Genomic DNA, 288358 nt, shown 5'->3' with positions numbered 1-288358 from the left:
TCACAAAGTGAATGTATGTGAAAGTATGCAAAAGCACAGGGGAGACGATGAGAGAGGTTGCACAGACTTTCCTCTGTGCTAAAAAAGTATTTAGAGAGAGTTTCCTGCAACAAACATGAGTAATTAATAAATAAAATAGTGAAAAAAAATCATAAAACTGTCTATAATAATATCCACATTACCAAATTATGAAATAGTCAGTATTTACGGTTATCCCTATTTGTAGGCAAACATCTGTTAATGGTTCTTTTTTCTGTTTCTGAGCATCCATGTCTTCCTACTGAGATCTGGCTTGGATTATTTCCAGAAGCTCCTTTATAGTTTCTGTTCCCTAAACACAGTGGTTTTGTTGTGGTGTTGTTCCTCTGTTTTGTGAGGGTAAAGAGGGCCATGTCTGTGTTTTCTATCCCAGTTTCTCTCCTGACATCCAGGAGTTTGCTCCAAAGAACCACGATAACCAAACTCGGGTGATAGAAGAACTGGATCCTGTTCCCTAGATATGAAAGTTCTTGCTGTTCTCTGGCTGCTCTTGACACAGAGGCCTAATCTTCTGTGTCAGCAAATGTAACAATGAAGATGCTGTTATTTTCTCAGGATAATATAACTTGCTTTGTTGCCTTAAATGTGGATTATGCTTTTTTTTTAGTTACAGAATTTGTGCGTAGCTTCCCACAATAACTCCTTCGCATTCACCTATGCGATCCCCAGGGACAGAGCCCCTGGGCTCCAGATCAGGCCACGGACCAGCTCGTGTCTGCCTTCAGTTTATCACCATGGAACAGCAACAACCACAGCAATATCAGACAAAAAAAAATCACAAATCCTCAGCAAAGGTGAGAAGTCTTGGCAGTATTAACTGAGAAAGGAAAATTAAATAAGAAACACTGTACTATAGCAGTGACTACACATCAGAGACTAATTCAAGACCCTTTTGAATACAACAGAGTTTTTACTGGACCACTCAGATGTAGCATCAGCCATACACAGAAAAGAAGAAACTAAGGAGTTAACTTGAGAGCAAAATGCTTTTGAGCAATGAGACCTTTTCTGTTTCAAAGGAAAATTCCATGCCTTCCCTTCTGGTTGGCCTGCCGTAGCGGATATGCTTTTGGAGTACAGCATGTACAGTGCATAAGCAACTACTGGCATTCATGGTTGTCTTCCAGATCAGCAGTGCTTAAAAATATGAAGTGCAAACTTGGCTCTCTCTTCTATCCTGTTTTTTTTTTAATTGTTGTTTTTGTTGTTCTTGTGTTGTTGCTCTGAAACAGTATTTGCTCACTTTTTTTAAAAAAAAGATCTAATTTTAACTCAATGGATGTATTTCTCCTTTATTCAATCAAAATGCTTGTCCTTCTGATGTTAGTGGTAGACAGTTGGCAGTTTCCTGTAAAGAAACAGTGCTGACTGTAGGAATCAGGACTTCTCCTGAAGACATTAAATATCATCTCAGACCACCCCTGGAGCAATACCAGAAGGAACACATCCACTAGCACAAATACAGTAACTATTCTGCCCAGGTACTGGAAGGGTCTGTGTGAAACCTGCTCTAGAAAATGTAACTAAACTGAGTGATGAGCTAGGATCAGCCTGAGAACTTCAGGTTCAGCAATCACCTCTCCTAATTAGCAATACACTTAATGTTATCCACGTTCTCTTCCCAAAACAGTGTATCTTGCTGGAATTAAAAGACATGGCTGTAGGTATTGTTTATATTATTCCAGTATCTGCATGTGCTGGTGGCAGAATGGGACACTTGAGATGGCTAGCAGTAAAAATTTTCAGTGTGAATGAAGATGATTACTACTTAGAGCCAAGCAGCAGGTCAGTATGTCCTTGGACATGGATAATGTTAACAATGTGGAAATGTTCAGGAATGGACTGGTCAAGGCAGCTGTGCAAGTGTGAGGAAACTGCTCTTACCAGAGCTGTGGAGAGAAGAAAACATAGGGACAGGATGACAGCAGGGAGTAAATCTCAATGAAGGGACTTCTTCACATTCAAAACTAGCTTCTCTATGTAGCTGTAATCTCCTATGCCAACATATTCATATATAACATGGCTGCAGTTTAGTTAAATTATACATACCAAACAAGTAGGGCAGACCAAGGTTTTTCAACCTTTATGCCTATGTATAATTATAGATATGTCTCCATACAGTAATATTTCAGATCGTTTTAGTTATTCAGTATTCAGAAAGAAGTATAGGAGAATTGAAGCAGGTATAAAAAAGCAAAGCAATATATCAGAAGAAAATGTGTGTGACAAACTTATTTCATGAGCACATAAAACCCCATATGGTCTCCTATTAGCAACAAAGGAAGAAAATCCACAGTCCCAGTTACTTCTTCAGACCTACCTTCATTTCACTTCAGGGCACACGTCCAGTGACACTATTCCTCAACCTGTCATTTTTGCAGAGATGACCTCTTGTTAGTAAAAATGACCACACCATGGAAACTTAACCTTTCCTAGTATCTTCCTTTATGCAGTTAAGAAGGGTTAGGTGGACAGCCAATGTTCTCATAGACTTCCTCTGCTTTGTCATAAGGCTTTAGAAGAAAAAAATTATAGGATGCGTTGGTACAGATCATACCAGCCTGGCCTTCATTTTGGTGAGACCAGTGGAGACTTGCCAGAGAAATCCCTCTTGTCGTCTATGGTTTGGGGAAAAGGATGGCAATAGGAAATGTGTCAAATAACACCATGTTAAATACAGTTTTGCTCATACTGAGGACAGAACAGTAATGTTTAAAACTGTGTCTGCTGATCAGAGGTAGCCTGTGAACTGGTTGAAGAGAAACATGAATAAAAGTACCATTCCCCTTTCTGTTCCTACTTGAAACTTCACTGTAGCATGGTTGAAAATACATATGCTTTTTCTCACAGCAGGGAAGAGCCTAAAATGCCTCATGTCTAAAATGTTCACACAACAGTCTCTTGTCTGTTCCGTACTTATTAGTTGCTTGATTTTAATAAGGTTGTTATTAAAACAACCCAGTTTAATGTCTTTCATGTCGTATTGACTTCATGTCAAATAATGTTTATATAAATAATCTTTGAGCCATGGGAAACTTGCAGGATGTTTTGTCAGAGTCCTTGCAGTGTTTGTCTCAGGAATTGTTAAGACATATGAAGACTATAAGAAACTCTAAATAAAATGCAAATTCATGAAAAAGAAAGTTTTTTTCTTCAGCAATGTTTTGTACTTTATTTGTAACTTGATTTAAACACATTTCATCCATTCCCACCTTTCATCAGAGATCCTGTGGTCTTGGATCCCAGGGTTTCTTCAGTTTTGCAGTTGTAACAACTCTACCCACCAGAGATTTTCCAATTTCTTCAGAATTTTTCCTTTCCTTCCTCTCCAAAGTCCTTGTTGAAAGCCTTCAACAAATCAAATACTTGACAGCAACTTCTTTTATCTTCATTTTGAAAATCTGTCACCTATGTTTCTGTAGAATGATATTTTAAACTAGTTTAGCAGAGTGATTTATAAGCTTAGAGACTGCTTTATTTGACCTCCCTCACCTTGAAAGGACATGTGGAAGGAAACAGAGATTCATCTTCTGCCATCCATGGGCTCCCAAGCTCCTTTTCATTGAGAACAGGACACGATCATTTATCCTGAGTAAAATATTGCAGTTTACACACGCTCTATTATCTCTATATCATGTTTTAACTTATATTTTTCTCACAATGCATAATGTTAAATGCAGTAACAGGTAAAAACCTCCAGTGCCTTCATTTTTTCCTTCACTGGTGACTTGCCAAAGCGTCAATACTTGGTTCGGCCTTCATGACATTTTATTTTGATGCTCACATGGTCAAACAAGCTAAAAATAAAGGAACCTAGTTTTTTCTTTCTATCTGATAATCTAGATGGAAATTATGCAGTGGTGCAAAGGGGGGTTTGGAAGTTTTGAACAAACATAGCTTAAATAAAGCATGGCATCAGTAGCAACAGCAGTCAGATGTAACAAGTCATGTTGTGTTAGTTTCAATAGAATAAGTAAGACTTCAGTCATAGGTGTTAATGTGATCTCACCAGTGTAAAGTGTTAAACCATTTAACATGGTTTGTGGTTTTAAGTACAGAGAGCTTAGCCTGTTCAGTCACATGGCAGCTGCACTAGAAATTCATGCCAAAGCTGGGAAGTGTATTGATTAGTATGTACAAAACAAAACACAAAGCATTTGGAAATTGAAATCAAGTGGTTAAACAAGACTAACTTAATCAAAATCTGTCGTAGTTCCTTTGCTAGACACGGGTTATTCATTTAGAATCCATTATGTTATCCAGAAGTCCTTCTTAGCACAAGAAAGGTTTAATTCTCTTATTCATCTCTCGGTTCATGACTTTAGGAGTAAAGATTGATTTCCTGCTTTTCATAATAAATATAGACAGGGAAAGGAGAAAGCATAGGAGAGTGGAAAGCAGGGGAGGTGTAGCTGTTGCTGAGCTTTTCAGGTTACAGGACAACTGAGTAGGCATGGAAAACATTTTGGAGCAGCCAGTCACCCCTGGTAACTGCTGGCCTGGAGCCCAATTCCCTTGCCTCTATGGGATATCCCTTGTCTGGCCAAGTCAGGTCTCCTTCCTTCCACTCATCATTCTGCATTTGGTAAAGCACCACAGGCCAACTCAAAGTGAGGTTAAAAGCTGAGTGACAGAAAGAGAGACTAAAAAAGAGGTAACAATGGGAAAGAAAGAGACTCAGAGAACACGGAAAGGCAAGGCAGGACCTCACTTTTGTCAGGTTGCTGGTTTGTTGGGAACAGCAACCTGACAAATGGTTTGATGGCCTGGGTCGGGTGGAAGCTGCCCAGGGAGGGGAAGAATCAATCAATGGCCCTTCCTCAGGAAGTCCTTCAGAAACCTCTTCTACCATAATGGTCCTCACTATTTTGTTTTTTAAAGGTTCAACAGGTGATGTGAGATCAAACAGGCCATCCCTTCTTTATTCCATTCACCTATCTGTGTCCACTAATTTCTCACTTCACCCTTTCCTCATCTGTCACAAATCATCTTCATACCACCCTCAATCAGATCAGGAAGACCTCTCTGAATGACTGATTGTTGTCTCAATTTCTTAACCCTTATGCCATCTTTAACTCTTACAGCTAATTGCAGCTCTTTATGAACTCTTACCAACTTCTCAGAGATGATTTCACAATTACAGTAAACACGCAGTTTCCAATTATCACAAAGGTAGGGAGAAGTCAACAAGCAAGTAACAAATCGTATTTCATTTCAGCCGGGGATGCTTACTGGGATGTGAGGTTCCACTAGAGCAATTAAAGCCCCTAACAAGGCAGGGAGGAAACTAAGGATCCTGATCTAGCTGTCATGGCTAAATCTGTTTTACATTCCAATATCAGACTTCAGGATTTCCACCAACCACTATAAAGTTCAAAACAATCCATCCAACCCTTTAGGCTGGTGAGTCTTTCTCCATGGTAAACGTGCCCAATGTTTCACAACACATTCTCTCAGAGATGGCAGTTAGCCACCTGGCAGCCAGTCTTATGAAAGGTTTTCTTCCTTTTAATTATAAAAATATCCATACAAATGCCTCCCTTGCCTATCACACTGTTTCCACAATACAGTTCAAAGTGATTTATGAAGGAGTAAATTAACACATTCTTACTATGGTCATTATAGCTAAAGTTGATTGGCCAGTATCAAGTACTGTATTTTTGCAGTTTAGATACCAGAATCGTTCATTTGATCTGATTTACACTGACTACATTCAGTGTTGTCACTCCTATGATATAGCAATTGGTCAATGCCAGCTATTTAATTTTGTAAAGTCGTTACCCCAAATTTGTTAGTGATGGGTCTCAAATGGCAATTCAGGCCTGAAGAGTCTTATATTTTGGGGGCAGTGAACATCCTTGAAACAGGCTTACATTAATGTCTTATATCTTGCAATTGGGCAGATTAGGAACACTCACACAGAGAGAGATAGCTGTTCAGCTGAGCTTTGCAGCTGCTCCCTTCTGCTACAACCAGCAGAATGAGATATTTGGATCACCATAATATATATAAAAAAAAAAAAAAAAAAAAAAAAAGTACTGGATCTAGAACTAAGGCTGGGTTTTTCTCTTGCTTCAACACATGTTATACATAGACACAGATCAGTGCCTGCCGTTGCCTGCATTAATTTTATTATTGACTTCAATAGCTGTATGGCTGGTCCTCTCTACACTAGGGGGTGATTGACTAGTTATTTAATTAACTAGTTTAAGCAGCATTAACAATAATCTCAGCAGTACCCAGTGGATTTTCTGCTTTAAATATACTGTGCACTTCCCTATTTATAGTAAACACCAGCAGTGGGATTCATCTGTCCAAATATAGATTCTGCATTGTAGGTGTCTGTATCTGTGTTAACTGTCTAGGCTCCCTTTATAGTCAAGGGAAGAGGCCTTCTGAGGGCAGAGCTCCTCTCATCCCATTTCCGATGTCTAAAATAGATTAAACGAATCAACTTCATTTAGGAGATAGAGTAGGAAGGCCTATTTCTGTCCATTCACTATGGAGGGAGTCTGGACAACTGGCAATGGTACAGATGCCTACACTGGAGAGGCTACAACACAGAGAGATACTTCCTGCCCTAAAGCAATATCAAGAAGACTGTGGCCATCAAGCAGCCCCTATGTTTCCTCAGATGAACAATCTACCACTTTGCTGCCTTGCAATAATGTTAGCCTCTATCTCCTACTCGTTTCATTTGGAAGCAGGGCATGTTTGAGAATGGTATTTCAGACCCACCCTTCTTACTGGCTTTCACTCTTCTCCCCATAGTTTCAAATCCATGGTCTCATTTTACTCGCCAAGGAGGTAACGAGCTATTGAAATGAAACAGTGCTGCTATGTAACTGGTTGAGGAGATCATTGTTGAGCAATGTAACATGCTCTTATCCTTTGTCCCCAGAGGACTGAGCAAACGTTTTGTGAGGCAATCCCATTTACTGCTGATGCCAGTGCCAGGAAATGAACAATCTGTGTTAGCTTTTGACTTTTAGAAACAATGGGCTGGATGCAATGCCCTCTGAAGTTACCAGGAGTCTTGTTCTTCCTTTGTTTTCAAAGGGCATGAGTTCAGGCTCAACACTAGGAGTTTATTTTGTTTTGTTTATACACTTAATGAGAAATAAAAGTTAAAAGCAGGTGTAGCAGTTGATCTATATGGAGAAAGCAGAATGTGATTATTAAACAAACAACAATCAAGTTTCCTACTTAAAATGTTCTTGTACTAATTGCAGATGGAATTTTTTATAACACATGTCCTAGCTTAAGGTTTATATAGGAGATTATTGGCCGCTGCATTCTAAAATCTAGACACACAACAATTTTGTTATAAAATTCTTGTTATGCTTTTAAAGAGGAATTTCCCAGAGAATATGCATATTGCTGATGATTAATTTGTGTAGCAGTTCTTCCCTAGTTTGACAACCTTTTATGTAAATGCTGATAAGGCTTCTATCACTCATGTTCCCCTTTCCTCCATTTTCCCTCTCTCTATATGAAACCTCCCTCTGAGGACAATGCATGACCCACAGCATATGTATATATGGGGTATAACGCACAGGCTTCTGATCTCACTTAGAGTCAGAAGAAACTGCTGTCCAAAACCAATTACCAACATTTCTGAAACATTAGTTACCCTCAAAAAATGTTTATGTAGTACAGCAATGTTATTACTCTTACTTTAGAGGTAAGAAATGGAATTACACAACAAAATAATTGACTTATTCATGACATCTCATGGACCCAAGAACAGTCTTTCCTGAGGCCATGCCCCATTCCTTAGGTCGAGAACTATATACCCTCAGTCCTAGACTATGCATATGCATACTGATTTATGGTTATGTTCATTGACTACACTTTCTATCTATGATATGGTTGATTTGCAGGGATTGGAACCCATAGGGATTAGAAATGCTTCAGCCATTTAGATGATCATGGCACTACTGAGGCTGAGCACAAAGTTGCAGCTGTGACTTTTTCTGCATATGGCACAACTGCCTACTAGGACTTGGACTGTACCTGCCACACAACCCATGTGTATCACCAAACAGCATCTCACAGAATCATAGAATTATAGAATGGGTTGGATTGGGAACGACCTTAAAGATCATCCAGTTCCAACCCCCCTGCCATGTGCAGGGACACCTTCCACTAGATCAGTTTGCTCAAAGCCCCGTCCAACCTGGCCTTGAACACTGCCACGGAGGGGACATCCACAACTTCTCTGGGAAACCTGTTCCAGTGTCTCACCACCCTCACAGAAAAGAATTTCTTTCTTATATCTAATCTACCCTCTTTCAGTTTAAGACCATTACCCTTTGTCCTATCACTACACTCCCTGATAAAGAGTCCCTCCCCACCTTTCCTGTAGGCCCCCTTTAAGTACTGGAAGGCTGCTATAAGGTCTTCCCGGAGCCTTCTCTCCTCTGGGCTGAACAACCCCAACTCTCTCAGCCTCTCCTCACAGGGGAGGTGCTCCAGCATGATCATCTTCATGGCCTCCTCTGGACCCACTCCAACAGGTCCATGTCCATCTTATGCTGGGGGCCCCAGAGCTGAACACAGCACTGCAGGTGGGGTCTCACGAGAGCAGAGTAGAGGGGGAGAATCACCCCCCTTGACCTGCTGGACACACTTCTCTTGATGCAGCCCAGGATACGGTTGGCTTTCTGGGCTGCTTAGGTTATAGACAAGTGCATGAATATAACTGGCAGTAAGCTCTCTTTCAAGAGGCTTTCTCATGTATGAAAACATGTATAACATCTTTATAATCTAACACTTTTCTTAGTATCTTTTAACATCTTTATTGTAACCTAGAGGGGTGACCGAGTAAACTATCATCAAGTTTGCAGATGACACCAAACAGGGGGAACCAGCTGATGCACTTCAGGGCAGGGCTGCCATCCAGTGACCTAGGTAGGCTGGAGGAATGGGTCAAACACAATCTTATGAAATTCAGCAAGGGGAAGTGGAAAGTCCTGCACCTGAGAAGGAATAACCCTGGCAATGATACAGGCTGAGGACTGACAAGCTGGGGAGCAGCTCTGTTCAGAATGACCTGGGAATCACGGTGGGCAGTCAGCTGGGCATGACCCAGTAACTTGCCTGGCAGCAAGGGAAGCCAACGGCATCCTGGGCTGTTTCAGCAGAAGCACAGCCAGGAAAGTGATAATGTCCCTTTATTCAGTGTTTGTTAGACCACATCTAAATTACTCTGTACAGTTTTGGATTCCCCAATACAAGAAATCCACTGATACATTGGAGCATGTTCAGCAGAGGGCTACCAAGATGCTCAAGGGTCTGGAGCACTTGTCCTGGAGTGAGAGGCTGGTGAAACAGTGCTTATTCAGCCTGGAGAAGAGACAGCGCAGCCTGCCAGTATGTATGAGGAGGTGGCACCAGGCTTTTCACAGCAGCACATGGTGGGAGGATGACAGACAATGGGCATAAACTGAAACAAGAGAGCTTCAGGGTGGATATAAAGAAAAACTTCTCCTTATGTCAAGTAGAAAAACAGGTTAGCAGAGAGGCAGCGCAGTCCCAATCCTTTGAGCTTTTCAAGACCTGACCAGATAAATACCAGAGTAACCTTGGTCTCATCTCATAGGTAACCTGCCTGAGGAGGAGGTAGGACTAGAGACCTCCTGAAGTTCCTTCCAACCTGAATTATCCTCCAATCTTATAAAAGAGTTGTCAGCAAAATATTTTGCCTGGGAAGCACCAAATAATATTTTTAAGATGCAAACTTCAGGAAGGAGTGTAAATGCACACTAAAATCTTATGGCAGGCACATTATACGTTCTGCACAGAGCAGTTACTTCCTTTATATAATAGCCTTTGCATTGTTCTTATTTTTAATCCCTTTATTATCACCGATCACCACTAATGCAAGGAATGAGACAGAAGGAGGGTGGACTGCCATACTGCTTATGATGGCTTTTGGACGCACTGCAGAATGCGCACAAAATTGCTCATGTTTATGAAGAGACATTCTGGCCTCTGCCTCACTACAGAAACATGTGCTTCGCTTATGCAAAATCTCACAAGTCTAAAGTAATTAAAGTTGCTGTATTTCTATCTAATATTTCACAGTCAGAAGTGTGTGAGCATGCACTATGTGACACACCACAGTGAGTCTGACACACTGGAGAGGTATCTGAGCTGCAACTGAGTTATTGTGCAAGCACATACCATCTGTGCAATAAAAGAGATGGCCTGAATATGGCTATTTATCCATGCTCTACTATCGAGGCCAGAGGCCTGGAAATCTTGGCCAAATGGCCATATTTATCTTTTTCCACATGGACAATAAAATAGAATAATTGACAAAAAAAGAGGATGGGGCAATGCAGATGTAGAGCATCCCTAGAACAAATGTGTGTGGTCATCTCTTTCCCTGAGACCTTAAAATATTAAGACAGACCTCTTTTGCTTCCCATGCTGAAGAAGTATCACCCCTTTCTTGTCCAAGGATAAAAGTAAGTCACAGAAATGCAGCTTTCATTTTCTGTTCTTTTCAGTCCTGCGATGGAATGACAGCGGGGAGAAATAAATCCCACATTGGTGGGATGTGCCAAGTTGAAACACAGTCTCAGTAGTATTTCCTGCACTGGCTTTGATGCCTTCTGCCGGGCATCTTCTTCTGTGTGAGGGTAGCTGCTCTTCAGGGCCGGTGGGAAGGATCACTGTAGAGCTGATTGATTTCCAGGTTGCAGAGCAGATCCAATGTCTTATGCTTACAAGGGACCCAGACCCCTCTTGGGCTTTCAGCACAGCTTCCTCCCACAGGGTCAGTAATCTGTTTGTCCAAAAAGTGAGAAGGGCAGCGATAAAGCTGACGAGTGGTTTCCAGCTTGTTTTCTTTACTCAGGTCTTGTTTACACTCTAGTTCCCAGAAGCCCCTGTGACCAGTTGTGAACTAGTACCCTCATCTCACCAGAAGAACCAATGAAATAAAACAGGAGCAAAATGTGAAAGAAAGAAAATTTTCACTGAGTTCTCTAAAACACTTTGGGCTTGTCTATGCATGGGTTTTTGTGCTGACCTAACAAAACTGAATTGGGGTTGCATCAATTTAATTAAATCACTGCAAAAGCCGTGTAATCTAATCCTTTGTTTTGGTTAACACCTATGCAACTCAAACATCTGAGCAATAGCTACATAAAGAGCTCAAAGGCATAAAAAAACCTCAAGCTCCAGTCCACCAATCTCAGTTTCAATTAAAGGCTAAGAAAGCATGCACTTCATGCCCCTATACTTCACTGTAAAGCAGGGAGAAACAGAGAAAGTAGTAGATGTTCCTAAATTAAAGAAACTCACACTTGGTAGGGAGAGGCTAAACCAAATCAAGTAACTTTCAGGTCTTCTTCCTCCCTCATAAAACTAGCACTAAATGCCAAAAGCTTTTTTTTTTTTTTTTTTAAATATTGCAAGCCACCTTTAAGAACAGAGGGAAAGAGTCTCCTTGACAATATCGTATGAGTCCCTCGAGGCTTTTCCAACACTTCATTTTAGTCATCTGGAACAACTTATTGATACACAGTCATCCCTTTCAGAAATTTCCAGAGAAATTAACCCACTATTACTCACACTGTAAATCCCTAGGGAGCAGTTTGGTCGATGTTTTTGTGTATAGTGACTCCTGCCACGCACTACAGTGCCAGACTCATGGAGACCATCAGAGCTTTCTGAATAATCAGCAAAAATGGATCACTTTCCCACTCTGCCAGTTGGCAGCTGACAGCGTCTCTAATGGTAAGTTAGCCACTCCTCCCCCTTCCATTTGTCTGTGTGGATCCTGAAAGGGAAACCTCAGGGAACCCAGGAGGCATTAAATTAGCTGAGGTGGAGGTTATCTGCTGATTTCTGATTGCAGCAGAAACAGACTGAAAATTTGCATGGTTAACTCACTAAAAGTCAAGAAATGATGGCTTCTGTTGCTCTGCTGTGTACATGAGGGGGCTCAGGAGTCTTTACCTCTTACACTCTTAAATACAGATTAACCAGAAACTGGTTTTGTGCTCCTCTAAGACTAAGAGTAGGGCTGGGAATTACAGAATCTGGGACTGGCTCCAGCAGGAATATATTCTGCACTTCTTTACAGTTACATAGCTATTGCCTTTTCTACACAAGCCCCAGCAGGGCTCCCTGGAGGCACGCTGACCACCTCTTCTCGTTGAAAACTGCTTATTGCTGTGGTTGCAGGCATCCTTCCTTAGCATGCCACTGCCTTCTGCCACCACAGCCTAGGTTCAAGAAAGCCAGCAGCTGGATGAGATAGCTTTGCACCGCACTCACTAAACGCACAGCTGGTCAGCTAGCTGGGCTGTGGATGAATATCCTCCTCCTGGCCCAGCTGTGCTCCCAATGTTCTGCCAACTTAAAACAGTGGCATCAGCTACAACAGTAATGAACTACTCCACGACATCCAGTGCCTCCTCTGATAACCCAGCAGTTTGGAAGATAACATAGAATTCTTCTAAGCCTTTTAAAAAAATCTTTATCACCATCAATTTCATTGCTCCAATGTTCACGAAACAAAAAATTTCCCTTCCATTATGTCCAAATTTTTTGCTTGGTCACATCTGTGATATCCTTTTAGGTATGATGGAGTTATTAAGGGATAAGTGTACTCAGAACTGGACTCTGCTCTCATCATTTTGTCTGACATACATACATTAGTTGAAAGACAGAGTTTTGTGCAGTTTCCTGATCCAGATATCTTCTTCTGGTCCTGTTTTTATTATTGTTGTGAGACGCAATGTATGTATGAAAGTATCCTTGTTTCCACCAGAACATTTACATTTTTTCTTTTGCCAAATAAGCCTCCCTTCAGTGTGTAACACCAGTACTGCTTCAGCTACTTTAATTATTGCACATTACAAGCACACTTTATGTTCTCTGGTGAACACATACACCCCTCCTTAAAGCTTTGCGTAAATACGTGCAAGCAGACACACATGCAGGCCTACACTACCCTTCCAGTGGAAAGAAATCATCTCTGTTCATAGAAATTTTCTGTGTTTACAGAGCAGGCATCTTTAGACTCAGTTATTACAACGCTCCATTATTTCCTTTGTTGCAGAATGGTAGGGCTGGCAGGGACTTAGGTAAGCCTCATTAAGCAACTCTTGCAGTATGCATAATCATTGTGATGGAAGTTATAGGAGTGTTTATGATATTCTTACATGAATCAATTAAATATGGGACTTAAAATGACTCATCATGGTTCTGCAGCATTCACTTCCCATCTGTCTGACCTTTGTTCCCTACACAGGCATGCTGGATCTTCTTCCCACAAAACTCTGAAACTGGTATATAACTGACAAGAATGCTGTATGACTTACATCCATCACAGAATGAGAGCGTGCCTTAGGCTGCAAGGTTTGTTACTCTGCTTTCAAAAACATACTCACAAATCATCTCTCCAAACAGTACAGAATATCAGCTCTGGAAGTACTAGTGTTAGTTATTCATTGACACAGCTACCAAAAGGTTATGTGTCTTCACAGCTCACTGGCTTTATCTACTTATAGAGGAATATCTCATACAAAGCTTCACTGACATCCTGCCCATCAGTGTATGTACCATTGCACACAATAATGTGCACAAACACTCCTTACTATATGGAGTTGTCATCTTTGTTTGTCTCTGGATGAGCCATGTTGCATTCTTAGTCGCAACCGTAGAGACAGTAGGAGGGGCAGTGCTGCCAGCTCATTATGAATGCTCAAAATCCCTTCTCCCATTGACCATCAAGAAAAATATTACTCACAGCCTATACAAGCAGTATGGCGCACACTATTTTCATAGTACTCAATTGCAGGACCATTAATTCATTTCCTTTTCCTTCACTATCTGGAATGTGAAAAGTGGTAATCCATGGGAAGACAAATAAAACCAGATTCAGCTGAGCAGGGTCAAATCAAAACACTTTGGGCTGTGACTAAGGGCTTGAAGAACCAGCAGAAAAGCGTTACTGACTGCACTTACACAACACAGCAGGTTCATGGCAGGAAGCCCTAAAGAGAATCTCTGTGCTGCCAGTGCAACAATTAACTCCCTAAACTGCACTGTAATTCGGAGACAGTTGGGTGAGCACCTTAATATTTCCTACTGAAAGGAGAAAAAATTTCCCAAGAACTTCTATGAGAAGTTTTCCCATTTCCAGCAGTTCTAAGGTATAAAAAAAAAATAAACATCATCGAAGTGTGGTTGAAAAACAAAACATGTGAAAACATTTTATATCGCCATAGCACTGGTAATAATCACTACTTCATTGATAATCCACAGTCCTACATTGAAAAACACCATTTGCCTTATAAATTAGTAAAAATTCATAAAGAATAACCTACAACTAGTATAGAAAAAAATACTTTTAAATAAAAGTGACTGCTAACTTAAGTGATGACTATGAACCCTCCATAATTCTCTAGCATCATTTTGAGAGTGCATGAGCACAGCATTGTTAATATCACCCCTTCACATTCTGATACTTGCACTCTCTATCTGCACGGTAGTAACAGCAAGGACATCATAGACCTACCTCCCACTTCAAGAGAAATAAAGAATACTCAAACTTCATGCTGCTAAGGGCGAAGCACCACATTTGACAACAATATTGGCTAAAAGTAAAGAATTACTCAGAAAAAGTGTAAAGGGTTTTCAGTTGCATGAGTTCCCTCCTCTGGTTCATAGCACAGACCCCACATGCAGTTTTTCCAGCATAAATGAGAGATTAGCAAGGGGATGGAAAAGAGGCCAGTGACAGAGATACGGGAGCTGTTTATACAAGCACTGCTGCTGGGAAAATGCATGTGCAACCACAGATAAATCCAGTTTGTATCATTTATATATGAACTTGAGTTCTGGAAATGAAGTGGCTATGGACAACACTTTGCCCAGCTCTTCTCTCACTAGTATAACACCAACAGTTATTTCATAGACAGCAACTCCACTTTAAGACAGACAACACCTTAGGCATTGCTCACAAACTGAAGGAGAAAACAAATTGACTTGAAGGTCACACACTTTTGTCTACACCAATTCTTGCATGAGAAAGTCAATAGCAATGCAACGCATCTCCTATGGGCTGAACATTTCCTGGCTCCCTAAGAAAGAAGCACTCTGAAAACATGTACAGTATTCTCAGTGCTGGTACATGTTGTAGCTATCAACCAAGGAAGAAAATGCCTGCATGCTGTGTTATCAGTATGTTGTCTGTATGGCTGTGCAGCAGACTGTTGCTGCTTCCTTATTGCTGCTCCTGCAGATTTCATCATTGCTTTCAAGTGTATGATTAAAAATGCATTATATTGGGGCTGCAAATTAATCATTAAATTTGAACTGCAGTCAGACAACCCCTCCTAGTTTACAGTCACCCAAAAGTTCATTCTACCAGGTATTTATTTCATATATGGTTAAAGCTATCTTTCAATGTCATCTAGGAATCCCTTCAGGAAAAAAACGGTAAGTATGCAGAGCCACTTGGAACTGCAGCACTGTGAACACATTATGAATAACAGTGTTTTGGCAGACATGAAGCCAAGACCACTTTTCCCAAAGGAAGCAAACATTGAAAACATGCACTTTGTCTGGCCTCCCTATGTATAAGTCAACAGCTTCCTATGATGATTCACTAAGACTTACATCATCATCACTGTTGTTATTTATACTGAGAGCTCTTCAGAGAAAGAATTATCTCTTGCTGTATATATGCACAGCATCTGCCATGGCTACCACCTCAGAACATGAAATTACATTAATTCTTAGTTAATATGCCTTTCCTATGGAGCATTTCTGTGTTTATATGGAAAAAAGAAGGGATAAGAGAACAGGCACATGAATTCCATCAGCAGCTCTTGAGAAACCTGTGAAAATATTTCGAATGCTTCTTCAGCACACTGTAATTTCCATGCACACTTGCCTATCAGCAGGTCAGGAACTGCCTAATGCTGAAGTAGTGCCCAGCTGAGCACCATTGGTGGGACTGGCCAAAGTCTGCTGGGAATCTGCCAGTGATTAGCGCTCTCATCTTGGAGGTCTGGTATGATAACAAAAATGTCTCCTTCCTCTTCCCAGGGAAAACATTCCCTGTGTAACTCACAACTTGAAAACATGCCTGTCTGACCAGTCAGTGCTTTGAACCAGGCCAAAAAGCCACAGATGTCACCATCCTACAGAACCATACAGATCAGGCTATTTCTGAGCTGAACTCACATGGGTCTAAGTGAATGCTTCCAGAATGCCCTACAGCAGTCTGATGTTCCAGCTGACAGTACAGAAACTCCAGCAGATACTTTTTGTTCCTCACCAAGCACTGAGTAAAAGCCGAGCATTTTCCCTGGCCTCCGTTGTAAGAAAAGAAGTTGGCAATGGTTGATGAAAATTTTCCTAGCAACTCAGCAGGATATAATCTTTCTTCTCACAGTTCCACAAGGCTCTGAAGGGCCCTTCAAAATTTGCTATAGCTTCAGAGATAAGTGCCCAGGGAGCAAAATTCTGCAGTTCTGTGTAGCAGAAGGGCAGGCTGAGAACAGCAGTGAAGTGAAACAGTTAGAGTGGACATACTGCATCATTAGCACTCACGCATGCGTTTTCCTGATCAGTCAGTTCCACAGAGTACAGAGATCAAGTGGATCATTAATTCTTCACAGTAGAATTAGAGGTCACCTGCATTTTAAAGCTCCATTTTAGTGAGAGATGTCTAACAACAGGAGAGCAAAATAGATAGCGTATTATTAGTGGATGCACTCTGCATTAGATTCATCAATTTAGTCATCTACTGAAGTATTCTCCCATCCTTTTGTACTCTGTGTAGGCAAGAGTTGCAAACATAAATACTGGGACAGAGAGATATTGTAGATAAAATATAACTTACTGGCACTGTACTTAGAGAATAATATCATACAATAAATACAGCCTAATGTATGTTATCACTGGCAACAGAAATTTGCAACTATGGAAAATGTTCTGATTCCACAAATTTATGACATCTGTGTACCATAAAGTAGATTATGCCACACTACCATTTTATAAGTTCCCATTTTTTTCTATTAAGGTAGTCCTTTCTTATACAGCTTTACTTCTACAGCAAGTTGCATAAATCAGGTTTCCAACCTCCGAGCAAGTTCACAGCAGAAATACTTCCATGGTACCAAAGGGAATCAGAATTGCCCTATTCATCTTAATGGTGTGCTAACTTGCCCAAGCATGTGCATTTTAAAGTTTAATTTGCTGTCCTGTTTGTCTATAGTAAGACAAAGCAGCATGTATGAATAAAGAAAACATATAAAATACAATATTTTGCTAGCTTTTAAATAACATAAAATATGTGTGGAAATCACGATTAAGAAAGCCACAATTAAGCAGAGAAAACATGTCATACTCACAGCATACCAGGATCCCTTTTCATTTAGGACAGACATTTACACACTTTAAAACATTTTGTGCCAGGGAGCCTGAGTCCCTTAAGACAGGAAGATGTTTAATGATTCATTTTATTGCATAAAGAAAAATAAGTTTTCTTCTGCTGTTAATAACTGTTATAGGCATTCCCACTAGACAGTGGATAAGGTTGTACGAGGTGTTCAGTGCTTCGCTCTCACCTATGATCAGACTCTCCCACAGACTGGATCTAACTCACCTCAGACCAAAAGCCACCTGTGGATTTTTGGAGGACAATTTAATCTCAACTTTGAAAGAGAGAATGAGAACGCATAGTTTGGAAAGAAGGGATCAAGAGCTAGAGGAAAGTATCAAGGACAATGTGCTAACTCAGATATGAAGAAAACACTTCAGCAAGCATGGAGTATATAAACTTATGGGGTGTCTGCAGGAAGGTGCTGGGAGGGGCTGCAAGGTGACATCCCGTGTGGGGAGCAGCCGGGGCTGCCCACACCAGACAGAGCCGGTCCCAGCAGGCTCCATCGGCCCCACCGCAGGGCACGGCTGAGCCTCTCAGCCCCGGGCTGTCTGAGAGGTGCTCCAGGTGCCAGAGGAGAGATTCTCTTGCAGTTTCTGGGGGAGACCATGGTAGAGCAGGTATTTCCACGTCAGAGCAGATATCCACACCGTAGCCCATGGAGCACCCCACGCCGGAGCAGGTTGATATGTCCTGAAGGAAGCTGCAGCCCATGGACATCCCATGTTGGACAGGCTACTGGCATGACCTGCAGCCTGTGAAGAGAAGCCCACCCAGGAGAAGGTCTATTCTGAAGGACTGCAGCGTGTGGAGAGCCCACACTGGAGCAGAGGACAAGTGTGAGAAGAAAGGAGCAGCAGAGAGGAGCTGTTATGAACTGACCACAGCCCCCAATTCCCCATCCCCCTGCGTTGCCCAGCAGGCAGGAGGTAGAGGAGTCAGGACGGAGGGAGTGAAGTCAAGCTTGGGAAGGAGAGGGGTGAGGGTAAAGTGTTTTAGTTTTTCTCTTTGTTTCTTACCGTCCTACTCTATAATTGCCAGTAAACTAAATCAATTTCCCCCAAGTCAAGTCTGTTTTGTCTGACAGTAATTGTAAGTGATCTCCCTGTCTTTATCTTGAACCACAAGCTTTTCCACCTTATTTTCTCCCTCTGTCCCATTAAGGAGAGCACAGAGCAAGAAGCTGGGTGGGCGCCTGGCAGCTGGCCCAGGTCAACCCACCACAATGAATAAGAACTTTATGGTCCTGGAAGATACGACATAGATAAAGACAGACATAGATAAAGACTGTGGGAGACACAGTGTTAAGTATGTTAAACTCAGTGTTGAGCTACAGAAAAACGACCTTCTTTCTGCCCATGTCATATGAGGAGCTTGTCTCTTCACATCAGTCTTGTCATTATCCTGTACAGTAGAAATCCATTAAGCATTTCCAAGAGTTAATTTCTGCCAGCTTTACTTATGCTGAGTATTCCCACCCACTACTGATCATAAAGTTGGTAGAATCTGGCCTTGTTCTAAAAACCACTACTTCTAGGGGTTAATTGAGACTAGTATCTCAGTTAATTGAGATTAGTAACTAACTGAATATTTGTCATCAAAGTTTCTTGTATTGAATGTAAGAAGTCAACCTACTACACAGCAAAACAACATTTGCAGTTGTTCTACAGAATACTCCCTACAGCACATGCAGCACTGGACCTGATACTGCAGTATCAGGTGATTTGATCTTGGTTGAAGAGCCAACGTGCAAAATGAAGTTGGGGAATGTGAATACTAGTGTAGTTTAGGTGTATGGCAGAATGCACTTACTATGACAGAAGATAAAAGATAGAAGATGACATGTAATTCATGTCAAAAATCAACTTTTGGCACAGTTGTCACAGTCTACATGTTGATTAGATATGGTCAAAGACTTAAGATTAATATTCATTCTTACCCGTGATATTTCAAGGACTATCAAAATACGACAGATCATTGTCACAAAAAGCAAAGCAAATGTTCAACCATTTTTAAATTTAAACTCAAGGTATTTAAACTAGTCTCATGATCTTTCACTGGCACAAATGTTAACAAGAAACAAGTTTCAATATGTTGAATCCAATGTAATCCTGGGAGTGGAATTTTAAACTCAGGCACTAGTATTACTGCTGAAATACTTCCATATTTATAAAACTGGAGAATGGAAACAATGGCATGGGCTTTTTTTAATCAGTTATACTCAGATATGAAAAAAATCCCTGGAGGACTGTTTGCACTCCAGCCTCAGAGTCAAAGACATCTGCACTAATATTCATCAAATACTCTAGAATAATGGGAACAAGCAGTGAAATCACAGTCTATTCACTGACAGCCATCAAGCAGAAAGAAAGGCTAAATTTCTTGTCATTGTTGGTGAGTGCCAGCAAAATACATTTGGATAGCAGGGAAAAAATGTCCCATGATGCAACTGATCATGAACATTGAAGACAAAAAGACATAGTTAAGGGTTTGAGAAGTAAAGGCAGCTGTCACGGCCCCAACTTCAGCACCATAGCTTGCAACATGTTGGGATGACATTTATAGTAATGACTAGTAAGTGTAGCATGACCTTTACTCATCAGCCAAGAGTAGAATAATAAACACAGTTAAGGACAGCAGAGTTATAACTCAATTATGTCCAGATCAGAAGTAAGGTACTCATAATATAAAAGGTCATTTATTTCAAGGGAAGAGTTCTGAATTTCTTTATTTCTGTTGTTTTCCATCCTTAACCTGTATTTTGAAATTGAAACGTTGTCATTACATGATAAAAGCATGAAATTTCCATTGGATAAAGCAGGAAGGCAATTCAGCCAGAAATAATGTTCTGTTTATGCAGTGGCCCTTTCTATTGTCTATGGTTGATTTTATTATCAATGTGAGAGTTATAAAAATACTGAGGAAGTGTAAGACCATGTTAAAAATCCTCATCCAGTCTTAAGGGATCTGTTGTTTTCACTATTATAACCTCTTTCTCTATGACTTCCTTCTGCTGGTATCTTGAAGAGCCTGTGTATTTCAATGGCTCTGCAAACACTGGAAATTGGTGTCGTTGGAAAAATCAAACACGCTACACTCCTATGATTTCAGTAGAGCTGCAACAGTGTAAAACTGGAAGCAAAATATGCAGACTAAGCATTTGCATTTTATTTAGGAGAATTTTAAACAGCTACTCTAATTCCCTGCTGCTATCACTAAGGTAGAGTTCAGACAATGCATAAGACAAGCGGACAGTCAAATTATGCTAGAGGCCCACTGTTGTTGCATTAATAGTATAGTAATTACGGATTATTTCCTTCCAAACTCACATCCATATACAGCCTACAGGCCTGAATCTTCTTTCCTTATCTCCAGAAATGACTGCAGAATTTCCCTCAACAGTATGGCTGGAGTGCCAAACACAACCTTTTCACTGCTCATGGTTTCTGATTTATTCTTTCACTCCCAGCATTGCTTTAGTGGTTGCCTTAGGTTAATAAGTGAACCATGAACTCTACTAAAGGATTCTAAAAGAAATAGCAGGAGACAACTGTCACCATGGTATCAAACTGCACCTTCTTGAAGAGAAACATTAATAAGATTGTACAGAAGATGTGGGAGCAGTAGAGTTACCAACAGTCGTAACGCATTGTGTAACATTCTGAACTTAAATGAAGGAAATTTTTTGAGAACCCAAGGCTTAAAGAAGCATGTAACAACCTATTCCCACTTGTGTCCACATACTGTTCACAAAGTCTTAAACACATCTACTGAAAGGAAAACAACTGAACAGCTAGCATAAGCTATTCAGCTGTTGACCTACATAGAAAAGTAAGGAACAAATATACTTGATTCATGCAGTCATATATTTTCCCTGTCCTATTATCAGTCTCCATGTTCTCACTTGGAACTTAAATGAGTTTATCCTGCTGTGTGTTAGCCCTAAAAAGGTATACTTTTCTTTCAGAGAAGATAGATACTCATCTGGTCAGGCAATCAAACTCCTGCCTTCAATCTCTTGCTGAACAAAGGGCTCTGAACAAGGGAACTTCTTAACCTAATGTGGAAACACTTGATAACTTCTCAGAACAAATACCAAAACTGCAAGGGAAACATCCAATGTTGCATTCTTTATTAACAGGTTTTGACTAAAAGCAAGCCTCTAACAGTAAAAACTCCCTAGCTGTAAGAAATTTAAAATCTGAAAGAACATCTAGATTCATATGCTTCAATTTTTTCCATCTTTAACATATACAGAATATCATCTTTTATGAGACTGGTGAATATCATATGAATATACAAGTAGCTTTTATAGTTTTTACTCATGGTGTCTACCACTGTGGTATGTCAGGCAGCAATCCTATAAGGCAGGGACTCCTGCAGAACTGAGTCCATAAGTGAAGTGGAAAAATTACAAAAATAGACAAAAGTGGATAATTCTGTAAATATTATCCACTCAGCATATTCAGTCTCGCAGAACTTGCAGAACAGCTGCAGATATACTGCAAGTTACAACGATACAGTGTTTTTTACTCTACAGACTCATGAACTGAGAGCACTTTGGTATCTGATATTTGGAACTGACTTTGTTCTGTGACTTCTCACATAGCATTTTTCATCTGGCTTGATAGGATAAATACAGACTTTATAATTAGTTAGGGATAACTGAGGCTTTCAATTATTAACATGGCAAGGTAGTGAGAAAAATGGAGAAAGGAGCCTCAGAATGAGGCAACAAAAAGCTTTCTCTTGAAAGTATTTATAATATAAATTTACTCCATCAGCTTTAAAATCACTGCTGAAGATGTAAATATTTGTGCGGAAAACTGATTACAAAAAGGAAAAAATTCAAAACTTCAAAATTTCTGGTTTTTATTTGCAATGATGCTTAGGACAGATTTATCAGAAAATGCAAAAAGAAATTCCAGACCAGTTCTGAGGGACCAGAGATGACACTCTCAGTGCAGTCAATGCTGATTTTTCATGTCGCACCTATGGTTGGTAGTAGGTGATGGGTACCACTCCAGTAGGGCAGGTCAGGTTGAACTCTGAAGTTATCTATCTACAAAGGGAGAGTAAATGAGTAGGTCAGACTAGATGCCTAGCTTTTTAACTCCTAGACCTGTAGAAAACAGTTCTCATGATAAGAACGCTTCAGCAGTTCTGCTGGTGAAAATCCTCTCCCATTCAGCCAATCAGAGAATGTCCAAGCGATAAGAGACAACTCTTGCGCTTAGAAAAGAAATGCTTCTCTGATGATCTGTTCAAGGTGATTTAAAGATGTGATGTGTGATACGATCATTGTCTTTTAGGTCTTTGTCATCTCATTCATGTATTTTTAAATAAACTGGCTTGGTGAGAGCCAATGTAAACAGACAACAGCCAAACCCAAGCTAAATGTTCTTAAAAGGCAATGTCTTGCCTTTGCCACTCACTCTTTCTAAAACTATTCATATTTTTAATTTTTAGATCAGATCCCTGTAAGTCACAAGACTGTTAAGTAAAACCATTTACTTCTGTTGGGTTTTTTCCAGAGTATTATCTTCTGCTTCAGTACTCTAGAAGAGCTCCTGGTGCTTTGAAGATCTTTGTATATCTGATTTCCACAAATGGTTGATTTTAATCATGGTTGTTGGTTGTTGTTTTAATAATAAATTAAAATGATTTTCTGTAGTGCGAAAAGGACAATTTTGAAAACGCCCTTAGTTCTCACCAGTGTCATTGGTGCAATATTTAGCATCTGAAGTGCCTGACTCTCAGGGCAACTTAACAGCTGTCTTCACAGGCCTCTTATTTTAATGGTCCTTTACATCATGGAAAGATGGTAAAGCTCCGACATTTGCCAAGTGGTGTTTCAAGTGAACTGTGTGTCATTTCAAAGCAAATCTCCTACGGAGGAGCCATTTGGTTTTAGTGCAATGAATTTTAGTGTTTTCCTTTGAACTTACAGCAAATGAAGCCTGTATTATTGAACTCCTATCGGACTTTTCACTTCGGCAGACAACAGAGCTGTCATACAACTTCAGGATTTGACATTAGTCCACAACCACTGGGAATACAGGCCTGCAAAGGAGCAAAGACCTCCCTCTATCTATCCTCAGGTTACAAATTAGTTTCCTGATCAGATCACCCAGACAACTGCATAGAAGAACAATGAACTCAGCTGGTATACTTAAAGTTTTACCAAACAACCTGTTAAAAGATTTGGGACCACCTAAACGACAGGGACGCTGTGAACAAACATCTGGAATGCATTGTACTTAAAAAATATTCATGAGGAAAGAATGACTTTCCAATCCAAACAATTATACGGGTAAAACTTATAGTCAGCACCAGGAAAAGGCACCGATTCAGTGAATTTTGCGTGAATCTAGTTCTCAGGGATTTGATGTCTCCAGTATTCCTGTATTTCTCAGTCTTCCTCTGATTGCTTGGGAAGCAGGTGTGCAGTGCTTCTGCAGACGTCCTGACTACACAGTGCTGGAAGTGGCTTCCTGGACTCCAGAAAAACTACGCTGTGGATCCTGTGTGGGGATGTGGAATAGAGCAGTCTTACTCTAAAAGAACAGCCATTTGGTGGTTCCTGGACAAAGGGTCTTTGGGGAAGAAGGTCTTCATGATCAGTTGTTAAATGGCTGCTTTATGAGATGACAGATGTCCACTGTCTCCCAAATTCTGACTTTGGCTTTGGGTAGCACATGTCCTTCCAACATTCTGGTTTTATCCCATACGGAATTCTGTCAATCTTTGTGCATCTCTTGGGGCTGAAGCACATGCTCTGTTAACTTCATCCTTGACAATCAACACTCACCAAGGTCTCTAGATGTGTATAGAAAACACTGTTTTATAAGATTATCCCTGCTCCATTTCAACACTTAATGTATTCTCCCTTTTTCTAGATGCAACCATTTCATCATCTAAGCATTTATTGTGAATCCAAGGCAACTACATCAATTTTCTAAGATAGCCAAGAACCTCTCATCAATTTAAGTGTGTCTGCCAATTATATGACATCATCTACACAAGCTAGGAACTTAACTCTCTATCAGAGAACCTCAAACAACAGAAAGTTTTGTGGACCAGATCCAGCCAGTCAGAGCAGTTTTAATCTAGCAGTTCATTGCCTGCTACCTACTTATCACAGGCCCTTCAGAAACAATTTGGGAGAAGGATAGAGGCTAGATGTCTTGAGTTTGTTACTCTCTAACCTCTTCTCCCAAATTCTTTCAAGACTGAAGCAACTGGACTGTACTTGCCACATAAAAACATTGTAAGCTTTTTCGCATTGCATAATTTGCACCTGTGACAAAAGCACACATGAATGTTGGGAGAAATGACAGGGACTACTTCTATGACCAGCAATGCAACTAGAGACCCCTAGGGACCAGACCCACAGGGACATCTCCATTTTGGTCACATCACAGACACACTTGTAGATGCAGGACAGAAGAGGCATTGAAGTATGCAGTCCTCATAGGATGGAATAAAGCTTTTTCCAACAGAATGTTTGAAGAACACTGCTCATCCAATGCTGCGCACTTCATCATGGCTAGTTAAAGAGAGTGATGAAGAGGAACAGCAGCTTTATGGCCCTTTCTGTTCTATCAGCCTCTGGAATTAATCCATTGCTCAGTTGCCCATCAGTTCTTATGGGACTGCAAGCCATTATACACACCTTTTAGCATTGTTGTTGCCTTATCTATAGCCCTGATTAGTCTGATTTAGTCAATTTTCATAGTGCTCCCTTTTGAGCTGAACCTAATGTCATTATAAAATCAATGAAAAAAATAATTAGGTTTTTTTTTTGATGAGGCTTTAAACACTATTCTTACTTTTTTCCCAGTCCCCTGTTAAAACACAAATATTCAAGCAAAACAGTTTTGGCCAGGTCATGATGCACTGTTTTTCAACTCCTCTTTCTTTTAAAAGTGGCCTTAATCTGTTCACAAGTACTTTAAAAATTACTTTTCCTAGTATTTATGATAAATTTTATCTATATAATTATTTGAATTGTCAAGACATTCTTTCGTCATGAATGCTTTCTAAATACAGTGCATTCCAGATTCTCGTTCCAGATGCTTCTGCCACCTTAGTGATAATGTCATGTGTTCAGGCAGCTTTTGCACTTTTATTTGCCTCAGTGTTGGCTCTGTTTCTTCTGTGGATGAAGATTCAGTGCTGAGATTCTTTGTTGTTCTGAGAGACATACCATTTTGCCTTGCTAGCTCTCCCATCTACACGCCCAGAATGCATGTGTCATCATCTACAGGGAATACATGTTTTCAGAACACACTTCTTTACCTGCAGCACCTCTTTATGACTTGTAAGTTACTGTTAGCCTTCCTAGCACAAGTAATATTGGCCCAGTTTCTTTTCCCATACTATTTAACCACCATGTACATTGCTTTTCTAGGTAGTCTGAAGTATTCTCTAGTTGCTGAGCTTCTTTCTCACAGATCTTTGCTTGTGCTGTCTTTGTGATCTCTTCACTGCTTTGATCATGCTCTTGCTTTTCCAGCAGACTTGGCCTGTTCATGCTTTTCTTGTAACATTCTATTTTGTTGCTTGTCCAGCTTGTCTTTCTTTGTTTATGACTTCCAGTAACTTCCTCTGAAGTATTTGGTATCACTTTCTCAAATATTTCCCATACAAGCTATAGTGAGATTTCTTCATCATCCCAAAGTAATGGCCTGAAATGCACTCACAGCTTCACCTTGCATGTCTCCTTTGCCAAGCTATCTTTGCACTTAGAAAGCATCAGAGAGACAGCAACACCCAATCATATTCCTGGGCTATATCTTACTCTTTCCCAGAACAGAACAGAACAGAACAGAACAGAACAGTTCATGCTCACAGCCACGTTCTGTACTTCTATAGACAGCAGCATCCCACCATGACTGTCCATATCTTTGACTGAAAATAATGTGTTTAATGTGGGTTTTGGTCTGACCATTTAGGGAACATCACATGACTTCATATATATATATGTATGTGAGAGAGACAGACATTATGCATGACTTTCATGACTTAGCTATTCACTGACTTTTTATTTTTTAATTCAGCCCTCACATTCATACCATCAATTATCATATTCTGGAAGCTTGTCTAGAGTGTGGCTTCATCCATCCTTCTCTGTGTCTTATGTTGCTTTGGTTGGTGTCTGCAGCAGCATATCATATCTATGCACAGTTCAGTGTACCAGTTGTAAACATGCAGCACCAATTTGCCTAAGTAATAGTTGCCAGTGGCTCACTGAGGAAATTGCAGTGCTGCCTACTGCTGTAGCAATGCTACTGGCATGCTTTGCTTGCCCGCTTGTATATCTGAGGTTGGAAAAGTGTAATTTCTTATTGTCACCTCTCCTATGTTCTGTTCTAAGAATTCCTGAATTCTTTAAATTCTGTTATGTATTGATATATTGTAATATAAAGCAATGTGGCACAACTGGATGTAAACATTTCAAGCTTTCTCTAAGCCAAATATTTTGATCCTCTCAAATGATTTTGGGTTTTCTGTTCTAAATTTCATTTTGCAAAGAATGCTCTGTTTGCACTCTGATTCACAACATAGCAAATTAGGAAATGTCAGAATCTCCCAAGAGAAACAAAATGCAGGGCTTTGACCAGCTCTAGTAAGTCACTGACATAGACCAAAGTATATCCTTGCAGTTTGTAAATTTATATGCAAGATATACCTTGATGGGATAGTGAAGCTGGGATAGTGCTGCTGACTCTCTGTGATTTTAATCTTTACATTCAAGAAACTGTTGATGTATGCAACTTCCTGCAATGCCCGTCTAGTCACAGCAGTCTCAGTACTGCCAGGTTTACTACACAAAAAGTCCCAATGAATTCCATGGGCTTACTCTCAAATGAGTGTCTGAGGGAGAATGAAGACGTAATGAATCTTAACCTTTTGAGGAGCCACCATGAGGTCTCCCGGACAAGATAATTGTACTTACTCTAATTTTTTCTTCCTCTTTTAGAAGAGATAAGGAGGGTACCATACTGTTGCATCCAATGAAGTGCAAGCTGAACTTCACAAATGAGTTTTTCAGCAGAAGCACTGCCTTTCTGTACTAGGAAAATAAGCAGACATTTGCCTGTGTCTAGACTAAGCAGCAGAAGTGTGTCAGAGCATGTGCTGGAGTCCTGATCCCCCCCATTTTTCACAGTGAAGACTTGGCTGGACACAAATGCTCCATTCTGGCTGTTACAGTCACATTCCCTTACCACTGTCATTGGGAAATCAATGGCTGGGAGAGATCGTGTCTAGATAGACAGGTTAGACTCTAAAGTGAGGCTGGGATGCAGCCAACACACGTACGTGGACTTGAGATTTATGATGCGCTTCAGCTCAGACTTTTCCCAAAAAATAAAGTGTCTAGAGCATTTTTGTCATCCTCAAAATGTGGAAGGACTCCTATTTATATTGGTTCAGTGTGTATCTCTCAGCACTCCCTGGAGGGTAGTGGAAAGACTGAGCTGTTTGTGCAAGACACCATCAGCCAAGTGGGGCTCTTTGGGGAATAAGGTATTGAGCAGTCTGAAGGCAGAATCAACCTGACAGCAAGGAGTATTTGAAGAGCTGTCACTTACTTAAATATCAGAGAGTAAAGAGTTATGTATGAACCAGCAGAAGTTTGTATTCAGTCTAAGGATTTGATTCTCCTCTCACCTCAGTGAAAGTGTAAAGAAACCACTAAGGAGCCAATGGTGTATAAACAGTGTAAGATGAAAAACAGAGCAGGAGGTATTCTTTACTTTTTGGGCCCTGATAATCAAATCCACAGTGTTACAGCATGGCAACTCCACACAATTCAACAGATCAGCATGAACAAAACAGCAGAGGACCAGATCTAGTAACAAGCAGACAGTGACCCTAAAACCACTCAGGACTGAACTGTGTTCTCATCGACAGCAGTGACAATCAAGCAGAACTGCATGGATTTCAGAGCAGAACTTGGCCATAAGTCACAGAACTAAGAGAGAGTGAGTCATTCTTGCATGCCAGATGCCATTCGCCATGTACAGAAACAGCACATGTGCTGGAGCTGTTCTTGCTGAAAAAGGCCACGGTAGCTCCAGGTACTGAGATAGAGCAACAGTGTCTCTGCATCTGACATGCTCAGCGGTATTAATACGAACAGGAACTGAAGGTGCTTTCTAGATGAAACAGAAGAAAAGTCTATTCTTTAAAAATCAGAGTGAGTTTAGCCACTGGCACTCTTCAAAAGTGAAGCTATTTCATGTCATTTGCATCACAGATTTGTATTCTGCAGGTTTTTTAATACTGGACCAAAGATGTTGGAGGATAATCACTTTAAATAAACTTGCCACAGAATCTGCGACAATGCATCATGGCCAGGGCTATGACGGCTCTACTGCTGATGGGTTTGCTGCTAGACAATTGATGGGCAGAAATGCTGCCTAGAAAAATGCTCGCACTGTGTCTGAAAGGAAATTCAAGGAGTAAAATAGTCTGTCCCAAAAAATGCTGTTGCTGCTGGAGAGCATGACAACAAGTAGGTTTGCCCTAGAGAACACTTTATTTTGCAAGTCTGTAATAACAGGTCAGTACTATGCACATCTTATCTTCAAGACAGACCTGAAAGAAATTCTTTGGTGAAGGATAGGCTTGGCAGTCCAAATCATTCAGCAGTATTTCCTTAGACTGGAAAATACCACTTAGGAACTTATTCCTGTTTACTGATGCCTCTGTACCATGTAACTGTGTACCATTTGTAACTGTGTATTAAAACTAGATGACTCTCCAATGGACAGATGTGACAACTGACACTCTGAAATGCAGGTTTAGTCTACTCACCACATGGAGGGAAACACATCTTATAAACAAGCATAAGAACAGCACCGTTACAGCAGGGCTTGCCAAGAGATAATATCATGCAACCTTGGGGTCATGGCATCTCTGTGATAGGGAAAAAGCAGGCCAGACATGAACCATGGTGCTTGAGAGTAACATCAGCTGTGCTTCTGCACGTAGCTGCTGCATGTCCTAACATGAGCATTTCCACTTAGGAAGAGTGAGATCAAGCTGTAACCTTGTTTTGTTCATAAGGTGCACTTGGGATGACCACAGCGGTGAGCAAACTAGAAGAGTGGTGCAAGATGACCCCATCAGGGTAACAGATTCTTGCTCATTGAGAACAGGCTGGAAAGCAAGAAGCAGTGCTGGGGGACAAAGCACAGGACTTGGCCTGCACCATCCTCAGAGAAGAATCCCAGTAACTGGCATTTCTGAAGACAATGTCCTGGGTTGTTTCATTTCTTTCATTTGCTTTCTTTTGAACTTTATCTGTAACTTGAACAAAGCCACTTCATTATTTATTAATTTTACACTTCTGTTTCAGTACATGTTGGGAACAGACCTTCCATCCCATATTTTACAACTGTCACTTGAAATCTCCCTCAGTGCACTATTCTACAGTGATAAACCACAGTTTGGCTTCAGATGCAGGATAGAAATACTATATAATATAGCTACACAAGGAAAAAAATAGCCTCCATCCCTTTTTTCAGGCATCCCTCCTGTGATGTCTGTACGAACCACAGATTGAAAGCAGGCTCTGAATTCAGTCTGTTCTCTCTAAGTACCACATGTAGGTGAAATTATTACAACTTAATCGATTTATCATGACACCTAAGGGACTGGAAAAGAATAATACCTTTTTGTGGCCCTGCTGTCTGAAAATATATGTAATAACAGAAACTGAGAGCACTGGGACATGTTCTGTTTTATTCAGAAGCATTGCCCAGACTAGCCTCAGATAATATGCTCACAATGGAGACTTCCATTATTAGGATGATACATTTGTACAAAGTCAATTTTGAAAAAAACTTTGTCTGATAATTTTCACAAAATCGACTTAATCTAATTTCACAACTATGTATAATTTTAATCATTGAAAGACTGATCCTCAGAGATTATGTTTCACCATAAATGAAAGTCCAGAACTTTTCCTGCCTTCCATGACCTTGGCAATGAAAACAATGACAGGGAGAATTCTTCCACGACAGTTTTATATTTTATGATTCATAAAGCAGATATTTGTAGTTAATCACACAAAAAGCAATGGATTGCACAGGCTGCAAATCCAAACTCTTTGGCAAAAGTCAGAACAAGGAGTTTAGTTTATTTCTGGTTTGGCCAATGATGAAACTAACTTGATCTGGGGCAGGAAAGGGTGAGAAGATCTTTATTTTCTCTCATTTTGGTATTTTCCCTCTAATTTGGTAATTAAGATCTCTGCTATCCTTAAAACAAAATTGGTGACCCTTGCACCTAAAGACAACTGCTGTTTCAAGGCAAGGCAATACTCTTGGCAACTGTGAGAAGATTCCCAGCTACATCTAGATTCAAGCTTTCCCTGTTTTTGTGTGCTAAGATATATTTTCCTTACAATAAGAGTTTATGAAGTAATTATTAACTAAAAACTAATTCTGATTTTCACTGGCTTACCTAACAGGCCTACTTTCTATAATAGGAAAAATGAATATTCCTACTGGGATATGACAACAAATTAATAAATTCAGAAAGAACACATCATTCTTCTTAATGGATAAGTAAGAGCAATTGACTTGATCTCACATTTCTATTTCCAAATTCCAAAAATTAAGTAATGGGGACATTTTAGCATTGAGTGACTTACAATTTAGTAGCAGTATCAATATTTATTTTTCAGATATTTGCAAAGTTAATCTTTAACAATACCATGACATAGATATTAATTACTTATATTCTTAGTGGAGTTTTGTCACCAGCTCTGTGGGAGATGATGCTGGACTTCACCGCTAAGCAAAAAATACTCAGCTGGAATTTGGGAACTTGGACTTGACCCTTGGTTAAAATGGCCATTTTTTACATCTTATATGCTCTGCTAGGCTCTTGAATTAGTGTTATGCACATCATTTATTAATGCTTATATAAAACACTGGAAAGAATTGGCATTTTTAGGCATATTTGTGATATATGAAGCACTGAAGACCTCTATGTATCAATTTTGCATTGATATGAAATCCTGTTCCACCTTATTGAGATCAGCTGGGATTACACAGCTATAAATTCTTACACAATTTTTGTCCATGAGTGTATTATATCTAATTATCCTGCCTTATCCTAATTATCTTTAATCTGTCCTGTTTGGAGCAGTAGTTAAGAGGCACTACAAGTGGATTCCAAAGACATTAGGTAAGAATTTACAGTGATACTTAATGTGGCTTAAGGCCCAATTATAGTTTTTGTTCAGGCTTTTACACTGAATTACTACTAATGTTAAGTTATAATATGTTTTAATTCTACCTCACACTTTTTAAAAAATTCAGTGAGGAAAATGGTTTTCTTGGACTAGGCTTGTTGCAACTGTAGGCCCATCCTGGCCAGGACAGGCTTAGGCACCAGAAACAAATCCATCGTGAAGCAGGAAGGAAAGGGAGCTTAGCAGACAGGCTCATGCCTGAAAGAGAGGAACGGAGAGTGTGTGGGTAGCTACAGCTGTCTGCCTTGGCCCTGGCGGGGAGCACACCCGGGCCGCTCTGAGCGACAAGGGGAATGTTTGCTTTCTTCCTCTTTCTGCCCTTCTGATCCACAGCGTTTGCAATCGCTGCTCCCTCTCACGCAGAGCTGTTGGCTGAGGCCATTGCAGCAGAGCAGTGTGCGATTGCCCAACCTGTGCATTTCACTGGCTGCTTCCCTTGCTGTTCTGTCTTATGTTCACCAGGTAGCTACTTGCCTGGCACTTGGTGGAGAAACACTCAGGCTGCAGGAGGGAAGGGTTTCCAGCAGGTACAAAAACAGAGCCTGCAGACATGGCGAATGGTAGCAAAAAGCAATGCACTTGTTTCTTCTCTCTCCCTGGGAAAAAGCAATGGGAAAAGTATGAAGCCTGGCTGGTTAGACAGCTGACCAGCATGATGGAAGTGCTTGAAAAAGGTGTTTGCTGACTGTTGTAGAAGGATACACACTTTTTACCCTCCAAAAGCATTGAATTTCAGTGTCACGAGGCTTATCCACATTTTCCTTCTAGAGCATTAAAAGATTCCATTATTAAAGGAAAGGTATATGGGACACAAGTCCAGTTCATCTAAAAAAATGCTGCAGGGGAGAAATCAACAACAGCTGCCAGCTCAAGCCAAAGGAACAGAGGCAACAGAAACAAACGGGCCAGGAAGAGAAACAACAATCCAGTGGACTTCTTATGGAAAGCAGTGCAGAAAGAAGACTGAAACATGCCTGGGGGCAAGGATGTTATGGATGTTGAAAACGAGATTAATTTTATATCCCAGTGTTGTAGCTGACAACAAAAAAAAAAAAAAAAAAGTTCACACACCAAGTAGGAATGTACAGACTTGCTATGAAAAAGACACTATCTGCAGCACAAGTTTAAGGCAGAAGCATTTCTGTACTGCAAATGGCATGCACTCAGCTGCTTCATTTGCAACTGTGAGGTGAGATTATGGACCTGTTTGATTGTAGCAGAATTGTGGGGGCAGCTGTAACATGGCTGTAGTAAGATGAATAAACTGTCCCCTCAACCTGTGGCAACGTTATCAGTTGTGGGTGAGGTGATACGGACACAAGGAAAAGGGAGACTTTGCAGAAATACTTAGAACAAAAGCTAAAAAATTACTTAACCCAGATGACCAACCGTGTTCCCAAAGGAAACAATAACCTACCAGAAGGCAATGAAACTTTGTAACATTTATCAAGCAGTGCTGAGCAATAGCAAAATGTAGCAAAAATGAGCTATTGAAAGTAAAAAGAGAATACAAGAGACACACTGTTTCTGAAGACTGATAGCCCTGCAAAGCTCTCAGGTCTCCAAGGAGACCTAGGGTCACATTATGCAAAGATAATGCCCAAATCAATTGCTAGTTTAACAGGGCTCTGCCATGGAAAGGGGAAGAGTGCCTGGCACTGTCAGCTACTTGTGGAAAACTGAGAAAAAAGATGATAAGGATTGTAAAGAGTGATCTTCCCCTTATGGCAATCGCCAGCCTTCTGACTGTCAGCCATTTAGGAGCTTTCTGAGCCAAAGGCTGCATTCAGAGCACAGCACTTAACATGTTCCTTGCCCCGTGAATTTGTCTGATCCTTTTTGAATCCAGATCCACATTTGCACTGGTTGTGCTCTTTGGAGTGAGATGATTTCATCAGATTACCTTTGCATATGAGGCTGACATGTAATGTAATCACAAGCAATTAGAAAGCATCAGGAACTGGCTTCAGCTCCAGCTCAAGATACTGAAACTACAGGATAGACTGTTGTAGCATTTTTCTGTAGCTGGAGATGATGACAGCCAGCAATTCACTCTTCTCATTTGAGTTGAACGAAAGCTCATAATCAAAATTAGCATTGTGTTTTCCTCAGGAAGCCTTTTTTTTTTCTTTCTTTCTTTTTTTTTTTTTTCTTCCCCCACCCCCCCCACCCCGAAACAACAACAAAGGAGGATAAAACCCTTCTAGGAAAATCATTACATGTGTTGGATTATTTGAGTAAGCCATACTCTTCAGAACAGGACAACAATGGTTCTGCATAATCAATGGTAGACTCCATCCACACATCACAGTATGTTCATATTTGTAACGGAAAGCTCTGGCCAGTTCAGTGAAGCACTGACAAAGATGGGGTGCTGTATGGCAGAAGATTGCTTCAGAATCTTTTTTCAAGGAGCAAATGATGGAGAAGGCTGCCTCCTGCCAACAGAGAGTGCAATGTATTTGAAAATTGAGATTTTGTTTAAAGGAAACCAAGCTCTAATCCTGGTTAATCAAACCAGACTACTCTTAAGGACACATTTAGAAGGGTATTTAGCTGTTTAATAATGCAAATAGGCATCCAGTTTATTCTGCAGCAGAGTTTAAGCACCTAAAGCACACTGGCTTTAGGCATTTCTGTGAGGAGAAATACCTTTGCAAGTCTGGTCTAAAAGGATAGTTCACATCACTCCCCTGGCAAGCAGAAAGCCTCTATAGCAAATACCAGTAAGTTAGTTGCTCAGGCATAATAAATATCTGGCCACAACACTAAATATATTAGAAAGAGGAAGCAAAACTTTAAGTGACCACAGGTAACCCAGGAGGAAGTCTTACTCCTATATACACACTTACACCTGCAGTATATACTGAATGTCTAACTTTGAAATTATGGCTGTTCATAAGCAACATTTTTTTAAACTTTTGGCTTCTAGTGCAGTCCCATTTTTAACCTTGGCTGTTACTTTGAGAAAGGCTTTCTGGATCGTACCATCTGTCTGTCACCAGTTACTGCTCAGTCATATGCAGTTGTGAGAATATGTCCTAGAACAGCGGGATATTCTATTCCATCTAGTTTCCAAGATCATGCTTCATAATACTGTAATATCTGATAATCTCTTCCTGTTTTCTCTGGTAGTTTAGCAATCATTTTGGCAAACTGTTTGATTTAAAACTATTCTTGTAATTCTTTACCTGTAAATTATATATTTTTGCTCATTTTTTATCTCTTCATCTGCTACAAACAATGAGATACATTTTATGTGACTGACTTCATTCTGAGTTTTGGTTGTCATGAGTGGTACAGTCTCAAAATATACTGAGTAATAGTATACATAAATCCCTTTAATATGCCAACAGTCTATTTCTAGCATTACCCATGGATGAACATCAGTAGTTCATAAATCCTGAGTAGTTCTTTTCTCCTTGCAGAAGCAAATGTGTATCATAATACAAAGATAATAGTTTTATGAAGATTGCATGGTTTTACCTGTATATTACTTTTTGTCTAGATGAATCCAGTTAATACAAACTTATTAGCACGATCATTTGTGAAAATCTGATGGTCAGATTTGTTAGCCTGGTCTCTCCCTGCAATGCATTAAATTCAGTGGCATGGCTATACCTGCACTTTACATATGTACTTTCAGGCTTACTGCACAATGTTATGGTATTTATTTAAATTTACTGTTGCCCATAGGTTTGATCTGAACTGAATCACATTTTTCACTAAAGGAGTTTGTAAAAATACACAGGAGGGCTTAGCAGACTGAATGATTTCATGCTCTCCTACAGAACTACACAGGCCTGGACCAGTATTTCAACATATCTGTATTTTACTGAGGCTTGGACTTGGATCTACAATTGGCAGCTCAGGCTGATCAATAAATGAGAGCTTTCCCCTACATAATTGTTGGACCAACTGAACCACAATCAATGGTTTCATTTAGTGACAGTGGTGCAAATACCGTTGTGCACATGGCTGAAAACCTCAAACCCTGCAAGGAACTGACTTAATTCTAATCAATTTAAGCCAGATTAAAATCTAATCAAGAATAGCCACATGGGATTTTGTAAGAATTTAACTAAATTTTAAAACATATATCTGGATAAACAGATGCATCTTTGTGTATAAGTGGGCCTAATATTGCAAAATTATACTGAAATAATTTTTCAAGTCTTCCAGCTTATCAAGAAATGCAATTTTATCCTTAGATTCACTGTAATTCTGATTAAATCCTTTTTGCTACATGCTGATCAGCTGTTTGCATCAGACAGAGTAGAGGAAGGAGCACAAATAAGATTTATAACAATTTAGAATCTATCAGCCATTATGCTTTTTGTTTCTCGTAAGTTTTAATAATTAATGTCCTGAGAATAGCAGATGGCCCCAATTCTTTTATAAATTACTCTAGTTAAAAATATGTATTTTTTTTGTCCTCCAATATGGCACCAAATGTTACTGCTTCTGGCTCCAGCACTTCCTCCTTTCTGACTTACACTCTCTGATTTATTTCTATTCCTCTGCTTCATCTGAGAGACAAGTTGAAAGCAATTGTCACTCCAGACAGAAGCACAGATATGTAATTTCTGTTTTGTTTTAATCATGCAGACAAAGGACTACTAAGTTCATTTTGAATCCATGGTTTGAACCCTATAGTTTGGAAATTGCACTGACCCAAATGCCACCGAGGTATTGCCTACACAAGAATACTTAACAGTGTATCATTTCTTGCCAGTATACCAGTTCCTCTAGTTTTACTCCCCGTGTAAACATTCTTGTTCCCATATCAGAGTACCATCCAGGAACAAGAATTTAGGAGTCATCAGTCACAGTCACCTATAGTTATCAGTAACCATACTGTATGTGTCTGTTTTATAAAAATTTCAACAGTAGGACTCTGTTAACTACAACACATTACAAACACTTCCCAAAACCTGGTGACAAATGCAAAACTTGGGGTAATCTACAGCTACAATGTACTGCAGGACAAAAATCAACACTACCATCACTGTGCTATGACCCTGCAAAAGCAGAGTAGTTCCTAAACAAAACTAGAGCATGTTGGGAGGCAGAGAAGGGCCCTCACAAAAGAGAATGGCAAGAGACTCAAAGCTAATGTTCCCTGCCAAACTGTCCTAAGCGAAATGTTTTGTTTTCACCCTAAATCTGACCACTGGTTTATCTCTGAGCACATGAGCAGAACACACACCTTTCTGACTTCTACAGGCAACTGGGAGATGCCATAAAACATGAGATTTTTAGTGTGTAAGGATAGTACATACAAATAGTGACTCAGTCTCTCTCAGATCAGTGATTTTTGGACACGCCAATATCTTGGGTACTCAAGGGATCTTAATTTTCCATCCCCGGAAATTTTCTCATTCTGTCCTACAGTCCTGCACTTAAGTTTATAAAGTTCAATTTTTGAGGCACCATTGGCTTCTCATCCTCACTACTGTTTGGAGGATCGCTCCAAGCCATGTACTAGAAATCTACTAGGACTTTTTTTTCCTCATTTTTTTATCTGAAGTTCTTTGATTTTGTGATGCTATTCGTGAGTTTTTCTCCCTTCTTAGTAACTACTATAATATCTTTTCATTCTCTTTCGGTCTTCCTCTGCAGCTATTCCATTTTAATCGCCTCTTCTTGAACACAGCTGAAAACTTGCATGTAATACTGCAGAAAAGGTCTTATTGATGCTTTGTACAATGCAGCTCCCACATCCGTATCTCTACCACAAGTAGCTCAGCCAACGTGTCCTAACACTGCATTTCACAGCTGCTCTAAAATGGTTGTCAGCTGTCACCCTCCAATAACCAATACACTGAGAACTTTTTCTTCCACTGGGTTCCCTGTGATGGATGGTATTTTTAGCAGTTTGTGCTGGTATGTCATATTCCTTTAAGAAGGGAAGGGACTGAGTCACGCTGGCCTTGTGGAGAAGGGAAAACTACTCCTACCCTGGAGCAACTGCCTAGAGGAGAGACACTTCCGTGACAGCAGGGTGGGGCTGGCAGAGGAAGAGGCAAAAAAATCCTGCAGAGCAGCAGAGGGACAGAGAGACTGCTCTCTAAGGAGCAGGGAGCAGAGCCAAGGCTAGAGCTCTATACCTTCTTCTTACCATGCAAGAGAGGACCACACAGAGTTTCTGCAACCCAGAAAGCCACTCAGTGGGCTGAAATCACAACTAGAAGGAAGGATCCAGCCAACAAAGTTAACATCAGCAGGAGGGGAGTTGTTTATAAATTCATTTTTATTTCTGTTGCATCTCACCTAGCCACTGAGCTGTCTTTGTTTAAATGCAAACTGTTCTGGTGTATGTGCAAGCAAAACCTGGTCTTTTGAGATTAAGCACCTTTTTTTTTTCTTTTTTTTTCTGTTTTGGAGAGCTCACTATCAGAAGGATGCCTAGGCAGATCCACTGCAAAGTTTTGGCTGGCTTAATATCCCATGCATGCAAACTGTGCTACTGAACCCACTACCATTTCTGTCACTTGTCCTTAAGATGAAAATTATTAAATAGGGTAGGATAAGTCTCAAGACTGTTCTGTGAGGAAGTGTCAACAGATCGCCTTCTTTGTCTTGAGAACTTCTCTTTTCATACATTGCAGTCTCACGCTAGTCAGTGCCTTATCGACCTAATCAGTTCTTGCGGTAATCCTCATCATTTCCACTTCAGTAATAATTTGCCTTCACATTACAAATGCTGCTCTAACATGTGTGAAAATTCAGGCTATCACATTGTCCCTGTGTAAAAGGTCAATTATCTTATCCAAAAAGATTTTAGTCTAACACTATCTAGATTTGATAAAACCAGGATTATCCCATTTTGCATTTGCCCTCAGGGCTTTAATTATTCTTTCCTCAAATATTTTCTAACACTTTATACAGTGTTGCATTCAAACTAAAAGACTCAGAGTTATCTGGGTGGTTTCTCTTTTCCCATTTTTTAGAATGTAAAAATGAAGGGAGATAGAGAGTATATTGCCATGAGTACATTTATTCTGTCGATAAGGCCTGAATTTGTATTCAGTTGAGAAGAGCCATCTTTTATCAAATTTTTGGCCTCTTTTATAGGTATAATACACTGTGATCAAGGTTTCCAAGGTTGCCAAATCTTCAGCTTTGCAAGAGCAGCCCGTCTACATGCCAGGTTCCTAACAAATATAAAAGATTTTACAAAGAACCTCATTTCAGCAAAGCCTCATTTTTCAACAGAATACTTTGTCAAAAATTTTAATCAGACCTAGCCATAGATTTCTTTTACTATATAGTCTTTTCCATCATCTCTGTAGTCTTTACAACAAGCTTAACTGACTGAATTTACGTTGTTTGGGTTCTCATACCGTGACCATAACCTTACTGTCTAAGCTATTGCTTAATCATTTAAGTTTTGGGTAAACATAGGTTAATGTCACTGGTGCATTTTCTAAGTGCTTTTATGGGGTATTATTTCACTAGAAGACAAATATTTAAGAATCTTTCCTTGTATAAATTATCTTAATTTCAATAATTTTCAGTGATTGATGAGTAATTTAAGATGTATTGTCATAATTTTTAAAACATGTTTTCAAAGCACTTTTCAATATACTCAAGCTTATGGACAATTAATGGTGAACGCAGAAAAGTGGTCAGAGACCTCTTACTTTTTCATTTCAATGAATACTTGGTGATGTATTTATCAGGCTATTTATCACATTGTGAGTAGATCCATCTACAAACAACATAGGTTCATAGATTTTAAACACAGAAGGGAATACTCTAACCCTCAATATTGCAGTAATGATTCCCTTTACCACAAAAGGCTACAAGTCTTGTAATTAATTCCTACTTCAAATCCAAGAGCAATCTTGCTTTGAAAATTTCCAGTGATACATCTCTTACAATTCTTGCTTAGATGTTCCAGTGCTGATTTTTCTTATCCCAAGACATTTTCATTTTATTTCTAGCTGTGTCTTTCAACATCAGATCATCTTACATTTTGCTTATTAGTTATAAGGGCTGCCTTCTAGTGTATGTTCTTCACAGACAGCAATCAAATCACCACTGTACCTCCGAATCAGTGAGCGTTTTGCACCTCTCACTGTAAGTCGTGCTTTTCTTTCTTTAATTATCTGTGTCTCTTCCAAAGCAACTGTTTAACATCTTTCTCAAGTGCATATTTTGGATAGACAGCATTTTGGTAGACAGTCTACCAATGGTTACATCAGTGCTAACTCCAGTGATAACATAACCTTATTTTACTTGCTGCTGCCCAAGGATCGCATTAACCACTGCATTATACTATGGAGATTTGTACAGTTCATTATTACTCACAACACTCAATTTTTCCAGTCATTACTTTCCATACTATTGTTCCACCTTCTGTAAGGATGGCCTATATCCTTTAAGATGTCTGTGCTGAAATACATTTTGCTTGCTTGCAGCTGGCTTACCGAATAATTCATGTCACTGCCTTGATGTTCTGTCTTTATTATAATTCAGCACTCCCCCACAGTTTGTGAAATGTGCAGATTTTATCAGTAACTGCTTGATGATGATTTGCCTTTTATAGTAAATATTTTTAAATCAGTTTATAACCTATCATATTGAATCTTACTTGGGTTACTTTTGCAGTTGATGAGCAATGACAGTCCATACAATGAATCATCAAGATTGATCAGGAGAGCAGCCTGTATGAAAATGTGTTTTGAGTGAACTTGTACTTTGTGTAACAAAAATTTGGCAGGCTGTGACCAAATCCTTCAGTGCACTGCTTCTGCTCTGTGATTCAGGGCTGAGTTTTTAAACTGGAGATTAATATTATGCTTTAAAAATGTATCTGTATTTTTAGAGAAAACAATCACTGTGCTAAAAGATTAGGCCATTTTGAGAACGTGAACATTTCTGCAGATAGCAATAGTTGTCCAAATAATCCTTAATTTCCCAGTAATAGGGACCAGTGACTTGAAAGACCAAAATCCAGTGTTTTTGAAAATATTTCAGCAGATGAAATCTCACATGCTCTGTTTGTATTTCAGAGGTGCAGGGAGCCTGGAATGGGTGTGGTGGAGGCACAAGAGCTGTGAGCACCAGCCACAGGAACCAGTAGAACCAGTTCTTCTCTGCAGCCTGGGAAATCCTGCCTTCAAAGACATGACTTGACTGCTTTTACTAAAATATCCAGCTTGCACTCAGGTAAAATTCAGACTATAAATCACTGTCTACTGGGGCCTACCTGGATGTAGGCCATTTTCATAAGAGCACACATTTTCCTACCATATGACAACAGAATTTGACTGGCATGTTTTGGATATTTCTCCAAGTGTGAAGCCAAAGAGAGCCATGGCAAACTTTTTTTTCTTAAAACTGCAGGATTCGTTTTTCCTGGGAATCAGCACCTGCCAACATGTATCTCATCCCAATCACAAGCCCATTTAAAATGCACTGCTTAAAATGCACTGTCCAGGTCTTCCACTAACTGCAGATGTTGGAACCTCTGGCATTTATCCTGCTATTTAGGTTCTCTCCATCTCTCCTTCAGAGGGAGAGTGATTTCACAATGTGTATGCTTTTTATAGACAATGGAAGAAATGTCCTTTTTCAAAAATCAAAGCTAGTTAAATGATGCTTAAAAGCAATAGCAAGTAGCACCTCCTTTTAAATCTGTAGCATTTAAACATGTAGAATACTAAATAAGTACAAATATGTGTTCTTCTCATTTGACTGGACTACACAAGCCACAGGTAGGTTCCTGTATTTATTGCTGATGAAGAAAATATGAAAAGAAATTGTGTCCAGCTTTGCAATTTGAATTTCAGTGACCAGTCTTTTCTTTGTGTAAATCTACATGTATAAATCAGTTTGATATTGATAACATAGTCATTACACAATTTATTTCATGTTTCAATGGGATTATTCTTTTCTCTGTGTAACTCATAATAATAATTGCTGTGTTTAAAGAAGGTTGTTGAAAGGCAAAGAAACGGAGCATTGCGATTAAGACCCGTGATGGTGTATGAAAGGAAGGGAAGAGTCAGTAAGTCATTATATATGATACACAGGTCAGGATAGACTGACCTGAAGAGCTAACCACTTATTAATAATGTATTCATTTCCAGCAGTCTTTGGATTGTTCACAGATTCTCTCTTCACGCCTAAGTTTTTATGTTTACATATTTCATTCATCCACAGTGATGACATTCATTCGAGAATCATTTCAATCTGAAAGAGTATGGGTTTCCAGATGAGTGAATCTATCCTACACAAGTGTCCTCCAGGGGCTTCTTCAGATTCCTATGATCTTCAAAAAGGGACATTTTGTTTTAAATGGTGGAGACAGTTTGTCAGGGGAATCCCTAAATACTGGGTGTTAAGGTAATTCACAAAGCAATCAAATTAATCTGATCCTGTATTATAAGAAGGGAAAATTTACTAAAAGGCTAAAGCTCAGATTGTGGGAAAACTTGGCTTTATTATTCAGGACCTCAAAAAAACTTGCTGAAGGAAAATATTCTCCACCTGAGATTGAAAAAAAAGAAGAAATAGGTCAGCTATAGAGTGTAGGTTTGAAACAGATGAGCTACAAAAGAAATTTAGGACAAGAGGCTATTACATCAGACAATTAGAGGAAGGAAAGGGCAGCTGATAAGCAGAGACTGCAATTGCTCAGCAGAAATATTAAGGACTATGAAAAATCCTTTGCTCTTTTTTCATCAGTTTGCTCCACACTTATGTCAACTTTTACTTGATGGCTGGGAGTGCAGGGGTGTGAGCTTACTTTGCTCTAAATTGTCAACAGACAAGAGATTTAAGGGATGAATCTAAGTTCTCCTTTAAGACACACGAAAAACAGACCCATTATAGCTTGATTCATATGGAACAACTCACTAGGCTGACACCCACTCATTTCCTTTCAATCACAATGCAGGGGAGTTTCCTGTTTAATCACTTCTCAGATGGTCATAATTTTGTTAGGTTCATCCTTTCATCTCCATGATCGCTATGAATTCAACATTAGAAAACATATACTAATTAGGAGTTGCTGTATGGTGTGTACAGTAAATAGCTTAGCTGGATCAACAAGAAGGCAGAAATGATAAACACATATTGAGAGAAGGTGGAGAAACTGCTCAGGTAAAAGCAAACAAAAAAATCCCACCTTTATTGAATTAATGGGAACAGAGGTAGCATACACACTATAAGAAGTTCACACAGGAAATTTAAAGGCAGAAGAAGATTTAGGGTAAAGGAACTCAATACAATCATCATCTGCTGTTGCTGATGCCATGAAGATATGTAGCCAATTGGGAAAACTAAAAAAAAAGAAAGTGTTGAAAATATCCAGAATTAGGTGATACAGTAACACTTTGCCCTACTAGTCCCTGTAATTCAGTAGCAGTTCTGGTTCCATGTAAGGATATAGCCATTTATTTATAAACAAAAGAGATAGAAAAGAAATGTGAATTTATGGGCTTGTTTAAAATGATTGATGTCAATTATCACTAAATCACGGATGTGTCTAACACAGGTGGCAACACATAGGATGACAGTTTTATCCATAATAAGGCACATCCTGTACAGGGCTCCTCACAGAACAAAATCATTTTTCCAGACAGTTTTCTATGCCACATACAAGATATTTTCCATGAGTCATTTTGTTTAAGTGTAAAAGAGAATTAACTTTGATTGTTCTCATGTCCTTTTATGTTTGCTGTCTAAGAACATTTAGGTGATACAATGTCTGCAGAAAGTGAATTTTAAAGGCAGTTTCCTCATGTGCTGTTCTATGCTGTATATTAAACTCTCCAGTATTCTCCATGCTCACCTAGTTATTGTGTCAAAGATTAACATGATGCTCAGGCATCACATAGTAATTTGATAGAAAGCAGACAGTAATTGCAGAGTTCCAGACCTCCCTTCCCTGCCTCCTAAAATCTATACAAATCCATACAGTTGAATCATATATTCTTCATCTTTTACCAACCAAAATTCTCTGCAGCCCTTCCCTTTTCTGTTGAGAGTATTAAGGGACTTCCTTACTTGCCAGATTCACCACAAATAAAAGAGGCTGTTATCCAGTCCCTTGTAATCAAGATAGCTGAACAAGGAGCATCTGACCCTCTCGTGTTACTTCATGACAGAAATTACTTTGAGAAAATATCTGAGGATGTTGCTGAGGTAAAAAAATTGTTAAATAAAGTGAGTATGCATGGTTGGTCATTGAGAACAAGGGAAGCTGAAAATAGAACCTCCTTGTGAAGAGAAGCATCACAGACTTCAGAAACAGCACCAGAAAGAGTACTAGTGAGACAAAATGAGATTGGGGGAAGATCAGGGAGAAACAGCTTCAGAATTGTGATCTTTCAGAGGACATGCAAAAAAAGGAGCACTGTGATGTTAGCTGATGAATCGGGACAGCATGGTAACAACAATAGTGAATCTTTAACATAACATGTAGCCTGACACACTCTAGTAGAAGGAGCTAGTGAGGGAGAACAGGAGATAATGCCTTTTTTAGTCAGGCTTCTCATCAGCTAATGCTACCAGCAACTAGCTTCAATCAAAATGTTCCACAAGCCTTACACTTCATCCCAAGCCTATTAAAGGACTAATTGCTTACATGGAGAGAGGCCTGAATGAGTTTTATCTACCAGCAACATTTGCTGTCTTTTTCTACCAGAACTTGGCGTTAAAGTTGCACCATACTGGTTGAGCAGATCTAATGGTTCATTACACACCCACTGCCCCATCTCTGGAGCTGTGTCCAGCTGTCTTCTGACCTCGTGCTCATCTCATTCACCTCATTAAAATGGGATAAAATGAAGCTAGCAAAAACAAAACCAAAATTTTTGCTTGTTTAGGAAGATGAATTGGTTCAGTCTGCAGCTGGAGGAATGCCAGAGCCAGCACAAATGAGGGGATGGGACATGCAGTGGAGAGTGTGTGGAGAGAAAGGTTGAAGTGGAACTGATCCATTTTGTGACAGCTATACTATGAGAATTCACCTTTAGAAAAGAGGACAGCCACTGTTCCTTTGCACCAAATATCTTGATTTGGTTTTAAGGTTCTAAGAAGCAGTAAGAGAATTTAATCCTTTAAAAAACCTGCAAGATTCCATTATGACATAGAAAAGACAAGTGGTGGTGATTTTCTGTGATATGTTTTAAGAACATGATGGAAAAGAGGACAAAATTCAACACCTGAAAAGCCATCACTGAAGTCAGGAACTGGTTTACACTATTTTCTTTCCTGAAACTTTTAAACTTAAAAAGGAGAGCAAGATGCATTGTTTTATGAAAAGGTTTGAAAGAGATCCAGTATCACCACAACAGATGACCCCTCCCCCCAAAGATAATGAAGACAAGATGACAAGAAGTATTTTAAAAGACAGGTTACTATTGCACTAAAATTCAGTTTTTAGTTCATCATCAAACTGTAAAGGGCAAGCCCACCATTTTGTCTTCCTTTTTAACTCTCATTTTCCTTTCTTTAGGTCTCCTTGACTTTACCAGCAGAGGGAGCAGGTGGAAGAGCAAATCGGTAGGGAAAAGGAGCTGACTTCGATTAAACTTTGATCTTTGCTCTTTGTTCTAGACAGAGAAAACAAGGACCAGTTTCAGCAGCTGCTGCTAGTGGGTCAGAGTAACCGCTGCATGAATACACTTACTTTGTCCGAGTTCTCCCTTCTTCCTCTTACAGTTCCTGGCACCAAAGTGGTATTAGAAAGCCTGACTGTTCCACCAGTCCTGCCTTATTTTCATCCCTGTGCACTGGCAATATTTAGCAGAAAATTGAGGCAGAATTCTCTAGTTGATGACATTTTCAATTCAGCTACACACTACTTTCAACTCTTCCTGTAGCCTTCCTCATGTGATTTCACTGTGTCTCAACCATTTTTCTAGCACTGGGCTTTACTGTAAATCTGGAAACATGCAGCCTATTTGTGTAAAATGAAAACTCATAAAAAAATTCATGTCTGTATAATGCAGTGCTGGTTTCAATCTATTGGAGAAGCTTTTCAGTCCACCCACCTCTCAGAGGGGATTTGATAAGCCAAAGTCTCATTCAAAACAATATTTATAAGGCATTAAATGTTTTATCTGACAATGTTAGTGTTCTCTTAAAATCACCTGGTTTTCTTCCTGCTTCTCATTTCTACCTGTTCATAGATAAATTCCTCAGCACCATTCCTGAATATGAAATGGTCTCAATACCTAACAATGAAATTAAGCCAATTACAATCTCTTATTGTGCATCAAAGATCCTGCAATTTTTTTATTTTTGAGAAAAACTTAGCATGTAGGAAGATGGAGACTAGCACTCGTTCTTTTTGAAAGATTAAACTTTTGGCAATATGGGCTTATTTTCCTTAAAACAAATGTCAATGTATGCGACGTAAAAAATGGTTTATAAGGATCAGGTACTATTCTGTCCTCAATAAGGAGGGGGAAGACTGCTGGCATCAGGTCAGAGATTTAGGGAAATGCTTGATACTCAACTTCTCAGACAGACATTTCCAATAAAATCTTACACAAGCAGGTTAGCACTATCATGGAGTAAATAGGCCTCTCTCAGTTCAACCTGAAGTTGCCCCTTTTTTTTTTTTTTTAACTCAGTCATGTGGGGCTTTGAGGAAGACAGACTTATTCCATACAGAGTAAAGGTGAGAACCCAATAAGTCTGAAAACAACGTCATTTGCATTAGATCAAAAGTAAGTAATTACTAAGCAAAAAGTAGTCACTGACCAGTTTCTGAAATTCTGACTAGCACTTTACAAAAATGATTCATCACATAGCATAGAGGAAATGGATGTCTTTGTAACAAATGCAGACTCCCACAGCAGAGCTATAGGTGTGGCTTATCTATCCTTCTCAACCAGAGGAGATAAACAAGGCTTTGAAGGAAAAGAGAAGAGCCAAAGCCCTTAGCTCTGTTGCTGTACCTGGAGAAGTCCACTAAATCTTCAAGAAAACTCCCAGCTTTGAGCTCGTAAGCAGTTATTTAGAGAAGGTACAGAAGGATTACAATCAACTGGAAGAAAAGCTTTTAAATCTGTCCTTAAAGTGGAAAAAGCTCTGCAGAACCACAGCAGGTATTTGTCTGTCTTCCTCATATAAAACTATTTCAGACTATATTTGACGAGAGGTTTGATAAGGTCATGAGTGATAGGGCTCAAGCTAATCAGGTCAGATTAGATAGATTATTTTCTAAAAAGTTCAGACAACCATCAATTGATTCATATCAGCATCTCATCCTCATTATAGAGTGCCTGTGCAGCCATTTTTCTCTAAACAGAAGAAGGTTTTGATTGACTGACCTAGCCACACACTGAATATATTATATAGACCAGTAGTTGGCAAGTTTTGTCCAGTTTTGGACTCATCAATATTTTCCCATGGAAGTGCAGATCCCTGAAGAGTGAATTCAAACTGACTGACAACAGCCTTGTGATTCTTAGTTGCCTTCTTGGACCACTCAGAAGTACCTGACCATGGGCTGAAAATCCCTGAGATATATGTGACCGTGTATGAAATAGCTCCAAGTATAATACATTTCTTTCCCATCCTACCATGTTTTAGCCTCTTTCAAGGAACTATTCAGGTGTCTCTTTTCACCTCAATCTGACAGGACTGTATTCTGAAGGAATAAGTGGACTCAAGACAGGAGTTTAGAAGATAAAATTCCTTTTACATGCAAATGATATCCTCTTACTTGGTACAATCCCAGATCAGTCTAGTCTGTACTGTATTCTCTGTTTATAAAATAAATTAGAATAAATTGAAAGGACTGATCATCTCATTAAATAAGTTGGAAGCACTCCCTCTGCAGGGCCATTCAGATGGGAACAAAGGAACTTCAAACACGTTGGCATCCAGTTTCCAAAGGAAATTCACAGTCAAGGTTAACCTAGCCCTATTAATTATGCAGTTAGTAAGTGACTTAAATAGATGGTGAGTGCTACCTCTTTCCGTATGGGGAAAAGTAAACATAATTAAAATGAATGCTGGCCCTGGTATTTTGTTTACTTTCAACTCTCTCGCTATCCATATTCCTGACATTTATTCTAACAAAACTAACATGTTGAGATTCTCCTTGTGGGACACTGGTAACCAGACCAGAAATGCTCTACAAGCCTCATAGAGGGCATTTAACCTCTCAGTGGGTGGTCACCAAGAGGACACAGATAAAACTGGGATTACTTGTGCATCCCCTAAATCACAGCTCAGGATCCCATCTAATTAGTCTATATGTTAATATTGCATACATTAATACACAAGAATGTATCTTGATGAGTAGATTAGAGAAAACAGGCAAGGACTCAAAAAAAGCTACCCCTGCAAGGCAATTCCTGAAATATCTTGGTCCTTGAACTCAGACCCAGATTGCTAAATACAGGATGACCAGCCTGTAAAACCCAGGTAGTATCTATGCCACACAGGTAGGTAATTACCATGCTGGAACACTGCTTGTTGTTTGCTACAAAGCATGAGGATATCTCATCCTTCAATGGATCTTGTCAATGATATGTGTCTTTCTCATTGCAGAACCAGATGATTTTCACTATGATTGCAGTATGTATGTTCAAGTTCTTCCACTGACAGCCCACAGTGAAAACTAATGAAAAAGGTAAAGTGCAATACTGTCCTGCATCTGACTTCCACCTAAAAACATGGCATGGCTCACCGATTCTCTAGTGAAACTGCCTAAAACAGTTCACTTAAATCTGGGGCTTATTTTTTCAACCACTGCTCAGAAGTCTTCATGAATAGCACTCAGCAAATCTTAACTCAAAGGACTACCTCTAGGCTCTGAAATAGTGCCAACTCTTTTAAACACGTACATCAATGATCTGCCTGAAACTTGAGCTTGTAAATAATCTGACTTGATGACATCTGTTTGGGCATTAATTCTTAGGACTTTTCTGACCTTGAAAATAACTTGAAACCTGATTCAGCAGTAATACTGTCATAACTGGCATTTGCAGTTGAATGCTTTGCTACTGTAATTTCTCCCATAATTCAAGTTTAGATTCCCAACGAAATACAGTCCATATCTGGCCTATCTCATAGTTTCTCTTGGTAGATGTCTGACTTACCCTGTCCATCTGGTAACACTGGCTGTCAATGTCAAGACCTGCAACAACCTATTGACAAAGCTGTTAGACCTACCATGCACAATCTTCAAACATTTGCTATCACTTTGCTACTCAGGAAGGAGTGTGGTCTTCCGATTTTGACCTCCTCACCTCATGCTACATTAGCCAACATGCAGCTCCATGGAATTACATCCAGTATTTTGCGTTAGCCATGCTGACTAACAATGTCCTACCACATTTTATTTCTGAAGGCACTGGAGCCAAAAGGGGCATGAATATCAAAACCTTGCCTGACCTTCTGCTGTATTTGAAACTCTCTATTTAGCCCTTGTTCAACTTGCCTAATATTCTGACATCTCATATGGTCAGCCCTGTTACACTGTGGCATTTTGACAACAGAAAACACAGACCCTGCTGGCAGCAAACTGTTGAAAATCCTACCATTTGACAGGCATGTTTTATGCTGTGTTCTTCCTAAAATACTTCCAGATTGCTCAAAGCTAGAACGCTGCAACCAGATTCTGTTACAGCATAAGGAGAGTCTGAAGTGCAGGTGATGCGCAACATAGAACATAAATTTCCTAAGAAATAGATGCACAACACAGAACATAAATTTTCTATGATGCACAACACAGAACATAAATTTCTTAAGTAGATGAGGTCAAAGGGCACCAGATTCTGTCTCTGAAAATGCTGAGGTTTCATATGACCAGATTTGTGTACACTTGTATCACTAGTAATATTATTTACATGACCACTCTGTCACGGAGCATGTTAAATGACCAAAAGAAGCCAGGGCAAACAGACGCTTTCAAAGAGACCTAGCATATGTATTAGTATCAAGAAATCGTTATGGTTTAAAGATGAAAATTACTGTCCAGTTGGTGAACATCTCAGTCTCATTTGTCAGTAGCATTCAGATCATGCACCCTGACCTCTGACCGACAGGCAGGGTATTCTGTTGGCTGGTCACATTGTCTCCCTCCACATTTTCAGTAGATTTTCAGGTCCACAGGTATTGAGCATATCTATCTCTTCAAGGAGCCACAGGAGTCATATCTATACAGGGATGGTGCTGTAAAATAAAGCTGGCTTTTCAATTTACAGTGTGCTAACTACTTCATACCATGTCCCCCATCAATGCTCATTTAAAATCACACAGACATCAATTGCAGAGGCGGAAAGTGGAAAAACGAGGCCTCTGTACTGATATGGTGAGCTAAAACAAGAAACACACAAACCTTTCATATGAATCATTTGTTTTCACGTTACTGGAATACTATTTACAGTACATGTGTAAAAATAACTACAAGTTGTAATTTACCCTCAAAGGACTACAATGGAGCTACAGATGTGCTAAAAATTACACACATCTTTAACCTCAGCTGGACTGAGGCCAGCAGTGCCATGAGGAAATAAGATAATGAATAAAGGCTTATATTTACATTGCTAGACTTGTCTGATCACATCAGGTGTTTGTAGCAATGCACATGTGCATTTGCAATATGGTAGAGGGAGTGTTCACTATAGAACCAGAAACTAAATGTCTACATATTTCTGCTGTTCATTACCTCCAATTATGTCACTTATAGTTAGGAAGAATTTCTGTGGAGTCAGTGTTCAGCTGATAACTTCTTCCTCATGAATCATGATAATGTCTGTTGCTATTTGCATAGTACTGGAAATTATCAAGATGAATAGAGAGTAGGAATGACCCTTTTACGCATCAGAATGTAGTTTGTTCTGTTATTTTTTTCTGCTGGTAATTGGTACACATTGGTAATTGTTGAAGCAGGTAATTATTCCAAAGGAAGCAGAAGTCTGAGGAATAGAGATATTTGTTGAAGTAGGGGGATTTCGCTAGTTCCTCACATTATTAAAAATGACACTGTCCAAAATAAAGTGCAAACAAATCCAAGAACCACTTATCAAAGCAGCAATCAGTAAGTGCTGACCAGCTTTATTAACTAGTTTCTTTCAGAGGGGGTTTCAAGAGTTGTTTTAATGTAACATGTAATTTGGTCTGAAAAAAAAAAGGGGGGTTTCATAGAGGGACATTTTTTCTCTTCACATCTGCCAGAACACAATTTATTTGTATATAAACTTGTTTTTACCATGCAAATCTTTTATACTTGAGATTTTCTAGGGACTGGAAACTGTAAATATAAATTTTAAATACTTTGGACCAGATGCTTAAACTCTTACTATGTTTAAATAGCACCTTGTTCTTCAAGTGACTCCACTGGACTGAGATACAGTATAGTTTAGCAGAATGCGCAGCGAGTGGTTTGCTTTGTTATTAACACCAATATATTTCAGTTCTACCACCAGATGCTAAACAGTTACAGAAGACTTGTTTAAAACCAATTACAGCAAAATCAAAGCAGAATCCACTGATATGGTTTTGTTTACAAAGGCTGAAGTCTGATATCGTTATTCATGTGACAACTGGCTCGTATTCAAGTCACAAGCCTTTCTACATGTAATCTATCTCACAAGCCCTGAAACAGACCTGAAGACATACTAACAGTGCTCACTTTTTCTCTGTTATCTGAATATTCATTTAAGAAAAGGCTATAGATGGCTTATTATGTGACATTAATGGTTAAGCTGGGAGTTGTGTGTGCAATATCTTTAAGTCTGCAATGAATGATTTGTGGCAGGGCAGATCTATGTGTGAGGATATGGAGGAGGGGCAAAACAAATATTCTTGACTGTAATTGACTATTAAAATGATTGAAAGTCAGTGGGCTTCTAGCCTGTAGGCGGGGATAGCTTTATTTCATTCTTTCCCTTTCCTAAAGGCAGCAAGAAACAGAAAATGTGATAACAGTGAGGAGACTACAGCTCTTTGGAAAGCTTAGGAATGCATTATATGTGGAGTGATTTCAGTGAGCTTGGGATGTCAGCTCACATGCAATAGCAGATTAAATGAGGATGGCTGAAGTACTTACAGCTCCTGGCTGTCTGCTTGCTCTTTGCGGAAGGCTGCTGCCTCAAATGCAAGGAGAGCTGCAAAGGCTGTGTAACATTTCCCGCACCCTCATATTTATAATGGTTTATATGTGAAGGTTGGGGTAAATTGAAATCAGAGCTGCTTTCCTGCAACGGACAAGACTGTTACCCTCAGAGGTTCTTTTGCTGCCTATTCTCTCCACCTATTTCTGCTGTATCTATGTCAACAGGACCCTCTGATAAGGGCTGGTACAGACAAAGGGAGGTGGCAACAGCTTCTGCTCTTTCAACTTAGTTTGTCACCACTGGTGAATCAACATGAGTAGTGGACAAGCATCCCTATTGACAATTCACCACTGCTGGCATTAGTGAACAGCCTGGATCAGTCTAGATTTGGCTAACTCGTGAGGGACCTGAGAGCTTTGTGAAATGTCTGTGTTCCACAGAAGCAGAAGAAAATGACAGCCTTGGGACATTGAAGGAACTCCTATCTACTGTTCATTGTCTAACATCCTGGAGCAAAGGTGTCTTTACATGCAACCAGTACAGCAGATATAGACCATGACATCATTTTACATAGCCCACCACCATTTTATACATCTATATGTACACACACACATACATACACACACACACATTTGCATTATTCCTGTGTAAAACTAAAGTCTGTGTTAGTGGGAGGCTTGTTAAATGTGTTTGAAAGGATCTATTCAACTCTCAGCAAGTAAAAATTTCCTTTCCCCTGTCATAGAAGATTGCTTTATTTTCCCTTTGCCATTTAAATATTTATTCTGCATTTTGGAATGGATAAAACTGGCTGGAAGAAGGAAAATACTGCTCCAGAAATGAAGAGTATAAGAAACTGGTAATGGGAACAAGGTTAAGGACAGTAAGGCAGCACAGTGAAATCTTCATGAAGAACTTTTAAGTGAAAGGGTTTGTATCTGAAGAGCACAGTGGATCAAAAACACTGACCACACACAACAAAGAACAAAGGCCACACATTTCCAAATTGTCTGACTCAGATAAACATGACTGTTGGGTCAAAAGGCCACTTGGTTCAATAGCTGTGACAGTAGCCAGTAGCAGATACTAAAGAATAAAAGAAACAGAGCAAACAAAGAATGATATTTCTGTTGATATTTTCCCTCAGCTGCTATAAACTGGTAATGTGATATTGCAAGGTTCTTCTATGAGCATCTTTTCTGACTGTTTACCTCCTTTCCCAGATCATTCCAGAACCTGAGTGGTCCCAACAGAGATGCAGGAGAAACTCCATTGGAAACATCAGCCCATTCCAAACGTCTGCTTTGATTTCCTAGTAGTCAGCTCCTAAAAGAAAAAAAGGCCTTCCCTTCTAACCAGTGGGAGCTTGATTTCCATCGGAGTCTTCTGCAAGTCTCTGTTGAACAACTTTTGAAAATGCAATACACTTTGCTGATACCCAGAGAATTTAAAACATGACCTTACGGACTCCTTCAGAGTGTTTTAACAGATTTATGAGATGTGACACCCCTCTACAAAAGCCCTAGTATTTATCTACATGTCCTCTAGCATAAATTCCACAAATTTGCATGGTATGGAGGTCAGACGTACAGGTTCTTGAATCACAATGGGAGTCTTTCCCTCTCAGTGAAGGTAGGTTTAAGCAAAAGAACTATAGAGAAGCCAGCAACTATAATGTCTAAATAGCTTTAAATCAAGTTAAGTACTTTGGGACGAGTCAGGCAATAGTATCAACAATGAGAACACTTTGGCACCGACAGGGAGATTGAGAATGTGTCATACCAGAAATTATTGTGAGTTTGATGAAGACACATTTTTTCAGCAGAAAGCTTTTCTGCAGAGGAAATTTTTTTCAGCAACACAAAATACAACCCTGCCAGGAATCCCAGCAGTACTGTGGCTCAGGGATGGTATCTCTTTTTCCACCCCATCCCTACCTGGCCATTGCCCCCTTTTGGCCCTCCCAGGAGGGAAGGGCTTTTTCAAAGAACAAAGAGGACAGAGGCCAAGCGAAGAGCTCACCCTTTCCTTGTTTTGGGAAATCAGACATCCAAGTCCAGCATTTATTCTCACCAGGGACTATTTTAAAGCTCCAAAATCATCACTGACAAAAAGCTTTCCTAACACGCAGCCTAAATTTTCCTTTTTTAGCATGAGTCAGTCGCTCCTGGTTATACAATCATCTGCTCTGCAACCCTGTGGAATTTCTTTCCTTTTGTATCCCCAAGATACATATAGATATTGATGCTCTCCCTTTAATTCCTTTTTATGATGTATTCAAAAATGTATTATCTACACAGAGATGACATTTCAAGTCATGCTGTGGTTTGATTTTGTTCTGCAAGCACTTTAAGAGTGTAAGAAATCAGAGATAAAGGCAGATGACAGGTCTTCATATTGGTAAGATTCAGGGAGAGTTTGAGGGGGGTTAGATATTAGTGCAGATTTCCTTTCACATTATTATTTTTATCTCTCCAGTAGCCCACAGATGCCTAGGGGTTTGGGAAACCACTGCATGAGGCTCAACCCTAGCCTTACAGATGTAGTCTTTCTCTAAGGATCTCAGTCAAGGATTTAGACAATATTAATTACATGATTACATAGGTAAACAGTGCCATGAGAGGGCAAAGTCTGGCAAAAAGTGATTGCTTAATTTAATAGTCACTATGACAGCAGTGACAAGTGCACATTCTAATCCTCAGTTCAGAAGCCTAGATGGATGTTTTGGAACAACCTTGCAGGTGCATACGCATGCACACGCACATGTGCACAAACACGTTTCTGGCTTCCTTCATAATACAATCCTTCTAACTCCCCCATGCTAATAGCTGTGTTTTAACCCCTCCTCCTGCTTTTCAATCATGTGCTATGATGTTATTCATAGTATAAAGTTTGCTACCTTGACCAGTGAGGGGTGAAAATATAAATCCAAAAACTCTAGGACTTTTCATTATCACTATGCAAAGCAAGACTTTAATATTTCTTTTCCATGACTTTGAGAATTTTATATATAGACCCTGTATAGCCTTGACTTTCACTCCTGGTGTACTTTGCTGAAAAACCATACACAGTTTTTTTGTCCATTATCACCATCTTTTCTTTTCTTCTGGTGCTAGTGCTTTTTTCTCCCCCTTTTCTTTCTCGGACATACTCTGAAGTCCCTTTCATCCACATTTGGTGGCTTATTTGTCTCTGTATTTATTCAGCTCTACAAGCAACTTCTTTCTTTTGCTAGCTCTATCCTAATATTCTCTCCTTTCTTCTCTCTTTTTACCCCCAAGGCTGGTTAAAGGTTTTTCCTTTTTTTTAAGCACAAGTGTTCTGGAGAGCAGACCGCCATTCTTAGATAGGTTGTACACATTCAATCCAACAGCATGTTATTTCATTAAGATGACTGTTACTGGCGATTGGATATTTGGATGGTGCTCCCTCCTTGACCTTGCTTGCTGGAGTTCACAGCTTAATTATGTGATTCAGGGGGGTGCTAGAGGGGACAGGGAAGAGGAAATACGTGTCCCTTGCAAATATTAGGGAGGTTGACAATGGTAAAGAGAGCTACAAACAATTCATCCGGAGACAGAAAATTTACAGATTAATGTAATTTTACTATTTTTGTGACTGCCAGAGTATATGACCTTAACCATAAACAAAGAGAATGGAAATTAGGTTTAAAATGGAAAACTATGTAGATGGTTCCTGTTATGTCACTCCCTTTGGCAGAAAAAGCAGGAAGACTGTGCTCAGATTTCTCAAGATATTAAACATGTGGTAGTTGTCTCAAATGCTGTTAATACAGCTATGAATATGACTTCTGAAGAGTAATTATGCTATCTTTTAGGTTTTTTTCTGTGTGTTGAAAGTACAACTTAGCCATTTTGCATTTTCCCACCCAAAACGTATTTAGTTTGAATACATTTTCCAGGCTCGCCTTTTAAAATAATTTATTCAGAGGAGTCTGAGTATCAGCACTGATAAATGTATGGGAGGACTGGTCACAGTCACTTATGTCAAGCTGCTTGTAAGATTAAATATTTGCTGGATCAGGTCCTGTATTTGCTAAGTTTAGTATGATGAAATGAATAAAGAATACTAGAACTTATCACAAAAACTGCAAAACCTTTCACTTTAACAAAGAACATTTTAACCTGCAACCATACTGTGCGAAGCAGGTGCCATTTAAAATTCAGAACACTGTTTATGGTCTAAAAGAAGATCACTAAAAGGTCCCACTGATCTCAATGATAAAACATGATAATGCTACCACCATTCCAATTTTCCTTCAATAACTAGTCTTTTCCTGTTCACTTTTCAACTTTGGAGATGCTTGCATTTTCTAAACTACAATATCTAAAATCAGTCTCCCATATCTGTTCACTGTGGCTACAACTCTGTCTTTGAAAAACTGATATCAGACCTTCTGTCTTGGCTTAATCAAGTAGGAGGTAAGGGCTGTTTTGAAAAGGAGTTGATTTAGCAAGAGTAGCAAACAAAATGCAGAAAAAAAGCAAGAAAGGGTTTAAATACATGTACTTCTTTGGCTCACAAATAGCTGTGAGCACTCCCATAGGGTGCCATACATCTGTTCCAGCTCTATTTTCTCATATCCCAGGATTATCTGTTCTGTCTCAAGGTTGTGACTCTTGGATCTGTAATGCAACACTTGACATCAGTTTGGCTCATGGGATATTATCTTTCCCATTATAAACTAATTCATCTTTTGAAAAAGTAGTATCCTACTTTCAAATTAAATCGTTCTAGAAAAAAACACACTTCCAAACATCAAACACATATCCTTTTGTCCACCTTCACAAAGAATTAAATATCTGTTTTCCTAAAATAATTTTAGACAGTCATCATATCACACTAAACTGTCTGCTTCAAGAGCTCTATTAAGGAGAGGCAAACTTATCTGAATAATACAAGAACTGGCCTAACCCCTAACATTAACCTCAAAACACAACCAGACTGAAGTTCAAAGAAATTCAGCCAGCACTTGCATGTTCCCTTCACCCACAAATACTTTCACCTACCTCAATACATCTTCATTTTAGAGAGAACTGGGAAGCAATGTAAGAAATCATTGCTATTTTCTTTCACCTGAATTCAACAGCACAATAATTCCCATAAGGCAGCCCAGTTACCATATTTTTTTATCCCAGTTGCTGGAAGAGATGAAGATACAACTTCTATGGAATGTCAAAAACTATAGATAAATTTTTTAAAAAAACAAAGAGCAAAATTCAAACTTCTAGGTTCACCATCACTGTGTGATAGATGAGAAGACATTACCTTTTAAAAAAATTTCAGATCAACAAGAACAAAAGAGAAAACAATTCAACCAGCAGACTGAAAACGAAAGATTGATGACTTTTCCTAGCCATATTAGAGACTGTTATGTGAAAGACCTTATGCAAATACTTAGTGGAAATTTATGTATAATATTATCCTCTGGCAGAACTCTTTTTTTGCCTTTCTGTGTGTAGCAGTCAATTAGAGATTATTTTACATGCTCATCTATGAGCAGAAATGGAAAATAAAGGGAGTTTCCCTGCATGATTCTTTTTATAACTGGAAATACATTTGCTTTTCTTCAGGTTTTATAAGCACTAAATCATATTTTAGCATTGAAGACAGTGGGAGTCTTGCCTGCATTCTCTGTCAGGACTGGGCCTATTGAAATTTCTGACTGGAAAATAAAAAGCCCAACACAAAAGGCTGCAAAACAGAGAACTTATATTCAGCCATAAAACCACAAAACTGACTTTGCATTTTTGTCTACGAATATGAGAAAAGCATCAGATGAAAACTTTGTAGGTTGCTGATGGGAGGATTCCTGATAACTGCAAGCATCTGCCATTAAACTAGGGGTCAAATCCCACCTGACTCTCCTGGGCATGATGGCTACTGATGCTCACAAGGACATTTTTTAAGAGTGAAGACAGTGTTATGCTTATTATCCCTAACTTGACTTTGCAAATCTGTTTTCCACCCAGCACCTCAAGTCTATCCAATGGAGTTCATAGAAGTTTTTCTGGACACTTTAAACACTTGGTATACATTTCGCATCTGTCCTATAAGCAGTAGAGCATACATGGAGATTCACACAAGCAGTGTGGTTAAGCTGCATACCAGAGAACGAGTGTTTAATTTAATTTAGTTGCATTAGTTGTTCTCTCAGTTTTGTTTTTTCTCTTCCAGATGACTGTTTCTAGTGAGCAAGACACACACAACAGTAGGTAGGTCTCCTACTCTTGACTGCTGGATCAGCTTTTCCTGAATCCTTCACTGTCTTCATAATTTTTGATGGTTGAGGTGAGTCAGTCCTGCTCAGCCACAAGTGCCTCCTAGAACTCACATTTCATGAGCCAAGTTCAAGATTTAAACAAAAAAAGGAATGATTACCCCAAAAGGGACCAAGGAAGGCTGTTTTTGAAGCTTGTGTTTTGAGGCTGCTTGTTTGCAAGGTGATTGATGCTTCCTTTGCAAAGCTTCTGTATCTAAGTGAACAACCTTGAAGGCCTTAACCCTTGGTAGCATGGCTGGATGTCTGAACTCAGGCACTTTGCCGCATTTCATATTCACTCATGTGTGCAAAAGTGTTATTATTATTTTCAGCCCTCAAGAGACACATACCTGATTGTGGTGAAATGGAGCTCGAGGGGCTGACACAGCTAATGAATGTATCTGGAGGTGTGGACAGACTGGGACACAGCGGGTTCCAGCGTGCTGGTTGAGAACATCAGAATTTCTTATTTTCTCAATTTCTGCATTTGCCACTATAGCTCACCTGCCAGTAAGACTGTTTTGGAGACTGGTTTTGATTTTCCTCTGTATCTCAGTGTAATACGCAAGCCGGAAGGCTGAGCTCTTGAGAGCACTTTACAGCACAATGGCATATTTTAAAGATGACAGCATTGTGAACTGTTCCAGAGGAGCTATTTGGCTTTTAGGATGACTGCTCTAGAAAGAATTCTCTGGCTTAACAGCACCAGGAAAAGAGCAAGGGAAATACAGATGCTGCAATCTGGTTAAGGAAATGACAAGCTCCTGTGCTGTAGTACTTAAGCACAGTCTCTAGCCGACACCATTTATGAGCTGTTACATACGGCTGCAATAACACACAGGCTCAGGGAGGCTTTCCATAGGGCTCACATTTGTTTTCACATTGGCTTTGTAAATGAGTTTGTTATGTGGTGCAAATGGTAGCAAATGGACATTAAATGAGGCTTGTATGTAGACTGATCCTTTGTAAATATATAGGCTATTATAAAAGCAAATAATAAGAAGGCAAGCCAAACAACAGCAGCCTCTGCAACAGAAACCAGTGAAAAAGCAGTTGTTTTACATATACAGCATTTTGAAATGTGGGTTTCCTGTTTAAACTGTCTTCACTCCAGCCTCAACTTCTCTCTCCATACTAAACCTACAACATATTTTATATTGCCATGGATACTTTGGACGGACGACAGTGTGCACTAGCAATCAAATTTTCCGCAGGAAACTATTCCAAGAACCTGTCCCACACTGCAGTGCTCATACAGAGTTTTTGCTCAACAGTATACAATTTTTTTCTAAAGGGTATGACTAGCTGGGACTTCAGCTGCCTGTCTGCAAGTTTGGAACAGGCCCAAGGCATTACCACTCTCTAGGATAATTACTGCTAACTGCATTTTGCTATCACTTGCCATTGCTAGCTATTTACACCCTCCTAAGCAGGGTCTGATAGACTGAAGGAGGAAACTCTCTTTAGGGTGCAAAGAAGAAATGCAAGTTGACATTTTAAAAAATCGTTGGGAGACTAAAATACAAGCAAACCACAATGGTGGCCAAACAGAAGTGAGTGCAGAGGAATTACATGGAGCTGAAGTTATTAGAGGTTTAAAAGGGGAATAGTAAGGATCTTATGCAGGAAAAAACCTTACGTTTCCTTTTTTTTAAAAAAATAATCAAAGAAAATGGCTAAGTTAGGCAAACTGCACAATGAACTTTTACTTGCCTCTGCAGGGGTCAGGACTGTGATCTGTTACTTCTCTGTATCCGTTCCTCTTCTTCTTAGATTCTCCCCCAGTAATTTGACCTGACATCTTTTATCCCATCCAGTAGTGGACTTCCCTCAGGAAAACATTCAGTTATTTGAATCCATAATACTTCTCCCCATAAACAATATTATAGTACTGTCAAGGTTTTTGAATAAGAAGTCAGTGGGGTTCCAGAGGTGGTGGGAAGGGATCTTCTCCTCTTCTCTCAGTAACCTTCATGCACAGGTAGTCCGAGCTCAGTGGGGGCTGAACAAGCATCTCCTCAAGCTACAGGAGCGTGCAGCAACTTCCTCCTCTCTTTTCCTCTGGCTGGGGCACAGAACAATCCTTTCCCTAGAACAGCCTTTTCCCTCTGCCTGTCTCTTCTCGTATCCGGTGGCTATGCACATGAAAGCTCTGCTCTGTGATGATGCTTTCCTAGGAGGATCAGGAAAGCCACAAGTCAAGAGAGTGAAGGGGAAGTGCAGCCTGGCCCACACAGTTTCCTTCCCCACTGTTGGAGCAGATAGGTCACGCGTAGCAACATCCCAGCCCTCAGGAGGACAACAGGTGGATGACCATGGCAAATCCAAGGCTGTGCAAGGCTGTGAACAGCAGGGCACAAAATTAGATTCACATATACTATAGTACTGAAGTGGTATTATATGTTTAATGATTGTTTATTATTGTCATCAATTTGAATACCTCCAACTTAACAAAACTTAACACTCCAGATTCATCTTCCTGGATGTGCATAGCCTGCATTTGTGCCTCACCACAATTATATCTACTGCCTTTGAGGGCAAAACCTGATCCTGTATGGAAAGAACAATAGCAGCAATGCATACCTTGATACAAATTGTCTTATGTGATTCCTCTTGTTAAATTAAATTAATCTGGGGTAAGACCCATTAGCTTTTCTGAAGTTACAGAGTTCTTGCATAAAACAGAAAACTTCAACTTATTTCCTAAGCTATTTTTTTAAATATGTCTTCCATATATTCCCTTCTATTTGATCAAATGATTTTTTGGGTGCGCAGAGAAATGTTGGTTTTATGCAACGTGATACAGTTGTTTGAGATATTCCTTTTGCTGTACACAATTCGTCTAAAACAATCTTAACAAATAAGATTACAAATACTTCGTACTATATACTCACTTGTAGTAGACTCATTTCTCAATCCGCCAATGTCTTGGCACAAATTTTCATTTTACTATTTATTAAAGATACAGATCTATACAACAAGTAGTTGCCATACTCTCTCTTACCTTTACATGCTACATTTCTCCCTGCTTCCTTTCTAGGCAAAGCATCATGTCCTCCTGGCTTGATCACATTAAATGCCTATTAATATAGGACTGAAAATTCTTTTTAAAGCCTTTGTAAATCTCAGCCTTTAAACCCTCATGGACTGCTTCCTTACTTATCTTAGATTTTTAAAGGCATACTGACTCCTTTCTTTAAAATTAAGTTCTCTATAACAGGCCTTTATTAAATATTGTTCATCTTGGATTCTGGACTTCTAAAGAGCAGAAGCTTTATGAACAACAACTCCTCTTTTGGTCTTGCCAGCATGCATTTCATTTTTTATATGGCTTTTACTATTGCCTCTTAAATACTTCTAAGAATTGCTCCTTAGTTCTTGTACTCTTAATTGGTCACATAAAGGAACTCTCTTCCGTCTCTTGTGAATGTCAGCTGGTTGAATTCAAACTGCTTCCCAGATCAGACCTATCAGCGAGTGTTCAGACCATCTGATCACTGCTATGGATTTAGTAGTAAGTTGATATAGCAAGACACTGAAGGATATGTATTGTCCTTCAAGACATTATAGGATATGTATCATGTGCTGTGAACTAGTAAATGGAGTTTCTAAATCATGATGCATCACTATCCAAACATTACTCAGAACCAGTGCTTTTAACAAATTTGTAACCTTTCTAAATATCCTTCTCTGGACAGTGTTCATCTGTCCTGTTCTCTCATCAGCTAAACTTAGGACTTCACTAAAATTGCCCCCAGGAAGGTAACTTCCTCTTCCCTGAATGCTATAAGAGATGTAAAAGCTACACAAAGAAAATCAAAAAGAAAGAGGAAACATTTAAGATAGGAATTTTTGATAATTTTCCCTTTAGGTAACTTTTGGTCAGAAACATCTGCCTCCTTCATCTAGCAACTTGATTTTTAACACAAGCAATATATTGAGCCAGTAAAATTGCCACAAAAGAGCAACGGCTCAGCTTCCATGCTTTTCAAATGTTTTTTTCTTGTAATGGCACAATGGCAGGTGTACCACTCTAGTCTTTGTAAAGTTTTCTTTCAACCAGGTCTTTAAAAATTTATAAAAGTAATTTTCATTGGTTCTATCATTCTACCATTATTATTACTTTTCTTTTATTTTCAAAGCATATCTCTTCTCTCTACTTCAGTGTTACAAATATTTATAAATCATTAAATATGAAAAATAAGGATTTTATTTTAGTACTAATTTCATTCTTTAAAAGAGCCACTGAAGATCTGGATTTCTTCTACGTCTTGTCAATGTTTTGAGATTTAATATTTTGGTCCCAAAGCATTTCCTAATATACATTAGAGCCCTAAAATTGCTGATGGAAGTCACAATTTGCCAGAATTTACTTCCCTATCAGCATTCCCTGACTGTTTAATCCTTTCCCCTTGTCACCTCACCAGAAACACAACTATTCCTTACTGCAGAAAAAAAATAACAATTAAATGTCCCTAGTCCTTTTCTACAGAGGGGTGGTTAGCCCCTCCTCAGGGGAGCAGTGGAAGATTCTTGCCTGGGAACCTGGGTGAAACTGTGGCCCTGTGATATATTTGCCAAAGACTGGCATCCTGGCACACTTTTCCTCTGCTACAATTGCACCTTCTCCTTCCCAGTGCTTTCCTTTCAGCCTCAGAAAGCCCCTTTCCACACATCCATTTCCTGGAGTTCAGTTTAGTTCCTGTGATGTTCTACCCTCCATTTCTATTCTCTCTTTCATATTGTTCTTCAGTCTTAATCAAATCCTCTTATTCAAGGATTCACGCTTGTGATTTTTTGTTCTTTGTGGTCTTCTTATCCCTGTACTTTAATTTCTCCTTTATTTCGGCTTTGTTTGCTATGCAGTATCCTGGTGCTGTCTCTTGATGTCTACATCAGTTTCAGATTGTATTTCTAGACTGTTTTCCAACCACATTCAGTTCTTCAGGGATTTAATCCCTTCCCTTTTTTTTTTTTTTTTAATGATGTGTCCTTGATATACAATAAGATATTTGAAAGGAAAACTCTGTATTTTATATTTGCTGTTCTAAAGCAGGCCATAATACTGCTCACTTCTTCCTTCTCCCTTAAAGCAGCCAGTGATGGATCCTGAAACATTTCTGGTTTATGTCCTCCCTGCAAAAAGGTTATAGCCTTCTTTAGAATCTTATCCGTCTGTTTAGAAGAGCACAATCTTCATACTATGAATTTGTTGGCAGGGATACAGAGAACTTTCTGGGCTCACTCAGCGATGATTGCTGGATTTGTTTCCAGTTACACAAAGAAGTGAAGATCTTGCCTGAAGTATTGAAAAGGAACTCCCTTCTTCACACCTCCTGTGAACTTCCTCTCCTCACTCTTATATTACTTTTTCTGCTATGATTTTTCTCTACAGACTCCTTCTGGTTTTATTCTTGATCAAATCTTGATTTATTTTGCAGCTTTGTTCCTCATTGCAAGATTTTCCACCCCTCTTACTTTTTTAGGCCAATGAACCCTGCCCACTAAATCCTTCCATCAGATTTAACCACACAAATCCACACCTCTATGGAGGATTTTTAGAGATCTGCTTTTTTGATATCTCCTCACAGTCTCTCTAGTAAACTGGGCTTGGTTTTGTCATTTTCCTTTTCTGGTCTCTATGTTTTCTTTCCCCCTGCAGCAACCATCTCTGGTAGTACAGGCACTGAGTGCTGTTTTGTGCTAAGATATCCCAGTATTTTTTTTTTGGTCAAGGGGTAAGAGAGTAGGAGGAGAGATAGTACAGTTTTTCATAGTGGTCCCCTGAACAGAAGAAGACACGGAGCAATGATATTTGCAAATCATACCATCTCCTCCTTAAAGCTCCAGTTTGAGCAGCCATCTGCTCCCGCAACCCCTGGTGGTCCCCTAACAAACCATTTCTAATGCATTCATGAGGTCAAAATTACTTCAGCTGAAGTCAGTGGCATGGTTTAGTTATCCAGGGAATGTAAAAATGCATAATTCAGGCGTTTTGTTGTGGGACTAAGCGAATGGCGGTCGCAGAAGCACACACAGAGGCAGTGACAAGCTAAGTTTCACTTCTGCATAGAACAATTTGTATCACATTCCGTTCTTGTTCACAGCTATTTCACGCCCCTAAACAGCTATAATTCCTCTGAAGTGAAGGAGCACTTAAGTGGCAACTCTCTGTGTGAAGGACACACAACAGGGACAGGGTGTAGTTTTTTGGTCTCTGCCTATCCCAGGCTGCACAGCTCAAACCTATTTTGGAGAATTAGGCAGCAATCTGAGTGTCTCCTCGTGCCCTGCACCCAGTATCAGTAACAGTGTCTTTTTATTAAAAGCAAAGAAATGCTTATTAATATAGCTTGATGGGCATCTTCAGGCTTAAGTTTTTAATTTTAAAATAGTGTATCTGAAACACACTCTGAAACCACTTTCACTGTCCCCACTGTGACAACTGAGACTATGCTCCTAGTTTTGCAAAGGATGACATCTCTGGTTGAAAGGAGAAGCACTGATTCATTTACCCTAGGCTAGCATATGGTCCAGTGATTGGTCTTACCGGCATGGGATGTGAGATATAAAAGTTACGATTTGCTGCTACAGCTCATTTACATCAGGACAACACCTGTCAAGAGTATACTGCTTAACTGTCTGTGCTATATGATTAGGGCACCTCAGTCACACTGCTAAATAGTGCCTGAAAGACAGTGAGTACAGTAGGGATAGACCATAAATGGTCTAACCCTGAAGGTTACAGAAAAGCAACAGAAAGAGGAAAGAGGTCAGGTTTTCTTGGTGAAACTCTTTTACTTCATACAAGTCATTAAAAATCCAGTATGCCAGAAGAGAGGCTTTTACTGGCTTTTTCTTAAAAAATTTCAAATGCTTTTGGCTTGTATGGAACGGGAAACATTTTGAAGTCTCAGAAAATTAAAAAAAAGTGGATATTTTCTTGAATAAGAAGGAAAGAGGAACCTCTGGGCTGGCATTCAGAATGCCTGGGTGCAATTTCTGGTTCTCCTGTGGGTTTCCTATATAAATTTCTATTCTCCTGCATTCATCCAGTGGCAAAAATGGGAATATTTCTTTTATCCTACCAGACATCCAATTCACCTTTTTGTCTGAACATTTCTTTTTGTGTTTCTGTTATGGTGTCTTCCTTAAAAGGTTCTGAATTCAGACAAATCCTTTATCCTTTCTTAGAAGTATGTTGTGACCTTAAGGAATTTTAGACAGTATTAAGAAAAAATCTGTCATGTTCAGGCCATATTTCAAACATCATATTGGAACAGAAGCATCGCACGAGATCATAAATCCAGCAGATCTGCTGAGCTAGCCATATTTGGAAGGACCCAGATCTTTTCAATGTTCTCAATTATTTTGCATTTTAAAAACTAGGAAACTTGGATCACTTAAAAAATATCCACTTCTCAGAGCCATTCTGACTCACTGATCACAGATGAATCAGAGAAGCCAGGCAAACCATATTTCTGGAACATCAAGTAATCCTGCTACAGCAGGATTTGATTCTAAACCCTGATTCAAGAAAACACTTAAGCTTGTGTTTCAGTCCCCTTTTTGGGATAAAGAGTATGATAACAAGCCATCTCATGTGAGAATGTTCTCTGGAATCAAAGCAGCATGTAGTAGCCTGATGTGGAAATGTGTTGAAAAGATTATAAAATTGACCTTAAACTTGAATATAATACAGCTTTTTCTGATGTCATCTAATGACAGCTACTGACTGTGGTATAGCTGCAAGCTGGGTATGAACATGATTCATCCCTAACTGGCAGATCTGGTATGTTATCTGGGACCACTTCACACAGCCCCCTGGCCCAGCTGTGGGTTCCCACCCCTACATTTACACTGGCTCCTGTAGTCACACAGCTGCAAGTGGAGTTGGCTCGGTTTGCTGCTCTGACAAATATCCATCCTCCACAGGAAAGAAAAAAAAAAGAAAAAGCAGAAAAAAGAGCAAGAAGGATAAAGATTTGTTTTCCCTCAGATCAGAAAGCTGAACCATTTCGCCCTACGGCCACACGATCACTAGACTGAGAGGAAGGAAGAGTGTGGGAAGTTACAGCTGTGGGTAATGGATGGGGACTGCTCATATTCTTAGCAGCCTGCAGTCACACTGTATTAGGTGTAATGTGAAACTGCACCCTTGGTTGCTAAGAGAGATCTTTGCTAGCTTTCTTAGAAATAGCACGTTAGCTAAACTACTCAACAATACTAATGTACATCACACATGGGTGCTATTACAGGCGATCTCTGCCACTCAGACTTCACTAAGCTGAGCAACTCGGTTAGCCAAATGTTAACTGCTGCTTCCTCTGCTGCTTCTTTACGCTTTGCCACCATGATATTTTTTGTGTTTAGGTCATACCACTTTAAGTAATCTTTCTCTACCTTATGGAAAAATGCTAGTGCTTCAGCTAGCCCCCTTGGGAATATGTCTGAAAGAAATCTACTTACACTAGCAATGACCACATTACAGTGTTATGAGTTTTCACTAAATCTGAACCGTGAATGGGCCCAAAAATGGGTACCTTACCCAGTTGGTAAGGATTCCCTATGGCTATTACCGGAGTCATAGACATACATTGAAAGACACACATAGGAAATAAGATGTAAGAGCACATGTAACTATAAATGCTACCTGATAGTTTTTTAGGATATATTTTTTTCACAATTGGTTATGACATGCATGATCTCAGAGTGTGAATACTTTTTATAGACAAAGAATGCTTCTATCATTTCAGGTTTATTTAGTTAATCTATTTCAAAGTCAACTTTTATGTATTTTCTTTCCAGATGCTCATTTGTTCTTCTATGTTCTTCAAATCAAATTGGCAAGTGATTAGTCTTTAATAAAGGATATGACTTTGCAGACACAAATGGGAATTTAAAACATGCTTCAGTGCACCAGTTTTGCAATATTGAGATCATCATGAAAACAAAATGCAAAGTTATTTTGCCTACTTGATTTGATGCTTAAGTCAGGTTTTGTGAAATGTCCAAGTGAAGAAGCATTTCAACTCACTTTGCTAAGTTAATTATAGCAGGTAACATCAGTGACCACAGTGGTTCAGATTGCAGGATAGTTTCCATGTTATGAAACTACCTTAATGTGTTCAGAGCTTTCTGAAAACACTCACCTCTTGACATGGAACTTCTTATTCTTAATTTCTGCCTGATGGTGCTCTATTTTTGTAGAGAAGAGCTATGAGGGAGTGTTCAAATGTGTGGAAAAAGAAAGCTACGGTAAAACATTTTAGTATTTGTCAGTTATTTTACCCACCCATTTCTGAACAGAGTGTTTCTTAAAACTCACAGAGCCTACAACTTAATCCAAAGCCAGGGGAATTAATGGAAATACCCACAATAACTGCAGTGGGGTTTAGATCAGATGCACTCTATTTAATAGAGTGAGTTATCCTTGTTTGTTTTAAAAATAATACTTAGTTTTGAATCAGAGACCTGCTAGCCTAAAAATCTGCTGTTGTGGAGGTAACACAGAAAACTACAGTAGACCTGTTGTTTGCTAAACCTGGATATGTGGTTTGCAAAAGACTTGTCTAAACACAGAATATTGTTCTTTACCTCAGTAAATGTCAAATCAGTTTACTTATATCAGAAGAAACAAATACACAAAAATGTCTTTCCCAAATCCCACACCATTTTAAACTAATTGGTACAAAAATTACACGCTCAACTCAGAAGCATGGAACAGATAAAAATCCTTACTGACAATGAATTAACATTTCTCTCATTGAAGTTACTAGGCACTCTTCTTCAGTAGGAGTAGGGCAAAACTAAACTAGTGTGTTTGAAAAAAGCCTTTTCCTTAGCCCATATTTGAACCTGAAGTATAACACTTATTAGCTGAATAGCTATTAAGCTTTCAAAGTCTCTGGAAAAGAGAAAGCACCAGACCAACGAGTTCTGAAGAACTTTTGGATAAGTCATTATCCAAACATCCAAACATTCCAACATTAAGGAGAAAAACAAATCTATGTGCCCTTCACCCCCCCACACATGTGGTTAGTCTATTATTAAATCCTCAATGAAATTTGCATAGTTACAACCACAGTCAGTCTCAGGAAATGCTAAATGTCAGTGACAGGAACATCACTTAAGGTGGCCATCCTTAAGACAGATCATAGCATCCAAGGGGGAGAAAACAAGCTTCTAGGAGACAAGATCCGGCACCACAGAATTTTCTCTGCAACCTTAGATCAGTGATTTCAGAAGGATTCTTCTCAACTGATTTTAACACTTTGAAAATTCCAGTATTTGGTATATAAAGTCATCTAGATGCTCTTTAAGGTCAGGGAAGAGAGACCAGCACCTCCACAAAGTTTATTCATGCCTGTCACAGGATGAGATGAGTGCCTAACCTATTGAAGCATGGTACAAGCCTAAATGACCAGCCCACAGAAACAGCCAATTTTCAGATGTAAGATGAATTCTCCTTCTTCCCCTCCTCAAGACTCCCTGTTTCTTAGGTTTTCAACTGTAAGCTTATCTCTGACTACAAGGATAATAGCATCTTCCTACTATGTAGACTTGACTTAAAGATTAATATGTGTAAAGATGGAAATAAGAAATAGGTAATTACCTAGAGAAGACAGACAAACTCCAAGGGTGTATACTGATAGAGAAAGCCTCTCTGTAAGTCACTGTATAGCTCCATTTAAGTGAGCAGGAATAACTGCTTATGCAGTCAAGCATAAGTATCTGGCTGCGGGACTAGGTCATGTCACCAGCTATTTTCTCTCTCTCTCTTTTGGGTTGAATGTCTTGCTCACTACTGTTGTTAATCTATTCCATAAGACATACAGCTACTGTATCATGAATTTTGTATATGCTGATATTATGTGAAACACTAATTTTTGCATGTACCAACTAAATTATTTCAGCCTGAATGTTGTATTAACATAGGTCTTTCCATATAATATTACTATGTATCTAAAACACACATTTCAAATTAAAGAAGCCTTAAAATGCACATTCAGTACTTGGCAAATAAACCTTCTGAAACACATGGAGACCAGCCTTTTAATGTAAATCATTCAACATACTTTGTTCAACATTTTTGTTCCTGAAAATATTTGCCTTGACTCTTCAATATTTAGGAAGCAGGTACAGATATTTTCAAAAGTTTGCATTTAATTTGTGATGAAGAACAACATTCTGGGACATTAATGCTGTATTAACAGGCCTCCAGAGCAGTGTCTGCATTGTATAAACCTGTTCTCTTTCAATTTATTTTCAAATATGTTGATACTTTCAAACTTCCATGAAATATTTTGTGCCTTGGAAAGTATCCCTGACATTTTTTTGTCATATTTTGTATAAGTCAACACATGCACCTGTTTAAAACACTGCAGGACCATGACTGAAAGTCATCAAAAAGAAATATTTGAGACACACATTGAAATAATCCAGGATAACCCAGTTTCTCCATTTTTACTTCAGCTTTAAAAAAAGCATTTGTATTCAAGAGCCCAACCCAAATTTTCAAACTAGAGATCTTTAAGTTAGTGGCTTGGCTTCAGTTAGCAGCTAAATAAAAAAGGCCTGATTTTCAGACATGAAATCAATAGAAACTCCAGATACTTAATATCATAGGTCTGTAAATCAGTCCTGTGAGTTTAGATGGCTAAAGATAATGACCAATTTTCAGAAGAGCTAAATGGTCTCAATTAGAAATAAACATAGTTACCATCTCTGGAAAGTAGGCCCTGCTGTTATAAAGTATTGATCTATTCCTTTATATTTGCCATCTTTTAAGTTTTTATTTAGGATAAAAAGAAACCAAAAAAAAGATCCAGCCAGCACGTACAGAACATTTCTAAACAGAGCTGAATTTTGCCCTTTTATACTTTGATACAAGGCAGGAATATCTTTGCTGAAGTTAATAGAAATTACTTTCATATTTTTTCAGAAAAAAATCCTCCAATTTAGTAAGTTATACATTTTAGTTAATTTTCAATTCAAATGTAAATATGCAGTTCTAGAAACAGGATTGTTGCAACTTTTCTGAAACTCAAAAGGAAGAGAAGAGTTTGCAGCAGGGAAGGCTTCAGCTGCAGTGAAAATTTTGGAGCTTCCACTGCAACTTCTCTATAAATAATTCTCATAATAAAGGGGCCAAGTTGATTTTACAGGCACTGAGTTCTTTCATGTTGTTACCAAGAAGTTCATACATGAAATAAGGCTAAAGAAATTTCATTCCGTATTAAAAAGAAGATCAGCAGGAAAGGAAGTTCCACCTAAATGATCATTAAATTTAGAAGAACACAACACTTCATTGATTCTGAGTATCAGAGACAGATTTAGCAACAGTTTTAGGAAAAAAACCAACCACTCACTCTTCATGCAACATACTAGACTTTCTCCAATTTTACTGCAAAGCAGAAATGCAATGCCTTTTGTCAATAAGCAAAGTGGTGCTACTATGTTCAAGACACCAAAAATTTTGCTTCTTACAGAGAAAGGTTCCATGGAAACCAGTGAACACTGATGAACATTTGACAATCATCTATTTTTAATCCTAACAATTCTAAACACCACAAAGATCATTTTACCTTGCTTTTTCAGAAATTTGTTTCCTTACCATTTGAAATAAAATGCAGTATTTCTAATTTATCAAATGGATTTTCTCTGCAAGTGTTAAAAATGGATTAACAAAGTTCTAAAGATATTAGAAAAAATGATTTGGCATGGAGATCTGGGATTTCTTTCCGGTCTGGAAACACAGGGCTACTGTCAGAATTATATAAATCAGTAATTGTAAACCATGCAATTAAAATATGAAAATACATATTCAGAAACAAAAGCATTTCTTATCCTTCAAACATTTCTGAAGGATTTTTATTTCAACACACAAGTAATTTCAGTGAAATTAATTCACCCCAACACCAAAAGTTAACCACTTCTAATGTGAGGAATATAGCATGTACCTACTTCTCACTCCCTTGTATGGGACCCCATAGAAGTTGTCTCCCTTATTTTTTAATGAGCGTTATATCTCTGTAGAATAGCAGCATGTCACCTATATTGCAGTGCCATGGCCAGCATAAAAGTCCTCCTGAGTTTTATCCTGGATCTATGTAAAATAACAAACTTCCCTGAAATTTTAATAGATCAAACAGGTAAGTGCAGAGAAAGGACATCTTAGGTTCTTATAGACATTTTTAAAAAGTGTGGCTGATGCACAGAAATTTAAGTGATTTCAGTAACTGATAATGGAAATCTAATGAATATAATGAAAAGCTTACCTTTGTCCCAATCCTTAAAGTCTCTTAAAATCCTAACCCAGACACCAGTGAAGACAATGAGAATCTTTCCATTTACTTGAAAATGCTCTGGATTCAGCCCCAACTCAGTTGTGTTCACAGCCCCAACTCAGCCTGCTCACTACAAGCTAAAATTTATCTGGGAATTTTGTATTTTATATAATACTTAGGTTGGTTTCCCTTTTTATTTACAAATTAAAACATGGTGTCTTCAGAAGTCTTCAGTCTCGGATTAGTTTTCACAGTTATCTGTCTTTGACATAGGGCACTACAACTACTGGATGTAGGAGAGGTTCATCCTCTTTAATATTGCGTATTCTAAGTAATAACTTCAAAGGGTTCCATACTTATCAAACTAAACCAGCTCTTTATTAAAAGAACTATAAATAGAGCCATCACAACTGCATTTATTTTATGCACATTTAATCCACGCGCATAAAACTAACTTTACATTGCTTCTCCCAGGTTATTCCTTCATGCAACCTGTGCTCCACCTTGGGAGTTCTGTGCTAGTTCGGACTTGTTTGTGCTATTCCAGGGAGCAATGGCTCATGAGTTCTTGTGGATGAGGAGCCAGAGCATTTGCTTTTTAATTTATTTTTATTTTTTAATTAAAACATGTTTAAAACATTGCATCATTTTAACTCAGTTAATTCACAATGGCATGGGGTTGATGGGTTTATGCGTTTTTCTCTCTGTCGTCTTGGTCTAACACCATCTTCGTACCTTTTTTTTTTAATATTAAATTTGGCTTCCCAGGTCATAAATTCTTCATGACACATGTGTTTTTTTCCCAGAGAGATGCACTCCTGTACATACATGCACCCTGTTGCCCAGCATGTAATATTAGTGCTTCTATAATACTGAAGCGTTAACAAGATCTAATCAGTCTAATCAGTGACAAAAGCATATCCACACACCTTGTGTTACTGACTACTTAGAAGACATACAAGTTAGTCACGTTGTTTGAGAGGTTTTCACAATAGATATGTTCATCACCACTTGCATATGTTTTTAAGTAACCATGACATTCATTCTTCATGCAAGTTTGTAAACCTCTACAACCAAATCAAATCCAAGATATTACCAAGTCTTAGCTGTCCCTTCTCTTTCTATTCAGTTAATTGATAAGCTGTGATAAGCAAGTAAGAGATCATCCTAACATAAGCTTATATTTTTCCAATAGAACGGAAAAGGTGACAGTAGAGATATTTCACTGTTTTGCATCCAGTAACATATATTATTAAAGCATCAACTCATATCTGTCACATGAAGTCATATTTCTTTTTAATAAATTAAATAACTTCAAGTAGTGTTATTGTGCCATGGCTTTCAGAAGAAGATTTGTCAAGAAAGAGGCATCTTTGATTATTCACTTAGAAAAGGAGTTATGCTGTTATATTCCTGACAGTTTTGGAACAGGGAAATAAAACAAACCTCCCTCTTTTAAATCATACTTGCATCCCCAGTAAAGCCCAAACCCTCTTCGGGCAGCTACAGAGCTCAGACAACACAGCTTTGAAAGAGCAGAGGAAGCAATCTGCGTATTGAAATGTAAATATTCACTACAGTGTACTGTACATAAGAATTCTGAAGGAAAGCAGGATGCTGAGCATATTTATTCATCCATCATTACCCAGAATTCTCCGTCTGCTGTTTCACAGAAATGCTTTTCAGTTTGTTTGAGCTCTGGAAGAAACAGAGCTTGGGCATTGCTTTGGAATAGGCAAAGTTCTTTCTTGGCACTTATAGAGCACTAAAACTCATTTGAAGGCTTGATTCAAGAACAGATGAGTCAGTACCTTCATTAACAGATTTTAGACCTTCACACAAAAGTTGCAGGTTTGGCTTTATTGGGAGAAGTAACAGGGCTGTAGGCCCATTCCCTCCTCCTTTCCATTAGCACAGTCTCACATGTTACAGCTGTGGCTGTGTAAAGGATTAAATCAGTTCCATTTGTGTGTTCAGGCAATGCATCTGAAGATGAAAGATGAGTAAGTAAGTGCCAAGCATTGAACGCTGCTGATAACTGGGAGGAAAAAAAAAAAAAAAATCACTGATCTATACAAGACAGTCACTTTCATTTTTAAGGAGTCCATTTGAGATGACATTGGCAATCCAAAGAGTAGAATTTCACCAAGAGCTTATTTTCTCATGTTACTGGTACTTTTGAAAAGGAAAAACAAGCAAACAAAAAAATCTAAGAAATTTAATAATGAGTTAGCCCAAAAGGACTTTTAAAACAGTATTTCATTCAGTCAAAAACAAAGATTCCTTTTGGGCAAATAAGATTTTGTTTCAGCATTAAGCATTTTTTTTAAGCAGTATTTCTCAAAAAAATTACTAAAATTCCAGGAGAAAAATTATAATATCATGTTTTAAGGATGTTGAAATAAAACATTGCCTTATTTTCAATTAACAGTTTGGCAGATTTGTGAAACATGTTGGTGTTACTCTTACTGTCTTCTCTGAACAGGATCTTAGCTACAGTAATTCACTCTGTTCTAGTGAAGAGGCTTTAAGGTAATGTAGTTTACAATCTTGTAATTTTTCTGCCAAAGGGAGACAAATGTAAATATAGTAACATTCCAAATACTATGTGCACTTGTGAAAATGAGTAATTCTTTTTCTTTATGCAGTGTTTCAGAAACATAAATACCTGTGAAATTAAAAAAGTATCTTAACATCTGAAAATCTTAACAGGATAGTTGAATTGAGAAAATAATGGGCACATTATCTGTTGTTATTATAGTATCATGAGAAATCCAAACCAGACTATTTCAATATATCTGAAGACGTTATATTACTGTTTCTGAACCTGACTTGTTGATTCGTTTCTTTCAAAACGATGGTGGATTACCTTCTTTAGGAAACTGTATGTAAATACTTTTTTCCTCAGCAGATTTGCCACTTCTGTGTATTCAGAATCCATTTAATGACTTTAATGACAAGAAAGTTTTCACTACAACTAATAGTTAAGCTTCCGCATCTGATACAGATAACAGAGCTCAACTGAACTGAATTGCTTCTTTTGAATAATCAACATCATTTTTTACAAAATTCAAGAGATGGAATATGTCAGCAGAAGTAAGAAGAAACCCCATTTGACCTTCACATGCCAATAGGGACAGCACTAAAAGCCATCTGTCTACTTTTAAACTAAAGACAGTTACCTCCTGGTCCTGTTCTTTGAGGTAGAATCTGTACCTCTGCTAGTCAAGAGCAAAGAGGCAATAGTAAAGTAAACAAAGCCAGTGGAAAAATAAATTATCTGTGCTGCAACTCAGCGTCTTTACACTTCTTGGTCCAGTGGCCAGAATTCAGTTGAGTAAACTGAAAAAGCAAAGAGGATCCTGCAGAGCATACAAGAAAATAAAATGTTGAAGAGTGGGGACAGAGTGGATTTAAAAAAAAAAAAGTATATGAGAAAGATCTCCAAATACCTTTCAAATAAGAGAACTTTAAAAAAAAAATTAAAAATGTTTGTAACTATGATAATCAAGTCATTAATTAAATTAATCTGGAGCAAAATTTGTGATGATCAATTTCACTATAGGACTGAGTTGTGAAGAATTTCAATCTGGAATGCAGTAAAAAACAAGAAGTTTTAAGAGAGTCAGAATTTTAAAAAACTGTTCCTGCTCTAATGGGATGATTATATGCTGACTTTTGACATGGGATGAAAAGCTGGTACTCCATCTAAGAACAAATCCAGAAATTTAACTTGATACCCGGATATTTCAGAAGAGTTGATGGCGGACTTGGAAAATCTTATGGTGATTGAGGATATACATGCACATAACAAGCATGTTGAAAAAAATCTAAAAACAGTTAAGAGAGAAAAAACCTACCGAACTTATGAACAGCAAAAAAAATAAGATTTTATCCCTTACTTCTGTGAAAATAATATACAGTGATTCATGAAGAGGAGGCTAACCCAGCTGTAAGCTTTAATGTTCAAAAGAATTAAATCCTCAGCTTTGAATAACATTCACAGTAAATTAAACCAGCAGTTATGCAATGTCTAGAGTACATCGTAACTACCCCATGATTACCATAGCCAGTCAAACCCTGTCCCCAAGCAGGCAAAACTCCTAACTGGAATCAAGGTTTTTATCCAGTGTTTAGTCTCCTTTGACCTGATTCATTTCATCACCCTTACTTTGGAAGTAAGGGGAAAGTTTTGTTGCTGAGAAAGCCAGTGCAGATATCTGGGCCAAAATTAAGCCTGATGTAACTCAAATGATGTCACAGCAGGGATGGATTTGGTCCAGAGTGTCTGGGGACGTTAATGCTCTTCCTGAACTGGAGATCAGTGTTAATTCACCTCAGTTCTTCAGCTTCGCTGTAGCTACAACTGCAGGTTGGGCTCAAGGGGCCAAGGGGCTAGGTGACCTGGTTGCAGTAAAGAAGGGAGTGCAAGTTTCCTGCTGCTGGTCTTTTTTGTACCTTTACAATTGTGACAAACTGTTCATTTCTTTACAAAGATACACTCTTACAAATCTGACAAAACCTCTCCTACCAGCCACTCTCTTTTTAGGTCCCTTCTGCTCCAGACACTGGCAGTGAAACTCTTTTGTTGGTAGCATTTCAAGCTAGCAGGAGCTGTGGCAGTTCACAAACTACACCTCAACATTCCTTAGCAATGGTTGCTGCCATATCTCCTGCACTGATCACCTTTGTAGAAACAGAGCTATCATATGCTAGTTTAAGGGCTGGATTCTGCTCATCCTAATTCGTGAGATGGAAATGGTGTGGCACCATTATAACTAAGAGCGGAATTTAGAGCTCGTGCTAAAAATGCCGTCTGGCCGGGAGTGCTTGCCTCCTGCATTTCAAATGTTCCTTGTCTGAGCCTGCATCCCAGTTGAACAGCTCCACACACATACAGATGAGCAATAATGACTTCTCATTTAATGTCCTTTTTCCCCAAGACAGTTATTAATGGTGAAAAGAATTGTAGATTTACTGCAAGTTTGATGCATAAATTACAGGAGAGCTACAGAGTCTGGATGTCCTGATGGCAATGCTGCCACACCTTGCAAGAAAGCTCAGGCAGCAGCATTACGTGACTCCTTTCATAAGGCAGACAGGGGAAGCTGCTGAGTGTTCTCTACAGTTCTTGCTAAAGAAAATAAAAGGGTATTGACAAACCTGCAGGAGGAAACCTTTGGTCCTCCTCTGGCACAGCCCCCTTCACCCCCAAAACAGAAATCCATAGGACAGAACAGGAAAATGAAGATGGCTTTACATTGCCTTTCTGCTTCCATTGCCCTGGGCTGGCTGATGAGCTGCTTTATCCTGAGGTAAAGATAAAAGCATGGGCTGCCCTAACCCTGTCACCTCTGGGTCACAGCGGGATGTTCTGGGCATATCACAGCAGTTTGTGCTGTACTTCCAAGTGTGGTGCCCCTCTACTGGGGGACTTCTAAGGAGGCTAGAAGAGAGGTAATGATGTGATCTACACACCAGCTGAAGAAGTCCTGCTTCATGATCACCTTCTGATAGCAAGGTCAATCATCTGCACAGCCATGAATGACAATGAATGAGTCTCATGTTGCTGTTAGCCTGGGAAACAGCTGGAAGAAAGCCCCACTTTTAAATTATAGTTGGACAGGGACACCAGGTTAACTCACAAATCCCATCAGTATTGATAAATTCAAAGCACCAGAATCCTATCCAGTATTTGAATCATATTTTAATAGTATGGTTAATAAGTTAAGCTTCCAGTCAGCTGTAAAGTATGCAAGCCTTTTGTTTGCCACTGGACAATTTCCCAATTCTTGTTCACAATCAGTGTCAGATAAACAATCAATACACCTGCCCTTCCTTTTGCAATACCACAACCCTGTAATCTACTCAGTCCCTGCCCGATCTCACCACGTAAAATGCTGTGACCTAAGCCAGTTGCTTCTCCTTCCAAGTGAGACAACCCACAGCTCTTGTGCTCCTGTCTCCCTACTCCACATTCATTTTCTTCCTATTCCCAACCTTCAGGTGAAATTCTTGGGCTGTAATGCCATTAACTCCATCTGCTTTTCCCATGTGTGACTTTCTTGATCTGCAATATCCCTCACTCCATGATGCTTCTCCCAATCTTGGGATGAAGGGAGGGTTAGCTTGCTTCAGTCAGCAGTGAGAGGACTAAAGCCATGAAAAACATACTGATGTTTTCTTCCCATGTTAAATTGAGTTTGGTTTGTCTTTAGGGGGTACAGATCACGGGAAGCCTTCTTCCTCCTTCCTCTGTGAATGTTTCTCAGAAAATGTCATGTGAATACCTAGCATTAGTCAGAAGGATAAACAGAAAGTAAAGAGTTACCAGAAAGAGAGTGAAGAATATAACAGAAAGCAGATTTATGCCACTATATGAATCCATGGTGCACTCATAGCCTGAATAGTGAATGTACTTCTGATCATTCTAAACCATAAATATTATATCACAACTAGAACAGGAACAGTGGAGGGCAGAAAGGAAGAAAGGTTTCACTCAGACAGAGATGGAGGCCCTTCAGTCCAGAGAAAGCACAACCGAGGGAGATTTTCAGATAACTAAAATATCTGGAGTGGCAAGCAAAACAACTATTCATTGTTTCTCAGAAAGAGAAGGAAGCGAGAGGCTCCCAGTGGAAATTATCAAGCCTCGGGATTAAAAAATCACGAAGGGAAGCGTTTTTTCACAGACTGCAGAATGAAGCAGTGGGACTCATTGACACAGGATGTTGTGATGGTCAAAAGGAAAAACTGATTAAAAAGGACTAGACCAATTCATAGAAAGGTCTACTGAGCCCTGTTAAATGTGGCGGTCTGGATGTGAGCTACAAATCTAAAAATCCCTCATCACCTATTGTTAGAAGATGGAAAGGTATACCACAGGAAGAGCATATCCACCCTGTTGATTATGTTTCCCTAAACATCCATTACCAGACCCTCTAACAGGCTAAAAGCTGGCATTTCAGTCTCGTCTAGTAGGGCCATCTTTGTGGTTTTTTGTTTCTTTCTCCCAGTAAGACTGGAAGATGTGGCCAAAGTGTCCCATCTCCTTTACTGAGCCTCCCAGAGGAAGGAATGCCAGTGGGACACTTTGCACCAGACCCCTTGCTCTGAGATGCTAGCAAACGCTCTGGCTCATTACATGCAAGTGATGAATCTCAGAATATATAGGTCGCTGTCTCAGCTTTGCCCTTGGCTTGCTGCATGCCTCGTTTGGTGATTATCCCAAAGCTTAGTATAGTCTGTGCAACAGAGATTTACAAAGGAAAAAAGCCACCTATGTTACCAAGAAAATACAGCTTTTCCTATCAGGGGTGTCAGTACCTTGGGAGAGACTGGCATAGAGGGTAATCCAGAGATTACGGTGATAACATAGCCACAAATGTTTTTGTGACTGGATTCACCCATTCCTGTGCCTTGCTTCTCAGCCTAGAAGGTAACAGTCATGGGGTATTTTTTTGTTTTGTTTTGCTTTTTAATTTGCAAAGATTTCATGTGGCTAAATATGTCAGATGTTTTAATAACAAGTGAGATGGGAGCTGTAAAAATACCTGAACTTGCACTACATGACTACAAATGGAGCTGAAGTTAAATCCAGTTCTGACATTTCCAAATCGCTTTTGCTCTCCCCAATTTAAAGCATATAGTCTTTTTAAAAATAAAAGGGAAAACTACCATGGTTCACTAAGAGTACTTCTTTAGAAGCTAGAGGGTGGATTTGCCCCACTTCATATCAAACCGTTTGTACCAGATGGTTGCAATGTCAATGTAAGGACAAAGCCAATGCAGATTTTAGAAAATAGCAATGTTGTGGAAAAAGTGCTCCCTCTGGTTATTTTGCTGGAGAATTAATTGCTTACAGCAGAGGAGAAGTAGGACAGAGGGCAGTTGGGTTTACCTGCATTGTTCTCACCATTACAGTCAGGATGACGGTTGTTTGTCAAATGTGGGTTTTTGCTTCCCCCCCAACAAGAGCACATGTTCCTGACACGCTGTGTTAGTTTTTCTGCAGAGGTGACGGCTCTTTCTTAGAGGCTGTGCATTTTCTGGATGCAGTAGGGAGTGAAAGAATATAGTTTCATACCCAGTATGGGAGTCATTCGTTTTACCTGCTACATCAGCCATGTTGTTAGGAGCAGAGACCCAAAATGACAGACGTGACTGAGGCAGCTGCTGGAGCTAGCACAGCTTCCTTCAAACCCCCTTGATCTGACACAACAACAGTGCAGCGTGCTGGCAGTCCTGGAGGATTACAGCATCACCGCTGACTTTCTGTTAACCCTTCTGAGCTCACAACCTGCTAAACGATGTAACGAGCTGTTGGATGAAAAATAATGACAGCACCCAGCACTCAGAGGAAAAGTGTCTCTCCAGAGACAGTACCTTAAATAACAACGCACCTGTATAGTATCTGTTGCTAGTGTGACACAGTCAACTCTACCTGCCTTAAAATGGTAATAAAAAGAAAACTGTCTTCCAAAATTTTGCAAACGGAAAGAAAAAACCCAAACAGGTCATGCCAAGATATTGAGTGGAGATAAGAGCAGTAACTTCAAGGGTTATCACTTCAGAAGGAGTGTTAACATAAATCATTTGTGCATCCATACAGCGAAGTAACGGGGCCAGGTTCTGGGCAACGTCATTTAGAGCTGCTCAGCAGGTACAAGATATTCAAGTGCAGTGTGCTTGATTGCTGAGAATATATCTTCACAAACCATCGACTGCCATGTTAAAAAATAAAAAAAAAAAAAAAAAAAAAAAGTAGTAATGCCCAAGAAAAGTGCTGAACTGAAAACCCCAGAGATGAAGTATAATGTCAAAATACATCTTTGGAAAGTCAGCTGGCACTTCTGCTCCACAGGGACCCACCAAGGCTAATTTCAATCTACCTCACATATCAACAGCAGAGAAGTTTTGTCATCTCAGTCCAGTTGTCTAGGACCATGAATACTTATTTTGGGTGTCCAAACCATGTCATGATTCCAGGGTGCCCTCCCAAGCTAGGTGGTTACTAATGGCTATTGTTATGATACCTCCTAGTTAATGGCAATCACACCTCTGACTGCAGTACTTTTGTGTTCCAGAGGAAACACAGATTGGTGGTGCTACATCTACATTTTGCAGGGGGTTACCACTCCTCCCTGTAATGGTCACTTCTTACAGGAATACTCTATTGATGACCTGAGGAAGGACCAGGAAGATGGCCTTTTGCCTGTACCAACTCTGAGCTGCTTTTGACCTTGAGAGTATGGGTTGTTTTTCTTTTAATACGTATTAATCATTGTGTCCCTTATGTTAGGTGGTGCAACAGAAAAAGCAGAGACTTTTGTTACAGGCTGTACCTATAACAATCTGCAATTCATTATCAGGGAAAAAATGGCTGTTTTCTGTGACAATCTGTAAAGGGTTTACAGATAGCAAACATGAAATGCCAAGACTATCCTACTGTCAGTCGTCAAACCAGTTTGGTTTCAGAAAGTGATGTTTTCTACAACATGTGATTTAACTGATACCTTTATTATTGCATATTTTGCTCTTCATCCTCTTTATTCCTCCTTCAACACCTTATATATTTATTTATCAGTAGATCCTTTTAAGTCTCTGTCATTCAACATCTTACCCCTCTTTTCCCTTCTTAAGAAATTGCCTCCTCTTCCCTTTCCATAGGGACAAGAATACAGTTCATTCCCCATGCCAACTCTTTTTTTTTTTTTTTTCTCCCCTCTCTTCTGGAACTACCAGTAAGGATAACATAAGTGACACTGGATAACACTGGTTGAACGACACTACACAGAGCAGCTGACATCTAACCCTCTTTTATTCTTCTCTTTTTCTTACATTTTCCTTTGAAAAAGAAGACCTTTTCCCCAAACTCCCAAATACACTAATCCATGAAGCATTCCAACAATAACAAAATGAATATTTAATTACTTTAATTCTACTATGTTATTGAAAGCACAGTTTCAAGCAAGTTCATTTTACATGTGGTGATATTAAGGCAGTCAGTTTCAGTCCCCAGGTCTCATCACAAGTGCTGAAGTCATGAATAGATTTGGGTATAAGTTGCATTGTTCCAGCGCATTGAAATTCTGACTGTGTGTCTAGTTAGCATTGTTCATTACGAGTGAAAATCAAAGCTCCTCCTGTCCTTCCCAATTTGCAAAAAAAGGCTCTGCACCTCTTTGTTGCAAATAAATGACATTGCAGCACACGCAGAGCACAGCTACTGATTCTATATTTTGTCCAACCAAAATAGTTCAGTTAGGAAGCACTCCAAAGTTGCACAGAAGTTGGCATTTCCAATTACTCGGGCTGAACAATTCCTACGGGCCAGTTGTCAAGCACAATTTGCAAAGGCTCCTGGCACTCTGACCAAGGGGGAATTCCCCAATTTATGTTATAACACAGAGAGCAGCAGTAACATTTTAATCAGATGGTGGAGCCTGCTGGGAAGCTCCATTATAAAGCATTGTTATGCCCAACAGGGCTGCAGTTCGGTATGGCTGCGGAGTCTACAGTGGGCTGTGTTTCCTTAGTGCAGCCACCATGGATGTCAATGCAAAATTAAACAAAAGATGTTTCCCCTCTCCCTTGACACTTACACACTACAGTAAGTGACTGTAGTAAATTATTCCCTCTGCATAATAGTATAAGCTATTTTAAGAGCTATCTGCTCTGAAGTTAGATCAGGGAATACCTTGTATATTAACAGGGGAAGTTGCAATTAGGAAGCAGAGACAGAGGTCTTAATCTGGAGGATTCACAAAACGTGGGTGAAAGATGGATCCTGACAGCTCACTTTGGGCACTTAAATGCATGTTAAGCATGAATTCTCCATCTATACTAAACTTCTAAGTTTTGTTAGTGTATTTTTGCAATCAGGCCTTTAAAATCAAAAGCAGATTCTCTGATTTGCTTTTATGTCAAAACCATTCTATCTTTTAAAGACACTGAGGAATGGAAGTGCAACAATACAAGCCTTTATCTCATTCTCTAGCTGAGGGGGTCTTAGTATAAAACCGAAAATACTTCAAGGAAAGGGGAAGAGGAACAAGAAGAAAGAAACATAAAACTATGGATTCAGTAGAAAAAGAAGTAGTGTATTTAAAAAAAATAGTTGAAATGGGATAAAAAATATATAACCTTGAAATTTATATTCTCTAAGTCCAATAGTTCCTAAGTTCATGTTTTAAATATATGAACTAGAATCTTTCTTGAAGCAATTACAGTATCCCTAATTAAATTGTGGCTCTTGTACAGTAATATCAATTAGCACTTTAAAAACCACATTATTAATTTATCAAGGAGACAACTTGATAACATGGTGAAGGCAATAAAACAGATCAGTCTGTAACGCCCACTGCTAGAGGGAACAGACTTCATTCAGAAGTACATGGGCAGTGTATCTCCACTAACTTCTGTAGAGCTGCACTGATTCACCCTTCTCATGATGGGATCTGCCTTATTAATGTTAAAACTTTCTTTATGTGTTCTGTTTTTCTGTTGCCTGTTTTCTTTATACACAGCCATGAAAAAAAAACATATTGTCATAGAGCATGATCTGTAATGAGGTTGTGTTATCATGGGTTCTTCTCTGCTGTAAAAATGCATGTTAGTGTGAGGGGAAAGAAGATAAGGGCAAAAAATAAGTTTGGAGGGAGAATGAGAACTGAAATTAAAAAAACCAAACCAAACCAAACCAAAAAACAACAAAGCAACAACTTCTTAATTGAAAGGTATTTTAGCTACTGATAATGAAGGAGGATTGGGAAGCACCTCTGGAAGCTATTTCTGAACAGCAGACAGATGGTTGGGATGGCTTGCATGTGCTTGACAGCAGCTACTCTGTGGAGTAATAAAGGAATAATAGACAACTAGTTGATCTGCTGGTGGGTTTGGATGACAGAGAACCATCTGCCCTCAAAGTGGCACTACTTTATGGGAAGGAAAATGTACAAATCTTCTGAAGAAGAGGAATACAAATAAACAAGTGCAGGGGGAGAAGTAGGACAAGCTTCCCCTGCTGCCACAGAAGTACGTATGCCTCAATCTCACTCACATGAGTGTTATAGGAAAAGTTCTTTGCAGCTCCTTGTTACTGGGCTATTACACTGGCAACAGTATTGAGAGAGAGATAAATATAAATCTAATGTTTTGTGAGTATTTATCTCGGTTCTGTTTGTGACGTCTCACCAATTTCATTACTCCTTTCTGTTTTTTTCTTTTGACTGTATTTCTAACATCATTTCCTTTAAGCATTCTTCTAGAGACAATTTCTTCAGCAGAGACCCACAAACATCTTCCTGATTTGCAGAAATGTCATCTCTATTTACATGCATGTTTATGGGTCAAAAACCAAGCTCCGAATCACTTCAGCATTTCCCTGCAATGACTTGGTGATGTCGACATGCACCCACTTTGGGCCACGCACCTAAAGCATAACATACAGCTCCACCTGCTGCTGGAGGTACCTCCTGCTTGGATCATCACTACACCATTTCCTGCAAATGCATTTAGGGAGGATACAAAGTTTGTGCCACTGAATGGTCTTTTGGAATTTTTGGTAGTCTGCCGTTCATGTAGGCCTCCAGGTGAGCCTGTCTGCTTTGCTCCCATGCTCAGTTATAGGGCTGGCCCTCAGTACTGGACTTAGACTACCAGCAAACACCAGGCCCCAACGCCCTGCCTATGCTTCACAGATGTTCTGTTGAAGGCCTCCTGCAAATCCCTTCACTTGCAAAGCAGAAGTATATAGAGGAAATATCTTTTTCAAAGACACTAAAGCCCACTTTCGAAACTGGAATATATTTTCTACAGCTGCTCTGTAGATCCGGAAAGACCAGCAAAGAAATGAGTGCGAAAGTCAACTTCACACTTTGGAAAACTGTAAGCATTTGTGAAAAAAAAAAAATAAATCTGAGCTTCTGATTTGGTAAAAAGCTATGAAATATTGATTTCTACTAGGTTTGTATTTAAACCCTTTCTTTCTTAAGAAAAGGGAAGGAGTGGGGAGAAAAAAAAGAATGAAAAGGTAGAACAAAGAGATGTTTCTGTCGAATGAGAACATACCATTTTTTCACAGCTTGGCATAATAACAATGATCGAGTTCTCAAGAAGACTGGAAGAGGCTTCATGCTGCACCATGGCTTATTACTGCAGCTGGAGGCCTCCAAACCTGCCCAGGTCTTCAGCATGGCAGTGTCCCAGCAGGAGCACTCCCGGCTCAGCCCACCACAGGAAAGAACCTGCAGAGCTCCAGGGGCTGAGGCTGGGCCTTCAGGGTCCATGAGCAATGAATGTCTGTCTGATAAACACTGTGTTGGGTATGTCAAAAATATGGTTGATGAACTCCGCCTCTACCAAATGAAATGTCTGGAGTCACAGAATTGTCATTTTCTGGGGAAAAAAAAAAATGCATCACAGGAAAATTTCCGATACATTTTAACCAAAAATCCAGGGGGGTTTGGTGACAAAAATCACCTGAATACTCTGGAATGTGATGTAGGAAAATGGTTCCCACTCTTCCAAATTTCTTTTAAAGAATGAGATATGCAGGAAAAAGCTAAACTTGTAACTAGATATTAGAGACCCACAAAATATTCCAGTAGGAGCATGAATAATACTGCAAGATGAAGTCAGCCAGAAATTTAAAGTATAATTTTGTTTTGTTAAAAATTTCTTCCAGGAAAATTGTTTTTCTTTACAAGGAATCAGTTACCTGGAAAGACTATTCCCATTGTGTTACAGATATTTAAAGTGAAATAAAATAAAATAAAGCTATAAAAGTTGAGAGTACAGATTTGGGAGCAAGATTTTTGTAGTCTAACTGGTCAAAGCAACATTATTGAGAGAACTAGGTAAAAGTTTTCAAGTGGCTTCTTGAAAGGCTTGTTAAGAACTGTACTTTCTAAATGATAGTAATAATAAAGTTATACACCATGCCTAGGCATAAAATTGTTTTCCTACTTTAAATTTGGAGATAATCACAATATGGCAGAATGACTTCAATATGGCTGAAACAATCTGTTGTTCCCCATGACAGCATTCCAGATAATGACGTAAATTTCAAATAGTTTCAGGTTTGGACGAAAACCAATATTTCTGGCAGGTTTGACCTGATATAGAATGTATAAAACTCTGCATCTTCAGTCCATGTTTTAAAAAATAAACATTTAAGCTATCTCCTTCTGCAGTTAAGTCCCAAAACATCAGTTCTCACACAACAGGATCAAGAGGCAATAAAATTGTGAAAGACCTCTTGTCTAGCACACAGACAATCACTATCGTAATGCAGGGCTCTGCAAGAGAAACTTCTGCAATTTGGCAAAGAAAAGGTGAGAAAAAGAGGAGAAAGACCTACTAAGCTGAAATGAATGGGATAAGTACATAAACCAAATGCTCATTGCCAAACATGTTTGACCAAATCCAGGAAAGATGGAAACAATTTCACAAATGGCAAATCTCCAAAACAGTGATGCCTTACATAAGGTTCAGGGAATGTTTCTTTGAAGATAAAAGGTACCCAAGTGCGAAATCTGTGATTAATATAGAAAGCAGAATGAAAAAGCAAACCAGTCACGAACAAAAATTCCTGATGGCATTTTAATTCCACATGCATTAGACAGCACCCAGGGAGAAGACCGATGACAGCATATACTTTAAATAAACTGCATGTAAAATATACAAAGTGTTCATCTTTGATAGTATACATGTTTCCCTTATCAGTTAGGGACTCCTTCAGTTGCATTTTCTTTTTATTCTCTGAAGTCTTGAAAGAATGAGATTCTATAAAATTAAATGTCTACTCTTATTTCCTAAGGAGTACTGCTGATCTTTTTATGAACATTCAGGAGCTTCATGGAGCTATAAATATTTGCTCTTGAAGCATTTAGCAACTTCAGGAAGTATCATCAGCAATTAGAAGAAAAATGCATCAAATTTGTAATTAGATTGGATAAAACCTTGCACTATTCCCACTGAAATTTCTCAGGGTGAAATCTTTGCTGTGTGATTTCAAGAAGGTCTGGCTCCCACCAATACAAATAATCCAGTTAAGGAAAGCCTAGTGAATTGTCTGAAACAGCTTAAAACTGATTTTCCCACTGCTATATCTTTCAGAAATTAAATACTACCAATCAGTCTCTTGGCTAGGGACAGACCTAAGGAACAAAGCCTGGCTCCAAAGATCAATTTTCCTCAAAACTTGGTGAACATTTGAGTTTGGTTTTCTGATTTTTTTTCTGACTCCTGGAAATGAAATACAAAATTAGACATTTGAATACAATATCTTTTAGCTCATGCCTGTTTTGTTGCCAGTTAGAAATGAGGGTGCTTCAGCACCTCAGCTGAACACATATTTAATACCCTGTCCAATTTTAAGCATGTGAAGGGTCTTGTTGATTTTAATAGGACTACAGTCAAAATAGTATCTCATGGGTCTTCTAACAAGTCAGAGAACAAAAGAACAGCTGACCTCCCAGGGAAAACTCAAAACACAGAAAACAGTTCTTTCTGATGTGCAGTAAGTTGAGCAGGCATGGCAGGAAGCTGTTTTGGCAGATGTCATTCCCATTTGATGAAGAAAGATCTGGGAAGCTATGGTCTGGTCAGTCTTATCTCAGTCCCTGAGAATAAAATGCAGCAAATCTTCCTGAACACATTTCTGGACACATGAAGGAGATGAAGGTGATGACATGACTGGTTCAGTAAACAAGGGGATGAAACTGGATGTCATTTACCTGGACTTTAGCAAGGCTTTTGTCACAGTCTCCCAAAGCATTTTTTCAGCCTATCAGGGAAGGTATGGCTTGTATGAGTAGAAAACTAGCTCGACTGCCAGCCTCAAAGAGCTCAAAACCCAAAGGGCAGTCAGTTACTAACAATGTTTCTAAAGTGTTGATCTTGGTACTGGTATTGCTTAACATCTGCATTAACAGCACACAACGAATCATTGTCTGTTACCTACATACTACCAGCAATAGGATGTGGTCTTGGTCCTAGAACCTCAAGGCTAGAGATGGACATAGTCCTAGTATACTGCTATTGGCTGGTGTCACTAGAAAGCGTATAATTGCATAAACAAACATAACAATGCACATCCAATATGTAAAAAATTAATTTACTTGATATTGACATCATTTTATTTGCTGTTCATCTGCCTAGACACTTCATAGCAGGGAAAAAATCTACTCTTTAGTTTTTTTGAGAACCAGCACCAAGAGTCAGTTGTGACTGGGATCACAGGGAACTGTCAGGCAGAATACATTAAAGTACTTACAGCCACAAATTAAGAATCCTTTCTGATTTCCAGAAAATGGTCTCCTTGGATATTAGCTTAGAAATCCAAGATGGGATTTTTGATGGGTAGGTGAACTCATCAGAAATGTCTCCAACCTCTCAGATTTTTACTATGCAATTTAGGTACCTAATTCACATTGATTTAATGCACTGTTTTGATGTGCTTCTGTTCCAGAAGTAATTCCTGATTAACCTAGATGAAAATTGGACTTTCCCTTTGTCTTTCTTACTTGTCAGAATATTCTCTGTGCCAGTCTTTTGGGTAACTACAGATGTCCTGAAACTTTTTGAAATATGAGTTAGCACCATGCTGTGCAAGTCAGGGCATCATGTTCAGTTCTTTTTAACTTCTCTATTCCCAGCTCAAGTGACTATGCATATTTGTCTAAGAATGTATACTGCATATACAAATACGAAGGATTTATTGCCATTTTTCCATTTCTTTAAATATGTTAATAGTATTCTGGGAGATCCTATCAAATGTTAATATCAGTGTTGGGAAGGAAATCTCTTTATCAAAGTTCTTTTTTTAAAAACTAGAAAATAATTTGTCTGAAAATACTCTTTATTACTCCTAGGGGAGTATAAAGCATTTATAAAAACACCCAAACAACCAACTTGAAAAGATACTTCATGCCTCCTGCTAGTCTCTGCCATGACTGAATAGAAGCTGTATGAGAGATTCCTGCATGATAGATGGCATTGGGCATACCTCTTGGCACATACCTCTTCATCTTCTGTCCACTGTAAGAGACCTGAACATACAAGGGCTTGTAGTCTATTCAATTGTGTAGGTCTGTTTGATGGTAATGGAGCACGGCAAGTTTCGCTGGTTCACTTTGTTTCTGCCCTAAGCCTTCATGAAAAAACACATTGTGTGCATCAGATTAGCAACTCCTCTATGTTATATGCATCTGGAAAGCCTTGAGGTGTATGCAACTCATACCAGAGACCCCCTTCAAGCCAAATACTGTCATCTACAATAACACTTACAACAAATACCTTTTGATGATTTGAGGCTGATGGAAGACTACTGTGGAGGGCACTTTGGATTAGAAGTATTGCATTCATATCCAATTTTAGGTCTGCTTGCTGACTTTGTATCTCAGGTATGCACTAATGCTCCTATTGATGAGAGAAACCTTGGACACAAAACACTGCCTGACTGAAACCATCTCTTTGATGCTGGATTCTACTGGAATTCAGTTCCCTTAAACTATAAAATAACATCCCTCCTAGTTTTCCTATCTTGTCTGTAATTTGAACTCATTCATTCAGGAAGATATTGGCTCTGATAATAGTAAATGCAAATAAAAGACTCCTGCAACTTTGCACTAACAGCAAAACTGAAGCAACTGCCCAGAAAAAGCAATGATAACAATCTTGTGGTGCACTGAGTAATACATATATGTAAACTACAGATTACCAAGCTTGTGCAATGAATTTTAAGGTCTGTTTGAAGGACTGTGAAAAGCAGTTGCTGATCCCACTAACATCCATTGATTTCAACAAAAGTGTAATCAATCAGGACAAAGTGAAGAACATCTAAGCAAGTGTACATTGTCTATCAGGAGCATGACTAGATCAAGACTAGAAACAACACACTGAGATTTTGTTCTAATGCAAAGGAAAAAAGTATAATTTGTTACTAGTTTGCTCTTTTATAAGTAAATACTAAGTAGAAAGACAGTCAAACAACACATATACTAAACACAACAGTTGCCAGGAGTTTGGTTTTTTTTAAACTCCAACAGGGGAGGTTTGGACTGGACATTAGGAAAAAAATTTTCACAGAAAGAGTGGTTGGACAGTGGAGTGGGCTGCCCAGGGAGGTGGTGGAGTCACCATCCCTGGATGTGTTTAAGGGTCGTTTAGATGAGATGTTGGGGGATATGGTGTAGGGGAAAACTTTGTAGAGTAGGGCTGATGGTTGGATTCGATGATCCCAAGGGTCTTTTCCAACCTGAATGAATGATTCCGAGTTCCCCTTAAAATGTGGCTACATTTTTATCCACGCAAACAATATCTTATTATCAAACTTACTAATTTAAGTGATATTCCATCAAAAAGAACACTTAAACTTCAGCTAGCAGAGTAAAATTTCCAGTAAAACTGAAGAGTATTGAATTTTGGATACTATATGAGGCTATGGATTTATCTTTAAAAATACTCAAGGACTGACTGAAGTCATCTCCTTATTACTGAACATCAGGTTTTTAATTATAGGTAGGAGATCTGTTCCAGCCTGTGGAGTTTGTTTTCAGAACAATGTCCTCTCAAATTAGTCCTGCAGTTTATAAAACATTAGTACACTTGACTTTTAATAACTGAAGTTCATAATGTTTTTGTTAAAGGCATTCACTGCCAACTAATGGTTCGGGAGACAAAATAACATGCATTTGAAAAAGTAGTCGAGTTTACCATACTTTAAATATATCTGAAATTGACTTAAAGGAAGGCACAAATACCTTAACTTTTCAATATTCTGTTTTTCACTTGCTCAAAAAGGATGGAAGGGCAGAAATTGGTCTATGATATGTTTATAAAACTATTCATATAAAATCTAATTATTACAGATTTCAATAGCTGAGCTGAGTACAAGCCAAGTTCTATTTAGTTGCATTTATCTAATCCTTCTGGAGTTAAGGGCAAGTCAAAGAACTGGGGAAGTCAAAGAATTGGGCCTTAAATTTATTCAAAATATTAATAGTCCTGGAAAGCCAAACAACAAAGTAATCTGATTGAAACTATGGGATCATTTATAATAAAGTCTGCTGGCTCTCAAGATCTTGGCCCTGATTATGCTTCTACCAGCATCAGCGATGTGTAATTCAGCTGGAGGCCCTGTAAAATGAGTAGGCGAGACCAGAGTCATGCCTTTTGAGTCTAGTATCAACTTCTTCACAACTTTTATGTAAAACAAAAGGTTTTTTCCCTTGATTCATATTGCACTTTTCTTCCTAGAAATCCTGGCAGAAAAACGGTCTCTCTTATTCTTTCTCTCTTTTTTCCTCTTTTTCCTTTGAGGTACATAGAAATTACACAGCACTTAGAGAAGCTGCCAAGGACAGTTCAGCTATAAGTGTCATAACAGGCATCACATTTCACGCGTTTCTTAGCCAGCCTTGATGTAATGCAGGAAAGATCAGATGATCTTTGGCATGTGCAAGTGGAGGACAAACCAATCTACCAGGTCAAAGCTACAGCAGGAGGAAGCTGGTATGAATGCACAGAGTTTACTTCCCTGGAAATATTCCAGCCTTGAAACTCAGAGAAAGCCCTCAGGAAGAGTTTCGAAGCTTAGAAAACTAGGCAGGGAGCTGAATACTTGCATCTTTTGCACCTCCTGAATCTTTCTGTGGGCATTTACTGCCAAACTTGCACTGATTGTGTTACTACACATCAGACTGACTCCTCACTTCTGTCTCGTGCCTTCTCGTGTACAGGCTGTAGAGTAAAACAAGGGTCTCCAGGAACTGGTAGGCCTGTAAAGAGGACAAATCTATTAAAGGCCAGGCTGCTGGGAATCCTGGCAGGAACAGCAGAGAACCATGGTCAGTAACAAAAGGGAAACAGCAAAATGTCTGTGACCTCTGTTACAACTCGGATCACCTTCAACCTCTGTAATGCTGTGTTACTGACAGCCAAAGGTGAGCATCTGGAGGAATCCTGATTAAAATAAAATACAAACTAGCTGAGCCCAGTCATATGCCTCATCACCACTCAGAAGGCTGATCTGGATCCCTTACTCCATCACTTCCTTTGTGCCTGTCAGACAGAGCTCCATCATCAGGCTGTACCTGCTGTAAAAGCAGCTGAATCCCACATTTAAGAACAGCATCAGTTTGCATTGGTGTGTTTAGGAGACTTCCTCCTTGTTTCAGGAAGTGGCAATTACTACTGTCACGGGAAAAACTTCAACAATTTTGCAGAAAATTTGGAAGTTGAGTAGATAAATTAAGAAAGGACAGTTTTTAAACTTTGGTCCGTAAGAACCTGAGCCAAAGACCACCAAAGACAGCAGAAAAACCTGGTGCAAAACCTCTGCTGGTGCAGCTACGTTGTTTTCAGATCTCAGCTAACATCTGTATTCCAGACTGAGCTACAGCCTACAGACAGAGTGGCTCAGGGGACTAGTCTGGAGATTGCTGCGTTGTTATCTGTGATATAGGCGAGCTATGGGCACTGTTCTGAGACGGTACGGATAGATTTCAAAGCAGCATTTGTCCACCACAGTGGTAGTCAGTTGACAACAGCAGTTTTTTCCAGGAAACTTTATGAGAATTCAGGAGAAAAATAGGACTGTCCCTACATAGGTCTATTTGCAACACAAGTCCCACAGCTTTTTTAGCATCTCCTTCCACTACAGATCTTAATTATGCATGTACCCAGCCTCATTTTACTGCATCTCAGACCCCTATAAAGGCTTTTGTACTCTTCTTAACTCTCATACTTCTAATAACAGTTTTCAGGAAAAATAAGATTTTGGTCTGCTTACAAGGGTCTTCCTATATGGAGTAAGATTTTTAAGATACTAAAAGTCACACAAATTTTATTTAAGTAAAATGTTGAGCCACCCACAATGAGTTCAGAGGTAGCCAGTTTCTGTTGTGACTCACTCCTTTGCACAATCATTGAGATAGAGTGAGACAGGAAGGGCAAATTCTTACTGCACCAGGTAGAGCAGCACAGAGGCTCCAGGGCATGTATGAAGTGATGGAGGGAAGGAAGGAAATGAAGAGAGGGAGCACCATTTTTCAAGACAGGAAAAGGACAATAACCTCTCATCTCCTTCAGGAGAGAAACACAGGTCTAGATGGAACATCGTAAGTGTTGAAGCATTCTGCTAAAGGCATTCCTGCTAACCTCAAGATTATTCTATTGATGGCCAATTTATATCCATTTGTTCTTGGGACAAGACCTGGGAAGAGGCATATACCATTCCCTTATTTAAAACTCAGTGCTTGCTTGTTGATAATATAGGCAGATGAAACAAGTTGTCTGTTTCATTCTTATTTAAGCAATCCTTTTATCTAATTAAATCCAGTTCTTATGCTTCTCTTCCTCCTTCCCCAAAAATCTTAACAGAAAACCAAAATAGTCAAGACCTTCTTTTCACTTTTACTTTGTTTTTTTAAAAAAAATTATAATTTTCTTCAAATGTCACTGAAAGCTAAAAATAGGAAGGTACCAGAAAAGCCTTTTATAGTGCAGTCATAACAGTACCACACCATTGTTGAGCACCACAATTAAAATGATACATTACGACAGTGATGTGATACATCTCTGCATTTGGTCTTTCAGGATGCAGCAAAAAATTAGTACAACTTTTGTTCTGTCTGCCAACCATTTTTCAAATGGGGTATTCATATACTCTGAGATGGTTAAGTATTCTTTCCTTTAGATGCTGTGATATGGGTATTTTTTAAACACATTTCTGAGGTGTTAAAGTAACATTATTGTACAACCACCAAACCTGCTAAGACAAGAAAAGGAAGACTAAGAAAAACTCTGGGATACGTAATACTTTTAGCTGGACCCAAGAGCCACAGTTTGTTTGGAAGACTGTGGCCAGGATAGTTATGTTGCCTTTTGTGAATTAGATAAGAGTTGCAGGTGTGAAATTACTTTTGATATTTAGATAATTAAATTAATTTTGGAGACAAATTCATGTTGACATTTGTAAATGTGGATGCTGCTACAGTTCAGATTGAAAATAAAATGTGAAAACCAAAACCCTTTAAAGCTGAAGCCATCTAAAGAGGCATTTGTGAAATATATGAATACTGTGTTTTCTTTACAGAGAAGGACTGTCACAACAGAACTGTTTTCCTCAAAACCCAATCCTGTTCTATAATGCATAAACGATGATAAGTGTCTACGGTACACTAAAATTTAAGTCAATCTTAATTTATAACCAGCCTTATTAAGATATTAATGAATATTTTGTTCCTTTATACTATGTGAATTAAGATCAAGGAAAACTGCAAAGTGAAATTAATTTTCAGATGCATTTATGAAGCAAATAAAAGGCAAAAAATTCACCATTGCACCAAATCTTGGATATGCAATGAATCACATCAGTGAATATAAATCTAAGTTTAAGCACTCCTTGGTATTTGCAGTACTGTGTTAAAAATCCATGAGAACCCCAGTGGCCAGTTGTCCTGGTTTCAGCTGGGATAGCATTAGTTTTCTTCCTAGTAGCTGGTACGGTGCTGTGTTTTAGATTTAGTATGAGAACAATGTTGGTAACACACTGATGTTTTAGTTGTTGCTAAGTCACACTTATCCTAAATTAAGGATTTTTCAGTTTTCCATGTTCTGCCAGCGAGTAGGTGCACAAGAAGCTGTGAGGGAGCATGGCCAGGACAGCTGACCCGAACTAGCCAAAAGGATATTCCATACCATAGAATGTATATAAACTTGGGGGGGGTTCACAAGGAGGAGCGGATCAGTGCTCGGGCATTGCTCAGTGGGTGGTGAGTAATTGCGCTGTGCATCACTTGTCTTCTCTTGGGTTTTATTTCTCTCTCTTTTTGTTACATTAACTTTCATTACAATTCTTGTTATTATTATAATATATTATTATTATATATTATTATTATATTTTATCTTACATTATGTTAACACAACTATCTATCCTAAGTGAGGCCAGGAGTGATGAGGGATGACTTGTTCTCCAGGATAGAGTAAGTTATTTCATGACTTTACATCTGAAAAGGAACATTTATAGAAAAAAATATTTCCTGATGTTACTTGTAGTGGTAGGAGCAGCTGAAATATGGGACAGTATAAAGGCCACTTGTAGAAGCTGCACTAGTGGAAACACCCAAAAGTCAACTGAATAATAAAGTGAAACTATTAGAATCGGCAGTTTTTCTACCACTTAGACTGTAACACCCCAACCTAGGAAGAAGGACACTGTGCAAGACCTTCTCATCCTGCTAAAGTCAAAGGAGACAACATTCGCTGCTCCTTCCTCATCCATAGATCTAGTCATTTCATTATAACATAAATCAGGTTGGTCAAGTATATTACCCTTGGCAAATCCACAGTATCTGTTCTCAGTGACCTTCTCCTTCATGCACTGAGAATTGACTTCCAAGAGGACTTGCACCATAATTTCCTAGGAACGTAAATGAGGTTGACCCATCTGGTCCCATGAATTTGTAGGGGTTGAGATTTCTCAAGTAAACCCTGACGTGATCCTCCTCCACTAGCAGTAGTTCCTCTCCTGTTTGAACCTGCTTCCAGGCACAAAGGCCTGGGAGATGCTAGTAAAGACAGAGGTAAAGAAAGTGTTGAGTACCTCAGTCTTATTTGTATCTGCTACCACTAATTCACCCAGCACATTGAGCCATAGGCCTACATTTTCCTCATTTGTTCTTTTGTTGCTAATGTAGCAGTAAGTGTGCCCTTGATATTTATTCTCAGTTTCAGCTCTAGCTGAACTTCTGCTTTCCTACTACCACCCAAGCCATTCTGGGCAACTTCTATATTCCTTCTTTGTAATCTACTCCTGCTTCTGCTTCTTCTATGAGTTCTTTTTGCATTGGAGCTCAGTTACACGTTCCCTGTTTGGTCAAGCCAGTCTTGTGATATGTATACTCATTTTCCCGAGTCCTGGCATGGACAACTCTTTATTCCTTAAGAACAATATCTTCTAAATGAGTCAGCTCTTGAGCTCCTTTGCCCTTCAGTGCTGCCTTCTACAGGATCTCACCTATCAGCTCCCTGAATAAGCCAAAGTCCGTCCTTCTGAAGTCCAGAGTCTGTCCCTTGTTCTTTGCCTACCTCAGCCCCCTCAGGATCTTGAACATCTCTGTTCCATGGTCACTAGGGACAAGGCTGCCATTGATCCCATCAACAAACCACATAATCTCAGATTCACAGCATTCGAAGGGCTGAGGTACTCAGACCTGCAATACACATAGTAGAGATCATTCCTGTAAGGCTGAAGTCCCAGGACTCAAAACACTTGCAGAGGAAGGTTCATTGTGCAGCACAAAATGTGTTTATTTTCTTTTCCTTCCTAAAAAATGTAAGAAGTGGCAAAGGCTGTACTGTGTATATGCATGGATTTCATTATTTAGGGGAATTTATATCAGCTTTTACAGGATACAGTTATCAATTCCAAGATGTCACATAAATACATTTATTCTTTATAGAATAGGGCACTGGGGGATTTTGAAGCTGTGCTCTTATCCACTTTCCTTTAAATGCCCAGCAATGACAACTGTACCAGTCTCCTATGAATTCAGAGGCAGCTGTTTATTTCTTTATGCTTCACTGTCTTTCTCCACCCTGTTGCCTCTTAAATTGTAAGCTCTTTGTAAGCCTTTTGTTCATTGTTTTGTGGTGGGGTTTTTTTGGGCAGCACCCAGCACAATGAGGAATGAGGTTCCTAAGCGTTACCATAATACTAAGCAACACATGTTCATTTTTTTTTTTTTCCCCTGTTTTTATATCTATATAGGTGATATTTTAGACCCTTTTTACCCAGCTCAGCCAAACTCCAGAAAGTGCTCCATACACATCTTCCCAAAGATAGTGGTTTCAGTTGCAGCAAGCAGAAGACTGTTCCAAATACTCTTCTTCAAATATGTGTAATGTAAATACTGCCCAATATATCGCCCACAGATATAATCAGCTTTCTGAAGAGAGAGACAGAGGCACAAAAAGATGACCAAGTTATGGGCTGCTATTGCCAGAGAGAGAAAAACAATCTTTGTTACAGTGAGTGGTTTTGTGCAAAAATAACTGAAAGACAAACTGGAAAGAACATTATATTGTTCTTCATGAGAGAGGAAACGAGTTTTTATTAACTGCCACTGAAGAATTGGTGTATTTGTACTTAAGTTTTTACAGTATGCACTTAGGCCCAGAGGAAGGTTACTTTTTATTTCTGAAAGCTTTGGAACACCAGAACACCAGTGTTTCGTCATGCCTTCAGTGACACAGAGTCATGTAGAATAAACTTCACCTTTAAAAAAATTACACACTCCCCACAATCATAGGTACACATTTCACGGATGATGAAGAAAGTAGAAACAGTTTGTCTATAAAGGATTTGTTTCCTCTTTTCACAGGTATACACTCTGCTCCTTCTACAATTAGTTGGTAAGCTGAGTGTCTTCCAAAGCTTAGCAAGTGCTACCTAAAACTCCACTATCTGCTGGAGAGAGGCAACAAAACATATACCTCTTGCCTCTGGTCAACAGAGAGGTGGTCCAACTACCTGACATCTGACCCGTGTTTTTCAGGCAGTTCAGTACTGACAGTGACTCTCATCCCAACCGCTGCAGTGTTTAAGAACACAGTCTACAGTTATATAGTCTATTCAACCACAACCAGAATAGCACAGGATTTCAGTAATACTGATGAACAATAACTCTATAGTCTCATTTGTATCTATATGTCAGAACTGTTTCATTCTGGTGGTACTTTGGATGGAACACCTTTTTGTTCCAGCAGTTACTATCTATTCTGACCAAGATTTGAATAAATTAGTCTCTCCTTTCACCTACTTGAATAAATTTCCCAACACTTTTAAGCAACTGCAAAACAAACAAAAAAAAATTTACATTTCTTGAAGCCTGACTTGCATAATACTTTGTACTTTATGTGTATTTTTCTTGAGAGAATCTCCCATGTTCCGAAACCCAGCTTTATGCCACATGAATCTGTTGAAATTTCAACTATTTAGGTCTGTAAACTCTATTAAATATGTCTGTAATAAACTCCTGAAGCAAATTCACCACATTTACCATACACCATGCAATTCTATCAAAGATCGAAGAACTAAGAAACAAGCCTTATGTCTGAAGTGCAGCTGTAAAGGTCTTGCAGCCTGCACATGCAAAACATTCAAGGTGTGCCTCTCAGAATTTGTTTCTTTTATCATTTAATATTTTGTTCCAAAGTCTGCTAGTTTTTCTGAGATGTTCATAATAATCACTTTACTTTAAGACATGACTGCCTTTTTCTGCATGTGAAAAAGAAACAGCTAGATAATTTGAGCTCATTTTTAAGTGGTTCTGCAAACTGCAAAGGATTCTCGAACATTATCTTACAAGGCTGACTTTTCTCGTTTGTTTTACACTGAGAATAAAGCCCTTCACATCTCTACTACCTTGCAGTACTCCAGGAATTTCAGCTGAGGATTCACAAGGGGAAAGAGACTAATGAAGAGACAGTTTTCTACCTCACCCCGTCAGTACTGGCCATACCAGGACATCACACAAGACAGAAGACTCTGCTGCCTTTTCCCAGCCAACATCAACTCCCTTAGAGTGACAAAAATCCAATGAATCACCAGTGGTATCAAGTCTATTTATAGGGGTTATCAGGGTCTTATGGTATACAGGGTGGCTTTTCCATATGAGTAGCTTTTCTGAGATTGTCACTGAAATCAATGCTGAATGCAGCAAACTCAGCGTTGTTCCTGCACCTATTGGTACTGCAATTGTTTCCATAATACTAGCAAGTAACTGATGCTGTTTACAATAACACTGAATGCATGTTTGAAGGACAAGTGCCCAAGGTATGGAAGTAGCAATGAAGGAGGATCTAGTGCATGCCATTCTAAATGAGAACATGTAACATAAAATTCACATAGCTTCAGAAGATCCAGGTGTCCACCTAGTGTTTCTCTAAAGCATTAATTCATGGGATACTCTCCTAAGAGCTCCCCAGAGTTTCAGTCATATTGTAAATCCACATGTTGCTGGAACACCTGGACTAGACTTAAAACAGATTCAGTAAAGTGCTGCACTCCTGTTCTCAGTGAAAAAGTGTTCAAATATTATTGTGTCAAAAGAGCAAGGCAGCTATAATTCCAGCTAGGAATAAATTTCTAGGAAGTGACGAATAAATATCTAGGAAGTGACGAATAAATTTCATGTGAAACAACAGTACAGAGGCAGAACGTTGCTTCTGTCAGACAAGAAACAAATGCTTCAAGGCACAAAAGAATCATGAAGGATTAATTGCTTCACTGATATTGTCTACTTGAAGTGGGCACTTCATCCAATCAGCAGTACTTATGATGACATCTACCAAGAAAAATTTAATACCATCTTTCAGATGTATTCATTTTCACAAATCATAGATTTACTGAAGCATTCTTTGCCTCCCCATGAGACCGTAGTAATGGAAACCTAATAGTTTTTTGGATGTTTCTCCTCAGTATAATGCTCATCACGTCCATACGAGTAGAGGCATCTAATAAAACAAACTGGATGCTACAAGTGTAATTACTAAGGGGTCAGAGATTCAAGGCACAGAGGGCCAGACAAGCTGAACTATCCATGATATCTGTTTGTCTACAATGTATACAATACCTTTGTCAGCTAGCCATGCAGATGCATACAAACATATTGAAACAGAAGATTTTTGTTCAGATTGCATTTATCACAGAATCACAGAATTGTCTAGGTTAGAAAAGACCTTGAAGATCATTCAGTCCAACCATTAACCTAACACTGACAGTTCCCAACTACACCATATTCCCAAGCGCTATGTCGACCCTACTCTTAAACACCTCCAGGGATGGGGACTCCACCACCTCCCTGGGCAGCCCATTCCAATGCCCAACAACCCATTCTGTAAAGAAATGCTTCCTAATATCTAGTCTAAACCTTCCCTGGCACAACTTGAGGCCATTCCCTCTTGTCTTATCACTCATTATTTGGTTAAAGAGACTCATCCCCAGTTCTCTGCAACCTCCTTTCAGGTGGTTGTAGAGGGCGATGAGGTCTCCCCTCAGCCTCCTCCAGACTAAACAACCCCAGTTCCCTCAGCCACTCCTCGTACGACATGTGCTCCAGACCCTTCACCAGCTTCGTTGCCCTTCTCTGGACACGCTCGAGTACTTCAATGTCCTTTTTGTAGTGAGGGGCCCAAAACTGAACACAGGAATCGAGGTGCGGCCTCACCAGTGCCGAGTACAGGGGTAAGATCACTTCCCTGTCCCTGCTGGCCACATTATTTCTAATACAGGCCAGGATACCATTGGCCTTCTTGGCCACCTGGGCACACTGCTGGCTCATGTTCAGCCGGCTGTCAATCAACACCCCCAGGTCCCTCTCTGACTGGCAGCTCTCCAGCCACTCCTCCCCAAGCCTGTAGCGCTGCTGGGGGTTATTGCGGCCCAAGTGCAGCACCCGGCAGTTGGCCTTATTGAAGTTCATGCAGTTGGTCTTAGCCCATCGCTCCAGCCTGTCCAGATCTCTCTGCAGAGCCTCCCTACCCTCGAGCCGATCAACACTCCCACCCACCTTGGTGTCATCTGCAAACTCACTGAGGGTGCACTCGATCCCCTCGTCTAGATCATCAATAAAGATGTTAAACAGGAGTGGCCCCAAAACCGAGCCCTGGGGGACACCACTTGTGACTGGCCACCAGCTGGATTTAACTCCATTCACCACAACTCTTTGGGCCCAGCCATCCAGAAGTTTTTTACCCAGCGAAGCATGTGCCCATCCAAGCCACAAGCAGCCAGTTTTGCCAGGAGAATGCTGTGGGAAATGGTGTCAAAGGCCTTACTGAAGTCAAGGTAGACAACATCCACAGCCTTTCCCTCATCCAATAAGCAGGTTGCCCTGTCGTAGAAGGAGATCAGGTTTGTCAAGCAGGACCTGCCTTTCATAAACCCATGCTGACTGGGCCTGATCATCTGGTTGTCCCGCACGTGTTGTATGATGGTACTCAGGATGAGCTGCTCCATCAACTTCCCGGGCACCGAAGTCAAGCTGACAGGCCTGTAATTTCCCGGATCATCCTTCTGATCCTTCTTATATATGGCTGTCACATTGGCCAATTTCCAGTCTGTCAGGATCTCCCCGGTCAGCCAGGACTGCTGGTAAATGATGGAAAGCGGCTTGGCGAGCACCCCAGCCAGCTCCTTCAGCACCCTCAGGTGTATCCCATCCGGTCCCATAGACTTGTGTGTGTCTATGTGATGCAGTAGGTCACTGACTATCTCCTCCTGGAATGCGGGGGGGTCGTTCTCCCAGTCTCTGCCTTCTGGCTGAGGAGGCTGGATTCCCTCAATACAACTAGTCTTGCTATTAAAGACTGAGGCAAAGAAGGCATTAAGTACCTCAGCCTTTTCCTCATCACTCATTACCATGTTTCCTCCTGCTCTAGCAGGGGATGGAGGCTCTCCCTGGTCTTTCTTCTGCTGCTCACATACTTATAGAAACATTTCTTGTTGTCCTTGATTGCTGAAGCCAGATTAATTTCCAGCTGGGCTTTAGACCTCCTGATTTCTAGCCTCACAGCATCTTTGTAATCACTGTGAGTGGCTAGCCCCTCCTTCCAAAGGCCATAAACTCTCCTTTTCTCCCTGAGTTGCAGCCAAAGCTCCCTGTTTAGCCAGGGTGGTCTTCTCTGTCACTGGCTTCTCTTACAGCACCTGGGGACTGCCTGCTCCTGCGCCATTAAGACTTCCTTCTTGAAGAGCGCCCAGCCTTCCTGGACCCCTATACCCTTCAGGACCGTCTCCCAAGGGATCCTGCCAAGCAGGTGCCCAAACAAGACAAAGTCAGCCCTTTGGAAGTCCAGGATGTCAGTTCTGCTTAGCCCTCTCCTGGCCTCCCTAAGAATAGAGAACTCTATTATTTCATGATCACTGTGCCCTAGTCAGCCTCCAACCGCCACATCTTCCACCAGTCCTTCTCTGTTCACAAAGAGGAGATCCAGCAGGGCACCTTCTCTGGTTGGTTCACTCACCAGCTGCGTCAGAAGTTATCTGCCACACATTCCAGGAATCTTCGTGACTGGTTCCACTTTGCTGTGTTGTATTTCCAGCAGATGTCTGGGAAGTTAAAGTCTCCCACAAGAACAAGGGCAAGCGATTGTGAGATTTCTCCTAAATGCCTATAGAATATTTCATCCACCTCTCTGTTCTGGGTGGGTGGCCTATAGCAGACTCCTACTACAACATCTGCCCTGTTGGCCTTGCCCCTGATTCTAGTGCAAAGACATTCCACCCCGTCTTCACTACACTTGTACTCAAAGCAATCATAACAGTTCCTAACATACAGCGCCACCCCACCACCTCTCCTTCCTTGTCTACCCCTCCCAAAGAGCTTGTAGCCCTCAACAGGTGCACTCCAGTCATGGGAGACATCCTACCATGTTTCTGTGAGAGCCACTACATCATCATTTTCCTGTTTCATCATGGCTTCAAGCTCCTCCTGTTTGTTACCCAAGCTGTGTGCATTGGTATACATGCACTTCAGATGGGCTGATGTTTTGCCCCCCTTCCCCCTTCAAATCTAGTTTAAAGCTCTGTCAATGAGCCCAGCTAACTCCTGCCCCAAGATCCTTTTCCCCCTCTGGGACAGGTGCATCCCATCTAATGCCAAAAGGTCTGGTGTCCTGTACACCAACCCATGATTGAAAAATCCAAAGCCCTGACAGTAACACCAGTCTTGGAGCCACAAGTTCATCTGTTGAGTTCTCCGGTATTCTTCTTCATCCATCCCCACAACTGAAGGGATGGAGGAGAACACAATTTGTGCCCCCGACCCCTTAATCAGTTTCCCCAAGGACCTGAAATCTCTCTTCATTGCTTTAGGCCTTCTCCTGGTAATGTCATCGCTACCTACCTGAAAAACCAAGAGAGGGTAGCAGTCCTTGGGTCTCGCTAGAGCGGGGAGTTTTGCTGTGAGGTCTTTGACGCGGGCCCCAGGGAGGCAGCAGACTTCCTTATGAAGCAGGTCTGGTCTGTATATTGGGCCTTCGACATCCCTCAGAATGGAGTCACCCACTACAATGACTCTTCTGGAGTTCTTTTTAGAACTGGTTTTAATACCTGGTCCAGAACGACCCAGCCTTGGTGGACCTTGGTCTTCCTCCTTGCTTGTCTCATTTTCTTCCTCCTTCTCTTCTTCACTCAAAAGTTCCAGGGCCCCGAATCTATTGTGAAGGGACACCATGGAGGGTGAGGGAGATTGGGAGAGGATTTTCCTGCCTTCCCAAGTGGGGACCTGTTTCCAGCTTCCCCCATCTCTTAGGTCCCCTCCTTCTGCCTGGTAGCAAGAGGATGAGGGATCGCCTGCCTTGTTTGGAGACTCCATTTGCTCCTGTTGCTTCAGGGGTGCCAAGGTGCTACTCCACCAGTCAATCTCCCTTTCACACTCCCTAATACTTCTTAATCTTGTGACCTCTTCTTTGAGTTTCACCACCAGGCTGAGCAGGTCACCCAGCTGATGGCAGCACACACAGGTGCTGTCACTGCTGTCCTCCGGCAGGATTGACAGTCTCAGACACTCCCTGCAGCCCGGGACCCGGACCACTGCATGTTTGCCTGGCAGCTCTGTTTGGGTTGCCACGTTCTTTCTGGTGGTGGTTTTGACGCGAGTGGAGACCACAGTTCAGTCCACTCATGGAGGACGATAACTTGAAACTAGCTCAGATAAGATCTAGACCCCGGAGATGGACTGTGCCCTGTCCCCGCCAACTGCCGCGCCTCACCCTTCTGACGCGCCACGCGCTGTTCGCTAGCGCTCCGTGGGGGCTGCTCTTGTCCGTGAGGGGTGTGGGGTGTCGTCACTCCAGTCTCCGCTCATGCTGAGTCCCCGCTGCCCTCGTTCGCAGCTCACTCTTCCTGCTCAGGGGGGAGGCGAATTGAGGCTCTCCCTCTTCCCTGGGCTTCTGCCTTCTCCGTTTGCGGTTTTGCCATGGGTTTCTGGTGCTTTCAGAAGGGTCCCCCCGCCACTACCCTCCTCCTCGGAGCCCCTCTCCTCAGCAACTGATCTGAAAAAGCCCTTTTGAAAGTACTCCTTTAATCCAGGTGGTAAATAATGCTTCTCAGACTTCAGGGGTTTTAAAAGGATTTAGTTTTACAAGAGGACTAGGTATCACAGAATTGTTGACCACCAGAGCACTTTTATACAGACATTTGGATAAACACAATACAATTGAATAATTAATCTGAACTCTTGCAGATGACAAAGGCCTGGGATTCAAAGAGATCAAGAGGATGTTTCGATCTTGCTCAAAATACTCAAGAACAACTGGATGGATCTAGCAAGCAGTGATCAGGCAGCTGTTAGCCTGTGACATTAGACCTGCCGTATGTTTCTTTGGCTCAAAGAGAAGAGAGCTTCCAGATCTGCCTTGAAAAAAAAAACCAGAAATGTGATAGTGACATATCTACTAGAAATTTATATGGGTTTGGATCTCATCTGAAAGAAAAGGGTGCAGAGCTCTCAGGAAATGACGTTATAGTCAAACAAGACAGCTTTATTTGGACCAAGTTAAGTGTTGCTCTAATGTCCTATTTTTGCTCTGAGAACTGCCCTCCTCCCCCCATAGTAGGCTCAATTTCTATAGATCACAATTCAAAAAACCAGAACGAAGCAACTTCATGAAAAGAAGTGGCAAAGAATGCAAGTCATGCTAAAACCAGCCCCAGGCTGGGTTGGTATTATTGCTGGCATAAGTCTGAGCCAAAGAACAAACACTGCTAATAGTAATTTGCAGAGTTTGTGGAAAGTGCCTGGTCATTGGCAAAGCAAAACTGTGCAAAAACCTAGAACTGATGTGGTAATCCATACATGCTGGGGCATAGTAATAAAATGTGCTGACATGTACAACAGAAACTTAACAAAAGTGTTCGAAGAACACAGCTGCAGACCACAATATGATAGATTAATACTTTTTTGCACAGCTTCATCAATGAACTGTCATTTATCAAATGCTTAACCAAAAGGACAGTTAAAAATATATTACAAGCATTAGCATGACAAAGGTATCTACAATACTTCTGTAATACTTAAAGCAGTTCGTCTGCTTTAAGCTAGTCAAAGATCACTGTGTAGAAGCCTAATTCCTCAAATTATTTGTGGAGGAGAGGTTCACTCCTGTTATTTTGCTCTCAGTAGGTATAAATAAATCAGTCATTTCTGAACACCCAAATGTCCCTGTACTCCAACCAGGGGAGTACAGCAATGAAATCCTGCACAACGTACCAGAAAAGGGGAGAGCAAGGGGAAAACCAAACCAAAGTTTAGTAAGAGAGTATGGTCCCTTGGAATCAATACCTGCAAATCAGTGACCAGCCTTTGCAGAATTCCTGTTTAAAACATGCATCAGCAGCGCAAGGGAAAAATGAAAACACCGTAGTTTTGGCAAATGGGTGAATTTACCAGCAGACCTCTTTTGGGCTTGAGCAAGTCTGGAGTTTTCCCAGCTCTGTTTCAGAATTTGCAGGAATCCATATGGCATCTATATGTTCCTAAAAGTGCAGCAACTGATATTAGTGGAAACCATTAGCAATTCTTCTGCCCCAGAAAGTTGCTATTCACTCCAGACAGCTCCTGCTGTGCAACAGGCACCTCTACCAGCTTGTACTCTATGTAAAAGTAAAGCTGGATTTGGGAGACTTCTGCAGTATTGGTCCACGGTATCAGTTCCAGAAAACTAACTGGCTGGCTTGCAGCAAATGACCTAGAACACATTGCTGCATTACCTATAAACGTACACTGTTCAAAAGACCAGTGAAGTAAAGGGTGCTTAAGATCATTTTGAGGTGGATTGGGAGGAGAATTAGTAGGTTGTCTCAAGTTTACATTTAAGTCCTTATAATTAACTTACAGTACATCTAGTGACATTTCTCCAAGAAGAAATATACTGTGTTTATTTATAAAACAATGGGTATGTGTTATATTACCTAGATTGTGTTAAGAAACTTTAATTACTAAAGCAGCATGGCTTAAGCATTACAATTTGTGTTTGCCAGAAGAGGAGAGGGTAATGTCATCAAAAATACATATCAATGCTGCTATGTTCCAGGTTACCAAAGACTACTAAACCCTAGAGTAGAGATATACTTTTAAAAAAACATTATTAAAATTTATGTTCCAGATGTAACCGATTGCTAATATTTCTGATCTTACTTCATTTACTTATTGGGGTTGCATTCAGCCCTGAATTTTCTCTTCTTTGCAGCTTGCAATCTGAAAGCTATTCTACAGGAAAGCAAGCATACACAACACTCCTATTTCTCCACACTCAGTTACTTTAAGGATTTGACAGATTATGAATAATTTCATCAGCGGGGCTTTTTTAATATTGTATTCGATTATCTGTGCTGTTCCAGTACGGAGGGTATCGTCTTAACATCTTCCTCGTCCTCATTTTGCAATGCTTTACCACCAGGAGGAGCTGTAAGGTGCCTTCTAATGAGGTAGAAAACGAAAATTTAGCTTTGAACACACACGTAGCAAGCATTTGCTCCACACTCAGCCATAACTGGAACAAGTATTTCACCCAACCGCTTACAACAACATTTATAATCAGATTACTTAGCACGGCTGAAAATCAAAGGCTCTTGCCTCCTAAAATTATCCAATGTAATTCCTATTCTTTAAAAAAAAATCACTTTTAAGTTACTAATAAAAAGTTAGCTATTATTCTTAGCTTCCACTTCTTCTCCCAAATGCAGGATGAGTGGAACCAACTGTTAGCACCAGGATTCATCCATAGTCACCTGTGTGTGTCTGTGCAAAGGTCCCTTCTGTACAGGAGGTGGGTTTTTTCAAGCAGGCAAGTCTACCACAAGCTGAAGCCTATACTAAACTGGCTGAGTTGTCTCCAGAGAAGAAGGGAAGATGGATTAGCATATATTACATTCTAATGTCTTCTAAAAATTTAGTGTACACATTATTTTTAAATCCTGGAGGAGAAATTAGTAAAGAATTTTGTTTGAAGCCTATGGAATTTTATTTCCCGCTCAATTTTACAGCAGCTTTACTATTTCATTACTGAGATGTAAAACACCAATAGCATACTCTGAACATGCTATTCAAAGCAATAGTCATAACAAATATTTTACAAGCCAACCATGTTTTGAAATGTTTTAACTTTTTTCCTCAGATTAATGACACATTTCTTTATGTAGCAGAAAAGGATGAGAATATTACCACAATCTTTTCCACCAATTAACAGGAAATAAGTATATAAATGAAATAATACCACTATATCCCTCTTTTTTAAATCCTATTTTATGTGTTTCAGCATCTAGCCTTCTCTATCCTGAATCAGATACTTCAGCCATTTGCTGGTATTTCTTCTGTCCCAACCTTTCCTTCTCATTCTCTTTCTCCCAGTGTATAAGCAGTACAAATCAGTTTACTCTTCAGGTCTGTTCACGCATTTGCTTCTCTACTGCATGCTGTTGCCTACCAGCATGACAACTGGTGCTAGTGACTTGTATGATCTGGACACCTATTTGCTAGGAATTACAAGCAAGCTTGATCCAATTTCATCGTATGCCTCTTTAGGACTGCATTTTACTGTGCAAAAGAAATCCCTAATTCCAAACTTGATGTGTTGTTCAAATACATCATCCCAAGACATTCAGTCAATAATTTCATTTTAATTGCAGGAACTTTACAATTTTGCTTTAGAGATATAATGAACAAGATAATTTGGAGCACTGAGATGTTTTACTAATAGCTTTCATCATTTATGCTGAGGGTCTCTAGGCCCTCATATGAATCGGAGCTATACATAAAAAAGCTGCTGTCATGAATATAACTGCATACACCATGTACTCTTTCAATAAAATAACACTGCTTTTTCTTTGTGTATTGCAAAAACAAATCAAAAATCCACAACAGATATATTTAGGGTCTCCAAAGATAAATCAGATCAAATCTTCTGAGAGGCATGCTATGGCTCTGCACCTTCCAAATAAATAATAGTTCAATGTTAAGGCAAATAGCTGGAAAACATTCTCCACACATGACTAAAAGCACGTTTTAGAGCTGGGCAATGAAAGGGTATCCACTTTATATTGGAGGAAGAATGCCATTATCCTTTCCTCAACCAAGTGTTTCCACCATGACAAAGAGAGTAAAATTCTACTGACTTATTTCAACAACACTAAATTCTTTGTCAGGCATGGTTTGCTCCTTTAAGAATGAGGCAACACTTATGGCTCACAGTGTTTATAGCACTGGTGGGATGCACAGATTGAGTGCATATGTGCAGGAAGGAGGCATTGTGTTTTTCAGCAAACTTCACCTAGTTGTTTGAGAAACAGTCTTACTTATTGGAACAAAATGGGTGATGTTAGACTGAAAGATGCTAACAACTTCTACTCGCAGCTATGCTAAATCCATTTCATGCAGCTTGGGCTTCCCTTTTGAGCAGAAGCAGTCTTGCCTTTCATTTCACCTACAATTCAAGGCCATTTACTGGTGATGCTCAGGTTCTCTCAACGGGAAGTACAGTGCCCCAGGACTGCCCCAGTTCATTCTGGAAACAAGCTGGAGCCCAAGTTCTCACTTCATTCACAGTCATGAGATCCCCAATTTCATTAGTAGTGCTTCCATGCAATGGAAAGGAAAGTAGCAATGGAGGGTCAGATTATTGCCAAATGGATAAATGCAGGTAAATTCCTTGGTCTCCATTAGAACTACATGACTTAAAGGTTTTCTCCATGATCTTAACAGCTAGACATATGCACCAAAACCAAAATATTCTAAAACATAATTGAAAAAAGACATTTTCATAAACACTCCCCTCTAAGAAAAGCATCTCCATCATGTGGATTACCCAGTCTTAGATTATTATTGACTGAATTGATTTAAGTTACACAGGGGCAAGTCTGAGTTTGGAGGTGGGGCGGGGGGGGAAAGGGGAGCACAAGAGAATAAAGACTAAGGGGATAATTTGAGAAAAGGAAACAAGATAAAGGGAAGAAAAAGCTACAGGAACAAAAGAGAGAAATTACTTAAGAGAAAGCATAGGGAGACTAGTAAGTATTGAGATTTGAAAATTTTGACCAAGTAAGTTTTTACTTGAATTGACTCTGAAGATATAGGATTCTTTAAAAGGCGGGGGTGAATTTCCCCTAGGAAAGTAGTGCTATTATTCTAATGATTAATAGAGTCTTTTATACAAGCTGCTTATCAACCCAACTTAAAACATTAATAGTTTTTAAACAAATTTAAAAAATCCATAAGATTAGTTACACATCAGTTCAGAGTAACATATCCCTAATAGGAAAGCATCTAGGTAGCAGGTATATTTCCTTAACCTCATAAGATACATATGATGTAGAGGCATTTTGATCCATTCATACAGATGTGGAACAAAGATGCGTAGAGTGAACTCAGTGTTTTAATCACTGTTCAGCACAAAACTGGTTATCACAGAAGTATCTATTATAACTATCTGACTCAAATTTTGACCCTGAGTAGAAATAAAAACATTAGCATCTCTCTATTCAAAACAACTATTTTCTTCCTCACAGCTATATCATTTAACATTTATCTGGACTGAATTCACCTGCCTTTTTATCATCCAGTCACTCAATATCACGATGTCCTTCTGCACATCTTTGTCATTGGCACGCACCGTTCCTACTGTGAGTAACTCCATCAGGAGTTATCAGGTCAGTGGATGAAGAAAGAGCAGTGCATGTTTTTTATCTGGACTATAGTAAGGTTTTTGACACTCTCTCCTCTAACATCCTCATACACAAACTGATAAAGTACAGACTATATAAGTGAACAGTAGGCTGAAAACTGTCTGAACAGCTGGGCTCAAATGGTTGTGATCAGCTGCGTGAAGCTCACCTGGAGTCCAGTCACTAGTGGTGTATCCCTAAGATCGATACTGAGACCTGTACTGTTTAACCTGGATGACAGGACTGAGTGCGCCCTCAGCAAGTTTGCAGATAATACAAAACTATAAGGAACGGCTGATACAACAGACAGTTGTGCTGTCAGTCAGAAGGACCTGGGGCACCGGGGCTGGGACACCAGGCAGACAGGAATCTTATGAAGTTCAACTACGTTCTGCACCCGGGAGTGTGCACCAAAACAGACTGGAGGCTAAGTTTTGCAGAAGAGGACTTGGGGGTTCCTGGTGGACAAGTTGTCCATGAGCCATGGATGTGCCCTTGTGGCAAAGGTGGCCAACAGCAATCTGGGCTGCATTAGAAAAAGTGTTGCCAGTAGGTTGAGGGAGATGATTCTCGCCCTCTGCTCAGCACTGGTGAGACACAGTTGGAGCTTGTGACCAGTTCTGGTCTCCCCAGTACAAGAAAGACATGGACATGCTGGAGAGGGTCCACCATCCAAGATGATTAAGGGATCGGGACATCAGAGGTACAAGGAGAGCCTGGGAGATTAGGGAGAAGAAAAATCTCAGGGGGATCTTACCAAGGTGTGTAAATACCTGATGGAGGATGTAAAGATGATGAAGCCAGACCCTTCTCAGTGCTGGCCAGTGACTGGACAAGTGGAAATGGACACAAATTGAAATACAGGAAATTCCATTTAAACATAAGAAAAAAACTTTTTTGCTATGATAATGGTCAAACACTGGCACAGGTTGCCCAAACAGATTTTGGAGTCTCCATGCTTAGAGATATTCAGAACCCAGTTTGACATGGTGCTCAGCAACCTACTCTAAATTTACCCTGCTTTAAGCAGGGCAATTGGACTAGATGATCTCCAGAGGTCCCTTCCAAACTTAACAATTCTGTGACCACTTAGAAAAAATATGCCAAAATAATATATCATATTTATCTGTGTCATTACAAATTCTACTATTTTTTTTTTAATTTCTATCAATCTCACATAATTAAGTGGTCTTTGTAATATATACTGACTAAAATTGCATTTCAAAACTAAACTTGCCTTAAAGCAGAGACAATGCAAAGAAGAATTACAAGGGGAAAATGTTATGTATTAGGGTAGCTTCCAAGAACATTATCAACACCCCAAAAAAATCACAAGCTTAAAGAGGGGTGACCAGCCTCTGACCCCTCAACTTTGCAAGGAGTTCAAGCACAGCTGCTGTCAGGGACCTACATCATACCCTTGTCAACAGGCTTGCGGTGGCCTGGAGTCTGCTAAGTCATCTAAGCCCTAGGCTGTGGGAGGAAGTGAATCAGCAGGAGCCAGTCTCCAAATTGCACTGGGTCCTAGCCAAATGCCCTGCCACACTCACCTCCAACCCAGTTGTGATTTACTGCTAAAATTCCTTCCTTCCCTCGCTTGCTGATACCTGTCTTCTAGCTTTCAGCTATATGAAGATTTTGATACATGACTATAATCATGGGAAGATCAGTTATCCCTATACTAGAAGGTGATTCTTACACTTTTGGATATCTATATAAAAAATACTGGTGTTAATCGAAACAATAAGAATGAGAGAACATCATTACAAAACAGCACTTCAATAAACCTATACCAAGGTTGCTATGCTGCCAGCACACATGTATTTTATTTTGCTCAACTGAACAGTCCCACTGAGATTAGCAAAAATAGAAAGCATGTTACAGTTCCATACCTTACGGAATTGATGATTTAGGAAAATTAATCAATTGGAAATTATGAGCTATACAGCACAATTACAATCAAAAGGAAAAACTGGTATGCTTCAATAAAAAAGGCTCAACCAAGATCTAGGGGCATTTTTGATTTTTTAAATGAATGCAGCAATCCTTACCTGGAAGGAAAACAAGTAACAGTTGTCTTCTCTTGAGCTTGCAATGCAGGCCAAATCTGAACCAGCTATTACTGCCTGACAACTTGTTGCCATGGCCTCCAGCCAGCCCAGCTGTGGCTAATTTAATTTGTCACAGGTGCAGCAGAAATCAGCCAGCAGGAGCCAGGGCAGTAGCCACAGGCATCCTGCAGAAACCAGCCACTCACTACAGGCAGGGAGCCTGAGGAAGTCAAGGCTGAGAGGACAGTTCAAAATGCATTTGCAGCTACCTCAAGGTACAAAGTTGCCTGGTTCTCTTTTCCATCTGCCCTATGCTAATTTTATTGCTATGAAAATCAGTGTAAGAGGACAGCCTGTACATGACTTAAGTGCTGTGCAAACTGCAGAACACTAGTAAAGCAATACTTAAATACTTTTAAGACTCTTTTGTAAGACATATAGGCTTGAACCTAAGCCTCTCAAGGCCTGGCTGGGTGCTTTCACCTGTAGGTAATGTGTAAGAGATGGGCAAAGCCTACATCTTCTGTTCCATCCCTTTCCCTGCCATTTCCTTTATTCCTATGTTAAAATAAGAACAAGCTCTTTAAAATTGTCTCAGGAAATGAAGATAGGTACGTACCCTTGGGGGAATCCAACGGACACCATTCCTCATTGGAGGGTCATCCCGTCTGCAGCTTTAGAGAGAAATGGGACAGAAAGCATTCCCCTAAACTTAGCAATTCATGCTGGTGAGCTTTAGGAAGCTCCCTAAACAGCAGATAAATTTTAATGTCATCCTTCTGAGGTCTTTTTCTCTTGTATGAGTGCATGGGAAATTACAAGATGGGCAACAGTAGGAGGCACTTCAATCCTTTTGAGGTATAGATCTCTTAAATAAAATGAAAGCAAGTTATATGCCACTTTTGGATGCTGAACCTATCAGCAGGCACATAGACTTGTATGTCATGTGACTGTGGGTATAGAGACTGAGAAAACTGAGAATGTTTTAGCAGATCAGGACCTACAATTTATTTTGTTGGGTTTTTTATTTTTCCATCTAGTTAAAAATTTGTGACACTTCAGGCGTATCTACAACCACTTCCTCAGAACCTTTGTTTCACTAACCTCTCCTAGTATCATCACAAGTACCCCCCAGAATGGATCTAGTTCTCAATGTAAAATAAATTGAGGCTACAAAAATAATAAAATATAAGTATTTTAATATTTGGTTTTGTACCTGACAAATATGAAGTAACTGACATGCCAAGACCATTGCCTGCTCCTTTGACCAGTGTTGTCACTGCTATGTCTTGTCTCACTCATGCATATCTGTATGTTACCTCCTGATTTACAGTCTTACAAGACACTGTAAACCTTACTCCTTTTGATGTGGAAAGTCTTCTTGTTTTGTGTCTGTACAAAACCTGTCACTATGGGGAGCAGGCCTATGACTTGTGCTACCACAAAGCAAATGTTAAACAATGAAGAAACAAAACTTGGGCTTAACAACCCTCCAGAAGAGATGAATGCTCCACATAGTCCCCTTGAGAAATTCTGAGCTGTTCTGTGCTAAACGCAAACTAAACCATGCATATGTATTGACCATATGTATTGACCGATTCAAGCATGCACCTGAATAAATCCAGAAGTAATTAAAAATCACCTAAATCCGAAGAAGTAAAAGAACCATGAGTGCTCATACTGTGTCATCTGAAAATGTTAGCTGGAATGCCAGTCCTCCCTTAAAAAACAATAAATTCTTTAACCTGAAATTCACTATCATTCAAGACCATTGCTAAGTAATAAATACGAAATTGGCTGGATTCCAGTAAGGTGCACTGCACCGGTTGAGCCCAAAACATTCTGACAAACACTCTTTCTGGAAAAAATCCAAAAGAACTCACACTAATAATTATTATTTTTCACTGACATTGTTTGTGATTACTTTGGTTATCTAATTTAACCAAAAACATTTCTACAAGAAAGCATGAGAGATGCTATCAAGGAAGGTGAATATCGTGGTGTAGACAAAAGCAGAGAGATTAAGGGTTGTGGAAGTGCAATGTAGATAGCAACAAATAATCATCAGAGCACAGTATGAAACCTGTTTACTGAAGTGACATTATTTTATAGTCTGTTTAAAACTTCTGTTTTTTTCACCATAGATTAACTGACTGAATGTATTATCCAAGCCTTATGTCAGGAAAGGTGAGAAACTGCAAGAAGACATTGTAACAGATCTAGATGAGTCAATCAGATCTGGCGGGAGAAAAGGGGATAGTGGCATACACTAAAAGTCAAAGTGACACAGATGCATTTTGCTAGACTGCAAAGTTAGAGCTTGAAAGAACACCAACAGTTAAACTTTGTTAGGAGACAATGTGATTACCTATGACCTCCTAAAAGATAATACAGGGAGAGATGGAAAAGGGTCTTCCCTCCCTCAAAAGAGAAGGACATTACTATCTTAAAGAGATCCATGAGGAAAGTTTTGAGGTGAATTTTGCCTTTACTGGAACAGAATTTCCCTAGATGAAGAAAATCAGATCAGAAATCCTCCCTTAACAAAAGGATATATTAAGTACGTGCTGAAGTATTTTGGGAACAAGCAGACAAAAAACATGTTGAAGTACTTAGCAATCTAATTGAGACCATCCTGAAAAAAACCTCTGTCCTTGATAAGTAAACCAGTCCTGCACAACAGTCAGCCTGCAAAGCAAATTACACACTGAGCAGCCAAAAGGCAGCATGTACATCCTGAAGTCTGGATGCTTACTGGGCCAAACTGGGATTGCTGAAGTGCTGGAGTTGTAGGAGGTGTAGTCCAACACTGGTAAACCCAAGTCTTATATGAGTTAACTGCTCTATGTTTATGCTGCCCTGAGTTCAGCAGCTTGGTAGGAGTCATTAGGTAGTTCATAAGTTTTTCACTAATGTTCATATTAATAAAGCCAGGCAGAGATTTACCCCAGTTAGACCATGGACATCATATGGAAAATGAGATATACTAACCTAGTGAAGGAACTAAGTCTGACGAGACATAGTGATGTAGTCCAAATACAAATGTTTCAGCAGTCATGCCATCTTGAATAGTGACTATGCTCTGAGCTGTGTCAGCTTCACTGTTTTTATGGAGAGAGTAAATCAAAATGGGAAACTGGTCCAGCTGATGGGTTTTCTTTGGTGGGTTATTTTTTAACTGGATCAATTCTCTGCTATGGTTCACTGCCCACACAAATACTGGTGCTGGCACAGCACAACATGCTATGCAAGGGTGAACACAAACAAGCAGAAGTAGAGACTGCTGCCACTTACAATACATCAAGGTCCAGAGAATCCCACACGTAAGAAAAATGTTTACTACGACATTTGATAGAGGGTGAAGCTCATGATGCAGTCTTTTGCTTACTAGGACCATTAATAGTTTCACTTTCCTCTGTCAGCCAAAAAAATGCGTAGGGACCTAATATCTTCCACTAACCCTCTGTCAACTTTCGTTTTAACGTGCTAACAGATGCACATTACTATTGCTTTATAACTCACTTCCTAGCGGAGCAAGCTAACAGCCCCATTTATACCTACTTACAGAGATACTTTCTGCAATATAAGAGTAAAACATTTTAGCAATATAAACAGCCCAAGACAGAAAGCGTACCAAATCCCTCAGAGGCTATGACAGAAAGCGAAACAAATCCCTCGGAGGCAATGTGTTAATGCTTTAATGTCTTAAGCTGATGTAACAAAGCACTGCAGCTGAAGGAAGCAATCCTACTGCCTGTCAGGCTCCCTTACATCTCCCTCCTTGGCACCGACACGAGCCTGCATTCAGCTATGTGATGAAAAGGATCAGGGGTTTGATCTGGGTCACAATTAACCTTTATTCACTTACTTACTTGGTTTTGCCTGGTTAATTGTAACTCAGATCAAACCCCTGAACTGGTTCAATGCTTGGCCATGAAAACAGCCATGTCAGCAGAAAAGAAGGCATGGGAGTGAACCAGGAGGGACTGAGGAAAATAGAAAGACTGCTCCTTTCAGGAGCAGTGTTTGCTTATCCTGGCCTAAAGTTTAAACTGTGAAATGATGGCCCAAAATACTTTTTTTTTTTTTTTTTAAAAGTGGAAGTACAAAAAGTAGGAGTGCCAGCTCTTTGGCAAAAGGGTCTGACAAGCCTACAGCCAACACCTGCATTATTTAATGATTCAGGAAACTAAAAAGGACTCCAGCTTAGGAAGATTTTCATTCCTTTAATTAACAACAATTCTGTTGTAAGTTGATTCATATGTAAAATAAGACTCCTGTAACCACATCTCCTGACTGAACTCCTGCCAATAATGTTTCTTTCCCAGGTGCTCTTGGTGTGAAAAACTGATCCAACCCAACATACCACTGTAGATGCATTCAAACAGTACCTTCTCATTTCCTGCATTTTGCAGATTATTTTTAAGTGGATATATTGCCTGTCCTGGCAAACATGATATGACATGTAACCTTTCACAAATAATTGTAGCACTTCAGAACAGCAGGATGAGAATGTACACATTCCATAGATTGTTGTTAGGAATTGCAAATCTACAACATATTTAAAAACATGCAGGTCTTTCAAAAGTTAAATATATAGATTTGCTGGTTACCAGGTAAACCTCCACAAAATCTCTTTGAGAATGTTTTGTATGTTATCTCCTAAAAAAACTACTATTTGTAATTGCACTTTTGTTTCTATTCTGGTTAAATATCTTAAGAATAATATTCCTATGCAGTTTAAATGTTCAGTCAATACACTGTGCAACCTGCTGAGGAAAGCATAGCAGTTTCTGAACACCAACACTAGTTACACAGAGAAGCCTCAAAACAAGATTACCAAAAGTTTATTTAAACACACAACAGTGACCTGTAAGAGCAGCTAAGTGCTGGTGATAAGAAGCCCAAAAGTTATTATGATTACAGAGTATACAGCTTTCTCCTGTTTCTGAATACTGGAAGCAAATGGTGAATGACCAAAGTAAAAAGGAATCTGCCCAGGTTCTACCTAAGGAAAATTGTACTAGACTCTGCACAACACAAACACCCCCTGTAGCTGTATTGTAAAGGGATCTGAAAGACTGTACAGTGAAATACTGAGAGAAAATATTGAGACACACTACAGCACACAGAGAGGAGGACTAAGCAATAAAAACACAATGTGACAGCTAACTTTATGACACATGTGAGGCAAGTTCTTTAGTAGGGGCAAAGTGCCTAAATAATTACAGTGCTTTTCAGACATGAGCCTTAGCCCTTCAGATCCTCATTTGTGAAAATATTTCAGTGAGGTTGGTCTAAACTTGTAGGACAGCACATATGATCTTCATAAAAATGATGTGTGTTGTCCAGCTTCACTGAACGTTGAAAGTTTTGGAAGGATTCATAATTCAAAATAGAAGAGATGATGGGTTTTATTAGATGAGGATAATCTGCAGGTAGATGGGGTAAGTTAATTTGCACTCATGGTAAAAGAACTGCAATGATTTGGAGTAGCAAGGATGTTTTTGGATGGAACGTTATTGCGGAGTGTGAGAAGAGAGAGACAACTCAAGGCATGCACCAGGTGGTCAGTGGAGGTGATTACTGAGAATTGTGTGCTACGAACTTGGTATTTTAGATCCAGACTAAGGATAATGCTTCAAAAAGGCTATTCCTCCAGAATTACTGATAGCCTGAGAATTAACCAGCAATCCAGCCCAGAAAAGTGGAGTAGAGCACTGTATAATTACTTAGCTCCTGATTAGAGTTCATGTTTATATTTCTCTGTCAATAAAAATCTCTGCTTAAGTAAATGGGTCCAAGTCTAATTTCTTCTTGGGCGTCTGGAACTGAGCATACCTTTCATGCCGAGGTAAGAACATGGTCCACATAAACAGGGGTTTCCAAACCAGGCTTATAAAGACGTTAGTGATTAATGCCCTTTGCTAACACTGTAGTTCCCTACATTGTAGCAGCAGAACTATGAGAACCTCTCTCCCACAGGTCTGAAATGGCTTGTCATCATCAATGCAAAAAACATGATAATATCATGACACAAGTAAGTCCTGCAGGATTTATTGGACTGATTTTCAAGGGGAAGGTGAATAAATCATCAAGATAACTTTCTGTTAAATATGTATTAAAGTTCTCTGTAGTGATAATGCAAAACCATTTGCCATGGAAATCAAATGCTGAATAATAAAGTACCCGACACATCTGCTTCCCAGATAAACAATTTCTATCAAAGAGAGAACAGCTGCCTTGTCATGGTAAGGGATGACAAATATTCAACTCCTTAATACTGAGTTCAGTTCAGTGACATTACAGAAAGTATATTTTAGAAAATCTATGGGAAAAAACTGTCAAACACCCAACATAAAGACTGCAGAAATTATTGCAAAGATGCCAGAATTATCATTACAGCAAAAAAGATCGTGCTGGTCAGATTGTAGAATATTTTGCAATCCTGAAGAAACTGGAGATGCAGATGATACAGTGACCACCTTGATGTATCGGAATCAGCTCCCATGATGTCTGCACCATTCCCCCCTTTTATGCAAAAACACTTTTTGCGTAAAAAGTGTTTGTTACGCAAAACACTTTTCGTTCAGGCTTGTATCAACATGTCAAAGAACCTGCAATTATGCTGAAACACACAGCATGTGGGTATACATTACAACAGCCAAACCCCTCATTCTGCAACCAAAACATCAGGATCCAGTGGTCTGAAAACTTACTGCGTGATTTTGTGTTTCATAATAAGGGCACAATAGTTTCTCTGGCATATACATAGCTTATAGTTATTATGACAGGACATATACAGTAAAATGCACTCATTTACATATACAGAAGCCCAGAACAAAAATATGTAACATTAAGCCATATTTAAATCCCATCCTGTGAGGTATGTGACACTTCTCCCCCAAGATCCCACTTCCCGGAGTAAAAATACATTGCAAAGAATAAACAGTTAAAGACATGCTAAGGAAATAAATAATATCATGTACGTAAGAAAAAGGTAATACCACCAATGGAATAGAAAAATGTTGATGTGACATGCTATTCACAAAATGCTTTTTCAATATTTTAGCTCACCTGAGCAGTCAAATGAATGCTAAGTGACTAAGTAGTTGAAAGGAAGACAAGAAAAAATAGAGAAGAAAAAAGGAACATCTGGAGGTATAGGTTTCTAGAGACAGACACACACAGCAAACTGCACTCTGGTAGACAACAATACCTGGAATGTGACATGTATCTTACAGAGGTGATGAGAAAAAGAAGTCACTGCAGTTACCATTTCTCTATGACCCTTTCTGGTGAGCACTGCATACAGCTGGTGTCTGTATTTAATTTCTAAAGCATACAATCCATCTTTGACTGAATGCAGAGATGCCTTTTTGCTGTCTTCAGGTAGGACTGGAAACCATTAATTCTCAGAAGTTCCAGTGTGACTTTATTAAAAAGGCAGGTCTATTTAAACTAAAGTACATTCAACAGAAAGAAATTAAGACAAATAAAATCTAAGCTATTAATCTCAGGTATTTAACAGCAAAAGCTTTCTGCAAGTGGTATTGCGTGAGAAGGAAGCTCCCCAAAAAAGCACAGCTGCTGTGATTTGTATTCACCTGCAGAGAGGCAACAGAAAACATACTGCAAGAGACTCTTTTGCCTTGGGATTGAAATGGGTGAGCTGGGACTAATGGGTCTCTTTCATTACTGTTAGTTATCTTCAACTAAGCAAATATATAAAAGGTTCTTATGTTTTTAAGAGGGTAATACTTTAAAGGCAAGGAGAATTCAGAAATGCGCTTTTTTTCCTCCTCTTGTAGCTTCTAGACAGTAGCACAAAATGAGAAGCTGTACTATTTTGAACTAAAGGAAAGAATATGAGAATTTTACACAGGGATTAAAATGTAGCCAAGAAAAACCCTTCATTTTACCATTAACAATAAATTGCTAGAAAGGGCATTGTCATTAGGGACTTGTTTGTCAAACAAAAAATCTGAAGCAACTTACTAAATGAGTTCTCTAGGGAGTCCTCTCTAGAATCATTGCATTAGTGCTAACAATACTACTACAGTAAACTTTCTACTGATGTTCATTATATTACATTTCTGTAATGATTCTGGCCGTTTCAAATTACAAGACTGAAACTGTTGTGTGCATAAAGTTTCAGTAAAAAAAAAGTGTTGTTATTATTTGACAAAACAAATGCTAGCATTTTAGAGCCAAATTCTCCTTTCTTATTCACAGAAAGCCTCATTCCTGTACCTCAGAGCAAAATTTACCCATAGTTTAGTTTCATGCATTTGAAATACTGTCTCTGCCTAACAAGGTACAATAAAAAGCCATGAGTTTTGCTTGATTAGGGCTAAGTAAGGATATAGATCAACAATAGCATTTACTACAACACCTTCGGGAGGGCACTTCCAGTGTTCTACAAACGTGAATTAATTTCACCTCACAGCCTCGTGTAGCAGAGAAGGAAATTGCCACTGAGAGGCTAAAATGAAATAAATACCTATTGCAAGGTCAGCCAGAGGTGCAAACCAGGAAAGATTGTCTGAAACTGAGAAATACTAGGCTTTTGGATCTGTAATCATAAGGAAAATACAAGGTGTATCAAGTCCAAGAAAACCCCACCTGTACTGGAAATCCAAGGCTATGTCAGAAAAAGTCAGCTACGTGTGATTTGACCAGGGTCACACATCACGATCTTTGCAGTATGAGGAAAAAAAAGTGCTGTCTCTAATGGTTATGTACACTTTTAGAAAACTGTAATCAAACATTTAAAGAGAACCCCACAATTCATTAACAGATTTGAAACATTTATCCTTGAAGGAGATCTCAAAGTTTTAAATGAATTTACTTTTTTTGGAGGAAAAAACAAACCCCCCAAAAACCAAACCAGTACTAAAAGGTGATTTTATTGGATGTGTTTTGAAAGGAGACTGACAGAGCTGAGTATCTGAATCGTGAAGATCTTCCCAGCACCTAACCAAACACAGAAACATCTTTCACAGAGCAGATAATATTGGCAAGGAAAAATTAAATATACCCTCAAGGAGCTGAAGCTGAAAGAGCAAAAGCTCAGCAATAAGTAGTGGCATCTTTTACGTTAGATGCAGCAGACGCTACCGTTTAGTCCACCCTTAGGCAGCACCAACCCTACCGAGGCAGACAGGAGGCTATTCAGCAGCCCGACAGGTGATTCGCGTGGAAAAACGACGACACAAACATTTTTAAGAGCTACCTAGCATACAGAAATATAAAGATAGTACAAGTAGCGGCCATGATTAATAACGCGATGTCCATTACAAGGCACTTTGGGGGGCCTGGGCCGAGTCCATGACTTTTGCCCGTGGAGGGGCTCTGGTTTCACGCCCGTTCACCCTCCGGGCCCGCCCTGGCGCCTGCGGCTGCCGGCCCAGCGCCCCACGGCCCGGCTGGTTGCTGACCCCGAAGCGCCCTTGCCAGGGCACGGCTCCAGGGCGCTGCCCCGCGCCTGGGGCGCCTTGTGGAGGCGGCTGAGGGGATCTGCCGCCCGGCCGCTCCCGCGCTGCCGCCTCAGGGCTCCCGCCAAGCCCGCCCCGGCCCCACAGCCACTGCCGGCGCTCTGCCCTCCCCGCGGCGGCCGTGGGCGGCGGCCACCGCCTCAGTCGGGGGCGCGGCGGCTCCGGAGGGGCGGGGTTTGCCGTCTCCTCCTCCCACTACCTCTGTTATGGCGGCGCCGGCCCTGACCTTTGTCCGCAGGCTGTGTCGGTGGCCGCTCCGCGAAATACGGTGAGCCCCCATCGCCTGCGCACTGTCCCAGTGGTTGGGGGTCCTGGTGCCGTCCTGCCGCGGGGAGGCACCGCTCCGCGACCCGCCGTCTCCCCGCCGCGCTCGCGGGGTGAGTGGCCGGCGGCGGGCCCCGGGCGGCCTTACCCTCCGCCGCGGCTGCCCGGCAGGGCCCCTCGCGGGGCCGGGGAGGCCGGGGGCGGGCGGCGGTGGGGCCGGGGGGCAGCGGGAGGGGTGGCGGCTGCCGCGGGCCTGGGCTGTCCCGTCTCCCTCCTGCCGGGGCCCGGCGCGGAACCGGGTGCCCTCCTGCCTGTGCCGCTCGGTGAACGGGGGTTCGCGGTCTCTGTGCGGCCCGAAGGGACGTGGTTAATGTGCAGGACGAGACGTCGCTTTCACCGTTGGGTGAGGGAGGTGGATTTCTGCGGAAGATGGGAACGCTTCCAGCCATACCGCCTGCCTTTTAAGTGACTGGACACACAGTGGAGGTGGGAAACGTGCACCTGTTACCTTCCTCAGGCAGGGTCTGCACTCTTCTATTTCTGTCTCTTGAGGCAAATATTTGACCACCAAAGAAATTGCTGGTCAGGCTGTGGGTAAGGCATCTGAAACTCTACTGAAATACAGAGAAGAACGTGTGATTCTGTGCTTTCTTGTGGTTTCACCTATCAGTCCCACAAAAACTAGCTTAACTGTGTGTCCAACTAATTAAGGCTTCTTGATAAGAGTACTCCAGCTTTCCAAATAGTGATATAATATTGCCTGTGGTATGCCTTTAATACATACCATTTTTAAGCTGTTTCCAAATAAAGCATCATATGCAGTAGTGTGTGCTGTGGCAGCTCTGCATTGCCAGCGTCAGTTGGGTTGTGGGAAGTAGAAAGGATGGCTTGAGGACAGGCTGGGAGAGTTGGGGTTGCTCTGCCTGGAAAAGAGAAGGCTCAGGGGAGACCTTATAGCGGCCTTCCAGTACTTAAAGGGGGCCTACAGGAAAGATGGGGAGGGACTCTTTATCAGGGAGCATAGTGACGGAATGAGGGGTAATGGTTTTAGGCTGAAAGAGGGTAGATCTAGATTAGGTATAAGGAAAAAATTTTTTACTGTGAGGGTGGTGAGACACTGGAACATGTTTCCCAGAGAAGTTGTGGCTGCCCCCTCCGTGGCAGTGTTCAAGGCCAGGTTGGACGGGGCTTTGAGCAACCTGATCTAGTGGAAGGTGTCCCTGCCCATGGCAGGGGGGTTGGAACTGGATGATCTTTAAGGTCCCGTCCAACCCAAACCATTCTATGATTCTGTGACTTGCAAGTAGCCTTAGAATTGCATGATTGACATTTTTATTGAAAATAGTGAAATTGGAACTTCTGCTATGTGTTTCTTATTCATACACAGACAATTTTAAAGTATGTCAATTTATAGAATTTTCTCTTGCAATCAAAAATACTTTGAGTATTTATTAAGCTATTTGGTGTGTTATGTATACTCGCTCAGCAAGTTCCTAAGTAGAATAGTGAAGCAGCCATTGTCATACAATAAAGACCTGTAATTGTTAACAACATGCAAATTCAACTGTTACAATGCAGGCTTTCATAAGTGAGATACTTTTACTCAGGTATCTAATTATTTCCATTAGACATGAGTGCATCTTGCCCAGAAAACTCTAGTCATTTATGGATTAAATTGTAATAATTTTTTTCCCAAAGCTTTGTGCAAAATCATTTGAAGTATGTATATGAACATCTTAAGATACAGGGAGAAACAAAAGAATACAAATTGTGTGATCAGCATGACTTCTGCCCTCATTTTTTAAAAAAAAAACCTCTTTAGGCAAGCTTTCTACAGATAAATAATATTAATTTAATATAGCTAAATTGTTACAATGAGAGGGAGAGAAAGCAATTCTAGGTTGAAAAACATGTAAAAGACTGGCCTGCTGGACATCATTAGGCTAGTGGAGTCAGATGTATTTGGAATGATGAGATTCTGTATGTGAAATAAGGTCATAAACATTAATAATGGGTTAATTTTTTAGTTTATAATCAGATATAACACAGAAAAGGGTGCAGTTTTTCCAGTGGTGCAACACCAGACAGGTGGGCTTTATCTTCTATATCAGCAGTATACTAGCAGAATTGTATCAAAGACACTGGCAGCCTTGCTGTGCTAATGAATTTAGGAAGCTTTTTTTGCAGTCTGAATTGGAAAAAAAGAGGCACATCCTTGAAGCACTGGGAGAGGAAGACTCATGCAAATATAAGGGCAAAATGTGAGAATTCCTCTTACTTTGTTGTTTCGGGTTTTTTTTTCCTAAGCAGGACATTCCTAATACTTTCAGACATGGAGTTGTGAGTTCCACAGGCTCTTCTCCCACTTCTTGTGCTGCTCTGTTGCCATATGTAATTTTTCCAGGTTTGAGTTTGTCTGAGGAGTGGGAACGCTGACACAAATGCACAGTCAGAAGAGTTTTACTGGGGCTGTACCCATTTGACTGTCTTTGTGTTCAGCTGTTTTGAGATCGGAGGCCCCACAATTCTGCTGCTGTGGGGCCGTATCTGTGTTTACGGCAGGTCAGACCACTGGGCGCGGAACGTTTGCTGCTGGGAAATCTGCATCCGCATTGGGGGATCCATCCATCGGGGGGTTCCTTCAGGCTAGTTGTATGATCGCAGCACTGAATGCTTATCAGTGGCTGGAGGACATCTCCTGATTTTATGTAATGTAGAAGGGATCTAAGGTGTACGTGCCAAGTCATCTCTGCCGCACAAACCCAGGGGAATGGAGTTGGAAACAAGAGCACTCTCCTGGTCCAAACTAAGGCAGTAACATAGTCACACCCTAAATTATTAGTATGTTCCTTGGTACAGTGTGTTCCTTGGTAGAGATATCTCAGCAACTTTAAAAGGTGGTCAGATCTTACCAAAGACCGATCTTTCCATGAGCAGCTTCTCTTTTATTTCTCAACAGCTCTGAAGAGCCTTTTTCAGAGGAGCATTATTAAATGCTGGTCTTTTTTTAAAGTGGATTGAAAAACAGTTAATTTTTCTCTTAAACTGTTGGCTTGTCCTGGCTTATGTGGCCTTGTTGGTGTTTGCCCATTCCTGGAATACTTCCTGCTTACAGTAAATCTGTCTTTATTACAGTATCTGCTCTTCAGCTTGGGAGGCAGCAGTCCTAAGGGTTTGAGTTCACTTCCATCCTGGCTCTTGAGCAGTGTCCCAAATCTCTTCTTGGCTTCCCTGCATCATCTCATGACAAGACATCTGCATGTTTACAGCCCACCCACACAGCAGGGGCTCAGGTGCTATTAAGTCCCAGCACAATATGCAACAGTCCTTATTCAGTCTGTGCAGCTCTTTTCTACTTCTGTCTGGGAATTAATTGAACCTGCTCTCTGAATTGCTTATCCTTTCCTTGGTAGTGCAGTTGCATTCTTTGGTCATTATATCAAGGGCCCGTTGATACATTTACAGCAAAGCAGGACATCATAACCCTTGCATCTCCTCCTTTTCTTGTCTCTGCAGACCTTACAGCTGTTTTCTGCCTTCCCTCCCACCGTGTTAACTAAACCAGTCAGATGTAAGGCCCTGGGAAAAGGCCCAGGGATTTGTCTTTGCCCTGGAACTGTGTGCATTATGAGGAAACTCCTCTGTTGAGGGTGGAGGAAGAACTGATCTCTTGCAGCTGAGAGATTATTTCTGGCTGTGCTCTGGGGCCTCTTCCAGTGAGAAAAGGCTTGGTATTCCAGGTCATTCCCTGAAAAGACTTCTTTATTGCTGTTAATGGTCTCTTGACTACATCAAGAGTTTTTGTTTGCTTGTTTTTACTATGCGAGGAGGAGTAAACACGGCTACAGATATGCAATAAAGTTTCCTGCATTTGGGGACAATTCCCGATGTCAGCACACCCAGAACCCGTGTAAGCCTGGCCTTGTGGAAAACCTCTTTGAGGCTACTATCATCCTGGAGATGACCAGTAAGTTTGGTGGTATCCCTTCTTCTGTCCTCTTCCTTTTTCCCAGGTTTGGCCATAAGGAGCTAGTCGGCCTCGGAGTCTGCCTTGTGTCCCGGTAGTGGGAAATGTCTAGTCCTTTCTGTCAATCCTATTCAGATAGCTGGGATTGGATACGGACATGCAAATTTTAGTAGTTTTGTTCTGATATTGTCATGCTGGCTGAGCAAAAAGGACACTATTGCCTCTTCACTTCTTACCCACTTTCCTGCTGCCAGGCCCTATTTCTGTATTGCAGCAGCTGCTTTCCTTCTCTTTTGTACTGTCCACTGTCACCCCCAATCCAATCCCCTTTTATAAGGAGGAGGACTGGATTTTTGTAGTGTTGCTCTCAAGTAATATATCAGACTATATTCTTAAAACCCCAGTTTATTATCACTCCTGAGTCTTCTGTGGGTCTGTACCAAAACATCTGGTGATGGCAGTAGAAGTTGCTTTTATGCCTGAAACTTTTGCTCAGATGTTAGGTCTTACCTGAGTTGCATATGGTTTCCCTCCTGATCCGAGTGTGGCATAGGCAGCACGTGTCCTGCAGCCTCCTGAACGTCTGCCCACCAAATTCCCCACCCGCTAGCAGTTGGGTGGGAATGCATCCTGGCATGTTGACATAGGAAATGTGTCCGTGTACATGACTGTGTTTTATCTATAGAACAAAATGTACACCCTGATCCTATACCAGGGTTGCAGTATGGGGTATGCTTTTTACTCCCTGTTGCTGTCTTACATGGGCTCTTGTGTTTTGGTTTCCAGGTCTCTTAAGTCATGCCTCTTGGTGCTGTGTCTCAAGCTGTACTAGCTTGCCTCACTCAGCTGTTTGCTATTCCCTATCAGCCAGCCAACATTTTTTTTTCTGTGACAGATTTCTGTTTATCAGCTTTCCTTGCCTTATGCTGGATTCTGTAGGTCTCAGGTACTCTGCTCCTGCTCTCAAGATAACTGTGCTTGTCTTTTCAAACTTCCCTTCAGTACATCAGGCGTCTAGTTCTAGTTGATGCTTGTGAGCCAAGTTGTCTTGCCCAACCTTTGATGAACTGTGGGCCACAGATCTTGCCTGACCACCAGAAAAGCAAGCAGACCACGTAACTACCTTGATTTTAAATTTTTTTTTTTTTATTTTTTTCAAGCTTAGTCTTTTCTGTCTTGGTGCAGGTCAATAAAAAGCTTAGAGAGCTTGTCATATTTCCTTTACCTTTTAAATAGCAATAATTTTATCTTTATATTAAAAAAAAAACCCCAAAACCCAACAGTTTTCTTTCCTTTCTTGAAACCTTGCCTGATTTGACTTTTGCAGTAACTTTTTGCAGAATACTGGTAAAATCGGCATCCCCTAATGATGTGATTGTAAGGTAACTTTCAGAGTCTTTCAGAAAGGGTTTCATACCACCGATGAATCTTGAATTTCTCTTTTTCTTTAAGGGCTAGAATTCTGAAACATAGCCATTAAACTCATCCACTGTCTTTTGAATACTGAGCCAAATTAGTCAATGGAAAATGAACAATTAAATCTCTTAATGGGAGGCTTTTTCTGCAAATATTGATGTTAATTGCATGAGTTACTACATCTTGTTTGCACATGCAATATGGGGTAGTGGTGGAATGATTGAACACTTGTCCAGAAAAGCATCTTAATAAACTTAATGTCCTTATTTAAGCACCCTCTTAAACTGTTTTGAACTGAAATACATGCAGCAGTTAAAATCGACAGAATGAAATCCGGAGCAGCAAGCTCACTAACTGTATGTAATTGAGCTGGATTTGACAGGTCATAGCTAATATAAGGCTGAGGTGTCTGGAAGTCTTGAAGATGGATTGGCTTGGAACACAGCTTTCTGCTGTAGTTAATTTGCTTTGAAGCAGCTGTTCATTGAAGTCAGAATGACCTTGTCAGCTTTGCCTGCTTAGGTCGGTGATCACTAGGTGGTTCTCTAGCAGCTTTGCTGCCGAGTTCAAAAGAATCTGATAATGTGAATGCAAATAAGGTGGTGGTTAACTACACTTTTTGTCATTGAATTTCCCTGGGCTTGAACAGCTGTTCTCTCCAAAGTGGGCTCTCAAGTAGCTCCTACTTGACTTGAGGAACCACTTACTTTCTGCTCTTGATTTTTAAGATTTCTCTTCCCGTTAGAAGTTAGTTATGAGTTTCTCAAGGAGAATGTAAATACATTTTCAAATGTTTGAGGATTTTTTAAATTTAATATGGTGCTAGGAGTTAATTTTGAACTTTTCCTAGGGTAGGAGATCCTGTCTTTGAATAGTACCGTTCTAAGAAGCTACTTATTTCTCTCTTCCCTTGTACTTCTCCCCCTGTGCAAATTATGTCCTGTCTGCAACTGTAATCTAGTGAAGAGAGCAAGTAAGCTATATTTCATTCTTGCATAGCAGGCCTCATGAGGATGGAAATTGGTCTATTTATTTCTAGCAGAATTTTTGGAACATAGCACATACGAAGAAATGAAAAACACTTGAATGTCAGGAATTCAGGATTCCTAGTGCAAAGCATGACATTATACCTGGGCTTGATATGCAGACTTAACTCCCTGTAATGAACCTTGTTTACAAATAACTTCCATTTATAGTAATGCCAAATGTAGACTCCAGAGGTTTCACTGGTAGTTTTCGTTTTGTTAGACTGAACACATACAGAAGACTGCACCAGTTATGTCAGTCTCTTCTTTTTTTCCACTTTATTGTTGTATTCAGCATAAGTATGTTTGTGATTTTTTTTCCTTATTTCCTGACTCTTTTGTTTTAAAAGAGTAATTTAAGTGTTGATCAATGTTAAATAAGCTGCCTAAAACTATGTATTGATATCCAGTTCAGATTGGATGTTTCTTCATTATTCTGATGTAGTAAATGGTTGAGCCCTTCCTATTGTGATGAGCCCACTCATTACAGTGAGCATTGTTCAAGTTCCCTTCAAATTAATTATAATAAAATTTAGACTGTAATCAGTAAACTCCAGCAAAAACTGTGAGTAAAGATTTTAAAGGTCTTGTTAAACCATCCTTTATTTCACACCGAAACAGAATCCATTGCCGAATAATTCAGTACTAAATGCTCCCCCAGAAAAGAGGAACCAAAAACTCTCTTAGAATGGATTCTGGAAGGCTTCTTTCTTCCATCAAAACTCAGGCTTTAAGTCACTGAATAAGTGGTGCTATTTGTTTGGCTTTGGAAAGCTCTGGCAGTGATTAACACGGAACAACTGGATAATTTGCCAGCATCCTGGTTTTTAAATTATTCTGGCAGTAGTCTTTTATCGCTGAAAGCAATGATATTAAAGAAAAAACTCCCTCTTACAATTGTCAGAATGGCATTTTAGCACCTAGTGCTTTTAATATGAGCACTGTTAAGTAATGCAGGTTAGCCAGCCACAGGAAGGAGACCGTAAGTGTTATTGGTGAGCTAATAACTTCATTATTTTGTTCAGAAGCTACAGACACTTCATGTTGACCTAAATACCTACAGAAAGGGTAACAGCACTAGATGGCAGTAGGTAGATAGATTTCATTTGTGCTGAAATCCAGAGAGAACTTGTGTAATACTTTGTTATGTTGTTGTTTTGATGTGTGTATGAAAGCTGCCTTTTTTTTCTGATGATGTGGAGTACTCCAAGTAGAAATTTCTGTGTTACGGCCAGTGAATGAAGTCTATTTCAATTGAAGATTTAATGGAAGTTATCACTGTGTTGGTTTAGAAAGAAGTAAACACAACTTTGCCCTCAGTGCTATCTGACCACATAGTTCATAGTAGCTTTTTGACTGTTGTAGTGCCAAGCTATGTTTAAAACCAAACAAATTAAAAAAAAAAAACTCAGCCCCCTGCCACGCCCCCCCTGCCAACCCCAAAACTTCCTCCTATCTGAATATGGTAGAGCCCTTCCAACCTGCTCACAAAATTGTCATCTTCTATTGGCATCTGACTCCCCAGAGGGAGAGGGGGTGTTTTCTCTTCCTGTCCTCTCCAACCTAACCTTATTTTTGGCAGAGCAATAAAAGGGAAGAAGTAAGCCACACAAGAGTTGTACCTTGTAGGTCCTGATGTGACTCTTGACATTTCACGTATTTTGTCTGTAGCTAGGGTAGCTTGCAGATGAACCTCCTTCCTTTTGACAGAGGGCACATGCACCCACCCTTCACCCCAGCCTGGTCTGTGATTGTCTGAGCAACGGCAAAGGGGGGGATCTTTGCTTTTAGCAAGTGTTACCATTTCAAGGAGTTCATGGTGTACTTTGTTCTGTGAAGAATCTTTACTAATTTAGGCAGTCGGTAGTTCTGGGGATTTTTTTTTCTGTCATGATCCTGCAGATTGGTTTTTTGAGTGGACATCCTGGCTACAAAGACTGGATGTTTACATTCATCTCAGTCCTGGTTTTGTCCTTGAATGTAGACAGACTTAGAGTGAGCCTGCCAGCTTAGAATTTAAACAGTCACAGTTCAATAGCAAATGTAGTCATCCTATTTTCTGACTGTCCTAGAACAGATTATTCCAATTCCTCCCCTGAAACAGACTCTGAAGGCTTTCACCTGAAAGCTAGAAGAGTTGTGGCTTCAAAGTCTAGTCTAGAGATGAACTGTTAAAGTTAGCGGGCCACCTGTGTACTGCTTCAATAGAGCTAGCAGGTTAAAAGTGTTTGTTTTGCACAGAATCACAGACTGGTTGAGGTGGGAAGGGACCTCTGGAGGCCGTCTGGTCTGACCCCCCTGCTTGAGTAGGGCCCCCTAGAGCTGGTTGCCCAGGACCGTGTGTGGACCCTTGTGAATATCTCTGAGGATGGAGACTCTACCACCTCCCTGGGCAACCTGGGCCAGTGCCTGGTCGCCCTCACAGTGAGAGTTTCCTGCTGTTCAGAGGGAACCTCCTGTGTTTCAGTTAGTGCTATGGCCTCTGGGCCTGTCACTGGGCACCGCTGAAAAGAGCCTGGCTCTGTCTTCTTTACGCCCTCTCTTTGGATATTTATATACATTAATAAGATCCCCCTGAGCCTGTTCTGAACAGGCTGAACAGTCCCAGCTCTCTCACCCTCTCTTCCTATGTGAGATGCTCCAGTCCTTTAATCATCTACATGGACTCTTGCCACTATGTCTGTGTCTCTCTTGGACTGGGGAGCTCAAGACAGTAATTACACAGTAATCCAGGTGTGGCCTCAGCAGTACTGAGTAGAGGGGATTCCATTTTTAAGTGGGAATAAAAATTACTTCCTAAGGGTTAGATTGTGTTGTATGGCTTCTTTGCTGACTCTTTGGCCCTCCAAAAACGTGGCTACTGTTTTTGTTGTAAGGTGCTCTGATAATATTTATTCTGAATATATGGTATAAGAGGTATATAACTTGCAGAATCTGCAATAATTCTTGAATAATCTGGTCCTTAGAAGCCAACTGTTAAAAAGGAGTAAAATTTTTATTCCAAATATGCTATCATTTTATACCATGATAAATGTGCTTGTAAAACACTTACTGTTTCAAACATATCAGTATAGCAAGCTTGTTCCTGAAACAAAAGAATCTTTCTGGTTGGTTTTGTCTTGTTTTTCTTAAGTGCCAGTAAGATGCCAGATGAAACTCACTTTTATTGTGGGGAAAAACTTCCAAGTTATTTGGGTTGCCCAGACCAATTGTTCCTCATAATCTCTACAATGGTAGGAGAAGCCAATATGACTCTGTACGTACTGCATCCCCACTAATAACTGCCATGATCCAATGTGAGCCTCTGACCTCTGCCGTGGGAGCTGTTGCTGTAGGTGCAGCCTTCTAAATGCTATGACTTAAGCTTTTTCAGTGTTTTAGTAAGACATGACTTGAAGTCCCTTGGAATGTGTGTAGTTTTCATTTCTAAAAGTGACAAGCATTCTCAGTGATTTATTTCATATGCAAGACTTACTAGTGTGTCATGTCTATGAGCTTGTCTGTTTCTCTGATAAAACTAAGATCAAGGTATATTACAGAGGGTATCTAAAGAGAAAGTGATAAAACTTTTCAATAACATTGTTATCATAGAACAGCTGCAAAGTCTGCTGTGACAGAAATGTATTTGCAAGTCTTGAATGTATGCAAGAACTGTAGCTCTAAAGTCACCATCAGAGATATTTATCGAGTAAATTGGCCCAGGTCTTTACAGGACACCTGTAAGTTTGTCTGGTTGTGGGTGCTGGAAGTAGTTCCAAAACCAAGAGCTGTGTGCTACTTTGTGCTTAGATCTAATTTGTTTAATTCTAAATTGCCTGAAAGAATTCTGGATTTGGACAGGATAAGCTATTGACAAATACTTCTTCATTATTGTCATATAGCTTGTTCAGTATTCTTTGTGTCCATCCCTACTGCATCCTAGGTATCATGAATTCAGTAGAGAAAGAAAGCCTCAGACAAATTGTTGACTTTCTCTGGTTCAACTGAACTATCAGGAGTGTCAGTGGGTTTTCTAATGCGGATGGGAGCTCCAGCAGCTGGTTGTATCCTTGCCAGAAACCTACCTACCTTGGCCAAAAGCCAAGGTGTACACTTGTGTATGCTTTTCTTGCCATCCATACAGTCAGCAGGATTTGTCCCCAGAAGCCAAATAAAAATGGCTTTTTCCTTCCTCCATTAGCAGCAAAATTAGTTTGACTATTTGTCCGTAACTGTTTTGTTTAAAGTCACCTTGGATAAGCATGTATAAAGAACCTATTTGAGTTTTGTTGCTCTCCAAATACTACAATAAACTTTGAGTGATTCTCAGCAAATGTCACATATACGAATATCACAGCTCTATATTTATCTGCTAACATTCATGTTTATAACTTTTGAATGTGTTTCAGAGGATATCTGTCTGTAAATTTTTGACCTGCAGAGATGTCTTACATGGACTGAGGATGTACAGGAAATTCTCTCATGCTTTAGTCATTCACCACATCCAGTTAACTTAAGTCTGCTAGAGAGAGCTCTTGCAGAGATTTCAGGAGATGATCACAGTTTCCCTCCCAGCAGCTGTGATGAGAGAATATTAACTGTGCCTGTATAGAGCACAAAGAGCAGACCATTTCAGATCTCAGTGAATGGTAATCTAGATCTTTGATTCTTAGCTATTCTTTAATATTGGAAGAAAAAAAAAGAACTATCAAGCACAGCTGAACTACTTACACTAAACAACAGTGATTCAGCACTTCAATTTGCCAACAGACACATCATTATCTTCTAGTTTGTACATGTCAAAACAGTGTAGGAGTATAAAATAGTAAAAGCTGATAAGGATTTGTACACCAAACTTGTGTTTAGAACAACTATTGAAATGTTCTAATGTAAAGGAGGAAATAATTTGACTTTCTTTCTGTTTATTAAAGCAGCATTAAGTGAATTGGTTATAGAGTATTTTCACTGATCTTTTCTACTAGCTAGATATATTGGAAATACCAGAACACTAGAATCATTCCTATTACCTGATAGCAATATATTTCAGTTACTTCACACTAACTACAGTACAGTGAGGTGCTGCCAGGGACTGTACTGAGTCATCAACACTCCATGTTTTCACCATGGTTAATAAAACCTTGTATTTCTCCAAGTGAAACAAATGTATTGATTTCGAGAGAATAAGACTTTCTTAAGCTACTGTTTTTTGGTCTGAGGGGTGATGTACTTGTTCCAATAGATCTCTGGCAGGAGCCTGATAAACAGTAGCATGGCTTTACCAAACAGACCATCTGCATTGGTTCTTGCTACATGAAGAAATAAAATCCCTCTGGCTGCTAAGGTGGGGTTAACCTACTGCTAACCTGCTGCGACCTACTAACTTGGATTACTACTAACCTACTGCCGTGGTGCATGTTAGCAGGTGATAGCAGTGAAGGGCTTAACAATGAGCCTGTGAATTTATGGGGGGAAAGTACAGACTGCTTTGCATGCAGTAGTTACTGCAAGTTAGTTGACTCATTCATTGTAAGGTGTAAAGGTTGCTGTCATGAAAAGTGTGGCTTTTTGGTTTTAACTCAAAGGAGCAACTCCACTATTTATTCTGTTACCCTCTTTTGTAGTTGCTACATGTTAGAAAATGTAAAAGTTACTGAAATTTGAACAGGCACAAATTGTTAGAGATAATCTCTGCTTCTCCATCTTCTGAATGAAGACTGAATTTCATCTGCCCACATTCTGAATTGGTTTAGTTTCAATTACAGAATAACAGAATCATCTAGGTTGGAAAGGACCTTGAAGATCATCTAGTCCAACTGTTAACCTAGCACTGACAGTTCCCAACTACACCATATCCCTCAGCGCTATGTCGACCCTACTCTTAAACACCTCCAGGGGTGGGGACTCCACCACCTCCCTGGGCATCCTATTCCAACACCTAACAACCTGTTCTGTAAAGAAATGCTTCCTAATATCCAGTCTAAACCTTCCCTGGCGCAACTTGAGGCCATTACCTCTTGTCTTACTGCTCATTACTTGGTTAAAGAGACTCATCCCCAGCTCTCTGCAACCTCCTTTCAGACAGCTGTAGAGGGCAATGAGGTCTCCCCTCAGCCTCCTCTTCTCCAGACTAAACAACCCCAGGTCCCTCAGCCGCCCCTCATACGACATGTGCTCCAGACCCTTCACCAGCTTCGTTGCCCTTCTCTGGACACACTCGAGTAATTCAATGTCCTTTTTGTAGTGAGGGGCCCAAAACTGAACACAGGAATCGAGGTGCAGCCTCACCAGCACCCAGTACAGGGGTAAGATGACTTCCCTGTCCCTGCTGGCCACACTATTTCTGATGCAAGCCAGGATGCCATTGGCCTTCTTGGCCACCTGGGCACACTGCTGGCTCATGTTCAGCCGGCTGTCAATCAGCACCCCCAGGTCCCTCTCTGACTGGGAAATTAATGCCAATTAATGGCAGAGGATCTTGAAAGAGGTGCATACAAATGAGGGGAAGTGCAAGTTTTCACATGGGATGGTTGTGGAAGCAGGTGCAGGCTTCTTCAAGATGACATAAGTTGCAAAGGAAGATGTTCATGTGTCAGATATGGTTACTCCACATTTCCCAGTATAAGAGAAGAAACTTGAAAGGACAGGACTAGAAATTAACAGCTGAAGTAATTTGACTTTATAAGAACTGTCAAGCTGAGGTTTTAGTATGATACCATCACTGCCTACTACACAACTCCTGTATGTAAGAAAGTCTGTCTGTACCAGTTACAGGCGTACTGCTTTCCACCTAAAAGTCTGACAAGATACTGTAACAGACATCATAGTCATTTGATAGACACTCATGAAAAACAAAATAATTCTGCAGGGAGAAAAAAAAAAGAACCCGAAAGGAGTATATGACAAGAAATAGTGTGTATAGTCAGATGATCTGAAGTTCTTTAGGAAAAGCCTGTAACATGACGACATAAAGAGGGTTGCTTTGCTTCTACAACCAGAAGAACCTCCACCCAGAATTTCTGTATTAATTAACCATCCACCCCTCACATACCAGTCCCCCCCCTTTTTTTTTTCTCTAACAGCAAAGGAGGAATGATTGCTGTAAACATGCCACAGGCTGCTCAGTTTGCTTTAGTAGTCTGGTGCCTCTTTTCCCAGCTCAGCTCTAGGTAGCTTATATGGAGAGAATAACTGGAGGACCAAGAGGTATGGTGGAAATTTGACATTAGCCCTCTCTGCCTTCTTATATTGCTGTGCAAGTGCTTGGGCAATGTGAAAATTTATGAATCCTTTGTTACATTATCGTGTAGGTAAACATTGGTTTGGATTCAGTAGTATATAACTAATGGCATGATGAATGGTGATTTGGGCAATGTGCAGATTAAAATTTCTACTGATTTTTATGTTAACAATATAGACAGTAGCTTTCTCTTGCTCAGCAAAATGGAGTATAACTTTATTGCATGCAGAAAATACTGTAAGTGAATGTGGAAAACAGTAACACTATTTTCCTAGTTACCAAGAAAGCTACAAAGTAGTGGTACTGCTGATGCTTTGTTCATTGATAACTAAATAATGACAACCTTTCTTTTTCCTTTTTTTAATCATCTCTTTAGAGATTCTGATACAAAGTCTCAGGGGAAAAAAAATAAGAGAAGTCGGTGTCTCAGGTTGAATTTCTTTTTCCAGATGGTCCACTTATTTTCTGACAGTTGCATTTCTTTTCCAGATCCCTTTCTTTCTCCTCCATGGAGAAAAATCAGGATAATTTTGAGGGAGGACCAAAATGGGAGAAGTGCTACTGAAAGAGGGGGACTGAAGCCTGAGACTCTTCTTGGAGTGGGAATACTTCCTGGCCAGGCGCCAGCAGACAGGGACTGTCCTGGGTACCCCACCAGGTAGAGCCTGTGGTTCTCCCACTGTGGATGTGTGTGTCCCAACAGCAGGAGGACAGGGAGTGAGGAGGTCTCATTTGGTTGCTCCCCTGCTTGACTTCGGAGCAGCTTCTCAGAGCAGGTGCTGGAGCAGACCCGGTGAAGCTCTTGGGATAAGTTTTGGACTCCTGTCCCTTGCAGAAGAGTTGAGGCTCTGGCTGGCACCTCAGAAACGGTGATGGGCTGAGCTGGGCAATGTGTGCTGTCTCCTTGTTTCAGGGACTCTGGAAAGGCATGGAATCAGAAGCTTGTTTTAGGCTATAACCAAGCACTTGGTGCCTTGAGGTTTGTGGGAATTGTTTGCTTTGTATCCTAACTAAAAAAAACAATGCATACAACTCTTTCTACAGTAGCAGCAGCAAAATGGTACTTTGTTTTATTTTCTCTTAAGATGGAAAGAACATGAGCAGAAATACTGCCACTTTATGATGCTGTAATACCAGGTCTGTGTGAAATGGCAAGGGGTAGTTACCGTGCTGCTCACTGTTCTGCATGAGGAATGTATGAGAAGAGGAGTGGAAAAATCACAGCACCTTGAGATAGTGATCATGGCAAAGAAGAGATGTTGTGTGGGTTATCTGAAGTATTACACATAATGTACAAAAGATATCCACATCTTCTATTACGCATATGTTCCAGGATTCATCTGAGTGACAGTTTAATGTACTGCTTATTTCTGTCTGATAACACTTCCTATTCTTTTTTCTTCCTTGGCTCTCTAAAGCTAGTTACAATAATGTGAAATGAGGATTTTCCAGTTCTGTCAGGAGTTTTAAACCCACATGTTTCTAGCACCACCCGCTGCTTTTAATCCTAATAGGATTTTTAACTGCTTTTGTCTGTGCTTTGTTTCCCCAGGATCTACTAACATTTAAAAGAAAACCTTTATTAAATAAATGGAAGATGGAGTTCAGGTATATCCATCCCTTTCTTTTGCTGAGCTTGTCTGATGTTGCTTATGCACAGAGATCTTTTGGTTTCTGTTTAGTTTTAATGAGGAAACTGCCAAGTTGTTTTAAAATAAACAGCCAGCATTTTACAAAAAGTTGGCATTTTTAGGTCTATATAAAGTCCTTATGCAAGTGATAGAACTACACTGTAATGAGGGGCCCTGTATTTAACAGGCTTTGCAGTCTTTGCTTAACAGTAAGAAACTGCTTTCACTGTAATTGACTTTAAAAATCTTAATTAAGAGCCTTATGTTTGAATGTTTATCAGGAAAAGAGCCATTTATGTGAACAGGTAGAATGAATAGGATGAGCTTGCGAAGCATCCAGAATGACTGCATGGGAACAAAGAGACGTCCAAGGCAAGGGAATAAATATGAAATGATCGTCAGCCTGGATGTTTCTGGTTCAGGCAGTGATGCCCAGGATTTATCTCTTTTTTTCAGAGTGTACAGCTTGTGAAGTACAAAGTGAATGATTGCAGGAGTGCATGGGCATTTGTCGTGGACTTGTGGCTGCTCTGCCAAGTTGTGACTCCTCTTGCTTCTTTCTTTGGTGAGAGCTGTTGTTTTACCCAGCTGGGGTGAGGTGCCAGACCCTCACCACTCTTCCATGGGTGCCAGTACAATAAAGGTAATTTGTAGCAGTGGGACAGTGGCAGCTAATTGCCTGCAAGGTGCAATAAAGAGAGGAAGCTTTGCAAAGGAAATCATTTAGCTTTGTTGCAGCAAGTAGATGTGAAGGGGTTTTTGACTGCCTTTCTTAGGCTTCTTTTTCTGCTTGGATTGAAACAAGTGCCAGTTTGACACCAGTGGTTTCTAGGTCAGGTTCCAGGCTCTCTGCCTCCCTTGTGTGGTTTCTGCAAAATCTGGGGTGGTTCAGTGAGGCTGCTAAAACGAGGCATGGATTTGCTTGGGAGGGAGTGAGGGATTAAGAAGGTTTCAGTGACACAGCAAAGGAGCAGCAGGTGGAGGGAGTGAGTCTTCCCCATAGTGGGCTACAGCAGCCTCTCCTGCTCCTCAGTCTTTGGGACTGTGGCACAGCATCACTGTGTGGCCCCAGAGATGGCAGTGCTGTTGCCTGTACTGACAGGTGGCAGGTCATCTCCTCCTCACTCTTTATGTGATCTATGTGGGGTCAAGGAGCTCTGCTCCTGCTGTTTGTGTATCTCTCTTCAGAATGAGGTCCTGCCCAAGATTAATAAATTGCAAAATAACTTAATTTTTCGTTTTCATTTTCATCCTTTGTTATTTTAATAAATAGTAGCAGTCAGCTTAGCCTTAGCACGTTGAGAACTGGTGATCATTGCTAATGTATAGTAAATGTCCTCTGAGATCAGAAGGTAGAGAGAAAGGAGTGAATTGTAGATATCCTGAAGAGAACTGAGCTACAAGCAGCAAGGAAGAACTAAAGAAGAGAGGCCTTTTCTTATGAACTTTCATAAACAGCTAAGTTGCACAATCTCGTGTTACAAAGCAGTAGGTAAGGAAGAAAAGTTAAGAATGAAAGATGAAGTATTTGAAGTGGATAGATAACGTATTTTACCCAAACATTTTTATAGCTAAGAAGTAAAACTGGATATAACCAAACAGCAAAGGAAAGTAGCTCCAAGTCTGAACTTACTAAAAGACCATTCCACGTTTCCCCAGCCAGATTTTTTTAATTCACTTAACTGTTTTCTCATCCTCTTCTAACTTGTCCACTTTGCATCCTTAATAAGGAAGAGAACTTGTGACCTGCTAAGTGCCAGAAACCCCTTAACCCCAAGTATACGTGCGTACATACCTTCAGACTGGCTGCTGTGCTATTCCTCTCTCCCCAGCTGCCCATCCTCAACTCCTGTTGGTTTATGGTCACTATCAAATAGTATACAAAAGACATTCTTAAAACCTATCTATAATACTGACCATAGCCAAGCTGGAGTGAAGTCCAGATTGTCAAACATGTTGTAAACCTAAATCTCCCTTTTTAAACATTGAATCCACTTCAGTATAGTCAATGCTTAGACTGACAAAAAAAAATTGTGTCAGATACACAGATTATCTTGGGAACAGCAGAATTCAAATAGTTCCAAAGATGGCTAGCAAAATTGGAGGGGAAAAAAAAAAACAAACAAATCCAAAAGAAACCACTAGTCGTCTTCCTGCATTCTTATTTTCTTCCTGTAAATGTGACTTTAAAAACATGTTTGGGGATAGGATCTGAAAGCGAGCGTCATGTTCTATGACTGTGGGACAAACTAATCGGAGAAACTCAGTATTAAAAAACTTGTATTTGTTTAGGTACACTTTTTCCTGTCAAAGGGCTTTTATTGATGCTGGATGTAAAGTCCTCAAGTTGGCTAAATAGGCTCCCAGTTGGTTGTATAAACTTGTTAAACTGTGACACAGTTTTCTGAACACATCAGTTTGAATGTTAGTTCAACTGGCAGATGATTAACCCATGTCTATCTGGGTGCACTGCTGTGTTAATAAAGGCCTACACATGATCAATTTAAATAAGAAGACTTTCTGTACCTGCAACATTTTTTATAACCTATCTATTTTGTATTGTTCAGATAGATTTCTTTTTACTAACATAAGATTTTGAAGCAGATTCTGGAATTCTTTCTCTTTGAAAGAATTTATTTATTTAACAGAAAATATTCTTTCCATTTCTGTCATTCAAACTTGGTAGCCCCAAAATACCAGAACTTAGAGTTTATTAATACAGAAGGGCTGTAATAGAACATAAAACCAATAGATCTTACAAACATTTTTACAAGACAACTAAAACCTTCTATCTGCATGAAATGAGAGAGTAATAAAATTAATTGGACACAATTGACATTCTTGACACTTCCTGCCTGCAACTTTTAGGCTTGCAACAGAAAATAAATTTTATTTAAGAAATAAGAGCATTGAGGATGTTTTTGAAGTAGGCAGTAGAATTTTTCTAGAATTCTCATTAGGTGTGTATAAAAAGGCATAATTTTCATGTTAGGTATGATTTTTAAATGATGGTTCTGTAAGTGAAATGTTAACAGATTAAATTAATGATTAAACATTCTATCAGTCTGCATTTGAGATAATCATTAATTTTTCAAATGTGACTAGTTATGAAATCTATCATATATGATCTAACATGACAGCTGTGTCTAAATGGGGAAGGTTTGGGGTTTTTTTGTTCTTACTAAAATAGAGAAGAAACATTTGATACATAAAACTGCTAACATTTTAAAAATAGTAAAAATACTTAATGTATATTGCAATTTAACCAAATAAAGCTGAGGTAACATCCTTTTGCCCTACTGAAACAAACCAAAATTATTAGACTTCTTGGCTTTTGATTCCAAACTCTGTTGAAGTAAACTAGCTTTTACAAAGCATTATAGCATTGGGTTAGGTTTGGTTCTTTGGAGTGAGGTTTGGGTTTTTTGGTTTTTGGGGTTTTTTGATGGAATTACCTTTTTTCTGGTGGAGAGTTCTTCTCCTAGAATATTGTGACCACCTGGTGGTTTTTTGGTTGGGTTTTTTTGGTGTTTTGTTTTGGTTTTTTTTCGTTTGTTTTTTTGCAGGTGTCTACAGGCTGGTTTACAGTTTACAGCCAGTCCTTTTTGAAATTAGCCTTCGCTTATGCTGCCCTGACTGGAGAACCAGGCTTTCAGTTTGAAGTGTTTCTGGATAGAAGCACACAAACTTGACCACAAAAAAACAGGCTGCATACTCGTTTCAATTCATAGACATATAAAGCTCCTAATGTTTCATACAGAGATTAAAAACCATTAATAAAAGGTTTCTGTGTTTCTTATTTGTTTGTCATGGACAGAACCTGTAGGGCTCTGATGTATTCCAGAAACAGCAAAACATTGGTTTACTACTGCTGCCATTTAGTGGTCTACATATGATCATCTGATATATTATGGCATAGTTTCTTTGTCATCTGGCAGCATTAAATCTAGTGCTTTACATACTAGAGAATGATAATGTCATATTCTCCAAAGGTTAATTATGTTGCAGCTAAAGCAAACTTCTAAAGCAACTTTCTTGTAATTTTTAGTATCCTGCTTTTTGTTGTTGTTTCAATCAGTGCAGGTACAAATAGTTGATGTTATACTTTAAATGTCTTTTAAAAGTGGTATATTTGTTTCTCCTCTAGTCTTACACAGAAACCAAGCAATGGGATATTTTTTTTCCACTTACTAACAGGCAAGCGCAAGCTGTTTGCATTCCATCAATTTACCTGCACATGACTGCAGCCACCATGCAAGTCAGCCAGCAAGACTTTGAAAAGGCTCAAGAACAAGTGAAGCTTTTGAAAAAGGATCCTGGGAATGAAACTAAGTTGAAGCTCTATGCTTTGTTTAAGCAGGTAGGCTTGACTTACTTTGTTTCATAAGGGGCATTTATAATCTGAGGGGATGGACCTGTAAAATGTTTACTTAAAAAGGGTTGTTCAAATGTATTGTGTCTTAACAAGCTCTTCATTTCAAGTGCTCAGATTCTGTTCTTAAAGAGCCAGCCCCTCAAACCCTGCCTGAATTCTGAGGGAGACCAAGCCTGTTTCATCGTGTAAATCATGCTTTGAATAGAAACCTTTATTCAAAGAAATAGAGCCAATTTGCATCAATTGTGTGATGCCTTCCATATAATATACCATATATTGATGCAGCTCTGGAAAATGGCTTATGCCTAGGAAAAAGAGTATGTCACATGCTTCCTCTTAAATTTGTTGTATCTACAGTCAGTCAGCTGGGCCTATAATATAATGATGTTGACATTTAAAGGTTGATTTCTGAAGCTTTTTCCCTTTTTTTTTTTGCATGGTCGTTGTAGTTTTTTTTGATTCAAGGAACTGTTCCTCTACGCTTTGAGTGAAGGTTATTCTTTACTACAGCATGGAAGAAGACCTTTGTGGAAATAGTTGCAAGTCCTTAGTGGGGTTTGTACTGGTATTTGGGGCAGTATTTGTGGATCAAGATTGGCTGCAGCATCAGTACAGGCTGTGGCTTGTTATATTGAAGAAGGCAATCAATTGCTGCTTTAAATAAAGACTTAGACAGCTGACTGTTCCAGGTAGTTTTACTAATTAATAATAGTGAGCTCATAAATGTGTTCTTTCTTTCCTGCCCCCCACTTGAAATATTTCTCTCTGACAGTGTACTTTTCTTCAGGAAAACTGATCATAGAATAGGGAAGAGGGGCTCAGGAAAGCTGGTTAATATTCAAAGATCCTCCAAGCACAGAAGCGATACATCCCAATAAAGAGGAAGTCGGATAAGACCACCAGGAGGCCTACATGTATGAATGACAAGCTCCTGAACAAGCTCAAACACAAAAAGAAAGCCTACAGAGGGTGGAAGTGAGGACAGACAGCCTGGGAGGAATACAGAGGAACAGCAGCCAGGGATCAGGTTAGGAGGGCCAAAGCCCTGACAGAATTAAATCTGGCCAGGGATGTCAAGGACAACAAGAAAAGCTTCTACAGGTATGTAGGTGACTACAGAAAGAAGGACTAGGGAAAATGTGAGCCCTCTCCAGAAGGAAATGGGAGACCTGTTTACCCAGGATACGGAGAAGGCTGAGGTACTCAAAGATTCTTTTTGCCTCAGTCTTCACTGGCAAGTGCTCCAGCCACACCGCCCAAGGAGCAGAAGGCAAAGGCAGGGACTGGGAGAATGAAGAACTACCCACTGTAGGAGAAGATCAGGTCTGAGACCATCTAAGCAACCTGAAAGTGCACAAGTCCATGGAACCTGATGAGATGCGTCCACAATCCTGAAGGAACTGGCAGATGAAGTGGCTAAGCCACTATCCATCATATTTGGGAAGCTGTGACAGTTCGGTGAAGTTCCTGCTGACTGGAAAAAGGGTAACATAACCCCCATTTTTAAGAAGGGGGGAAAAAAAAAAAAAAGACCCAGGGAACTACAGGCCAGTCAGTCTCACCTGGCAAGATTGTGGAGCAGATCCTCCTGGAAAGTGTGCTAGGGCACATGGAAAACAAGGAGGTGATTGGTGACAGCCAACATGGCTCCACTAAGGGCAAATCATGCCTGACAAATTTGGTGGCCTTCTACAATTGGGTTACAGCGTTGTTGGATGAGGGAGGAGCAACTGACATCATCTACCTGGACTTGTGCAAAGCATCTGACACTGTCCCACATGACATCCTTGTCTCTAAATTGGAAAGACATGGATTTGATAGACAGACCACTTAGTGGATAAGATAAGGAATTGACTGGATGGTCACATTCAAAGAGTTGCGGCCAATGGCTCGATGTCCAAGTGACAAGCAGTGATGAGTAGCGTTCCTCAGGGGTCAGTGTTGGGACCGGCGCTGTTTAACATCTTTGTTGGTGACACGGACAATGGGATCGAGTGCAGCCTCGGCAAGTTTGCTGATGACACCAAGCTGTGTGGTGTGGCTGACACGCTGGAGGGAAGGGATGTCATCCAGAGCGACCTTGACAGGCTTAAGAGATGGGCCTGTGCAAACCTCGTGAAATTCAACAAGGACAAGTGCAAGGTCCTGCACATGGGTCAAGACAATCCCAGGCACAAATACAGGCTGGGGGATGAGTGGATTGAGAGCAGCCCTGTGAAGAAGGACTTGGGGATATTGGTGGATGGAAGACTGACTATGAGCCAGCAATGTGCGCTCACAGCCCAGAAAGCCAACTGTATCCTGGGCTGCATCAAGAGAAGTGTGGCCAGCAGGTCGAGGGAGGTGATTCTCCTCCTCTACTCCACTCTTGTGAGACCCCACCTGGAGTGCTGTGTCCAGCTCAGGGGCCCCCAACATAAGAAGGACACGGACCTGTTGGAGCAGGTCCAGAGGAGGCCACGAAGATGATCAGGGGCTGGAGCACCTCCCCTGTGAGGACAGGCTGAGAGAGTTGGGGTTGTTCAGCCTGGAGAAGAGAAGGCTCTGGGGAGACCTTATAGCAGCCTTCCAGTGCTTAAAGGGGGCCTACAGGAAAGGTGGAGAGGGACTCTCCATCAGAGTGTATAGTGATAGGACAAGGGGTAACAGTTTTAAACTGAAAGAGGGTAGATTTAGATTAGATACAAGGAAGAAATTCTTTTCTGTGAGGGTGATGAGACACTGGAACAGGTTGCTCAGAGAAGTTGTGGCTGCCCCCTCCCTGGCAGTGTTCAAGGCCAGGTTGGACGGGGCTTTGAGCAAACTGATCTAGTGGAAGATATAGTGGAAGGGGGGTTGGAACCAGATGATCTTTAAGGTCCCTTCTAACCCAAACCTTTGGGTTGGATTCTATGGTACTTCAGAATAACTTAGCCTCTTGCAGTTCAAGTGGTCCAGTGCCCTTGCTCACAGTAGGGACAACTTTGAAGTAAGATCCAGCTTAATAGATCCTATGCAAAGGTTTCTTTGTTCACACAGCTTACAAGTCTTTAGCTTTCTTTTCAAGTATAAAACGTACACAGTTTTTGAGATAGGAGAACTTAATATGCATGGGTGTTTTGGAAGCTAGTGTCTCGTATTGGTTAGGTGCTCCTGAAAGTCCAGCACCGGGTATCAGGAAATATCCACACTGAAAATTTCATGGTATGTTAACTGTCTGAATGTTGTCCAACCACTAGGTATTCCTTCTGTCTCAGAGTTGAATTCTGTATCCTGATCAGATAAATATTCTTAACAGTCATCATCTTTTCTACCAAGACATCTAAACTTTAATCAGAGGTTTGAGTAAGTTTTGTTTTACTCTCTTCTCAGGCTACTGAAGGTCCCTGCAATTCTCCAAAACCAGGTATGCTGGACTTTGTCAAGAAAGCCAAGTGGGATGCATGGAATTCTCTCGGCAATTTGTCTCAGGTGACAATACCTATAATTTCACTTAGCTACTTTGTAGATTACCTTGAAATGCCTCATCTGTAAGTGAATGGCTGATGTCACACATTATATGCTAGTTGAGCGACTCTGCTTCAGACACCAGAATGGTTTGCACCATATTCTACAGTCATTTAGTTGCTTCTGTGTTTGGAAGGTTTTTTTATTGTGTAAGCCTAGTTCTACATTATTACTACCAGCTTGTACCAGTGTAAGATATTTTACATACGTGTTGACTTTCAATAAAATAGTGGTTTTCGCATGATGTTCTATTCTGGTCTTCCCTTTAAGAAAGATGGCTTGAGCTTCTCAGTTTTTAAAACAAAGAGCAAATCTGTGAATCCAGCACATTGATAACTTTCTCATTTTAAAAAGTCAGTCTCTTATGCCACTGACTAAAAGACTAGCAAAAAGTGTATTTAGAGCCTCTTTTCTTTCTTTCTTTCTCAGTATATCTTGACATCTTTAATACCTCTCATTACCTTTAGAGAAGTCTTTACTTCCAGTGAAGCGAGCAGGAAGAATATAGATGCAAAAGATACATAAGCGGGTTTTTTTCATGCAGACTGTAGTAAGTCTGACTTACCACAGTTTCTTCAGCTACTACTAAATGAAGGAAACATAGGCTTTACAAACCACCTGTGTCACTGCTGCATGAGGCCTGCTGTTCAAGAGTAGTTTCTGAGGTCAGTCAAAGATATTACCTAATGCAGAGGGGGGGTTTTTTTGCATTTTTTTCTTTTAAAAAGAAAACATCCTTGCATAATTTCATGAACATAACATATTCTTTTGCTGTTTGGGGGTTTTTGGGGTGTGTGTTTGTTTTTTTGTTTGGGTTTTTTTGAGATGGCTCTGCAGCTTTTAGAACACTAAAGGAAAAAATCTGTTCTTGAAGTAATAGTGGAGAGGGAATAGACAATTTCATGTGTTACAGATTATGGATTATAGAATTGTTCAAAGTATATTATGCTTTCAAGAAAACAGCTTGTAACAACCAAGAACCTACAGTTCTTTTAAATCACTGCTTACTGTAGAAATAGGGAGGCAGGATTCTTTAGGCTTTTGCATGTCATGTTTGTGCTAAATGAAAATTAGTGTCTTCAAGCATTTTTAAAATGCCGTAGACCCATTTCAGCACTCTTAATTCAGCAACACATGTTCCAAAATAAAAACTTTTATTTTGTTGGGAGAAATGTTCAACTGGAAAGCAGAAACAAAGGATCCATAGAAATGTGTAAATACTGGAAATATGACAAAGGTCTCCCTGGTAGTCTTAGGCATGGATGGGGGCACTTCTCCAACAAAATAAATGTCATCGCTCCAGCCTCTACGTACTTTTATTTTGTGGATCCATTGCTGCTGCTTTCCAGATGACTTTAAGCATGATCTGCAGTGTTTAAATACAGCCTGTTCCTCTTCTCATCCTAATTAGAATGCTTTCTAAATGGAGATATTTTTTTTTCTTTTATGCTGAAGCACAGTCCCCTTCCCCTCCCTCCCACCCCTGGTATCCATTTTATGAATAGCATAACAAACTGGTTTCCATTTCAGCCTTTGATAATCTGGTGTGATTTTTTTTTTTTTTTTTTTTTTTCTTTCATTACAGGATAATGCCAGACAGAAATATACTGAACTTGTCTCAAGTCTGGTCTCTGCAGAGTCTGCTGACCCCAAGACAGATGCTTCTCCAGAAGAGGGCAGACATGGTGACTATGAAACAGTACTGGTTACCACCAAAAACAGTATCACAAAGATAATGTTTAACCGACCTGAGAAGAAAAATGCCATCAACCATAAGGTAAAGAAATTAACTTGGGGAGGATTAATGATTTTTTTTTTCTTCCCTGGGTAAGCTACTTAAATTTTTAAGGAATCATTACTACAGGTTTAGCAGAACTAACTGTAGCATGGTGATCTGAATTTTACAAGGGCTTAGTATCTTGACTCCAACCTAAGGAATATATATCCAGTAGAAAATGAAACCACTCAGCTAAAATTTTATGGATTGGGCTTTTCTGTGTCTCCTGGGTTTTTTTCAAATTTACAGGATTATAGTCTTCACTAAACTAAAATGGCAAACTGCAGGAAAACTAGTCTGTTTTGTGGAGACAATATTTGACTGTAGGTTTATGGATAACAAAACATGTGTGCAGCCTGCTTTGGCTCAGCACTATTGTGTGTATGTCTAGAGTCTTCCAGTTCCCATAGCGATCTTCATGGGTAAATCTGTCCTGTGATCATCCTGTTTCACAACTGCAAAGATACTGGAACAGAGACTTCACCCCACTGCTGCTAATTTTTTAATATATTATTTTGCCCCCTTAAACTACTTCTCAGGTTTTAAAATTATCTGTTTCTAGTTAATGTCTATTTTCCAAAGGACCTTATTTTGTCCTTTAGATTTGCAATGGAAGTCTTGAGTATTGCAGGCATATGGCTTTATGGTCAGAAATACCTCGCATGTAATACTTAACTTTCTGTGGATGCAAATTTTTTTTCATACTTAAAAGGACCATAGCTAATCTGTCTCAAGTTCCTTGTTGTCAGTGTGAATCTCCTTTTTATGATCTCTTAAAGCATCACATTTCTACTCTGATTTTCCTCTTATGCAGATGTACAGAGAAATTATGAAAGCGCTTGAAGAAGCTGGAAAAGACGATTCTACCATAGCAGTTATTACTGGTACCACACTTCACATGCCTCTCTTAGATTTGTTATATATTATGCCAAAGTATAGTGCAACCATGAACTATCTACCTGTATTTAGACTAAGATAGAATTGTGTGAGTGAGGAAATTCTTTCCTCTAGTATAGACCTGAGATTTTTCCAAAGTGTTTTAGCAATATTCTTTTAAGGTGGTGTTTCAAATTCCTTGGCAAGCTTGCTGTTACATCAAAACATCTTTCTGAGATGAGAAGATAGACATAGAATACTCTTAAGGGCCTTATTACTTCTGAGTAGCTGATATATTTACTCCACAGCATCTTCGCTACTGCTTTTGAAGTTCACTGATAAGGGTTTAGTCAATTTTTTCTCTCTGTGATACATTGGAACATACTAAAAGCAAGCCCTTCAAATCCTGTACTGGCATGGCTGATTGAAAGTCACACTGCATATTTGCCTATAATCATTGGAAGAAACGGATACTTTATGTTGATTTTTTTAAAATATTTTTTTTCTGTGGCTGCCATAGGAAAGGATTAGCCAGGCAAGCTGCAACTTGGCCCAGCTGTATACATCCCAGTCACCAGATGTGTGCAGCTGGATGACTGCAGTGACAGTGTGAAAAGGCAGCGTGAAAAGGCAGCCCAAACTCATGCTGCCTGTGAAGTCTGACTGCTCTGGGGATGTGTCATTTGGATTCTCTAGAGGACCCTTTGGTCTGACTCTGATGCTGACTGAACGACATGGCAGGAGGGACAGAATAGCTGAGGGCAGGTGCTGTCTCTCTGGCCCGTCCTCGTTGCTAATAGGTGTGGTTTAGGAAATCAGTCGAAGCTTGAGCTCTGGCTGGCAGCTAAGTAGTGTAGATGCAAGGTGTATATGGGCTTTTTTTGACTTATTACTTATGAGATAATGGCGTATGTATTCTCCGCAGTCTTCTTTACCAGCACCTTGTATTCCCAGGGTGCTGAATTTGCCTTCAGTAGCAATGGCTAGGCACAACAGTCCTTACGGTGTGTAAAGGGTTGTTCACTAACAGGTTATCTGCTTGTTACTGAAGAATACGTCTTTCAGTACAGTGATTTCAGCACAGTGCTGTCAGTTTTATCCTTACAATGCTATGCCTGTTCCTTAATTGGTCATAAAAAAATGTGAAACTTTTACCACATGTTAAATAAGTTATTTTTTCTGCTTTTCCTTCATCAGTTGAAGGGGGATGAAAGGAGATACATAAACTTACTCTTTTTTTTTTTTTTTGGAACAGGAAAACGGAAATGTATCTCACGTCTTACTATGTGAATGAGAAAAATCCTGCGCAAGTAGACAGGGAAAGAAATTATTTTTTTCCATGTGACACTGTTACAGAAAAAATAATTATTTTTTTCTCCTTCAAATCATTAAATTTAATGTTATTTGGCTTTTTACCCATTGTTTTTCAGTGAATTGTCAGTCAAAATTTATTTTTAAACCATAGATGTCATTTAAGGTAGTGTATATACTTTGAGACAATCCTTCTAATTACTTAATAATGTTAGATACTTAGAGTGAAATTATTTTGTACATGTAATAAGTAGCAGCTTCTCTTACCTACTCAGAAACCATTGATGCATTTATTCATATGTGTTTTCTGCAGGAAATGGAGACTACTATAGTAGTGGAAATGATCTGAATAATTTTGCTAATATCCAACCCAGTGAAATGGAGAAGATGGCAAAAGATGGAGCAGTATTACTCAAGTAGAACATCTTGGTTTCAGATATTCATAAGTTACTATAATGGGTAAAATACCATTTGCAGGCGTTGTTAGAAAACACGACAGCAGGGACCCAGTTATGCTACAACACATCCATTTAGATGACTGTTCTAAGAGCTTACCATGTGCATAAACACAAAGATCATGTGGGAGAAGTAGTATTAATTGTATTAAATGAGGAAATGAGATTAATAATAGAAATCTTAAGTACAGTGATGCTAAAGACTCAATGTTATTTTTTAGTCCCCAGAGTACATGCAGATATAATGACAAAAACATGATTTTGAAAAATGTGTGGGTTTTTTGATATCCAACAGTGTCTACACTAGCAGGACGTGCTAAATACCTTCCCTGTCAGACTTCTTTGAATAGAATCTAGGTGTAATGAACTTGTTCAAAATTGCCCAGGAATCTTGATTCTGTCTTTGAGTCTGAATCTACCTGTTAAACTAATTTATTTTCTAGGGTCAAGGAGATCAGGGGTATCATCTGACACAGTGGCTGAAATGTTTTTGTTGGGACAAACAACATGCTTGTTTCTTCCCTGTTTAGCAGATTTTTGTCTTCTCTTTTACTTCTGTATGTGACGATTACATGTGAGAGATACTTGCAAGTTGGATTGCTCCCTCAAGCACTTGCAATTGATGGAAAATCTAAAATACACAGAAAAGCAAACAATGTTTTTGATTTATATTTTAAAGATGAACTTCAAGTACTCAGTTTGCAGCTTGTACTTAGGCAAGCTGTCTGTGGATCACAGTTGCCCCTACAAAGTGATAACGATGCGGTCCGAATCTGTTGCGAAGATGTTATTCAGTGGTATCTGGCAAGCATTCCATCCTGCAGTGTTCTGTAGGGTGTTCAACACAGTGCCCAGTCTCATGTACTTTATGGCCTTTCATCATGCTCTTGTGAGAAGCCTGCATTTGCTATGCTGTTACTATTACACAAACACAGTGCTTCGTTACAGCTGATGCACAGAGATGCCAGAGAAGTGGGGTTCTTACAACATTGTTCGCTTCTGAAAAGTGTTATATTTTGAGAAGGTATTTTGCACTCCTTGGATGGAGAAGCAGCTGTCAAATGAAATAAAATGCTGTTTCTCAAACCTGTGCAGAGCAGCACTAGGGAATTCTGTGTTGTGGTAGCATCACAGTTTTGGTGCCTGCTGGGGCTTCACTGCAGAACAGAGTCTGTGAAGGGAATGGATATCCCATGGGTGGAGTTGGGATGGATGTGTAGGCAGATGGACAGATGGGGCAAGAGACTTCTTTTTAGTGAGCTGTATTCAGTAACTGTAGCTGAAGAGGACAGCACTTTCATAACTGGATTGCAGGAACTAGGAAAGCTGTGCTGACATGTACGTGTTTGTTTCTTAGTTGGTAAGGACATGCAGGTATTTCAAATAGTTCTTATTTTTTTTTTGTCAGAATTCATTTGGGAAAGGGTCAAAAACATGCTACGTAGAACCTAGCTCATGGTTTCTGTTATACAGTATCTAATCATGTGTTTTGAAAGTTGTTTATATTTGATGAAAAAGACTAGGATGTCTCTTACATTCTGACTTTCCTTCTCTCTAGAGAGTTTGTGGGTCATTTTATTGATTTTCCTAAACCACTGATTGCAGTGGTAAATGGCCCAGCTGTTGGAATCTGTGTAACACTCCTTGGACTATGTGACATTGTCTATGCTTCTGACAGGGTAAGTACATTATATAGCTGATCCCAAGGCAGTCTTTAAGCCTCTTTCTGTAACAAATATTATTTGGCTTGGGGTAATCTGACAGAAGAGAACACACAAATGTAAAGGCTTTTTATATCACATCAAGGAACACCTGTATTAATTACCAACACAGGGGTGTGTCAGCCAGCGGTTAACATGCATGGAATTTTTCTCCTGTAGTTACAGTTGTCAAGCTATTGACTCTAGTTTGGAAACTTTTTACTGTATCACTGGGTACAGTAAAGACTAGCTGATGTGAAATGATGGTTGTAAGGCCCCTTTCAGTTGTGGAAGGGGGAGCAAAAGAATATTATGGAATGAAAGTGCAGTAACTGGCATTTTGTCTAATCTGTATTCCAAGGCAGCTTTGGAAAAGCTTTTGTTTATTCAACTTAAGATTCCTCTTAAGGTAACTTGCCAAATAGAAAACCAAAAGCTATATTAAGGCATAGCACAGAATGCCATTATGTGTCTTATTTTTTATGTTCTCTTCTGCTCATTTGTATGAGGTTATTAAACAGATACAGAACTTAACCCAAGGTCTTAATTTTAGGCAAGCTTTTGCTTGCAGAAGTGTCTATGATGGGTGGTACTTTGACTCCTGCTTCAGCACTGTGTCAGGCTTTTCCTCAGTGTCCCTGCTGGATTGGGTTTGTCACTGAGACTTAGGAAAATTGAGCTGCAAGGGACCAACTCCTTCTGCTTGCCCCATTACAGGATCAGCTAGGACCATGTCACTCCTGACATATGCTTGTATAACATGCATGATCTATTCAGTCTGTTCTGGTCCTCAGATCTCTTCTTCTTTTACTAGAAAATCGTTGGGTTCTCCCTCTGCATCCCCTCCCATCTGATCTTTTTTTGCTGCAGGGTGAACCTATTGTTTCTTGTTCCTGAATTTAAAGAACAGCCTATTTTCATCCTCCCTTACAATAGCTGTAAGTGTGCTTAGCCATCAGTGTACTTAAACTGTTAGATATATCACAGGTTTACAGCCACTCTCTCAATTGTTTCTTTTTTTTGAGCTAAACAGCTGCAGTTCATCCAGTTTTTCCTCATGTGGCCTGCAGTCACATTCCTCTGGACTCCTTCCAGCTGTTCTGTGTCTCTAAGCGTAGTGGTACAAACCGGACACATCACTCCAGCTCATGTCTTACTGATGCGAAGTAGAGCAGAAGAACTTCTCCACATTCTGCTGGCTCTGTTTCTGTTTTGACATCCCACAATGTTATTTGATTTACATAGTTGTGATCTGCTGTAACACCTGGTCCCTTACTGTAGAGTTGCCAGTTAAAGTTGTTCCTATAGTATACTGTATACCAAGTTATTCCTGCGAAACTTTAACTTGTCCATCATAAATAGTATCTTCTTACTCATAACTCTCTGTTTTAAGACTATTTTGAATTCTAATCACTTCCCCCTTGGCTTACAGCTGTAAGTTAGTATAGACATAGCTGAAGTTTAATCCAGTTAAGCATTAAATATTTTGTCCTGTTAATATTATCCTTCTTTCTTGAATGGTTTGAGATTCATACTTGAACTTCCTTTTACTAGTTATATACATAATCATTGGTAAGTGTGTCTTATTTTTGCCTTGTATTTCTATTTTTTAAATCTCTATATGCTTGTATTGGTTTCGTACTTCGTTGTCTGACATAGTTTTCACTTTCTGTGTACTGTATTTAAAGTCAGTAACGAGCTCATGATTTAACTGAGACAATCTCTTAGTACCTTCCTACCTGCACTGGGACAGCTTTTGCTTATACCTTTGGTAACCGTTCTGTGAGGATTTCTGTAGGGTCTAACTTAGCCTTTCACTTAGGTTAGTCCTCATGAGAACTTTCCTATTAACTTCAAGTTAATTGAAGCCTTCTCAAAGGTGATTGTTCTCTGTTCTTCCCTTTCCAGATTGTGAACTCCCATGCAGTAAGGTCATTCTCATCCAAATTATTACTTAATTTCACATTCTCTGATAGCTTGGTTGGAGTGCTTAGGCATTGACTGCCTACTCCAGAAGTGGCCAACTTTGCTGTGTCCAGGATCTGGTTTTATTCTCAGCCAGGTATTCCCACAGCAGATCGTTACCAGCCACATTTGTGGGACACTGCACAGCCCAATCTGACAACAGAACAGCATTTTGGGCGGTCAGTTAACATTGTCTTCTGCACTGGATTTTGCTTCAGTTCATAGGGCGCTAGTTTGTACCCCTGGTATAGTTAATCTCCCCTTGCTTAACCACAACCAGTACTAGCCTGTACCTTGGCAGATATTGTCTAATCTTTTCTTACAGTGATATAAATGTCACTTTCTTTCTAGGAAGTCTATTGTTCTGTCTTACTGTATGGCTGTCTAGAGTACAGTAAGAGATGATTACCTTCTATTACACCAAAAGCTGCATTGGCAACTTCTGCACTCTTTGTGTATCAGTTCATATTTTTAAATGGAAATAAAGGCAAACATTTTGTCTTCCTTTCTTAAAGTTGATATGAGTTGTCAAAACATAATATTCTGTAGTTATAGCAGTTATATAAAATCAGGGTATTGTTTTGTGTGATCCCATGATGCATTTCTGCCACAGGTTCTTTTTAAATTTGCATAAAATTTGAGGAAAGAAGATTCAGTGACTTGAATTTTTCAGGAGTAGAATAAACCTAGTGTGCCTTCAGAAAGCAAAATGGTATTCACCTCAAGTTATTTGGGCTATGTATTTAAAAACTTTTTAGGGCAGATGTGTATGAACATCCTTTCTGTAAAGATTTTGCACATGCAAATTAGTTTCTCTAAGTGCTGTATTCAGATAAGGTAACTTCATCAATAGGGCTGTTATCATAAGGAAATTGAATTATACAGACAGAGTCAGCTCTTGGATGCATTGAGAGGATGAAGCAGTGTTACCGGATGGTGTTTAAAGCCTATTATGGTAACAGTTCAGATGTATTTCTGGTGAACTCTGTCCCAGTAGAAGCTTTAAAATGAAAACTAAATCCTACTACTTTAGTCCTGTGCTCTGTTGTGAGGTTTGCTTTGGTTTTATCTGTGGTTTTTTTGGTGTGGGGTGTTTTTTTTTTTTTCAGGCTACATTTCACAGCCCATTTAGTGAACTTGGACAGAGCCCAGAAGGATGTTCCTCTTACCTGTTTCCAAAAATCATGGGCTTAGCCAAGGTAAGAATGTCTGCACTGTATGTGGGATCATCTGACCTTTGTGTGTTGGTATCCTCCAACTGTAGGAGCAAGCGGAGTCAAAGTAAGAGTCCTCAAAGAGAGCTCGTGTTTGCGTCTTTTGAACCAAAGATCAAGAAATGTAATGACAGTGTCAGCACAGGCACCATAACAGAGTAGTGACCACTTCTAAAGTCATACAGCGATACTGATGAAGGTTTTCTTTCTCGTGGATTCCACCACCTTCTTGAGATAATTTCTGTATGGCAAAAGGTTGTATCTTTCTTCCAACAGTGGGAGGAAATGATATAACGAAGTGTTAAAAAAAGAAAATAAGAGCACTCATAAGAAATGTCTCGGTAGGCTGCTTTTATCAGGCAAGGGAGCAAGTGTTGCAGGGCTTCTGCCAACCCTGTGGGAAACTTGTAGTCAACCATTGCTCCACTTGTGAATGTGAAGCAATCCATTTATGTATGTACTTCCAGACCTTTTATATTATCTATTTTTTTTCTTTACATATATATATATATATATATAGGTCTTCTGTCCATACTCTTATTTTCTGTCTACTCTAGAAATAAGGAAACTAGATAATAGTAATTGAAAAAGAAAAAAAAAAAAGACAGCAGAATATAGATTTTCTTTTCTCAGAACAGCATAGCTCCCTTTCTGCTTCTTTTGATATCCCACAGAAAAAATCTGGATAGTTTCAAATACGTATCTGATATTATTGCCTGTATTAACATATTTTTGTTGATCAGGGTTTAAATCTGTAAGGAGTGTAGAGCAAGCACTTCATAAACATTCAAGTATCAAGGGTAGTCTGTTCAGTGAGATAGAGTCTACCAGTACGTATTCTAGAAATCTTGGAGTCACTGCAAGAAGTGAGCAAACGCATTCATGATGAGGTAATTTTGGGTGACAACCTTGGAGTTCTGCTCAAAAAGACATGCAGACTTCTGGTGAACAATAGGAGCTGGAGGCCAATCCCTAGTGGTGTAGCCCAGGGGTTGGTACTGGGTCTAATACTTATTTAACCTCTTCATTATGTCCCGGATGGTGAGACTGAGTACACCCTCAGCAGATGATACAAAACTGAGAGGAATGGTTGATACACCAGATGCGTTGCCATTCAAAGTGACCTGCACAGGCTGGAGAATTGGAGTATCTCATGGGTTTCAGAAAAGGAAAAAGCAAAGTCCTGTACCTGGGAAGAAATAACCCCACCCACCAGTGCATGCTGGGGGCTTACTGGCTGGAAAGCAGCTTTGCAGAGAAGGACTTGTGTGTCATGGTGGACAACAAGTTGCCCATGAGCCAGCAATGCACCCTTGCAGCAAAGAATGCCAATGGTATCCTGGGTTGCATTAGGCAGGTTGAGGGAGGTGAGTCTTCCCCTCTGCTCAACCCTGGTGAGAGCACAGCTGGAGTGCTGTGTTTGGGTCTGGGCCCTGGCTACAAGTTTGGAGCAGGTCCAGCAAAGAGCCACAAAGATGGTTAAGGCACTGGAGAATATTACATATGAGAAGAGGCTGAGAGCTCTGGGACTGCTTTTCCTGGAGCAGAGAAGGCTTGGGAGAATCTTACCAATGTTTATAAATACCTGATGGGAGAGTGTAAAGATGATAGGGACAGATTCTTGTCAGTGGTGCCCACTGACAGGACAAGGGGAGAGAGGTACAAATTGAAACACAGGAAATTCCATATGAATATAAACAAATAATTTTATAGTGAGTGTGGTGAAACACAGGATCAGGTTTTGCAGAGATGCTGTGAAGTCTTCATCCTTGTAGAAGTGTCTTCGTCCTTGGAGATACTCAAAACCCAACAGGACACAGCCCTGGGCAGTCTTCTCCAGCTGACCCTGCTTGAGCAGGGGGATTGAACTAGACAGTATCCAGAGGTCCCTTCCAACCTCATCTGTTCTGTGATTCTGTGCTCTTTTCAAGAGGACAGACATTAACGAGCAAGGGAGTAAAATAAATGTGGCTTGGAAGCTCATGCCTTTCCTGTCAGGTTACTCAAGTCTTGTGTCTTGTTGAATCATGCTTTCTGCTTTTCTTTAAATAGGCAAATGAGATTTTGCTGTTCAATAAAAAGCTGACTGCAGCAGAAGCCTGTGCCTGGGGACTTGTGACTGAAGTCTTCCCCGACAGCACTTTTCAGAAGGAAGTTTGGGCAAGATTAGAAGCTTATGCAAGCCTCCCCAAAAATGTCAGTATTTTAAATTTTTCTCTGTCTTCTAAGCCTGTAGTATTCCCAGTACTCCTGCCAAAACCTATCCTGCTACTTGATTTACCTTCATCCTTAATTGAAATAACAAGGCTCAATATATTTTCCTTTAAGCACAGATCTGTCCCTGTCCTTCTGCTGCTGGGAAACAGGTAGCTCTCTTCTACCCTGGCTGAATCTAAGACAGTGTGCTGTACACAGAGTTTCAGTGGCTGAAAAGCCTTAAAAACTAACTAATTCATCCACCTGCAGTCTCTGTGTGTGTGCCTTGGATATCTTCTCTTAGATTTTTATTTTAGTAATAGTTTAGGTTTAAGAGACTTACCACTGGTTCTACAATATTAATTGTACTGTGTGCACTGTGGGTGCTCAAGATGACACTGGGTGGCTTTACATTTTGCTGAATTCCTTCATCCTGCTCCCTAGTTTAGGTTTTGCAAAACTACTTGAGTCACAGTGGTATTATGTTATATTGGACGAGAGGAGACACTTGTGCCAACTGCTGATAATGTATGTTGCATTTGGCACTGCAGACAGTTGAACAGGTTTCGCTTCTTATGTCCATCTATTCTGATTATGAGCACTTGGACTGCTGTTTTGCTTCCCATGAACCTCCTCCACCCTATTAGCAGTCTTAGTAATTAAATGTAATAATTACTTCCAGCAAAAAGGTTGTCTAAAAGCTAAAAAGTACAATGATAATATAACTTGGTTTGAATTCTAGTGTGTTTATTGTGGTATTTTCTGAAATGTTAAATTAAGGTATAGAAAGCATAACTTCCTAATGTTCCTCCCTCTCTCCTCCAGTCCTTGGCAGTGTCAAAGCAACTGTTACGAAGTATGGAAAAGGAGAAGCTCCATGCAGTCAACAGTAAAGAGTGTGAAGTCCTGCAGGAGAGGTGGTTATCCGATGAATGTATAAATGCTGTTGTCAGCTTCTTCCAGAAGAAAGCAAAACTCTAATCTTCACCAGTAGAATAATTCACCTTCTGGCAATAGCTTAATCTGCCCTTATCGTTATAAACTTTCTCTTCAAATAATAATTATCACACCTTTTGATGTGGTATATTCCTGTTCTGAGTACTGGGTTAAAACTGGTTCATAAAATTAATACAATGTTATGTGCCTTGGATCCATTATGGATATTTAGGTTGGGGAAGAAAGATTCATTATTCTGTAGGAAGCAGTGATGTTTCTGAATAATACTAAAGCAGAACCAACAGATTCACTAGCACTGTATTTTGATAGCTTTTCAATAAATGTCTTATGAATGATTCTTCTTATTCATTGGTGAGGAAGGAAATACTGTATTAATGAAAAAATAAATAGAAGTATTTAATTACTGTTATGCTGACTCTTACTCCTCCTGTTAAACATCTTCAATGAGAGGGAAAGTAGTTCCTGCAGGTGTATTAATAAAGGTGTCTTACAAAAAGTATTCACTGTACTAACTTGAAGATTCTCAAAGATGTTTGGTGTGAGCTTTATGGTGCTAATCTTAAATATATTTTTCCATTAATTGCTTCATATTGCCCTTTTTCTGTGAAAAATCCCATTAAAGATAAGATGGCCGGGCCCAAAGAGTTGTGGTGAACGGAGTTAAATCCAGCTGGTGGCCAGTCATGAGTGGTGTCCCCCAGGGCTCGGTTTTGGGGCCACTCCTGTTTAACATCTTTATTGATGATCTAGACGAGGGGATCGAGTGCACCCTCAGTAAGTTTGCAGATGACACCAAGTTGGGTGGGAGTGTTGATCTGCTCGAGGGTAGGGAGGCTCTGCAGAGAGACCTGGACAGGCTGGAGCGATGGGCTAAGGCCAGCTGTAGGAGTTTCAATAAGGCCAAATGCCGGGTGCTGCACTTGGGCCACAACAACCCCCAGCAGTGCTACAGGCTTGGGGAGGAGTGGCTGGAGAGCTGCCAGTCAGAGAGGGACCTGGGGGTGTTGATTGACAGCCGGCTGAACATGAGCCAGCAGTGTGCCCAGGTGGCCAAGAAGGCCAATGGCATCCTGGCTTGCATCAGAAATAGCGTGGCCAGCAGGGACCGGGAAGTGATCTTACCCCTGTACTGGGCACTGGTGAGGCTGCACCTCGATGACTGTGTTCAGTTTTGGGCCCCTCACTACAAAAAGGACATTGAATTACTCGAGCGTGTCCAGAGAAGGGCAACGAAGCTGGTGAAGGGTCTGGAGCACATGTCGTAGGAGGAGTGGCTGAGGGAACTGGGGTTGTTTAGTCTGGAGAAGAGGAGGCTGAGGGGAGACCTCATCGCCCTCTACAGCTACCTCAAAGGAGGTTGCAGAGAGAGGGGGATGAGTCTCTTTAACCAAGTAATAAGCAATAGGACAAGAGGGAATGGCCTCAAGTTGCGCCAGGGAAGGTTTAGACTGGATATTAGGAAGTATTTCTTTGCAGAACGGGTTGTTAAGTGTTGGAATGGGCTGCCCAGGGAGGTGGTGGAGTCCCCATCCCTGGAGGTGTTTAAGAGTAGAGTCAGTGCTGAGTGATCTGGTGTAGTTGGGAACTGTCAATGTTAGGTTAATGGTTGGACTGAATGATCTTCAAGGTCTTTTCTAACCTAGATGATTCTGTGATTGTGACCTCTTACTGTGGCCATTTTGGAGTTAAATTAACAAAACAATTATTTTTCAACAGAGAATTTCTCCCCTGTTCTTGGATGTCTTTGGGTAGAGAGTATACCACGCACTGCAGGGAAAAGGGTCAGGTTGCTGGAAGTAGGTGAACATTTAACTCATGCCAACGAAAGGAAAGCAAGGAGAAGCAGCAGTTACTCATCCAGAAAAGCCTCTTGATGACAAGGAGCTGATTGTTGTAAAAAAAAAAAAAATGGGGAAAAAACAAACAAAAAACCCACCAAACCCAAACTTTAATTTTAGTGCTCTAGACTGATCCTCAAGAGCGGTGACAGAAACCCAAAAGGCAGCACTCCAGTCCTGGCCCTGCGTGCTCAAGCAGGTACGTACAGAACAGCAGGGGCACAGCACGTGCCTACGGCTAATGCAGAGGGAGGCTGGTGTTGGTGCAGCAGAGGTCGAGGTGGATGCTGGTTTCTCAGGTGGGTGGCGAGTGCCAGAGCACTGGGGCATAGCGTGGGGGTGGGAGCTGCTCTCAGTGAGCCCCCAGAAATGCCTGACTTCGGGTGTCGCCAGTGTGCCTTGGCCAAGACTTGCGGTGCCACTGCCGGAAGGTCACCTGTGACTGGGCAGCATGGACATGCAGGGTGGCTGCTTGGCAGTGGCACTGCTGCCTTGCAGGGTAAGCAGGTCTTAGAATCCAGACTTGCCTCCGATGTGGTACCTGGCCCTTGGGATTTAACTACTGACAAAGAAAAAGAGAAATGGGATCAGAGACAAAGAGAACAAGAAACATGGGTATGCATCACTCAGCTATGATACAGCAGTTAAATTTGATGCTAAGTATTAAATGGATTTAAGGTCCTCCTTAGCCCTCTGTGAGAATCAATGCTGCCACCCAGGATTGCAAGGAAAACCAACTCTGCTGTCACACACAAGATGGCAGAAGCAGGGCCAACAGAGACACAGGGTGAGTGAAGCAGTAGAGTGGTATAGGGAAGAAGGAGAGGGTAAAACTTCCAGGGAGGTCTAAGAGTTAGACCCAGCTGCCAGGAAAGAGAGGGAGACCAAAATAATTTCCTGTTATGAAATAACATTGAAAAGGGCTGGGGAGGGCACACTTCCAGCAGAGGTGAAATGGCCAAAGGGCAGCCTGGCTCTTCCCCCTTCCCTCCCAGCACCCAGAGAGGGGACGCAGCTCCAGGCCCCACAACATGGTGGCCGCCTGTAGCATGGCAGTGGCGGGTGGGGGAAGAGGACAGCTCTGCCGGGCAGCGTGCATGGGTGGTGCTGTGGGGTCAGGAGCGGCTGAGGCCCAAGGCGGTGAGTAAGAGAAGAAGCTGAGGCATAGACCTGGGTGGGAGCTGAGTGCTCAGGACTGCCATGGCACCCTAGCCCTGTGAGGTGGTGGCCGCTGCCGTCCATCCTGGGCATGCCCTGCTGTGGCCGGGACATCTCTTGGGCCACTGGTGGGGTGCCAGGCTCAGTGCTGGCTGCAAAATGGCGGCAGTTGTGTGGGACAAGGAGCAGGCTGAGAGTTGCGGCCCTGGCCCATGGCAGCCCCCCGGGTTTGGGGCAGCACAGGGCATGTGCCTTCAGGACCGGAGGGTGAAACATAGCTTTGTCTTGCCAGGGCTTTTGTGGCATGCGTGCTTTTTTTCATTTTTGCTCTGCTCACATGAGCCTGAGTCCCTGAAACACTTTCTGTGGGGTTTTTATGGCATGGTGGAGGCACCATAGTGGTCACCATTGTTGGTGTACTCAGGTATAAACAGTAGTTAGTTTTTCAGTCTTTTAAAAGCTCTTTATCAGTGATAAGGTTTAGCAGATTTAGTAGTGCATCAGCTGTGTTATCAAGTGTATTGTGTGTGTGTGCGATGTATTTGCCAAGGAAAAATGCAGCTGTTAATAATTTGTTGATGGATGAAATAGAAGAAACAGTGGATGCCAGCATATCACTTACAGCAATGGGAGATGAATCATTAGTGGTTTTGTAATGAATTAGTTCTGTTGAAATTTTTTTCTGTTCTGACTCTCAATGAGAATAAATCAACATTGCTTTGAGGGAATGGTACTCCTGAGTGTTTTTAGTTAACTTTTGGAGAGGCAAATCATCACCTCAGATCACTAACAAAGTTCACTTCATACAAATGTTTTGTGAACAAAAAAAGTTTTCTGCCTAGCAGCATCTTTAGTCATTTTTACACATTCTATAGATGTCTGGTATTGAGAAGAACAAAACAAGCCTGATTAATCACTTCAAACAATTTCTGTTTACTCCATACAACAAATCAGCAATTTTAGATAATTTCTTCTGAAATATGGTCAGTTTTAAATTATATTTTTAATAATATGATTGTGAGGGCTACATCAAATGTTCACTATGTTCCCTTCAAGGTATTACCAGTGAGCGGTGTATGTCTTGCTAACACAGAGGTGCCATGTACAATAGGATTCAGGTCACACTTTGCACAATTACACATGTGCTTAATCTGCCTCCATGTTTGTATAGAGTCACAGGTAAATAATCAAATATATCACACAGAAATACTAATGGCAAGATATCTAAACATAGTTTTGGAAAATAAGGTGTTCCAAGCTTACACTGGATATAAGACCTGCAACATTCATTGATTATATTCATTATAGTTAGTGTTAATACAACACCTGTTTGGCAAAAGTAGCTTTGAGACCAGCAATAAAAAATACAAAGTCTGCATATAAGGCCATTGTGAGATATTAATGATACACTCCATGTTTTTATCATAAAGGATTCAGGATATTCGGGCTGCATCACGATGCCAGCTTTTGTGTTTCTGAATTGAATTTGCAGTTCAGTTGTAAATACCCTGCAACAACTCTGCTGTGTTGAAGTGGCTCTCCCTTGTTCCAGATGAATGTGAACATGTCCATAAGAGTAAGGTAGTAGGTCTCATATCTAAACAAGGACTTTTAAGGTTTTCAAACAAATTAGAATTTATGATTAAAAACTCTAAACCATGGCCATTCTTAAAATGTTTCCTTCATCTATAACCTTTCCTAGATGTTTACATACAACTATGCATGTTATTTAATCTTCTTGTAGTAACTAAACAAAGTATTTTCATTCACAAAATTTTCTTGGAGGATTAGTTTTCCTTTTTGATTTGCAACTGAGCAAAATTTAAAATGCATTCTGTAATGCCTGTAGCAGGTGAAATGTAGTATCAGTACATTTTAGCCCTAAGTAGGTGGAATAGGTCTAGAATGTTGCTAGAATGCAACATCTAAAACCTGGAGGGAAGAACCCAAACCCAAATCCTTTTTTGGCTTATTAACCACTTCTCCATTCAATATAATAAGATGTGTACAGTTGAAAGCAGTCTGTATAAAGTGTTTATACATGATATTGCTTTAATTAAGTAGTTGCAGTGGAACATACCTGTGATAGCAGTTCAGCAGCTTCTCACCAAGATGGTTACACAGCACAATATGATGACTAACAGAACTGGCAGCAAAGCCTGCAGAGCTTTGCAAGGCAACCAATTCAGGGTTTGCAGAGGGCTGAAGCAAGAAGGCTAAGAATGCTGTTGTCATATTGTCCAAAACTTTGGGATTAAAATATAAATCTGTACAACTGAAAATTCAGTAGTACCTTGTCAGACAGTATCTACTCTCTGGATCAAAGGGGGTTTTTTCTTCTTCTGACAGAACACCCAGATTCCCCTCAGGCCTTCACTCATGGCCACCCAAAGGTTGGGTTGAGAGCTAGTAGGACACTGATGAGGACCTTATAGCTATTAGTCTGCCACAAGCGGGTACAGGTGAGAAGCATCATCTGAAGGAGTGCCGAGCTGCCTGGGGTGGTCATAGTACTCCTGCAGAGGGGTTGCAGCATAGTGTTTGTCCCTACCTGAATTTTGCTGAACCAGGGGTGCCCTGGGCTCTGCAATCCAGGTTGAGATGTTACTACCTGGGACCTGCAAACCTCATGAACCAGTGTTTTTCCTGAGTGCAAAGTTTGCGTGAAGCTATATTACATTAGAGATGTAAGTGTGCTAAGAATATGAACAAAACAAGGTTTATAGGAAGATACCTTTTGTTAGAGTGGTTGGTGTAGTGTAAAAAGTTGAAAATTTTTCTGGCACATAGTTCTTTCTTCATGTGTCCTCAAAAGCACACCTCTTTTCTCCAACTATGGTAGTTAGTCTTATAGAAGTTATTTCTCCCTACCTAAAATCCTAATCTTTTTCAAATGCAGATACGACATTTGAGGTATGTTGTTAAAAGCCAAGTTCAGCTCACTGAAACTAACAAATACATGCTTGTAACAGGTTAAAACTTTCTAGTAAAAGATCAAAAAGAAAAAAAAAAAGTGATAATTTCTAAGAAGTGTTTTCACGTGCACTATATCCCAAATTGGTTTGTTCTTTTTGCAGGACTTCCAGTGGACCCATTGCTAGATCAGAGGTCATCTGAAAAGTGTAGCACAACACAGGTGGACTTCATAGGACAAATAAATGAGGTATCCTGTTTTATTTCATATTTCTTGTGCTCATTATGAAACATGTTTCTGATATTTAAGCAAAGCTGTTTTCCTTACTTTAGCAAACTCAGAGTATCAGTGAAGAAGGAATGTTTCATGCCTGGAACAAGATGCATAATGAAGGCAAAATTGCTGTGAGCAGATAAAATAATGTTTTAATAATTATATCAAATTAAATTGAGTAGTTAATGTCTTAGCCATCCAGCCAGACTGAACAGGTGAGAGCAATGCCTGCAAAGGCATGTTAGCGCTCTGTGGAATTAAATATCGACAGGTAATTATCAGCCTATATATTTTCTAATTGGAGCCCTCAAAGGGTTTTTATGAATGGATGTAGATTTGTTTGCATTAAAGAAGGGCACTTGGGACGTAACAAACAGTATGTTCAAGTAAAAGCTTTCAGTCTCTTCTAGAGCATGTTATTTTGTACCATAGTTACACCCTGAGGATGCTTGTAAATATCTAAGCACACAATTCATTAACTCCCTTATTAGTGTAATTTCTTTAGTAGATTTTCTGTATACTCTGATGCTGGGTTTCATTATTAAAGGAGTAATATACAGCAGAGAGGGGAGATTTTTTGTTGGGCTTTTTTCCTTTTATTGGTACTGGGCTTTCTCTTCCAATTTAGTTAAGATGCTGGAACTGTAAGAACCATGTCAGTACTTTTGATTACAAACAACACTTCCTACACACTACATGTTCTAATGTGTAGGAAATGTTTATGCAGATTGAAAACTTTAACCCAAATAATTCGAATAATTTGAATAATTCACTTACCTTCTTTTCCCTAAATGTATATGTAATAAACTGATAGTATCTCCAGTTTGTATCCCTCATGATAGTATATGTTCACCTTAATTAACCTTTTGTGATGGGTAGGGTTTCATATTTTTCAACCAGTAAAATATCTATTGCAAATGTATTTTTTACTTGGCATTTTAAATAAAAGTAGGATAACTGATCTTACAGATATGAAACAAGGAATTCTTTACCTATTGTTATGAAGGGTAATTTAAAAATCTGGAAAATACTTGCATAGATTAAAAAAATAGAAATTAAAGTACTTACGGAAATTCTGTGGAGTTTATAATAACATACCTAAAAGAAGATAATGGAACAGTATGTAAGTTGTTACAATTTTTATTGATTGAAGGGATATTTTTGCTGTCTCACAGCACTTTAAAGTGATTAGATTTGAGTAATGTGTTAACACTTTTTTTTAAAAAGTGTCTGAGCATCAAAAGGGCAGAAGCTAACTTCTGATCATGTTGTTACATTAGCCTCAGTCTTCTAAATATGTCTGACTTTACCTTTCTTTTGTGATACAAGGACAGAATGCTGAATTTTTTTATCAAGGTCTGCTATCGTACAAGGAGAACTAGCAGAAGGTACAGTTAAGTACATAAAGTTAGTGGAGAGAGTTTCTCAGAAATCTCCCTACTCCTCAGAAATAAAACAGAACAAAACATAGTCTGTATTTGTCAAGGACAAACAATATCAAACTGATCTAATTTCCTTCATTAGTGTGACTGGCTTGGTGTATAAGTGAACAGCAGTGGATGTAATTTAAAGTTTAGTAAGGTTTTTGTGCTGTTCTACTACGCAGCTGCCATAAACAATTCCAGGAAATGTGATCTAGATTAAATCACAATTATAAAGTTGTAGAATTGGCTGAAACACTCTACTGAGTGGTAGTCATCAGGTTACCAAAGTGAGAGGGCATAGACTGGGATCTGACAGGAGTTTATTCTGGTGTTGCTTTTGCTCAGTGTGTCCATGAATGAGTTGGATGTCAGAAGAGAACATTATATTATAAAATATGTGGCTAACAGCAAGTTTCAGGGTCATCTTGGTGAGTTGGATTGTTCATGATCAACAGGCTGAATTTCAATAAAGAGAAGCACCTTTCCACTCAGCTACTGCTGAATTTTCTTTTGATGATTCTACTGATGATTAGATTATCTTCTATCGATGCTGAAATTAGATACCCCAAGAACTGACATAATTTCTCTAAAATGGTTACCTCAGAAATATTTCAGTAGCAATTATCTTATTTTAGCAAAACCTTAAGCATGTTAGTTTGAAAGATAGTTCTCAGTAATCTACCCATCAAGGGAGAAAAAATTCTGTCATATAGGTAAGAACCCAAAATACATGGAAAAACATTTCTGTTAAGCACTTCCCTTTCCCAAGCCCTTCACTTCCTTCATAGTTCTTCATTTATGAGAATGTGCTCTTCCTTTGTGCTTGTTGGAAAACATAGAGAAAGGTGAGTCTAATGGGATAGAGAGAGGAATTGTCCCAAGTTTTGCTACTCTGTGCTGTAGTTAGTGGAGAGCACAGTGGTAAGTTCTTGAAGGGTTTTCAATACGCTTTTGCAAGCTTTTTGTAAACTATCTGTTTCAGAAAATTTAGGAAGAATCTCTGTGAGATTGCACTTCCCATTACAAGACATTCCTGCATCAGTTGCACCATCTGCTTATAGGAAATGAGGGAAGCAGTTAAATATGCTTGATTGTCTCTACTGGGAGTCAACTGGAAACTAGAAGATGGTGGCTTCTGCCAATCTCTCCTTCCCTACTCCATAAAACCTTGTAGAAGTCCAGAGGTTTAAGCAGTTCTCAGTAAGGGCAAATAATATATTACTTCTGTGATGGATGGTAAACGAAGAAACAATTTAAACTTTTTTTTAAACTCCTTTCACTCGCATTTCATGCAAAATCAGCTTAAAACAAACCAGTTTCCATTGTGCCTTTCCATCTTCATTTCCTTTTACCATTCCTATTGCAGATAAATGCCTTGATATCATTTTATTTTCTTCTTCTGGGCAGTATCTTTTAATCACAGGGCACAAGGCTTCTCCTGGTTATTGGGACAAAGGAGTTTTGAGATAGAACACTTTCTAAAACAAAACGTGACTGCTCTGGTTTTTGTTATTTTTGCCCATTATCTAGCTGTGTTATGGCAGTTTGGATAGTTTTTAATCCATAATGTTGTAACGCATACTCTGAACAAGACTGTGCTTTGCCACAGTAAAATTTCTTTCATGGAGGGTCAGCTGGAAAGAAGCAGGGAAACTTAGAAGGTGATACATTGGTGGTAGTTTGTTACCTGTGTTTTGATGTCTTGATCTATGCTAGTGTTTGCTTTGTTCTGTAACTAGTGTCTTAGAAAAGAAGAAATACATACTGTGTTGTGAATCCCATAGGAGCAGTACAGAAAAGGCCCTCTGCCTCCCCCAGCCTCCTCCTGGCCCAAGGAGCATAAGAAGTTAAACTGGGTGTGCACCTTCTTGTGGGAGCCTAGAAGAAACTTGGAAGTCTGTTATACAGGATTGGTTTCAGTCTTTGGAGCTGAAGGTGGCTCATATAGACTACAAGAATGAATGTGCCTTTTGGGAACACCCATTTTCATGTAGAAGATAAAGAGCGCAGGATAACTTTTTTAAAATAAAATTGAAGTTGCATTTTTTTTGACAGTAGTGTGGATGAGTTGCAAGTTGAATATGTAACACCCTGAAAAGGAAAACAAGATAGGTAACTCAGCATGACATTCAGCCTTTGATATTTTAATAAAAATAGCAATGTTGCATTTATACTTGAGTGAGGGAAGCAGAGTTGCTTTTTAGTTGCTTGTAGGCATTGAAAACCAGTCTGAGCTGTTAGTCTGCTATTATATTCTTAAATCAAAATAGCAGCAAATTCCAAATAAACCTAGTGGAGTACTGCTTTACTTATGATGACATGGAATATCAACAGTTGCACCCTTAGCATACAGAATACAGTGAAGTCAAGATCTTTACGAGATTCAGCGGGGCCAGTATTTTACCTTTAGTACATTTTCTTCCTCTAAACGGAATCTCCAGTTTATTTCTGTCCTTTTTCCTTCCTCAGACACACCAGTAAGTCTTCAGTGAAAATTCTACCTCACGTGATAATTTTTAAACTTCTTTGCTGCTAATCATGCAGTGGGAGGTAATGTGTATGAATATTAAACAGCATCTTATACCAGTCTTCAGCAGACACCAATAGTAATCTGCTGGACAAGAGGAGACTGGGATATTCTATTAGTGCTAGAACTGAAGCTGTCATTTCTAACTTTGAGCCTGCTACTGAATGTAATATTGAAGATACCCTCTCTGTTTCCAAATGTAGTTTTGGGTTACAAAATGGTAATGCAGAGGACAGTCTCCTAATGGAAGAAAATAATGTATCTGTGAATGAAAAGATAAATGACAGTTTGCCTAAATATTTCAAAAGCATGGATTTGAAGTTAAAGCTATAAGCAATCATAAACAACTAAGGAACTAAAATCCAGACTTGAAAACAAAATATTCCTCTCTCCTTCCTCCCCCAACATTCATCTTTACAAAAAGTAGTCTTTTCAAAATAGGATAACCACAAGTTAGGTTTTGGTTTGTCCCCAGAAGGCTCTGATGTGAAACTGTTCTCTTACCTACTGGAAACAGAAGGAGTGCAGCATCTGCCTGTGGTGGTGCAATTCTTACCCCTCCCAGCCCCTCCTTGTTGGGCTGCTCCGTGCTAGGTGTGATTCCCCCAAGCTATACACCAATCTGTGGAGGTAAGGACTGCTAATGTTAAGGCACCCCCTTAACGAGCCCCTCCCGATTGCTCCAAAACGGTTATAACAGCCCATCATCTCCTAATGGCCTGGCACACCTGTGCCTGGGATGTGGTCAAATAGGAACAATAACAGAGTTGCACATTCATCAAGTTCTTGTGCAACTGCTGGAAGGCACCAGAATACTTCGTTGTTCGAGCTGGGTGTGAGCAAAAGGTATCTGACAAAAGTTAATTATCTTGGACCCCATAAATTGCGACCACAAGGGAGACCCTTTGAGCTCTCCTGGTGATACAGAGAAACGATTACTTGTTTTAAGACTTATTTACTTATTTACTTACTTCTAGCAAGTTATAGTATTACTTATAGTATTTTTTAATATTGCTAAGAATCCTGCTTGCCCAGACTGTTCTGTGGAATTTTACCAAGGACTACCGTGTCCATCAAAACAAAGCAGTTTACTGTGAAAATCTACCAAGAACTGCAGTGTTCAGCAAAATATCATGTTTTTGTCCTTGAGGAACAAGTGTGCTGTAACTAGTTGGGCCTCAGTAATGAGTAAAGATAGCCCTATACGGATTGTAGAAGTTTCATTGGTCCCCTAAATAAGATAGGATGAGTAAACCGGCTGAAAGTTGTTCAAGAAATTGGCTAAGAGAATCTGCGCATGCTCTGGGGAAAAAAACAAGGTGAGGAAGACTATGAGCCTTCCTCCCAAGGATCCCTAAAGACGCCCCCCAGGAGGGAATGCGCAGGTGCAAAGATAACATAAACTGCTGACACCAGCCTTTCAAACTAACCCAGCCTTACTCATGCATATGTATGTTTGTGTTATGTAATCCAATATGTATATCCACACTCTATAAGTTTTTGGTAAAATGTGCTGTTGGTGTGCAAGCTTTGTGGAGAAATCCCCTTGCACCCTGGCGCCGGAGTAAACATACCTGCTTTATAACTGTATTCAAGTTGTAGAGTCTGCTTTCCGCAAATCACTGGATCGCAGCGGGCCTGTGACCAGCATCTCCCCTGAGCTGGGATGCCTCTCAGGTACCAAAACCCTTAAGGTGTCGTCTGCTGCCAGAGCCGATGGAAGGCCAGGGCGAAGTCCACCTGCTCGAGTCTCAATTATTGCCCGTTGAGGAATGCCAAGGCATTGTGAGTATTTACTCTAACTCGAGAAGAGGGAAATTTTACTTTGAGCTACCTTCTCTTTCACTCATTCTCTGCTTACTGGTAACTGTGTGGGTACATACTTCATTCTACTGGATCTGAATACTTTTGTTTCTGTGTGTGTGTTTGTACGTTTTGTGTTTGTGTATGCGCATGTACATATGTATAAATTAAGGTACTGTAAAGTAAGTTAGTGTGAATCTTGTCATTTTAGAATCTGTAAAAAAAGTTGCTTTTTCTTCTAAATTATTTTTTAAATGATCAATGCTGTTACTTATTAATAAATCTAAAATTCCTGTTAAATCATTACCGTGTTGATACTTTCATCCGTGACACTGCCTACATTGCAGAAGACCAAGACCTCACAGCTTCTCTCCTGATAGTTGTCAGCAATCAACCTATCTCTTCAAAGTCCACACATCAGTCAGCCAGGGCTACCCTGGTTCTCCCTGTCTTCAGAGAACTTTTAAACAAGAAAAAATTCCAGCTTCTGTACATATGAGCAGAGCTGTTCAAAATGTGTTTGCCAGTGCTTTGGGACAGGCAGGTGTGTAGCAGAACACCCACTGCTGGCAGTTCAGCCACGAGGGATGTTAGAGCATCAAGTTGTGGTGGTTTGACCTTGGCTAAATGCCAGGTACCCACCAAGTCGCTCTATCACTTTCCCCCCCTTCCCCTTTTTTTTCTCAACAGGGCAAAGAGGGGAAAGAAAATAAGATAGGAAAAAAAAGCAACCCTTGTGGATAAAACAAAAGCAGTTTTAATATAAGCAAAGTGAAGCAAAGGCCCGCGCGGAAGCAAGAAAAAGAAAACAGATTTATTCTCTACTTCCCATGAACAGGCGATGTCGGGCCTTCTCAGGAAGCAGGGCTCCAATACGCGTAGTGGTTGCCTCGGAGGACCAAGGGTGACCCCACCCCCTCCCTCCTTTCTCCCAGCTTTATACTGAGCAGACGTCATATGGTATGGAATATCCCTTTGGTCAGTTCGGGTCAGCTGTCCTGGTTGTGTCCCCTCCCAAGATCTTGCCCACCCCGTCCCACTGTGGGGGGGGAAATGTCAGAAAGAGCCTTGGTGCTGTGTAAGCACTACTCAGCAGTAGCCACAACACCAGGGTGCTATCAACACCCTGCCAGCTCCCAACATAAAACACAGCACCATGAGGGCTGCTACAGGGGAAAACCAATTCCAGCTCAGCCAGATCCAGTACACACGTGATGTTCCAGAGAGCTCTGAGATGCCCACAATGTTAAACATATGCCTGTGAGGAGATCTTCCTCTTGCTCTGTTGCGGAACTAAGCTCTCATTCAGCTGTGCTAGCAACTTCAAAGTTACAGTCACCAAACATTGCTGCCACTACTTTTTCTTATACCATTGTATATGAACAATATAAGGCCAAAACCTCTTCAGAAAGAGCTCAGTAAACTTTTGTCAAAAAGGTAGAATCTCTCTCTTGCCATGTACCTCATTGGAACGGAACACAACTGTGCTATAAATAAAAAAAATAATTAAAGTTCATTGATTTTATGTGCCAGGATCTTGAGACACCTTGTAAGACTTCTTTATGAAACTAGCTGACACATAACTGTCTTCCAACGGGCTTATCCCTGTTACAATTACAGCTTTTTTCAAATATTTGTAAAATAATAATAAAATGTAGTGCTCAGACTGATTGTTAATTACAATTGTATTACTTAGCATAAATACATTGAAACAGTGTAAAAGTGGTGGTATGACTTAGGTACATCACTGGACCACATTCCAACTGCCTAAAACTGGTGCGGGCAGAAAGTGTCAGTCTCCAATGGAATTACTCATCTTTACCTTGGTATAAATACAATAATCTGTAAAATAGCTTACTGGTGACTTGACTGTTGCCTGAGACCAAATAGTGGGTGGCCTTGTAAATCAAATACGTATGTGATATAAGTAAATACATTTACCTCTCTTTCAGAATGTAGGACTGGAACATGTTCCTGTGGACTCTTGGAATCTGGAGGATGATGACTATTCCAAGAAAACCTCCTTAAACTTTTATGAGTAAATTACATACTTCAACTCATCTTTTTGTCTATAAGAGGGTTGTTTCCATTAAGTATGTGTTTAGACTGCATTCAGTTCTTGGTCTGTGTACAGGAGCTTCCCACACATGAATTTTGCTAGTTTTTGTCCCTTTAAAATTCATCTGTTGCTTCAGGCATGCAGGTCTTCTGTGAGATATCTTAAATTGCTCTTAATTGCATATATGCGATTACTGTATAATTTACCACATGGTAAGACAATTTCTGGATTATTCTTAAAGAAAAAAAACCTTGAGAAAAAAAGCATATTGACCTAGTCATTATTTGGGATCCTCATGTAAGCATAGCTGAATTTTTTACTAAGCCTTTCTGAAGAGAAATAGATTAATTACTTGCCAATAGGAGTGGACTTGGTCTATTAGCTTTAATGAGCTAGCAGAGCAATATGAGTCAGGTTGTGAAATCACCCGTTTCCTATCCTGTCAGAGTGCCTGGATGTTCTGTAAAAGAGGCAGGGAACTCCTGCCTAAATTTGCTCTGCCAGATTTATTTAATTTAAGCCTCCCAGGGGAAGAAAATGGATAGGCATTGTGCATGTTTCAGATTTAATTTTAAAACTCCCAGAAAAAGTGACTAACTGCCATTTTCCTGCACGTAGACCATTCAAAGGAAGAGTGATTACAGGTAGTCCTCTTCTTCAGCCATGATGAGAAATCTTCAAGAGGCTGAAGGGAATGGTGCCTTTACCAGATTCAGCCAGCTTAATCTATCTGGATATTAAATCCAGACTAAATTTTGTTAAATTGTGTTCGGTACTGTGTGTGTTACCTTTCCAGTTGTCCAGTAGATACGTAAGTAAGCATGGTATGCAGGTGAGCTTGGCTTTAGTTGAGCAGAACTTTGTTCTTTGCCATGGAAAGTCTGCAGCCCAAATGTAGGGCTGTTCTATAAAGAGTATCTCATCCAGATAATGTTTTTAGGATAAGATTTATTTTAACATAGGAGATAGGTTTGTAGAATGTCTGAGTTTTAAGTTTATTTATACAAGGTAAAGCTCCTTTTATATGTAGCATGTGAAATTCAGCTTCCTCATTTGAGAACAAGGTTTAGGAACAGAAAGAATACAGATAAATTCACAGACTGGCGAGTGTGACAGCTCAAAGCCACTGTCAAGAGTATTTGCAAAAGAAACTTGTTTTCATCAGAAATCGTGAATATTAGTTCTGCTGGTCCTGCTTGTAATGTGTTCAGCACCATTTTTACTCTTTGCTAGAGTTCAGCTTGAATGCAATAAATTGCAGGAAGAATATTCTTCCATTTATTCTAATTCAGGTTTTTATACATTGGGCGAGAATTATGGTAACAGTGAGGTTTGGGACTTATGAAAGGATAAGACTTAAACATTTGTATTACTTTAGAACCAAACCCTCATTCATTTCAAGGAACTTAGCACAAAAATCGGTGCAGCTAGTAAATGAGCCTTTACAAATGACACCCTGACATCCCCCCCCCCCCCCCCCCACCAAATCATAGCAGTCCTCTCCAAGCTATAGGTCATTTGGTCTTGCCCCATGCTCAAAGCAGGGCCAGCTGCAGAGGTAAATTAGGTTGCTTGGCATTGCATCTTGTCCTCTGCTGACTGCCTCCAAGGATGGAGATTTCACAGCCTGAGTAACCTTTTCAGCACATGCTGCTGGCCTCCCATAATTTTCAGCAGCCTGCAAGACAGGCTTCTTTCCTCACAGTATTTTCCTTCCATTGTTACTTGTAGAAGAAGCTGCACCAATCCATTTTCAGACCCTTACACTCCAGTCAGGATGCAAGGAAATGAAGTGGCTGTATTTCCATCTTGTGTTAACTAAAAAAACCTCACATTTAGCCAGGGAGTATTGCAAGTGGCAGAGTTAACAGTGGCTATGGAACTGCTAGAAAAGCAGATGTGCAGACTATTACCATTTATTCTGCTTAGACAGCAGATGTCTTAAGGTGGTTACCAGTCTTTCCATCAATGCAGAAATTCACCTGAATCCTGTAAGAAATTGTACTTCTGCCTGAGAATGTATCAGATTCTGTGATAAATCTACCTCTCCAAAGGGACAGGTCTATTGTAGCTGCAGGTCGAAATAGGCTTCCAAAGACTTGTAGAACATGTCAAAGCAACAGGTACTGGCATTCTGTCCTTGCTCTTAAGGGGAGCTCTTGGAGAGAAAGCAGCCCCCCAGAAACGCCAGGCACCTCGCACGTGCAGCTGGTGGCAGGGCAGAAGTGTCGAGTTTTCCGGCAAGACTGCAGACGCCTTCCTGTGCCAAATAACCGCCTTTACCAACTCCATGTTTCTTTTTAAAGCCATACAGACTTTCTTTGCTTATTATTCTTGGTAGCAACTATCAGTCCCATTCTTTTAATAGCACGTACTGTAGCTGTCCTCTTACCCCCTCCTAGTTTCTTTTTACAAGAACACAAAGCCACAATTGTTGCATTCTCACTTGAAAAGTAACACTTTTGAGACTATAACGGTTTGTGGTCCAGACGGTGACTGTATCAGTATCTACTTTCTGGGTTATGACTTATTTATTTCTAGCTGCCCATAAATAGCTTTGTATTATTTCTCATTAAGCTGAACACTGAATCTTTGTAAGTATTCTTCATCTGTTTTCACTATCTTATGATTAGCTCATACCTACTTTATAGACAGATTTGGGCCACAATCATCAAAATCAGTGTTTATGAGGAAATAACTGAGACAATGAAGAATTCAAAAGGTGTATAATGAATGGGCGGGCCAATTTTTTCATTTAGAGAAAAGCAATTATTTGTCACAAGTTTAAATTAAAGTTTTAGTTATTTAAGTATTTAGATGAACAAAACTAAGACATGTAAGTCTGGGAGGCACCTTTGGTAGTTTTGCTCCTGGACACACATAATGAGTATAACAAATATACTTAGATAATAATTTGATACATAATTTACAAGTTAAGGAATGAAAATACACACTCCATCCCACCTCACCATGCTGCTTCTCCCATTTGACTAGCCTCAATTTTTTTCTTACAAAGACTCACCTATAAACATATCTGGCTTTCCTTCACTGTAATACTATGTAATTCTTTCATCCCCTACCTCAACCAGGCTAGCACCTCCCTATAAAAGATAAAAAAAACCATGGGGAAAATCAAAGTGAAATCCACATGAATTCTTTGGCCCTGTCAGGGCTTCCAAAACCAGGAGAGTCAACAAAAGACAACTGCTCCATTTTACACATATTCAGGAAGACTTTTTCACAGATTCTTTAATACCTCTGATACCTAAGCAGACAACGCCATTCAAAGAACTATAGTTTGATTTTAGCATATTTAAAAATTGTTCATATATTTAGCAGTTTTGCAGTATGACATTTGTAAACACAACAGAATACAGGATGCAAGCAGGTTTTAAGCATACTTTATTAATTTCAAGCAACTGCCACTTCCCAACATCCTCCACCCAAGTTACAATTTTACACATACTGTAGATCGTTCTATCTCCAGTAGTATCACAGACAGGTCTGCCTTCTCTGTACGGGTCAATATACACATAAAGGTTCTTCAGAGGTTTAATGCCACTTACCCTATGCATGGAAATAAAGTATTATTAAAAAGCTTTTAAAGGAATCATTATATTTTATCAAAAGCTCTTAAACAGTTTTCAACTTTTAAATTACAGTAGTATACACCAAGGTAATAAAAACACATTCTAACTGTATAGGGCTAGTATCTTGTTTGTTCTGAATGCTTGGCAAACTAAGTATGTTAAATGTGAAGCTCCTTGTTACCATGAGGGGGAAGGAAACAGAAATTAGCACTGTAGATTTAGCCAAACTCTCTACATGTAGGCCCTCGTGAAGATACAAATTACATCTTCACGTACAGAAGGAAAAGGTAAATTATCCTCCCTCTTAGATCAGCTGAGAAATAACAGTTCAACACGAACACTCTGTTGCACAGCTGTTCTGTTTGCAGCAAGCTGCAGCCACTGGAATTCAGCTGACTGCAGTGGCACTACAGCTGCTCTGCTCTCCTCAGACCACAGGCTACTGGGACAGGTATTGCCTAAAAGTGGAGAGGTTCCTTAACAGTGTCAAAAAGTCCTCAATTCTAAAGGCTTCTGAAGCCAGAACTAAAGATTTTCTATTGTTGGCAACAAGAAGTATCAGCTGCAGCTGATACTGGATGGAGGACTGAAATCCACTTGTTTTGAATAACCCTTGTCAGCTAGCTAGCCTCTGAATCAACAATAAAGTTTGACAGAATTAAATAATGAACCTGCCAAACTTAAAAAGTGCATCATCTGCTTAAATATCTACTAGTTAAAAGACATGTATTTTAACCAAATATAATGGCAGATTTTTTCCTAAATTTCACTGGTTTTGTACTTATCATTCTACCATTTTAAGAAAACTGCATTTAAACAGCAATGCTTATCTACCTAAAGTTAATCACAGTAAAAAAATCTCTTCAACCACGAATGAAACAAACACATCTAGGTAACAAATTCTAGTACAGTAAGTACGTTTCAGGAATTAATCAGTGCTGCAGCAGTGTTAATCAATTCTAAATTGGAATGCTGGAAACCAGAAGATTAAGACAGAACTACACGAAGAGTATTTTTCATATCTTTTATAGGACAGAAACCTTTGTTCATGTCTTCTGGTAGCCATCATCTTCTTTTGAGCTGCACCTACAACACAAAGAACAAGTAAACGAGCAACTTTATGCTTCTCCAGAATAGCTTAAAACAGTTCTGTAGGCATTAAGGGGCATCTTTTCTACTGCTTTGTTTCTGTATCACCAACTCATTTCATTGTTTTATATTCCTATTTTAATAAAGTACAAAGCAACAGAAAGAGTAAGCTATTACTACATCTGTGTAAAACTGCCCTCAGAAGTGCTGCCTATGTTGTAAAAGTGCAAGTTACTTTCTGTATTTAATTAGCGAGCAACTAGTATTTCATTAAACATGAAAGCTATTTATTTTTATTTCCTGTATGAACAAGATACCTTAATATGTGGAAATAAGGAGAGATTATTTTTTATTAAGAATTTTACAATATAAATTGAGAAGAGACAGGTTGAAGGTTCCAAATAGTCATACAAAACCACCCATCTCCTGCTTGTTTTCGTAGTTAGTTCATTACATCTCCTCGGTGGGGTATTCCCCACCAGCAGAATGACTGCTTTGTGTCATTTTTCCATTCTTGAGTGCACTAAGAGTGCATGATTGTTGCCATTATGTACCTAGATGGATACAAAAATCCTTCTTAGTTCAAAGAAGTATTATAAAGTACGTGAAACCAGTGGGGTTTTCACAGCTTGTCAGAATATATTAGTAAGAACAAAGAGATGAACTTCTTAACATTGTCAAAAAGAGAACATTAAAACGGCAGTATGGACCTGAAAAGTTTGATTCTGTTTTCCTCACCCTGTATAACCAACTGAAATGTTTCAAGCTGTTTTAACTTGTTGCTAAATGTTTATCTACACATGCTGTCAGAAATAACCTTGTTAGGAAGGTGAAGTTGGTGTCTCAGCAAATCAGACCCATGGAGTAGGCGTTGAGTGGCCTGTGACTCGCTTTCCTTTTTCTCTTTCAGCACCATCAAAAGGAAAAGTGAGAAAAACAGCACAAACATTAGTTAAAGCCTGAATTTAATCCCATGTCCTACAGGAATAATTTTATTACAATGAAAGCAGACAGACAGTATCTGTAGGGTTTTTTGCTTTGTTTTTGTTTAAGCAGTGATAATTATATATCGAATTAACATAGCCTATAGCTCTCCCAAAGATTCTAACGTTTAATAATCCCTTTATAATTAAATGATTAATAGGAAATGCGGGGGTGGGTCTTATGAATTACCTGATTTACCATCACTGAAGACAGATTCTTTTAAAAATGGCTACAAATGCCTTGTTCACAAAAGACTTTATTATCTAATGATGCATACTGAAAACATACAGAAATCTGCATGGTCCACTTTACATGCAGCAGAACAATCTTCACTTTACAATAAGTAAGTGTCAACTGTTTTATGCAAGAGACAACACTTTAAAGTCACATTTCTTAAAGAAAAGCTTCATTTACAAAAGAAATAAAAGGTAAAGAAGCAATTACCGCTTTTAAAAAGCAGCTGCTTTGTTCAAGAGTGGAAGGTTTATGCCTGTATTGAAAGACAACATGATCACAAATAATGAAAACAATGAACAAATGAAACACTTTTAGCATAAAGCAGTACACTTTCAAAATGACATACAAATAGTTAAAAATTTCATTATGTTGTCTATCTATCCTTTAGATATAAGGTCTTTCAAATGAGATCCCAACATATGTAATTACTAAATGAAAACTCTTCTGTAAGTATTGGTTTTATGTCATAGTGAACTGTATTTAACAAAATGTATACAAAGTCTATAGCAAGTTGATTAAAAAAATTAAAGTAATAAGAAACAGTACACTGAAGGCGCTCTATCCATCAAGTGCGCACTCTCGAAGTTTTAAATGTGATGAACAGAACAGAAGTTGTAACTATGCCACGGTTGCAATGCCAGAAAATAAAACAAGATCATTTATCAAACATGCAGGGAATTCTGCCACAATGCTATTGTCTCTCATTTGTCAGTTGTTCCAGTAAAATAACAGCTTAAACACCGGTGATGTTGATGGGTTAGCTTACCTTCAGTGTACTGAAAGTTGTACACAACCTGCTTTAAAAGAGGAGACCATCCCTGCGGGCAGGCTCAAGAAGGAACAGACCCCCTTCGGCACTGACTACACCAAGGGCATGCTGCTGTGGCCTGCACACACACACCTAGGAAAATGTGAATATAAACAGCATTTATGCTGGCCATTTTTTAAAGACAAAAATGAAGCCAAGTCTGCTAAAAACAAATCAACCACCCAGTATTACTGCTCTTTTTTTTTTTTCTTTCTTTTTTTTTTTTATAACAGATGCTTTTTTCTTTTTATAATATATACGAACTGCAACCATATACATTAGCATTGTACTTCTGTGCAGTCTTGGCAATTAAAACAGTTCTACAGTGAAAATTTTCACATAAGACACAAAACAGAATTACTCTAACATTTCTAAAAGAAATATCAGCCTTGATGTTAATTCAAATGTATCATTTCTTCCTCAACTTTGCAGGGGAAATATTTATGTTTATATACATTAATAACTGCTGTGAAATTTCTTCAGTCTTTGTATCTTAATTACTCAAACCCTTTGAACTTCTTCATCTGGTTTAAATTTTTTCCTGGATGAAGGCGTGCTGCAGAGCCTGGTTGATGCTAATCCGTTTAGCTGGGTCTAACATTAGAATCTGGTCCAACAAGTCCTTTAGCTGGTGTACTTTTTTACGCTGGTCTTCAGGGAGTCGTTGGCACCCAATCAAGTCTGCTAACAGGTCCTTGGTTGGATTAATGGTGCTCATAACAGTAACTTTCTCCTACAAATACAAAAATGGCAACCTTGTAGAACAGAAGCATTGCACAAAACCCCTATCCCTTTTACAGAGCTTCAGCAGCAACTTTTTTCCTGGGTTCTCTCATATCTGATCAGCAATGCCCTTCATCATCATATGGCCTCATAAATCCTCACATGGGCAAAGGAAAAGAGTGGAAATAACGCTGTTGGGGGCAGGCCAGGCTGCATCTTTCACCAACAGCAGTTGCATACATGAACCTAACGTTCCAGTTAACTGACAACATCAAAATTCCACGTGAAAAGTTCTAATATCTGACCACTAATTCTGTGATTCTTGATAAATACACTATGTTAAAAAATGATACAGAAAGTAATAGTGACCTCCTGACATAAGCGCATCATACTGAAGTTGGACATCCTGCTCTAAAATAAAGGCAGAACTTCTTCTATCAGTAATTCAAGGATAGATTATGTGGAGATTGTCTGTATACATACCAAGACTTAAGAGTGCTCTTAAACGCGTTCCTAAATTGTAGGAAAAAATCTCTGTTGCCAGTTTATTACTATGTAACCTGTCAATACTGCTGCAAAAGGACATTCTAATAGTTCATAAAATCTTATTTTTAATTAAGATGTCAAGATATGTTTGAAAGACCATAATAGTAGAAAAGCTTGAAAAAAAGTAACAGGTTAGTTGACACATAAAGGACTTACCCTTTCTGTCACTTTATCTACTTCTATATACATAAAGTTGAGATTTTGATCAAAGTGCTGATCTTTGAACACACCTTTTCGAATCATCTGGAAAACGAGGGAGAGGCAAGAGTTTCAGGCAAGTTCTCTGTCTCTTACAAATTCCAGAACTGGAATCAATGTCTACTAACTTAATGCAACATGAATAATTTAATACTAATGAAAAATATATCAGAAGGACAGTAAGAAATGTCTAGATTGAATATAAAAATACAGTTCAAACCAGTTGAAAAAGAACACAGTATCTTCCATTGACTTACGTATTTTTTCAGGTCAGTGCTTAGAAGGTTTCTGCTTTCAATTTATACTTAGTCTATGAAAAAGAAGCTGTATACTTTCACTTCATAAGATTTTAAATCAATATAAATTATACAATCAGAGCGATGTCTGATATTTACTTGCTGTTAAGAGAAGATGTATATGATAAGAAACAGAATTCAGGGAGAAGAAAGAAAGTTTTATTGTTCATTATAGCAGTTTCAGATATTGATTAAAAATCATGTACTTATTTTTCTTACCTTGTTTGGCATCTTTCCTTTAAGATCCATAGCTAGTTTCAACATGTGGTTATTGGTTTTGCCAGGAAAAAGTATTTTTCCTGTATAAAGTTCATATAATGTGCAGCCTACAGACCACATATCTATACCATAGTCATAGATTTTTCCTATAACTGAAACAGGGACAATTTCAGTTATTTCCATAAAGACAGTCTTAAACAATGTAATATCACAAAACCAAACAGATGAAAAAATTCTGATTTGTAAACTGTGTTGGTGTTCCTCCTCTTAGGAATAAGAAGTCACCATTAAAGAAGGATGCAAACCTTTGTACAGTATCCCTATTATAGAAAGGGAGGTTTTTACCTAACACCCAAACTAATGAGCACGAATTAAGTTAGTAAAAAACAAGAAGTCAGAACAATACCTCCAAATTAAAACATAACTATAATCAATCAGAATGACTTCTCCCTGTCCTCACTGAGCTGACCACCAACATAAATGAAGAGTCACATAAGCATGCTTTCAAAGTCTGAATTTTTGACTGTCATCATATTTCCAGAGTGATGTTTTGCTAAGACCAAACAGAGAGTAAATTCAAGTCAAATTCTCATTTGCTAGTACTGGTATATCCTGCTACTGCTTATGATACATGTAGCCAAAACAAATGTACTTACTGATTTCTGGAGCTCGGTAAAATCTACTAACTAGATACGGTGTGATGTCATTATCTGCAACATGCGAAGCTGATCCAAAATCGCAAAGCTTTAATATCGTTTTAGACTCATTCACCTGAAAGTTAAACATAAATATTCATTAGCACTATTTGTAGACAGTATTGCCAATAGCACTGTGAAAGTGACAATCCATTTAAATCAGAGATAAGAAAAACATTCAGCCTTTAAACTGGAAGTTCTTCCCATATTCCAATCCTTCCTCTCTGTATGCTAAAGAAATTGTAAAACTTTGTTGAAGTGACAGTTAATGTCTTCAGATCCTACAAAATACACAAAAGGTCAGTTTCACATACTTTTCCCTTATCAAAATATCCTTGGTGGGCCCAGATTTCATTTCAGATACTGAAACTGTATCAGTTTAGACTTCCAACTCTAGCGTCTAGACTACCACTCATAAACCAGCATCTTATTCACATATCTCATGCTTACATAGTAAATTTTACTGCTGAGATAGCAAGAGGAGAACATTTTCAATAAAATAAAGATCTGAGTTTGGCACAAGGATGACCACCGAGAAAACCAAAGGAAACGTGTTTGATTCCTCTGATGTAGCTCTCATGCCCTGCTAATCAGAATGTTTAATGGAAACAAAAGAGAAGAAAAGGCATTAAGGGCTTTTCCCCATTATCTTAATTCAATAAACAAAATATCCATCCAGACTCAAACAACCTACTTCCATTTTGCAGAAAGCAAGTACATTTTTCAACTCTTGATGGAAAAAGTCCCAAGATTTCTCCTAAGAAAGGATACTGTCTTTGGAAGATCTGCTTTCTATAAAGATACAAGTGGATGCATGTTGGTTTGAGAAAGATTGTACTAAGTAAAAGATTGTATTTAGATGCTCTATTATATTTCTTACTATTTATACCACGATAGCATTTTATATCAAAACATGAACCCTTAACATTTTCAGTTAAACTAAATTCTGACTTCACCTAAATTAACAGAGTGATACTAATTTCAAATACTTAATTTTACACTACAGACTGTGCAAAATAAGTTTCAATTATTTATTGCTTACCAAAATATTATCTGGTTTAATATCTGCATGTAGGATATTGCATCTTTTAAGAAGTTTTAAAGCCAGGAACAACTGCTGGCTGTAGGAACGCACAGCTTTAATATGGAGTCCAACATCTTTCCCATACTTCTTTAACACCTCTCGTAAATTCATACTATTAAAAGAAAGAAAGGGAGAAAGAATAGAAAAGAGCTTAAAGAAAAACATAGTGGCCTCCTAAACTGTAAGACAAACTTGAACAAGCCAGTTAGCTTTAGACATTTTTGGAGAAAATCAGCATTCAACTTAACATGCACTCCGTTAGCTCTAGCAATGAAATAAAAATGCTGGTCAATCAAATCTATCCTATACTGTGTAATTACTAGACTGGACTTAGTTCAGGACACACCTTTAATCAAGATTAATCTGAGAGGATTTATTTGCATATGAACATCATTTTCTTAACAACTGTAAAGCCTTTGTACTAATTTTCTTCAGAAATAAATAAATAAGGAAGTATGCAAAAGATACAAGTTGAGGAGGTGATTTTTTTGTGACTTAAACAGCAGATAAAAAGACCACAATTCCAGGACAAAAACATCATTGGATATAAATAATGTACAAGTATGCTATAAAGAGATAGTGCAGAACAAGAAAATAATTTGTTGTATGGCTTATTAATGAAAATAGAATAGTAATTTAACAAAATTTGCATTGCTTCAGCATAGAACTTCTCTTCACCTCAATTATGACGAAAATTAAAATATGACATACACAAAAAATTTAGGATACAAGCATCTAGCAGGAATGGGACCTAAGGCAATTAATATATCCAGATCTATCATAAAACAGTGTCTACAACTAACCTGTCAAAAGAGCTTAATTATTTAAAGAAAAAGTGAATGTGCAAAGAAACCACTGTTAACAACTTTCTTCCTCAGACTGCTGTTATATATGTACTCTTCACAGAATATACAGCAGTTGCTGAACCTCTCTGGGAATGCATTCTTAATCCAAACCCTTACAATAAAGAATTACAAAAGCTAATAAAAATACACCCCCCAAAAAAAAAAAAATCATTAAAAGCAGCACTGTTGAGATGACCATCTTTAATAACACATTATTTCGTTTCAAATAATGTCGAGGCAGAAAGTTCACAATGATGCTTTAAGTAAATCAGAAACAGTTCAGTACTCTGTGGATTTGTGCCTCCAGGTATTATTTTTTTTTTAAAGTTTCTTGCACTTTTGAATCTTCGCAATAGATGAGGTATCAAAACAATAGCCAAAACCAGAAAGGTAAAGATCACTCAATAGTACTTTACTTTTTACAGAGAACTCCAAACATTTGTCATCTTACCTGAGTGGCTCAAATACCAGACAGAGATGTTGTTTATGGTAGAAATGCCTGAACAACCGTAGACAATGAAACTTGTCATCAGGATCTGCATCATTAAGTTTCTTCAAAAATTCCAGTTCTTTTAGGCCAGTTTTTTGCCTAAAAACAAAGAAATGTGATTATAAAACAAAATCAGTGAAATTTTAACACTTCTTAAAAATCTAGACATTCACTTGCGTAGTTATAATTATCCAGAAATGAGAAGTGTCTTGTCATTACTTAATGTACCGTGGCTTCAAAAAACTCACAACAGTGGTTTGCTGTCAGTGTCTACACATTGGGTAAGTTTATTTAGTTCTCTGATCTTCACAGCACCTTTGTAACCTACTCATCCTTTCCTCCTCCCTTCTGGTCACATGGAAAGCTAGAATTAGATTTCCTCCTGTGTTACTACACTTTAGTTTCAAACAGCACTCACTTGAGAAGTTTACTTTTTTTATGAAAGTACTTAACCACATACATTATTAAAAAAAGTTTTAAGCTACACTGACTATAAAGTACACACCCAACTGATTATATATACAACATTCCAAAATGAAATAGCTTATCAACACCCCTCCTTTTTTTAAAAAAATTTTCTAGATACCTATTTATATAACTCAAAATAACCCAGTTATACACACAGAAAATCAACCTTTAAAACTTCCAAGGTAAAATGCATGGAAAAGATTTTCATTTACGTTGTCTTTAATGGAAGAGGACATAATACATGACTAGAAAAACTGCAACAGATACTGAGAATTAGTATTACAGACAAGTCCTCACATAATGTAGTTTAATAGATCCAACTTGTTAATGTTCACTTATGCTGAAAGACCTCGAGATTTTATTTCAACAGGGAGAGTCCCATCCCTTTCTATGTATCTTACATACATGCCAACATATAGAGAATATAGAAAACCAATTAATGTACGGAGGTCTTTTTTGAGTTGCAGATCACAGATTAGCATCCAAGCCATAGCCTGCCAAATCGATTTGGTCCATCAAAACAAAATTTTTTACAGTTCACGACTCCCGTCTCAAAGATTTTAGGGCTGGGCAGGCCTCATAATTAACTGTAACCTTGTTTCTTGCTACCACTGTTTCCCTGCAGTTTTACAAATGAGAAAATGCCTGATGAAAATGCAAGTACCCTTCTCCTGTGATAGCTGTAAAGAAGTGTGGATACATAGTCCTCAAGCGCTTCCCATTATCTGGCTGATATTAGCAGAAAAGGCAGGAATCACAGCTGTAATCTGTTACTTCACTTGAAACAAAGGGAGATTCAAATCACATCATGAAAATCTTCCAGCTGTTACATATGCTTTATTACTATTAAACAAACCCATTACTTACATAAGTTCATTGTTCCTGATGATTTTAACCGCTACTTCTTGGTTTGCTCTTGCCATGTCCCTGGCTCGCACTACGTTACTGAAGACTCCCTGACCAGTGTAACCATAGACATTGTAACGTTTATCTAGAACTTCACCTATATTAACACCTGAAGGATAAAATCAAGCAATTTAAAGTTATGAGTGATGTACATAATGAAACTTTATGAAAAATAAACCATTCTGTCTAATTCAGAAAAACAGGATAAATAGTATAATCACTTAATTTCATAGTGTACAATGTTTTATATCCCCTAGTTTTATGGAAATTATGGGGAACAAACTGTGATGCTGTAAGTCTGGAGTCTTTTCATAACTGAGGTTAAAACCTGCATGCCCATTTCATTCATTAAATTACACACTCAGTGAGGGCGCTGTGGTACATCTACACTAGAATAACATTTCAGTACTTTTACATGAGGATCTTTTCCATTCAGCACCCTCACTCTAGCTGTCCTTGCAAATCAACAAATACAACTTACGGTAATAGCCTTCTGCATCAGTCCAGTTATCCCTGAGATTGGGGTTTTCTTTGAAGTCTTTTCCAAACCCAGCAGCCCTTAGACGAGCACTCTGAAATAAAAAGAAAAGTAACAACTTTGCTTGTGTGCTCTGTTTTTCCTTGATGTTTACTTATCAAAAGCTCTTTTTTCCTACTAAAACACTGTTCCTCTCCACAGTACAAACACACTGATCTTGTAGGAGAGAGAAACTACTGAACACAAAATGCTATTTACATACCAGTATGTAAAGACTGATGCAAGGAAAGAGGATGAGATCAAGCAATAGAACTATTATTAAACATAAATGGGAAAAGTTTCAATTAACACCCACAAGGAATTTATTTATACAAGTCATGTTAGAATGCACATTTTGGACCATCTGAATAAGACTGTTACTTACAGTATGTTCGCAGTAAAAAAGTTTAGCAATTTGTAAGGAAAATGTAACTGTTTAAGCCTTGAATTTCTGTTCATTCAATGCCACTTCATAAATTTCATACTATTATACTTATGATCATAAAATTACTACAATTGCTGTTGACATCTCTTAACAGATTTGGCAATATATTATCACAGATTCAAATCTATGAGTAGTAAAGAATATCTTCAATTGAACAACAGTTTCTGGAAAGGGGAACTGCTCACTTACAAGCCATGTAAATCCCTACTTGTAACTTCCAAATTTTTAAAAATGGACCCCCTCACACTGTCCTTCAAATATTTATCTTTTTCCAGGTCAAGGGGGTTTTGATTTTTTAAATTTTATTATCAGTGTTACTAGAGTGACACCATGACAGCCTTTTTTCACCAATACTTCTGTCATAACTAATAGATTGTTTCTGCCATAAACTGAAATTAACTGGAGAATTTCTAAGTTAAGAAGAAAATTTTTATCTTGACTTATTTCTCAGTGATCTGCATCAGCAACATGAGGTAGATTTACAGAGAATGGCAAGTAAGATCTCAAAACTAGTCACTGGACTGCCAATCTTTGCAGGCCACTTCAGCACATTTAAAGAAAAGCTGCTGGAATAGTGCAAAAGTAAAACCAGGAAATATCTCTCTTGATCCAAAAAACAAAACAACCCACCAAACCAACCACCACACTACTCCAACACAGCATCATTAGCAAATTAAAATATCTTACACAGACACTTTTTAATTAACCATACATGAACCTCTGAAAAAAGCACATATTTAGAACAGGGCAGCATGGTACCATTACATAAAGCTTGTGCCCTTATTAGGTCCTATTCAAACAGCACGTAAATTCCCCAACTGCTTACTCTGGTAAAACTCCCACTAATTTCAACAGGTTTTCTTTCACTGAAATACTAATTAAGAGCTACTTTGTCCGTCTCGGCTGATCAAAAGATTCAGAACATACTATCCACTCAGTTACACATGCTTTTATAAATCAAAGTTCCCACAAACCTCAAGTGACAGTAACTCTCAAGCAAAAAAAAAAAAAAAAAATCACACGTTTCATCTCCAAGAATTACCTACATCAAAGTATGCAGCGAACATATCATCTGATTCTGTGAACATATCAGGAGCTAGCAGTTTCTTCTGAGCTGAACCTTAAAATGAAATTTAGATTACTCAACATGAAAAAGATGACAAACTAATAACTCTGTTACCAGTATAGTTCATGACTTGGTATCTTTACAATATAATCTAAGATCAGTATGTTGGCAAACAGGTAGCTCTACTAATGTTTCTAGCAAATACCATTTTACATTCTACAAATACAAAACTCATATTGGTTAAATTCTTCAAAGCACTCAAAAATTTATACCTCCTTGAAAAATTAAGTATAATAGCTTTCAAATAATTCACACAGCAGAAAGAAAAAAGTACATACTTACATGATCCCTACAGATAATGACTATATTTATATATGCATAAAAAGAAATATAAATGACTGTGTATACATAAAAAAAATATAGACATGTTTTCTACGTACAAGTTCAGGCTTTTCTGCTAATCACAAGGTATTTTACTAAAAAAATAAAGTTGTACAGCCGAGTTGTTTCTATGGAAAATGTTTTCTTCAACCCTATCAAAATGGACCTCGTGTGTAGCTTTTAGTCAAAGACGATGTTAACTATTATGCTTAAGAGAAACATTTTTAATGTGGGCAAGATTCTCCCTTTCTCACCTTTTAATCATCTTTAAAGTCCCAAAGACATTTTACTTGGTTGATAAAAGCAAAGAAATATAAATTAAGTACACATTAGCGAAAGCAAGTAAACTTCAAACTATTTCATAACACACATTATGGTAGCATCCCTTCATGACCATGGTAAATCACAGACACTCCCTTTAGGGTAATAAGCAATGGAGAAAAATAAATGGCCAACCTCAGATGCTTCAGGTCTCATGATGCATATAGCCAACGACTTTCATACAAAATAACTAGACTGAAATCTTCTGACAGCATCAAAAACTCTCATCCATCATGCTGACACCATTGTTTCAAGGTATAGACTTGTCACCTGACACTATGGGGAGACAGGTTACACCTCTTTTTCAAGATATAGACCCAGCAACTTCCTCAAATTTTTAGTTCCAGTTACTCACACTTTCATTGGGCTACAATGAGTTATTAACTAGTTCCTCAGCAGCTTATTATCCTGGCCCACTATGAGGTCAGAATATAAATAAAAAAATGGCTCTTACAAACAAAGATGATCCACTGCTTCCATCTGTTGTTATAGCTATCTCCAACCAAGAATCCTACCAACATATGAAAATTCCCAGATTTGAGTGGAACTGATCTATTTTTGAAAACAAACCTTTTTCATGCCTTTAAAATATCTAGTTAACAGTTATATTTTCATGTACCTTAGTGGACAAAATTAGAAAGAAGTACATGCCTCGACAAAAAAGGAAAAAGATATTGTCTGGTACACATAAGAAGACTAAGTCTAAACTTGTGGTATGCTAATACAGGAAAAGTGCCTAAGATAGCTCTTTCCACCTACACTGCAGAACGATCTGAAAACATACTGCTCAAGGGAACACCAGGACAAACTACAGAGCAGTACACCAGTCCCAAAGAGATGCAGCTTTATTACTTCAAAGAGAAGCATCCACTAGAAGACAGCATATTGAGCCCCCAAGGATACATCTAGCACATGACATGAAATAGAAGCTAACTGTCCAACTACTTCCTGAGGGGTTGGGCAGGTTTCACAGCCCTTGTTAAACAGTGTGCTGTTGCAATTAAACCGTAAAGAGAAATTGAAGTAGTTAAAACTAGCTCAAGTATGACCACACAGCAACAAGACACACCTTTGACTATTCGGAAGATGTACAGTAATCCACTTTCAAAGACACACACACACACAAAAAGCTGATTGTCAATATTACAGGGTGCACTGTTCCATGTTCCTTTTGCCGCAGCAGGCACAAGGCAGGTTTTATATCAAGATGTATTTCACTTCAGTATTGCTGTACAATAGATTATGTGCAGGGAGGAAGAGGAGAAAACAGCCATTTCTTCAGCAAGTTATGCCACCAAAATGGATGTACTAACAATGACTTTCAAAAGCCTTAATCATTCTAAATACTACAGACCTACCTATATTCTTCCTACACAGTGGCTTTGACCAAAGAAAGGGACAAAAGGGCCATGGTTTCCAACCCACCCCAAAATAGAGACTAGGACTATATTAAGCTTCTAAGAAAACAACAAGCATAACTGAAAAGAAAAATCTGGAAGTTAAAAAGGGTGATTCTTAACTATAAAGACAGACATTGTTATTTGCTCTTCCAAACATATAGCATGAATTGTGTTAAGAGTTATTAGAAATATAGAGAACATGTTCCATTCATATCATCCTCCTTAACAAGCAAGCTTTATTTTAACATTATGTTTTAAGTACCATAATATTTGTGGAAACATTCTCAAATCCTGTCCAAAAAGTCAATCTTCTTCCAACGCTAGAAGCATATAAGGAAACTAAGCCAAATGTCTGAGCTTTCACAAATTGCATTATAAAGTGAGATTTCAGATCCTTACCATTGTTCTGTTCAACTGTCATGAGGTTGTGCTTGGCTTTTACTGATGCCTCAAATGTGTCCACATTTTCCCGTTCATACTCCTTAACATCAGCAGCTACTCTTTCTAGGATGTCATCTGGCGAATTTGAGCGACTACGTGTACTACTTTGAGGACTGCTTGGTTCAGATGGTACAGATATATTACCGTCTTCTGTCTGGCCTTTGTATTTCTAAAAAGTAATTTAATTATTAATCTCAACATCACAGCTTATCACAATTTAAACATTTTTATACTTGCTCTTTTTCAATGGTTTGTGCTAAACTTTAATCTTTGCTTTCATAATCAGCTACATCTCTAAAGGCAGCAGATTATTTGCAGAATGGGATATAGCTTTAGAAAACTCATTTTGCCACAATGCACTGCAGCCCAGACCATAAAATAAGACTGAAAAATTCACGTGTGTCCTTTAGGCTTTTACATTTCTGTAAAAAAAGATTTTTATTGAAGATTAACTACTTTGTTGTGCGTGACAAAATGTCAGTAGCGATAGATTTATTACTAAAACATGCTGGTGCACAAGTATTGAAATAAAGTTTTTAAAGAAAACATAATGATTTTATATCTTACATACTAGAATCATTCCCATTTTTATTACTGTTATGGTACAGAAAAGTAGTTTTTAGATTCAGATTCTTTATTTGAATTGGAGATCCTGTTTATTCATTCATTCTTGTTGAAAAATTTCAGATGGCATTAAAAAAGTTCAAGACAACACCTTTACAAATTATTTTTTTTAACTTAAGTAGTATGAAATTATACTTCCTCTCCCCAAAGTTATACTTTTTATACTTTAACTTAAGTAGTATAAAATGTCACTTCCTCTCCCAAAAGTCAAAAATCAAAATTAATAAATGTTGATACCACTCAGTTATCAAGGTTGAGCAATTCAGTAATACAAGCAGAGGTTTCCCATTTAGGGAATGAAGCTCTGGAATTTGCTTTTTGCATGGACCAACAACAGGTATAACCACCGGCCTTTAAAAATAATTTACTTTATACGGTTTTGCTCAGTCATAGTTCTGAGGGATTTTACAATGGGCTTTGCATAAAAGTCAAACGATGAACAGTGTTTTTAGTGCTGCTTAAAATAAGCAGCACATTCTAACTGGTGTTTTTATAACTAAATATTAAGTAAATACTCTACAGCATTTTGCTTACTATGTTCTAACTATGTGCCAAATCCCAACTTTAAAAAGAGATACCTGACTTGTACTGTAGAATTACATCCTCTTTGTCCACAGCTCCTTTTCAGGGGTCTCAATCACATACTACCTGTCACTACTGCTACCTTCTTACCAGGAATAAGAAGTTGATGGGAACTCACACATGTAACAGAATACATTAACTGCATTCATGAAGGCGGAACCCATGTCAGTGGCTTTATGAAGTTTTGGAAATGGACAAAGACAACTTCTACTCGAAAAACTGACCAGTTAGGTTAATTGATACGTAACTTAATGCTATATTGACACTACAATATCAATGATACAGCTACGAAGAAAACCTAGAGGTTAAGATAATTAAAGAACATTTTTAACATGTCATAGGACTGTCAGAGAACGTCTAACTGAAACACAAAAATGATTCACAGAAGAGTCGCTTCAGTCTTAAAAGCAATGCTGTTGCAATAGAAGTGTAAATTTTGAGGTTAACATTCTCAATAAATTGGAAAAAATATAGTAATTACTATCACAATGTAGTAATAGGCTAAGAGCCTTCCTTTAACACAACATTTTACACTAAAACCATAAAATTCATTTCTGTAACCCACATGATGATATAACCATGTACCTGAACAATTGCTTGCCGCTGTAATCTTCTTTGTCTTATCTCTGCTTCTTCATCCTCTTCTTCCAAATCAAAGTCTTCAAGACTATAAAAATTATTTTTTATATAACATCATAAATGTAAGATTATCTAGTGAATTTTACCACATGCAGTTCTTTGGCATAGAAAGCACACAATATATTAAACAATAGCTGTTCAACTGAGTCAGAAAACAAAGGCGTATCAAATCCCAGTGTGTATATTTACATCTCCTTACAAAGAAAACTTATCTTTTGTATTTCATTGGGATTTTGTGTATTTCATTTTTAACTGCAAACAATTAACAGTAACTGTTTTTGAAGAGGAAAAAACAAACAAAAAAACCTTGTCCATTTTCATTCCAGTATCATTCTTACTTAATAATTTGATTAAGAATGCATACTCTTGTGCAACTGGATTAAGTAGATATTTAGCAAATATAAAAACAATTTGCAGATAACAATTAATCCTTTCAGCTATTACAGTTTTTCCTCAAGCAATAAGCTTGAGGAAGTGGACCAAATATTTTCACAAGATACTGATCAAGCTGAATTTAGAAACCTAACAACGTATCATCCCCTCAGGTGTGATCACTAGCCAACAGGTCTTGATATTTCTTGCATACTCCAAAGTTTTTCAGGTCACCCCAACAGTAATTTGACAAGATCACAAGTACTAAAACATGATTAAGGTTTTAGGTGACAACCCAAAAACTACACCATGAAGATAAACGTCAGTTCATTCTCAGTATCAGTGTGTATTTTTACACTACAACTGTATTTACAGATTATCAACACAAGGTAGAAATTAATTCTTACTTTTCATCTGATGAAGACTCCTGTTCAGCTTTCATACCCTCAGAAAGACTACCTTTAAATTTGTCTTCTTTAACTTTGCTTCTGCTCCTACGTCTATGGCCACCACGTGACCTGGACCTCCTTCGAAGGCGAGATCTACTTCTTCGGCCTCTATCCCTGGTAACAGTAAGAGGGGTTTGGGTTTTGGGGGTTTTGATTTGGTTTGGTTTTTTGGAAGAAAAGGAGGAAAATCTATTCATCAAACATAAAGGTGCAAAATGACTCCAAGTAAATAAACAAATTAATTAATGGAGGACAAAATGAATTCAACTATGCTAGCATATATAAATGTGGACAAAAAAATGCATCATCTTTTTACACACAAGAGAGCAATCTTTATTCTTTTAGTAATATTTTATAAAATATATTAAAAAATGCGGTGTGTCTTTACCTCCTCCGAGGAGACCTACTCCGCCTTCTCGGAGATCGGCTACGTCGAAGGGGTGAACGAGACCTCCTTCTAATGGGGGACCGAGACCTTCTTCTGGATGGGGACCATCTACTGGGTGGGCTAACGTCTTTTGATCTTTCACGTCTAGACAAGATATCATCTCTGGTCCGCGTTCTTAAAATAGAGGAAGAGAATGGTAGTAAAATCAGGAGCAAGCTGAAAACAAAAATCACCATCTCCCCTAAAAGCTCACTTTAAAATCTTACTGCAGGTGAGGGACCACCGGATGGGCTTCTGAGGGAGGGGTGGATAAGTGTGCTGCAGAGCTGGCTGCCCTTCCTGTGTGTCTCCCCACCCTGAGAAATATGTGCCCATACACAGGTCTAGTTCAGCACAACTCTGGAAACAGAGATTGTCAATTACTGCCACAAAGCTAAGAGAGATTTTAAAGCAAAGCTTGTGTTTAGGTCTTACATAAATAGTGGCTGCTTTCATGGTTATCAGAAACAGTATTTAAACAATACATACAATCCAAAATCTAATTCTTGAGAATCTTCTCAGCAACTTTGCAACATGGTATTGAAATTTAGGACCATGCAACTCTACAACGATGACTTTAATGTCTATTTCAATTTGGGCACTAGAACTGGACACCTTCAATATTTCACACATTCTAATATAGCAGCTGAAAACTAAAATTCTTAATGAACATGTAAACTAACCTTTCTCAAATTAAAAAATAAAAAATTTGTCATTCTTGTCTGTACGGATTCACAATTATTCAAGAAAAAAAAAAATCCTTGATGGGACAACTACATTAAAGAGCTTATTTATATTCCACGACAGCAAGACTTCAATCAAAAATTGGAAAGGATAGAAGTTAAAAATATTTTAACAATTATTCTAATGAGGCTGCAACAGAAATTCTTGGAAAATATTTCCACACGATTGTTCAAAGGAAATACTGCTACTCTATTTCTTCCCCCCGCCTTTTTTTAAATCAAATTGGAACAAGTTATTTTAGACGTTATATCTCATCAATGAACAAAATCTCTTGGGTCTGAGAGATTAATTCCACCCATTCTGTAATTTTTTTTGTTTGTTTTGAGACTGCTATATCAGCTTCAGTTATCTTAGCTATGTATAATGACCACACGCACGGCACTGATGCAAAATAGTAAACAGTGGGTCAGACGGAAAATTTATGCACATGCAGAAACACTGGCAGTTTGTACAAGAAATTACTGTACTCAAATGCTGGAGCAAGCTGATCCCTTTAACCCATTTAATTTATGTTATGTTCTTGTGAACAATATTACAAAGAAGTCACAGGATGAACTGACAGTTCTAGGTTTCCTGGCTAACAGAGTGGTTATACTGCCAAAATCCAAACAAAATATCTGATTAAAAAAAATCAGTTCAGGATCACACGTATAAGATAAAAAGTAGAAGCTGATTAAGAATTCATAGTAACATCATACAATGAGTAACCAGTCAAAGACCTGAGAAGTATTGTACATGATTTGAACACTGGAAACAAACATGAAAAATAAAATTACTGGGATTTTTTGTTAAAACTGTTCATTAAAGGTTCTGAAATTCTCTGGCAGCCTGAGTAATTACAGGTAGTTAAAACTCCAGCATAGTTGGAGTTAGTTCAGGATGTCCCACAAAGAAAGATTATTCCTGCTGATTTGCAAACACTTCCAGCAGAAAATATTTCTTAGCAGTCCCCCACTCACAAGTTGCTCACCACGGTGTTACAGAGTATGAATTTGATAGCAAAATTCTAGACACATGCACCGCTTGAAATAGTGTCTAGACAACTAATTCAAACTGACTGCAATGAAAGCTGTCATGAGAAATGAAAACTGAAAGGTGCAAAATGCTACGGAAGAAAAGTCAAATACTATCATAGACTCATAGAATGGTTTGGGTTGGAAGGGACCTTAAAGACCATCCAGTTCCAATCCCCCTGCCATGGGCAGGGACATCTTCCACTAGACCAGGTTGCTCAAAGCCCCGTCCAACCTGGCCTTGAACACTGCCAGGGAGGGGGCATCCACAACTTCTCTGGGAAACCTGTTCCAGTGCCTCATCACCCTCACCATGAAGAACTTCCTTTACATTTAATCTAAATCTACCCTCTTTCAGTTTAAAGCCATTACTCCTCATCCTATGATTACATGCCCTTCTAAGAAGTCCCTCTCCAGCTTTTTGTAGGCCCCCTTCAGGTACTAAAAAGCTGCTGTATGTAAGGTCTCCCCAGAGCCTTCTCTTCTCTGGGCTGAACAACCCCAGCTCTCTCAGCCTGTCCTCACAGGGGAGGTGCTCCAGCCCCCCAATCATCTTCGTGGCCTCCTCTGGACCCACTCTAACAGGTCCATGTCCTTCTTATATTGGGGGCCCCAGAGCTGAACACAGGACTCCAGGTGGGGTCATGCCACCACATTCCCGATTCACCAGGAAGCAGCCAGATAAACTGCTAGCGCTTATAATACTTGCTTAATCTGGTTAACGCCACTGGGGCCATCCGCCATAGTACCTGCAGTATTGCTAAGCAGTAATACAGACAAATAAGCTGATAACGCGCCTGTAGAAGATACCCCATACTTGAAACCACAGTAACCTTCAATGATGCAGACAGAAATACTTTCACATTTATTAGGTGCTTATTTACGGAGCTAGATCTTTGTTGTTCCAATACAGTTTTAAATCAAGAACAAAGTATGAATTCTCGAGTGGGTGAAGCTAAACCCCATGATAAAAAATTTTAAATTATTCACTATCCAAAAGTAATGCTGAACTCTTCTGCCTGTTGAACTTCTTATATTTAATGAATTAACTTCCAAAAATGTATAGACTTATATTATTCTCTGCTTGGGAATTTACCATCCAGGCCGTATCAGCTTCAGAGAAGGAGATGCTAGTGATTATTGTCTCATGGTATACATTAATTTTCAAGCGGATTTCATAGGCAAAACTGTCTTTTTAAAAAAATGCCAAGACTAAAAATACATTTAAAAGATTTCAGTCTTTCTCTTTAAAGCGTATACAAAATATGGTAATGATATACAACAGACCAATACTGAAGCAACACTACCATACCTCTAGCAAACGAAAAATATAAAATATGTTTAAGAAAAAAATGACTGTGAGGAGGACATCTTGATATAAAAGATTTGCTTACATTCACACATGCTGACTCTATCATTAGGGGTGTTTTTGAGGGGAGAAAGCTTTGCCTTAATTACGCACTTTTAGCCAACACTGATAAACAGGGGACTCTCACTCCACAGAAATTCCTGAAAGCAACAGAACTATTATCTAAGAAACAAAATGGAAGTCAAATTCTGAATCCAAGCCAGTGACCTGTAACGGTGTGAGCAGAAGTAATTGAGGACTTTAACAACCAAAGCTGAATTTGCATGTCTTACAGCTGGGGGGAGTATTTTTTAAAAACTGAATACATACAAAGTAAGCTCATAATATAATGCACAATCTGATTACCTTTTTTAATAGCTATTTTCAGCATAAAACAAAGAGATAAACACCGCACTAGAAGATAGTTCCTCCTGTAATGCATTTTTGCAATGGTTCATGACATATTTAAGTTACCTGGGAGAAGAAAGACGTCTCCTTTCTGATTCTCTTCTTTTCCTTTCTGCAGACCTACTCCTCACTCTTCTAACTGGAGACCGAGTTCGAGAGGGGGATTTACTCTGTTTAGATCTACGATCATTAAAGAGAGGGGATCTGCTTCTTCTTGACTTTTCACGTTGTTTGGGAGATAAGCTTCTTCCTTTTGGGCTACGGCCAGGTCGTCTAGGGGACCTGTTTTCTTTCCCTGAAGAAGCATCTTTAGAAGGAGATTTAATTGGCTTTTTTTCTTTGTCAGTCTCTGATCTCCTAGGTTTTCTATCTTTGGACCGTGATCTTCTATCTTTGGATTTGCTTCTTAGTTCTGTTGGAGATTTAGATTTTCTGCCACGATCTCTGCTTTTGTTTTCATTTACAACTGGAGACTTTCTGCGATCTCTTGATTTACTTTTATCATCAGCCTTATTTCTATCCTCTGGGGGAGACTTAGACTTTCTGTTTTTCTCCTGAGATCGCCTTTTAAGCATTGGAGACCTAGATTTCCTTGCCTGATCTTGAGACTTACTTCTCTTATAAGGGCTTTTGGATTTCCTCCTCTCTTTTGACTTGCTTCTAGTTGTCTTCTCTTTGATTCCATCCACTCCTACCTTGCCTTTCTTTTTGTCAGATCTATGCCTAGTCCTTTCTTTTGATTCACTCTTACTTCCTTTCTTGGAACTAGTTTTATTGTCCACAGGTTCTAATTTCCCCTTAGTGTTTGACTTAGCTGTAGGTCTCGTTCCATTTCGCACTTTTTCATTGATCTCCCCCTCTTCTTCAGATCCTGACTCATAACCTTGTAATATTAATCCCATCCCAGACTGGACTTTTCCTTCCATTAATTCATTTTCAAGTTCAGCTTTCAATAATGCTCTTTGTTTCTCCAAGTCTTCCAGAGGAGCTAAAAAATCAATTTTAGTTCTTTTAGCTGGTCCATCTTCTTTGTCAGAGGTATCAGCTACCTCTTTCCGTTTATGTTTCTTATGTTTGTGTCTGTGTTTATGTTTTTTGTCCTTATCTTCTTCTGAAGAATGTTTATGTTTCTTGTGTTTACTTCGGTGTTTGTGTTTCTTTTTTTTGTGTCGGCTGTGCTTGTTCTGAGGTTGGTCTGCCTCTGATACTTCCCCATTTTCTTCATTTACACTTTTCTCAGATGCATCGGCATCTTCAACCCTGCAAAAAATAAAACCCACAGATCAGTACTATCAACTCACTGCAGTCCTTAATCTTGTGTTGACAGTCTTTTTTATGATAGAAACTAACTGGCATTTAATTACCTACCTTTGGGAGAATTAAAAATGTACGACTAATGTAACTTAAGTTACAACAGCAGGTACACTTCCTCATGAACAGACAGCTATGACTGCCAAAAGTAGTACGGAAGGAAGATACAGCAAATGCACTAACTAAACAAAACCTGTGGGTGGAATCAATGCTTATGCTTTTAGGTTCAATACAGACAGTATCTGTTAACAGTATACACCACTTTTGTATATCTATGCATCCTGTCAGTCCATCATCTATCTTATTTGCTGCTCCACTCTGATGCCTAACCCAAGCTGTGCCTTTTAAAAAGTATTTTCAAATGGTGCTCCAAAGATCAAAACTTATTTCAAGGGATGACGCTGACCACCTAATGAAACCAACTTGCAAAATCTCACGTAGTTGACTGATTCTCTTAACTGCAATTTTTCTGGAAGTGTACACACCTGTTAGAAGATCAAGAACTGTTCTTATCATGCATTTATATTATTTATGCAATACAGGGAACACTACTGAGGAACAGGATATATTAAGGAAGTCTAATTTCAGAAAAGCTTTCTGATAGTATACAACAGACTATCAGCTTCCCAAGAAAAAAGCAGTAATCTTTAGACCTGTCAGATGGCACTGGCTGAAAAAGAGGCAAGTCTACAGCAGGTTATTAAAATAATAATGTACAGTGTTTCTTCTAAAAAAGAAAAATAATTTCAGTTAGCTAGTCACAGCAACCAGCAATTTAAATAGCGTACTTAACTTCAGTCCTGATGTATGCATTCACTTATCTTCTTTAGACACTGAAACTGGCTTACCAATAGTGTTTTTACAGTGTTTAGCAAATACCTCCTGATCTCCTTCAGAACATCGATTAGTTACTGTCTGTGGCAAGATGGACATTTGCCTTTTGAAATCTGTTGCCAAATATTATAGGTGCCAGAGTTCACCTTTCTACAGACTCATCCCATCTAAACTAGTTTCAGAATTTACTAGCTAACACTTTAATAACTTAAATATAGCTCTTTCTGTATCCCAAGCCTCATTCACTGAAAAGAAATTTCCTAAACACAACGATCAGGAGTGGCGGGGGGATATACACAGAAATGTAGAAATACCTTCCGAACTCTACTAGTTTCATATGACAGTTGTTTCTGAAGAATATGATCGACAATCCAATAGAATAAATATATCAGAGGTATTCTAAGCCAGGCCTAACGGATGGCACGTCACTATAAATTTGATTAGTGTCTTCCTAATTAAGGATAGGATCTTCAAACAGCGCAGTTACTGATTCTCTCCTGCTTGAGTTAATGCAAATTCTATAACTACTAAACAATCCAGACTTTTCTGCAACACACACTAAAATTATTTGCTAAAACCATTAACTGTTTAGTGTTCTAAAATGAGAAAATCCTAAGGGAACAGACTGTTTTGAGTTTAAAATATGTAATATTCAGAGACTTAAGTCAGAATGCCGTATGCTTTTTCTTTTACATCTTTACCACTACTTCTGCTTACTCAAAGCATACAGAAAGAAGGGTGTTTTTATTAATTGCTTCCTCTTGTCACTCCACATGATTATGACAACAGAATGTCAGAAAGAAACACAAGAAACTGCCCTAAAATGAGTTTGGTCTACGTTGCATTTAGCACAAAAGACACGAAAAAGTAGGAAAGAGTATTAAAATGTAAAACTTTTTCAACCTGGATTTGCAATCAAGAGCAACCATGTCAGAGGGCAGAGTCATGTCACAAGGAGAATTTGAAGGGAACTATGCATCTTTCAAGATTTTAGTCAGATACAAGATGCTGTATAAGTCCCCGATTAACACATTAATGGTACTTCAATACATTATAAAAATATTATAGAGCAACAAAAATCACATCTGTTCAAGCTCCTCCAGATAAGCCTTCCTTCTCTTAATAGCAAAAAGCGGCACTGAAATTTATAAGGAAGTTATTTTGTTATTGTATGTATTTTAATGCTGCATAATAATGTCACCTTACGTTCCGTAAAAGCAAGCTGGTAGCAGAGGCGCCAGATGAGGTACATCACCACAGCCGTACCTCAGGCCACGCCAGACCACTCATACAACTGCTGGCTTTCTTTGCAGTTGTACCTCAACTATGAAATTACTGTTAACTTCATTAATATCCATGAAATATTTCAGAGTTTCTTCATGTACAGAAATCTGTTTATTTCTAGTAATTCCATCCAAACATGGATAAACTTTTACTTCATTTAAATGCTTCAGAGGCATAATGTTGTGGATGAGAAACTTTTTAAGACGACTTCCAAAGGTGATGAGGCAGATACGTATCTACACGTTTAGGTGCTAATGGCTTTAAATACAGAGGAATCGTGACATGATCTTGTTATAGCCCCACTTTTTCTTATTTTAAATTCAAGAATGACAGGAAGTTCATGAAGATTTGCACAGAGATTTCACCCATCTTTTCCTACATTCAGGCTTCCTGTCATCAGTTTTTACCTTGTTACTCTCAGTTAGGTTCCTCTATACAATACCAAACTCTCTTCTTTCATGTCCTCATGCGTTTTACATGGTTCACGTGTACATCCACTGATTTTCCTCACCTGTTTTTTACTCCCACGACTAACAAATAAAAAAACAAGCCTTGAATGTCAACTTTTTAAGGCAGAAAAAAATACAGGAAGCACTTAATATGGCTAAAATATTTATATAGTGAAGAAGAGCAATAAAGGGAGCTTTATTACACATAAATAAAGTGAGTAGGTTTTCAACTCTGGGCAAAAGTTCCAGAGAAGAAAGCGTCCACGAGCTCCTGAGCGTCGACAAACCTAAATCTCACGACGCTAACCGGGGCGCCAGGGAAGCGCACCCCCAGAGCCCCGGTCCGGCGGAGAGGCGGCAGCTCGATCTTCGCTTCCCAACGGGAGCCGGGAGTTGCCAGTCATTTCGAGGGCTGGAAGGAGGGGCTGGCGGCAACAAATCGCTTTTTGCTTCCACCAGCAAAGGCACTTTTTATAACGCGAGAGCGCCCGGGACTCGGGGGAGGTGGGCTCGCCGCAGGGCGGGCGGCGGCAGGCGCAGGGGCAGCCCCGAGGCGCCCGGCTCCCCCCCGCTCCTCCGGGGAGGCCTCGCTCGGACCGAGCCGCGGGGTGGCGGCGGGTGGCGGGATCCCGGGGAGCGCCGACCCGGTTTTCCCTCGGGGACGCCCGAGCTCTGCGCGCCGCCGGGCACCCGCCCGGCCCGGGAGGGCAGCAGCCTCGCAACCACGCGGAGGAAGAGGATCCCCCCTTCCCCCCCGCCGCTTCCCGCCGCGGCAAACCCTCTTCCCCGGGGCGGGGCAGGCGGTGCCGGAGCGGGAGGGCAGAGCCGGGCCCCCCGCCCCCCCCGCGGTGGGAAGGCGCACGCGGAACTGAGGACACGCGCCCGCAGGTCCCGGCTCCGCTTCCCCTCCCCCCGCCCCCAGCGGGCCGGCTCGCGCGCGCCCGGCTCGCGGCCTCCCGCGCGCCCGCCGCCTTCCCGCTCCCCACCGGCAGGAGGCGGCTCCCACGGCCCAGCCCGGCCCGGCCCCTGCTGGGCCGGCGAGCGGCTCCTATAGCAACCCCTCTCCCCCGGAGCGGCCGCCTGCCCCCATCTCCCTCCTCCTTCCTCCTTCGCCACCTCCACCCGGGCCGCTTCTCGTCCTTCCCCCCCCCCCCCCGCCCGCCTCCTCCCCTCGCCCGCGCTTCCCCCTCCGCCTCCCTCCTCCCCGAGGCGCCATCGCGAGGAGCCTCCCAGCCGGTCTCTTACTCGGGCGCTCGCAGCTCGGGCTCCGCCGCGGCGGCCATTTTGAACTTCCAAACTCCTTCGCTGCCGCTGGGGAGACGCGGGGCCGCGGCGCACGCGCACGGAGGCGCCGCGGGGGGAGGGCGGGGTGAGGCGGGGGCAGCCGGCCGCCGGAAGTGAACCCCGCGCGCCGGGCAGGGAGCGGGCGGGAAGTCCCGCCCTCTCCGCCCTGGGGGTGGCCGAGGGGAGGCGGCGTCCTGTGGGCGGCGGGAGCGGCTTCGGTGCCGCCGCCGCCGCCGCTGCTGCTGCTGCTGCTAGGTGAGGCGGAGTGAAGGTCGGGAGGGCTTCAGCTGGTGATCGGCCCCGACACCAGCGTTCGCAGTGGCACCTCCTCACCTCCCGAGGTGGCCGGGCAGCGGCCCCGGGCGTCTCCTCAGAGAACCTCGCCGGGATAAAGGAGCCGCTTCTAGCCGCCCGGGTTCGGAGAGGGCCTGGCGACGGGAGAGGGCAGCCAGGCGCTTCGGTGCGGGCTCTCCACAGGCAGCTGGCGCATCTTGTGAGGCGTCGCTCCACTTAACTTGCTTTTCCCGACCCCGTCTGACTGCATGGAGCCGCAGGGAAAGGGTCGGCGGGCCTGTAGCGGCGGGGTGCTGGGCTGTACTGAGGGTGCGCTTGGAAGGGGTGGGTGGGCCAGAGGCCTCCGTGCATTAGCGGTGCAGATTTCTCGCCAGCCTTTTTGCTTTAAGGTTAATATGGCCTGTCTCTTAACAGGAACTGTTGTAAACTTAACACAAAAATGCCGTAATATTAATCTGTAGTTCGTTTTTAATTTCAACAAGTGATTTGAGTAATCGTTTATGGAATCATTTTTCTCACGGCAAAACCCTCACTTCTTTAAGACAGTCTTAAAATCTGCAGGACTGGAGTCTGAATCTAGATTTCATTGTGGCCTAGAGTTTTGATAAAAGACACTTGAAACCATAAAGTGGATTTTAACTGTTTTGTTTATTGTCTTTTGTAGATTTACCTACAGCAGCTATGGAAAACAAATTAAATACAAATACCAATGTGTCCTGTCGATGAACCTGCATCACCCCGAGGAAATCACACATCCCAGTTGTATGCTGCTGTGCTTGAGTGTTTTGAAGCCCAGATTGCCGGCTTGGTGGAAATGTTTCTGGTGGAGGTATACAGGTGTACGCTCTGACCGTTCATGAGCAGCGTCAAAAGTAAGATCAGGACACATCTGGCTCATATGCATGAAACAGATACAGCGTGTCAAATTTCAGGCTGTCCTAAAATGGACCAAGATGAAAGTGAGTCATATAGCATGGAAGATGAGGCTAACCAAGAAGATAAAGAAAATGAAGCAAATCTTGCAAAAAATGTCTGTCTTACTGCCTGTGTATTAGATGCTTCAAAATGAGTCCTCACTGTTGTGACATGGGCCCAAGCTGTTAGAGCAGTAATCCTCATGCCTCCCACTCCTGCGAAGTGAACACCTTGTTCAGAGAAGCAGCAGCTCATTTGCAGCTTGAGGAGCCTTGTTCTGCAGTGCTGACTTCTCTTTCATATTCCAAGAGCAAAGATGAAGAAGCAGGCTAGTCTGTGCATCTTGGCCTCTGTCGTGTTTCCAGTGTTAGAAGTTGGACCTTAGCTGGGGAGATAAAAACCCTTAAAGCTGAATCAAAGTGTAAAAATTACGAAAATCAGAAGAAAGCTAGATGTGACAGTAAAGGGTTAGGTCATCATGGGAAAGATGCTTGTGCCTTAAAGCTGGCTTCTGAGAGAATTTGGTAATTCTGCAACTTGTGCCACATAGCGCTGAAGTTCAAAGATGCCCATAAAATCCATGAAAGGGGTCATGATGTGGCTTTAAATGTTTTTATTGTCACGTGACTGAGTGGGACATAATGGAAAATCATTTAAAATCACATAAGCAGATAGAAGAAATCCACCGGTGCTTCATCTGTGAAAGTGTTTTTATGTCACAAAGTGCCCGGAAAGCGTACAGAAAAAACCATCAGAGGAAACCTCATCTCTTTCAGCGCACAACATATTCATCATCTTTTGAAACTGAGTGGATAAGAAATCTCCATGTAGCTTGCCAGTATCAGGATATGTTTAAATGTCTATGCAAGTGATTTTACCAGTAAGTCAAATTTTATTTTTTATTCTCATACAGTTGCCTCAGCTATAAACTTCTCTGTGCACATAACTTTATTTGGTCAGTGCAAAATTTATTAGAGAGTTTAAGCATGAGTTGTAAATGCTGTCATGAGAAGCTACAGTAAAACATCTTCATACTGGTTTAAACAAAGAAAATAAAAGAATTGCAGAATTTCTAAGAAGCATTGTAAAGATTTGCTTTTTGATGATCCTTCATTCTGCAAAATCCTGTCTCATTTTATATTGGATTCTGAATATTTCTGGGAGTAGTTGACCATCATATTCCAATAATTTCAATATTACTAGCTTTTTAACGACTGTAACATTACTGTAAAGGTACTTCTATCAAGGTTAATGTGTTTATCTCTTTAAGTCTTGTGACACTGCTAATAGCTAAATATTATCTCCGTTTATAAATGGAGGACCTTGGCAGAGTAACATAATCTGTGTCTCTTAAATCACAAAGGGACTCAATTCTGATATTCTAGTGTTCTCCTTTGCATTGACTACAAAAGTTGCTTTTGTACCAATTGTACTTTATTTAAGCAAGGAAGGAAAAATGTAAAAATGTTTCTGTTACTAATTACCAGTGTTCTGCCCTTAATAAAGCCATGTATTTAGTGCTTCCCTGCAAGTCTGTAGGTAAAATCTTGAAAGAGTTGGGTAAAAAGGTAGTCTGGGCATTTTTCTGTTTAACCATTCAGTGTTGCAGGTGATGGCAGTGATTGACTGATTATAGCAAAGTTTCTCTATCTGCTGCTGCTAATAGAGACCCAATTCTTGCTGCCCGGGGTGAACCACTGCTTTGGTCTGATTGCTCAGTAGGGCCGGTACAAACCCAGGTAATTTATGTGAAATAAGATGATGGCTCACAGGAGTACTCTGGAGTTTGTGGCAGCGATCAGATAAGAAAACAGGCAATGTTCGAGCATTGGGGAATGTGGAATAACAGGGCTTCCTGTGACTGTAGCCAGGTCGGGCATTGCATCTGTGTTGCCGAGTAGGTTTTGAAGGGTTTAGATTAGATTGTGTGTTGTGCCAGTCTAATTTTTGAAGTCGTTTTTGTCTTTGGAGTAGGTGGGGTTGTTCTGAGTTTTTACTGTTTAAAAGGGCAGGAGATAGAATTTTCATAGGAGGTTATTGCAGAACTTCTGCGGGAAAAGTTACTAAAAAAAGCGTCATTGTTAGAACTGAAAGCAAAACTAGTACCGTATTTGCTTCACAACAACAGTGTCTCCACTTCAATTGTATGTGACCGTGAGCCGACAACAAGGCTGCAGTCTAGTCTTTCTTTAACAGGTTGGGAAGGAGAGCACATAGAAAGACAGCTGAAACTCACAGTATTTCAAAATAGGGATGACTTACAACAGTGAGAAGATTTATGAGTGCTTATACAAACCGTTTTCTTAAGTGAAAGAACTGTTTCATGTTGACATTATAAATTGTCTCTTGAATGAGTAATTTCTTTCCTTTTGGGGAGGGGGGCAGGGAATCTATCTCCCTTACAACTGTAGTGAGAGAACAACCTGGGACTATGTTTTATGGGATACTTTTGTGACAGTTTCCATCACATCTGGGGACAATGAATTTTGAAGATGATAATTTACCATTCACTGTGAACATATGCAGAAAGCTTACTTAATTTTAGCTTCCTGTTGAACAATTTAGTAGATGAAATACTTAACTTTTTAAGCTATTGGTAGTATTATAGAATTGTAAATATGTGTTTTGAATATTGTTTTCATTTTTGTGATAAATGTGAGCAAAGGAAGCCTTTCTAAATATTTAACACTGTGCTAATTTCTATACATTTTTGAGGTGGAGAAGAAACATTAAAGAAATTGTGAGAAGTCTTCAGCTTGCTAGTATTCTTCAGATGTTCATTCCGTTAAAGAGAGCTTTACTGTAACATTACAAAGAACTGTTGTCTGCCAATTTATTGTGCTTGTGGAGTGGATACAATGGGTATGCAAGCCTTCCTGCTTGCTATGGGGATAGTTTTTGAACTGAATTTTAACTGTAGCTTCTTAGCACTAAGCTTGTGCTAAGCACTAAGCACTTAGTGTGAAGTTTTAGCTGTAATTGCTAACATTATTTACTACAGCATGCTTGTAACTTTCAACCTAGATGAAAGCCTCACTGGTTAGTGGAAAAAAATGTACAAATTGCTAAAATACCTCGGTGGAGTATACTGAAGTTTCTTCTTAATTTCTTATTTAGGACAAAAACTATCAATTTGTCATGCTGAGAGATTCTTGTATATGATTATGCAATGTTATTTGTTGTTTACTTGTCTAAATTAAAAGTTGTCAATATTTGTGTAAGCTGTATAGTTTCAGTTTACCATCTGCGTCAGGGTTAAAGAGGCAAAAGATCTGAAAGACTGATCACACTGCCTGACATCATTTTTGGTCTTTGAATCTTAAACCTTAAAAAAAAGTCCAGAAGTTGCTACAAAGTTGAGTGATTTTTATATTAAAAGCTTTACAGGAAAGGGTCAGTGGTCTTGATTGCATTTCCCGTTAAACAGAAATCCTCTATGCAAAACCCACAACCTCCAACCAGTACTTTCTCCAGACCAAATTTAGACTCTCAGCAGATGTGTTTAGAAGAAAATGGACAAGTAAAGTGTAATTGCATCTCACCGCTAAAAATAATCCTTTGAAGCTTGGGTATTTTGATGTTTCCTATGTATCCGTTCCTTCAATATATTTCATATGCTCCATAATTCACATCAGAATAACTCCACTGCAAGTATATATTTTGCTAATTTATTTTAAATTGTGGTTTGAAATCTTTGAGAACTGCTTGTTATCCTGATTTTTTTTTTTTGTTCTGTTTTGACATCAAGGGAGAGGAGTGCATTGAGCATCCTTAGAGCTGAGCTAACCTTGCCTTTGCCACCAGAGCCCCCAGGGTCAAATTCTTGTCTTCATAATTAATAATTGCTTTCTTCTGAAATACTGTGCATCTCAGCCTCATACTGCTTAAATAAGCACAAAACACTTTAAAGCTACATAGGAGTTAAGGTTGAACTTTTTTGTTAATAATTGTTTAATGTGGAGGAATGTCTTTCTTCTATTTTAAATTAAAGTATTTAATCTGATTTTAACCTATTATAAGAAACTATGGCTTTTAATACAGCTAAGGAATGGATCAAGGTCTACAAGCATCTGTGCAGCCACGATTACAATTTCAGACTGCATCTGTGTACTGAATGTGAGAGACGAGAGACATTTTTTCCAAATATAAGTGAATTTTTTGTGTTTTCTATCCCCTCCCCCACCCTTCAGTAAGTATCTCTTTTTTAACTGCTCAGTTTATAAGGTGCAACAAATGCTTTGTAAATACTATAAATGTGTACTGGATTTCTGATTAAATGTTTTACTTCTGTCTGCTTTTTATAGAGTGGAGGTGAATTTCCCAGTGCTAAATATTTGCTTAATGCAAGTATACGTACAAGCAAATTTGTTTTAATTGGTGGAAGAAGGCTTTAAAATTTATTAAGCTAGATTAAAACTGTGGTTTGGAGGGGGGTAAAAGGATTAGGGACTTCTTACAGTTTGCCTGAAGGTGCTAAACAAGGATCGCTGTTTTCAAAGGCTGGTGGTGGGGTGTACCAGCTGCATTGAGCTCACAGCTGAGCAGCTGTTAGGTGAGTAGAGGAGAAAAGACGGCAGCACTACTCAGTGCTGGGAATCTGAATGGAGGGCATGAGGTGCTTGGGTTTTAGATATTTTTTTTTTTTAATGTTGATTTGAGTTTCTGATGGGCTTATTTTGGCAGTTGGTAATTGCTTGGTTGGATAACCTGTTAATTTAAAAGGAAATGCTTTGTTAAATTAGTAGAAGCAAGTTTATCCTCCTTCATCAGTCTTGCTCCATCTTACTCAGTGAGAGCTTTATTTCCATCTGCAATTGGTAGAGATTCTTGCTTCATACAAGGAAGACTCTATTACCTCACAGTTTTATTTATGGGTTCTTTTGTTACTGTCCTGGTTTTTGCCCAGGATGGAGTTAATTTTCATTGGAGTATTTCACACCATGTGATGTCATGCCCAGGGATTTAGGTGGGCAGGCTGGCTCTCTCTCTCAGCTCTTTACTTGAGGCTTGCACGTGGTGGTCTGCTCGGGTCTTGTTGTTGCAGTGGGGGGGGCGGTCGCCGTGCTCGGTGAGCCACTGCTGCATTTTACCCGTTTTCTTTTTGGACTCACTATTGTTACTGTTGTTCTCTTGTTATATTTAGTAAATTCTTTCTTTTTATTCAACCTACGAATTCTCTTCTTTTTGTCCCTCCCCTATTTCACTAGAGGGGGGAGGGGGAGGTGAACGGCCGGCCACGTGGCATCTGGCTGCCTGCTGAGCTCAAACCTCCACGGTTATCAAACTGTGCCCTTCACTTGGAGGGAGGGGATACTGTACTGCTTAAAAACATCAAAGCTGAAGAATACTTCGTGTCTGAAGCTTTTCTACTTTTGTGTCAATGTGACTGGAATAACACCAAAATTGTAATACTCTGAATGATGGCCAGCCAGGTTCAATCTACAATTTAGATCTTTTTTGACCAAGAGTTTGGTCCCTTTCTGGACACTTGATGATGTCAAAAGTGCATGTTGCAGTTCATACTGTTAGGAGTTCCAGTTTCTCAGACCTTGACCTACAAAGTCCTAGACTTGTGGTTAGAACAGAGCTATGTGGAGAGACTTGTCCCTGTGTCTCTGGTTTCTTACTGCTGTCTTCAGTTAACCTCATTAACTGAAACAGGGTGAATCTGATGGGGAAACATATAGCAGCCTATCAATTAATATGTATTTACTTCGGTTCCATCAAATGAGTAACACTTGTGGCTAACTTCAATGCTTCTTAAATTCTAAAGCAACTTTCGAAGGACTATTCAGCTTTGTCTCTTGCAGGGTAAAGAAAAGGTGGGGGGGAAATTCTTACACCATCAAATTTGATTTTGTAATTTAACTTTTAATAGTGGTAGAGGCTATATATCTCTAGCAGCAGTTCCTCTTCCTGTCATACTTTCCCCAAGATTAAAGAGGGCCCCTTCACCTGAAAACAGAAATTCAGTGAATTCATGACATATGCCTGCATCTCTTACACTTCTATATCTTAACTGTTTGCTTCATATTTAGTGCTATAAAACAGCACTACTTTTTTTTTTTTTTTTTTTTACTGCTCTAGATGCTCTGCTTGGTTACCAGTGTTGTTGCTTGTTTCAAAGACACATTTTCACTTGCTCTCCTGTCTTGCTTTTTTGTTTGTTTGAACTGTTGGCTGACATTTCTTATGTTGTTCTTTGCCTTCAACTGATACGTTTCTTTCAAAAACAGATCAACCAAAATTATTCAGCCGATTTTCTAGAATGCACATGGGGGAAAAATTTCTGTTCATAATGTTTTCAAGTGGAACTAGTAAGACTGTGGATACCTTTTATTTAAAAAGCCCTGATAGTCCATGACTTGCAGGAAAGATTTAAGCCTCTTTCAGATGGTGTCTTATGTTAGAATAGATGAAAGGCATGCTCCTGATGCAAAAGTCTGTTGAGATTTGGCCTCTTCACAGGCTCTGAAAAAACGCAGTGAACAGTGAAGATACATTACTGCAGGAAGCTGATTGTGCTAAACTGTTTTAGGGAGGCAGGGACAGGAACTAAGAAAACTTGCCAGTTTTCTTTGGTACCTGGCTGCAAAAGTTTTTAATTCTTTCATAGAGAGCATATAAAAAAAGTTGGGTACTAAAGACTAGTGGGGCTGAAAAACTGTGAGAAGTTGGTATAGGACGTGATGAGAGGAGATGAACTTGAGCAGCATTTGGCGTGTTAGGAAGACGACAAGCTGCAGTGGGCAGAGAATAAAATAGTGGGGAGTCTCGAAGAATGAAAATAACTTAGGCAGTGGGGTGACCTGAAGTGGACAGAAAGGATTTGGAGTCTCAGACATGTGAACCAGCATTAAAATAACAGGGTACACAATCACTTCTATTTACTATTGCTGTCATTACTCAAATGGCAATTAGTTCAAGTATCAAAGGTTTCTGGTGTGTTGAAGGGTTTCAGCAATGCCAGTCAGCCCAAATATAGTTCTGCATTGTGAAATCCAGAATTTGTTTTAACTTCTTAGGTATTTTGTTTCAAAAACTAAAGCCTAAAACATGTTAAACATGTTTTAAAAAAACCCACAAAAATTCAAGAAAACTTGCAATAACGGTTGCAAAGTCAAACATTCATCTTCTGTGTGAGTGGGTACACTTGCAAAATCTTCAATTGACTGGCTTGACTGTTTACAGCTTATTCTTTTTTCCCCCAAAATGATCCTTCCAAAATTCAGTGTGTAGAATGGGTAGTGCTTCATTAGCCTTGGTTTATTGTTTAGTGAGCACAGAGTATATACACACACAGCAACAAAATTAAGGTTACCAAGGCAACTTTAATTTTGGCAATTCCTAATTTTTATTTCTTGGTGTAGCAACCTTAATGAACTGGGATTTTGTTTGGTTTTTAATATAGGTTTTATTTTGTGTTGTAGGAAGTATGTTGGAAATCTAGCTTAACATACTAAAATAAATTACCAAAAATGCTATCATCTTCAGCAGTATGTGCTGTATGCCCTTAGTTACTAGGCTGTGAGACCATATGGTACATTGCTGTATGAAAGTTCACATATGTCTTTCCTTAGGTCTTGTGACATGTAGACCCTTTAGGGTCACTGGCTTCAGCTCCGTCATGACATCCTAACATATATTGTGTTGCTGGTGATGTACTGGCCACTGAACCATGTTGGAGAAGCTGGTGTACACTGAATGGAGGGTCAGGTAAGTGTTTATTCGTAATGCTGTCTTGAATATACCATCTCAGAAAACCATAAGAGACTTAAAAATTTCTTTTTTAATCTGTAAATGGTCATAAAACTGGCAATTTATCCTCCCTTCTCCCCCAGTCACTAGAGGCTCCGTAATCCAGCAGCATTTGTAACCTGATGCTTGCTGTGCCATCACATTAAAAGGAATTGACAATTTAATCAATAAGGCTTGATGACACTGGGTGAGGAAAATATTTTTTCTTCCTTCAAACAGCAGTGTGCTGAAATGTCTTACATTACCAAGTTCTTGTGGGGAGCATTTGATACATTGCTTAAATTGATGGATTTTACAAGTCATCTTCAGAGCTGGTGCAACTGTTTTGAGATTGATTCATTTCTGTAACAATTAACATCAGCTTTTATATCTCATTTCTAGACTTTGGAGAGAGTGGGAGTGTGAAGAGAAAATTTCTGGTACTTTGTTGCTGAAATAGTTAACTCATATGAAAGCAGTAATATGCAAGTCAGGTCCAGAAAGATTGAGTCAAATTAAGTGAATCTCTGCCAAATGATATTTTCTATGGATGAAAGTATTCTGCTTACTCTGAAGCAAATGCTGGCTATTTTCTCAATAATCTAACAGGCTTATTTAATTTTTTTCTAGTCTTACAAAATACACTATATATTTAAAAGTGTATGCAGCACTGTTTTTTTAAGCACGTATTTTAGGTTGGAAGTGACTGTCATTTCACTGATCTTGATATCAGTCTTAATGTAATAATGTTTTTATGCTATTTTAACGACAGTGTAAGAAAGGAAACTTAATATTTGGATACTCCTGACATAATAAAAATAAATCAATTCCTTGCAATGTAAGAGCTGTATTATAAAATTATGTTGCTTGTTCTTTATCTACAGGTATAACCATCACTGGAAGTTTAGTCGAGGAAACTTAGAAAAAACAACTATTTAAAATGTACATTGTTAAATAAAACTTTTGTATGATAAATACATTGTAATCTGGTAAACCTAAAGGATTCAGGTCAAATGAGATACCTGAAAATCAGGTTTCTCCTTGCTTTGTCACTTTTAAAAAACAGGGATATTTATTGTGGTGGCAAGTGTGTCAAACACAGTAGCGACTTTCCAAATGTTGTAATTTTTATTGTTATAATTTGTGCTTATCTAATTTTGTTTTTCACTTTCTTTGTGCTGAGCAGCACTGTGGCAATTTTATAATGAAAGTGTGAATCCAAGAATGATAATCTGTACTTCTAGGGTGGGTGTGAATGGCAGTTAAACATTGCTGTAAGTCATCTGTTTATTCATTGTATTTACAATATGTGCAAAAGTGAAATAGAGCAGTTCTTTCCTTAACATTACCTATATTTAACAACTTGGATCTAATTCTGCCCTACAGTTTGGAAAAAAGAAAAAACAAACCACCAACCAAAACCCACTAAACAACCAAAAAAATCAAACAGAAAAACCAACCCAAACAAATGGCTTGTCTAGCTTTTTTGAGAAGCTGTTTTTTCCTTTTGTGTGTGTTTCACAAACATAAAACAGAATGATCAGTGAGGTTTTTTTCTGTTAGTAGACTGAGTTATAAGGGCTACAGTATGTCAAAAGCCCCTGTACAAGTTTGTCTTTCATCTTATCTCAAATTCTTAAGTCTTTCAGTCACCGATGGTAATATAAAATATTAGTTGATACTGTATTTTGGGTTTCTTTTTGAATTAGTTTACTTAACTTATTTCTTAATTGTCAATCTAGACAAGAGTTGAAAAAGCATATGGAAAATCACAAAACTTCTACACCCCTTCTGTCTTCACTTTGGGATCAAGTATTCAAAACCAGGCGTCAAGTGAATGGACATCACGAACAAATCCATCAGAAAAAAAAAAACCCAACCAAAACCCACAAAACGAAGGAGAGGAAGAGAAGAAAGAAGGCTGAAAATAATCCTGTGTGCTCCAACACAAAAACAACTAGAAAGAAGGATTCCGGTTAACTTGCATGCAGTATCTATAGTAGGTATGACCTGTATTATAGCAAAACTTGCCATTTTGTTTTATGCTCCAAGTGCCTCTGTAGATCTTCATTTCAGAACAATTTATAACACGGCACATTTTTTTACTTATTTACTTATTTTTACAAGAAAGTTGCCCACAGCCTGAACAAAAATAAGGTACCCCATTCAAATAGCTGTCTTCTACTTGGTTTGTGATAGTACAAGTCTTTTGAATAAAGTAAGCAGGTGCTGATAAAAAGGTGCTTCTGAAGGCTTTCTCTTACATTTTGTTATAAGCAACAACAAAGGAGAGCCACTGAGATGTGCTCTTTGAAGAGCCAAGAGATGTGCTGCAAGAATTCTTGGAATTCTCCACATAAACTAGATGAAAAAATGTGACAACGTACAGCTTCCTTTGCAGTCATGGCTACGTTTCTAAGAGGCATAGTTATTGAAGCACCAGTTTTATCAGTTGTCCTGGTTTCAGCCAAGATAGAGCTAATTTTCCTTCTTAGTAGCTAGGATAGTGCTGTGGTTTGACTTCAGTATGGGATTTGGTATAGGAATGTTGATAATACACAGATGTTTTTAGTTGTTGCTAAGGTCTTTTCAACTTCCCATGTCCTGCTATGTGCAGGTGCATGTGAAGCTGGGAGGGAGCATAGCCAGAGCAGGGACCCAAACTGGCCGATGAAATAGTCCATATCATGAAACATCATGCTCAGTATATAGATGAAGGTTGGCTGGGAAGCTCTGGCTCTTCTGGGATTGTGCCTTCAGGATTTTCCCTCCTCTGGGATCGCTAGCCAGAAATGGACTGGGCATCAGTCGGCGGGTGGTGAGCAATAGCATTGTGGATGACTTGGTTGTATATTTTATTATTGCTGTTATTATGATTATTATTTCAATTTTTATTTAATTTCAGTTATTATATTGTTTTTATCTCAATTTACGAGTCTCCTTACCTTTACCCCTCCAATTCTCTCCTGAAACGCTAAGGCTTGGACAACAGGCCCAAGTCAGAGTTGACCTGTAGATGAATCCTGTGTACTTCATAACTGATAACCATTGTGCTAGTAGGTATTGTACTAGGTTATAACAAACCACTTATGCAGATGTAAAAAGTGCTAAAATGTTGAAGTATTGAAGCCTGAACAACAGGCCCCAAGCCGAAGTGGCTAACTTAGTATGTAATCATTAGTGAAATATGTATGCTCGTTAATGAAAGATGTAGCTCAGATATCCTAAAACGTGTCTATCCTGAATATATCTTTATCCTTCTTTGTGCGTGGGTAAGTTAACAGAGCCATGGAGCCGGTTGTCTGGCCTTGTGACCAGATGTGTGACCTTGCTCATAAATAAATTAGATAAGCAGGGAACCTCCCTTAGCTTCCTCCGTGAGCCCTGGCCAGACTCTGGGGGAATCTGATTGGAGAGTGAAACCAGATGTTTCCGCTCAAAACAAAGGTGCCAGTTATTCTGGCTTGCTGATTTTTGGGTATATAAGGCTGGACCTGCTTGCAGCGACTTCGGAAGCCTCACCTACGGGTGGACGCACCGCGTAGGATTTCCCACTTGCTGGGAAAGACTCTCCAAATCCTCGCTGCAACCGGGGCTCCCCAGCGACTGCGGATCTGGATGATGGTAACGTATGCGAGTGGTGATGTATCTTTTCTAATCACTCTTCTCCCTCTCATGTAGTAATGATTTGATGCCTTCCCCTGTATTTTCCTATTTGTTTAAGGGCATTATTCTACCTTTTCTTACTGCATGTTTTCTGTATTACTCTGTTACATTATTTAGTTATCCCCAGTAAAATATGCCTACTCTTTTCACTCTGGTGTCTGAATTTAATTGGTATCCTTAATCAGCAAAACATCTCCCCCATCCCCCAGGTCAGGGGAGGGTGAGTGAGTGGCTGTGTGGTGTTTGGCTGCTGTCTGGATTTAAACCATGTCATCAGTTAATGCAAAATTCCACTTATCTGCAGTTGTAAGAGTTAACAGTAAGATTTTGTCTGACCTCAAGTGCATCTTCTCTTCCAAAGAGAACTTGAGAAGGCATTTGATACTTTCCTGTTACTCAGAAAAGATCTTTTTTTCTTTGATAAAGAAGGTAGTAATCTGTGGTAGCCACACATCCATGAGTTGACATCACACAATATTCTAACGGTAGTTTTTTAGTATGTAGGTAGAGAAGTTAGTGTACATTTTGTTTCTCTATGTTTCTTCTAAGTATGTGAGTTTGGTTTGGGGGATGTCCTTTTTGTTGTTGTTATTGTTTATGGCCATACCTATGTCTGTTACATTATTAGAAAACTTTTTCACAATAGACACCTTCAGTTTAACTATAGAAATCACTTTCTGACTTCTACAGTTGTGTATTTTAATTAATTCAAATTGTCAAAGTTTTTTCCCCAAATACCTTCTTTACCCCACTGTTTTCTAGGACTGAATTGTCTATACCAAATCTGGATTCCTAGTTTGAAGTTGTTATTGCTTATGTGGAAAGAAATAAATACCTGTTTTAGTAGCTTGCTGAAATTGGTGTAATAAAAAGAAAAAAAGGAGTTTGGGTTTGGATAGTCAAAGGCCTGATTACTTGTAGTGAACTAGCGCTTTGCTAGTAGATATGGAGTAGATAGGGAGTAGATCAATGTGCTGATGATGTACCTTTCACATCGGCATCTGGGTTTTTTTTACTTTTTTCTTTTTAAATTTAGTCAGTTAACAAGCTGTGTCATAGTGAAAGCACAGTTCAGTCATTACAGATTCACAGAGCAGGTAGAGAGGTTGCTCCCATGTTCGCAGTGAGGTATTTTGAAATAACTTGTCTCAGTTTTAAATAAGTTGGAGAAGTATAAGGTTAAGCACTTCACATCATTATATCATTACAACAGTTATTTTTGAACCAGTAGAGTTATGACAATCCAAATTTAGTCTGAGGTTACATATGAAATGTCTCATTATCTGATGAATACATTACCTCTCTGTTTCGGAAGTAAAAAGAACATTTACGGACTGGAGCTGTGGAGCTCTCTCTGGAACGATGCCTGTAATTACTGCAAAGATTAATAACTAACTTGAACTTTTCATACCTAGTTCTGACGAGTTTTGCTGGGCTATCTGTACAGCAAAACGAACTTCATATTAACAGTTTCTTTCTTACAGCCTCTTTGAAGAGCAAACTAATGAAACTAGCAATTAGCCATAATACCAGCCTGTGGCTGTCTCTTGTTTCTTCCAGTAAAGGCCTTGAGCCTGTCACAGAACAGAACGTGTTGTGAATCGCAGCCAGGTCAGTGCTGTGTCCTGCAGCTTAGGTTGAATAGCTGATGGCAGAATGGCATAAAGATACTGCTGCGATGCTGACTGCGACTCTGAGTGTGCAGTCTGTGCTGCTACGCAGAGCTCCAGAGCGCCAAAGCAAGTAGCCTCGTTTTCTCCCCAGAATCGTCTCTCATTACACCTAGGTTAACAGAATCATTTGGGAAATACATTTTTAGAGTCTATTGATACTTCAAAAAATGGCTTTGAACTGAAAAAGATCTGCTGTCACAAGGTTGAGTTATCAGAGAAGTGTAGGTAAGGGTACACAGGGAACAACTATTTTCCTGGCTGTCTTGTGGTGCATTTTTGTTTGTTTTGTTTTTCCCCAGATGGGGGCAGCAAATGAACAACATCACACTGGCTTTTACTTCTCAAATGCTTTTTCAGTGCTCCTTTTTGCCTGTAATCCTCAGTGTAGACTACCTGCTGATGTTACAAGTTAAAAATTGTGATTTCTACCTAATTTATTTGCTACAAGGATAGCTGGAATGTGTGAATTGTAAGTCTTCATTCTTTTCAGTATTAGGTAGTAGAATTTATTCAGTAAAAGCTATTTCCAAGTTTACAAAAAAGGCAGTTCTATATGAAGGTTTAAGTTTTTTATAACTATGGCATTAGATGTATGTATATTTTAAAGGATAAAATAGCTGAACAACTGAACCCCATGACATAATTAGATAATGTCACCTAAGTCATGCTTAATATCTTTCAAATATTTATTTTATGTATTTAAATTAAATACATAATTACATTAATAATTAATATTAAGTTAATAATTAAATTAAGTTAAATTAATGCAATATTACAATTCAAAATGATGTTCTTATAGCCATTGTTCTCCCATCAGAAAATAAAACTGAGAATACACTAAATATAGTGAAGTTTTTAATTCGCGTATTAATCCATTCATGTACAAGGATGACTTGTGCATTCTGCTGACAGTGCATGTGAGTTAAAGACCCCAATTCCCAGGGCATACTAGTGATACTAAACAATATTACCAGATTTTATTGTCTTATTTCAGCATTGGAGTACAGTTTTATCATCTAAAACTTTATGGGGACGTACAGTATTACTGGAGTATAGGGTTTTTTATGACTATGGGAAAGTGCTGATTAATACCTACCATTATGAATTTCTTTAAAGTGTATGGCCCTAATTCTCAAGTTACAGATCAAGTAGTTAGCATGAAGCCGCAGAGAGAGGGCAGTCTAACCTTTTCAGTTGCTGAGTTTCATCCAATAGTTGATACAAAAAGGGAAGATCGTAGTGGCATCTGTATCAGCTGCCTATAATCAGTGTTCAAAAGCTAACTGGAAAGAATGAAACTGATTCCAAACAAGACTGATTTATTGGTAGTCTTGCCTGTTTCATTAAAATCACAAGTGTTTATAATGCATGTGGGACCTTTATGGAGCTTGATCAAGAGTACTCAAGGCCCTTTGGTCTTAATGGGTCGGAATTTCCCACTGCCTCAAATACACTTTATTTATATCTGAAGGATGAAAAGTTAAATCATCCATATTACAATTCCAGGTTCCTTTGGACTTTCGCTCCTTAACCTTAGAAGATAGAACCCACCCTTGTAATAACACAGTATTCTTTCTTTTCTCCTTAAATAAAAAAGAACACATCGGTATTTGTGGGCAGTTTGCACCACAAGTGCTGCATAAGATAGGCACTGCCTGCAACATTATCAGAATTCTGAAATCTCCATTTAAAACTATTAAGTATGCTGGAAATAGGCAGCTATGCTTACACTTTTTTAAGGAGTAGTTCAAATAGGTAGAAAATCCAAATAGTTCTACTTTTCTACAAAGCATTTAATCCCCTAACAAAGGAAGGTTGTTCTGTTATGTCATTGTGAAAGACATGTCCTTTAAAAGCATAAAAAGTACAGTTTTAATTCTGATTTTGAGGAGTAGGAATGGCAACAAAGAACGTTTTCCTAGCCTGTGAATCAGCACGTTGTACCTTTGAACTGCTGTACTTCTATTGGATTCACAATGATTTACAGAAATTAGTCTCTGCATTTTTGGTCTCTGCTTCATAGCTCTAAAAAAGTTCCGTCTGTTCTGTAGGAGTTTAGAATCTAAATCTTTGACAGTTTTTTTTTTTGGTGATGTTTTTTCCTCTTGACAGATCACAAATGTTTAGGGAAGAGGGGAAAAATTATTACAAAGAATTATTCAGAATGGCACAACTTGCCTTTCAGAGTTGGCTTTCATATTGAAGCCCACTGTTTAAATCCCAGATTTTTTCCATATAGGCCCTTGGTTCTACTGAGATCACTTTTTTTAGCTTTCACACCTTCTATGCATTGAACACTTCAACAACTCCCCTGAGTACTTCAGTTCCTTTATGCAAGTTAAGGACTTTTATTCTTTGAGCAATGTAAGTTTGATTTCTCTGGTGCAAGAAGGTGTTAATCCACACAAATAATTGAGGATTAAATCCCTTTTTGCATCTTTCTTGTTTTGAACACTGTTGCATAAAATAACAGCTGTATGAGTCACTCTTAATTAAGAATTAGCAGGAATACTTTTACCAGTAGAAGTCTTGAGTACAATATAAAGTAATTTCATTGTTTTCTAAAATACTTTGTTTTCAAAATAGCAGGACTTTAATTACTTTCACAAATGTGTCATGAAAATGTGTTTTCATTATAGAGTGTTAAAAGAATGAGTAGTCCTGTTTATTAAATCTAATGTGAATGAAGTGCATGTATTTGGGAATAGTATTTACTTAGTAATTAATTATTTACAGGTGTGATTTGAAAGGATGTTGTTTCCTTTTGCTGAGTGCTGATCAATAATCTGGATAGAAATGTAAGCACGTTTTAAACCTCCTATAGTTGACTTCCACAGGACAAGGATTTTAAAGTTCTTCCATGCTTATATTTCTCCTTTTGAAATGATTGTGCATTAAAGATGTGACCTTACAGCATTATAGACTTGTGTTTCAATTTGTGACCAGCCAGTGCTTCTTCTCTTGTTGCTGAGTTTTGAGGAACTTTTAAGTGCTTGAGACATAGAGTTCAATGGTTTTGAGGTGTTCTAAGCATGGTGCGGGGAAGAATCTGGAAAATCAAGGAATTTGGAACAGCCGATCTGTGATCTGTGTAGGCCTTTTCAAACGTTTTACAGTTTTGTTCCCTAGGAATCCTCTCTTTGTATATAAGCATACATATAATTTTCATATGCATTAATTTTCCTTTTAAATACGTTCTTCTTGCAGACCTGAAAGAGTGGCAGGTCATGCAGTGGAGAAGGTAGAATCTGTCTTTTTCATCCAGACAATAAGTTTCTAGAAAACTTAGGTGGACCATTCAGACATCAAAATATAACAATCCAATATGATCATGTTGCATTATGCAATATTGGCTGCTAGTAAATTACTTCAACATAGCAGAGTATGTCATTCTGAGAATATAAATAAATAATTGAAAGATAATGAAATAATAACTGAAGTATTTGATTGTAGACAGGTCTGATAGGAATCTTTGTGCTCTCATCTCTCCCATAGTGATATCAATCTTTCCTAACTAATAGCCTTAAATACTCCTGATAAAAGGCATTAAAAGCCTAAATTAACACAGGAACTGAGAAATGTCATCCCTTCAGAACACTTACACAGGAAGAATAGATGATGATTTTCCAGCTGTGACAAGGTTCATTTCTTTTCTGACAGGAAGTGTTCTTATAGTTAGCTCTGCAGAAACACATGGGAACACAGGCTGGCATCCACTGCCAGCCCTGCAAGTACGAAACCAGGCTCTGATACAGCAAATGCAAATGCATACAGGTGGATTATGTCTATTTCTTCTTTATGTTACCACTTAGGTAAACTGCTTAGAGAGAAAAAAAATGGACTGTACTGTTGAATATTGGATGCTGTGTAGGACATGAAAAGGATTTCTAGAGAAAAGGGATATTTTTTTACCTATTGGTAGTTCTCCCTCTTACACTGAATATGCAAAAACCAAACACTGACCCTGTTAAATCAGTGACCCTAATTTAACAAAACTGGCAAATTTTTAACCTTTTTTTTTTTAATGGCATTTAGGGATATTGTTCTTTAAGGATATGTTTGATCCTGGTTTAGGATTTATATTCAGAAGACGGTTATGTAAAGGTATAGACAGTGCAAAGACAAGGACAGCTTATGTCCCTCGCTCCTTAACCGAAAAGGGTATCTTTGCTAGCTCAGAAGGATGTAGACTTCAACCAGTTCATAAATTTTTTTCTGTACTGGTACTCCATGGCCAGGAAAGAATGGGAATGTCTTCTCAAAACTTTTTAAACCAACTTGCACATATTGGCATATTTCAAGATTTTTAATGTAATAGATTGTTGTTTGTCCACCTTTGCTACATTCCCTTTCGCTTTCTGGAAAGCTTCCTGCTTCAGTTTTCTGTTTTAAATGTTGAACCTTTATCAAAGGCCCAGCCTCAGAGGCCCAAACCCCCAGACTGATGCTCTGGGGTTCCTTCTGTCTTGGTCAAGTGATTTGTTTACATAGACTTTGTGTTGCCATAGTTATATTAAGTCCATCATTCTGCCAAAAAAGGCACTTGCCTTAGAAATTCTGAATTACATAAAAGAATGTACTTTGTAGCACTGTCTGCTTGGAGCTGTTGGATCTGTTCCATCTTGTTGGTATTTAGAAAGTGAAGCCTTTCTCCTTTCTTCTGAACTGAGCATTTTACAGGATTAGAAAATAAGTTTAACTGAATGAATAGGATGGGAACATGCTATGTTGGGTTAATGGCCTTCCGAAACTGCTACTTGATGTGTGCAGTGACTGGGTGGACAGGACAGTGGGGAGCCAATTACCTGCTTGTGATAATATTTAAATACATCAGCTTGTGGAGAACTCATCCTATAGGACCTGGCAGCGTAGTGAATAGGGAATATCTGCCTTTGTCCGCACTGGCAAAATTAATGTTTCAGCAAGTTGAAGAAATAAAATACTCTTGCAGTGGTTTGGCAGGAGTGCGGCGCTCCGACACTTGAGCGACGTGGGTGGTGCTCCATCCCGCAGCGCTGGAGCCATGGCATCACACCCGGCGGCGGAGGAGAGTAGACAGATGTCTGGCAGGAACCATAGGTGTGAAGGGGGCTGATAGACGTCTCATGCTACTGGGACAGATGGCTCTCAATCTCTGTGGCAGCGAGTATGCCATGTCTTCAAAGACAGACATTTACTCTATTAAATATTCTTAGCTTACATAGGAGGCAACTGACAGGGCTTCAAAAGGTACAGGAAAAGGAGAAATACCTGAAGAAGAGATAACTGACTTCTCCTGGGAAGCTGACTAGGCAGTGTGCTGGGCACTGTTAATGATGATCAGGTGCATAAATAGACAAGTGACCAAAACCACGCAAAATAAATTAAACTCTTGCAAAAAACAAAGACAATAAGTCACTGTCTAAAAGAAGGATTGCAAATCCAGAACTGTCTCCTATTCCTTGTTCTGCTGCTGACCTGCTATGTAACCTACAGCAAACACATGTAATGAGTTTTAGAAAGATGCTTATTATCACTGAAAAAGCAACTTATTATCAAGGTATCAAGCCACTGACAACTGCTCCTGAAAATGTCATCAGCCTCTTCCAGTTTGCTTCCCCATTGACAGCTGGGGGTAAACATAAAAAATGCTTTGATTTCCACATCATGCTGGCTATGCAATTGTCACACAATGTCCCCTGCATTAATTCTTAAAAGATAACTCTAATAAAACTGGAGCTCGAGAGTTACTTGTAGTAACGTTGGCATGAAATGCTGTCTTGAGGAGAATTATTGCTATACAAGGGTTGGTATTAGGACTTACATTCTTGAAATATTTTAATTTTTCATTATTTTTTAACTCAAATGTATTTACTTGTTTGGTTTGTGGTTTTTGTTTTTGGCTGCAAAGATGGAAATAGGTGTGCCTGTTTGGGGGTGAGACCAAATGACTTCCAGAGGTCTCATTCAACCTTGACCATTCTGTGATTCTGTTTTTTTTTAGTCTGTTGTTTCATTCTGGTTAGGTTCATTTCAGGTTCACCACTGTAAGGCTAATATTTCAAAATTTTCATACATCATAAAAACATGAAGATGAATATTGTAAATTAGAAATTGTCAGTGGGAATGTAGATGAAAGGGAAGGCTAGTCCTTTAAGAATGTACCTCTCAATGTTTTTGTTATTGAAAGTCATTGTTTTCCTTTGTGTTTGTGACCTAAACGTTGTCCTTGCCATCTTTACAGAAAATTCTTTGTGTGTTTTCTTCATTAAGTTACAATTACTTTTCCTTAATGTAATTTCCTTTTGCTTCTTGAAAATTTCCTGTTCTGCTGCATTTCCCATTTCTGGGGGATTTTTTGGGTTTTTGTTTGTTTTTAATTGGTGACATAGAGTATGCTGGAAGTTGGCCCTCTGAACTTTGATTCAGAAAAAAGGATCAAAACTAAATTTGGAAATTGTTCTGGCCAGTTTTTCTTGATTAGACTTTTGGTAGAAGCCAAATTTAGATGTAGGAGGTCTGCTGGTAAAATAGACTATAACATTCAACTGCCTAGACCGTTATCTAAGATCATGCTTTATTAGCAACAAGATCATGTGAAAGATAAGCTGTGGATTTGAGGATATGCTGTAAATGCTAATCCACTGATATTCTTGTGAATTTCTCAAACACACTTTATGTTCTCATAGAAGATAATACAACCTTCATATTTGCTTTCTATTTCCTGGTAGGTGAGAAGGGTTTCAGATGTGAGATCTGCCGTTGTGCCTCCGTCGGTGCAAGCTCTCTGCAGCAGCACTTCTGAACACGCGCTAGTGAGAGGCCCTACAAATGTTGACTCTGTTCATATAGTTGATAAGTGTAAATAATCCCTCTGTTTGACAAATGCTGTAAACCTGTTGGCTTTTAAAAAACACCGCCACCACCACCCTACACTTCAAGGTTTGCACTCCTACCCATTAATAAAAGCCAAGTCAAGCATTTAATTATATTCCCGTTGGGAGCTTGGCTCTGTGGTGGTTTGACCTTGGCTAAATGCCAGGTACCCACCAAGTCGCTCTATCACTCCCCCCCCCTTCCCCTTTTTTTCTCAATAGGGCAAAGAAGGGAAAGAAAATAAGATAGGAAAACAAAACAACCCTTGTGGGTAAAACAACAGCAGTTTTAATATAAGCAAAGCGAAGCAAAGGTCCGCGCGCGGAAGCAAAAAAAAGAAAACAGATTTATTCTCTACTTCCCATTAACAGGCGATGTCGGGCCTTCTCAGGAAGCAGGGCTCTGATATGCGTAGCGGTTGCCTCGGAGGACCAAGGGTGACCCCACCCCCTTCCTCCTTTCTCCCAGCTTTATACTGAGCAGACGTCATATGGTATGGAATATCTCTTTGGTCAGTTCGGGTCAGCTGTCCTGGTTGTGTCCCCTCCCAAGATCTTGCCCACCCCGTCCCACTGTGGGGGGGGAAATGTCAGAAAGGGCCTTGGTGCTGTGTAAGCACTACTCAGCAGTAGCCACAACACCAGGGTGCTATCAACACCCTGCCAGCTCCCAGCATAAAACACAGCACCATGAGGGCTGCTACAGGGGAAAACCAATTCTGGCTCAGCCAGACCCGATACAGGCTCTATGAAGGCTTTTTTGTTTAAAGGGGTTGCTTTCTCTCCCCCCTCTTTATGGCTCTTTCTGTATATAAGTACTACATTGACTGTGCTGGAAGATGTATGAACACTAATGTGATAAATACAAAAACATCCAGTAGAAGGTGGTGTTAGTATCTGTGTCTGCATGTGAAGCAGTACTGAAACAAATGGTAGTGACTTGTACAAAAAACAAAAATGTGTTCTTCACTAACTGTATGTCTTAATTTGCTGTATTAGGTGTACCATGTTGCTTTTTCATGCTGATTTTCTCTGCAGCTTTGATTGTAGTGTTTTCATTCCACCCTCCCTCCTGCCCGCCCCCACTGATTGAGGAAATGATCACATTTCTGACAGTGCTAACACATTTCATTTTGCAGTGTTGGCAGAGTGCATCATGTGATGAGTGGGAGCATTAGCTAGTCTTAGTAAAGCTGAAGTACATGTTGAAAGTATGTACTTAGCAGCCTTAGAGGCTGTTTAAATGTTAAATTCTTGTGTGTTTAAACTCTATATGCCAAATGATGTGCTGTTTGCTTTGGGTTTTTTAAACTGGAAAGGTTTAAACTAAAATAAGCCAATGTCCACCAGTCACTTGTTGAGATATGCAGTGGTTGGTGGAGAGATGACTTGATTAGTTTTGGTTTGCTACTTATGTGGGGGAAAGCTTAATTTAATGTTTCTTTATCTGTCGTAATAAAGGTAATTCTGAAACTAGTGCTCCTTTTGGAGAGTCTTTTAATGCCAGAATTAAAATCTGGAAATGCACCTATCAAAAGTGGTAAGATACCTCGAGCTTAAAGTAAATTCCTTCACTGAGAGCTTTACAGTATCTGGTAGTGAACGGAATAACAGGGAGAAAGGCTTTTTCCTAATTTTTGTGGTGGCTGTGTAAAAGTGCAGAATTGTAAACATTATCCACATGTTGTAACAAAAAATGAAGGAAATACGTATAATGGAATGGTCACTTACTGGCATTGTTACAAAGACAGATATTTGTTTGCAGATACTTACTTTGTAGAAAGTATTGTGTATGTCCTGATACATAAGCAGGGGAAAATAATGGTTGGAAAATTTGAGGGGAATGGTAGTGGTGAACTCCACAGACACAGAGTGTAACACTGGTAACCTTCATGCATTACTGTAGTAGGCACAAGAAACCCAGTTTCCTCTCCTATCAGACAAACTTTAGTTATAGGAAACAACTAAGCATGACAAGGGACTGTCATTAAATCCTGTACTACTAAACCCCTATTTTTTAATAAACCATTCTGTAATACCTGTCATAGGTATTTTTGCAGTATTACTTTACAAGCATATTCTTTCTAATTTATTTGTAACAAGTCAGCCCTACTTACAGGGATCAAAGATTTTGTTGCTTGCAAATTAAGTGTGCCTCCTTCTGTCAGCCTGTTTTGCCCTGTTAGATGCACATTAGCCATCATTATGTAGACACTCGCGTGCTTAACTTTCACTGTGGAACTAGTTCCATCGAAGTTAATAGAATTGCTCTTTCATAAGTTAAAAACTTATTATGTAATGAGAGTCTATGGGATCAGGAAGTGAATGTTTTAACCAGTGTCTGTAAGAATAAACGATAAACCTGTCTGAAACTACTCTTGTATGTAAAATCTATACTTACAAAATACTTAGTTCCTGTCTGCATAGTGGTAATCGCAAATGCCTGCATAGTGTTCCAGACCTAAATAGTTTGGATGTTTGAAATCACCACTTGTGAAACAATTTGCCTGAATTGGGTAAATACAGCTAAGGGATTTTTTCTTAAGTAATCTATTTCAGGTCTGTAATAGTCTTAAGAGCTAAGCACAGTAGAATGTAACACCCTGTATTTCTGAAATTGTATCAAAAATATAACAAAAGGAGGAAGATGAAAGAAGAAAAAGTGAAAGGAAAAAAAAACCCAGCAAACAAACCCAACAACCCTTTTCCAGTCCCCAAGCTTATACTTCACACCCACATAGAAGCCATGGACTGATTCACTGGGCTGTATTCAAAAGTGAGGTGCAAAGGGTAGAAATCACACATAGACACACAGATCTGAGTGTAAGCAGGACTAAGGATGGCATAACTGCTGTGTCGAAATATGCAGAAAAGTGTCTTCTCTAAACTTTTCCAGTATTGTGATTTAGTTTGTGAATAAATATTTATTGTTTACTCATATTCAATTAGAAAAGTTTCATGATTCAAGCTCTTACCCATTAAGGCTTTTGAGTTTACCAGAGACGTTGAATGTAAACTGATACAGTGAAATATGAAGTGGCAACTGCTCATCAAAAATCAGGGTTACAGTGAAATGCAAATTTAAAGTGTATCTCTGTGTGTATTGATATACATACACACAGAGATATATATACATAATGAACTCAGGAATTAAAATGTGTGTGTTACTGGCCTGTTCACAACTGGTAGAGGCTTTTTTAAGGCTTTTGTCATTTCAAGAGCTCAGAGCTATATAGAAGAAGAGATTTAAATTTGCTTGAGGTATCTGCCTTGCTTAGTGAGGGTGGAGAGTCAGATGACTGCTTCTGATGGCACAGAATCTGATAGGTTCACATTTTTGGTAGTTTTGCTGTCAAAAGACTGCAAGAGGATTTCCTGGAAGTTGTACTTTCCTGATGATTATACAGATAGGGATTTATAGAGTTCTGTGCTGCTTTAATAAGAATGTATGGGAAAATATTTAATCTTTTGTGTAAATCTTATCTTGAAAGTGACAAGTTTTTCTATGCCTATTTTCTCACGTGACAGACCAGCCAATTACATTTTTTTTTAGGTGTGATCGGAAAGAAGGTTTAAGGTATGCTTTTCTGATTAAGCATATTTTAAGAAAGTCTAGAGTGTTTTGCTTGTTGCATCCGCTTAAATAACACCACCACCTAAGTACCACAACCCTGAATGTAAAAAACCTGTAAATATTTGCAGCACTAACCATGAGGGTTTTAAACTGTTATGGTGTATACAATGCTAAGTCTAAGAATGAATTTAAGCCAATTTAGCTGGTTGTTTAATGTGGCCTCTCTGTGGATCCCCTTCTGTACCCAGTGGAGAATGATGGGCATTCCCACAAGACATCTTAATATCATATGAGACATTACTTAAATGGGCGGGTTAATTTGCCCCCGTTAGGGTGACTTACTGCCTGCCTACAGTTAACTTTACAGAGGAAATCTAGAAGATAATATGCCTGTTTGCTAACATCATGTGGGATGAATCCTACTGTACGTGATGGTTTTAATTTCTTAGCTGATAGGGTTGCAAATAGTTGTTGCCAAAATAAACAGATCCTCAATATCTGTTCCCCGTTAAGGGAAACCGTAAATTTGGAGAAGCTTACATTACAAATTGTTAAGTTTTGAAATCTGATTGTTTGATGTTAGGTAATAAGTGCTGAGACTAACCCACAAGTCTCAGTCTGGGTTCTCTTACAGCCTGTACACGGTTGTATTTTAGGTTGACCTTGTTCAGGGGAAGTGTCAAAACCCAAAGGTTTAGATCCTAGATTTGGTATTCCCTGAATCTGAAAGAACTGAGGTTTTGACTATTGATTAGGACCAGGTGATAATTCTACTGTCTCAGGGTAGGATTTAGACCCATGGCAAGTATATAGCAGACCTCACACATTTTAATATAGAATGAATCCTTCACAGTATTCATGTATGGTTAAGTTCTTTATTTTGATGTATGTGTCTGTCATAATGCAAAATAGGTAGAATGAAATGACAAATGAAAAAAATAGTGAAAAGCACCATCTTTCATGTGTAAAATGAGACACATCTTAGGTCTAGAAATCCTAATTTGGGAATACAGGTAGCTGTAAGTGAAATTACTGGGCTATGAGTCAGGAGAGCTGTGTTCTAGTCTAGCTCTGCCACCAGACAGAGCCATGAGATCCTGCTAGGGATGCCTCATCCCCTGACCTACTATTTGGCTGATTTGGATTTGTGCACACTCCAACTAGAGATTGACTGCCTGTGCTTGTGCAGTGCTCACTGCTACTGACGCTACTAATGACTGATACATTTTAAATTTTTTTACAGTATTCAGAAGAAGAGCTTGGACTCACACTGGTGAGGCATTTGGCTGTAGTTTTTGCTGCTGTTCTTCCCCTGACAAGCAACTTCTCCGAAAACACATTAAGAGATATCACCTGGGTTCAGGAACCTCATTAACCAGTTCCCAGCCCACATTTACCCTCAGATCACTTCTTGTGGAACACTAGGTTCTTCATGCTTAAACTTCCACCAGAGCATCCTGGCAAATAAAGAAGCTATTGGCATTGTCAGACTTTTCTGCTGAAAGACAGGGCTTCTCTGGAAAAAGAGAAGAAATGGTCCTTATGGGGTAGTTAGAAGCACTTAGAATCATCTTCCCAAAAAAGCTCTGTGTGTGTTATGGTACAGGTTGTGACTGGTTTGCTGAGAGGCGCACAGAGATTGGTGTGGCACAAAGGGTGGACATGTTGATTTTTATTCTGGTTACCTCTTGCTGATATATTTCACTTACTTACAAATGAAGAATTTGACATTTCAGGGTAGAATCTGTTGAAATCTACCAAAGCTGACATTGAACCCTACAGGTCGTTTCCATACTACATCTCTCATTTTTAATACAGGTCTCTATATAAAACAGTAAATGATCAAGAAAATCTGCTGATGCCATAGCAGTCATAATGTGGTAAAAAAATTAACTAAATCTATTCATGGTTATTTTTTATAACAAAATGTCTCTATTATCAAAAGCAAATCCAGTGTTGAAGTAAAAATATAAACTATTGGTATATGACATCAAATAAACTTGACTTGAAAATTCAGTGGTTAAATACATCTGTACCTTATTTAGCCAAATAGAAATTGCTCGCTTTAAAAAAAGATTAACTTGGGAGAATGGAATACTTTCTAATTTTAGGTTGTTAGAGGACTGGTTTTACTCTAAGACTCCACATTTATTCTTTGACTATGGTGGTTTTGTGGAGTCTGTTATTAGCTATGAGTGTTACTCAGGAAATGTAACTCTTGCTAAAAATAAAAAACCTAACATCACAATTTCCTACCAGACAGAAGCAAATAGTGACTGAAGTGTGCCTACACTGTTCTCTTAAACACAATTGTAAAGAATATGCTCCTTCAACAGGATAGAGGTTTCCCTTCAGGTAAGTTTTAGATTTTTTGATCTACAAGAAAATATTAGTAAGAGAGTTATGTGGAGAGTAGCTACTGGCAAATTGTAGGTAGAATCTTTATTAAAGAATTAGAGAAACTTTTTTCAGAGAAGAAAATTCTCATACTGTTAGAAACTGATGAGCATCACAGACCTCATCTTCCTGTTGTACAGTTGGAACAGAAAAGGTTGGAAATGCATACCAAATGTAAACACTTGGGTCCTCTTCATCTGGAAGTATAATAGTTGGACATTTGCAACTGAGCACATACATAATTACTAATGGGAAATATTTTCTTTCCTTAGTACAGTTTCCATTGCAGCATTTTAACTTGTTTGTGCAATAGTCTGATGGTTCTTTAACTTGAATTACTTGAATGGTAAGTACCCATTTATGACAACAGCAGTATTTTACTCTGAAGGATTCCAGCAGCTTTTCACTAACTTTGCATTGGGGAAATATTTTGATCCTTGTTGATGTTAGGCCCAGAGGATGTTGACTTAACATGTTGGTTGTTTAATAGCATTTAGCAGTAGAAAAAGATGTGATCTGCAGAGGGGATGTAGATATGTGGAATTTAATAAATGAAACTGGAATTCAGCCAAAACTCAGATCAACAGTCCCAATCTTGCAAAAAGCGCAAGAGGACTTCTAATAGTTGGTAAGTGAACTGAGCTTTCATTTTGATGTCACCTTGACAATTGTGGTGTAAGCAATCTAATACCTACTTTTCCAGGGAAATTCAGCAATGTTGTGAAGGATGGTCTATGCCACTTAGTAAATTACTAGTAATTACAAGAGATTACTTCTGGCAGCATTCTATCGTTTTCACGTCTTTCATAAGCACAAAGCTCAACCTTAGCATTTGAGAACAGGCAAGCGTCAGCTTGGAGTACCAGAGATGCAGGCGTAGCATGGTGCAGTTGCATGCCCACTAGAATTTTTAATGTGCTGATTTTTTTTTTTCCAATTTTTTTCCCACTGTTGTTAGTACAGGCTGTATAATAGGCTTCATAAGTTAATTAAGAATGGGATCTCGGATATAAAATAAGTGCTTTATTTCTTTTTTATATATTTATTAGCCTATTGTAAGTGGGCAGAAATAGTCTACATTAGTCAGTTTACTGAAAAGACTGACTGCTGATAGCAGTTTTTATACATATAAGGTATGATTTATAGAGCCAAATTCTAATCTGTTCTTTATACTAGCCTCAGGCAGTACAGTAATTCTGCAGTAAAGTGAAGGATTTTGGTATGTCCTTGTTAGTGATCTTTCAATATGAGTGTAACATGATCTGTCAGAAATACTACCTTGCTCTCTAGAAAAGGAACAAAATTTAGATACAGAAAGTAATAATCTTGACATGTTTCTTGTTTGTTGTGTGAGACATCTTGGAATACTAGCCTTTTATCAGAAGTCCACACACCCTGGTCATTTAGGAGTAGCTCCTGATGGAAAACTAAAGTGGCTATCATGCAAAACTATTGTTTATTAATATGAAATATTTTAAATATAGTTAGATCAGTAAAAAATTAGTTTCTAGTTCAACTGTCATACATATTACAAATCTTCCAAGTCTGCTTCTGGCTCCAAGCACAATTTTTCTAGGAATATCTGAGTTAGTATGCTTTGTTTTCTTCCTGTGTAAACCAGTAAACAGTGATGTGTGTGGGGGTTTTTTGTGTCAATTTATGCAAGTCTGAGGGGAAACTGAGGTATGTTTTCTGTGTGACTGTTATAAAACTGTTAAATGAACTGTCCCTCCTCTTGAACAAAGTGTCCCTTGCATTCCCTTTCCTTCTTACTTCCCTTTGCTGTCAGGGAAGATCTTTTATAGAGCAGTAGTTCCACAAAGTGCAGCCTCAGCATAAGTTAGGGCCTGTAACAGAGTTAACAAAGGACTCTTTGGCTTGTTATATTCAGGCAAAGATTCTACTGTTATAAATAATGCATGTTTTAATTGGAAACTGCAAATGGAAATATCGGTTCTACAGGCTTGTTGGTTTCAGTATAATTGTTAGGGGTAGATTCTGCTTAACATGCTGAGCACACAGCACATTCCCCAAAGTTGTGGTTGGTTGTTTTTATTAGTATTACCTGCCCTAGTGAGTTCCTTCCTATAAATTAAGACAAATGTCATATCTAACTAATCATCTGGGAATTTCTATGACCATATATTATGAAAGTTGCCTAAAACACTATTACAAGATTGGGTATCCACTGATGTTAAGAGTTCTAGGTTCCATTTCCCTTGGTCTGTATTAATAGAATTGTGCACCGTTCCTACTGCAAGTAAATTTTAACTATTAGTAGGGGATGAATTTAAAAGCAGATACTAAACATACTAATTTCTTACCAGATTTCCCTGGGATTAATCACACTGTGCCTGATGTTAGACACAGGTTTAGGCTTGCATGCACAATTACTGCAGCTAAGCAGATACCTGGCTAGTTCATGAAGCTGGAACACTAATCGCATCTAAGAGGATGAGCACAACTTTTTGTACTGTTTTAATTAAATTGGTTTAAAACCACACCTTAAGGCCTCTTCTACCAACTTCAGTAAAGGTGTCCTAAAGGTGTCCTTAGGTAACTAAAACTGTTACCTAGATCATGCATAAATGTGTGAATACAAATCTTTGTGAAGGCTATTGATTTGCTTTGGGCTAGGTTGATTTTTGCTTTAATTTGAATCATTTCTATTTGCATGCATTCACTGATCTTGTTTTAAACTCGTTTAACAGTGTCAAGATGGATTTTGCACATTTTGTTAGTAGTTTATAGATATGAAAATAGTAAATGAGCACACACACACACCCCCCCCCCCCCTTGCAGAACTGTAGAAAAAGGGGAAACAGATTAGGGTGGCCCAATGTAATTTTATTGCTGTCCAGTTTGGGCATCCTAATCTCTTGCTGTTTGTGGGCAAGCCTGAGTAACATATACCTAGAATGCTTTTAAGAAGTGGAATTCAGGGTTAAAATAGGTTTTAAATATGTAGAACTCGTAAGTGATATGGAACCCTTCCAGAAGTGACTGAAAGCTGATTTCAAAAAAATACTGTAGCAACACCAGGCCCCAAGCTTGGAGTGCCTAGAGCAACCCAGTGTCCCAGCATGGATATGTATTGAGCTACAGGTGAGCTAGGTGCCCCAGAGTCCAGTCTGGAAGATGCTGACATTGACCAGGGAGCCTTCAAGTTAAGAGGCAAGGCTGAATGTAGGATTGAGTTTTACCCCTAATCTTCAGATTTGGGTACCTCCAGCTGGTCATGATTCACTCGTGAACTCTTACCTCCTTGTCTGATGGCTGGAATTTGCTTTGACAACACAATCAGGGAAAGTCCTGGAGTCATCGCTTTAATTTATTTGCCTGTGTGTAGATACCACATGGCAGTTCAGATCGCTCCCTTGCACGGGAGGACAGGGTTTCATATTCTGTGTTTAAAGAGAGTGCAGAAGGGTGAAAACTTTTGGAAATGGGGTTTATCAAGTGTTCCTATGAAAGTGTTATTTATGCATGAGGAGACCAGGCTTCTAATTTCTATTTCAGAGAATATTTAAATTTTCTGTATTAAATGGAACAGGGATTAGGTCTGTCATGGTTTAAACCCAGTTGGCAACCAAACATGGGGCTGGAACCCATGATGCTGAGATTAAGGGTCTCGTGAGGGGTCTCCTGAAACCAGGACAAGGTCTAATCATTCCATGGAGCACATCTTAAATGCTATGTTGTATAGACATTCTCTTCTTTTTCTGTTGGCTAATAATTACTGAATTAGTGTATGTGCGTAGCAGTGGTTTCAGATGTTCTTCTATCTTTGTGGTCAGGGCCCTTTCTTTAGGGGTGATGGGGATATCATCAGGCAGAAGAGGTTTTTTTGAATTTTTCCTTCACTGAGGTTACAAAGCGAGTCAGGGGCAGAAGTTAGGCAGGCAAAAATAGTTCTGTCTCATGCATCAGTCTTTTCAAATATACCTGTTCTTTTTAGGACAGTAGTAAAAATAGAGAAGAAAGGTAACTTCCTTCCCTTCCTCCCCTAAGAGATTCTTGTGAAAACAAATTCAGGGTAGCTAATAAAACTAAAAAAGTAGGAAGGAGAAGTCTGACTTGGAACCTGATTTTTGTTGGAAGACCAGTAGTTAAAGCATTAACTCTATGTTCTGCAAGGTAGTGCGGTGTATTAGTATGTTATTCCTTTCTTGATCATAACTAAAGAGGACTTGGTGATAAACATGATATACATTCCTGGATTGCATTGCTTGAAAGCATCTTGAATAATTTTTCAGTTTTATTGAAAACCTTAATCAGAGTTTTTAACTTGACATTCCTCTTTTCAAAAAAAAGTCATTCTGCATATAACGGGGAATGCAAAAGGCCAATAGAAATAAATTGGCTACAAACACAGCAGCAGTGTCAGCAGAAAATATCTCAGAAACATTTATGGATTATGTTTCCTCATTTACAGTGTATTGATTATTTTCACAATAAGTGGCTGCCTATGGGCTCCTAGAGAAAGCATGTGCCAAGAGATGGCATGTGAAGATGAATCAACAGATTTGGGGCAGGTAAAAGTTCCATGCTGTAAACTGATATTCAGCATTCTTTTGGGTCATTCATTGTCTTGATAACTCCACACCCAGTGAGTAGTATGGTCATACATCAGTGACAAGCCACTGTAGCCCAGGGAGAAGGAAGCTCTTTTTGTGTCCCTAACCAGGCATATTCAAAGGAATGCCCATAAGCTGTGCTGGATACATCTAATTGGTGTTAATTTATTCTGGTCTGAATTGTACTGATTAATAGCTGTTAGCAGGAGCAGAGGAATTTTCCTCTTTATAGGTGGGGCTCAGAGCCTTGTCAATTCAAGTCTTGCCGGGGAACAGTATGCTGCTGTAATTATTAGTAATTCTTATCCCTGGGGAAAGGAATCTGTAGCACTCCTCTTTTGTGTCATGAAGAATACTTTGGCCAGAGTTTTATTCTTCTTGCCACTATGCGTTGGCAAGAAATCATGGCTCCTTGTACTGTCTGTCTCTCCAGTGGCCCTGCCACTGGGGTTATATGCACTAGCAGCTGTTGTCCAGAATGAGATTGCTCAGGGGGTCATTTCCAGATTTTTGCTACTGACACACTTGCGGTGAGACAGCATCTCTCTCTGGCTCCTAGTTTTTAGGGGTAGGTGTGTCCAGTGTTACTGTTACAGGATTAGAAAATGCCATGCAATGGTAAATAGCTGCATTATGTTTATTGTCATTATTCTTTGTTCATATACAAATACAAGGAAATAACAACCTAATATAATCTTTTTACATAGTAAGAAAGCATCACTTCCTCAGCGATAGTTGTTGTGACTGGCTAAAGGCATTTGATTGTTGTCTGAATTTCGGAAATGACATCTTGGTGATTGGAATGCCTTTTCTTCCTTGCCAGCTGCTGCGTGGAGGTGCAGCAGTTCCATTTTCACGTGGCAGCTTTAATTTCTGTTTCCTTAACAGAAAGTGAGCAATGCAGCACACCTTTCACAGGATGCAATTAAACCTGCCTTAGTCACTGCTGGAGGAACAGGCAGAAACAGTTCATTTAACAGAAACTGTCTCAAATAAAACTGAGACAAATGTGTCCTGTTAATGATTTGGAAAAATCTCTTCAGGCAAAAAACCTGCTTCCTAAGGATGGACTTTGCATGGCCTTCCTTTGATTGTACTTTCCTTCCTGTAGATGACAGATATGGTTAAATGCTGGTAGCAGTCATGTTTTTGAGAGTGAAGCCAGGATTTTGTGTGCCACGTCTGCAGGCAATGGCTTTACTCCCCACCCTGCTAAAAGGAGTCACACTGGCTGCTACTGAATCTTTCCAACCAGGTCTTGTATTAATTTCAAACTCTTCTAGAGCCAGATGTGTGATTAATCTTTCCAAACTTTAGTAGGCTAAGAAGTCATGCATTCTGTCTTAAAATTAGGCACTTGGATTCCTTTGAGAGCCAGTGGAGGCAGTATTTATTTCCTGGGAGTAACTAATCCCACCCTGATTGGGGGTGGTGGAATAGCAAGGTAGTTGCTTCCTAGATGTAGCCACAGCACAAAGTGTTCTAACAGCCAGCGCCTCTGCTCTCTGCAAACCCAACGTTGCAACAGAATCTGTTGAGGGATCTCTGTCGAGGTTAGATTTTCAGTAGAATGAAATGCTGTTAATAGTCAAACTGGTTATTAAAACTCCTTTTTGGGATCTGTCTGAAAATTGCAACGGTATTTAAAAAAGACCAGTCCCTGCAGTCTGGTGCTGAATGTGGAATTCAGATGAGTAAGAAAAGCAGTATTGTCCATCATTTTTCTTTACTATGTTTTACAGAGTTCCTCAGACTAAGATTGGCGAAAGACCCCCTACTATATGAGAGATCTGAAGAAAAAGTAACACGCTAGTATAGATTTTAAGGCCAAATTAGATCATCAGAGCAACATCTCCCAGATAGCATACAGACCATGTTTAGCTCAGAAGATAAACTATCAGTAACCATAGCACAAAATTGCTTTTGTAATATTCTCACTTAGACAATTGAGAATATTGAACAATTGAGAATATGAACAGCAAAAGTAATGAAGCTTTGTTTCCAAAATGTGTGTATGTGTGTCTTGCCTCCTCCCTTGTAGATTCTCTGGTGTTTAATGCTGTGGCCCGTTCCTCTGTGGGGAATATGAGATACTCTCTCTTTTGTCTATTTTCACAAATTATTTAAGGGTTTAGTGTCTCAGAAAACCCCTACCTTTCTGTTAAAGTTGGTTAAAATTTGCCACTGGGTTCCAGAATTACTAAGAGGCAGTGGACAGACCCATGTCTATGTAGAGCACAAAGACACGTGTTGTTTTTTGTAAGAAACTTGGCAACAAATTTAGAGTGGGGGGTGTGGTGATGTGTTAAAGAGTATTGAGAAATGACTGATTTCCAAGTGTGGTTGGCCCCAAAAAGCACAGAAAGGTGCCTGTGTCAAATCTCCTACCTCGCCTGCTCTCTATAGTCCATTCCACAGAACTTCTGTGTGCCAGCTCCTGCCAGACAAGAGGTAGCTTGTGTTTTATGAAAATACTATATCATTTAAAATCAGAAAAGAAACATACTGCTTCTGTTCATAATCTCTCTGAGCAATGTGTTACAGTTAAAATGTTGCTTATTTTATTTCTAAATTTATGTTGTTAGTTTTATTATTTTTACTATTGATTCTTGCAGTGCATTTCTCTGCTAGGTTAGAAAACCCTCTGAGACCAGCTATTTTTCACCACAAAGGTGTGTGTATGCTGCAATTGGATCATTCTTGATTTCAGTTTTGATAAACGAAGTACATTGAACTTTTTAAGGCCCTATGGTAGGGTATTTTCTCTAACCTTCCTATTACTTTAGCTTTTCACTCTGTAATTGCAATCAGTGTGGTCAAGAAACAATTTATAAATTGTCAGATTCTGTCTATTGTATGCTTTCTGGCTGGCACAGAACCTGCAGAAAGACAGTGATATCCCGTTTCCTATCTGCTTTGCACAATAAAACATGTAATAATGTAAGGATGGCAACATCAACTTTTTTTTTCCTTTTTTTCCAATGTGTCTGTGAAGATGCTAGTTCAGTACAAGCTATAAACCCAGCTAATTTATGAAGTTGCATTTTTATAATATTTATATTTAGTTTTCCTTTTACAAGACTTGCATTCATTATCAAGCATTTGTCGAGCCATGCTGTTCCTTTGAGATCCTCAAATGCCCTGCTCAAAGCCAAGCAGTGTGTGCATTCATGAAGATGTTGGCCTTTCACAACATGTTTCCATTTTTCTGTCTATGAAGATCAATTTAAATTTGTTATTGCCAGCTGTTTCTTTCTATGGTGTATTTTTTCTCATGTGATTAGTAATCCTGATTGATTCAACTCCTTGCCCTGCCCAGGGAAAGCGTCAGGGCTGTTCTGTTATGTTAACTTGTCTGGCAAACTAGCATCACAAAAGATTTAAAACTGTAAGCAGAAAGAGCATGTGTTTGACCAGATTTTGCTCTTTTAAATATGCCCTATGAAGTAGTAGGTTTTTTATTTTTTAATTACAATAATAAACAAATGTGGTTAAGTTTACAGTTTGTCTCAGTTTTATCCAGAATGGTCATCTTATTGTATTTTTCTTGGGTAAATACTTGCACCACTTTTGTTTGCTTGCCCACATGAACATTATCTCATTGACCGCTTGAACCCTCTTGCTTATGGAACAGTGACTGTTCCACGCAGACACAGTGATATGCTTAATCCTTAGTCTCTGAGGATGATCAATAGATGCAGGTTAACCATTTCACCTTATGGCTAAACATTAATTATGCAGAAAGTACTAGTGTCCTTTTTTAAAAAGCATTTTAACCTTATGCGTTCAGTGATTAAGTGCTGGCGGGTCATTTTTTCATGTGCTGCTGCAGAACAATAAGTTAAACTTCGCTGGCTGCAACTGTGCCTCTAGCTGGGTGATGAGTTATATGGGTTTAAGAAGACGCTACTGACGGATGGGCTGAAAATCAGATTCTTTTGTTGGTACAAAACAGCCAGGCTAGAATGAAATGGCAGTGGTTCAAGTGCATGCTAGACAGACCATATGTTCCTTACAGTGAAGTGAAGTGGTGTTGTGTATCTGTATTGCTAAGCATAAGGACAACAGCTCCAGCTTCCAGAACTCTGGCAGGAGTCCTACATAGAAGAAATGTACTTACTCTATCCTTTAAAAGTCATTTAGGAGTGAAGCCAATGTCTGTTTCTGCCTGTCTCGTGGTAGAGCAAGATGTACTAGGAAAACATGCCTGATTTAAAGGACTGGACATCATTAATATATTTCAACTATATATACAGCTAAGTTCTAAAACAGTCATCTAAAATCACCACAAAACTATCACTTCTGAAATACAGGACTGCAAAGGATCTTTTGGATCATTAAGTCTCATCCCTGCTCTTCCAAAAATTAAATGAATTCTGATTAATTTATCAAATTCCATTTTGAGAGTTGTCATTTTCCTGCCCTATTGGAAAGCTGCTCCAGAGCTCTGATTCTTTCCAACCTAAAGTCATCTTCTAATTCTCACCACAAATTCTACACTTATTTTCTATATGTTGATGTCTGTTTGCATTTGCTCTTAGAGCTCTTCTTTCTCACCATGGTGCTTCTTTAGAGAATGTTTTTGTAGAGAGTGTGCTCTCTTCTCCAGAGCTTGTAAGCAGCCAGAAGCAACAGGAACACTTCTCTGATGTCTGGTAAAGCAGTGTTTTGGGCAAGACTTCCTTTATGAACTGTGCTTGGCACCTTAAAAATGATGCCAAGTTCAAGAAAAGGCCAGTCTTAAGAACGTGTTTACATTAGCTTTCAACACATTGCTCTGGATTGGAACCATGTCGTTTCTCCCTAGGGTTCTCAAAGTATTTTTTAGATTATCACTATGATGGTGAGGGAAAATAATAATGGGAATGGTCAAATCAAAAGTTGCAGATCTGCAAGAGATCTTCAATGAAGAAGAAATGAGGGATTCATCACTGAGGATGTGTCAGCCTGTGGGCTTCTGTGGGACTCTTGGCTGAGTAAAAACACAGGGACCAGGCCTAAGACAGCTACTTGTAACCCTGTATAAGTTTAGATGCCAGCAAGTGGCAGCTGATTTATCACTTTTCTAAAACTATAAACTCTGCACTAGAACACTGCTAGTAGTAGAGGGATAGGGGTGCCGTGTCAGAAATGCAAATAGAACTGTTAAGTCAGCTGTTTGAGTGCTGTGTAATTCATTGAGGAGATTTTGGCTGTAAGGTGTGCTATCTGTGTCCCAGACTGTCCCCTGGTGAAACACTGTCTGCCTGTGTTGCTGGACATGGAAAACTTGCTCTAGAAGGTGGAAACCAGCCCCTGTTGTTTTACTTGAGTGTTAATATTGAAACTAATGGGAGATTAATTAAAATTGAGTTTTACTCTTTTTCCAATTTAAGTCACTTAATCTAACTCCACAGTTGTGTGTTTGACCTCGGGTACAAGTATCTCAGGTCTTGTCCAGATTGCATAAGGAGGTTTAGGTGGCATAATGTGTACTGGCAGAAATCAAGGTGAAAAACGCATTCCCTTATCTTCTCTAGGCAAGGGATTCTTCAATGTGTTAACTAAGGCTGATGCTTCTTCAACATTTCTTCTTACTCTAGAGAAATCCTCAGTGAACAGCAAGTGTCTTGCTCTCATCTGAGAGCTCCATTTCTGTACTTCACTGCTGGCTACTTGGGGGTGCTATTAGTAGCATTTGAGATTTTTGAAAGAAATACACAATTGCTTTGTGTCTGGGAGAGGAGTTTGAGACGACAAATGGAGTTTAAGTGCTGGTTGAAGACCTAGCTGTTGACATGTTAGAGCTGTGCAGTAGAAATGGCAGTTATTCCAGCATGCAAGTGGTGAGTGGGCCAAATCAGCCTCAGGTAGATTTGCTGGAAGGCTGTGGTTTTTCTCCTTGTCAAGAAAAAAACCCCGATCTTTTAAAGGCATATCATTCCAGCTTTACAATTTGCATGACCTTAACGAGTGACTGTACACACCTGAACTGGTAAATCTTCAACTATCCAGGAGGGTAGTTGTATAATCTCACCTTTTTCACAAATCCCACTGTCTTTTATGTGGTACTTTTAATCAGAACAGGGATAAAACCAAATAAGCCCTGCTGTGACTCAGGCACGGGTAAGACAATGACAACACAGTCATATGCCAAAGCAAATTGCTCTGACTGTGAGAAGTGTAGCTCTACACCCGTCATCACCCACCCCCTCTGTCCTCACACTCTGTCTTTCACCCTTGGGATCTTTCTCTGCTCATTTCAAGTCATGATATCATTAGCTCTGGTGCTGTGCTCTGCATACTGGGTAGCAGAATGAAGCACATGTGCATGTCAGATAGAAGGTAAATCTTACAGGTTCACTTTCACTTTGCCTTCTAGCTTTAGCACTCCTGGGCTTGTTTATGATGTCATTTGCTAAAAAGCTAAAGGGATTAAGTCATTAGCAATAAGTGATTACCTTCTTTTTTAAATTTTCTTTTCATGAAGTGCTTTCACACTGTTAGGCAGAGCGTTGGCTCTGCATTGACCCTGCCTGAAATTGTGTGTTGTGCTGGCTGCCACCCAGGAAAGGAGAGAGCACCTCTTCACACAGTGACAACTGAAAAAAATTGGGCACTACTAAGCAACTCTGGGAAGTGTGAGGGGCATGCGGCTTTGTGGTTTCCTCAGTGCTGACAACAAATGTAAGCATCCTAGCACTGTGTGTATGCAGCAGAAGTAGTAGGGAGCCCACAGAATCAGACAAAACTAATATATATCCCAAACTTTGTCACTAATGAGTCTCCTAAGAGAGTATGAGAAATGCAGTGCTGCTAGAAGGAGGTTTGGGACAGTGAGAAATGGCATTGTGTTGTGCAGTTTGACTTGCACTGTGTACATCAGTATGGGTTTTTGAGGTCAGGTCTGCAGCTGGTATAAATCACAACAGTGAAAAGAAGTGTTGATGGAAATTTCCTTCGTAATCTTTAATTCATTTTTCTAAATCATATGGCAACTGCAAAGCAATTTATGTTCATTACCATGAGGCAAAAAATCCTAAACACTTGGATAATTTAAGCAAAAAAAGCCCAACACATCTTTAGATGAAGATGTAACTTAGGTCCAAATGCAAACCACTCAACCCAATCACCTTAATTGAAAGTAGTTCAGAATTCAACATCACTAGCACCAAACACTGCAGCAGCATTGGATTTAAAGCCAAGTTGTCTTCTGCTCTTGCTCTGGTGTAAATGTGGGTCATATCCAAAGAAATTGCACTGGTGGGATTGCACTGTTTCTGCACTAGTGTAAATGAAAAGACTGATGGTCTCCACTGGAATGTCTGGGCCTCTTCTACAGAATCAGTTCCCTCTCTAATAAGGGATGGTGTCAGCTTAAGATGTTATTTATAAATTCCTTTACATACTGTAAATATAGCTGTGCTGTTTGATATGAACAAAATCCCTTTGGAGAGCCACACAGCAGGGAGATCTATAGCCACATCTATGTTGCAGACTTCTGTTGGCACTGCAACATCAGCCAGGGATATGAAAAAATGTGATCTCTGGCTAGTGGAACCAGGCTAGGAAAACCTAATACAAATGCAGTTACACCAATGTAACTATTACATAGTTACAGGGTGACTTTCAGAAGGGTTGTTAAATACAGTGGTTCTGCTGCTAAGTTACATCCACACTAGGGATGCTCTGCTGGCTGCACAGGCTGAAATAGTTACTCCAGCAAAAGGTCCTGTTAGTATAGATCAGATAGATGTCTTTTAAGAGCTGCCTTCTTTATCACAGCAGTTAATAATTAACAAGCTTCAGGCAAATGGGGGATCAGAGTTTTTCAGCAAACCATGGAAAACAGGCTAAAGCTGCCAAAACCAGCCTGTGTGTCATGGCACTTGTGAAGCAGTAATTACAGTCCCCCACCTTGAAGCACAATGTGGAAGAAAAATATGTTTTACTCACAAGCCAGTAGGTTTTTGTTTGGGGTTTTTTTGTGGTGATTGTTGTCAAGAGTTACCAAAATACATGATGTGTAATACCAAGGGAAATAGAAATGTTTTGGATGGATTTAAAAGCATAATAAAGTGTTTGGGTTTGAGTGATGAAGGAGAAGCAATACTGTATCTCATCTGGATATAGATGTTTACCCTGCAACCTAACTCCCAGTACTTTTGGAGCCCATCCGTGAACCCAGTCACAAAACCATCTACCTCCGTGGGAACAGCAAATGCTTCACATCTAACAGAGCTCTTTTCTCCCTCTCCTTCCTTATTTGTGGAGCCTTTCTCCTGGTCTGGAAAAAGCACTGGTGATCTTTTGCCTAGTTAAAAATAAATGGGGTTCCAGAAATGAATAAAAAACGGGCTAATAATAATATTAAATAAGCAAGCTGTTCTCTTAGAAAAAAAAGGAAGACAATCTAGCTATTTGCTTTATTTTAGCAACATGATTTGTAGTAATACTTCCAGCACAGAGGTTCTTAGAGAGTTATAACTCTTCTGCTCTGTAATTTGTTGTGGTTTTGGACAATCTAGAACTGATACCAGTGGCAGAATGGGGAAAGTGGGAGAAATTCATTCTTATGTGTACACTAGCACTTGCATTAATCTCTAGTTTATATGAGCCTGGAAGGATTCACATCCCTCCCCTGCAAGTATAGCCTCCATGTGCCTGAGATTTGTTACACTGCAGTCAATGCAACATAAATCCTTATTAGATAGGTCATAATGATTCTTACTATTCAGCTAGGGCAAGTATCTGATGACTGTAGCCATTTACTAGCGGAATTTGAAACAGGCTTCTACTGAAACATGTAATAAAGCAACCTTTGAATTTTTAATAGCTCTTATTGCATAAGCTAGTTTTATTAATTCTGCCCTATCACACTGACTTCTTAAGGCACCTCTCTCAATACATTGCCGAATTTAAGATCTTGCTGAGAAAAATATCAGAAGGAAAAAACCTCTAGAGCCAAAGGGCAAGAGAAAGAAGTTTCTGTATGTGTCATCTGAAATGGGGCTGAGAACTAGTGAAGCAAAGTACCAGCAGGAGAACTGCTGCAGTCAACACTGCTGGGAAGAGCTGTGGTGGAACAGCTGGTTCTGGTAGGCAACTGCAGAAACCTTGAGGCTCCATTGCTCTGCAACACATCTGGGACACTTAAACCCATTTTTAATGACATGAATGCAAAGGGATGGGAAATGAGGCTCAGCAGTTAGTTTTAGTGTAACAGAGTAAGTGATCCTAGGACCTGATCCAGTGATGTGGTGAGCATTCTCTAATATCATCCAGTAAAAGCAGGCAAGTGAACTTTTTCTAAATGGACTCCCACAGATCATCCACTGCATGTCCAGGTATTTCATAGGAAAACACACCAGCTAATAACATTTAAGGTAAGCAGTAGCAAGATTATGAGCTCCTCTCACTAATCCAAAACTGTCATCTCTGCTATGTTTTAAAAAGAATCTTTTTTAGAATTTCTACCGTACATCTCTTGTGGAGATAACCTTTTGGGGGCATGAATTCTGATTTTACCCTTCGAATTTTCTATTTACTGTTACAGTGACTTGTGAGCGCCAATAGAAAGTGATTTTGAAATCATTTGGTATGGAGCATCCACTATGGTTGGGCATCTGTTGTGTTGGTGATCAGAGTAGCACCACTGAACTGGTTTGCATGCTTATCACAGGAGATGAACAAGCAGAATTCCAGAGAATGAGGGAGATCTTTACACTTTAAAAAAACCCAAATTCTGATTATGTCAGGAGAATGAGCTTGGGAACTTAACCCTCCAAAGGGTGTTTTGATATCCAAGTGAGTTTTAATAATTGAAATAACTGTACAAGTTGCAGATCTTTATTTACTGTTGAAGTCTCTAAAATCTGATTTCCAGATGGCAGCCTAGTAAGTCCTCATCACCAAACTTACTTGCTCCCTTCTTATTGATGGAGGGACTTAAATCAGGTTCACTCTGAAAATATAAAACACAGAGCAGGAATAACTGACCACCTGGAACAGAAAGGGGAGTTTTATGTGACAATGAGAAGATGAGAAATTTTACTGCATTAAGCAAAAGATACAGGATTTAAAACTAGTAGCAGGAAAAGCTTTCTAAAAAGAACTGCCAAAGCTTGTGCTGATCTGACATGATGAAAAAACCTGACTGGCTCATCTGGAAATGGAAAGCACCCCTAGAGAAAGTTCAGGAGGCCACTCCAGTTTTCTGACTTTCAAGATACGAGATCTGTCCACATGTTTGAGCTATTCTTTCAGTATTTGAATGTGCATATTTACTTAAGAGGTATAATGTAGTCCTGAACTGCCCTGGTTGGAGGAACTCTGTCATTCTCATTAGCCTGAGAAATGGGTAATGCAAGACAGAGGCAGACCAAATAGAGCCATCTCTCTGAATGGCCACTGATGGTTCATTCGTTTTAGGGGAGAACTTTGTAGAGTAGGGCTGATGGTTGGACTCGATGATCCAAAGGGTCTTTTCCAACCTGAATGATTCTATGATTCATAATGTTCAGTAACCTTGTTATAATTGCTTTTCTGGGCTTCTTCTTGGAGGGCTATTCCTGGTATGTCATAACTCACCTAACCAGCTGCAGTATTTTGAGACCATCCGCTGTGGCTGTGCAGGCTGAATGGAAGGCATATCTTGGACGTTTTTGTTAGCTTCTGTAAGTTTGCATTAGGAAAACTATATTCCTTGGTGTTTACAGTCACTCTAGCAGCCCTGCTTCCAAACTCTGGCCTCAAAGTCAGTGAAGCAGGATGCGAAGCTGCGACTCCATCAGGTCATGGCAGTGGGATAGGCCACATCAGAGTAGAGCAATTTGCACAGCACGTATATTTGAGGCATTTGCTCTGGTACTGATGCGCTGGTGTTGAGTATGATGATGGACAGAAAGCCAGGGTAGATGTAACTCTGAGATCTTGCCGGCCTGCATTGGTCATCATGTAATCAGGTAATGTTCTACCAAGGCAAAACAGTGCAGGAGGACACTCTGCAGCATAGAGCAACAGCAGCCTGGTCTTAACTGTCTTTGGTTTTCCTAGCTCTCACTTTTTGTTAACCAGAATAGAAGGTTGTATGAATAGCATTTCACTGCATCTTCTCCTGATCTTAAGAAATTTTAAGTAGCATGCAGCAGCCAATTTATTTCCTGACCTGAAATGCGGTATGAATTATCACCCTGGAACAGTGAGATTTAAAGTAGTTCAGCTTCGAGCTCAGGCTTTCTTATCCAACACTTTTGGGAGTGAGACACACTTGCCTCTACAGACAGCAAAGCCTCGGAGGGACTAAGAGAGATTAAGAGCTGCTGCAGCTTTGCTCCTATTCTCTTTCATCTTCATTTCCTGCCCAAATTGATGTCCTAAGTACAGTTGCAAAGAGGTGCAACATAAGGTAGTTTTGAGTATTTTGGGTGTCATTTCCCATCAGTCCCTTTTTGCTTATTTGTCTTGAACCTGTAACAACCTGTGGATAAGAAACAATTCCAGAGTAAACAGGGAGCAGCTGCCAAGTGAGGTACATGTGTAAATACACCATCAGTGGTAGCAGAATGGTGGTGGTGCCTCTACTGTCAGATTATTTGCCACTTTGAAGGGGCCTGGGTCCCTTTTGTACTACACATAGCAGTTTGGGGACCCCATTGCAGGTAATATGTTTTCTAGAAAGTGAGTTGGTTTACAGCTTGCAGTGGTCAACACTGAGGCACAAAGTATTAAATCCCAACCTCTGACAGACATGTCCTCAAAATATGCGAGTCCTCTGTTTCTCTACAGAGCTCTTTCTGCCTTGTCAATATGCCCAATATTTCATTGCTGCAGAGTGCTAAACTGTGCTAAAAGATCAAATTCCTCAAGATCCTTAGTGCTATGCAGTGTATATTAAATTACACTTTCTCTGGGTTTAATGCAGATTTTTTTGCAATGTTTTTGTTCTTTGCTATTACTTATTTGTTTAAAAATATGCAGGGGTTCAGGGAATGTAGAGTTTCCATTTGAAAACTAGGAATGGTAAAAGCGTTATTTGCTGAAATGTGGGAAATGAATATTCTGTTCTGGGCCAGTTTGTTTTGGCATCTGGGAGGATGCAAGTCCTCAGCTGGTTGCTAAGCATCATTTCACGCTCTTCAGATAGTTTAATCCAGCATTTCCTTCTTTGGCTCATACTTGTCCCACTTGTTCTTGGTACATCAACAGGTTTTTTTATTTTCCCTCTGGAAGTTTAGCAGTTTTTCAAGAAGAAAGAAAAAATGTTTGATTTTCTTCTCCAGGAAAAAAAAAAAAAAAAAAAAAAAAAGCCCAAAACAACAAACCACCTTTGTAGCATTTTTATACTGGTATTTGACCTCAGCAAGAAACAATGGAAATGTGTTTGACAGAAATCGAGGCCCTGAGTAAGGAAAACATTCCTAAGTGCCTTCTGAATTTTTAGCTTCTGGTTGTAACCGGATTTGCAGCACATTGGCATAAGCTTGAAGTTAAGCATAGGCTTGAATTTTTTGCTGGACTGCTATCTCTAGGTAGCTGGTATGTCTTGTGGTGCCAGGAAGAAACAGGTTCTCAGAGGATTGAATTAACAGTCTCTTAAAAATAAGTTTCTTTTGCATATACTCTTATTGGTCATACAATAAACCAAGTTGTCTCTGCATTTCATTAGCTTTGCCCATGCATGCGTACATAAATAGTATGGCAATGCCTATTGAATAGACAGTTTCTCAGTACTCCATTGTGTTTGCACATGCATGCATAAGAATGTTGCATTTTAATATATAAAGGCTCTTGTTATGTGGCCTGTGATGATGTTTGTGGAAGTAAGCAAGCTTCCTGGAGCGTCCTATGTCATCCTGCCAGTGACCCTGTCTCACTATTTATCTGCAATGGGCAAAGATGTTTGGCTTTACAGACCAAATACTCTTGTTTCACAGGATGGGATTTCTGTATTAAAAATAATCTGTCCTCTTTCCTGTACGTTCCTACTTTTCTTGTTTTAAAAAAAAATTTTGCTCCCTTTACAATGTGTGTTATAGTTCAGTCTTTTTCGCTTAAACTGATCATTTAATGCTATAGAAAAAAGTGTTTGGAACAAAATGGCACAGATCTGTGCAGCAAACAGTGTTTGCAAGGTAAGTATCAATGTGACACCCAGAACCACAAAGAAATTAAATTTTAATTTACTGCATTTCCAGACATCTTTTCTGTGGAGTGAACAAGACCAGGTTCTTATGGATTAAACAGCACATGATCAAATGATTAAGAGGTCTATCATAGTGTGTAGTGCAGTGAAAACATGATTAAAAATCCTGTTGGGACTCTAAATGTAGATTTCTGTGTAGGAAAAGAGACAGGTGGCACTTAGGAGAGTGAACCAGTAATTAAAAGCTACATAACATGTACATGCCTGCACATATATTAAAAAACTGTGTAATGGAGAACAAAGGTGATGGAGATAACCAGCAGTGTAAGATGATGCTGAATAAAAGGTTTACAGCTTCCCGTGAGGTGAATGTGCTTTGGCTGTGAACTAAATATCTCCCTCCTATTCTAGTCTAGACATGGCTGTGGAGCAGTGGTGACCTTCCTTGTTTGTGTGATAGTGTGAGGTGTTATCAGTGGAGAATTAGATCAGTGCTGCCTTATTCAGGTCAGATTTTATTCACGTTCCAGTTTAAATACTAGTCACGACAGAGGAAAGCATTCTACTGAACTGCTCCATCTGAGGTCTTTTCCTAAACATTCTTGCAGACCAGCAATGCCACTCTCCCCCAGCTTTCCTCAGTATCCCCCTGCCCTGTGGGGTGTTCCTGTTTCTCCTCCTGGCCAGGCTGGTTATGCTGACTCCTTTGTAGAAGCATGTGCTGATGCCTTCTGAAGTCAGTGGGCATCTGCTTATTTAATCAAATTATTATCAAAGCAAACCCTCATCTCGGGCAATTGCAGTGCTTCCTATAGCCAGTGGGGAAACATTAACTTCTAATCTGGCAGTTTTTGGGTACCATCTGCCCAGCCAGGCTGTCAGAAAGTGCAGCTTGATTACCCAGCCGGTATTGTTTGAGGATGTAGCATGGATAAATATGAGCAGAACATGGGTGTTGCTTCTCCATCCTCAGTTATTGCTCTAAAGCAGCCTTTCATGAGGCTTCCAGCTGACATGGAAAAATCTTAGAAACCAAGGTAAATACAGCAGGGAGTGGTGACTTTCCACATTTCTTCTCATCAGTCCCACCATTTTTATGAAGACACTGCTCCTGCAGGGAAGTGACCAGGTAAATCCTGGCCTCCGCTTGGGTTGGCCAAATAAAGTCGCAGGTAATGCCACAGTCAGATAATAAGTCAACAGGTAATGCTTGACTGACCAGACCTGAACTGATGCTCTAAAAGTGAAAGCCGCCATGACCGTTCATCAGTTTCCTCTGTCTGAAACAGGTTTCTTGAAACCGTTTGGGTTTGAAAGTGCTCAAAAAATTAGACTTTATCTGCCTGTAGAAAGGCAGGGTGGGGAAAAGATCAATGGTTTTGATTATTTCTCTGCTTTTAGCTCCAGAATTCTGTGTTATGCATTATTCATGGCATCAGTGTATGGTACTGCTGACATTTGTCATTGCTGGTTTCATTATATGCAAATGTGCAAGTCCCTTTTACAGACACTACATGAGACTTTTTTTCATTACGTGAAAGAGTGAATGTGTAATTAACAGTATACCCGTAAAACCAGTGCATACTTGGCCTATCATAACAGGAATCTGTTCTCTAATAGCATTTTCAGTTCATCACACACACCGTATCTCCTTGGGATATGAGTAATAACCTTGCCTTTCTTGAGTCAGATTCAAATGGGTCTTTTTTTTCCTTATTGCTGTAAAAGGACTCAGAACACTGTTGTACATGGTAATTTCAGCTACCCCTGTTCAGATATTGCTGGCCTCTGCTGGTACATAAACTTTTGCAACATCGGGCTTTCATTAGCCGTAAGTATGAGAATTAAGCTCTGAATGTGGTTATCCTGATATATCTCTGGAATATGTCCATTGAGAGCCACAGCCTGACTGCAGATGTTGGGTTGTACCTGGGGTGATGGAGAGAGCATGCCTTGGGAAATGAGTCAAGGCAACTGGTACCCTGTGAATAAGGCCCCTAGATTTATGTGTAAATAAGAGAAGATTTTGGCTCCAGAATACCAAATGATACTCAGGGGATGGTGCTTTCATTGCATTTATTTTAAGAAAAATCTGCTGTTGGAGCAGGAGCAATTTAACTCTTATTATGCTCACTGAAATATTCCCTACTGGAATATTATTCAGAGGCTTATTATCCCTGTATAAAGCTCTTAATTTATTTAAAGTTTCTTAGGTTAAAACCTCACATACTAAAGAAATCACTATAACAAGTTCTTTCTATATTTCAGAGTTCACCCAAACTTTCAAACAAACAAAAAAATATTGCCCTTTTCCCTGAACCCTCTTCTTTAGGTCCGTGTTCACCCTTCCAACATACTGCTAGGATAAACAGGTTCTGTTTGCAGCTCTTTGCAGAAACAGTGGGGGAATAAAGAAAAAATTATTAATACAAATTGTTGTTACTTCAGCATGGAGGAAAAAACACCACAGTGCTCTGCCTGAGAATCTTTGTGGAGCCACTGCAGTCTGTGTCAGGGACTGAGTGGGGAGATGTGGACTAAGCCAGTCCATGAGGAGCACAGACATGCTTCACAGGAGTCTCTTCTCCCCTCGGCCTGTTGTTTCTGCAAGCTCAGCAGTAAAGGAAGTAAGAACAAGGAAATTTAAATGTATGCTTTTTAAAACATCCAGTGTATACTGTCTTCTAGCCTGCTGTGGCTGTACCAGAAGGCAAAGCCTCCCTAGAATATCTGCAGAAGTTGTTCAAAACCTCTTTTTCCCCCTCTCTCAGCTGGAATTTTAGTTTTGGCCAAAAAGGGATTTTTCACTAAAAATTAAAATGTTTCATTCAAAAGTCTTTACAGCAGAAAATCTTTTTTCTTTGTTAAATGAAAAACAAACCATTAACTTCAGAAACCCCTTCCTTGCTTAAAGTCTCCATGGAAAATAATTCAGGTTTTTTTGGATGTGTGGTTTTTTTTTTTCCCACCAGCTAAACTAATAAAATATACTAGACTCTTAGGAATATTCTGTTGTTGTTAAAATATCTTAGCAAATGAAGCCTTCCCTAATCTGTGATTTCATCTTGTTACCTCTGCACACACCGTAACCTCAGCAGTACTCAAAAGCCATTCACTGTACTGCAACCAGACTGAGCCCTGCCATAACTCCGGCAACTCAGTGGGTGAATTTGCCCTCTGAAATCTCCAAGGCAATTTAGCAAGGAGGGATCAGGTGAGAAATTGTTGCTGTTCTATGTAATCTCATTCAATTTTCCAGATGAGAAGGGACTGCTGATCCTCCTGTTCTGCAGCAGGATTTTCAGTGCATTGTGGAGATCAGGCGTGTGAAGGTCACGCACACCCCGCTTCAGCTGTGTGGTTTTTACCTCTGGAAACAAGAACTTCTCAAAAAAGGCACGATTGTTATTGCTACTTATACTTACGCCTTGAAAGAGCTGCCATTATGTAGTAAATTACAGTGTATTACAGTGTTTATATATGCGTTTGCGACCTTGAACAAAAATAGAGAGTTTTCTTAATCCTGTTTGTCAGAGGCTAAGATTAAGTGTAGATGATCCACTAAAAGAAAAATTGAAAGAGTGTCTGGATTTGATCCTAGCCTGACAGAAGCGTTGAACTAAAGATGAAGCTATTCACTCTTAAAGCTGAGCCAGCGATTCTCCTGGAAACCATTATGGCTAATGATAAATTCTATAGAAATCCTTAATGTATGAAAATATAGTACTCACAACATTCAGAGAGATACAAATGAAGCCAAGCAGAATTCCTAGACATTTCTGGCACTGTTGCACAGAGAAGTCTTTGTGCTGTTGTGAATAAAGAGTATTTAACCCCTGGCAAAAGCAGTTTGCAAGTACTGTACATTTCAGAGTAGATGACGGCTTTAAAACGTGGCAAAGGGAGAAATTGTGACATTCCACCCGCCGTAACCCCAGATATTCTCAGGGCCTCAGGTAGTGCATCTGGCACTCCTGAAGCATCTTTTGCATTGTAGCCTGATGCCATTGCTGGGAACAAACTCCTGCCAGACATCGAGCCCGGATTTACAAGGTGCAGCTAGAAGAATGATTGCAGCTATATTAGTTGTGTCTATTATCAGGGGAAAGGGAGGGCGATGATTACACTACATGAGTTTAGGGGTAACTGGGCTAAAGATCATACGTCAGGTCACTGTCATTAGTAGTAGAAGTCTGGGACTGCTGTTGTGTATGTGCAAAATAATACATGTTTTATAAGATAAAGAAACTCCAAGAAAAATACAGCATATGCACTGATTCTTTTTGTCTAATGTGAAAAATAGCTCTGTACTAGTACTTCTTCCGTGTAATACAGCACATCAGAATGAAGCCATGAGCTAGCTGATTTATTCCAAGGAGAAAAATGAGAGATGGAAAGGAAGGAAGATTTTTGTAAAAGTTTTTCAGTGTAGAAATTAAAAAACCAACACTGTTTAGATGCCTCTGAGCTACTGCAGATTGCTCAGGCTGAAGTGAAGGAAGCTTCATAAAATTAGTTCTAGTACAGAGTGGTTTTTGCCATGTCTGACTGTAGTGGAGATGGATCTCCAAAAATTTATAGCGTCTGTCTCAGGGTTCATATCTGTCCTTGACATGTAGGAAGAGCCTGGACAGTTAAATGAGGCTTCAAAGGTGACAAGTGTGTTGAGAGCTTTAAAGCCATTTGGATCAGCTGTGGAAGTACAAAAGTAAGTCTTCTGCTCCAAGCATCTGAGAAACGTAACAGGAAAAGGTACATGAATAAGTGTTTACTAAGAGTTTACAACTGAAATTCACGCATCCATGACAGAAAAGAAAATATGTTGCTTGCTTATGGCTGAAACTGTTAAAGCCTTATGGTCAGCAAATGCTGAAATGCAGTTTATTTTATTGCCTCTGGAAGTGATCACTGTGAGAAGTCACTGTGATCAGCAATATGTAGCCTTACTCCCAGCAGGAGAGGGAAATGCTTTTTCTGCTTTGAAAAATTCAAGAGTTGACTTCAAAACAAGTTGTTGTACATCTATTGCTATGCAGGAATCAGAATTCGGCTACAACATGCTCTGTTAAAAGCCCCAGATGAATTTTCTGTGGTGCTCTAAAAATCTCTTCCTTTCCAAGAAAAATGTAGTAGTGAACAGAAGTGGAATAATACAAACAGGCTGTATATAAGTGCTACCAAAATAGTTCCCTGTTCTAGCCTGGGAGAGGAGGAGAAGGACAAAAGAGGGTTAAAATCCATGCAAACCTGTCAGCCAGGCCTGGGTCACTGCTGTTCCATACAGTGTAGTGCCCTCAACACCATTTCTGCTGTGCCTTTGCTGTTTCTTTCTGCCAAGTGTAGAAACAGACCCTTACTTACTCTTAGATATTGGGGAATAGATGTATTAAGCAAATTGTACTGATAATGTGCCTGCTTTGGTATCTAAAACCTTTGACAAGGGACTTTCTTCCAGAAAATTATATGATGTTCTGCCCTGTGCCCCAGGTTTCCTTACCCCAAAAGTCAAGCTTAAAGTCTCCAAACAAAATCATAAACAAACTTCCTCCCTCGTGAAATGTCACTCCGAGCACGGTTCCTACCCGTCAAAGAAAGGCAATGCTGTCATTGTTTATTGGGCACTGACATGTTTTGAATGTCTTTGAATGGCACTTTTAGATTTAACTCTCTTTTTTTCTGCTGCTGGGCTCTTTCTTTATCCGTGACTCTGGTCTTGCTCATCTGCATTCAATTTATTTTGTGGTTTTGAGAACTGCAGTAGTTAATGCTGAAAGGCACAAAGGCCGATAACAAATCACAAACCCCTTCAGTAAATTCTTCTGGAATGAGCGCAGTGCTTGAGAAAGGTCCTGAGCAAGCAGAATTGGAACCCAAAGACTCTTCCTGCCATAGTTGTGTAGGAAGCTCTACCAAGGCAAAGCTCCTCTTATTTTAGTGAGGTGCTCCTTTGCATGTGGCTGACTCGATAGGACATGGCCACAGAGCTTGATGCACCTGACTGCTGTTCTTGGCTCTGCCAGTGAGCTGCTGGCTGGCTGTGCCTCATCTTCCTCTGTAGAATGGGGACAGTGCTACCAGCAGTCACCGCATGCCTTTGGAAAGCGCTCTGAAGGGAAAGGGGGAGCAGCCAGACAGTTATTCTAGACCCACGGGCAAACAGGAGTTTGTGTATGGGTGTGCTCCTGTCTTATTAGCATTACGCAGCCCTCATCTGGACCATTTGTAGCTCTGAGAAAGTCTGTCTCTGACCATATTGTATAATTAATACAATATTCTATGTCATTGGCTAATAAATGTATTTACGTATTGTAGCATGGATACACCTGGCCAGTACTGGACTCCATGAACAAAGTTATTGCATTTTCGTAACCCTAGAAATACATGGTGAAATATCCTTTAAATGATAGGATAATGTTAAAATTAGTCTTCTAGCATGCTTCAGTGGAAAGACTGATTAGCTAGTAGCCAGAGCAGTGCAAGGCAGAACTGCTTCTGAGAATTGCTATTAATTATGTATTAGCATTTATTAATAATTGATATTGGTTTTTTAGATGGGCATAGCGGCTTGGAGCTGGTTCAATGTGCCTAAGAAAATGATCTCTACAAGGAGGGGTTGAAATTGGCAGGAATTGCACTTGGGGATCAGTACGAATGCAGTCCCACAGTTTGTTGTTGTTTCTGACAGTGAAGCTATTGTGGGGCAGGAAGGGGAAACACAACCACAGCTGGAATTTTCCCTTCTGAGCTCTGCTGCCTCCCTCGCTGTGCCTCACAGCAAAATTGCAAAGCTCTTTTGAGCTGGCACAGTTACTGCAGAAGTACTGGGTGCAGTAGAATCCCCAAAATTGCTCTGTGAGGGTGAATTTCCCAATCTGCCACAGCAACAGCCAAGCTGGGATGTGCCAGCAAGACGGACTGTGAACTGCTGAGTGCTGGGGAAGGCAGTGAGCACTGGCTGAACAGGGCAGCTCTGGGACAGGGAAAAGGGTAACCCTAGTGCTTTAGTTGACACTGAATTATGATCTCAGCTTTTTGACTTGTGAACATTGATTTATTTTTGCCTGACCCTTTTGGACTGGAGGAGAGCCCAAGCCAAAATCCCATTTGCCCCAGTACACTCTTACTCTCTTAGGATCTGGATGGAAACAGTCTGCATCTCAGCCATCATGGAAGTGATGCCTCTAGAGCTCATTGTGTTTTGGGTCTGTTTCTATATTGTTCTGAGCAGCCAGCAGATTTGCTGAGGGGCTGAGCTATAGAAAAAACAAGGTTATTGTAGTAATTTGAAGTTTTAATGCTGAGAATGAGAGGTAAATCCAGAGGTGTTTGTGTTGTCTCTAACAAACATAAAACAGGACCCAGGGAATCCCACTCAACTCCCTGCACAGTTTCTCATGACATTTTGTTTCAGATGGTGACTTTTACCCATGTTTTGGTTAAAGTTCCTTAACAGTTTAAGTTGCCTGTTTCCTTCAAGACACTTAATGGCTTTGCAAAACTATCTTAAATGCGTGACAACTCTTAAAGCCCATGTTCTTCTTCCTCTGTAAGGTTCAATGATTTTTAATAAAGAATACTAGAAAAGGTTGCTGCAGATTTCACTAATCACATATATCAAATATTCAACATTGTTTCTTCCTGGAAGGAACTGCCTAGAGCATCCTTTAAGTTAGACTGGATAAATAATGAGGATATTGCTTCTATTTTTCATGAGTCAATATAGTAATGTGTCAAAAGATAAATATGTTATATATAAAAAATTTTATTACTTGTGCTACAGGGGATTTACTACTTCACTAATAATAATATTTAACAGATGTATATGCCCTTTTATAATTGCATTAAGCGAAATAAAATGGCAGTGCAATGAAGACAGTGTTTTGCAGGGCTACAAGACAACTGTGCCATAGGAAGATTTGAAGTAACAGAATTATAATGAGACATCAATTAATGCATGCACCACTACCAGAGAAGGGATTGAAGGCAAGAAACGTGCATTACAAAAAACAGTTTAAGGCTTACACAGTCTAAGTTTCAGGCAGAACCTGAAGTAGGTAGTCTGGAATACAGGTGTTATTTCTGGGTATATCCTTTCATGGAGTTATGGAGGTGTTTTCATGAGTTATCATAGTGTCTTCTTACTCAAGTGAAAACTCACACTCTATAAAAAAGCATTTTATAATGCCAAAAAGCCCTTACAGTTGTGCTATAACAGCTTCATTATGACTGCAACCCTTTCCCTCTGAGGACCACTCTGGCATCTCTTGAGGAAGAGCATCATGGATATATGGTGGTTCACAAACTTCAAACTGAGAATTGCTGCTATAGGTGGTGTTGTATTTCTTGTGTTTATCCATTGTAGATAATGATTTTGGAGGTAGTTGGGACAGAAAACAAAAAAGCAACCAACCAAAAAAAAAGATAGGCTGCATTTTGAAATATTTGTAGCTTTCCAAATTTGGTTTCAGCACTGAGATGAAGATTTTTCTTTCTTCCTTTTTTTTTTTTTTTTAATTAATAAAAGCCCTGTAGACATTTTGCTCTAATTGTAAGCTGCAAATAACTGAGCAAGAAAAGAACTTAAACAGAATAGAGAGCTGCAATAGGGAGTCAAAACTGTGGGTGGGCCTTCCACAGAGCTAAAGAAATGAAGAAAAAAAATGGGGAAGTAGACTATCTCTGAGGGATTTTCCTCCAAGAAGCTTTTGTGAGATGGGAATTCAGCTACCAGCAGTTGAGGAGGCAATAATGCAAATGACAAGCACACTGGAAAAAAATTATGGCTCTACTGGCACAGCATTGCTTTCTTCGTGCTGGCTGCTTCAGAGCTTGAATTTTGTCATTTTGTTTTTTGGTGGTGGTGGGTTTTGTTCACCTGGTGTCCCAGAATTTTCAACTCATTTTGGAGCAGTAAGGTCCATGTTGGTGCAGTGCCATGCAGTGGCTGCCTGTGCTGGCCTCAGCTAATAGGGCTGTTGATTCACTGACGTTGCTGATAAAATCAAACAAATAAAATGGATCAGCAGAATCCATCCAAAATAGGAAGCTCTTCAGAGAGGCTCTTGATTACTAGTTAGATGGATTATGGTTACTTTAATTATTACTATGTTTTTACTCTGTTATTTTCCTGTCTAGGATAGCTATGCTTTTAAAAGCAGCTATCAAGAGTCTTTTAGATGTCATATTACATGTCAGAGATTTTAAGACTTGTGCAGTAATAAAGACCAATAAAACTGCAGTTTTATTGCTTAAGTGTTGAGCTTGTGGTTTGATCAGATTAGCATTATATGGGCTTTTCTTTTAAAATACTAACAAATAGGACTGCAGTGGCATATATCACAACTGGGTTGTATTCCAGGGATCAGGACAGATCCTCCAACATTTTTGCAGAATAGTTTGGGCCAGTCTTAGGAGTGACCAAATGCTGGAATAGCTTCTTCTAGTGTAATGTTTTATGTATGGGTCTCTGATAGATACATAGCTTAAGGCTAGGCTTTTCCTGCTGTAGCTGGACATTTAAATAAGTATTTCAAAGGTGCTGAGTTGCTTAGGGGACCTCCTGCACTTCATGTGAACTCATGGCATTCAGCTGAACTGATAGCACTAAAGGAATTTTGAAAGTGTGTTTGTGTGAGTTTCTCTAGTTCTGATCTTTTCTAACACATCCAAATTTTAAAATCTTGACTCATATTTATTTGCTAATCTCCAAGAGTAAATTGCTTCCTTGTGGAAATCCCAGAACAAAATGTGCTCCCTACGCTGTCGTTGGAGAGAGGCAAAATACACGTTTCTTGATGTACATTTCTTTTTCTGAGGCTTTTTATTACTGATGGTGTCATTTGATTCATTTTCTTCACTTTTCACTGATACAGGTGAATGAGGAAGGGGTAGTGATTCCTCCTCAAACTTGCCTTAGAAAATCTGGCCACTTAATAAACCTGTGAACTGGCAATCAGAAGGTGCGTTTGCAAAGTGGCCTCTATGGCTGTGACCACAAACAACCCAAGCAGTTGGCCATCTGGGCTAGAGGGGCTATCTTCACCTCCAGAATAGGCTTGTCAAAGGCAAACCACCTCTTGGGAGAGGTCCCTAGACCATTCTTACTGCTAGACTGTGTCTGGTGATGGTTTGTGGAGAGTGTGGCTGGAAGTGGTAAGTTTGTGACTGAGAAGACGTGCTGGTGGAGAGGAGTACATTGGAGTGCTTGGGAACGTTCTTGGGCATGGTTTGTCAATGTGACCTAAATGGATAGTGTGTGCTGATGCTCTCTTTCACATGGAAACCATATCACATAATGGCAAGAGCACTGGAAGAGGAGTTGGACGAGCTCATTTCTAACTCTGCCTCAAAAGCAGATCTAATGCTTGATCCTCATCAAGGTAGCTGTCACTGTACCTCTGGCTGAAAACACGGGGAAAATCACATTTCTTAAATGACTTCTGATCATATTACTACTCCTGCTATTACTGCTACTTAGAAGCATTTTGTGGATCAACACAATCTGGCTGCAGCCACTACTGCTGCTCCAGACAAGGATTATGGCAATTTCAATGTCAACTGGTGGGCAGGAAGCCAGTTTGACAATGTTAATCCTCAGAAGTTTGATTACTCTTACCATTATATCAACTCACACGAATGTTAGTAGTGGTTGTAAAATTATGCAGCCTTAAAAAAAAAAATCCAGACATGTGCCAGTTCTATTATAGACCCCATCTGTGCATCTACTGGTTCAAAATGGAAAAAAATCCCTTGCCTAGCATGTTGATCAACGAATTATTATAAATTACATCTCGCAGTAACATCGTGTTTCAATGGTGTACAGCTGTTTCTGTCTCTCTGTGTTTCTTTCTCCTTTTTGTATCTTTTCCCACGCTTCCTTCTCAGTGCTTTGTAGCCAGTGGGAGAATTGATAAAGTCTTTAAAATATTTGATCTGAAGTCTTGATCCAAAACAGTGAACACAGTAATAGTATTTCAAATTAATTCAGTGGACTTTAGATCAGTATCTAATCATAAAAGGCAAGGAGCGGTGAAACATACCATCTGATTTTTTCCCCCACAAATCTACAGATCTTTTATCTTCTTTTTGAAGGCCCACAGGGACTTAAATCTGCTTCTCAGGCTGCCCCGTGGTGTGGCATGATCAGATGGGTGCTGCAGCAGCAGCAGCACTGGCATACAGAGCTCCTGTCCCTGTTGGGTCAGGTCAGAGTTTCACAAGCTGATGTGCTCGTCAACAAGATTTGCTCCATCTCTGCCTGTCCTTATTTCCCCTTCTCCTTTTCAGGCTCCCCACTCAGTTGGGCTAACACAGTGGCTGATGGAATCCCACCCTAAATGGTCTTGGGGAACCAATTTGGGTTATAACTCCTCATTTTCCCCCTCTCCCTCAAATTTCCATGCTCTTTTTTTTTTTTTTTTTTAAGTTGGACTCTTCCCCTTATTGGTTTTACAGGTTGGCCGTGCAAGGAACCATGATGGCAGAGCTGAAGATGAACAGCATCGGGTGAGGAGCAGGGAAGCCAGGGGAGTAAGCCAGGGGCTATTTGAAGGGTGTTTTCTCCTGACCAGTCAATGCAGAAGCCAAGGAAATGAAGTTACCCAAAAGACTAAACTGTGAGGTTCCTGCTCAGCATTCAGCTTTTACTCTGGGAGTATTTCCACTGAAGTTGCTGCTGCTGCTCCTGGGAAGGAAGTGTGAGCACAGACTACCTCTACCCCTGGCTCCAAGGCAGGCCCATCTGCTGGTGGATCTCTTTCAGACATGAATTAAATTTGGACTGATTTGTGCTTTTACCTAAAAATCACGCAGTACTTCCAGAGCTGAATATTCAGTTGACTCTGAACCAGGCAGCATTATATCTATGTTTATCTTAGTTGTTTGTCTTTGCAAATCAGCTCAGACTGAAGGCAGAGAAAGATCTGCATGAATGATTGCAAACACAAAACTGCTGATTTCCCCAAACTCTAGTTAATTGACCATCCACCAGCTCTAGGAAAAACAGATGGAAACTGTGGCCAGAAAAAGTAATTTTTAAAATAAAATCCTGGAAACACCAACAAAGAACCTGCAGCACAAGTTTATAACAACAGCTGTCTTTTGGGGATCTTTGTTATTCATTAAGAATAGGCAGCAGAGCAGGGCATACATGACCCTCAGACCTCACTTCTTGTTGGCTGAGAGCCCCCCAGTTGTTGCACATTATAAACATTGCCTCCTCTTCCTTGGCACTGACAGGTTCTCCTATGGAGGGTCCACGCCAGCAACACCAAAGGATTTCTAAGGGTTTCTCAAAAAAAGAGATCGTGTCTGAAAACCAGAGTCCAAGTGGCAAGCCAAAGAAAGGCGTCTACAACAAGTCATCTAGAAAAGATAGGAAAACCTTTGTCTGAGGAGGAAGCTCTTTGCCCCGAGTTTCAAAGAATATCTCTGAGGAAATGCCTGTGGAGTCTGTGAATATACCCAAGCAATCCTTCTGTCATATTATCACAATTTGGATTGCAATTTTATTGCAGTGTATAAACCAAATCCAAGATCTAAGTCTCTAGTCCCTGTTGGTCTCTTGGCTGTTCACATAAGAGGGATGAGGAGAGAACATACAAATGTCCTCATTTGCACTTCTTGTTTGAAGACTGTATTGTGCAGTCTAGACAACAGTGGAGATTAGTCTGCTTGAAAGAAGTTCTATATTAAAGTTAATCTTTGGGAGATGGCTAGTCTTGAGGGAGGGATATGAAGCCTGTGTCGGTGTCTGAGGAAGAGAAAGATGCTTAGTGTTTCACTGTAGGCTAACCCTTGACATCCATCTTCTGGCCCTAATCTCCAGGCTGATTATATGACACATGTTCCTCTTCAACTACTGGAAGAAAGAAGCAGTTTTGTACAATGGCTCTGCTTGGGTTGGAACTATTTCTGAATTCAGTGAGAAAAATTATTACAGAAAATGATGGGATAGTATTTTTGAAACTCCTGCTGTCACCATTTCAGGTAAGAGGAACCAAGGAGTTTGCCCTGTAAAGTGAGGCCTCTGAGGAAGCCTGTGCACTTCAACCTAGTGATTCTTTTTTTTCAAGACAAAAGTTATTTCAGATGCCCTGGGGGCCAGAGAACATTATCTTTGCTTGCCCTTACATATCACAACTTACAGAAAACTTCCCTACAAATTAAAGATGTGATACCAAACATCAAAAGCTACGACTACCATAGGTGCTTCAGAAAGAGAACATGAGACATCAGGGGACATCTCTTTGATTTTCTTTTCTCTACGGTTTTAAATCACTCCACAGTTTTCAACTGCGAGGGTATTCCTGCAATGACTGAAAATACATTAGGATACTTTCTCTATGAAACAGTGATATTTTCTCCCCACCCTTTCAAGTTAGACTCAGACCTTCTCCCCCCCAGTTCCATGAGCAGTTGTTGCTGTCTCAGGTTTCACAGGGAACTTTTCTTCCTCTGAGTGCCTTAAGATATTTCTCTGAGCTTCACGGATAATGAGCTTCATAGCCTCACCATCCAGAAGGTGTGTGTAGCAAGTCCTTGCCACACCAGATAGTGATTAGAAATTAGATAGCTTAATCCTCAGCCATGAGGCAGCCAAATAACAGTGTGTATGAAAAAGAGAGGCATTACACACTCCACCAAGGGGTCAACCACTCAGGAAGTACACCACATTACTTCATGCACCCTTTTTTTCTACCTCAGGCTTCACTGTTGTCACTCACCACATCTTTTTTAAACCTTCCAGGTCATTGTATGAGTCATGCCTTGGCTGAGGCCTTCATTCTCGAAGGAGGACGCAGTTTCACCATGGCTGAAGCCAGTCCAAATCCATATGGCCGTTGGTCCATGCTTGCTCCCACCCCAGGTAGTTCTGTTATCAGGCAGTGGAGTGGTTCAAGGAAGTGACCTGGATAAAAATTAGTTTAGCAAAAAGTAAAAAATTAATTTTAAGCTCCTTGAAGTGTCATTTTCCAGTTGCCATACTACTAATTGCTAGCACACATGAAAAAGTAGGGAGGCAATCTACAAAGAGAATAACTGGTGATTCAGCATCATGCAATATGCTTAATATCAGGTTAGACACAGCCATAGTGATTCTATGCTTGCTGTTGGATAGGGATTTTTTAAGAATTGTGGACAGAGAGTTTCTTTCTGAATGATAGTAAAGAAACAGAACTCTACTGGGAAGCAGAATTAAATGTCTTTATCCTTGCCTCCGTCAATGAGTTCTGTAGGAATGTCATGGAGGTCTTGTGAAGGATGAAATGCAAACAATGTTCTGCTTGCAAAGATCAGAGCAGATATAGCCAGCCTAGGGATGCAAATTCAGATATTTGGTTCTGCTTTGGGAGAGCTGAGACCACTGTAACACACTTTGCTAATTTACCAAGCAAGTGTGGTGTAATAGGAAGCTTGCTTCACAGACTGCTGTAAAATAAACAGGCATGAGTGTGGCTGGGGCTTGCTGACTCAGCTGTAGCAATTCCAGTGCTTCTCCATGTCCTGCTGCTTTGCATCCTCAGTGCTGGTGTCACCGCTTTCGATCGCAGACGTGTCACCTCCTGCAGTCATGAAACGCAGACAGGGAGGCGAGCGGACACACACACACACTCACAGACCCCCGCCACGCACACGTACAGCCACGGCAGCAGCGAGCGGACCCTGGCAGTTGCATGGCAGCAGAGCCCTTACAGCTCACGCAGCTGCTCTGTAGCTGATGCAGGGATGTCCCCTGTGCTCCGATGGCAGATGTCAGACACGGCAATTTAGGGGACAGGGTGCCACTGCAGCCCCAGCCAGGAGGCCATGAAAGAAAGGGCACAAAGCAAGGCCGCATCTGTTCTGGAACAAAGGACATCTGTCCCTGGCCTGAACAGCTTTTTGGCATGATTTCACAAGGACAAAGGCTCAGGTTGACTGAAACAAGGCTGGTACTCCATAAAACATGCCATAGGGTCTTAGGTTGTCCAACTGTGTGCTGACAGTGAGACAGCACTCTGGTAGGCATGAAGCTTTATTCTTCCATCTAAGGGGAGAATGTAACACAGGATGGGGATCATCCTGTGCACAGCCTTTAACCACACATCTGCCCATGTTTTAGGATCTCTTTGTGCCATTCGAAACCTAGACTACTATCAGATTATAGACAACAGATGTTCTGTTCAAGTAGTTTGTGTGTGACATCCTCATAGCAGGAAAATTTCTTTTGCTGCTTTAGAAGCTAGGTTCATCTGTTGCTTTCTCCAGGTTGTTAAATTTTAGTTGTGGGCAACTTTTATTGAAAGGCTGCAAACCACAGATGCATATCTGCCTTCTATGTGAATGTGAGTCTTACAGGAGAAAATCTTTTAGAAAGGACAGACTTCTAATGTGCCTTCAGTAAAGTGTTCTGGAATGAAGTTTACCATAGCAAATGCTAATTATTAGCTTGCTTAGCATCATTGTTAAAAAATATGCTGTACCTCCTTGTCGTGGTTTGAGCTCAGATGGCAACTAAGCACCACACAGCTGCTCACTCACCCCCTCCCTGTCAAGACTGGAAAAGAGAAAATGAAGCAGAAGGCTCAGGACAGGGAGGGTTGACTTACCCATTATGGTCATGGGCAAAAGACAGACTCATTAGGGGAAGAAAAAGAACATAAATTTAATTCAGACACTAACAACAGCAACACTTAACAGACTGAGTAGGCCAGTGAGAAGCATCACCACATCTTAAAAGCACCTTCCCCCCGGCTCCCTTCTTCCTGGGCTCAGCTTTTCTCCCAATTTCTCTACCTCCTCACCCCCAGTGGCACAGGGGCAGGGGGTGGGAGGGTGCAGTCAGTCCTGCCATTTTTTCCTCTTCGGGGCAGGGTGGGAACTCTTCGCATTCTTCTCCTGCTCCAGTGTGGTTCCCCTTTCATGGGAGATAGTCCTCCATGAATTTTGACCGCCCTGAGTCCTTCCCACAGGCTGCAGCGTTTCCCAAGCTGGTCCAGTGTGGATCACTCCCACATCATGTTGCAGTCCTCCCAGCACCGAGCTACTAACAGCGGGGGCTTCTTCCCCCAGAGTCCTGGCCTTCTTCAGGCACAGCCACCTGTTCCAGTGTGGGGTCCTCCATGGGCTGCAGGTCGGTATCTGCTCCACCGTAGACATCCATGGGTGGCAGGCAGGCAGTCCTGCCGACTCACCATGGGATACAGGGGGGTCTCTGCTCCAGCACACCTCCCCCCCACTTCCTCCTCCTTTCTTCCACTGACCTTGATGTTTGCACATTCTCCTCGCAACTCCTCCTCGCAACCCCTCCTCACATCTCCCCCTCCTCTTCCCAGGTTCCTCTTCTTAAATATATTATCAGAGAGGCGCAGCCACCATCACTAATTGGATTGGCCTTGGCCAGAGGAGGGTCCGAATTGGAGCTAGGGGAGCTTTAGGAAGCTTCTCACAGGAGGCCACTGCTGTAGCCCCCTTTCCCTGCTACCAAAAACCCCACCACACACACAAATCCAGCACACTCCTTCCCTTCTCTACTGGTGCCAGTAGTGGCTGTAATGCTTTTTAGCTGGGGGATCACAGCAGAAAATTTTGTAGGAGAGTATGTGTGCACATGTGCACACAAATATAATGAAGTGGAGATTTAGAACAATTACACAAAACCAGAACAGTCTGGGTTATTCATTACTAAGATTGTACCAACAAGATGAGTATATTTAGTGGTTATATACTGAAAAACAGAAGCAAATGATCATTAACATTTTAAGACCTTGTAACTTTTTCCTATGCATTCATTTTTATGTTCAGTCCAAGTTACCACATGCCTGTCTCTGAGGGTGTGGGGAACTGCCAGAAAAATCCTCACTGTGGGCTGCTGCACAAGTGCACAAATGCATGAGAAACCTGTAATGCATTTAGACATCAAAAAAATCCAAAATCTATGGAAGCTTGTTACATGGTACCTCTTAATCACGTTGGCTCCATTGTGTTATGCCACCTGTGCTTGACAGTGTTAAGACAGAACAATGAAGAAAGATTTTAGCATGGTTCATAAAGCTGTGGTGGGGATGGTGTACCCACTGTCCGACAGGTAAGAGACCCTGACTTTGCATCTTGTAATGATAGTTGCTGAAACTGTTGGCTTCGCCCAGCTGTTTAAGAAGCTGTTTTTACTACTGCATCTCTGAAGAAAAAGAAAATAAAGTGTATTACAGTGAGCCAAGACCAGAGATATGTATCCTCATTCTACTCAGTAAATGGGAAATATGGCTGAGAAAAAAAAAGGAGGAGTAATTTCAGAACTGTAACACTCTGCTAGATGGTCTGAAACTTAACACCTGCTGATGCATCTGCTACATCTGTAGTCTCAACAAAGAAGTGTGAGGCACAAAATTCACACTGGGATCCAGATGAACTCTGTATACCACAAAAAACAGAGTTCAAATAAAGAAGGTGGAAATAGTTCTTTTGTATACAGGGCGTCCAGACTGAATTTCAAATGTCCAGTGATGGTATGAGAAACTGCAATAAGAGAATGGTTTAAAAAAGATCTAGTTTTCAACTCCTAACTGAAGATTTTCTTCTGCAGAACAATTTATTACATACTGCCATTTGATGGCTTTTGCAAACACACATCTATAATAGCACTTCTGGGTTTTGAGCAGTCTGCAATGTTAGAGCCCCTGCTCATTTTCTTTAGCCCTCAAAGTGAAAAAGAGATGGTAAGTACAGAGGCATATATGGAGAGTTCATCTATCTTGAGAGCCTAAGATAAAATTGCAGGCATCATACACAACCAATGGGACCTTCAGAGAGTGACTGCAAATGCCTAAATGATGGAGCTTTCCTCTCTCTATTCCCTATACAAGCAGTCTAAGCTTGGGAAGTGTGGATTCTCCACTTGAAGTGAACTGATGTGCTGGATCCTGAGATATGCTCTGAAGTCTTCTGATTTATCCAGTTCCTGGCCAGCTCTGGCCAGAGGAGGGATGACCCCTGGCTAGCACATGCTGAGCACAGGAGGAGACAGAGCCCTCCCCTGGATCATCATGTTTTCGTCTGAACCTGGTATCACTGTCAAAGGATGAACACCTTGAATGCTCTTCCTGGTTCTTGCTTTGGAGGGTGCTCTTCAGTTTAATTCATGGCCTACACAGATGTCAATATGCTCCACCAGCAGGTGAAGTAAAGCCATCAATTTTGGCATAAAGCAGCTTGGCAGAGGCTTGTGGGCATAAAGAATGTGACATCTATGGATACTCTTGATGCTAGTGCCACCAGTCTCCTCATTTTTCTTTCATTCTTCATTAGTTATAATGATGAATCAGAACAGGGAACTTATTCGGGTTAAAAATATCCTGATTTAAAATCTGAATCAATTCCCTGATCAGTTCACCTTGTGATGTTTATAGCTGTGTTATATAACCACATCCCAAATAAATGTTCCCTAAGAGCAAAGTGATACCACCTGAGGTTTGTTCAAACATGAGTTTCTAATCAGTAAGTGCCCTGGCACCACTGAGGGAGTGGTGAAATAGTAGAAAAGAATAGCTGCGAAGAGATAGTGGAGGTTCACGTGAGTACTGCCACTAGAAGAGACATCCAGGAGCCATGGTCTGGGTGGACTGTAGATATAATGTACTATACAGAGGCCAGCAAAAGAGATATTCCTGAATTACCATTAACTAGGAAATGCAGAGGTAGGTCTCAAGCTTCTACCACAGACCTGTGCAAATTAATCTGCTGGAGATTTTTCATTCCCCAAATTCCTCAAACACTCCAGTAGTTATATATAGCCAAAGTTGTTGGAAGGCAGCCATATATGAGGAAAAGGACAGTAGTTGGCACATACTGCTACTATGACTGGCACTCAGAGAAACTGTAATGATATGCAAAGTCAAAGAGGTGTTGTGTTTAAAGGTAATGAAATCTTTAAGCAATAATTATTATAAAGTGTTCACTCAAGGGGATGAAACATTTTATTAGCAAAATAAGAAAAGCTGGACTTGATTTTTTCTGGTTTTGAACTGTGATTTGGCCACCCCCTCCAGCTATCTGAAACAAAATATGAGGCATTGTTTATTTACTGGTTTAAAGCCAGTTTCTTGCACTTAATTTTTCTAAATCTGGTATTGTAAGGATCAGTACTTTGCAATGTATATTTTAGCCTTTTAACATGTATTTTAGATTATGTTATTTCAAAATTAAGTGCCTAAGGTATTCACAGCAATGACTGAAAGAAATTAAGAAGGTTCATCTCTTGCAAAATGTCGTTCCCACTCTTCTTAGTTAGCCTTAGCCCTCAGCCAAAATTTGTATCCAAGTTACATACCACACCCCAAAGAAATACTAACGTTTTCATAAGAGGAAAAGAATGCTTTGGGATCGCCAGAATAAAAGCTTCCAGAATTATCTTGGTGATTGAGTCATAAAAAAAAGTCACTCTGAAATGGAGGGATAAAAATCATAGGGATTAATACCAGATCTTGCATGTTTGTAACTGTTAGTGCTTCTTCAGTCCTGCTGTGGAGGTGAACAGATGCTCCAGATGCAAACCATGGGCATGTTGAGTCCAGAGATGTCCAGGTTTAGCCATGCTTCTGGTCCCTGCTTCTCTCTCCAGTATTCATGGTTAGCCAAACCCAAGCTCTAAAGCCAAATAACTCGGTCCCTTGAATTGACACTGAGACCTGAACTACCCGGCTGGCTCCTGTAAAATCCTGTGCCCTAAAAAAGAGTCAGGATGGGATTGTAAGGAACGGAAAGGAGATTGTTTATTAATGCTATGAGTAGCAAATAGAACCCACCGTTTCTCCACAGGATTTAGCATCTGAGTTATTTAAACACACACTAGATTGTCTACTGTCACCAGAGAGCCCTCCATAGGGCTGGATGAAGAACTCAGCAGGTCTCTTGCTCATTTCTTGACAGTTTTTGACATTACAATGGGCCATTTATTTTCCAGTGGAAAGTTTAAAAATGAACAGTGGAAATTCTTAAATAAAAACATTCAATTTAAAAAATTTGAGTGCACTGTTCCTCTGCCTCAAATCCTCCATTGCTTCCAGTTGCAGATGGATGGCAGTCAAAAACATGCTGCTGTTGGTTTTGTGTTTTGTCTTTAATAGATCTTTCTCTCTTCATTTTATTCTGAGATTTTCCTGATGGATGTGACAGAAATCTGAAAGCTGTAGGTTTTATTTATTTATTTACCCACCTACTTTGCCATTTAGCTCCTGGAATGATCATTTGCTTTCCTCTGAGGAGTCGTTAATTGTATAATGTGAATTATCCACGGTTGTAGAGACTGCAAACCGTCTGCTGGCACAATGGCCCCTGTGGTAAAGGGTAGAGAAGCTTCATCATGGTACCCGTTAGCACTATTTTAGTTAAGAACCTGTCAGTCTCCATTAAACCCCCCATTATTCAGGATTTCTGAGCAAGCTATAAATATTTGCTCCAGTACAAAAGAGCTCAGCTTAAGAGCTCCTATTTTTAGCTGGAGGTTAGGTTTGGTTGTTTGTTGTTTTGGTTTTCATCTCCTTTTAAAAAGATCCTCTCAATGTTAATGGAACCATAATTTGACCTCCCCTTTTAATACTGTGCCTGTTTGCCCTACACATGTATTTCTGTATATGTGAGTATTCCCCTGACAAATGTGTCACAACATGAGTCACTGTGAAAGATGGAAACCAAACAAAAAAGTTCATTGGCAGTCTGTGCAAGACTGAATTCAGTAGTAGTCAGGGCACAGTGTATCTTGTGTCACAAGGTTTTGAACCTTTCTTAGAAATAAAGTCCTGTAATTAATCCTCAATGCCTCTTTTAGGGCTTAATCACAGGATGGGATGTGCCTACACTGGCCTAAATGTTCAGTGAATGGTGTCATCATCTCCTGCCCGGACCCAACAAAGTGCTTTAGCGGGGGGACAGCTTTTGTGATACATAGGTCTGATGGGTTTGTCTTTTATTAAATGGTATAGAAGTTCTCCTAATGAAAGTAGTGGTGGTTTTTTTACTGACTGTTCCTAGTACAGCAAACCTCCTAACGGAAGCAATCAGAATTATCATCAATCATAGTGAACTGAACTGAGCTCAGCTGTCCTTATTATGAAAGGCCCGGACCAATTACTTTAAAGACCAAATCATATCTCATAAAACTACTCTGGTAAAGTATACCGCATGTTTTTATCAGTGTTTATTGGTGTTCATCTACATAGCTGGCATCATATAGATGGATATATGCACAAGGAGGATAAAGTCTGTTTGGGCCTTGCTCGTCTGTCTCTAATTTGGGAGACAGAGTAAGGGGTAGGCTTTTATCTGTCAAGCTTTTCATATTCAATCTTGCATTCTACAATATATAGCAAATACATACTCAATATTGCTAAAGCCTCATCCTTGGGAACTGAGAAGATCACAAATTAAGGTCACAGTGCAATCTGAATTTGTCCCATTTGGGCATACAAAGTAGAATGAAGTCTTTGTTGACTCTTACAATTTCAGTGCATGTGACTGACCAGATATGTGTCTAAAAGGTACAGAAACTAAAATCATCTTATTTCATGCTTCCTGCTTCCCTGAGCCTTCTAGCAGAGTCTGTGGGAATGCAAATCTTATCACTTTCTGTCGACACGGTAGAGAGCACTAAGCCAACCTGACATACCAAAGTCCATGTGAACACATGGGTTGCACCCAAGGGTGTGAGGGGAGCTGACCAACGGCATAGTGAGGCTGATGTCTATCCTTTTTGAAAGGTTATAGTGACTGAAGTAGGTTTCTGATGACTGGGAAAAGATATCAAACCTGCATTCAAGAAGAGGAAGGAGGATCTGGGGAGCTATGGGTTGCTCAGACTCACCTTAGTCCCTGGGAAGATCATAGAAACTCGTGAGACAGCATCTGAGATACTATGTCCAGTTTTGGTCTTCCCAGTGCAAGAAAAGCATTGATATACTGAAGTTAAGTTCAGTGGAGGCCCACTGAAATGATTAGAGGCCTGGAGCACAAGATGTGTGAAAAGAGGCTGAGACAGCTGGGTCTGTCCCACCTAGAGAAGAGAAGGCTGAGGAGAGATCTTATTGCTGTCTACAACCTAATGAGACAATACAGAAAAGATTGAGCTGGACTTCTCAGGCATACCATGGCAGGATGAGAAGAAACAAACACATGCTGGAACATGGGAAATTCTGGCTTCATATAAGGAAATTTTTTTACCATGAAGGTGGTCAAACACTGGAACATGTGCTTAGAGAAGCTCTAAACTCTCCACCCTTGGGGATCTTCAAAACACAGCTGCACAAGCCCTGAGCAGCTTGCTTTAACTAGGTCTGCTTTGAGCAGGAGGTTGGACGGGACACCTCTGGAAGTCCCTTCCAACTGGAATGACCGCATGCTGGTTTTGAAGGAAATAACATATTATATTTGTTTCAGTAACTTAAGGAGACAGCCTAGATCTTGTGATTTGAGTTTAAAATAATTTGGAGTTTGCCAGACCTCCAATTGATCACATCTGTGTTGCCAACTCTGCTCTCACAATAGGAGAGTAGTTGTTTTCTTGGAATTGTTTCAGATGGTGTCTGGCTGTGGGATGCAGTTGTAATGACACAGCAGAAAATTATCATTAGATTGTCACATGTAGAAAAGGTTTAGTGATAGTAACTTAGGTCATGGCCAAACTTGACCTTAGAAAGTCTTTTTTTAGGTTCTTCCTCCCTTGTTATTCTAAAGGAGCCTGTTCATCACAGCCTTTCTGGAGTTCTGGATTGCAGCAGCTCCGCTGTTAACTGTGAAATTGTATCAGTGTATAGGAGCACACTATTAGCATAGTGAGCCCAGAAAATGCCAGAACTTGCAAAATAGCACACTATTAAAACTGTATGTATAACAGCTTTTCAGTGACAATTTGATTTGACTTTGTAATTTTGTTAAAGAACTTAGGCTGGGTTTATACCACTATATTAAATGTGCCTGGGAGTGTTCACAGCCATTGAGGCCAACTGGCGTGGAACAGCCTGCATCTGTGCCGGTGAACTGGGTTTGCAAACTGCGTTAGATGGCTGCAAGCACTGCTGCTTGGGTGTGGTTCCTGGCACACTCCCGTGACCAAAACAGGTCCAGAAGTTGCTTGGGAAAGCGCTAGTCAGAGCAGGCTACATTCATACCAGGGAACTCTCTCACAGCTTATTAGCGTAGGTAACAGTGTTGGAGTGCATAGGCACATTGTGGGCATGCTTGAATTTACTAGTAGAGCTTTATGCTTTAAGGCAGATGAGTTAATGAGCCCTTGTGATGAGAAAAGGAGACTTCAATGCAGTCTAAGGACCTATTCCTGAGACATTAAGTACTGTTAGATGTCCTGGATCCTCTCCTAGTACTAGCCTGCTATAGACTTCTTGGAGGAAGGGCTCTCAGCCTTTTGAGTTGGCTTTCATCCCTTCACCAGAAATTTTGTGTTTACAGTTACTTTAATGTTTTTCTCTGTGGCAATTCCCAGTATGCTGAGCCTTAGGTCAAGAAAATGTTAGTAAGCAAATCTAAAACTCAGGTTTCCACTTCTGTTACGGTTCTCTCCCATGAACAAATATATGTGCAGACTGAGTCTCCTGCAAGAAAATAGAGCAGGCATGAGAGCCAGAGCTTGTCTGCCCAGCTGACCCTCTTTGAAACTGTCACTTCTCTGTGGCTTCAACCAATGTCAGTGAAAGTGTGTTTCATTGATGTCCATGTGATAGCCTGAAAAATCTTCTGTGCTACAAACAATATGTATGTTTCAAATATCTCCAGATAAAAAGTCCTAGAAACAAACATCTCGTGTTCCCACTGCCATGTAAACCCAACTAAGCATGCACTGCAGACCCTAGAAAAGCTGAAAGTTGGAAAACTTAAAATGCAAGGGTGTTGTTCCTCTCTGCTGTACAGGAGTAGAGCACTAGCGTATGTCTGCATAAATCTAATCTACAAAAGATGTACAATTGGAATTAACCTGTTCCAATATGGACAATAACTATTCTTGAGAACTGTGGAGCAGTAAGCGCTGGAGCAATTGCTTGAGATAGCCATGATGTATTTTTCCATTCTGAACTTTATTTCTGTTATAAACATGGAAGAAATCCCTTTAATTTTGATCACTTCAAAAACAGCCTAGAGAGAAGGTCTGGCCAATACTCTGAGGATGTTGCTGGCACTATGGCTCCAGTGCCTTCATATATTTATTTCCTTTGTTCATACCATAAATTTTCAAGGTGTAAAGGAAAGAAACCAGATGGCAGTGGGAACCACTTGGCTTTCCCCTTTTCCAACTTGCAGAATGCATCCATGCAAGACAGAGTGATACCAGAAGGTGACACGCTTTTTTTCCCTGGGAGGACTCTTAAAGTGGCAAATTGACACTATCTACTGTGGTTGCACTGTCCTGCCTTTGCAGCTGAACAAATCCTTCATGGACTACAGGAACAAAGTCACTGAAATGATTGCCAGGTAGAGCCATTTTGCTTTTCCTTATGCAGGTATTTCTACATCTGGCCCGAGAAAATATGTCCATAGTCTTTCATAAACTACCTTTGAAAGCTTCTGTGCTGTCCAAGGATGGTATTAGGGAAGCAGTGCGCAAACTCTGCTCCAGGGAAACCCTCCGTGGTCAGAAGGCTACAGAAAATAGTTTTGGCTAGTTGCAGGGGTTGCATTAGGGCTTATGTTGGATGCATCCTGGTAGGCAGCAAGCACTGGGGCCGCAAGGATGTACCGGACCTTACACTGTTCAGCATGTCACCCACCACACTCTGCTCCTGCCTAAAGAAGGGAAATTCTGTGGACTTGCAAAAGTCCATTGGTTCAGAAATATGAAAATCACTCCTCTGGAGTTGGTTTTCTGCCTGCTGAAATCAGCACATAGGCTTTCAGTTGAGTTCTATGTCCTTGCCTCAAGCCCTTAATCCCACGTTCAAGGACAGAAGCAATATTACCATGACACAGTAGACATCCCACAAACTGTACAATTTTTTTTCTATCAATCAACCTCCTTTTGAGTCTGGGATCAAATTATAACACAATTATACAAGATATTAATAGTGATGACCAGTTGACCATCTAATCCTTAGACAGAGCAGCCACATAGTGCAGTTCTTTAAGTCTTTTTCCACAGATGTAAGGAGTGCAAGAGGTTAATTCTAACATATACTATAAATGTTGTTGGGATTTTTTTACAAGTTTTAAGCTGGTCCTCAAAAGTGATCCTTTTTCTCCCCATTCTGAGGTAGTTAATTTTAACTCCAATACACAGGTAGTTCTGATCACTCTCTTTGCAGAAAGGTGAATTGGAACTGGCAGATGCAGAAAAGGACAGTGAGAAAGATCAGCAGAACAGGGATCCTGCTTTACAGTAGGAAAATGAAGGGAATGATTTGTTTAACCTTGCAAAACAAAAGCAGAAATGGGATATGTTTGCTGTCTGGAAATGCATCAGGCGAGTAAATACCAGAGAGGAGAAAAGGAGCCACAGATGCTTTAGAATACAAATGACCAGGAATAAATTTAAACTTGAAATTAGATAATGGTTTCTAGGCATTTGAATAGTAGTCCCATAAGTGGGATTCATGACTGCTTCGAAGATAGATCTTTCTGCAGTTATGAATGGGAAAGGGTGGTGTGAGTATGTGTGTTAGCAGTGGGCTAGACTGAATGACCTGGTACGTTCCTGCTAGTTTTGTCTTCCTGCTGTTACTGTGCTGAAAAATGAATGGTCTTGGAGATAATACTGTGACATCCAGCTTTTTCCTTTCTTCTTTAGCTGGAGTTTCTCTTCTTAATCTGAAATTCTGTTTCGCTATGGATTGCAACATTTCCTGGTTTGACTGTTTGCCTTAGGGAAAAAGTCCTAATACTTCTAGAGATGGCCATGGTACATTTTAAGGACAGCACATACCTGCTCCAGGGCAGGAAAGACAACAAGGACAAGCTGGGAAGGCTCTTTTGGTCCTGGCCCACCTCACACATCCAGGACCTGCATCTCATAAAGCTGTCTGTGGGAGAGAAACCCACAAAACTTTTCAATTCATCTTGCTTGGGATAGCTTTGCAGGGGCAGAGGATCTGCTCTGCCAAGGTGGCATGTACAACTGCAAGGGAGAACAGCATATTCTACAACAGGTTTCTTCACTATGTGAACAGATACTTCTGGATATTTGAACAGATATGCCTACCTGCTCTAATGCTGATATTTTCCTGCTGGGTTTTCAGCAAGTAGAATTGCTAGAGGACCCACGCCATGCATCCTCATGGGAGCAGCTCTTCTGTGTACCTAAAGATTTCTATGCAAGGGAAATTTGGGATTACTTTTTTCCCTGCAGATTCAGTCATGCTGGTGAATTTCCAGCCATATATGAGGATGAGGCAGGTTATTTTGTGCTGTGGAAGAAAAACAGAGGTAAAAGGGTAGGTTGATATAGGCTGAAAGAAATGAGAAGAAAGCAGATCCAGTACGCTGGAGACCTAGCCTGCTCTAAAAAGAAGACAAATGGGGTCCAGTAAGCGACAGTCCCATTTCATTTGATGTTCCTAGAAGCTGTGGGAAGAAATTGTCCTCTTAACACAGAGTCAAAGCTCATTGAAGTGGATGAGAAAACTGGCTGAATCACCCCCAGAGTGTGTCAATGCCACAGTTTGGCAGAAAAACTGACTTGGAAGATGAAAAGGGTAGTGCCTCTCTGTGGAGAATGGAGCTGGTCTAACTCCCAAGTAATGGCCCAGCTCATGTTCAGTGACAGAAACAATATTACCATGACACAGTAGATATCCCACAAACTGTACAATTTATTTTCTATCAATCAACCTCTTTTTGAGTCTGGGATCAAATTATAACACAATTATACAAGATATTAGTAGTGATGACCAATTGACCATCTAATCCTTAGACAGAGCAGCCACATAGAGCAGTTCTTTAAGTCTTTTTCCACAGATGTAAGGAGTGCAAGAGGTTACTTCTAATGTATGCTATAAATGTTGTTGGGGTTTTTTCATTTGATATATGAGGACCAACCAGATTATTTTGCAGTGGAAGAAAAACAGAGGCAAAAGGATAGGTTCACACAGGCTAAAGAAATTAAAAGAAAGCAAATCCCGTACGCTGGAGACTTAGCCTGCTCTAAAAAGAAGACAAATGGGGTCCAGTAAGTGACAGTCCAATTTCATTTGATGTTCCTAGAAGCTGTGGGAAGAAATTGTCCTCTTAACACAGAGTCAAGGCTCATTGAAGTGGATGAGAAAATTGGCTGAATCACACCCAGAGTGTGTTAGTGCCACAGTTTGGCAGAAAAACTGACTTGGAAGATGAAAAGGGTAGTGCCTTTCTGTGGAGAATGGAGCTGGTCTAACTCACAAGTAATGGCCAAGCCACAGGCAGCTGAGGCACAAGAGACCTGTATGACAGATCCCTTGAACTATGGGCGGCTGGAGGGGAAAGAAATGTCTTAAAACGCTCAGTGGCAAAATAACTGAAGAATAGCACTCTGTGATAAATAAATCCAGATCGTAGAGAATTCTTACTACTTTTTTCTTGCTCTATATTATTTTGATATATACTTTTCTTTTTATTTTGTGACCACTTCAAGGAGAGCCCTTTCCTAGCAGAAATTTACTAGAGATTCTCTGACATCAGTTCCCATTTTGTTCCAGAGCCTGTAGCAATGGGCAAGAGAGCTGCAATCATGAATGAATTAATAATTTCAGTGATGATTTGGAGATGTTCAAAAGGAAATTAGGCACAGCCATCCACAAGCACAGCTGCTTTGCATGGAATGCTCCTGCAGTGACAATTCTGCTGTAGAAATGCAGACCTGCCAGTCTTGAAACTGTTTTCATGGGTGCGCATATTGTAAATGTGCCATACGCCATGGGTCAGATAATCTAATTTAGCAACGTGAACTCCTATGAGATCAGCAATTCATACTTGGTTTTACATTCAGACGTGAATTGTCTATAAGAAACAGCGACCACCCAAATCAGGAGTGCCCCAGAAACCAGTACTGACCCCTTTGGGATATCCCTCTAACATCATCAATAAAACCTTCATGTTGTAAATGAGTTGGAGGTTGTCTGTGACATGGGGCATCTCAGAACTCCGAGCCTGCCCCGAGAACGTAGCAACCTCAGATCTTCACTAATATCTGCTGTGTAGATTAGCTGTGTAGCACTCAATAGGCAAGCTGAATCTCTCTCACAGGTCTAAATGATTTTTGGTTTGGAGTGCACCATGTTAAATGGTTGGTGGGAAATTTGGCCCTGAATGCCATTTGTTTCCTTGCTTGTTTGCTTCCTTGCAATATTGCTCCCACACTTTTTATAGTATGTCAAAACTCCATGATACCTCTCCTTGCCCCTGGTGCTTAGATAACATTGTTTTATGTGTAGTTCATACAATCCACCTAACCTTTTCAGTTGAATACACATCATATGACAGATAAGGAAATGCAGTCCTTTTATTCTACTCATGTTTTTAATGCAGATTTGTTGGCTGTGTTGGCATAAATATCTATTCTTGCCCTTGTCTTGTCTTCCGTTTAAAATCAAGATAAGATAGACAAAGATTTTTACTTTTACTTCACAGGAGTGATTGAAGGTCAATGTAATTAATATTTGCTAAGTATTGGCTGGAAGATGCCAGGGGATTACAAGGTTTTATCGCTATTCCAAGTGAGGTATTTGGTGTCTAATGAATACCTACAACAACACAAAATGGAGCCACCAGAGAACCTTTATTCCTCTGGCTTGCATTCAGGCAAATCGGTTTGGAATCCTCTCATACCAACCTCAGTATAAGGCTTTGAGGAATATATGAAGCTGTACTGAAAAATATTTATCAGCCAGCTGCTGTTGGTGACATCAACTTGGCCCGTTGCAGGGAACAAAGCATGCATTGCTAACTCCTGCTAAATAAAGCAGATGACTTTTTTCCTTTTTAAAGAGCAGATTTCTTTATAGAAAGGAAAAAAAAATAGAAGCCAACACCAAGGCAACCAGTCTCATTCCAGTACTTTCAGGTTCTGTTTTTATTGCTATCCGCTCCCTCCTACCTCCAATTATTTATGGAACAAGCTGTGAGTCACATGGTGGAGTTGGAATGATTCAGTAGTTTGCTGAGTGAAAAGAAACAGGAAAAGAAGGGCCTGGTGGTTCAGGCAAATGACATCAGCGCTTCGGCATCCTGTCCCAGGCCTTGGGAAATGCAGCCCTTGCTGCAAGAAGGGTTGCAGAGTGGTGCTTGGAGGCAGAAGCGGTTTGGTTTCTTAGCTGTCCTGCAAAATAGCACTAGATGTAGTCTTGTAAGGTTTATCAGTAATGACAAGTCAAGTAGGAGATATGGATATGTAAATTGTAGCAAGGGAAATAGCTGAAATTATTGAAGAAAAATCCCATCCAAAGAGGTGATGATGCATCTGTAAAAAGTAGAGAAACTGTAAGGACTATCTAATCTTCTTTACATTTCTTAGTTGATTGCCAATGCAGGTTTGCTTGGCTGGATTTTCTTCTTTTTCCTTCTTAAGAATAGGAATTATACCTAGGTGACAATTCCTATGAACTCTGCAAGGACAAAACTAGCAAAGAATTTATCTGTTTTTCAGGATAATGAAAAGGAAACTGCCAGGCACTCATCACAACCTGATATCCTTTATCCCTGGGTTCTTGAGATTGTGCTTCTGGTACCTCATAAGAGATTAGCTGGAAAATCTTGAGATGCTAAAGCAGCGTGTTTGCGTTGATATGTTTTCCTTTCAAAGTGGGGTTTTGGCTTAAGGACCACTCAGTGGCAGAGCTGATAAGACTCTCTGAAATTCAGCACATTGCTATAGCTCCATAGATAGTGCCTAGGACAATGGCTATTTCTGCAGCTGCTACAATACAGGAATAAGATAAAAATCAGTGGCAATGCCTGGTTCCTCTTGCATGTCCCAATATAAAAGTGACAAGGATACATTAGTGGAGAACAAAATTATACATGCTGATTTCAAAACTCTTTTTTAAACTTGATTTGTATAAATTTATGAGCATCAATATTGGTATTCCTGTCCAATGTGTCCTGTTTTTAAGGAATGTAGATATTTAATGGTAGTAATGACATTTTACTGACATAGTCTAGTGATCCGAAAAGTCACACCTTGTGGCAAGCTGATGAAAAAAGTTTTCTAAATCAATAGGCTCAAAACATAGAAAATACTTTACAAAACCACATTGATTCTGTTTCCTGCATAATGGTCTTCTTGCTGAAAGAACTGAAAAAGCCCAGTTTTAGCCTCTGCAGCATGACCCAGGTGTTCAGCTCTGCTCTAGAGAGAGTGAAGCCAAGACACAGACATTGGACACTGTGCCAATGCGAGGCAGAGGGTGTGCATGTTCCTGGGACTGCTGCAACCACTTCTACTGTAATGCCTGCCACTGTTCCAGGCTCTCTATATTGTGCTGGAGGAATGTAGTGTAGGAAAAGGTATAGGAAAAGGATGTGTAGCCAGTTAGACTGTCCCTCCAGCGCGTGATTCCTCCCTGACCGTGCTCATTTGCAATAGGCACAAGCAGTGCATAAACTGAAGCAGCTGCTGGGACTGCTGGAAGGGAACCGGCCGCAGCGGCAGGGCCGAGCAGGTCAGTCCACAATGTCACTGGCAGAGCTATGAGACCGAGTCAGGAGGAAGGTGAAAGCACGAAATCAGGCAGTGATAATCATAGCACAGGTAAAAAAAGAGCTCAGCAGCAAGAAGAAGCAAGCATCCCAGCTGGGTGCCACTATCTCCAGCAAGCATCCCAGCTGGGTGCCACTGTCTCCAGGGTGAGATTTCAACAGCTTGCAGATGGTGTACGGCAGCCATGGTTTGCTAAAGTAAAATTTCCTGGCAGCCATGGATGGCAGCAGGACTCTGGTCATTGCCTGCTGTGGCAGGTGAGGATGCTCAGAAGTGTGTTTATTTTGGCCAGGGGAGCTCTCTGGCCCTGCCTGCAAAAAGCACTTTAGGAAGCTGGTTGGTGCCAAAGACCTTCTGCAGGTGGTGGATGCTCTTGCAGAAGGAAACCTCCATGAGGAATTTACTGTTGTTTTACCCCTTTGCCTCCCACAGTACCCTCACCGACTGGCACTGGTTTTCAGAGGAGCTCCTCGCCAGGTCAGCAGTACCTGTGCCATATTCAAAGGCATGGCAAGTGACCCCAGGCACCATATTTCCTCCTTTCATCTTTAAGATGTGGTTTGGCAAGAGATAAAATGGTGGTGCAAGGAGGGTAACTAATGTCATCTGTTCTGGAGGAGAGGTGACTGTCCCCAAGAGTCCTTTCCCTGCTAGCAGCTCCGGTGCTGCTGCGGCAGGCATGGCTGGCACAGGGGTATGAAAATAAACTCATGATTCACTGGAGGAAGTCTCAGGAATGATGAGTGTTGAAAACCAGCTTAATTAAAGTCTTATATTTTGTCGCTGTAGGCACATGTTCAGATTGCAGCAGTCCTGGTAGTGTGAGCACCAGGCTGAAGAGGGAAATACTACAGCAGTGGAGGACTTTATGTGTGGGAGGGAAGTTATATTTTCCCTTGAGAGTTCAGGGAGTTTGCACTGGGGACTAGTGAGCACTCCCACTGCAGCAGCAGCCAGTTAGAAACCACTAGACCTTACGTGGTTTAGTCACATCAAGTCACAAGATGTGACATTCACTGGTGACTATCAGACACTGAAAATTCATTATTTTCACATGCAGAAAGCACAAAAAAAAGCAATTAATTCCCCATTTCCCTTTTTCTTGGGAAAATAAACAAACTAAACAAAATGGTTTTGACTGGATAAAGAATTCTGGCAGCATCCAAACTTTGTTGAGGCATTTACATTTGTTTGAACCTCCTTTAAATCCCTATTAAAATGACATCTAGTCAATTTTAAAAATAGAAAAAAATGTTATTTGAGAATGTCAAAATAATTATTTTGGCTATCCTCATTTTTCTTCTGTTCTTTTAACTTAAACTGTTTATGGTTTTGTTCCAAATTTGTAGGTCACTTCCCCCTTCCACAAAACTTCATTTTTCAGTAAAGTTTTATATTATATAACATATCATATATCTTAATATATTTTGGCTATTTTGGCCCCAAAGTGTGCCCAGATCTAGGTGTAAGCAAGCAGCATTGTCATTCCCCTGCTTTAGTCACTCTTTCCTAAACATGAATTCAGGTTCCTATACATGCCTCCACGTATAATTTGTCTTCACCAAAATCATCAACTCCAAAATTCCCAGGAACAACTGTCTTGCTTCTTTGCTTTAAAAATTTGACCCTTTGCCTACAAGTGACTGGATTTCCAAAGAGTCTCATGCCTTTTTTTCTTCTCCATGAGGCATAGTAAATAAGGCTATTTCTAATGAACTCTGTGGGCTTGCACTGACGCCAAATTTGGAGCTGTCTGCAAAATCTGTTTCAAAGGAAGTCCCTAAAAAGCAGAGAGATGCCAATAATTGTTCTTATGAAAGTCATGTGAAACTGCCTTGTTCTTACATGGGCTGAAGGTTCAACCTGTATTTAAGACTATGGTTTGATGTGGGATCTGAGCATTTTCAGTGGTGTTATGTGTTACATCTTGGGGTTTTCTCCAACAGCACTTTGAAAGGAGAGACATAACTATGAGGAAAAAAAGAAGCAAAACGTTATTTTGCATTGGAAGCTTGCCATCCTAAAGGAGCTGGGTTTTGCCTTGAATGTGTACATTATTGGAAGAAATCTGCTCCGAGTTAAAGGAATAAAATGTCTTATGAAAACTGAAGAATATGTATATGTTTCCTGTATATCACAGTGTGAAAGAGGAGGATGGAAGTTGAATAGTTCCTGTGTTTTCAGCCAGGACCCTGACAGCTGAGAAAATAAATGGCTGATTTAGTGAAGCTGAAGTTGGTTGCAATGAGAGAGTAATTGTAATTACCAGTGGAATACAGAGCTTCCACACAAGGCCAATTACAGATGTCCCATGACACCATGACTATTTTTAATTAGCTATGTATGTGGGAGAGCAAAAAACATCTTTTATTTAGGTACATTGTCTGGCAGCAAAAATTCAAGAGCATTAGATAGATGGCCTTTAAGTCAGATGAGTGACTTTTGCCCTTTTTTCTCAGATGGTAGTAGGTGGCTGTAATGTATTTCCTCTGGTCTGGGTTTTTATTCTGTAAATGCATTATTGATTTTTTTTTTTTTTTTGGTTGCTTCAGTTTCATTCCAACAGCTCCTTTAGGCACCCTCTATATTCCTAGAAAGTCCATTTTGCTTCCTACGGAGGATGTGTGGCATCTGGTTGAACCTGGACGGTGAACAACCAGCTCAGATACCCCAGCTCTAAGATTCTTCTCCGTAATGGAAATGCCCATGTGACCACTCAGGGAAATCTGTGGGCAATCACTCAGATGTATTTTTCTTTGTTGTCTGTTTCATTGGTTCATGCTGCTTCTGTAATCTGTTCCCAGGAACACTCAGGGGACAATTTTACTGCCCTGTGTGCTCATGCTGTAATGTTGTCAGCAGACACAGTCTGGGCCATGAATTAAAATAATAGAGGAATATGAGTGCCTCAAGATCTTTGCCTGAAATAGTGGTCATGTAATAGTCTACATGAAGATCTGTCTACAACCTTTCATCTTTCTTGACCAGCGTGAATTCAAATAAACATCCATTCTGAACAGCTACATGAATGTAAAGAAACAGTTGTTAAGAGTGTTTGAGGTCTTGTTATGGGACAACAGTGCCCAGGAAGTGAGAAGATGAATGCAAGAAAATAATACTCTGACCATTCTACTTTCAAAGTAGTTCGTAAACATTAGCTTGTTCTCAAAACGCTTCCGTGAGTTAGAGAAACTTCATCCACAGTTGACAAAAGAGGGATCTGAAAGGCAATGAGCTGGCAATTTTAATGAAGCTCCTGACTCCCACATACTTTCCCTGGCTGAGTACAACTTACTTTCTCTCCGGGCACTGAAACATTTGGTGCTTCCCATAAAAACTACACTATAGGCCTTCTGAGCCTACAAAACTGGTGTCTCCAATGCAGCCTTGACTATTACAATGCTGACCTTTTATCAAATGCTTGGCAGTTGCTTAAGTTTTTAAGCATTTATTCTTCACAAGATGGTGGTGATAGACTGATGCTCTCTGCAAAGAAGGAATCTGGCATCTTTGTCATTCTGAAGTTTGCCCCAGAACATTTTTGCCAGCTGCAGAAATAATCTCCATGCAGATAGAGGCATCCTAGGTTAGCTCCGTCCCTCTTGCCCATCACTGGGTTGCTCACAACAATTCTCACTGCAGATCTGATGTTCCCTTGCATGCATTGGTCCACACAGTCATGGGTATCCTTCAGCCTATAGCCTATAGTCTATTGATAAGATAAAATGGATTTGATTCAAGTTACTGACATGTTTGGAGTTGGATCTAGACTGTGAGTCAGTCTTACCTGACCCCTAGAGATGCATGGAGTCTGCAAATGAACCCAACCGCATGTGGAGGGGCTATAGTTTATGGGAAAGTCCATACCCTGATTAACTTTGCCAGGATTTTTTAAGGACCAGAGCAGAGTTATGTTACTGATTATTTTAGTCTGGATCATATGGAAAATAGCTGTTGTGGGGTGGGAAAATACATGGAACCTTCTAAGCATTCATGAAAGTTTTCTTTCCCAGGGAAATAAATTATATTCTGGCAATTTCAGTTGTTATGGGTATTGTTTGGCTTTCTCTATTTCCTGATAAAATTATTCCTTTCCAAGGCATGTGGTACCTCTTCCTCATATCACTTCCATTACCAGGATCTGCATCATTGCCTCAAATGGCCTTTATTCAGGACTTGGGCATATGCTTGAAGTAACAGGATGCTTTGAAAAGGACCTGGGCCTTTATATGAAACCTTAGCCATATCATATTACACAGTTCTCATACTTCACTGCAGTTCTGCGTTGCATGTTTCCCTGTGTATGGCTCCATCCCATACACTGTTGCATGCCCTTGACTGGCAGTGTTCCTCTTTGGCGACAGCCTGTGATTGGCAGGGCCTGGCCTTTTGCAAAGGATGTATTTTTATGCTCTGTTTTAGTGGGGGTTTCATACAAAAGGCCTTCAGGGGGTCCAGGCTTCCACTGACAAAGTGTGATGTTTCATAGCATTGTTGGGAAACTTGAGGGGAACGTTTCATCTTACTTCTTGCTCCTTATGCGTGATCCACATCAGAAGAGCCATGAAACTGTGACTCTTGTGAAAGCAGTACCTCTGAAAATTGGGACCAAATTCCTCCACACAGGTAGCAAATTTTCTGTAGTCTGAGCTTTTCAGTGAGATGTTTTCTCAAAGCAGTTTTGAGATTCTTTTACTACAAATTACATGCTTTGGCCATTTTTTCATGTTTGTATGATTTTCTTTTTTTAGCGTACAACCATTTTGTTAAAACAGTCATGCTTTCTTTATGTTGCAGAGCTTTCCTGATGTTACCAAGGACTTCATGTTCTGTTGAATAATCTGCTCTCCTGAGCGACTGTTTTATTTCTCATGCACCCCTTTTTTCTTCTGATCCAGACACATAAAGGAATGCTCTCCAAGGGGTCTTTGGAGACAACAGGGATATTTAAAGATATCTAAAGGATATATCAAGATAAATCACATATCCTTTCCAAATAGTTGTAGCTCCAAAGTAAATACTTTGTATTATCATTAGTTGGCTCACTACTTGACCACTCTGCCTCTATGTTTTGAACCAAACTGAATCTGGTAGATCATCAGATGATTAGCAATGGTGTATCTGAAGTACTGCCTGCATCCTCTATCAGGTTTGTCACGTAATCAGTGTTTTGCTCCCTCTACTATGGAAGAGTAAACGGGTGAACCCTTGGAAAACAAGTAAAAGGTAGATTTCTAAATTTAATAGTGCTGACAAGGAATGGGGGCCCAGGCTCAGATTTTACAGGTTATTGGGTGTCCTTCCACTTTTTGCATGGCCTATGTGATGTGGATGGCTGAAGTCCACTTGAGGCTGTGACTCAACTGAAATCTGCTTGCATGTCATTGAGACTTTGTTTTACAGGCCTAAGTTACTCTTGAAAATGTCATTTAGGCCTGTTAATGCCTTGGAAATATCACCTAATTACCTTTAAAATTTGAAGCTGTGGTGCTTCCTCTGCTTTTGCACCCAGACCTCCTTCCTGTAATTGGAACCACTAGAAGTTAATTAAGTTTTCAGTGTAAATGATGAAGTTACCTCAAAGTTTATATTAGGTTCACAAATAGCAGCAGGAGTAGGTAACACTTACTTATGACTCCTCCTTTCTGCCAGAGGGGAAGATGTGTTTACTACAGGTTGGGAAGGCAGCTGAACCCCTCCAGGAGGTAATGTCACTCAGCGCTGCTCACGAAACTTGGCTCTCCCACCTCTCCTGAGCCATTCCTGTGGTTACCTGTGCAGGCTTCCTCACTGTGTGCTTGCTTTGATGCTAAGAGACAGTGATAATTGCAGCATTGTGAAATACTCAGAAGATTGGCTTGGCTGAAGGACATAAATCCAGGAGGAGAAATGCTGGGAGGATGAATGATTTCACAGACCAAAGGCTTCCCATGTTGACGTGATAGCAATAAAACTTAACTCCAAGCATTGCAATCTCAAGTGAAAGGAAACCCTGGCAGTCTTCGGTGAGTGATGCATTCAGACCTCGTTGTTTTCCCTTTGCTTTGTGGTCAGTGCAGAGGATGGAGATTGGCACTAACTCTTTTTCATATGAGTCAAGAGCTTGCATGGTGGCTAAACCTGCGAGATCATGGAAGGGTGCAGGAGCAGCTCTGGGTTATTATTTCATTGAGCTGACAGATGCCAAGAAGATCACACGATACAATTATCTCAGCCTCGAGGTAAGAAGCAGGCACTTTGACTCCCTGCAGTTGGCTGTGTAGCAGTAGTATTCACCGGAGACAGTCTTTTCTAATTTCTTTTCTTTTTTCCTAAGAATTATGGTGCGAGTGCTGCATCCTGATGAACCAAAAAAAAGCATCATGGCCATGATATTTTCTGTTCACCTTCAAGCCTCAAGCGAGGTTTGGGATTCTTTGACATTTATATGAACTCCAGATGAGAGACACAGCAAGCACCAAAAAAATCGCAGAGGAGGTTTGAAGTGATCGGGTTAAAAAAGAATTAACTGTGCATCATGTGAGTTTTCCAGCAGCTGTTAGCAGTAATTTAGTTGACTTCTGGGCAATGTGTAGAGAAATTAAAACCAAGTACATCTCAAAATTGTTTCTGCAGTGTTTTACAGAGCCCTTATAAGCTGAAGAAATTCAGCCTAGCTAATCCAGGGGTCTGTGCTGCCAGTTTTTATTATAGTTGTCCCTTGTGACTCTCAATTACAGGATTGCTGCTGCTACTCTAGCATTATATTTACCAACATTGTAAGATGCTCTGTAGACACTGCACTAAATAATATAATGGTAGCCAGCAAACTCCTTTCCTCACAGGTTAGTGTTTTTGAACAAAAAAACAAATTAACTAAAAAAGTAAAAAATCAGCACATTTGAAGATTCAACCAAGACAACAGTGCCAAACATAGTGCTTATTCTCCCTTGCTATAATACAAAAAAGCAATTTGCAGGTCTTCTGAGAAGATGCAGCGTACAGTTAATCATGTGCTTTGTGAATGAGATAACAATTCATGTTATGCTATGAAAATCATAATGTGATTTTCCTAATGAAAGTGGATGTGGGAACTCTTTCTAGTTCTGTGCCTTTGCTAGTGTGCCTGGGTTAGGAAGCTGTGGGTGGCAGAATGAGAGATTTCTTTCAGACTTCATTTCTGCCTAGAAAAATTTTTGATGTTATTTGCTGATTGGTATCTTTGAGTATTACTCATAATATTAATACAGACCATTATTTTCCTTCCCTGTGGAAATACTGATCTATCTGTGTTGGAAAAGCAATGGTCAGGCTATTGCATGCTGCTCAGGAGCAAAGAATAGGTGTTGGGTTTCCTGTGAAGAAAGCATGGGATTTGGGGCTTGAATTTGGAGCTGCAGGGGAAGTGTTCTCAGCAGTTAAAGGTGTTAAAAGTGAAGAATCAATAAAAATTGGGGGCTGTGACACCTTGCTCGTTCCCCCATGCAGATCATTCACTATGGAGACAACAGCTCAAAACCGGTGTGGCTGTGCAGTGCTGTGATTATGAATTCTGCCTCTGCCAGCCCTACCCCGTGGGGTTCGCTTTGGGCTGAGTCACTGCTGAAAATACAGTGGCCCCTCGGCTGCCAGAGGAAGCACCTGCCTCACCTGGCCCTTGCTGGCTCTGCAAAACAGAAAAACCCAGGAGGCTGGAGAGAAGGAGTCAAGGGTGAGAATATTTCCACAAAATAAGAAAGAGTTTTGAAATTGTGCAGAACAGGAGAGAAAGCAAAGAAGACCCCAAGGGAGGAATAAATGACAAAATCAAGGTTTCTGAAGCATTTAGTTCTCGGATATCTGCTTCTAGATTTTGTTTCATCCAAAATCTAGATGTTACATAAACTTCTTTATACAAGTTCATACTACCTGAATGTTAACTGTATTGATTTGAATGTGTCTATGAATGAATCATGAGGATGTCTACAGGCTCTCATGGGGGAGTCCAAAAGACAGGAACCACCTCAACAAGCCCAAAGCAAAAGATGTGGGAGGGACATAATCTTGACTGCCTGATCAGAGGCTCATGACAGAGGGCATATGCCAAAGGCTGCTGATTGCAAGACTGTGCAATGTATATTTCTTTTGGCTTTCTCCATGGAACTTGCTGGAGAGATATGTTGCAGCTCTTGACCCAAGGGGTGATAGTAGTGAAATTATCCAAGTAAGCTGGCTGCAAGCCAGAGGAGGAGGGGAAGGGAAAGGACCCTGCCACAATGTAAAACCTGCAAAGAGGAGAAGCTGGTACAAGACAAATGCTGGTGCAGGGACTAATGCTGTTTCAGAGGCTTCAAGCTAGGATCTCAAGCAGAATGTGGAAGTTTCTCTTTCCTTTTCTGTCCTGGTGCAGGAAAGCTCCAGGGGAGCTATGCAAGAAATTGTTTTCTGATGGAGGTTTATTAAAGAGTTTGATTACATTGCCTGGGGAGGGCTGACAGTCTATTTTAGGCCATGGAGGACCAAAGTGGAGTTGAGCCCAGAGACAGAGGGAAGGTTTGTGGACTTTGCATCTTGAAAGGCAACACTTTTGGGCTGGAGATATGAAGACAGAAAACAGTGGCTGACTTTCTCAAAAGAGATTAAGCACGCAACTCAGAAGATAAATGGGATACCTCCTGTGGGTGAAGAGGCATGGCACCAAAGAGGGTTTCAGAAGGAGATTTCCTTTAGTTTGCAGTCACACAAAGAGAACTGCATATTCTAGATGCATGGAGTTGAGGCTTGAAATGAGCACAGTTATTCTTGTAGTATCTCTTGGGTACTGTTTTGAGGGTTTCCACATCATGTAAATGTAAATTTTGGACGGGTTTGGGAGAGCAGCCATCCTAGACATGAATGCCTGTGCTGTATCCTGTAACATTTAGTCATTCTAAATGAAATGTGCTGCCTTTGTCTTCTGTCCCAGGCTGAGGTGCAGCATAATGAATATGACATAAGAGAAGTTTGGAAATCAGTCTTTAACAGAGACCTGAGATTTCTAGATAATACATTGCAGCAGGAACAAACTCTCTGAGGGACTGCCAACAGGAGCGAGATATCCACTGAGGTTACCAAGCCAAAGTTAACCCTGGTATGAATACTGTTGCAGCAGATGCAGGGGAAGTTACACAAAGGCTGTGCTTTACCCTGGCATATGTGAAGTCCTCATTGTGCCTTATTTGGTAAACTTGAAAATGTCTCAAGGAAAGGAAAGAGGAAATTCCATTGTTTCCTTTGCAGCTCAAGGAAATTACCATAGCTTGGCCTAAAGAAACCTGCAGCAAAGGTTTGGCTGCACTGAAATCAGTGGCAAAACTCACATGATTCCGTGAGCTGGTGCTTCACATCTGGTGTTTTTCTTCTTGGCAATTAACCTCTCTGACTTTTTCTGTCATGCCTCAAATCTTGCTCATGACTGCACTTCTGGTGACTCCAAACTGGAAAGTGCTGTTCATGGACTGATACGTTTATTGCAACCACCTTCTCCCTGTTTTATACGGGATCTCTTATTTTTCTTGCCTCCTGCTATTTTCTTTCCTCCTGGAAATGTTGTACATTGTGCCTCTCCCCTGTTGCATATATGCATGTGCTTTCCAGATGTCAATCCCCAGGTGCAGATGGTAGTTTTAGGTAGGATCTGAAACTCTAAGAAGATGGTCCGCCTCCTCTCAGAGCTGGGGTCTGACCTGAGAGGAGCCTTGACACAGTCTCGGAAGTCTTTGTCCAGTGGCTGTTGCTACCTCGGAAGAGTTTTCTGTAACTTTTTGTCAAAACTGATCTAGAGTCATATTCAGATTTAATCCGTGGTTTCCAGTTCTACAGCTCTGTGGCCTTTGTGAGATTAGATGGACTGCAACGGTTTACCCTAAAAGCCTGTTATTCTAAACCTTATTTGAAACAAACGCATTATTTCAAAAAGACTTGTCATTTTATATCCAATCACTGTTGCTGTCTCTTCCTTTGCACACAACTGTCTCATCTTGTTATGCACGCGTATGTACATCTATGAGGTCACCTACTAAGAACTGGCATAACTTGGTTTTGCATTTGAACTACAAGGTTACATGCTTTGTTGCTCCCATAGGCTGTATTTCATGGCACTTGGGGAGGATTTTTGCATTGCAGTACTTCTTGTAACTACAAATTTTCTGTGTCTTACCATCCTCCTTTTCAGAGTGCATGTCCCACAGCTGCCTGGCAAAGCAGCCTCCTCTCTGCTCTCACTGCAGAGGAGTGTGTGTGTCTCTCACTGCTCCTTTCCTCCCCTCCCTGCTCCATCCTGCCAGGAGTTTCTGATGTGCCCCAAACTGCCCAGTTCTTCCCTATGCCATTTGGCCTTTCAGGGTGTCACCTTTTAAAGCATGCCAGGAGACAAGCAGAGCTAAGGTAAGGGAGGGAGCAGTGGTAGACTGGAGTATTAATGCCTGCTATTGTGTGATCTGCACAACTGAAGATGTGGCCCAGGCTGCCAACAAGGTACTAGCCATTCTTTAGCTCACCATCTTGTTGGGAGGTGACCGTAAACCCATTCCAACCCAGATCAATAGGTTTCTGTCCATAGATTTCTCCAGCTTTCCTTACAGTGTTAGGACTGATCACATTCAGCGATGATGAAAGTTAGAGTGGCCAAGAACATCGGCTTGAACATGAGAAGTTTGTTTCTACAGGCCCTTCTGCAGCAGGACCTCTTAGGGAGTCTCCATTACTTAAGGTCTCCAGAGCCTTCATGGAGACCCTTTTGGTTTTAAAGCAACAATAAGAACCTAATGCATACAGATAATAGGTCTCAAAATGACATGCTGAATGTATTAGAACAAATGCTTTGCTGTTAGTAAAGTTTTCAGAGAAGGCATTTCTATGGTCTTCCTCTCATATACTACAACCAAACTGTCTCATTTATGTTTGCAACAAAAGTGTAGGTGAATGTTCAGGCATCAAAAATGCCTTTTCACTGGCTTGTGTTAGCCTTCCCTTGTGTTCTAGGAGTCTTCTCTTTCCTACATTGTAAACTTTGATGCTTCCTTGCATTGCTAAGTTCACCAAGGCCAGGTTTGCAGTTGATGGGGTTTGCAGTTCTGCAGCTTGCAGAAGTCCCCAAAAGCAGTAGGCCAATATCCAGCAGTACAAAGAGATCTTTCTTATCTTCTCTCCTTGTTCTGATTCCAAAATGTTTACACCAGCAAGCCCAGTGCACATATTGTCTAGTATTTCCTATCAAAAAATATCTTAAGCTTGTAACTGCAAATGGTCTTCACATGATGGTATAGTGGTAGTGTCTTCTACCATTAGACTTAGACTTTCAGAAGAACCGACCTGAAAATAAGCTCTTTTTGATCAAGTGCCCAGAGCTGAGAGTTAATTCTGTCACTGTTGCAAACCCCAGAGAACCAACTGTCTTTGGTGGCAGCAAGTATGAGCTGAAATTGTAAAAGGTTCTTAAAAATTCCAAATTTTCCACATTATTTTATTTTTATGATATTTTAAATTGTATGGTATGTGATGGCTGGCTAGGAATTATCTAAGTGGTGAGTATGAGTTTGTCAAAAAGCATCATTTCATCTTTTGCTAGACAAGAGGTGACATAGCAGCTATCAGAAAAACTCCCAGACCTGTCCTTGCAGAGTGTCCTTAAAAGAACCTTTTTCAAATGATAAAAATCTGGTTTGTATATTTGTGAAGAATTTCCTTTACCTCTCCCCCTCACAGAAACATTCATTATGTTTCAGCGTGCCCAGGTTGGTTCTGTGCTGGACTCCTGCTGTACCAAATACCTCTGTTGTCCCCAGTAACCAAGATTCAACTTGAGTTTTATTGACGTACATGGGCCAAAACCCATCATCCAACATGGGATGTTAGTGCAATTCCAAGGATACATGGTGTTCCTCTGGATTTACATCTGTGAAGTAAAGGCAGGGCCTGACTTCAAAGGTGCTCCAGGCTTCTTTCTGATGTCGGCAACTATCACGCTTGTCGAGGGTGGAGATACCTCCTTGCTGCTGAAGGCCGAAGTCACCCACAAGTCCTGTCTGAACACATACCAACCCTTGAAATGTCAACCCTTCAGTTAATTTTACTGAAGAAAGAAGAAATGGGCAAAGTTGAATCCCTCTTTCTTCATGGAACTGCTTTCAGAGCAGAGTTGCCCTGTGCCTGGCAGTGTGGTGTCTGACTCCTATGAACAGGAGCAACTTCTGCCAAAAGAGCTCTTAAAATTCTTATGCTCTTATGGAGTGCCGACTGAAAATAGACTCAATTTTCTGCAAGCGTGAATAAGATCATGAAGGAAAATGAATAGGGTAGTAAAATGCTCTTAAATGTCCTGGATTTCTAATGGAGAAGATAAGAGTCTATATATATGTGTGTAGAGAGACCATAATTTCCTTTTTTTATTTCCACTTTTTTTATTCCTGGTGGAAAAAAGTGAAGCCGGTATTGCTCTCTATTACTTTTTATGTTCTTTTCCTGGAAAACATTTTGGATATGAAATTGAGGAGAAAAAACTTCTGATGGATTTCAAAACAACCAACCAAATACAGAAACTTGTTTTTCTGCTCCTTTTTGTAATACATCTCAAAATGAAAACATAGACAAATGAAAGTGGGAAGAGTTTCAATGAAAACTCATTTTTAAACATTTTTCTTTGGGTCTACAAAGGGAGGGGAGGGCTACTTCTATGTGAGGAAAATACTGCTTTTATCCTCCTTTCAGTTTTTGAAGGGGAAGGTCTTTGTAGCATTTACCACACAGGAGGGAATTATCGCCCAGAGCTGAGCACAACTGAGAAAATAATTTTGACCTGATATATAGAAGTAGTGTCTAGACAGAAAGCATTTGAAGTGCTTAAGGGGAAACTCAGAGTAGGAACCAGTTATGACAAACTGAGCTTTTGAAGTGACAAATAGAAGCAAACATGTATAAACTTAAGATCTGATAAAGT

At 39.8% G+C, this 288358-nt stretch overlaps 2 protein-coding genes and 2 long non-coding RNA genes across 19 annotated transcripts; 3 read left to right on the top strand and 1 right to left on the bottom strand.

Moving 5' to 3' along the window:
- The first annotated feature begins 120780 nt into the window (after positions 1-120780).
- On the top strand, positions 120781-156954 carry ECI2 (enoyl-CoA delta isomerase 2). 6 transcript variants are annotated; one of them, XM_074827474.1, is made up of 12 exons: positions 120847-120892; positions 136065-136120; positions 136600-136708; positions 140341-140503; positions 143870-143968; positions 145590-145781; positions 146596-146665; positions 148282-148384; positions 149982-150102; positions 153198-153287; positions 155355-155498; positions 156324-156954. In XM_074827474.1, exons 3-12 carry the CDS (start codon positions 136644-136646, stop codon positions 156477-156479), a joined length of 1203 nt encoding a protein of 400 aa, XP_074683575.1. In that variant the 5' UTR covers positions 120847-120892; positions 136065-136120; positions 136600-136643; the 3' UTR covers positions 156480-156954. The 6 variants fall into 6 exon arrangements, with proteins under 6 accessions (XP_074683586.1, XP_074683575.1, XP_074683615.1 ...); XM_074827485.1 differs by lacking the exons at positions 136065-136120; positions 136600-136708 and having other exon boundaries at positions 120781-120892; XM_074827514.1 differs by lacking the exons at positions 136065-136120; positions 136600-136708 and having other exon boundaries at positions 120878-121001.
- A 16882-nt stretch (positions 156955-173836) lies between these two features.
- Positions 173837-200068, bottom strand: PRP4K (pre-mRNA processing factor kinase PRP4K). 5 transcript variants are annotated; one of them, XM_074827397.1, is made up of 19 exons: positions 199930-200068; positions 194873-196066; positions 191255-191428; positions 190825-190980; positions 189992-190073; positions 188159-188369; positions 185638-185711; positions 184111-184201; positions 183591-183738; positions 182217-182354; positions 180879-181032; positions 179798-179912; positions 179142-179293; positions 178585-178671; positions 177118-177892; positions 176559-176604; positions 175948-176033; positions 175082-175127; positions 173837-174018 (listed from the first exon to the last, which is right to left on the bottom strand). In XM_074827397.1, the coding sequence occupies exons 1-15, from the start codon at positions 199965-199967 to the stop codon at positions 177689-177691; spliced, it is 3018 nt and encodes a 1005-aa protein (XP_074683498.1). In that variant the 5' UTR covers positions 199968-200068; the 3' UTR covers positions 173837-174018; positions 175082-175127; positions 175948-176033; positions 176559-176604; positions 177118-177688. The 5 variants fall into 5 exon arrangements, with proteins under 5 accessions (XP_074683498.1, XP_074683489.1, XP_074683505.1 ...); XM_074827388.1 differs by having other exon boundaries at positions 176559-177892; XM_074827404.1 differs by having other exon boundaries at positions 175948-177252; positions 177615-177892.
- A 36-nt stretch (positions 200069-200104) lies between these two features.
- LOC141924631 (uncharacterized) lies at positions 200105-223479 on the top strand. 6 transcript variants are annotated; one of them, XR_012623606.1, is made up of 6 exons: positions 200105-200461; positions 200927-202057; positions 205219-205366; positions 208758-208893; positions 209799-221240; positions 221851-223479. It is a non-coding gene; the product is annotated as an uncharacterized LOC141924631 (long non-coding RNA). The 6 variants fall into 6 exon arrangements; XR_012623608.1 differs by lacking the exon at positions 205219-205366 and having other exon boundaries at positions 200106-200461; positions 209799-209856; positions 210657-221240; XR_012623605.1 differs by lacking the exon at positions 205219-205366 and having other exon boundaries at positions 200105-200223.
- Positions 223480-234045: 10566 nt separating this feature from the next.
- Positions 234046-280466, top strand: LOC141924638 (uncharacterized). 2 transcript variants are annotated; one of them, XR_012623609.1, is made up of 5 exons: positions 234046-234106; positions 256233-256283; positions 257016-257765; positions 258526-258645; positions 280222-280466. It is a non-coding gene; the product is annotated as an uncharacterized LOC141924638 (long non-coding RNA). The 2 variants fall into 2 exon arrangements; XR_012623610.1 differs by having other exon boundaries at positions 234053-234106; positions 257605-257765.
- Positions 280467-288358: the final 7892 nt, after the last annotated feature.

This window comes from Strix aluco, chromosome 1 (genome assembly GCF_031877795.1).
Source record: "Strix aluco isolate bStrAlu1 chromosome 1, bStrAlu1.hap1, whole genome shotgun sequence".
Lineage (NCBI taxonomy): Eukaryota > Metazoa > Chordata > Aves > Strigiformes > Strigidae > Strix > Strix aluco.
The sequence above is the reverse complement of the archived record's forward strand: the minus strand, read 5'-3'. Positions and strand labels throughout refer to the sequence as shown.

Bases quoted from the DNA above. Each gene is read 5' to 3' on its own strand.
- ECI2 (XM_074827474.1), top strand. From the start codon at position 136,644: ATGGGCATTTGTCGTGGACTTGTGGCTGCTCTGCCAAGTTGTGACTCC. The intron at 136,709-140,340 runs GTGAGAGCTGTT...ACTTACTAACAG, and splicing joins TCCTCTTGCTTCTTTCTTTG to GCAAGCGCAAGCTGTTTGCA. The intron at 155,499-156,323 runs GTCAGTATTTTA...TCTCTCCTCCAG, and splicing joins ATGCAAGCCTCCCCAAAAAT to TCCTTGGCAGTGTCAAAGCA.
- PRP4K (XM_074827382.1), bottom strand. From the start codon at position 199,967: ATGGCCGCCGCGGCGGAGCCCGAGCTGCGAGCGCCCGA. The intron at 181,033-182,216 runs GTAAGATGACAA...TTCTTTTAATAG, and splicing joins CTGGTATTTGAGCCACTCAG to TATGAATTTACGAGAGGTGT. The intron at 178,672-179,141 runs GTAAGAAAAATA...CTCGTTTTCCAG, and splicing joins AAGGAAAGATGCCAAACAAG to ATGATTCGAAAAGGTGTGTT.